Genomic DNA, 288,358 nt, shown 5'->3' with positions numbered 1-288,358 from the left:
AATCTATTCATGTAGTGAACTACATTTATCCATTTATGTATATTGGACCATTTCTCTAAGCCTAGAATGAAGTCATCTTAATTCTGATGTACTGTCAGTTTATGTGATCTTCAGTGCAGTTTGTAAGTATTTCAATGCAAATTTTTGAATCAGTATTAATCAGGAAAACTAGTCTATAGTTTTCTTTTTGTGGTGTCATATAATTTTGACATTATAGTAATACTGATTTAAGAGTTTGGAGTCGCCTTCTGGTCTGTCTGGGCCAGTGCCCTGAGCAGACCTTGGGCACAAACTCCACAGCCAGCTTCACAACACGCAGAGACAGCTCTACTCCCAGGTACTCTAACATGCCCAGGATCAGAGGATCCCAGAATCCCAGGAGCTTGGTCACACCAGGATCTCAAGGTCCCAAAGGCAGCTTGACTCCCAAGAGCTAGGACACACCCAGGATCTCAGGATTGCAGAATCCCAAAATCACAGGATCACAGAGACAGTTTGACTCAGAGAAGTTCTGACACAACCAGGATCACAGGAAAGACAGGCTCCAGTCAGACATAGCCAGGACAGGTAGCACTACAGATAACCAGACGGTGGGAGGAAAGTATAAGAACATAAGCAACAGAAAACAAGGTTACTTGGCATCGTCTGAACCCAATTCTCCTACCATAGCTAGTCCTGAATACCCCAACACACTGGAAAAGCAAGATTCAGAAATAAAATCACTTCTCATGATGATGATAGAGGACATTAAAAAGGACATAAATAATCCCCTTAAAGAAATACAGGACAACACTGGTAAACAGCTAGAAGCCTTTAAAGAGGAAAAACCAAAATCCCTTAAAGAGTTACAGGAAAAACCAATCAGGTGAAAGAAAGGAACAAAACCACCCAGGATCTAAAAATGGAACTAGAAACAATAAAGAAATCACAAAGGGAGACAACCCTGGAGTTAGAAAACCTAGGAAAAAGATCAAGAGTCATAGATGCAAGCATCACCAACACAATACTAGAGAAAGAACAGAGAATCTCAGGTACAGAAGATGCTATAGAAAACATTGACACAATGGTGAAAAAATGCAAAAAGCATAAAGCTCCTAACCCAAAACATCCATGAAATCCAGGACACAATGAGAAGACCAAATCTAAGGATAATAGGTATAGAAGAGAGTGAAGATTCCCAACTTAAGGAGCCAGTAAATATCTTCAACAAAATTATAGAAGAAAACTTCCCTAACCTAAAGAAAGTGATGCCCATGAACATAAAAGAAGCCTACAGAACTCCAAATAGACTTTACCAGAAAAGAAATTCCTCCTCTCACATAATAATCAAAACACCAAATGCACTAAACAAAGAAAGAATATTAAAAGGAGTAAGGTGGAAAGGCCAGACCTATCAGAATTACACCAGACTTCTCACCAGAGAGTATATGAAAGCTAGAAGTTCCTGGGCAGATGTCATACAGACCCTAAGAGAACACAAATGTCAGCCCAGGCTACTATACCCAGCAAGATTCTCAATCACCATAGATAGAGAAAACAAGATATTCCATGACAAAACCAAATTTACAGAGTATCTTTCCACAAATCCAGCCTTACAATGGATAATAGATGGAAAACACCAACACAAGGAGGGAAACTACACCCTAGAAGCAAGAAAGTAATCTTTCAACAAACCCACAGAAACATAATTCCACCTCTAACAAAAATATTAACATGAAGTAACAATCACTTTTCCTTAATATCTCTTAATATGAAAATTAATATTACCAACATATCCTAAATGATTGAATTTCAAAAATATGAGGAAAGTGTAAGAACATAAGCAACAGAAAACAAAGATACTTGGCATCATTGGAACCCAATTCTTCTACCATAGCCAGTAGGAGAATACCCCAACACACCGGAAAAGCAAGATTCAGATCTAAAATCTGAAATTTGTCAGCTGTCATCCTGTGGTCTCTCTAATTTGGTAATAGGAGAAATAGGTCCAATATTGTACAATCCATATGCACTTTCTATTTGTTTGTACATGACAGGGTCTTGCTGTGTGCCACATAATGGTCTTAAAATCATGCTTATCCTATCTCGGCCTCTCTATTAGTAGGATTGTTTATTTGATATTTTTACACTATACCATGTTTTTCATAACAGCTTACATATTTCAAAATTATTTATACAGCCAAAAGAAACGTAGGCAATTAATTTGGGAGGTGGTTTATAAGAGAACAGCAAAGAGTAAGACTGAAGGCTTTGTACCAATTTTGAAGAAGAGGACTTTATAAGTTACTCTTACTCTGAGATGAATGCTTTTCAAAATCATCACAGCCAGTGAACCTGAGTGCCACCCTCTAAGCAGAATCATTGTTCATTGAAACAGTTGATGAATTGCTTCATAGATAGACCATCTTTTTCTCTTTTTTCTTTTCTTCTTTTCTTTTTTTTTTTGGGGGGGGGTTGGTTTTTGGTTTTTATGAGTCAGGGTTTCTCTGTGTAGCCCTGGCTGTCCTGGAACTCGCTCTGTAGACCAGGCTGGCCTCGAACTCAGAGATCCGCCTGCCTTTGCCTCCCAAGTGCTGGGATTAAAGGCATGCGCCACCACACCCAGCTGGATAAACCATCTTAATACACACACCATTTCTTAAATGAATGTAACCTGTTTCCTACAGGCTGAGAATGACGACAATCACTCAAGTCAAATAGCTTCAACCATAGCAGGAAATCTGTATCTAAAAACTATGCCTACAATTCATTCCTTGGTGCAGCAGAACTGTCAGCTCTTAGCTTATCTACTGTGGAGGTAAAATCCTTTGGTGATGTGAGGGCCATTCAAGTACAGCCTTATTACAATGAACTCCAGCGACCAAAAACTGTTCTTATTTTGTGTTTGTACCACAGTAAGAGCCAAGACTTTAACCTCTACTAAAAACAAAACAAACAAACAAAAAGACTTTATATATGTTCATTTAAAAAACTAAGAGTGATATATGTAAAAGATCATACAGTTAACATATTTGGAGTTATTTAAAAATTTATATTAAGAAAAACATGTATTTTCAGTATTGTTCAATTGATTGTATTCAGATAAATTGAAATTATGCATCTTTTCTCATCATAATGCAACAAAACTTAAATCAAAAAAGAAAAAAGAATTTCAAATAAATGGTGCAACTGTCCTGTGGTAATTTAAAAAAAGAAAGAGTTTGGAGTCATTGATTACTATTTTGTAATATAATTTTAATAGTATTGGTGGAAGTTCCTTTTTGAAGATCTGGTAGAAATCTTTAGTGAATCTCCCTGGTCTTGCAATTGGTTTTGTTGGAAGAGTTTTATTGTTGATTCAATCTAATTGTTGGTTATGGGTCTGTTTATTACAGTTTGGCTCTTTTTGGTTAGGTCATACACACTAAGAGAAGCATATAATTTATTTAGGGTTTCCAATTGAATAGGATATAGATTTGCATGATAACCTCCATGATGGTTTTGTATTTCATTAATATTCGTTGTTAACTTTTCTTCTCTAGCTTTACTAGCTTATGTCTTCTCTTTTTATTTTCATTGATTTAGCTGAGGATTTGTCAATTGTGTTTATTTTTCAAAGAACTACCTCTGTTTTCTGATTGTATGTATTGTTTCTTTTTCATTGATGTTTTTCCTGATCTTAATTATTTTTTCCATCTGCTATTTTTTGATTTGTTTTGTTCTCATTTTTACAGGGCCTTAAGGTGATTCATTACATTATGTACTTGATATCAAAATCTTTGACATAAACATTTAGCACTATAAATGTCTCAGTTAGGATTGTTTTAAATGTGTCCCAGAGATTTTTTTCATTATATTCTTTTTTTTTAATTTTCTTCTTGATTCTTTAGTGATTTAATTACCATTCAGTAGCATGTTGTTTAGCCTCATGAATTTACACAGTTTATGCAATTTCAATATTGTTGATACCTGGCTTTATTCCATTGTAGCCACACACAAAAAAACACAAGAATTTTTTTAGATCTTTGTACTAGATAGTTTTTTTTTCCTAATGTCCCAAAATGTGGTTAATTTTGCAATGTCCCATGTGTTCCTAAGAAGAATGCATGTTCTTTAATCTTTCAGTGGAATATTCTGTAGACTTCTGTTAAGTCTATTTGATTGATGATGCCATTTAATTCCAATGTTTCTTCATTTAATCTGTATCTAGATGGTATGTCTGTTGGTGTAAGTGGGTTATTGAAGTCCCCACATCTACTGTGGTAAGATGAATTTGTGGCTTTAAATCTAATGTTTGTTTGTTCCATTTGTTTTTGGTGAACATATGTTTAAAATTTCAATCACCTCTTGATGGATTGTTCTTTTAATAAGAATGAAGTAGCCTTCTTTATCTCTTCTGCTTTTGTTTGAAGTCTATTTTGTCCAATAGTAGAATAGCTAAATTAGCTTCTTTTCTGCTTCAGTTTCCTTAAAACATCATGTTTCATCTTTTTACTCAAAGACATTGTCTTTCTTGATTGTGATGTGTGCTTCCTACAGACATTAAAAAATGAATCCTGTTTTTTTGTTCAATCATTAGAGGTGAGGTGCGGACTAGATTATTTAAGGGAATGAGTGAGGGAATTCTAAGTGAGAGTATTACTGGGCTTCCATTAAGCTGCTATTATGGGAGAGTTGACTAGAGAAGGCTCATGGGGGCCATAGAGGAATGACAGTCAGAGGGGATAAGAGGACTACCTTCCCTTGTCAACATCAGAGTAAATCCTATGAGACAGGTCAGAAAAACAAGATCCAAATACTGTGTAGGGGTTGAAGACTATGGAGGGTGAAGGTGTTCATGTCTGATTCTGGTCCATGCTGGGTTGGGTCTCAAGTGGCCGTAGGGCTCCAGTAATCAGCCTGGTAGATAAAGAGTTGCAAGCAATAAGTATAGAGGGGATTCCTTTCCTGGTCCCAGATAAGCTGGTCCAAGCTTGGTCCCAAATGATGCTGTGGCTGGAACAGACTCCAGGATAAGGGATGGATTGCAGGTGATAGGTATGAAAAGACTGCCTTACCTATTCTTTTTGTGGTTCTTAAATAGCAGTAAGACTGGAGCACAAAGAAACTTTTTTTGAGACAGGGTCTCTCTATGTGCCTGACTGTCCTAAAATTTCTATGTAGAACAAACTAGCCTCAAACTCATGTGGATTATTGGATTCCCACCTCTGCCTTGTAAGTGCTGGGTTCAAAGTCACATGCCACAAGGCCTGGCTACAATTGTAACTTTTTTCATTAATGTATCTATTTATTCACTTTGCATTCCAATATTATTAGCCCTTCTCCTCCTAGTCCCCACCATATGGCTCCTTCCCTCACTCCTCTCTTCCCTTTCCCTCTGAGAGGGGGAAGCCCCTCTCCCCCCTCCCAGTATCACCCCACTTAGCACATCAAGTCACTGCAGGAAGAGGTGTGTTCTCTCCAACAGAGGCCAAACAAGGCAGCCCAGTTAGAGGAATGGGATCTACAGGCAGGCATCAGATTCAGAGACAGCCCCTTGCTCCAGTTGTGGTGGGAACCACACAAAAACCAAGTTGCACATCTGCTACATATATCTGGGGGTAGGGGGTGAGGAGAACCTAGATCCAACACATACTTGCCCTTTAGTTGATAGTTCAGTCTCTGGGAGCCCTCAAGGGTCCAGGTTAGTTGACTCTGTCGGTCTTCCTGTGTAGTCCCTATCCTCTTCAGGCCTGTCAATCCTTCCTGCAACTCCTCTACAAAACTCCCCAAGCTCCTTGATGTGGATGTCTGCAACTGTTTCCATAGGCTACTCAGTGAAGCCTCTCAAAGGACAGTTATTCTAGGACCTGTTTGTAGAGTATGACTAATAGTGTCAGGGATTAGTTGTTGCCCATGAGATGGATCTCAATTTGGGTTTGTCTTTGGTTGGCTATTCTCTGAGTCTCTGCTTGATCTTTGTCCCTGCATATCTTGTAGGCAGTTCACATTTTGGGTGGAAGTTTTTGTGGATGAGTTGCTATCCTTATTCCTCCAATAGGTAAGGAGCATCTTGGGGTTTATACACCCAGGAGTGGTATAGCTATGTCTTGAGGTGGAACTATTCCCAATTTTCTGAGAAACTGCCAAATTCATTTCCAGAGTGGTTGAACAAGTTTGCACTCTCACCAGCATAGTGAAAATGGGCATCTTGCTAAAAGCAATCTACAGATTCAATATAATTCCCATCAAAATGCCAACAAAATTCTTTACAGACCTCTAAAGAACAATTGTCAACTTCAGATGGAAAAACAAAATAAACAAAAAACAGGATAGCTAAAACAATCATATACAATTAAAAATAATGGAGGTGTCACCATCCCTAATTTCAGGCTGTACTACAGAGCAATAGTAATAAAATGTGTGTGCTATTGGTATAGAAACAGACAGGCTGACTAGTAGAATCGAATCAAAGACCCAGAAATAAAACCACACAACTACAGACACTTGATTTTTGGCAAAGAAGACAAAACCATACAATGGAACAAAGAAAGCATCTTTAACAAATGGTGTTAGTCTAACTGTATCTGTGCATGTAGAGAAATGCAAATAGATTCATATCTATCACCATGCACAAAACTCAAGTCTAAGTGGATCAAAGACATCAACATAAAATTAGATAAACTAAATTGAATAGAACAGAAAGTGCAGCATAGCCTTAAACTCACTGGTACAGGAGACAACTTCCTGAACACCCATAGCTCAAGTGCTAAGATCAACAATTAATAAACAGGACTGAAAACTTCTGTAAGCTGAAGGACACCATCAATATCAAAAAAGGACAGCCTATAGATTGTGAAAAGATCTTCATTAACCCTACATCTGAGAGAGGACTAATATCCAAAATATATAAAAACTCAAGAAGATAGAAAACAACAACCCAAATAACCCAATTAAAAAATAGGGTACAGAGCTAAACAAAGAATTCTCAACAGAAGAATCTTTAATGGCTGTGAAACAAAGAAATGTTCAACATCCTTAGTGATCAGGGAAATTTAAATCAAAAGGACTCTAAGATTCCACCTTATACCAATATTTATGGTTAAGACAAAAACTCAAGGGACAGCATACTGGCCAGGATGTGGAACAAAGAAAACACTCCTCCATTGTTGGTGGGAGTGCAAAGTTAACTTTTTAAATTAGTTGTTTTAACTATCAGGCAAGCTACTGACTTTGGCAGTGACTCTGAATTATCAAAAGAATATTTCTGACTAAAATTCGTTGATAAAAAGTTAATTCTGAAGGTTAGAATCATAATCTGCTAAAACTTGAGTTATATAACATCTCGAAAAACCCATAGTAACAATCTTCCGTCCTTCCTCCCTAAATCTGAAATTAAAACTGCCAATGCAAACTACCCAAATCACAAACTACATAAGTAATAATACAAAAGCATGTCAATCATTGAGTTAAGCTCTATCCATGACTTTAAACAATACCTGTGTAATTGGCGGTGCATATTAGCATATGGGTTGAAAGAGACACTTGCCATATGCTGATGGCTTAGCCCTTAATCTCAGAGGAGCCCATTTCCACTAGGTTCCTAAAGGTCTTTCACTGATTATGTTCTTCCTGTTCATTTTATTTATGGACAGGACCTGGTCTTAGTTAGTTTTTAATGTGTCAATTATTTGTACTCAAATGTACTAAATTTTTTGTGCCTTTAACCAAATTAATGAAATTTAATCTTTTAATGAGAAATGCATACGTCAGGAAGCATATAAAACCCCCAAGACCTACTCCATTCTGAAGGCCGGCAACTTAATATATCTAGAATATATTAAAGTAAAGTATTAAAGACCAAAAATATTATTTAATCAATATAAATAAATGGACAAACGAACAGACAGTTCTCAAAAGTATAAATGTATAAATGTATATGTGTATACACAGAAATATATACAATCATATATGTACATATATATTATAATATATGTAGTCTATATTCCATACATGATAAAATATGTATTCTATAATAGTCTATTTCAAAAGTATAAAATCTAAATGACCACACATGTGGACTTTTTACCTTTTAATTTTGTGTATATGGCTGTTTTGCCTGCATGTATAGTCTGTGCATTGTGTGCTTGCAGTACCCACAGAAGCCAAAAGAGGAAATTGGATCTGTGGGACTGGAATTAAAGACAGTTACTTTGTAGTTTTTTGGAAGAAAAGCCAATGCTCTTAACCACTGAGCTCTCTCTCCAGCCCCAGTCCGTGTATTTTTCAGATGTTCCACACCCTTAGCTGTTAGGGAAATGTGAATAAAAAGTATGCTGAGATTCCATTTCACCCAAGCCAGACAACAACAATCAGGAAAACAAAGGACAAAAAATGCTAGTGCGGCTATAAATGGAAACGACAGCATGCATGCCTATACTAGTGCAGCAACTATGGAAATCAGCATGTTATACTCATGTGTTTGGAAAGAATTGTTATACGTGACAACAATTAATGAGTAAAGAGGTTATGAATTTTGAAAGAGCAAGTAGGAGGTCTGTGAGAGGGTTTGGAGGGAGGAAAGGAAAGGGGAAATGATGGGACTATACTTCAGTCTCAAGAAATAAAATAATTTTTAAATGAAAAATAAGTCAAAGTCAGAACAAAAATATCACATCTTAGAGGGGGGCAGGGTTGACACATGCCTTTAATTCCAGCACTCCATAGACAGGCAGATCTCTGTGATCTCTGTGATCTCTGTTCAAGGCTGACCTGGTCTACAAAGGACATTCCAGGACAGACAGGGCTACACAGAGAAAACTTGTCTCAAAAAAAAAGAAGAAGAAGAAGAAGAAGAAGAAGAAGAAGAAGAAGAAGAAGAAGAAGAAGAAGAAGAAGAAGAAGAAGAAGGAAGAAGAAGAAGAAGAAGAAGAAGAAGAAGAAGAAGAAGAAGAAGAAGAAGAAGAAGAAGAAGAAGAAGAAGAAGAGAAGGAGGGAAGGAAAGAAAGAAAGGAAGAAAGAAAGAAAGAAAGAAAGAAAGAAAGAAAGAAAGAAAGAAAGAAAGAAAGAAAGAAAGAAAGGAGCAAAGGAGGGAGGGAGAGGGAGGGAGGGAGGGAGGGAAGGAAGGAAGGAAGGAAGGAAGGAAGGAAGGAAGGAAGGAAGGAAGGAAGGAAGGAAGGAAGGAAGGAAGGAGAAGGAAGGAAGGGCAAGGGAAGGGGAGGAAAGGAAAGGGATAGAGGGAGGGAGGTATGGAAAGAGGAAGACAGAGAGAGAGAAAGAGAAGGAAAGGAGGATTTCACAAGTTTTTCTCATGCAGAATGCAAACTATTATAAAATATATATTTTATCATGTATGGAATATACAATACATATATGTATATATATTGTATAATATGTATATATATTATTATATTTCTATGTATACACATACATACATACATAAATACATAGATATAGACAGATATTAAGGGAGGTTTATTTCAGGGAAGGAAAAGGAAGATTAGGAGAGAAAGGGGAACAAAGAAAGAATATTGTGGGATAAATATTAACAAACTATGATGAGCTTTTTTTTTAGGTTTGATGGCTTTATTTATTTAGTTAGTTTTATGGATTTATTTTTTATTTCTGTCAAGGAAAATTGTTATTTTTATTGGATATTTTCTTTATTTACATTTCAAATGTTATCCCCTTTCCTGGTTTCAGAGTTTGCAGCCCCATAGGAGGAACAAAAATATGAACTAACCAGTACCCCCCAGAGCTCCCAGGGACTAAACCACTAACCAAACAGTACATATGGTGGGACTCATGGCTCCAGCTGCATATGCAGCAGAGGATGGATGGCCTAGTTGAACATCAATGGGAGGAGAGGCCCTCTGTCCTATGAAGGCTATGATGAGCTCTTAATGGCTTTCAGGACATTTATTTCAGTCATGTGAGAGACTAGAATATCAGAACTCAAAGAAATCTGTTTATGTGTCTTAAACTCAAATTTACTAAGTACAAATTGTTCTAGATGATTAAGTTGTATATTTAGAAACAAAGGCTTCAGTTTCTGGGGTAATTTTTAGATTATTTCAATGTAATCATTAGGTTAAATGTGATTTCATAAAAGTTACTAAAAGTTTACCAAGCAACTAAATTGATCTTTATACAAAAGTAACCAAATTTTTAATATAGTACAAATATTAAGACTGTCAGGGGAAAAAAGAACTATATTGGGACAAGACAAAAAGAAAAAAAGACTATCAGACAGGCAGGGGTAGCATATGCCTGGGATCCCAGCCATCATTCAGTAGGCTGAGGCAGGACTGCAAATTCAAGACCGGCCTAAGCTACATAGCAAGTTCTAGGCAAGCTGAGCCTACACCGCAAGACACTGTCTCAAGTGTCTATACAAACAGTACAGGGCTGAAGCTATGCCTCAGAGTCGAATACTGGCATGTGTGAGGACCTAGATTCAATTTCTAGTAAAGCAATACCCCCCCAAGGCCCCTCTAGAATGTGCATTATTTCTTATCCAATGATTCCATTTCTAAAGGTCTTACATTTCAAAAATGAGACGGATGATTCAGCGGTGCTTGTTGTTCTCAGAGAGGACCTAGATTCAGGTCCTAGCATCTACATGGTAGCTTAGAACCATTTGTAACTCTACTTCCAGTAGATCCAACACCCTCCCTGGGCACCAGGCATACATGAGGTATACAAATAGACATGCAGACAAAACACTTATATGTCCAAAATAAAGTAAATTAGCCTTTAATGAACAAAATTATAAAACATCTGAAGTGTATAACTTTCAAAATGTTTTGATTGATGGAAATGTCAAAGCTAACTAAGTGGGTACTTATGACAGGCAATAGTTCTTAATAGTATTTTTATATTTCTAAGTATTTGGTTGATTTTATAATTAGGCATAAGTTGGCAGCAATTTTAAGAAAGACCAAAAAACATACTTTCAGGACACATAGTTAATTTTTCCTACCCTGGATGCTGTCTGCGATTCATTAAACCATCACCTTGGCACTTTGATATTGTTAAATAGCATAGCATAAACAGCGTCTCCAACTTGTGGTTCAAGGAATTAGAAGCCACAGAAGAGTGGCGAACACTGTCTCACAGGAAAGAGCTACAGAGCAAGCAAATGATACCCACGATGAGATTGTTCCAAAATGCCAGCTGCTCCCCTGTTACTCACATTAAGCCGTGCTGAATGTGATCGGTTTTATGTATTGCAGGCTTTTATATACTTCAGTCATATAAGTTATATTTTATTTTTTTAAGAAAAGTACAAAACTCCAATCAAGGTTCTTTGAACAAGGCAATGCTGTGAACCTACTGAAAGCTTTATTCTGCCCACTAAGGCATTATTCTTAAGATGAAAGTTCATTATTATCTCTTCTAAGACGATACCTTGTCTGTGCCATGGTCTTCTTGTTCAATAACTTCCATTTAAAAATTTCTCTGCTTCTAAATCAAAGAAAATATTGAGGTACATGATGTATCTCTGAAGATCTAAGACTCCAAATGCTTTGGGCCTTTAGAAGTGCAACTACAGAGAAACCACAAAGGACTATAAAACAGGATGAAATATTAGCTGTGGCCCTTCTACAGATTAGATCCAAAAGAGTGTGTTTGGCTTGTGAAACTCTATGATTTATTACTGTTCAACTAACCCCCAATGTCTCTGGTATGGACTTTGGAAATGTCTCTAGGTGTCAAGTATAAAAGAGGGAGAGACTGACTTAGCATATAGACTGAGTCTATCACTGTCAATAACTATAAAAACATAATACAAAATATTTCCCAAGTCCCTTCTGGCTAGTAAGAAAGACCAAGACCGAAGCTCAGACGCTTACAAGGTCTTGATTTACGGCTACCATTTTCAACACACTGGCTCACTTGCTCATAATAAAGTTGAAATCATAATATTCCTTTTATATTTAGGAGCAGTCTATTTTCAGGCCCTGGTTCAGGAATCAGAAATACTAAGAGAAACATGTTGTTAGATGTATTATCGTGTGGTAAAAATACAAACTCCGAGAACGTGACAAGGACAAATTGCTCATTGACTCAACTCCACTACCAATAGAATAGAATAGAAATGCTTTCATATTGGCTACAGCTGATCTGAAGACAATTTTAACTTCTGAGGAAGATTACATCAGAACTTGTTTAGGTATGTTTAGTTTAATGCTACTGGTAGGACTTAGCCTTTGCTCCCTATTTCTTCACGGGTACTTTAAGTTGCTTAATTTAGGGGCACTATAATAATAATTAACATTTCAGACCCAGTGGAGGAAAGTGCTCATGAAACGAACATAAGGAAGTATGTTGGCTAGTTTTATGTCAACACAGCTAAAATCATTGGAGAAGAGGGACCTTCAACTGAGAAAATGTTCATATAAGATCAAGATCAGGTTATAGGGCATTTTCTTAATTAGTGGTTGATTTGGGAGAGCCCAACCCATTGTGGGTGGTACCACCCCTGGACTGGTGGTCCAGGATTCTATAAGAAAGCAGGCTGAGCAAGCCATGAGGTACAAGCAAGTAAGCAGCACTCCTCCATAGCTTCTGCATCAGCTCCTGCCTCCAGGTTCCTGACCTATTTGAGTTCCTGTCCTGACTTCCTTCAATGAGGGGCAGTGATGTGGAAGTATGAGTTGAATAAACCCTTTTCTCTAAAAGTTACTTTTGATCATAGTATTTCATCGCAGCAATAGTAACCCTTACTAGGATAGGGGGTGACTTTGATTCTTAGTTTCATTGACAAAACCTTGGGCTCATTCATCCATAGGCATGCTTTATATATATATATATATATATGAAGCATCTCAGGGCACAGGTCTATCTCAGAAATACAGGGAAAGATAGAGTATGGAAACTTGCGGTTTGACTCACTTACTTGTAAGATGATGTCTGAGACTGTATTTTTGAGTTTCAAATTATTTTTATTATTTTTAATCTTTTTTTAACAGTCTAGTTGTTATCCAGCCCCATCTGCCCTCTGACAGTTCCTCATCCCATTCCTCCATCTCCAAGAGGATGTCCCCACACCCACACCCACACCCTGACTGACCTTCCCATTCCCTGGGGCCTCAAGTCTCTCTAAGGTTAGGTGCGTCTTGTCTCATTGAGGCAAGACTAGACAGTCCTCTGCTGTATGTGCTGTATGTGTGTCAGGGACCTTGGACCAGCTAGTGTATGCTGCCTCCTTGGTAGCTGAGGGTCTGAGAGATCTCAGGAATCCAGGTTAGTTGAGAGTGTTGGTCTTCTTATGGGATCATCCTCCTCCTCAACTTCTTCCAGCCTTTCCTTAATTCAACCACAGGGGTCCTCAACTTCAGATCATTGGTTGGGTGTAAGTAACTGCTTCTGTCTCAGTCGTGCTTGACTCCTGTCTCTAAGTACATGATAGCATCAGTAATCGTGTCAGACCTTGGAGCCTTCCATTGAGATGGGTCACATTTGGGGCTGGTCACTGGATCTCCTTTCTCTCATTACCTTCTCTGTTTTTGTCCCTTCGTGATGATCTGTTAAGCTGATGAAAATTTCAAACCATTCTAAATACTAGCAAACATTCACAGTGGGTCAGCATTGAAGAAAATATGTCACATCGTTGCATATCAAACCCAAGGTGAGGAGAACTAGAATAAAATAAAATTTAAAGATGCTGCTCTGAAATTAAGAACCAAACTTTTCTCCTGCTTAGTAACCATATAAACAGCGCTACTAATAGTGTGAGACACTCCCCCAAAGTCATAATTTTGTCACTTCATAGGACATATTGGCTACATATTAATGTTGTAAACTGTTGATAACGAAAGTAATTTATTTCTAAATCAACACCTTCACTTCTATCCCTCAGAATAGAAAACAATTGCCAAAACTATAAGAACGAAAACAAACATTAATTTGCAAAAGGTTGTTTATTCCATTCACAGCTGGAAGGCTAATAAACCCTGGAAAGATATTTTCCATTCTAGTCAAACTCAAATAATAGTGTCTACATCTTCATTTAACAGAAAATAACTCTGAAAGAAAGATATTAATCTCTAAATCCCTGCCATTCATCATTAAGGGCAAATTAGGTAAGTGCCTGCTGCTTCTGCCATTTCAATAATTCATAGGTTCTCCAGCAAAGCTGTTTCAGTTACATCTCTAGAAATAAAGTGACTTTACTGCTAAATCCACGGGGGGGACTTTAAATAACTTACTTCTTTGATGTTTCATGAACTAAGTTCTAGCTGGTCTGAATGAGTGGAACATCATTTAACTACCAGGCTCACTCTTGGCCAAAACAGAGAAAAGTGTTTGGAGTGAAATTTGTCTATGGCCTTCACTCATCTGTGGGTTCTCTACCACTCCAGCTACTTGGTGCTCTGACATTGTCTAGTTGTCTGGTAAGTAACCAGAGTTAACTCCTTTTTCTTTCACCTTATTACAGCAGAAACTGATTCCTACTACAATATGTACAGCATTCATTCACCATGTCTACCCTCCCGGGAATATTTAACTTTGAATATTAATAGGAAAATAACAAACTTCTGTTAATACTTAAGTAATCTGTCTTATAAACCAAGGCGATAAATCAAGATGAAGGTTTCAAGCAGTTCATACAGAGCTGAAAACTGGACTGGAAGACATTTTAGGCAGCCTCTCACACAAGATTGGTTCTGTCCAGGGCTCAAAAAAAAGTAGAGTTAATCACTCCATCTTTCAGTCACTCTATAAATATCCATCTCTTTACTCACCAGTTGTAAAGTATTTCTTCTACTCACACAACATTCACACTTTTATCCAATGTACACTCTGTTCCAGACACTACTTGCATTCTAAAGATCCAAGTAATGATGGAGATCACTGAATCTGCCCTCTTGCAGCTCACAGTCTGTGGTGAAGACGCATGTTATTGAAAGCATTGGGGTCTCGACAGCCTCCAGTTCCTTTCTCAAGCACAAACATTGACCCAGATGTGGTCCATGACTGTGGAAACTGGAGGCTTTAAATAAGGCTCCCTGTCTTTTTTTTTTCCAAATTTTTATTAGGTATTTTCTTCATTTACATTTTAAATACTATCCCAAAAGTCCCCTATACCCTCCCCCACCCTGCTCCCCTACCCACCCACTCCCACTTCTTGGCCCTGGCATTCCCCTGTACTGGGGCATATAAAGTTTGCAAGACCAAGGGGCCTCTCTTACCGATTAGGCCATCTTCTGCTACATATGCAGCTAGAGACACGAGGTCTGGGGGTACTAGTTAGTTCATATTGTTCCACTTATAGGGTTGCAGACCCCTTCAGCTCTTTGGGTACTTTCTCTAACTCCTCCATTGGGGGCCCTGTGTTCCATCCAATAGCTGACTGTGAGCATCCACTTCTGTGTTTGCCAGGCACTGGCATAGCTTCACAAGAGACAGCTATATCAGGGTCCTTTCAGCAAACTCTTGCTGAAGGCCCCCTGTCTTAAGGATCAAAACAATGCCAAATGGAAGAACTCAGAGAAAGGGGTCAAAAATACAGTTTGCTCAAGCTCTGCAGTATAATCACTAGTAACTAGATAAATTGTATGTAAAAAGCAATGGGGAAAAACAAAAGTTGTTCATTCTTGAAGTGAACCTGGAGTCTTGTGTCTCTCTACTATTACCCACCTTTCCAGGTTCCTATAATGCACACAGACACACTGGCCATGGCATGAAATTTTAAAAAGAGTAAGCATAGTAATTTTATAATTTTTTGAAAGTATGTAGGGTAACAAGGTGCTAAGACAGGTTGAACATAGAGAAAAGTAATGAAGGAAGCTCTCTCTGACAGAGGTCCATCTCAGGATGAAGTATGAAAATTAGCCAGCCAACCAAAGTACTAAGGGGAGGGGGGGAAATGTTGTATTTCACACTAGGAATTTCCTGGAAGTCCAAAGTCCTTACTCTGGAAGCAGGCTTGCCACATTTTAAGAGCAAAAAGACATTGCTATCTTACAGAAAAAATTGAAGTGTGATGTAACCTAAGCCTAGAAAGACAGCAGGAATTAAACCTTGAAGCCTTAAGTCTCCACTCTGAGGGAGTGGCAAGTCATGGATGAGATGAAGAAGCAGGCCTGTCCTTGCTACTCTATAAAAATCACTCTTGTATTCCACCTTGCCAGAACCAAACTATAGCTTTGTTTGGTTGGATTTTTGGTTACTTGGTTAACTAGTTAGTTGGTTGGTTATCTGGTTAGTTGGTTGGTGGGTGGGTCAGTTAGTCCATTGGTTAGGTTTGTTTTTTCATCTTAGTACCTAAGAAAGTGCATTCTAGAATTAAAATGATGGAAGCACTTGCCTTTACTAACAGTTATATAACTTCTGTTATCCAAAGCATAGTCAGGATTTAAGTGTAGAAAACAGGAGGGAATTGAACTTAATAATACAAAACAGTTCTTGATTTAGTCTCTCTACCCTTGCTGACAGATCTTTCAAGTCTTCCTACATTCAACAAATGGCCATTACCCAACTGTTCTGTCCAAATACTACTTGATGGCCTTCTCTCATAATTCAAATCTGTATATCTGTCATTTCTATCTTCAAAAGAAATTACTTTGTAGCTCTTACTAGTATTATGTCTGTTGCTGAACACTACATCTCATTATCTCTTCTAGGCTTTTACTGATACCTTCTAACACTTGATTCTTGCTGTTACTGTTAGCATGTGCAGTCTAGACTTCACATAGCAGAAAGAGTGATATTTTCAAAGCCAAAAGATAATGTTACCACCATACCTGCAACTCTCAAATGGACTACTGTTGTGGCAAATAATAAAAAGGAACCTGCACGTTCCCGCGCTCATGCTGACAACTCTCTGGTCCAGCGGCCTGGCTGGCCATGCACTGCCAGGCAATGGCCGACCTGTTTTTAACTCATGGAGACTCTGACTCAGAGTTCCAAAATCTCTCCACCCAGCTCACTAAGTTCCCACTGGCCGGTCGCTACCACACCAGCTCCATGATTCAAAACCCCCACAGCCTTTGTGGTGCACATCTGGCAATTCCACACTTTGCCGTCATACCTTTCTCTCTTGAACCCAGACGAGCCACTGCACGAAGGAAAACACAACACAGACTTAGTTCAGAAGCAACAGTAACTCGATCACTGGGCACAGCAACTAAAATCCTAATCTTATAAGCCTTATTAAATCTAAATGCTCTAGTGGTGAATTCTAACTGATCCGCCATTGAAATCGAGAGACACTCATAGCTACACCTTGTCCTCATGCTATTCCCATCCAAAATAGACCTCTAACTCTCTCCCGCTTCCTCTCTTCCTCCATCCAACCTGGAAGTCCCTCCTACTCGCCCAGTGATTGGTTCCTTTATTCATTAGGGGATTGGTTCACAAGTCACCTGAGTACATTTACTCTTTGTATGCAGCCCCACTCAGGAGAGCAGAATTAGCATTAGAATACAAACAGCAACAAGCCCATCCACAATAGACTACTACTATGTACATAAAGTCCAGACTTCCTATCAAAATATGTGAGATTCTGATAACCTGGTTCTCACCCTTCTCTCAACCTGACATCCACAAATTCTCATCAGATCTTAACCCTCCCATTCCTGAGCTTCCCCACTAACTTTTCTCCATCCTCCTTCCCCAATTACTTAAAACCTCTGGAATGTTCACTGGTGTCATCATTAGAATTGTACCCTATAGGCTCATATATTTGTATGATTAGTACATAGTAGGTGAACTTTTTGGAAGGTTACAAGATATAGCCTTGTTGAAGGTGGTATGAACACTAGGAGTGGGTTTTGGCCTAAGCCAGACTTGGGGGTGGGGGGATATGTGCACAGGCACACGTTTGGCCTGTCTGTCAACTCCTGTTTCTGTTTCTCTCTCCCTCTCCCCAATCCTCTCCAACCCTTGCAACTCTCTGTCTCTGTCTCTCTGTCTCTGTCTCTCTTTCTCTGTGTGTCTCTCTCTCTCTCTCTCTCTCTCTGTGTCTCTCTCTCTCTGTCTCTCTCTCTCTGTGTCTATCTGTCTCTCTCTGTCTCTCTGTCTCTCTCTCTCTCTCTATCTCTCTATCTCTCTCTCTCTCTTTATCTGCCTTCTTCCTGAGGATCATGTAGCTCTCAGCTACTTCTTTAGCACCATGTCTACATGCACACCACCATGCTACCCACCATGATGATAACTGGCCAAACCTCTAGAACAGTAAGCACCCCCCAATCAAATACCTTCTTTTATGTGTAGCTTTGGTCTCTTCATAGCAAAAGAATAGTAACTAAAACAACTAGCAAATTTTTGGCATTCATTTTCAACTCCAAGGCAGACTTTTGCTGATCATCCAATTACATTTCATCCTTTCAAATTCAACTACTCCCAAGTTGTAGTGTCATAGGATTTTTATGTATTTTCAGTAACTACTGAGGATCCAGAACAGTTGTGGTATATGCAGATTGCATCTATCAATAAGTATATTATAATTTTAATGGATATTTTGAAATTATATATTTATCATTTTCTAATAAAAGTTACATCATACAAATATTTCCAAATTGAAAAAAATTAGAGCACTATTTTATATTTCATGCTTTGAAAAATCTCTCAGTATCTGAGATATTAAAAACATTAGGGCACTCATACTTGCTCCTATATGCAAATCGATGTAAGCTATTCTCATAGCTAAATTATATGAGTAAAATTCAGCCTCCCATACATACATAGTTGTAAAAACTTTTTCAGAAAATTATAGACTCGAGCACCGGGGTGCCTTGCCAGCGGAGTCTCCCTACACCCTCAAGGGCCCACACAGGATCCCCCACAGGATCCTAAGACCTCTGGTGAGTGGAACACAGCGTCTGCCCCAATCCAATCGTGCGGAACCTGAGACTGCATTAACTAGGGAAGCGGATGACCCGGGCCTGACCTGGGGCACAAGACACTTCCGTTCCACTCGAGCAACAGGGTGCCTTGCCAGCAGAGTCTCCCGACACCCGCAAGGGCCCACACAGGATTCCCCACGGGATCCTAAGACCTCTGGTGAGTGGAACACAACTTCTGTCAGGAGGCAGGTTCGAACACCAGATATCTGGGTACCTTCCCTGCAAGAAGAGAGCTTGCCTGCAGAGAATACTCTGACCACTGAAACTAAGGAGAGAGCTAGCCTCCCAGGTCTGCTTATAGAGGCTAACAGAGACACCTGAGGAACAAGCTCTAACCAGAGACAACTATAACAGCTAGCTTCAGAGATGACCAGATGGCAAAAGGCAAACGTAAGAATCCTACTAACAGAAATCAAGACCACTCACCATCATCAGAACGCAGCACTCCCACCCAACCTAGTCCTGGGCACCCCAACACAACCGAAAATCTAGAACCAGATTTAAAAACATTTCTCATGATGATGTTAGAGGACATCAAGAAGGACTTTCATAACTCACTTAAAGAAATACAGGAGAGCACTGCTAAAGAGTTACAGGCCCTTAAAGAAAAACAGGAAAACACAACCAAACAGGTAGAAGTCCTTAAAGAAAAACAGGAAAACACATACAAACAGGTGATGGAAATGAACAAAACCATACTAGAACTAAAAAGGGAAGTAGACACAATAAAGAAAACCCAAAGCGAGGCAACGCTGGAGATAGAAACCCTAGGAAAAAGAACTGGAACCATAGATGCGAGCATCAGCAACAGAATACAAGAAATGGAAGAGAGAATCTCAGGTGCAGAAGATTCCATAGAGAACATCAGCACAACAATCAAAGAAAATACAAAATGCCAAAGGATCCTAACTCAAAACATCCAGGAAATCCAGGACACAATGAGAAGACCAAACCTACGGATAATAGGAGTGGATGAGAATGAAGATTTTTCAACTTAAAGGGCCAGCAAATATCTTCAACAAAATAATAGAAGAAAAATTCCCAAACATAAAGAAAGAGATGCCCATGATCATACAAGAAGCCTACAGAACTCCAAATAGACTGAACCAAAAAAGAAATTCCTCCAGACACATAATAATCAGAAAAACAAATGCACTAAATAAAGATAGAATATTAAAAGCAGTAAGGGAGAAAGGTCAAGTAACATATAAAGGCAGGCCTATCAGAATTACACCATACTTTTCACCAGAGACTATGAAAGCCAGAAGAGCCTGAAGAGATGTTATACAGACACTAAGAGAACACAAATGCCAGCCCAGGCTACTATACCCAGCCAAACTCTCAATTACCATAGATGGAGAAACCAAAGTATTCCACGACAAAACCAAATTCACACATTATCTTTCCAAGAATCCAGCCCTTCAAAGGATAATAACAGAAAAAAAACAATACAAGGACAGAAATCACACCCTAGAAAAGGCAAGACAGTAGTCCCTCAACGAACCAAAATGAAGACGGCCACAGGAAAAGAATGCCAACTCTAGCAACAAAAATAAAAGGAAGCAACAATTACTTTTCCTTAAGATCTCTTAATATCAATGGACTCAATTCCCCAATAAAAAGACATAGACTAACAGAATGGCTATACAAACAGGACCCAACATTCTGCTGCTTACAGGAAACCCATTTCAGGGAAAAAGACAGACACTACCTCAGAGTAAAAGGCTGGAAAACAATTTTCCAAGCAAATGGTCTGAAGAAACGAGCTGGAGTAGCCATTCTGATATCGAATAAAATCGACTTCCAACCCAAAGTGATCAAAAAAGACAAGGAGGGACACTTCATACTCATCACAGGTAAAATCCTCCAAGAGGAACTCTCAATTCTGAATATCTATGCCCCAAATGCAAGGGCAGCCACATTCATTAAAGACACCTTAGTAAAGCTCAAAGCACACATTGCACCTCACACAATAATAGTGGGAGACTTCAACACACCACTTTCATCAATAGAGAGATCGTGGAAACAGAAACTAAACAGGGACACAGTGAAACTAACAGAAGTTATGAAACAAATGGACTTAACAGATATCTACAGAACATTTTATCCTAAAACAAAAGGATATACCTTCTTGTCAGCACCTCACGGGCCCTTCTCCAAAATTGACCATATAATTGGTAATAAAACAGGCCTCAACAGTTAAAAAAATATTGAAATTGTCCCATGCATCCTATCAGACCACCATGGACTAAGGCTGATCTTCAATAACAACATAAATAATGGAAAGCCAACTTTCACGTGGAAACTGAATAACACTCTTCTCAATGATACCTTGGTCAAGGATGGAATAAAGAAAGAAATTAAAGACTTTTTAGAGTTTAATGAAAATGAAGCCACAACATACCCAAACCTATGGGACACAATAAAAGCATTTCTAAGAGGGAAACTCATAGCTCTGAGTGCCTCCAAGAAGAAACGGGAGAGAGCACACACTAGCAGCTTGACAACACATCTAAAAGCTCTAGAAAAAAAGGAAGAAAATTCACCCAAGAGGAGTAGAAGGCAGGAAATAATCAAACTCAGGGGTGAAATCAACCAAGTGGAAACAAGAAGAACTATCCAAAGAATTAACCAAACGAGAAGTTGGTTCTTTGAGAAAATCAACAAGATAGATAAACCCTTAGCTAGACTCACTAGAGGGCACAGGGACAAAATTCTAATTAACAAAATCAGAAATGAAAAGGGAGACATAACAACAGATCCTGAAGAAATCCAAAACACCATCAGATCCTTCTACAAAAGGCGATACTCAACAAAACTGGAAAACCTGGATGAAATGGACAAATTTCTGGACAGATACCAGGTACCAAAGTTAAATCAGGATCAAGTTAACCATCTAAACAGTCCCATATCCCCTAAAAAAATAGAAGCAGTTATTAATAGTCTCCCAGCCAAAAAAAGCCCAGGACCAGACGGGTTTAGTGCAGAGTTCTATCAGACCTTCAAAGAAGATCTAATTCCAGTTCTGCACAAACTATTTCACAAAATAGAAGTAGAAGGTACTCTACCCAACTCATTTTATGAAGCCACAATTACTCTGATACCTAAACCACAGAAAGATCCAACAAAGATAGAGAACTTCAGACCAATTTCTCTTATGAATATCGATGCAAAAATACTGAATAAAATTCTCGCTAACCGAATCCAAGAACACATTAAAGCAATCATCCATCCTGACCAAGTAGGTTTTATCCAGGGATGCAGGGATGGTTTAATATAAGAAAATCCATCAATGTAACCCATTATATAAAAAAACTCAAAGACAAAAACCACATGATCATCTCCTTAGATGCAGAAAAAGTATTTGACAAGATCCAACACCCATTCATGATAAAAGTCTTGGAAAGATCAGGAATTCAAGGCCCATACCTAAACATGATAAAAGCAATCTACAGCAAACCAGTAGCCAACATCAAAGTAAATGGAGAGAAGCTGGAAGCAATCCCACTAAAATCAGGGACTAGACAAGGCTGCCCACTTTCTCCCTACCTTTTAAACATAGTACTTGAAGTTTTAGCTAGAGCAATTCGACAACAAAAGGAGATCAAGGGGATACAAATTAGAAAAGAGGAAGTCAAAATATCACTTTTTGCAGATGACATGTTATTATATATAAGTGACCCTAAAAATTCCATCAGAGAACTCCTAAACCTGATAAACAGCTTCAGTGAAGTAGCTGGATATAACATTAACTCAAACAAGTCAATGGCCTTTCTGTACACAAAGGATAAACAGGCTGAGGAAGAAATTAGGGAAACAACACCCTTCTCAATAGTCACAAATAATATAAAATATCTTGGCGTGACTCTAACTAAGGAAGTGAAAGATCTGTATGATAAAAACCTCAAGTCTCTGAAGAAAGAAATTAAAGAAGATCTCAGAAGATGGAAAGATCTCCCATGCTCATAGATTGGCAGGATCAACGTTGTAAAAATGGCTATCTTGCCAAAAGCAATCTACAGATTCAATGCAATCCCCATCAAAATTCCAACTCAATTCTTCAACGAATTAGAAAGAGCAATCTGCAAATTCATCTGGAATAACAAAAAACCTAGGATAGCAAAAACTCTTCTAAAGGATAAAAGAACCTCTGGTGGAATCACCATGCCTTACCTAAAGCTTTACTACAGAGCAATTGTGATAAAAACTGCATGGTACTGGTATACTGACAGACAAGTAGACCAATAGAATAGAATTGAAGACCCTGAAATGAACCCACACACCTATGGTCACTTGATCTTCGACAAGGGAGCTAAAACCATCCAGTGGAAGAAAGACAGCATTTTCAACAATTGGTGCTGGTACAACTGGTTGTTATCATGTAGAAGAATGCAAATTGATCCATACCTATCTCCTTGTACTAAGGTCAAATCTAAGTAGATCAAGGAACTTCACATAAAACCAGAGACACTGAAACTTATAGAGGAGAAAGTGGGGAAAAGCCTTGAAGATATGGGCACAGGGGAAAAATTCCTGAATAGAACAGCAATGGCTTGTGCTGTAAGATCGAGAATTGACAAGTGGGACCTCATGAAACTCCAGAGCTTCTGCAAGGCAAAAGACACCGTCAATAAGACAAAAAGACCACCAACAGATTGGGAAAGGATCTTTACCTATCCTATATCAGATAGGGGACTAATATCCAACATATATAAAGAACTCAAGAAGGTGGACTTCAGAAAATCAAATAACCCCATTAAAAAATGGGGCTCAGAACTGAACAAAGAATTCTCACCTGAGGAATACCGAATGGCAGAGAAGCACCTGAAAAAATGTTCAACATCCTTAATCATCAGGGAAATGCAAATCAAAACAACCCTGAGATTCCACCTCACACCAGTCAGAATGGCTAAGATCAAAAATTCAGGTGACAGCAGATGCTGGTGAGGATGTGGAGAAAGAGGAACACTCCTCCATTGTTGGTGGGATTGCAGGCTTGTACAACCACTCTGCAAATCAGTCTGGCGGTTCCTCAGAAAATTGGACATAGTACTACCGGAGGATCCAGCAATACCTCTCCTGGGCATATATCCAGAAGATGTCCCAACCGGTCAGAAGGACACATGCTCCACTATGTTCATAGCAGCCTTATTTATAATAGCCAGAAGCTGGAAAGAACCCAGATGCCCCTCAACAGAGGAATGGATACAGAAAATGTGGTACATTTACACAATGGAGTACTACTCAGCTATTAAAAAGAATGAATTTATGAAATTCCTAGCCAAATGGATGGACCTGGAGGGCATCATCCTGAGTGAGGTAACACATTCACAAAGGAACTCACACAATATGTACTCACTGATAAGTGGATATTAGCCCAAAATCTAGGATACCAAAGATATAAGATACAATTTTCTAAACACATGAAACTCAAGAAAAATGAAGACTGAAGTGTGGACACTATGCCCCTCCTTAGAAGTGGGAACAAAACACCCATGGAAGGAGTTACAGAGACAAAGTTTGGAGCTGAGACAAAAGGATGGACCATGTAGAGACTGCCATATCCAGGGATCCACCCCATAATCAGCTTCCAAACGCTGACACCATTGCATACACTAGCAAGATTTTATCGAAAGGACCCAGATGTAGCTGTCTCTTGTGAGACTGTGCCAGGGCCTAGCAAACACAGAAGTGGATGCTCACAGTCAGCTATTGGATGGATCACAGGGCTCCCAATGGAGGAGCTAGAGAAAGTGCCCAAGGAGCTAAAGGGATCTGCAACCCTATAGGTGGAACAACATTATGAACTAACCAGTACCCCGGAGCTCTTGACTCTAGCTGCATATGTATCAAAAAATGGCCTAGTCAGCCATCACTGGAAAGAGAGGCCCATTGGACACGCCAACTGTATATGCCCCAGTACAGGGGAATGCCAGGGCCAAAAAAATGGGAATGGGTGTGTAGGGAAGTGGGGGTGAGGTTATGGGGGACTTTTGGGATAGCATTGGAAATGTAATTGAGCAAAATATGTAATAAAAAATATTAAAAAAAAAGAACTGGATGCAGGGATGGTTCAATATATAGAAATCCATCAATATATAAACAGATCCAATATATAAACAAACTCAAAAAAACCTACATAATCATCTCATTAGATGCAGGAAAAGCCTTTGACAAAATACAATACCCATTCATGTTTAAAAAAAAAGTATTGGAAAAATCAGGAATTGAAGGTGCATACTTAAATATAATAAAAGCAATATACAGCAAACCAATAGCCAACAACAAACTAAATGGGGAGAAACTCAAAGCAATTCCATTATAATCAGAGACTAGACAAGTTTGTCCACTCTCTTCCTAACCATTCAATATAGTACTTGAAGTTCTAGCCAGAAAAATTAGACAACAAAAAGAGATCAAAGGTATACAAATTGGGAAGAAGAAAGTCAAATTATCACTTTTTGCAGATGATATGATTGTATACATAAGTGACCACAAAAATTCTACCAGAGGGCCTCTACGGCTGATAACTTTAGCAAAGTGGCTGGATATAAAATTAACTGAAACACATCAGTAGCCTTCCTCTACTCAAAGAATAAAAGGGATGAGAAAGAAATTAGAAAGTGACACCCTTCACAATAGTCACAAATATGAAATACCTTGGTGTGATTATAGAAGACTTTAAGAAGGACATAAATGGTTCCCTTAAAGAAATACAGGAGAACATGGGTAAACAGGTAGAAGACTTTAAAGAGGAACACAAAAATCCCTTAAAGAATTACAGGAAAACACAACCAAACAGATGAAGGAATTCAACAAAACCATCCAGGATTTAATGGAAATAGAATCAATAAAGAAATCACAAAGGGAGGCAACTTTAGAGATAGAAAACTGAGGAAAGAGATAAGGAGTCAGAGACACAAGCATCACCAACAGAATACAAGAGATAGAAGAATCTCAGAGGCAGAAGATACCATAGAAAACATTGACACAATAGTCAAAGAAAATGTAAAATGCAAAAAGTTCCTAACCCAAAACATCCAGGAAATCCAGGACACAATGAGAAGACCAAACCTAAGGATAATAAGTATAGAAGGGAGTAAAGATTCCCAACTTAAGGGACCAGTAAATATCTTCAACAAAATTATAGAAGAAAACTTCCCTAACCTAAAAAAAAGAGATGCCCATAAACATACAAGAAGCCTACAGAACTCCAAATAGATTGTACCAGTAAAGAAATTCCTCCTGTCACATAATAATCAAAACACCAAATGCACAAAACAAAAAAAAAGAATATTAAAAGGAGTAAGGGGGAAAGGTCAAGTAACATATAAAGGCAGAGCTATCAGAATTACACCAGACTTCTCACCAGAGACTATGAAAGCCAGAAGATTCTGGACAGATGTCATACAGATCCCAAGAGAACACAAATGCCAGCCCAGACTACTATACCCAGAAAAACTCTCAATTATCATACATGAAGAAATCAAGATATTCCATGACAAAATCAAATTTACACAATATCTTTCCACAAATCCAGCCCTACAATGGATAATAGATAGAAACCCCCAACACAAAGAACTAAATAACCCTATTTTAAAATGGGGAACAAAGCTAGACACAGAATTCTCAACTGAGGGAACTCAAAGGGCTGAGAAACACGTAAAGAAATGTTCAACATCCTTAGTCATCAGGGAAATGCAAATCAAAACGACCCTGAGATTCCACCTCACATCAATCAGAATGGCTAAGGTCAAATCTTAGGGCACGTGGAGAAAGAGCAACACTCCACTGTTGTTGGTGGGAGTGCAAGCTGATACAACCACTATGGAAATCAGCCTTGTGGTTCGTTAGAAAATTGGGCATAGAACTTCCTGAGGAACCAGCTATACCACTCCTGGGCATATACCCAAAAGATGCTCCAACATATAACAAGGATACATGCTCTACTATGTTCATAACTGCATTATTTATAATAGCTGGAATTCGGAAAGAACCCAGCAGAGGAATGGATACAGAAAATGTGGTAACATTTACACAATGGAATACTATTCAGCTATTTCAAAGAATAAATTCATGAAATCCTTAGGCAAATGGATGTAACTAGAAAATATCATCCTGAGTGAGCTAACCTAATCACAAAAGATATGTATGTTCTCACTGATAAGTGGATATTAGCCAGAAGCTTGGAATACACAAGATACAATTCACAGATCACATGAAGCTCAAGAAGAAGGAAGACCAAAGTGTGGATGCTTCAGTCCTTCTTAGAAGAGGGAACAAAATACTCAAGGGTAGAAATATGGAGACAAAGTGTGAAGCAAAGACTGTAGAAAAGATCATCCAGAGACTGCCCCACCCGGGGATCCAACCTATATACAGACACTAAACCCAGACACGACTGTGGATGCTAAGAAATGCTTGCTGACAGAAGCCTGATACAGCTGTCTCCTGAGAAGCTCTGCCAGAGCCTGACAAATACAGTGGCGGATGCTTGCAGCCAACCATTGGACTGAGGACGGGGTCCCCAATGGAAGAGTTAGAGAAAGGACTGAAGGAGCTAAAGGGGTTTGCAACCAATAGGAAGAACAACAATATCAACCAACCAGACACCCCAGAGCTTAAGCCATCAACCAAAAAGTACACATGGAGGGACCCAGGGCTCCAACTGCAAATGTAGCAGAGGATAATCTTGTCGGACATTATTGGGAGGAGAGGTCCTTGGTCCTGTGAAGGCTCAATGCCCCAGTGTACAAGAATGCCAGGGTGGGAAGGCAGGAGTAGGGGAGTGGGTGGATGGGTGGGTGGTTGGGAGAGCACCCTCATAGAAGCAGGGAGAGGGTGGATGGGATAGGTGTTTCTGGAGGGAAAACTGGGAAAGGGGATAACATTTGAAATGTAAATAATTAAAATAGCCAATAAACAGAAAGTACAAAAAAAAAAGCTTGGAGAAACTAAAAACATAAAAGTTTTGGTTTTGCTGCTTTTAAATATATCAGCTGTTACACAAATAAGTAGTTGATGCCATAGGCTAAGGCTGGTCAGGTTTCTGGATTCTTCCCAGAAGCAAAAAGATGAACATCCAGAAACACAGAAGTAGATACTAAGAAAAGGTAACAACAGCCATTTATTGAGGCAGAAGGCAAAGAACAAAAAGCACCATACCCAGGAAGTGGGGAGTCTCCAGAGCTGGTAGACTACCAAGTGGCCTCGGAGTTACTCCATCTAGGGAACCCAGAACATTCTCTCCTTTGGTCCCTTTCCCCACACTGGGGAAAGAACACTTCATACTTATCAAAGGAAAGGTCCACCAAGATAACACTTCAATTCTGAACATCTATGCCCCAAACACAAGGGCATCCACTATTGTAAAAAGAACTATTACAGCTTAAATCAAATCAATTACAATAGTGACTCACACACCGATAGTGAGAGATTTCAATCCCTGACGCTCACCAATGCACACTTCATCCAGACAATACCTAACATAAAATTACAGGAGTAAATAGACAGTATAAACCAAATGGACCTAACAGATATGTAGAGAACATGTCATGCAAACACAAAAGAATGTACCTTTTACTCTGTACCTCATGGAACTTTCTCCAAAACTGACCATATACTTGAATATAAAATAAGTCGCTACAGGTACAAGAAATTTGAAATAATTCCCTGTATTCTATCAGACCAGCATGGACTAAAGATGGATTTCAACAACGACAGAAAGCTTCCAAACTGGTGGAAACAGAAAAGCTCTCTACTGAATGAAAATGAGTTGACAGAAATAAATAAAGAAATTAAAGACTTTCTGAATAAAATGAAAATGAAAACACAGTATACCCAAATGTATGTGAAACAATGAAAGAGGTACTAATAGGAAAGTTCACAGCACTAAGTGCCTACATTTAGGGGGGATGGGGGAGGGGTAGAGCTCATACTATCAACTTAACAGCACACCTCAAAGCTTAAGAACAAAAAGAAATAATCACACCCAAGAGGGGTTGATGGTAAAAGATAATCAAGCTGAAGGCCAAAATCAATAGAAAAGACAACAATGCAAAGAATAATGAAACAAAGAACTGGTTCTTTGAAAAAATAAACAAGTAATATAAACCCTTATCCAAACATACAAAAAGACAGACTATTTGAATTAACAAAATCAGAAACCAAAAGGAAACCAAACAACCAACACTGAGGAAATTAAAAGAATCATACTTTAAAAACCTGTACTCCAAATTGGAAAATTTAAAAGAAATGAACAATTTTCTCAGTAGGTATAACTTATTAAAGTTAAATCAAGATCAGATGAATAAAGAATTGTAATTCCTAGTGAATTCCAAGTAGTTGTTAAATGTCTCCCAACCAAGAAATGCTCAAGGCCAAGCGGTTTTAGCATAAAATTCTACCAGACTTTCAAAGAAGACTTGATGTCAATACTCCTCAAAATATTTTACAAAATGGAAAGAGAAGGAATGGTTCACGTTTCATTTTATGGGGCCTGGGTTACCCTAATAACCAAACCACATAAAGACTCAACAAAGAAAGAGAATTACAGACCAATTTTCTTTATGAACATAGATGCAAAAGCACTCACTGAAGAACTTGCAAGCCAGATCTAGTTGCACATCAAAAAGATCATTTAAAATGATCAAGTAGGCTTCGTCCCATGAATGCAGAATGGATTCAACAATCGAAAATTCATCAATGTAATCCACCATATAAACAAGCAGAAGAAAGGGCACATGTTCATTGATTAGATGATGAAAAGCCAACAAATGTGCTTTTTAAAGTCCTGGATAGATTAGGGATACAAGGGGCATACATGAACATAGTAGATATATTACAGCAAGCCTGTAGCCAAAACCAAATTAAACGGAAACTCAAAGCACATCCAACAAACTCAGAAACAAGGAAAGGTTTTTCACACTCTCTGTGTATATTTTTAATATAGTACTGGAAATTTTAGCTAGATAGTAAGACAACTGAAAAAGATCAGAGAGATACAAATTGGAAAGGAAGATGTCAAAATATCTTTATTTGCAGATAATATGATAGTATACATAAGTGACCCTAAAAATTCCATCAGGAAATTCCTACACCTAATAAACTTTTCAGCAAAGTAGCTGGATACAAGAGTAACTTACCAAAGTCAGTAGCCTTCCTATATACAAATGGCAAAAGGATTGAGAAAGAAAGCAGGAAAATAACACCTTTTATAATAGTCTCAAATAATATAAAATATCTTGGGTTAACTCTAACCAACTAAATGAGAGGCGCGTACAATTAAAAAAAAAACTTCAAAAGTTTGAAGAAAGAAATTGAAGAAGATATCAGATGATGCAAACACCCCCAATGCTCATAGATCAGTAGTAAAAATTGCCATCCTACCAAAAGCAAGCAACAGATTCAATACAATCCCTGTCAAAATTTCAAATTCTTTACATGCCTTGAAAAGACAATTCTCAACTTTATATGAAAGTACTAAAACAATCCTGAGCAATAAAAAGAACTACTGAAGGTCCCACCATTCCTGACTTCAAGTTGTACTACAAAGCTATAGCAGTAAAAAAAAAAATCTCATGATACTTACATTAAAAACAGACACATTGAGTAATGGAATCAAATTGAAGACCCAGCATAAATACACTTACATACAAATACTTGATTTTTATATAAGGATGCCAGAAATATACAGTGGGAAAAAAAAGATAGTATCTTCAACAAATTTTGCCAGTCAAACTAGATGACTGCATGTAGAAGATGGAAAAAGATCCATATTTATCACTCTGCATAAAACTCAAGTCCAAGTATATCAAAGACTTTGACATAAACCCATATACACTAAATGTGATGGAAGAAAAAAATGGGAAATAGCTCTAAACTCATTGGCACAGGAAACTACTTTCTGAACAGAACACCATTAGTGCAGCAACTAAGATCAACAATTAATAAATGACCTCATGAAACTGAAATGTTTCTGTAAGGCAAAGCATGCCATCAGTAAGACAAAGCAGCAGCCTACAGAATAGGTTACCACTTCTGCTTCTGATCAAGGACTAATATCTAGAATATATAAGAACTCAAGAAACTAGATATCGAAAAAACAAATAATCCAATGAAGGGTACAGATCCGAACAGAAAATTCTAAGTAGAGGAATCTTAAATGGCTTGGAAACTCTTAAATGTTCACTATCCTTAGCCATCATGGAAATGCAAATCAAAGCTACTTTGAGATTCCATCTTACACAACAAAAGTGACAGTTCCCGTAAGTGGGGAAGTGGAATAAGGGAAACACTCCTTTATTGCTGGTGGGGATGTAAATGTATATAGCTATAGTGGTTTGAATAGGTTTGCCCCCATACACTCAAGTGTTTGAAAGCTTGACCCACGGGGAGTGACATTATTAGGAGGTGTGTCCTTTTTAGGTGTGGCCTTGTTGGTGGAAATGTGTCACTGTGGAGGTGGGCTTTGAGGTCCTATGCTCTAGCTCCATCCAATAAGGGTGCTTTACACCCAAGAGGAGTAGATGGCAGGAAATAAACTTAGGGCTGAAATCAACCAAGTAGAAACAAAAAGAACTAAACAAAGAATCAATAAAACCAGGACCTCATTCTTTGAGAAAATCACCCTTTCTTTCTTTCTTTCTTTCTTTCTTTCTTTCTTTCTTTCTTTCTTTCTCTCTCTCTCTCTCTCTTTCTTTTTTCTTTCTTTCTTTCTTTCTTTCTTTCTTCCTTCCTTCCTTCCTTCCTTTCTTTCTTCCTTCCTTCCTTCCTTTCTTTCTTTTTTTCTTCCTTCCTTCCTTCCTACCTTCCTTCTTTCTCTTTCTTTCTCCCCTTCTTTCTCTCTTTTGTTCTTCTTTTTTTTTTATCAAATATAGTCTAACAAGAGTCAAACTGAATAAGGAAACTTCAGTTGAGAAAATGTCTCCATCAGATTTTCCAGTAGGCAAAAGATCATTGAGTATTTTCTTGATGATTTATTATTGCAAGTCCATCACTGAACAGCTGGAATAAGAAATCAGTCTGCACAAGATAGTAATTCTATTCCTTCATGACCTCTTCTTCAGTGCCTGCCTCTAAGTTTCTGTTTGATTTCCTGTCCTGACTACCATCCATAATATACTGTAAGATATAATATGAAATACTCTTTCCTCTCCAAAAAAGAAAGAAAGAAAGCCTGCCCAGTGACTGGCCCAATTAGGCATCTTGGGGGCACCAAGGCCTGACACTATTACTGATGTGCTTACAGATAGAAGCTTAGCAGGGCTGTCCTCTGAGAGGCCCTACCAGCATCTGACTGAGATAAATGCAGATACTTATACCCAAGTACTGGACTGAAGTCTGGGACCCCAAGGGAGGAATTAGGGGAAGGATTGAAGAAATTGAAAGGGAGAATGACCTCATGGGAAGAACTACAGTCTCAACTGGACCCCTGGGAATTCCCAGAGACTAAGCCACCAACCAGGCAGCATATTTGGGCTGGTCTGAGGCCCCTCGCACATATATAGCAGAGGACTACCTGGACTGGCCTCAGTGGGAGATGATGGGCCTAACCCTGGAGAGACATGAGGCCCCAGCAAAAGGGGATACCCTGGGGTGGTCACCCTCTCTGAAGCAAGGGGCAGGAGGAAAGGGATGAAGAATTGTGTGGGAGGAGATATTGGAAGGGGAGCAACAGCTGGAATGTAAATAAATAAAATAATTATTTAAAAAAAAAAGAAACCACAAATTACTAAGTAAACAGGAGGAAAAAATATATTGATAGTTAGGTATAGACTCTTCCATTGCAGCAAAGTATCTAATTCTCCTCTAGGATTATGTGTCTATAAACTCAAATATTGGAGAATTCATCAATGAATGGCTATAATGTCCTAATTTCCAACATTGATATATGTGAGAAAGTTATAAAAAAAGAAAGATAATAAAAAGGTAAAATACTAAAATCATTTTTTAAAAAAGAGAGAGACTTTGCAGACAAATGGATAAAACAAGAAAAACATTACCCCAAGTGAGGTAACCCAGACCCAGAAAGATAAATATGGTATGCCTTTATTTATAAGAGGATGTTAGCTGTTAAGTAAATAACTATGCTACACTCCATAGGCCCAGAGAGATTAGTTAGGTAAAGAGGAGGGGGTCTTTGAGGTGTGAAAAGAACTTCCTGGGAGAGGGCAATAGATGTTATGAGCTGATTGAGGGCAACTGAGGATAGGATCAGCAGAGGGACCCAGTTGGGAGGGAGATGGGGTGAACAGAGTGACTGTAGAGAAAGATGGCTAGAATTGGGTGAGGGTGGGAGGCGTTTGGGGTTGGTGTGGAATCCTAATGCATTGGAAACTTCCTGGAATCTATGCATGTGATCCTAATGAAGACTCCTAGTAGAGAGGGTATAAGGAGTCTCAACTGGCCATCTCTTAAAGCCAGGCTAGTCTTCCGGTTGTGAGAGTAGGGTGCTTTCAACTGAGTTGTTGACGAAGAGGGTCCCATGAAAATCCCCAAACAAGCCAGTCTACTGCTAAGACAAAAGGCTGCTCTCCACCAACTCACAACAGAGCCCCATTGCTGAGGACGACACCCATGCAACTCAGTGAGCATGAGGAAGTTGTCCTGGTGCCTGCACAGCGCTTTCTCCACTATGTTATAGTCTCTTTGCTGCAGGAAGGTGTTCTGCGGGCTATCAAAAAAGTCATTTGGACACCAACGCAACCAAAAATCAACCTGCAATCTGTACTGCCTGCAAAATATTCTAGGCCAACGGTAGTACAGAATTTGTGGGAGTAGCCAACCAATATCTGATTTGACCTAAGGCCCACTCCACCAGAAGGAACCTTTGCCCAACACTGGTTGGGTAATCAAGAACCAGAGAGTAGGTAGCCCAAACACCTAGGGTAAAACCAAAACACTAGCCCGGCATTGGTGGCGCATGCCTTTAATCCCAGCAATTGGGAGGCAGGAGGCAGATTTCTGAGTTCGAAGGCAGCCTGCTTTATAGAGTGAGTTCCAGGACAGCCAGAGAAAACAAAAAACCAAACAAACAAAACAAACATAAAACCCCAAAACACTACTGGTCTAAACCAACTAAACAACAAAAAAAGCCAAATCACTAAAATGATTCCTAATGATCTTCTGCTATACTTATAAATCAGTGCCTTATTTGGTCATTATCAGAGAGTCTTCCTCCAGAAGCAGATGGGAACGGATGCAGAGTGCCACAGCCAGGCATTATGTGGGAGAGAAGCTAAATTGGAGGTCTCCATCAAATCCTTCCCCTCAAAGCTCAGAAAGTCCCACAGAAGAAGAGGCAAAAAGATCCTAAGAGCCAGAGGGGATAGAGGACTTCAGGAGAACAAGGCCTTCTGGATCAACTAAGCAAGGCACGTTCGCTCTCACAGAGACTTAAGCAGCAAGCGCAGGGTACACATGGGTCTATACCCCGTCCTCTGGGGATATATCATAGCTATTAGTTTAGTATTTGTTTATGGGAATACTTGACTGTAAAAACAATTGGCTCTCTGATTTTCATGTCTCCTTTTAGGACTCTTTTACGTCTGTTGGATTGCTATATCCAATTTTGATAGTAGATTTGCTTCATCTTATTATATTTTGTTTTGTCCGTTTTGCTTGTTATCTCTTAGAAGCCTGGTTTTTTTGTAATGAGAGACAGAAAGGGAGTGGTTCCAGAGGAAGTTGGAAGGGGGGGGGAGCTGGGAAGAGTGGAAGGAGGAAAAATTATATATATATGAGATTATAATCTCATATATTGTATAAGAAAAGGATCTAGTTTCAATAAAATTTTAAAAATGAAAAAAATAGATGAAAAGAGACGTGACAACTGAATAAAATGTCTGAGCCTGAGGCTTGGCAAAAGAGTAATAAAGTACATTATTGGAGCAGTCAGTAAATTGTGAAAATGGTCTTTCAATAAAGCAATAGAATTATGTCAATTCTGAATTTCCTAGAATTGATGAAGTTACTTTTATTATGTAAGAAAATACCTTTAATCTCATAAAAATGAGAAAATAACTATGCTCCTATGTATGCATGATATATAGGTGCATGTATATATGTGTATATGGATACACTCACATACACACTAATTAGTAAAAACATGAAAATATTAGCACAAAAATATCTTTAAATAGGCAGTGGTGACTGCAGAGATGCACAACTACTCAAAATAGTGATTATAAATGACTTTGAAATGCCCAGTCGTAAATAAGACGTCTATATCCACCATCACCGCGACCCCCACTTCAAGCCTGGGGGAGCATCACAAAAGGAGAGAAAACTATGTAAATGCCAGAGGAAGGAGAAATGTATGGAATTCCCACTTGACATGATATGGTTTTTATACTCTTGAACTCACAGCAGCTGTGATTACCTGCTTGGTATCTTTACTAAATTGGGCCAGTCTGAACTCTTTTATGGCAGGAAAAAGGGATCATGGAGCCCTACCTGAGAATCTATAAGCTGGTAACACTTATGGAGGAAAAGAAGACATTCACTGGCTCTCTCTCTCTCTCTCTCTCTCTCTCTCTCTCTCTCTCTCTCTCTCTCTCTCTCTCCCTCCCTCCCTCTGTGTGTGTGTGTCTGTTTCTCTCTCTCTCTCTCTCTCTCTCTCTCTCTCTCTCTCTCTCTCCCTCTCTCTCTCTCTCTCTCATACACACAAACACACACACACACACACACACTCATGTGTTCACAGAGATGTCAGAGGGGAAAAGAGAAAGAGAAAGGAGATTATCAGGAGTGGGAGGGGCATGAGAGACAAACAGAGGAGTGTGTGTGTGTGTGTGTGTATGATCAAAATACACTATATACATATATAAAATATCATAATGAAATCTATTATGACATAGAATTAATATATGTTAATAAACCTTTTTATAAAGTAAAGAGTAGGCTGGCTGCAGTAATACATGCCTTTAATCCCAGCATTCAGGAGGCTGAGGCAGGTGGATCTCTGTGAGTTTGAGCCCAGCCTTGTCTGCAGAGTGAGTTCTGGGACAGCAAGCTCTACACAGAGAAACCCTGTCTCAAAAAAAAAAAAAAAAAAAAAAAAAGGAAAAAGGAAAAAATGCTGGAGGTATGATTCAGTGGTAGGATGCTTGCTGAAAGACTGAGAGGGAGGGGGAAGGGGAAAGGAGAGGAAACACTTCTTCCATACTAAATGATATTACAGAAATGTTTATTTCACTTAGAAACAGAGACTAGGGAGAATTTACAGAGTAGAAGATGGCCTTCCAATAATAAAGAATACCAGTACATATTTATTGTGTTCCATATGTTTTATATGTCAACTTAATTGGTTAATAGAAAGCTTAAATATCTGATAAAACATTATTTCTGGTTTTATCTGTGCAGTATTCCTGGAACACATTAAAATTTGGATCAGTGGGCAGAGTACAGCAGATGGCCTCAACCAGCATAAGTGGCCATTATCCAATCCACTGGGAGCTTGAATAGAAAAGAGGAAAAATAGTTGTATTTCGCTCTTTTCTCCCTTGATGGCCTTTGTTTGGACAGTACTTTTCTCCTGCCTGCGTGGATCCTGGTTCTTGAGTCTTTGTACTATGCAGACTAGAATTCACATTATGGTGGTCTTGTCTTTTAAACCACACCACTTGTTTGCCTGGATTTGAAGCCTGCAAGGAACAGTTAATGTTAATACGAGATTATAGATGGATGATGGTTACACAAATACATAGATACATGATGACAGATCAATGTTAAATGATAAGTAAATAGATGATTGGTAGATAAATGTAAACAGATAGATGACAGGACAGTTAAATAATAGATTGAAGGTGACAGATAAATAAATGATTGATAGATAGATGATAGATAGGTCAATAGGTAGACAGACAAATAGACAGATAATAGACAGATAGGTAGACAGACACACAGATAGACAGGTTGTAATAGAATGTTCTATTTCTCTGGAGACTCTACTGTACCTTCTATGCATCAACCATGGAAAGAAATGCAATTTAAAAATTAGGCTACAACCATCCCGTTTATATGGGGGCAGGAGGAAGTTTCTACAAGGAGTAACAGCTATATGTAAAAATTGTACATAAATCAATATGTTTTTATGTCTAATCAAGTTGCCAATTAAATCAAATAGACCTACTATCAAAATAAAATAAAATAAAATAAAATAAAATAAAATAAAATAAAAAGATTTCTACTCAGCTGTAGAACAGAATGGTAGTTGCCAACAGCAGGAAGAGTGGGAGGAAGAGAGGCTCGTCATTATAATGTAGAACCTAGCAATTTTTCTTTTAAAAACAAAAACTTCAACTATATATCAGGAAATGTTTCCCTGGATGATTAGTGTGAATGTAGGTTCTCCTTTTGTAGCCTCTGAGCAAATTCCTCAAACAAGAAATTCAAGGCCAAAGAAAGCCGCTTAAGGTAAAAAAGTGTGTTGTTAGTGTCACCTACTGGTCACATTTAAAAACATGCTTTTGAGGCTAATAGAGCATCCAGAGAGACTTCACTAGATCTCTTCACAATTCAGACTCGGAAAGAGACTAGCTTTCTGGAGAATGCTGAATCTGGGTGACAGAAATAACAACAAGCTTGATTTTTTTTCCTCTGTTCAGTCTACCCCTCCATTAAGTTTGCGTGACTTCTTTTAGCATTGTGTGATACGCTTTCATTTCACCCTCCAAATTACTCCGTTTGATTTTATCCAAACTTATCAGTTAGAATATCCGGCTACTTCTTACCAATACTAGCAGAGATATGGTTTAATGTTTTCTTGGTTTTGGGTTTTTGTTGGTTTTTATTCTTTGTTTTCCAGACCGGGTTTCTACATGTAGCCCTGGATGTCCCGGAACTCACTCTGTAAACCAGGCTGACCTGGAACTCAGAGATCTGCCTGCCTCTGCCTCCCCAGTGCAGGGATTAAAGAATGCACCACCACCACCCAATTAACTTTACAGGTTTTAAAACAAAGCAGAGCATTGGGCATTAAACTGAGGCAAAGTTCCATGTTTGGCCGTCTATGTGCCTTGGCAGCACCCACATGAATGAACCACATCGCACACTGCTCACAGACTTTCTGTTGCTGGTAAAACACGTATCACTCCACCACCGCGGACACTGAAATCCAAAAAGTTTCTCTATGTCTACGTAGACATATCTATCTAGGCACATCGTACATTAGAATCTAGATGCCAAGCTCTGAATTTTCAGCCCTCCTGTCCACAAAGCTCAACTTCCCTCTAGAACACTGTCATCATCAGACACTGACTTGACTCAGTGGGGTTAGACCAAGGTTCAAAAGAAATGGCTGTGACTTTTGCCCGGTCCACAATCTCAAGTTTGTAGAATGTGATGCCATTTAATCTCTGTGATACCATTTAATCTGTAATCATCAAAGTGTGGCTCTTAAAGAGAAGCATTCATCACTGGGCAGTGTTACACTGTTTTTCAGCCCCGAGGTCGCTGGACCATGCGGTGCTGAACAATGTTTGCTACGGCATCATTCGTTTTATGGAGTGCTCTGCTCTGCAGTGGTTTGCCACATGGATGACTTTTTCTATCCTGTTCCCAAAACATAAATTGGTGTGTCCTGTTTCTTTGTTCTTGGTCCCCTATTGTATGGATGTGGTTTCCATAGTAAGTTATGCTTCCTACTTTTGGGACAAAACTTTACAAACATGTTTCAGTATTATTAGCTGGCATCTTCCAGATGGCATAACAGTAAATTCTCTCCTACAAGTAAAGAAGAAGATTGGAAAAGAAGAATTTTAAAAAAAATTCCTAGCATTTCTACACATGGAACTTAGGCAACACTTAAATATCTTAAGACTTAAAAGTGGCAGTCCTCACACTAAAGGAAAATAATATTCTTACATAGTTTATGCCAACTTTTCATAAATGTGAATTTACTTCTAGTTTCCATGAGCGTGTTTTCCTTAAAAATCTTGTTTTTAGAATCAAGTTATTCATTAGATCATGACATAATACCAGCTTCTAATCGCTCTTTCCTAAGCTAATACTCAAATGTATCATCCCTGGATCCATCATAGCTGCTGCAAAGCCCTCCATTTTTTTTCTTCGTTTAGCTTCAAGAGAAAAACTGAGTCCAATATTCCAATCACTTAAGCCTTCTGGAGAGTTAATGCTATTCTATGGTCCATGGCACCATGAGTGTGCAGACTTTCACAGGGAGGTGAAGGGCAAAAATGAAAAGTCCCAGTCCTGACAGCCATAATGCTAATGGGGACAAGCATCTCTGCTGATGTCAGCCGGTCAGCATGATACTTTCCTATAATAAAGCGCCAAAAGTCATTATTAAATCTTAAATGATATTGCCAGAGTCTTAATAGCCTCACCTCAAGCCATTTTTATTTCTTGCCTAAATACCGTTTGCTATAATTACCTCTGCTGCAGAGAGAAATTGCTGATTTACCAAGTGAGAAGCCTGTCTTTTACTGGTCTGGTAAATAGGGCTTCCGGGCTATGAGCCACTTACCTCTCAAATGTCTCTGGACATGAATTCTCTCTAGCAAGGTGTCACCTCCATCATCCCACACCAAGAAAAGGGGATGATGCCAGGCAGAGAGAGGCATTAATTGTTAACTTTTCTATAACTGAGGTCTCAGTGAGAGTGGGACCGAGATTTCGCTCAGAAAACAAACCAGGTTTCTGTACACCCTTTGCTTTCAATTACACAATGTCTCTTCCCAGATAGTGTTGAATAAATTTAGGCTGTATTTACCAGTTCCATACCCACAGATCTGAAAATTGTGGATCAAACATATTTTAATTACATTTGTACTGAAAAGCTTTTTCCTTCTCATTAATCCCTGAATGATGCAGCATAATTGCCATTTGTGCAGCTTCCACATTGTGCTCGGAGTGTAGCTACTACTATATACAAGAGGATCCGACCCTGTGGATATCAAAATCTCTGATTGCCCAAGGTTCTTACCTTGGAGAGGGACAGGACTCAGCAGTTGAGAGCACTGGATGCCTGAGAGGAAGAGGACAGGGTCTGCTTGTAATCATGGAGCTACTTGCAATTGATGCCCACTGGAAAGAGGAAAATCAGGTTTTTTGCAGTGGAGTCTCACTATGCATGTCAGCTCTGCTCCAGGGCAGCCCCTAAACCCAGGAGTAGCAGTCAACACAACAAGTTTCCTGTTTGTTTATGAGGTAGGGTGCCTTTATTTTCATTTTTACTTGTTTGAGTTATTTTGCCTTATTATTTTTATTTTTCTGGTTTCGTGGCTTTTTTGTTTTGTTTTGTTTATTTTATTGAAAGAAAGAGAGATGGGATGGAGGTGGCAACATAAAGTTGGGTGGTAAGAAGTTGGGAAAGACCCAGAAGGAATGGGGGAGAGGGAAATATGGTTAAAAAAATACCATATTTCCCTCTCCCCCATTTGTTTGAAAACAAATTAATTAAAAAAGAGAGAGCAACGTCTACTCTTCCAGAGGACCCAGGTTCAAGCCCCAACACCTGCGTGGTGGCTCACAACTGACTGTAACTCCAGTTCCAGGGGATCCAAAGCTTTCTTGTGGCTTCCACAGAAAAAGGTACCAGGTGTAAACATAGTGTACAGATATACATGCAATTGAAGCACCCGTATACATTAAACAAACAAACAAAACAATGTAATGGCCAAGCATTTGTGTATAATCCTTACACATCCTCTCTGTAATACAGTATTGTGACAAAGTACTGCACAGAAGCAACTTAAGGGGAGAAAATGTATTGGCTTACAGATTAAGAAGGGATGCTCTCCATTGTGGTAAAAAGTCAAACTTGTGGGAGCATTCGGGTTCTGATCTCATGGCATCTACAGTCAAGAGGCAGAAAGAGATGAACGTTGATGCTCACCTGGCTTTCTGCTTTCATCTTTTCACTTATTTCAGGACATCAGACATGTAGTACTGCCCACATGCTCCCGGGTGCTTCTCCCCTGCTCGAACCTCTCTAGAAACATCCCTACAGACTCACCCAGAGCTGTATCTCCTAAGTGATTCTAAGTTAAGTCAGACTGTCAATGAGGATTAGCCATCACAAGTTCATGCTTTGTCAACCTGATACCCAAAGCACATCACTTTATTTTGTAACATTCCACCCTTGGCACTCATAAATGCATCACTGTCTTGTGATATAGAGTGTATTTATTCCAGCTTCAAAGGTCCCAATAATGTTGACAGTTTTCAGAATTGCAATAATTTTAAATATTCGAGGTACCTTCTGAGACTCAGAAAAATCCATTAGCTGTAGGCCCCTGTGGTGGTTAAAATAAAAAGGGCCCCTATAGGTCCATAGGGAATGGCACTATTAAGAGATGTGGGCTTGGAGTAAATGTGGCCTTGGAAAAACTATGTCATTGGGGATGGGCTATGAGGTTTCAGAAGCTCAAGCCAGGCCCAGTTGTCTCGCTGTGACTTCCTGCTGTTTGCCAATTTTGGATGTAGAACTTTCAGCTACCTCTCTAACACCATGTCTGCCTGAGTGCCACTATGCTGCCCACCATGATAATGGGCAAATCCTCTGAACTGTGAGCAAGCCCTAATTAAATGTTTCCTTAGAAGAGTTATCATGGTCATCGTATCATTCACAGCAATAGAAACCTAAGCCTGACCTTATAAAATCAAAGCTAAGTTATATAGTCCAACATACAATGGCACAAAATTCACTTTTCCATTTCCAAGAGGAATGGGGGAAGAGCAAGAAAATACCAGGACAAAGCAAAATGGAACCCAGCAGGGCAGACACCAAGCCCCACAGCTCAGTGTCAGATATCTAGGGCTTAGGGTGGAACCATCTGAGTGCAAATAACCTTGTAATTCAAATCAGTGTAATGCAAATCACGTAACTGGTCCTGCCTCCTACAACACGAAGATCATCTCACGTGGACTAGCTGCACTGCACGCTGACAGCTTTCCTCATCAGTCTCCACTGCAATGAGTGCTTCGTCTTCACAGCTCCATGGAATGGCCTCTTAGGGCCTTCTTAAAGAAAAACCTCACATCCAAGGCACAGCTTCAGTGGCTTCCCAAATCGTTGGTGCAAATCTCCATGAGTCTAATTCTTCCCTTTTGCATAACTGCTAAATGAGCCATTTAGTACCAAATTTTGCCACCTCTATGCCTCTGTTTATGCCAGAGACTGTCAATTTAAGAAAATGTTGTCCTGGGTGATTGTTTTTTGAGTAGGGGACCCCCTCAACAGTATTCTTTTATTCTCCTTTCAAATTAATTTGCATTTTTATAAATTAGACTCTTCAAGAGTAGCATTGCACTTAAAGAACCATTCCTCCAGTGGGGCAAATATTAATTTCAATAACATTACTAACAATTACTGATGCTTTCCCTACACTCTCTTTATCCCACGTTTTAACTCGTGTTTGCTCTTTTCTTCAGCAAACCGCACGTTTTCCACATTTCTGCTTTCTTTTACTGTAAACCAGGAGAAAGAACAGAGGATTGGACCATACCTCAGACTAAATATTAGCTACTCTGTTGTTAGTCTCCTCCACCAAACAAACCAACATGTAAATTTTTATACCAGGCTCACTCAAAAGTTCAAGACATGGACATAATGCAGCCAGATTTCTTGTTGAAACAGAACATGAAGTCCTCTGGTCCAGTTCCAATAGAGTGCTCATTACCCTTCTAGATCTCATTAGCATAGTCTTTATTCTCTGCCCATTTATTAGCATCCTTGTTTCCTACATTCCCACCATCAAGCTCATCTTAACACCCTAGAGTTTCTCCAGGCGAGGAAACATATTTTTCTCCAGCTAAGCAATTTCCATGACCAAATTCAAGTAGTCACAGCAACAACCCCACTCCCCGCACCAATTTTCTGTATTCATTAACTTCCCTCATTGATGCAATCAAATATTTGACAAGGAAGCGACTTACAGGGGGCAGGGTTTGCTTTGCCTCACAGTTGTAAGGAATGCTGTTAATATGACAAAGAAGGCACAGCAACAAGACCAGCTTGGTTCATGGTGCCAGCCAGGAGCAGAGAAAGGAAACTGCCAAGGTTCAGTTCGGCTCCATTTTCACTTTTCCTCGTTTTCCTTTTTATTTAGTCTGGGATCCCAGCTTCTAGGATGGGTCTTCTCTGCTTGGTTAAACCTCTTTGGGAACACCCTCACAGATACCACAAATATTTGTCTTCAGGTGATTCTTAGCCTACTCCAGCTGAACATGCAAATCAACCATCATAGTCCTTTATACTTTAAAACATCTATAGATTACTCACAGTAGCTAATAAAACATAAGCACTGTATGTTTATTACTCTAGATTGTTTAGGAGGTGTTGACAAGAAAAAGTATCTTCATCTGTTCAACATCGATGCAATTTTATATTTTTTTATTGGGTGGAAAGGCAGCTCAGTGGGTAAAGTACTTGTCTCACAAGCATGAAGATCGGAGTTTGGAGCTCTAGAACCCACATATAAAGCGAGGCATGATGGTATGTGCCTGTAACCTCAGCCAAGGTGAGATGGAAGTCAAAGATGGATAGATCTCTGGAAGTTCTCAGCCAGCTAGCCTGGTCTACAGGTGGAATTTCCAGGCCGAGAAAGACACTATCTCAAACAAAAAGTAGAAGGTATCCAAGGGCCAATAACAACATTGTCCTCTGACCTCAACACCCATGCCATATACATGTTCATCCACACATGAGTATACACACACACACACACACACACACACACACACACACATTCTTTCTTACCTACAAAGGGCCTTATATTGTACTATTTTCATGAAAATCATACAATGTCTGCCTCTTTTTTTCTCTCCAATACCACCTTGGCAATATAAAATTCTGAAAAATTCTAATTCGGGTCTGGCTTAATTAGGGTTTCTGTTGTTGCAATGAAACATCATGACAAAAATCAAGTTGTCGATGAAAGAGCTTTGGATTACACATCCACATCACAGTCCATCATGTGGACAGGAACTCAAACAGGGCTAGAACCTGGTGCCAGGAGGTGCTACAGAGCCCATGGAGGAGCGCTGCTTACTGTCTTGCATCACATGACTTGCCCAGCCTGTTTTCTCGTACAAGGACCATCAACCCAGGGATGGCACCACCCACAATAGGCTGGACACTTCCCCCATTGACCACTAATTAAGAAAATGCCCTACAGCTGGATCTCATAGAGGCAGTTCCTTAACGGAAGCTCCTTCCTCTCTGATGATTCTAGCTTGTGTCAAGTTGACACACAAAACCACATAGTAGAGGGTCCTTATGAAGACACTCTACAATCCGTAACTAACTTCCTGGTTCCTGTTCATTTTCCACATAGACAAAAATAACTGCCAGGAAGGAACACACTTCTGACGTTAAGCTTTAGAATTTTTCTAGAAACAGAGATAAATCATGGAAGAAATGGAAAACGTTGCCAGCATTTTATCTCTGTCTCTGTGGCAAAAATGAGTGGTTACCCCCTTCCGCTCGACTCGAGACTCGAGCCCCGGGCTACCTTGACAGCAGAGTCTTGCCCAACACCCGCAAGGGCCCACACGGGACTCCCCACGGGACCCTAAGACCTCTGGTGAGTGGACCACAGTGCCTGCCCCAATCCAATCACGCGGAACTTGAGACTGCGGTACATAGGGAAGCAGGCTACCCGGGCCTGATCTGGGGCACAAGTCCCTTCCGCTCGACTCGAGACTCGAGCCCCGGGCTACCTTGCCAGCAGAGTCTTGCCCAACACCCGCAAGGGTCTACACGGGACTCCCCACGGGACCCTAAGACCTCTGGTGAGTGGATCACAGTGCCTGCCCCAACCCAATCGCGCGGAACTTGAGACTGCGGTACATAGGGAAGCAGGCTACCCGGGCCTGATCTGGGGCACAAGTCCCTTCCGCTCGACTCGAGACTCGAGCCCCGGGCTACCTTGCCAGCAGAGTCTTGCCCAACACCCGCAAGGGCCCACACGGGACTCCCACGGGACCCTAAGACCTCTGGTGAGTGGACCACAGTGCCTGCTCCAATCCAATCGCGCGGAACTTGAGACTGCGGTACATAGGGAAGCAGGCTACCCGGGCCTGATCTGGGGCACAAGTCCCTTCCGCTCGACTCGAGACTCGAGCCCCGGGCTACCTTGACAGCAGAGTCTTGCCCAACACCCGCAAGGGCCCACACGGGACTCCCCACGGGACCCTAAGACCTCTGGTGAGTGGACCACAGTGCCTGCCCCAATCCAATCGCGCGGAACTTGAGACTGCGGTACATAGGGAAGCAGGCTACCCGGGCCGGATCTGGGGCACAAGTCCCTTCCGCTCGACTCGAGACTCGAGCCCCGGGCTACCTTGACAGCAGAGTCTTGCCCAACACCCGCAAGGGCCCACACGGGACTCCCCACGGGACCCTAAGACCTCTGGTGAGTGGAACACAGCGCCTACCCCAATCCAATCGCGTGGAACTTGAGACTGCGGTACATAGGGAAGCAGGCTACCCGGGCTTGATCTGGGGCACAAACCCCTTCCACTCCACTCGAGCCCCGGCTACCTTGCCAGCTGAGTCGCCTGACACCCGCAAGGGCCCACACAGGATTCCACACGTGATCCTAAGACCTCTAGTGAGTGGAACACAACTTCTGCCAGGAGTCTGGTTCGAACACCAGATATCTGGGTACCTGCCTTGCAAGAAGAGAGCTTGCCTGCAGAGAATACTCTGCCCACTGAAACTAAGGAGAGTGCTACCCTCCAGGTCTGCTCATAGAGGCTAACAGAGTCACCTGAAGAACAAGCTCTTAACAGTGACAACTAAAACAGCTAGCTTCAGAAATTACCAGATGGCGAAAGGCAAACGTAAGAATCCTACTAACAGAAATCAAGACCACTCACCATCATCAGAACGCAGCACTCCCACCCCACCTAGTCCTGGGCACCCCAACACAACCGAAAATCTAGACCCAGATTTAAAAACATTTCTCATGATGGATGATAGAGGACATCAAGAAGGACTTTCATAAGTCACTTAAAGATTTACAGGAGAGCACTGCTAAAGAGTTACAAGCTCTTAAAGAAAAGCAGGAAAACACAGCCAAACAGGTGATGGAAATGAACAAAACCATACTAGAACTAAAAGGGGAAGTAGACACAATAAAGAAAACCCAAAGCGAGGCAACGCTGGAGATAGAAACCCTAGGAAAGAGATCTGGAACCATAGATGCGAGCATCAGCAACAGAATACAAGAAATGGAAGAGAGAATCTCAGGTGCAGAAGATTCCATAGAGAACATCGACACAACAGTCAAAGAAAATACAAAATGCAAAAGGATCCTAACTCAAAACATCCAGGTAATCCAGGACACAATGAGAAGACCAAACCTACGGATAATAGGAATTGATGAGAATGAAGATTTTCAACTTAAAGGGCCAGCTAATATCTTCAACAAAATAATAGAAGAAAACTTCCCAAACATAAAAAAAGAGATGCCCATGATCATACAAGAAGCATACAGAACTCCAAATAGACTGGACCAGAAAAGAAATTCCTCCCGACACATAATAATCAGAACAACAAATGCACTAAATAAAGATAGAATATTAAAAGCAGTAAGGGAGAAAGGTCAAGTAACATATAAAGGAAGGCCTATCAGAATTACACCAGACTTTTCACCAGAGACTATGAAAGCCAGAAGAGCCTGGACAGATGTTATACAGACACTAAGAGAACACAAATGCCAGCCCAGGCTACTATACCCGGCCAAACTCTCAATTACCATAGATGGAGAAACCAAAGTATTCCACGACAAAACCAAGTTCACACAATATCTTTCCACGAATCCAGCCCTTCAAAGGATAATAACAGAAAAGAAGCAATACAAGGACGGAAATCACGCCCTAGAACAACCAAGAAAGTAATCATTCAACAAACCAAAAAGAAGACAGCCACAAGAACAGAATGCCAACTCTAACAACAAAAATAAAAGGGAGCAACAATTACTTTTCCTTAATATCTCTTAATATCAATGGACTCAATTCCCCAATAAAAAGACATAGACTAACAGACTGGCTACACAAACAGGACCCAACATTCTGCTGCTTACAGGAAACCCATCTCAGGGAAAAAGACAGACACTACCTCAGAGTGAAAGGCTGGAAAACAATTTTCCAAGCAAATGGACTGAAGAAACAAGCTGGAGTAGCCATTTTAATATCGGATAAAATCGACTTCCAACCCAAAGTTATCAAAAAAGACAAGGAGGGACACTTCATACTCATCAAAGGTAAAATCCTCCAAGAGGAACTCTCAATTCTGAATATCTACGCACCAAATGCCAGGGCAGCCACATTCATTAGAGACACTTTAGTAAAGCTCAAAGCATACATTGCACCTCACACAATAATAGTGGGAGACTTCAACACACCACTTTCTTCAAAGGACAGATCGTGGAAACAGAAACTAAACAGGGACACAGTGAAACTAACAGAAGTTATGAAACAAATGGACCTGACAGATATCTACAGAACATTTTATCCTAAAACAAAAGGATATACCTTCTTCTCAGCACCTCACGGGACCTTCTCCAAAATTGACCATATAATTGGTCACAAAACAGGCCTCAATAGATACAAAAATATTGAAATTGTCCCATGTATCCTATCAGACCACCATGGCCTAAGACTGATCTTCAATAACAACATAAATAATGGAAAGCCAACATTCACGTGGAAACTGAATAACACTCTTCTCAATGATACCTTGATCAAGGAAGGAATAAAGAAAGAAATTAAAGACTTTTTAGAGTTTAATGAAAATGAAGCCACAACGTACCCAAACCTATGCGACACAATGAAAGCATTTCTAAGAGGGAAACTCATAGCGCTGAGTGCCTCCAAGAAGAAACGGGAGACAGCACATACTAGCAGCTTGACAACACATCTAAAAGCCCTAGAAAAAAAGGAAGCAAATTCACCCAAGAGGAGTAGACGGCAGGAAATAATCAAACTCAGGGGTGAAATCAACCAAGTGGAAACAAGAAGAACTATTCAAAGAATTAACCAAACGAGGAGTTGGTTCTTTGAGAAAATCAACAAGATAGATAAACCCTTAGCTAGACTCACTAAAGGGCACAGGGACAAAATCCTAATTAACAAAATCAGAAATGAAAAGGGAGACATAACAACAGATCCTGAAGAAATCCAAAACACCATCAGATCCTTCTACAAAAGGCTATACTCAACAAAACTGGAAAACCTGGACGAAATGGACAAATTTCTGGACAGATACCAGGTACCAAAGTTGAATCAGGATCAAGTTGACCATCTAAACAGTCCCATATCACCTAAAGAAATAGAAGCAGTTATTAATAGTCTCCCAACCAAAAAAAGCCCAGGACCAGATGGGTTTAGTGCAGAGTTCTATCAGACCTTCAAAGAAGATCTAATTCCAATTCTGCACAAACTATTTCACAAAATAGAAGTAGAAGGTACTCTACCCAACTCATTTTATGAAGCCACTATTACTCTGATACCTAAACCACAGAAAGATCCAACAAAGATAGAGAACTTCAGACCAATTTCTCTTATGAATATCGATGCAAAAATCCTCAATAAAATTCTCGCTAACCGAATCCAAGAACACATTAAAGCAATCATCCATCCTGACCAAGTAGGTTTTATTCCAGGAATGCAGGGATGGTTTAATATACGAAAATCCATCAATGTAATCCATTATATAAACAAACTCAAAGACAAAAACCACATGATCATCTCGTTAGATGCAGAAAAAGCATTTGACAAGATCCAACACCCATTCATGATAAAAGTTTTGGAAAGATCAGGAATTCAAGGCCCATACCTAAACATGATAAAAGCAATCTACAGCAAACCAGTAGCCAACATCAAAGTAAATGGAGAGAAGCTGGAAGCAATCCCACTAAAATCAGGGACTAGACAAGGCTGCCCACTTTCTCCCTACCTTTTCAACATAGTACTTGAAGTATTAGCCAGAGCAATTCGACAACAAAAGGAGATCAAGGGGATACAAATTGGAAAAGAGGAAGTCAAAATATCACTTTTTGCAGATGATATGATAGTATATATAAGTGACCCTAAAAATTCTACCAGAGAACTCCTAAACCTGATAAACAGCTTCGGTGAAGTAGCTGGATATAAAATAAACTCAAACAAGTCAATGGCCTTTCTCTATACAAAGAATAAACAGGCTGAGAAAGAAATTAGGGAAACAACACCCTTCTCAATAGTCACAAATAATATAAAATATCTTGGCGTGACTCTAACTAAGGAGGTGAAAGATCTGTATGATAAAAACTTCAAATCTCTGAAGAAAGAAATTAAAGAAGATCTCAGAAGATGGAAAGATCTCCCATGCTCATGGATTGGCAGGATCAACATTGTAAAAATGGCTATCTTGCCAAAAGCAATCTACAGATTCAATGCAATCCCCATCAAAATTCCAACTCAATTCTTCAACGAATTGGAAGGAGCAATTTGCAAATTTGTCTGGAATAACAAAAAACCTAGGATAGCAAAAAGTCTTCTCAAGGATAAAAGAACTTCTGGCGGAATCACCATGCCAGACCTAAAGCTTTACTACAGAGCAATTGTAATAAAAACTGCATGGTACTGGTATAGAGACAGACAAGTAGACCAATGGAATAGAATTGAAGATCCAGAAATGAACCCACACACCTATGGTCACTTGATCTTCGACAAGGGAGCTAAAACCATCCAGTGGAAGAAAGACAGCATTTTCAACAATTGGTGCTGGCACAACTGGTTGTTATCGTGTAGAAGAATGCGAATCGATCCATACTTATCTCCTTGTACTAAGGTCAAATCTAAGTGGATCAAGGAACTTCACATAAAACCAGAGACACTGAAACTTATAGAGGAGAAAGTGGGGAAAAGCCTTGAAGATATGGGCACAGGGGAAAAATTCCTGAACAGAACAGCAATGGCTTGTGCTGTAAGATCGAGAATCGACAAATGGGACCTAATGAAATTCCAAAGTTTCTGCAAGGCAAAAGACACCGTCAATAAGACAAAAAGACCACCAACAGATTGGGAAAGGATCTTTACCTATCCTAAATCAGATAGGGGACTAATATCCAACATATATAAAGAACTCAAGAAGGTGGACTTCAGAAAATCAAATAACCCCATTAAAAAATGGGGCTCAGAACTGAACAAAGAATTCTCACCTGAGGAATACCGAATGGCAGAGAAGCACTTGAAAAAATGTTCAACATCCTTAATCATCAGGGAAATGCAAATCAAAACAACCCTGAGATTCCACCTTACACCAGTCAGAATGGCTAAGATCAAAAATTCAGGTGACAGCAGATGCTGGCGAGGATGTGGAGAAAGAGGAACACTCCTCCATTGTTGGTGGGAGTGCAGGCTTGTACAACCACTCTGGAAATCAGTCTGGCGGTTCCTCAGAAAACTGGACATAGTACTACCGGAGGATCCAGCAATACCTCTCCTGGGCATATATCCAGAAGATGCCCCAACAGGTAAGAAGGACACATGCTCCACTATGTTCATAGCAGCCTTATTTATAATAGCCAGAAGCTGGAAAGAACCTAGATGCCCCTCAACAGAGGAATGGATACAGAAAATGTGGTACATCTACACAATGGAGTACTACTCAGCTATTAAAAAGAATGAATTTATGAAATTCCTAGCCAAATGGATGGACCTGGAGGGCATCATCCTGAGTGAGGTAACACATTCACAAAGAAACTCACACAATATGTATTCACTGATAAGTGGATATTAGCCCCAAACCTAGGATACCCAAGATATAAGATATAATTTGCTAAACACATGAAACTCAAGGAGAATGAAGACTGAAGTGTGGACACTATGCCCCTCCTTAGATTTGGGAACAAAACACCCATGGAAGGAGTTACAGAGATGGAGTTTGGAGCTGAGATGAAAGGATGGACCATGTAGAGACTGCCATAGCCAGGGATCCACCCCATAATCAGCATCCAAACGCTGACACCATTGCATACACTAGCAAGATTTTATTGAAAGGACGCAGATGTAGCTGTCTCTTGTGAGACTATGCCGGGGCCCAGCAAACACAGAAGTGGATGCTCACAGTCAGCTCCCAATGGAGGAGCTAGAGAAAGTAGCCAACGAGCTAAAGGGATCTGCAACCCTATAGGTGGAACAACATTATGAGCTAACCAGTACCCCGGAGCTCTTGACTCTAGCTGCATATGTATCAAAAGATGGCCTAGTCGGCCATCACTGGAAAGAGAGGCCCATAGGACTTGCAAACTTTATATGCCCCAGTACAGGGGAATTCCAGGGCCAAAAAGGGGGAGTGGGTGGGCAGGGGAGTGGGGGTGGGTGGATATGGGGGACTTTTGGTATAGCATTGGAAATGTAAATGAGTTAAATACCTAATAAAAAATGGAAAAAAAAAAAATGAGTGGTTACTGAACCAGTAGTGGTGGGGTAGGAAGCTGAGTATGACTTCCTGTGTATGCTGAGTCACCCATGGAGGAAGCTGAGCATGACTTCCTGTGCGTCCTTATTCACCCATGGAGTAAAAACACTGATAACCAGAAGCGAGAGAAAGGACACACAGGGTTCCAGATTAAGATAGCTGCCTCTGGTCTCTGGTAATAAGGGAATAGCAAGATATTTTTTAACACAGATCAGAAAGCAGTTTGAACGCAAAGGAAAAAAAAATGTTCAAAAGAAAGATGCTTTAGGCTATCTCTAAGAAACTCTTCGCATGTAGCATATGTTTGTAGTTAATATAATCTATCCAAACAGGAGAGTCCCGTTTCATCACACAAGCCTCTGTTCTGATGACCCCAGTACTGAGCTAGCAGGAAACATATTTGCTGAAAATAGGGCAAGAAAGCTTTGTGCCTGCTCTGAAAAGATGTTCCCCTGTGGATAGAACGAAGAATGCGAGCCGAGGAAAAGCATCCTCACCTACCAGTTACCTCTGACTCTATCCCTGCAGATGATTCTGTTCCCTGCCGCCTGTTTCTCACTAGCCCTCTGCGCCTCTACATATTGTCATCTCTTGGAACTTTCAATGAATATTCATATGTCTCCATAGTGATTTGGCTGTCCTACGATTAAGAATAGACTGAAGTACTTAATATAGCTTCTTCTGATAAAGGAAGCGGTTGGATAGCGAGCCACCCATGTTAATGAGGAACATTTTACTAGAACTAGACAATGAATAAAATTGTCACTCCAGCTTTACAAGCATTCTGGTTATCTTATCACAGCTGAAGCATCCCCAGCCCATAAGAATTCAGAGGAGATTCATATAACTTGTTAGTCACCTAATCAGTCAAAACTAAAGCTCAAATATTTATTAACCTGAGCACTCCCTGTAACTAGACATGGGGTAAAACGGAAGGGAAAATATCAGGCCTGAGACTTGTTCTTGAAATGTCGGGCGGGGGGTGGGGGGTCTACAGGAAGTGCTTTTAGCAGATGAAAGGATGCTAATACGGGCCTCTGTTCAAACCGCGGCCACGAAACAGCAATAGCAGTCACCGGAGCGAACAGATAAGGGACAAATCCAAGCTTACTGCCTGTTCTCCAAAATCTGCCCTTTGAAAAGGAGACGCCTTGTAAAAAAAAAAAATAATGATAAATAAAATAAAATAAAAAGGGTGCAAGAACCACATATTTGAATTAAAGAGCAGTTTCCCTTTCCAACGACTTGCAGAGCCTTTTCTTTTCTAGGGCTTCCTGACACTGCAGAGGCCACGCCCCCTGTCAGAGCTGGGTGAGAAAGCTACAGGCTAGAGCAGAGGTGAATTACTGTAGCACTACAGAACACAACACTCTAGTCTAGTAGGCCAGTAGTAAGTGAAGACGGTCAGTTTCTTACACTCAGCTTTGAACTAAGTCATGTTTCTTGGCGGTCGTTTGAAAGTCTGTCCTTACTTTCTGAGTTAATGTGCACTCTAAAGTCTTAAGTCCATCGCCTTTACAATGCACTTTTTCTTTATGAGAGAAAAAGCCTTTCTCTAACTCACTGTAGCACAGGGCGGGTGTGGGGGCAGGAACGGAACTGTGAAGGAAGCCAAGGCTGAAGAAATGGTTTGCAGATAATGACTGGAATTTCATTAATCCAGCCAATCTGCCGCTGCCCAATTCCACAGGAAAAGACCTGTTGTTGTCCCATGTCTGATGGCTCTGTTGTGAAGATAAACTCATAATTGACAGCTTTTAACATCTAATGGAATTTTATGTCATGGTCTGATAGAAATATTCTGTCTTGGCTTTGTGACAAGGTTGTTTCATAAATCCTGTCTTACACAGGGAAATCCTGTCTTTTAAAGGGAAAAGTCTAACAATGAATGTGCTCTTATTTTTTCTGCTAAAAACAATTTTTGTCTAGAAATTGAACCCAGGCCTACAGTTTACCAAGCTGGAGTTCCATCACTGAACCCCAGACCTATATTAAAATTATAAGCTACCTTTAGTCAAAACAAATTCTTGCCTATCACTTAAAATGTGATTCTTTGGGAAGAGAGGCCCCTTGATCTTGCAAACTTTATATATGCCCCAGTACAGGAGAACACCAGGGCCAAGAGCAGGAGTGAGTGGGTAGGGGAGCTGGATTGGGGGGGGGGGTGGTATAGGGGACTTTTGGGATAGCATTTGAAATGTAAATAAAGAAAATATCTAATAAGTTTTTTTTAATGTGATTCTTATCATTCTTTTAATTATAAAAGGTTAGGGATACAAGGCTTCAAAAATCTGCTTTTACACATAGCTCTCAGGAGGGCAACTTGGAATGTGGCTCTTCCAAGACTGATTTGAAATCTGTTTAGCCCATAATAGTATTTCAATCCAAATAAATCCAAAGTGCTCTGCATCTTAACACAGGCCAGGATTGGTTCTCACTACCCAATGACTGAAAGCAAATAGGAACTGTACCTGAACGTAGGTTTCAGCTATGTTAAATGCCATTTTCAAATAAATAAGCAAGCAACAGTTAAACCCCAGATTAAACTGTACCTGGTAGTTCTCCATCTTTACGGTATTTTCATCAAATAAACTAGCTTGGTTTTTTCCATGCAAGTGTGCCTTACTGCTGTGCTAAGTTTCAAATAACATCATTTGATATTTTACTGCATTGTATCAAATCAAAAATAAACAGAATAAAATCTGGTTTTAATACAAAAGAAAGAAACCCCAAAAAGATACCTACTGATAGCATAGATCACAGCTACATGTATCTACATCTACAGGCTACACAACACCCCACACACAAATGTGACTTCCCTTCACAAACCAATAAAAACCCAACTGACTCTTCTACAGTCCCTGCCCAAGTCACAAGCAACCATATAGTAGAGAAATCCTAAACTCTTAAAATGGGTACTTCCTCTTCTCAGAGACTATTATCTCTTTGGTCTTTGTGATTTATGTGAGACTTCTACTGCCTCCTTCAGCTTGAGTTCTGTGTGATTCTACCTTAGCATTCACCATGGTGACATAAACAGATGTTTGTTATTCTGTGGCCAACAAATGCATATTTGAATCTTTGTATTCCTAGTGTCACTCATGTAGCCAAGAATACAGTCATGAAACATTATATGCCTTCTAGTGTGAGACTTTATAGGAATACCAGCTCTCAGTTTCCTAAAGAATTGGTCACCTCACGACCAAAAGTGGGCTTCCCTCCCAGGGAGAAACATTGTTTTTGAAAGAGCTTCTCTGGGGCTATCTAGCCACTATGATTACATTTAAGATAATCTGAGTAGCTTAATTATCTTTGCTTCAACAATGATTGTGTAGAAATGTGATGTGTAGGCTTTAAATGTTTTTAAAACCTATTTTAATAAGGGTTCTCTAACAATTTGACCCTCATTCTAGCCCACCGCCCAAAGACAGGAGAAAAAAAGAGAATAGGAAATGTGGACCTGTTTAGAAGTAGTTCTCTGGGGTGATTGCAATCTCTATTTGTCAGAATACCAACAATCCAGTTCAAAAATGTCACTAAATACAAGTCAGCACCAGTGGCATGATCCAGCAGAAACTGCTAGGCCTCCGCTGAATCAGCATGAGTCAGCAGGAGGTACCAGGACCAGCCAGAATGCCAGGAGTTCTGCTGTGCCTCTCTCAATGAAGTGAAGATCAGAGAAGACTCAAGACCAACGAAGAGTTGCAAGCACTCCATCACTGTCCACTGAGTCCTATTGATACTCTCTCCAAACATCAAGCATCCTCTCATGGGTTTTGCCTCAGAAAAATACTATGTGAGTCTGCATCACTTGACACAACCAGAAACTTTCACTTCAGTGGTAAGTTCCTTTATTCACTTACTTACTTTCATATACCTGGTCAGTCCATAGGGGCTAAAATGGTATAGAATGATGTCTATAGTTTTCCTTATGGAAAGGTGGTATCAGACTCATTACCAACTATTTATATATTTCTCAGATTCCTGCAAACTACTTTCTTTTTATTTTAACTTATAAATTTTTCTATCCTAAAAGTCTTGCTTATTTGCACATAAATAAAATTACCATTCCTGCTCCTTAATTATCCCTGTTACTTGATATAATATCTTTCAAGAATATCGTTCCCTATTTGTTTCCATTTAATCACACATAGCATTACTTTATTAAGCTCTTGAATGAGTTTGCAATTCAATCTCTGAGCATAAATCTACATTCATGAACAGAGACAATCTTTCTGCCAGCCTCCAAATTGCATTCTCTCATTTCTTTAATAGAAGGGGAGGAATATATTGGCTGTGTAAACTTTTATAAAAAGCTGACAGCTTTGGAGGGTTAGATCTCGACGTGATTGTCTTATAGACATAATGCAACCCCTTAGTCTTCATTTTGAATCCCTTAAGAAAGCAGATCATGAGCAGAAGCAGCAGCTAACCTTCATCCCTCTGCTACATAGTACTGAAAAAAATGAAAGGAATGAAGAGAAAGAAAGTGTCTCTGTGTAAATACCTGGAGTAAATCAATCCTAAGTATCTGGCTGCCACCAGGAAAGGAAAAACACATTAGTATTTCCATAGAAAAGGGAGGGTCAGTTGCTCAAACACAGGATTGGGGAAAACAAGAATGTAATAAGCAGTAAAGCAATTTCAAGTCAATGTAAAGTTAAAACTCTAAACTAAGTTAATCATTAAAAAGTGATCTTTTTAAAGACCTTCCCTTGGTGGACTTTTAAATCAAATTTCTTGAGTCTCTGCAAGTAGACCAACGGTATCTGGCACCAAACAGTGAGAAAACATTATATTCAAATTTTCTATGAGTCTCCTGCTTGACATGTAGTTCCTCAGCCAGGTCATTATGCCAAGCAAAGTAGAAGTGAAATCCTAGGTGGCACATACCCAAATTAAAAAGAAATCAGCCTTGCTGACTCCCTAACCAAGGCTGACAAGCTCTCCGTGCTGAAGGCTGTGGCCATTAAAATTACACCTGTCTATTATTATCCCTTCTGTGTGTTATTATTCTATTCTTAGCCAGCAAAGTTGCTCCACCAGCATGAAAGTATCAGTCAAGCCTCTGATTGACCACAAGAGCATTGATTAATACAGACACAAGAGGGGTTTGTTAAAACTGCAAGTTCTTTCTCCAAAAAGCTCAGACACAGTGTCAAATTTGCTACTGTGGTTACCAGAATATGTAACTTGCTATTTTTAATTATATCCCCTCTATAGTTTGGCGTCTCTTTGGAAGAGTAGGTTATTATTCAGCAACTTCTGAACAAGAGGGGTGTGCCTATCATCCAGCAGAGAGTCAAGAGAGCTCTCAGTGCCTCCCAAGTTAGGCTTGCTGATCAATTCACTGTAGCAAAAAGGAAAGAGAGGGTGCACAGTGGGCAAGCAGCATTACCCACAGAACACAATAAATCACACATTTAAATGCACAGAGGCTAATGCTACAAACTTACATTTCACAGCCTGGAGACTTTTAAGAACCTGTGCCACAGAAAATGAACGCTAAAAGTTTTTTGACATGTCTAATGATGGACATTTGGAATGATGTTATAACTTTGGTTCTTGTTTAACGTTAGCATTAAAGAAAATGATGATGTAGAATATCTGCCAAGGATCAATTTTATCTCCCAGTGATGTGACAATGGATAAATATAACTGTGGTTGTCATGACTCATGGAACAACTGTCATAGACCAAGGATAGTGCTAAAGATCCTTCTAAGCACAGAAAAGTCCCATGACATAGTCATTTGGTCCAAAGTATCAATAGTACTGTTGAAGAAAATAATCAGCTTCATAGGGAAAGAGAAATAAGATGATTTCAAGTTAACATTTATGCTGTTAAGCTATTTAGATCCAAAGAATAAATACCAAACTTGAGTATTTGTATTGCATTGAGGAAGTACATTTTCTATTATCTAAAGCAGAAGTAAATATAGTAACCCAATATACTTTTGCTGTTTGCTGAATATCTATAAATGTAGTCTACCCTTAAGAAAATTATAAATATCCCAAAGCTCGAAAAGAAATACTTTCCATTTTCAACCCATTTGAATCAAAAACTCATACTTCTCATCTTTCAATGGTTGTACCAATCTCTTTCTTTATCTGAGAAATAAAAAATTTTATGTTTACAAAATAAAAGGCTGAGGCAGAAGAATCATGAGTGAGTTCAAGTCCAGCATGGGACAGAGAGTGAAACTCATTTCAAAAAAGAAAGTGGGCCTGGAGAGATGGCTCAGTGGTCAAGAGCACTGACTGCTCTTCCAGAGGTCCTGAGTTCAATTCCCAGTGACCACATGGTGAATCACAACCACCTGTAACAGAATCCAATCCACTCTTCTAGTATGTGCCTGAAGACAGCTGCAGTGTAGTCATATAAATAAAAAATAAATAAATCTTTGAAAGAGAGGGGAAGAGAGAGAGAGAAAGGTTGTCTCTAACATCAGGATATAATATTCCTATACCAGCTATAGGGTACATTGTGAATCCTTCTCTTTTAATCATATTTGTTAATAATTTTTTGGAATTTAATGCATTTTCCTTTACAGCATGTTCAATTTACATACAGGTTTGAGCATTATTAAATTATACAAATTTACAAAGATATTAAAACCAAAGTATCAAATGACTCAAAGAACAGAAGACTAAAGGAATAGAAAATTAGAAACAGCAGAAACATCTAGTAAGGTGTCTTTTTTTATTTTTATTTTTCCAGAATATCATATACTCAAGTTATCACCTAAGTTCTCACACTTGAAATCCTCTCCCCACATAGTCCCAAGCCTCACCATTGTTGGGACCTTGTTAGGCCTTATCGTGTGATTTTTAAAGGATACCCAGTCCTCTCAAATATCATTCTGGTACCCTTGTGAAGGGGCAAATATTTCCTAGACGTAAATGCTTTGGACATAGAAACAGATGTGAGTGTCCTTCTCTGAAGTAGAATGGGTTAACATAGGCTTCCTGCTCTGGTGGTTTGTGGAACTAGGCATTTCGGCCACCATTTGCTCAAGGATGCTGGCAGTGGCCTGTCCAACCCAGACGGTTGGGCTCAGCACAAGATGAGTCCAATGGGTGGGTCTGGCTTAGGGTAAGTGGTCTTGAATTTTGGGGTTCTTCTTAGTATTTTATCTCAATCCTCAAACTGAACCACTGACTCCCACTCTTACGATCCCTTAAAGAATTCCTTCAATCCCTAAGAAGGGAATGTGACTGGATAGTGAATAACTTTCATTCTTGTTTGGGCAAAGGCCAGACTGCCAGGACATATAATAGTCATGGGCCTCCAATGGTTGGACTCCCTTACATGTGGTGATCGCCAGACCCCAGGAAGTTCCTCTCTACTACAAACTACTTAGGCATCCATTCTATCCTGCTCCTGGGCCCTGAGCAGACATCAATAACAACTGCAGTAATCATAGTTAATATTAAGAGCTAATACTGGACTGCCAATGTAGCTCAGTTGGTAGAGGGCTTGCCCAGCATGCGTAAAGTCCTGGGTTTGATCCCCTGCCCCCAACATAACATACAACCAGTCTTGGAGAGTCCTGCGACTCCAGCACTTGAGAGGTAGAGTCAGGAAGAATGGGCATTTCAAGATATAACCAGCCTGTGGTACATGGGCTCATGACTCCCAAGTAAAAAATGAAGAGCTTGGGGGACGGGAGGGGGGGTGTAGCTCGCTCAGTCAGTGAAGCCCTTGCCATACAGGCCTGAGGACCTGAGTTCAATCTTCCAAACCCAAAGTTTAAAAAGCCCAGGAGTGCCGGGCGTGGTGGCGCACGCCTTTAATCCCAGCACTTGAGAGGCAGAGGCAGGCGGATTTCTGAGTTCCTGGTCTACAACGTAAGTTCCAGGACAGCCAGGGCTACACAAAGAAACCCTGTCTCGAAAAACCAAAAAAAAAAAAAAAAAAAAAAAAAAAAAGCCCAGGAGCTAGAGATGGCTCAGTGGTTAGGAACACTGGCTGCAACCAGGCTCTGCACTGGCAAAGCAGCTATGGTTCTGTCTACATTGGTGGTCAGTGGAGGGCATTGCTGAAGACGGCTCAGCCTTCGGAGGCAGCTACCAGCTTGTCCTCTCTGCGCTATGTCACCAAGCTTCAATTTCAGGGGAGGAAATTTTGCACTGGGACAGCCTAGATCTTGATCTGACTCTTCCTGAACTCGCGGTCTCTTAGCAGCCCCGCTGGGCTCTGGCTTCTCTTGCTCAGCCTTTGCAGGTGTGGGAAGCGGTGCATCTCCGTAGACACGGTAGCCTCCAATCAGGCAGTATGTCTCTCCATGCCAGGCCATCTGGGCTTGCGCATGCCCTTTGTAGAGGACGTGGTAGTATTGGGGGGGGGGGGGGGGGAGGAGGAGCTGTGGGAGGCACGAGCGCCAGTGCTGATTGAGTGATGAACAAGAGCTTCAAGGTGTCCTTCGAGGAAACCTGCTTCGGGTCTTCAGACAAGTGGAACAGGTACACAGGTTGTGGAGAAAGGGTAGTGTGTTAATCAAGCCTCTCTAAAAGAAAAGAATGGCTAGAGACTGTATGGAGTGCTAACAGCCAGTGCTCCGGGGAGTCCAGCAATGGCTGTCTCCTGACAGAAAGGCCACAATGGACTAGCTGCTCAGTGCACATGACTGGATGCCTTAGCAGCCCTAAACCAGTGCTGGAGACCTAGGGGCTTCCTGGGGAGCTGTTGGTCTTCAGTATCCATCAGAATCCCAAAGAAGTGGGTTCTAATACTATTTAAAAATACCTCAGAGCCTTCCATTGAGAAAGAGGGCAAGCAGGCAAAAAATACAGTATCTTTTTTTAAAACGTGGGTATGACACCACACATGCTTTAATTCAAGCATTTGTGAGACGAGCATAAAGATCGGTAGTTTGAGACCAGCCTGAGCTATGAGCTACACATTTAGAACCTACCCTAAAACATCTAATGACTGTAGCTAGAGCAATGGCTCAGTGCTTATGAACACTTGCTGCTCTTACAGAAGAGACACAGGTCCAGTTCTTAGCACATAGAGGCTCACATCAATCAATTACTCAGGTCCAGGAGATCCAGTACCCCCCCCCCCACCCCATTTTCTGGCCTTCATAGACAGTACATACATATGATAAACATAATAATGCAAGCAAAACACTCACATTGGTTTAAAAAATATTTTTTAATTTGGTGACAACACAAGACATAATCTGGTGGTCATGGGCCACTGCTATCAGGATGTTCTATGCTTGAAAATATATTCACTTTCAGCCACTTAACACAGTGCAGCTGTGCTCCCACTGAAACTCAGACAGCTTTGAAGACTAGCTGACTAGTTGTACTTCCCGTGGTGGCCCGACTGTTCAGAATGCTTCCCAGGTTGCAGTTCCTTGACACTAACCCACAGCTTCCATGGTTTCCACTGAAAGTGAAGTAGCCTGTATCAGCTCCTTTCCAGGTCTACGCAGCAGAACGTCACGTGACTCTAATTGCAGTGTTTATGCGCGTGGGAGGTATGATTGGCCACTCAGCTTTTCTACTGGTCCAAGTCACACTTTTAAAAGTGCAGATTTCTTTCCAAAAGAAAAAAAAATGCACTTTTGTTACTGTAATAAATGGGGATAGCGGAGTGAAAGTGTAATTGACAGGAACTGGGGATTGTGGGATATGAACTGCTGAGGAAACCAGGGAACCGATTCCAAAGGTCACCTTCAGTCAGATTCCTGATATGAAAACTACCTTACCAGCAGCTTCCAAAGATAGGAACTTATCTAAACTTTGTTAACAGTAAGGGCAGCTCAGCTCCATCTTAGACAGCCACGGACACTAGGACATCAGCAGGGTGGTGCCCCAGGTCTGGTTGGAGGGGACAGACACTAAGAGAAGTGGGGAAATGAACAGAAGGTGACTTCCTGCCCTCTTCTCTCCTCTGCTGTACAGCAAACCTCGCATGTTAAAATTACTGTAGACAGTTTTGAGTGAAGAACCTGACTTCTTCAGGAAAACCTCATAGATGGCGCCAAGCATGGAGAGATTAAATCCAAAGAAATTGCTTCAAGCTCATTTGGAAGAACAGAAGCATTACATTCTAAGAGAACATGCTGGCGTGACCAGCCCGCAGCCTACCTGGCATGGCGTGACCAGCCTGCAGCCTATCTGGCACACTGTGCTTCTAAATAAATGACACGACACCCCACGCTTCTGAAGTAGTCACAAACTGGATTCTGAAACAGCTCGAGTAGCCTGTGGCTGGCCTGGACTTCCCATGCCGCCTTCTATGTGCTCCTCCCCCAGAGACACCCTGGTGGTCTGAGCACTCACTGTCCAGTCCCCAAGGTACTGAGGTAACTAATCACAGTCAATAGGCTTCTACTACATAAGTAGTTGTTCACATGCAAAAAAGCAGACACTAGTCCCTGAAACCATTCATCTCAGGGCCCTTTACCAACCTATGGGCATTGCAGTCTTGTTAGGGGACACCTGGTAATGGTGACATTACATCATCTCCTATGGAATAGTTTCAAAGCCTTCTGCACAGAGACAATTACTCAGTCAATTAAAACCTCATAAGAGCATGTAGGCTGAGATGGCCTAGGCAAGAAATTGAGATTTGTACAGTCCCATTTCTTTCAACAGTTAGAATCACTAAAAATTAAAAATCCATAGAAAGGGGCTTGTAAAAATTTTTATAATTAAATTTTTTACAGGATAAAATTTTTAGGGAACAACAACGAAACCCCATAACTGCTGAGGTTCTCATGTGGTTGTCACTTGCCTGGGAATTGTAGTCTCTTGGTTCTGTAGCCATCCAGGGCTCACCTATTTTTCCTTAGTAGTATCTGATCTAATTCTGCAAGTTTTTCTCAAAATTATTTAATGAGTACTCCCTGTTTCTACTATGCATTCCCTGCAGCCAGAGACAGAGCCTTGCCATCTGCCAAACCGTATCAACGTTAAAGTCTTAAGTTCCAAACTCAGAAAATAAGCTCACTGCCTCCCTGCCTCGATCCAACCTCTTGAATTTGTTTATTCTTTCAACAGTTCTCATGTTCTCACAGGAGCCATGAGAAAAAGCACTAAGAGAGAAATTCCCTTCTACTTTCAAAGCTCTTAGCGGAGTAGACTCTATAGGTCTATCGTGACTCGGGTTTCAGAGGTGTCAGTTGCACCAGGCCCTTGCTGGTTTGGGCTCAAGGCTGAACAGAACACATGGTGTTGAGTACGGGGTAGAGGAAAACTGACCACCTCACAGCACTGAGGATGCAACAGGAAAGAGCAAGAGAGGAAGGGACCTGGGACAAAAGCTCACGATCTGGAGTATGATTGACAGCTGATAAACTTTGGTGAAGCTACCGGAGCCTTTCAGCTTTGACGTAATTCACTCATTAATCCTTTGGTGGATTCATAATGTGAACAGAATAATTGGGAGGTAGAGGAGAGTAGGGAGTAGAACCTAGTTAGAGGAGCATATTCACAACCAAACGCAAGCACACACAAAGGACATACGAATTATAACACAGACAGCATACATAAATTAACACACATATACTCCAACACACACACACACACACAAGTTCCCTTCAAGCTACTACCAGGTGGCATTAGTGGATTCCTTAGGAGTTACCTCTTTACCATCTTGCAGTTGAATTGATACATCTTCCTGTTCACTTTTCCAGCAAGTGCCTTACTATTTCACCTATCCATGCGCTACTATACAGAGCCTTGCTCTGACACTAAACTGTTTAAATAAGAATGGAGGTATGCATTTTTACCTCCAGAGCCTACCAATCTGCATGACATGCATTCTGCATTCAATTCAACCATTACTGAAAAGAAAAATATAGCCTACTACAATGCTATGAATATGGTGGGCAGGCGAATATTTCTTGAAGATTCAATGGGGCCATAAGGGTGGCTTATTGAGCCTTATAATTCTATCTGGAGTAAAATAAATATACCCGAGATTAGGTTAAAAGGTGTCAACTAGAACACAAAGAAATTAAGTGGCCAGTGATGGTATTTCAAATTGGTCTACATAGAATGATCATGTAACAAACATAGCAGTGACATTCCTTGTTTGGGTATGTTTGCAGCTCGCACAGATTAAGACAGTGGTTACTAATTTCTTTTAAGCTATTTCTTTCCAGGTTCTTTTTTATTGTAATCTTAAATGTTTATTGCTTTAGTCTCCTTTCAGTTTAACACAAGGGAACTGAGACTCTGATGTCACCTTCACTTTTACTTGACACAGCAACAAGACACAGAAGATGGCACACTTCAGTGTGTGTAGTTTAATGTTTGATTTGTATGTTTTCTTCAGTGAAGAAGAATTCTTCCTTGAAAACAGCATGGTATTCTGAGATAGTGGTTTAAAATATTTATTTATAATTGGAAAAGGCAGGCAAACTCTTAATCATGGTACAGTTTAATTATAGCCATATACATATAATTAGCACTGTTGTAATAAATTACTAATTTACATGATGAATTGTCTTGCTTCAGTTCTCAAAATAAAAGGAGTTCTGTACACTATTGAATGAATTCGTGATTTAAATTATTATTCTTCTGGATCCTGTCTACCAATAACTGAAAGCTAGCCTTCTAATTCTTTCTCTGTGTATTAGTTTCAAGATTTCAAAAGTGAACATAGAAGGCCAATATTCTACTCATCTTATTTTTAGTATACACTGGGCATGACCTTTCATTATCTAGCCACCCACCTATTTTACAATTTATTTCATTTCGGGCCAAAGAGATGGCTCAGAGTTTCAGTGTTAAGTGGTTAAGAATACTTGCTGCCCAGTTAGGGGAATAGATTCCATAAACAGGCACCCGCTTTAGAGACAACCCCCATTTCAGTTGTTGGAGGACACTGCCCTCTTACAGTAGAAGCGGAGAGAGATAGGGGAGGGACTTGTGAAAGGTTTGGGGGGGGTCAATGATCAAGATGTAAAATGAATAAATAAATTAGTGGAAAAAAGAGAATACTTGCTGCTCTTACAGAGGACCTGGGTTTGATAGCCACCACCCACATGGTGGCTCACAACTATCTGTAACTCCATTTTCAGGGGTTCTAACTACCTTTTCTAGCCTCTATGAACACCGGGCACTCATGTAAAAGTTAATTACTTAAAATAATTTTATTTCATTCATATTTGCATATGTGTCTGTGTGTGAGGTACATTTGTCTCCTTGTCTGTGAGTGTCCATACACATGTGTGTCCCTGTGTGTGGAGGCCAAACATCCATATCAGGTGTCTTCCTCTAATATAGTCTACCTTATTTTTTTGAGGCAGAGTCTCTCCCTCAACATGGAGCTCACAAATTTGGCAAGACTGGCTATCCATCAAGCCTCCTGTGTCAGTCTTCCCAGCACTGAGATTAGAACTGCATACTGTTGGGCCTGGCTTTTTGTGTTCCTCTTTGGGATCCAAACTCAGATTCTCATGCTTGCAGAACAAGTACTTGTTTTTAAATTTTAATTTAATTTTTGTACTTACTCAGTTTACATCCTGCTTACTGCCCCCCTTCCAATCACCCCTCTCACAATCTCCCTCCTTTCCACCTCCCTTCTTCTCTGAGTGGGTGATGGCCCCCTTGAGTATCCCCCATTCTGGCACTTCAAGTACCAGCAAGACTAGGTGCTTCCTCTCCCATTGAAGCCAGACAGTCAGCCCAGGTAGAAGAACATATCCCACATAGGCAACCCCTTTTAGGATAGCCCCTGCTTCAGTTGTTCAGGACCCACATGAAGGCCAAGCTGTATATCTGCTACATATCTGCAGGGAGCCTAGGTCCAGTCTGTGTATGTTCTTTGGTTTGTAGTTCAGACTCTGAGAGTTGCAAGGGTCCAGGTTAATTAACTAACTCTTTCTGTGGAATTCTTATCTCATTTGGGGCCAGCAATCCTTCTTCCTATTCTTCCATAAGACTCCCTAAACTCCATCCACTTTTTGCTGTGGGTGTCTGTATCTTTCTGAGTCAGCGGCTGTTTAGAGCCTCTCAAAGGACAACTTGCTCCTGTCTACAAGCATAACAGAGTATCAATAATAGTGTCAGGGATTGATTGGTGTTTGCACATGAGATGGGTCTCAAGTTGAGCCAACTTTTGGTTGGCCATTCCCTCAGTCTCTGCTCCATCCCCTGTGCCTGCATTTCTTTTCTTTTCTTTTTTTTTTTTTTTTTTATTTTTTTTCCATTTTTTATTAGGTATTTAGCTCATTTACATTTCCAATGCTATACCAAAAGTCCCCCTTACCCACCCACCCCCACTGTGCCTGCATTTCTTGTAGACAGGATAAATTTTGGGTTGAAAGTTTTGACTGAGCCATCTCTCAGCACCCTGATTTATTACAAATAGTCCTCAATACTCGCTATCCTTGCCATGAGTACAGAGGTAGAAATCAGCATTACGGCTTTATGCCTAAGGTGTGGGGAGCTGCATACTCCCCACAGAGAAATACCATTGGGGAATCATACAAGTTAATGGCTGAAAGGTTACTTCAAAGTTCATACCAATTTTTTAGAACGAAGTACCATTTTGTATTTCTCAAATCATTCCTTGCTCACGTTTTTCAGCCTACTGTTTAAAATTCATTGTAAAGTGGCATATTTTTCCTTTAGCTATCATTTTTTTGAAGGGAGGCCATGAGAGCAAATTATCACTATTTTTAATGTCACCAACTTCCAATTGCTCTTTTCCATTATTACTTTGCCGCTTGCTATAAAGAAGAACAATAAGCTTTAGGCCAAACACCTACTGTTGCAGAAAGATGGTTATTTTAAGTTCTCCTTTCAGTTTGAGTTTTGCCTCAATCCTAGGCATTTTCTTCCCTTTAAACATATAAAGGAAAAAGAAAAAGAAAAAGAGACAATTTTTTCACTACCACATCAATAGCCAGAAAGTCTCCACAAATTAAATCAAAGGCTACAAAACAAACTTCAGATTTACCTGAACTCTACAGATCTATGCCAGCGTGTATTTCAGTGCAAAGTGTCTTCATTCCATCTTTCAAATCATAGGAGGTGATGTCGTGCAACAACTTGTACAGTTACGTTGGAGAAACTCAACCTGCAAGACTGGGATTTTAAAGTTGTTTTTGCAGTAGGCTCTATTCTCCAGTCTGCCTGACTTCAGAAAGATCCTTCAGCCTCCAATCAGCTCTGAATATCTATCTGTCCCTTGTGACGACTCATTATCAAGAGTCTCTCATAGATCTATATTAAGGAGACACTTGCCTCTGTTGGACTTCAAGAACCCAGCACCATTGACTCTGAAATGATTTGCTACCAGGGAGAACCCTGGGGAACCAAAGAGAAAAAAAAAAAAAAACGGATTAAGAAAATTTCATTTGAAGTTAATTACAGGAATTATATAATTTACAGAAATTAACCGAATTGGGTATTTTCTCTGATTGTTTGCCTCAGGGTAACATACCATACCCTGGTCCAAGTCTTCTGAATATTCTTACAGCAGCACAGCCCATCATTTGTTATAGCAGAACGTTAATAGAATCGATGTCTCTGGCATGAATCTGGAGTGACGGCACCTAGGCTTTGAAGGAGCCCTTTGTCAGTGATTATTATCTGAGATTTTTATGGAACTGTCCTTCTGAAGGATTCTCAGAGCCTTTGCTTAACTTAATCAACCAAAACAAGGCTGCAAAACCAGGAAGTCTCCTGTGGCTGAGCATTGCTTAGGTGATGGGTCTTTCAAGACAACCTTTAGAACCAATAAGAAGTTTTGGTATGCAGAAATTAGTTTGCTAAAGTGGCCTTTTTGTATAACAATAGAAAGAACTTCTAGAAACCTAGCTGTCAGGGTTCAGTCCTTCAGTGGCCGATCCCCCCGCTGCTGAGAAACCTAAATTTATCCTGCAATGGCTCTCTTTCTTCAATCAATCCACTGGTATAACCCAGAACATTAGCAATTTACTATTAATATGCTTTTCTTCAAGTCAACTATTCAACTAAACATTAAGTATTTTCATTAAAGACAAATTGGAATCTGTTCTTGATCCTTTTTTCTACTTGATTTGCTCCTGGACAATCTGCTGGCTCCTTCTTGACAGTTCCTCCCACTGCATACGTCATAACCAAGTACGTGAGGGAAAGCATCACTTTAAGCTGACATCGTCATGCCGCTGTTAACCTTGAGCTTCTTTAAAACAAAATGAATTGGCTTACTAAGGCAGTCAAGTAGAAAGCCGAAACCATCATTTTCTAAGATTTTTCAAGGTAAAAACCCTCAGGGATGATCTTTTGTCAGTGTCTAAGGCTTGATTAACTGTCCTAATTCAACATGATTAATGGCTTTTAAAACTCTGGGGCACCAAGTTTCTTCATGTCCTGTATGAGTGTTGCAAGTGGAGTGTTCTTTAAGTGAACGCCTTGACCTGCACGCAGAACACATCAGCAGCTGTACCAGATAATTAAGCACCGTGTCACTCTGTAAGTATAAAAGACGTTTACAGGTAAAGCCCTCCACAAATTTAAATAGGCATATCTATTTATTACAAAATAAGTATCTCATCACACAGGTAATCTTTCTTTCGTTGAAAAATTGCATTTTCTTCTTCCTGCGTTACTTGACTATGGCTCCACAGACTTCCTTTCAGTTAAATAAATCCAATACTAGTTCATTTTTACCCAATGAAAATTTAGGTCATAGAATTTAGAAATCTCTTTGCAATTTAACTCTTGGTGACTAGAAAATATTAAGTAGAAAAAGCAAATGACAATGTATAAGAGAGGATACTCAAGCCTTGCAGACTCTTAAAGACAAATTTCAAGTTCTACCACCCAGTGTGAATTAAATAAAATTTGGTGGGCCTCTACTATCTGCAGTGACCAGGATGAAGTCTTCCATCTTCACTCAGTAGCAGAATCAATCAAAAATTTCGGCCACAAATTGTAAAACCACTGTAAAAGTTGTACTGAAATAACCACAGCTGATGTGTTTATACAAAGATAAAGAGGTATAAGATACATTCTATGGAGGTAGAGTGAGGTATGGAGGAAGGGGATGTTTCAGCGGACCCATGTTGTGGTATCCCTTTCCCCTGAGGGACCAGCCACAAGACAGTTTAGTACAGAATAGAGTTTATTCAGGGCATAGGGAGGGAAGTTAAGAGGATAGTAGAGGCAGAGAAAGGCAGAGAGAGAGAAGTAGAGGAGAAGTAGAGAGAAGAATAGAGGCAGGCCATGAGCACATAGAGGGGGCAGGAGGAATGGGGAAAGAGAGGGAGCAAGAGAGCAAGAAAGAGAGGAGGGGGCAAGCAGCCCCTTCTATAGTGGGTCAGGCCTAACTGGCTGTTGCCAGGTAGCTGTGGGGAGGAGCATACCAGGCTGTTGCCAGGTAATTGTGCAATGGAGTTTAGACAGAATGATAACAGCCTTTGTCTAGGGATAGAGTAGATAAAAGACTAAAACCTTCTCTAAAATCCAGTTTGGTCCCCAAAGCAAAGGCCAAATACGCACTCACTGTTGTGGATGGCAGGGGCTTTCACTTCATACCCATTTCTTCAAAGCTGCACAGGAAAGTAGACATGCCTCAAGCATCACATTCTCTCGTCAGCTAGGCCATCAAAACCCTGAGGCTTCCCTAGTTCTCCAGGTCTTTAGGATTAAGCTATAACAGAATGAAAAGCAGCCAAAGGGAGTCCCAGCAGAGAAGCATCTCTGTGGCACTACTGCCTAAAAGAATTTGCTCAAAAGTGCTATCTGTAACTCCTACAAAGCTTGAAACTGTTGTAACTACTACGTCGCACCCAGCTGGAGCTGCTGTGATATATGGCTGAGAGGAAACAGAAGAAGTTACTAAGATTGGGGGGGGGGGGAAGGTAAGGGATTTTATAAGAAAATTACAGGTACTTACTCTACCAACCTCTTTCCCTCAACACACTAAATAACTCTAGCTGGCGAAACAATTACAAATTATAGTTTTGATGAGTCAAAAAAATTTAAATAGAGAGTACCTGTCCTCTAAAATTTATTTCATTCTTGATAGAGGATAAATCATTTGAATTCTCTTTTCTTCTTCTAGAAGGGAAATAATGAGTTTAATTTTACATGGTTGATAAGTGTTTATGATAGATTCAAAGAATACCACCACAGGAGGCCTTTATTCATGGAAAATAAAACTGTTTTAGAGAACACAGTGATGGCCATTAGAATTTTTTTCCCTACATTTCTCTTCTGTGTTAAGCTTACTTGATGATGTGACTTGGCTATCTCTTAGTAAGGTAAGGCTTCTTTGTGCAATAAAAAGGGGCAAAAATTAATTCAGGAGGGAAAGAAATGAATATGAAGATGCGTGATCTTTAGGGGATTGATAGGCCGTCATTAATCTCCTTCAGAATGTTAGAGGAGCACAGACCTCGTAACACTGCAACACTTTCCTTAGCACAAGGTCTATGACAGATGAAAAATCCATTCGATTTCTTCTCGTGTTAATAAAATACATAACTTATACCTCTGAGAAGTTTTACAGCTCAATCTCTAGAGGCCGACTTTCTATACTATACCTAAAGGGGAAGATGTACAAAGTACAGCCTAGGGAGACGATGGCCTTGTACAAAGTAGAGCCCAGGGAGACAATGACCTTGAGAAGTTTACTTATTGAACTGACTGACTCTCAAGCATCGTTTTGAAGAAAGTGAAGATTCATCATCAAGAATTGTCTCTCTTTATGAAAAGGCTATTAACATAATGGTGTTGTATTCAGCAATAGGGACTTACCTTTAACCAAGAGATAACTAAGAACAATAGCAACAGCTGACACTGTCTTGTGAGTCTCCTGGGCTCCCCAGACCAACAGTTTAAAAAAACAATCCATACCTAGTAATGGAGTTTTTGTTACTTTATGACTCTTGGAGGCAGCATTGTAAGCCCAGGTGGCATAACTTCATTTAACGTGTGTGTGTGTGTGTGTGTGTGTGTGTGTGTGTGTGTGTGTGTCTGTGTGTGTGTCTGTGTGTGTGTCTGTGTCTGTGTGTCTGTGTGTGTGTACAATATATGTGTGTGTGTATGTGTGTGTGTGTACATATAAGTTTAGATATATAAACATTATAATTTCTCGAGGCTTTTTCAAAGAAGCTTGGTGTTATTTTCCCCTCCTCCCTCCTCTTTCTGTCTTGACTTCCCTCCATAGTCTCCAGAGCTTTAACTCCCCAGCCCTGACTCTGAAACCTGCCCTGTTACCTTCTCCTTGTTCCCATCCGTTTGCCTAGCATCATACCTCCCACACCATCTACATTAGTTCTTCAAACATATTTTCAAGAAGAATCCATGTTTCCTGTGTCATCACAATGTGGAAAACCTTGTCTCTTCCTCATTGTCTGCAACTGATCTTCACCCTCATGTCATCAAAAGATCTCTCCTCCTCTCAGATTTTTCCAATAAAGCTAGGCTACAGCTAGCGGGCCCTTGGTTGTCCTCTCCACATGACCCAATGCCCACTGTTCTTTACTTTTTAAGTAGTTATCCTTCATCTTCAACATGTCCATTTGACAACTATTTCTTTGAAATTGACTCTATACCAAGCACTGCTCAGGAAACAGGGATGTAGCCATCCACTGGGCCCTTACAAAAAGTCCCAGTATTTAAAAGTGTCCCCTCATTCCCATAAATGTATCCGATTCCACTCTACAACCTTATGGCCTTCTTTTTCATTTACTCCCACTTTTCCTTGAGTCCAATCTGCACCTTATCATCTTGTCCTTGACTTTAGTAATTTTTATGATTAAGGCACACATTATGCAGGTCATTCACGTATGTATATACAAGATGCTCCCTGACTTAGGGCTGTTTTGTGATAGAGTATGTCCCAATAACCCATCTTAAATTGAAAACTTTTCATTGAATAATGTATCTAAAACATTATACCCACAGAAGACCAGAACTTCATCATGGGACACTACAGAGTATCCGTTGTAGGCTCTGTAGGTGATGGTGTTACGGACTAGAAGCTGCAGGTCTTTTCAGGTGCCCAGCATATTTAAAGACTGTGTAGCTGCATCTATCCACCCTGACCAAAAGACAAAGTTCAAGGTTCTATGCCTGCTTAACTCTGGATGTGCATTGCTTTCTCGCTGTTGTGAAAGTGAACCCTGCAAAGCAAGCCACGACTAAGCAAACAGCCATCTGTGGTTTTTATTATATGCATTATTTAAAATAAATGATATGCATAAAAGCACATTGAAAAACTCCCAACTATTTTGTAAAAATTTTTTAAAGGATAACATATTTCTACCTTAAATCTCAAGACACATGGCAAGGATATAAAATTACTTTATGAATGAATCAGTGAGAAGCCATTAGAACAGGATTATTTATTTATCTGTAAATAGAGCGAAGATAAAATGTCAACTCGATTTTTCCTTGCAATACTAAAGGGCAATTTTTATTGAACGCTTGTGTGTTCTGGCCATCATTTAAGTACTTTACACATATTTAGCCTCAAAAGTCCTGTGAAGGTGGGACTACTATAATCCCCACTTTGCATATTTTAAAATTGAAGCATCTGAAAGCAAAATAAGTAGTCAAGGACAGTAAATATTGGTATCAAAATTCAAATCCAACCAAGCTTGGTTCTAAACCCAAGAATATTATCTACTTTATCATGATTCTGAAACCTACAGATCTAGACTTCAGACAATATTGAATGCCTCTGTCCTGATAATTTTCATAAATAGCTACATATTAAATCTCTAACTATAAATAAAAACCCCTAATAAGTTCATGAGTAAGACTCTGTTGGCATCTTTTATGCAGAGTGACCTTATAATTTTTCATCTGAAGCAAGACTCTACTGGGAATGGAATAGGAGCTATATCTCATGTTTATTGCTACATAACAAATTACCTCCACATTTTAGCTGCTTCAAGCAACAAACATATTATCTCACCAGCCTTTGGGTAGTGAATCTGGGAGACATTTAGCTCATGATACTGTCTCAGAATCTTTTGAATTTGTAGTCAAGATATAGTCCCGGTCTGAGGTGATGAGACAAGGCTGGAGGCTATCCTGTTCTCAGTTCAACAGCTGCTGGAAGTTTCTAAGTCTCTCTTCCGCGAGGCTGCTCTTCAAAAGCAATCTGGTTCTCCCTATAGTCAACGATGGTAGATGGGAGGGAGGGAAGGGCAAAAGAAAAGGAGGGAAGGGATAGCTTTTACAGCCTAATCCTAGACCTGGCCAGTTATCCTTTTTCCTTATCTCGTGGTTATTTGGACTTGGTATGGTGTTTATAATCTTGGTTATATGGACTTGGTACAATGTATATAGGAGGGTTTCTATAATGAGCAAACTACATGGTAGATCACCAGGCACCATCTTTGGGGGAGGAATTCAGGGAATGAGACAGAGTCTCACAACACGTCTCTGGCTATTCTGGAACTCACTATACTTTGAACTCAAAGAGATCTATCTGCCTCTGCCTTCTATGTGCTGGGATTAAAGGCATGCTCTACCATGCCCTAATAGACACATGCTGAAAGCAGGCCACGCATGTGTTAGGCATAGTTATGCCAAGACAACAGGCTCTTTTACATTAAGACAGTCCAGACAAAACAGAGATTATATCACTTCTCCTTTACCCTATATCTAGACTACATATATTGACATTAGCAATTTTATACTTCTGAAATTATTTAGTTCTGTAGCCAAGTCCCTGATGACACATAGGATGAGTAACTGCAATGACTTCACCTCATTTTCAACCACCAAATCCTTCTCCTGATATTTACGTGGAAGCTACCAGCCAGCATCAACCACTGTCTTGTCAACCATCTCTTTTCCCTTCCACAGCAAACGTTAAACTGATGCTTCTCTGTTTGGCCTACAGTTTCATCCAGTGCCCTAAATGTCACACAGGTGTTCTTGGCAATCTAGAAGGTTCATAAGTGATTAAAAGTTTTAAGCACCCTGCAAAACATTAATACTGTTGCAGGCTCATTACTTTAAGATTTCAATGTCTCTTCTTAAAATAAATTATCAAGTTGTAGACATGGTGTTTGCTGAGACAGATCAATCTAGTGAAAGAGGAAAGCACAAAAATGTAAATGTAAATTGTAACCATAAATGGTTAATAACAAGAAGTCCTCCCAACCTTAGGCATTTTCTCCTCAACAGTTCATTTTAATGTGTATTGTCTTAACAAGTTCCAGGGTAATTGGGGCCTGGTACTAAAAATAACTTTCAGTCTCTGAATCTTCAGAGCAAAAAAAAATATATATATATATAGCAGGTGTAACATATCTGGGATAACGGCTTTGGTTTTCAGGGTAATTAATTCTCCCTTGTTATAGATAAACGCTGAGCACCCTACCTACCCATTGACAAAGAACAAGGAAGAATTGAGAAATGGTACTATAACATAAAGTACTAAATCTAGTAAACAAAATATGTCTGAAGACATTCCTTTCTTTCCAGAACCATTGAGGTCAAAGCAACAGAAGCAAAAACTGTAGACTTGGAATTATTTGGTATTCTGATAGTGTTCTTTCTCAAACCTTACATTACTCTGGAGAATGGAGTGGCTGCCTCAAATAGAACAACGGCCATCATTATATCATAAAAAGGTCCTTTGGAGCGCTCAGCTTAAAACCTGAAAGTCTAAGCATGATTTGGTGTTATTGTTATATTGACTTGTTGGAGAGAGGAGAAGTAGAGAGAGGGAAAGAATAAGAGTGGGAGAGGAAAAGGGGGAGAGAGAAAGAGACAGACTTGGACCGTTTCTCTTTCCTCTAATTGTTTGTTCAACCCATGTCCAAGGGAAAACAGGAGCTGACTCTCTGAAGAATGAAAGCAGCAATGAACTTCCCATGAATGTCAAACAATGAAACACAAACCATGGGAAAATAAAAACAAAGCACCTCACTAATCTCTCCCATGATCCATTGCTTACATCTCTCCCATGATCCATTGCTTACATCTCTCCCATGATCCATTGCTTACATCTCTCCCATGATCCATTGCTTACATCTCTCCCATGATCCATTGCTTACATTCACGCAATTTCTGGCAGCATCTTGACAAGTCCTGTTAGTAAGAATGAGAGAGCCGGGCATGGTGACACACTTCTTTAATCCCAGCACTCGGGAGGTAGAGGCAGGCGGATTTCTGAGTTTGAGGGCCAGCCTGGTCTACAGAGTGAGTTCCAGGACAGCCAGGGTTATTCAGAGAAACCCTGTCTCGGAAGAAAAAAAAAATCGAAAAGATGCAGTAATTTGCTCTTCCTTTTCCTTCCTGCTGTGTTGGAGAAACTTGCTGCATCTTCCCCTGTTTGTAATCTATCTTCTCATCATTTAAACAGCCCACATCCTTGTTTTTGTCTCAGTTTTAAAACAAAGTATCGACTGAGGTTGACGTCAAGTCGCCAAAGGCTGAGAGATTCCTCTAGGCCATGTAATTCCTCTTTGGGTCCTTGAGTACTGTTTGCCCAAATGAGCTCCGGTCATCTAATTTTTCTCCCTCTAGTTTAGAAACTACTATTGATTTGCCCGAAGTTAAGCCAATTGACTTCTAAATTCTTCTACTTGTTACTTGGAATCTTCAACCAAAGGCACAAAACGCCAGAGATGAATTGCTTTTCTATGTATCACAAAGAGTCTTGAACCTTTTGGTGTGTGCTAGAGCTGTTCTTATTCCTTTCTGGTTTTCATAAATGTGCACAAAATATTATTTACTGAGTCAATTTCAAAAAAAATTTCCTCAGTGAGGGCATAGAATTGATTCCTAAGTACGGGAATTTTTTTTTTCATGTTTATGAACAATGTGTGTTTCATTCTTCCTTTCAAGTAGGATTACAAACTAAACCCCAATACACACTTGAGAAGTCCTCCTTTGACCTGGTAGTCAGGGCTGTCCAAGAGACTCCTAAAACATGGAACTTTTTACTTTTGCCTTTGGTTGCCCCCAAGAAGTAAAAGACAAGTCACTATGGTGGAAGACACCAAGCATCTCATTAACAGGGCTCAGGGATCCTTGAGGTAGAACTCAATCAAATATACTGTCCCTGTCAGCTAGCTTTCAAGGTGCCAGAAGGCACCATGCAGACTTCCCAAGAAGTGAGGCACCGAGATATGACATTGATGACCACATCAGTTGACCAGCATGGCACTAGAACCCTAAGGATGCAGTAGTGGCACACATATCTCCCTACTTGGACTTTCCTGCAGCACTAGACGGGCTTTCTCTTTCCCTTCCTCCTCACCACCACTTGTGGCCATTTGGTTTGGAGTTTAAGGGGTTGATAATGGCTGCTCTGACTGGAATGAAGGGGACTTTTGAAACAGTATTAATGTGATGTCCCTGATAGCAAAATATTTTGAACATTAAAAATCATATTTTTTGGCCATTTGCAGTTTTTCTTTTTAAAATTGCCTGTGATGATTTAATTAATTTTAAATTAAAATTAGTTAATTAGTTTTCATTATGACTAATTACTTAATTTTAAAAGTAAAATTAATTAATTTTAATCCATTTACTGTTTGGAACATTTTGAGGTTTGTGGTGTTTAGTCTTTGCAGTTCACAGAATATATATATATGTAAAGACTGTTATTGTTAAATACCAAGAAAATTGTATTTTTTTCTCCAGATAAATGCAATTTCTGAAAATTTTGTCCAATTTTTTTTTAATATTAACAATTCTGTTTTTTATTATAAACTGTTGGCTTGGTGACTTTTTTTTTTCAACAGAATCTTGCTAAACGCATTGTTGACAAAAAAAAGCTGAAACTCTGAGACACAGATCAGTGGAGACCTCAGCCTTCAAGTGCCTGCTCAGAACCTCGTTACATCATACACCATCCTTTCAACCACGGACTAGCTAGTCCATTTACCTTTCATGTAAGCCATCAGTTAAGTTACTGTTGACACCTTCACCTAAGAGCTTTTCCTGGCTCTTGATACTCAAGCTCCCAGCTCATTACATACAATGATAACCATTGCGTGGAGTAATTTAATGCTGCCTTTAAAAGTATCTGTGCTTATAAACATTTACATTTTAAAATTCTTAAGAGCTGTCTTTTTTATTCCTTTCCCCCATCTTATTTCTAGAATTATTTCTCAAAATATATTGATTATATCTTAAAAGAAAGGAAAAACTTCCAGAATTTCTTGTGTGTGACATAGCGTCAGAAGTTGGTTCTTTGTAGGCCTAACATTTTCCATGAAGTAAATGAATGTGAATGGGGCGGGGGGGGGGGGGGGATCTATCAGCTTTCCCTTATTAGAACATCAATCACTATGGCTTAGAGGAAAAGACTGGACTTTACAAACTCCTATTGCTAAGAACTCTCCTAGCGAAATGAAATCTGGCATCTATCAAGGACATTAAAAAATAAATAAAACACACAAAAAACCTTGTGCACATCAAGGCCTTCATTTTTCCCAAGTTATTTATCCTGTTGTCTTGTCCCTTCATACTGTTGACTCAAGCTGTTCCTTACAACGCCTGAAGTGAGAGTGTTACCCAGCAGCCTTTGCTCAGTTGCTCTACTCATCATAATGCATCCCATCCACTGGGGGCGCAGTAGTTTCTGGGCTGTTATTCTGAGAACGTGATACCTCCCACAGTATTGGCGCTCACTACCTGTCACTGCCCACTGCCGTATGTTAACCACCACAGAAACTAGGTTGAGCTGGCATCTTCTTTACTGTTAATCACAAAAACCCACCCTCCCTCACCTCATCAGTTAGTAGATATTCATTATCAGGAGCCTAGCACTTTTTTAAAAAGTTAATTCCAATCCTTTACTTAAAACGAAAACATTAACCGTTACCCCATGCTATGCTGGTAAACCATTAAAGCCAAGCTCCTGAGGTACATTGCTTTTAGACTGCAGATATTGAAATGTGACCCTTATCATTATAGACTGATTAAAAAAGAAATCTTATGGCATCCCAGCATGCAGTCAGCTTTTAAAGATTAAAAAAAATGAAAAGAGTAAAGAATAATGAATTGGCAAGGCAGTTGGCACTAAAAAAAAAAAGTGCTTAATTTAAAAAGCATTTCCCATAGTTGCAGTTCAAGATGTTGATGTTCATAGCTAAATTAGTTTACAATTCACCTGCATTAAATTCCTTAATTATACAATTACTACCGTGTATACTTTTTAAAGAGGCCAAATAACTTGCAGAAAAATTACTTGCTTTTTTTTTTAATTCTGCAATTTCCTGGAACAGCAAATCATTTTTTTTTTTAATAAACAGCCAATCTTTATGTTAGAGTTAGATCAAAAGGTATAAGACCTTTTCCGTATCTATCTCAAAGTCCAAGCTTGCTATCTCCATTACAACAACAAAATACTGTTGTGGTCTGAATGAGAGTGTCTCTCAGAGCCTCTGATGTTTGACAACTGAGTCTTTGCTTGGTAGTGCAGTCCGAGTTAGTTTAGGCGGTGTGGCCTTGCTGGAGGCAGTATGGGACTGGAGGGAGGTGTTCAAAAGCCTTGTGCAGGTCTCAGCTTGTCCTCTCTGCTTCCTGCTTGCAATTCCAGATGTGAGCTCTCTACTCTCAGTTTCCAGGTCCAGCCATCATATCTGACACTTGCCTGCTCCCCTGCCTGTTGTGGACCCTAATTTTTGGAACCATAGCCCAAATAAGCTCTTTCTTCTGTAAGTTACCATGGTCAGAAAAGTAACTAATTGTAATATTAACAAGAGAGAAGCATTGAAAATATTTATTCAAAGACCTAGGTAAAAATCATTCTTTTATGCTTGGGCTTGAGGAAGAATAGGCAGCCATGTATCAATGTTATTGAACAACAACAATGACAAAAAAGATACCAAATAAGGGACTTTGTGAGATAGTTGAACGGGTGAAAGCATTTGCCATGCAAGCCTGACAACTGAAAAAAAGTGTAACATAAAAACAAAAACTAGGCCTTTAGACCCAGGCTTGAGAATGTGACCTTTGTGACTCAATTCCCCAAGGTATGCTAATCATAAAACAGATAGCAACATTCCTCTACTCACCTGCTTCCTGGGTTCTGGGAGTGTTCATTCAAAGAAAGTCACCTTGACCACTCCTGGAACCCGCCATGCAAATGTGCTATTGTTAGAGACTCATAGAAACTGTCTTGACTCAGACTCCCTTGTGACTCTTAACTGGTATTTTTGGTATTTTCCAACAACGCCCTCCCCACCCCCTTGAGTTGTGGTTTCTTCCTTTAAATACCCCCTGTCCCAGCTACTCAGGGCCCATGGTCCTCTATGCCTGCATGGTGTACGACTGTGGGTCCCAGAGCACGCCTGGAATAAAAGTCCTCTTGCGGTTTGCTTCAAGACCGTTTCTCGTGAGTGATTTGGGGTGTCGCCTCTTCTGAGTCAGAATGTGGGGGAGTCCTCATGTTGTGTGTCTTTCACAACCTGAATTCAATACATATATATTATGTGTGTGTAACAAGTCCAAAGTAAAAGCATATCAAAACAGACCTAATCTATACAACATAAAGCATATAAAGCCATTCAAGTACTTAAAAAAAAATACCTGTTACAATAAAAAGAATCTCTCCTGACTTCATGAACTCCATTTTGTTTGTTTGTTTGTTTGTTTGTTTGTTAAGACAGGGTTTCTCAAAAAACAAAAACAAAAACAAAAAACCAAAAAAACTGGCTGTCCTGGAACTGACTCTGTAGACCAGGCTTTCCTCGAACTCAGAAATCCACCTGCCTCTGCCTCCCGAATGCTGGGACTAAAAATTCTTTTCTTTCGTAATATATTTTACAGTTACAGGAAACTGGTTACAGATTCCTCCCTCTACTCCTCCCAATATTTCCACCTCCCCTCCAATCAGGATCCACTCCCTTTATGGCTCTCATTAGAAAACAGATGTCTATGGAATAGTAATCAAATGTAATAAAAATATATAAGATAAAACAAAAACTATCACATCAAAGTTGGAGAAGGCAAACCAACAGATGGAAAAGAGTCCAAGACAAGGCAAAAGAATCAGAGACCCTCTCATTTGCACACTCAAGAACCCATAAAAACACTAAATTGGAAGCTGTGTGTATGTGTGTGTGTTGTTGTTGTTGTTGTTGTTGTTGTTGTTGTTGTTGTTTGGTTTGGTTTAGTCTTTTTCAAGACAAGGTTTCTCTGTGTATCCCCTGGCTGTCCTGTAACTCACTCTGTAGACCAGGCTGGCCTCAAACTCAGAGAGTTTGTTTTCATCAAATTCCTTCCCTTAGGGCTCAGAGAACACACACACACACACACACACACACAGAGGCACGTGCACGAAAGACCTGGTGCAGATCCATGCAGGTCCTAAGTCTCCATGAGTTCAAGCGTGCTTTGCTCACACTGATTTAGAAGGCCTTATTTTCTTGATGTCCTCCACACCCTCAGACTCTTACACTCTTTTCACCTCCTCTTCCTGGGGTGACACAGTTTGTGTGTGTGTCTGTGTGTCAGTGTGTGTGTGTCTGTGTGTGTCTGTGTGTGTCTGTGTGTGTCTGTGTGTGTCTGTGTGTGTCTGTGTGTGTCTGTGTTCTCTGAGCCCTAAGGTGTGGAAAGCCTTTTGAGGTACCACTTGGCAGGAGTCTGACATTGGCCAAGGACAAGGAAATGGGCTTCAGGCAGGACTCTGACATTTGGGCATAATAAGTAAGTAAGTTTTGGCAAGAATCTAACTTTAGGCTAGATTTAGGGTAACGCAGGAATTTTAGTCTTAGGATGGAACAGAACTAGGCTTCAGGCAAGATTTTGGGCTTGGACGCAGAAGTGGGCTCAAGTATTTTGGTCGTTATGACAAGCCCTTTTAAACAACTGTCATGGGAGTAATCTCAGAACTTTGCTTGCTGCTTTCTTAGTTCCTTATTGTACTGCTTGCCCAAAATACTTACGTGTAATTAAAATTGTATAAAAAGTGGATTAGAAAATAAAAATTTGCCTTCAGTCTCAGAATTGACTGGGGTCATGCTACAATGTTGTCTGTCTTTTTTCTTTTTAATCCCCACTCCAGCGCTGGAGAACCTGTTGACTGACTGAGCAGGCTTGGTCACTAAGGGGAGGAATTTGATAAAGACAAACTCTCTGAGTTTGAGGCCAGCCTGGTCTACAAAATGAGTTTCAGAACAGCCAGGGGCTACACAGAGAAACTTTGTCTTGAAAAAAGGCTGCAAGACAAAAAAAAAAAAAAAAAAAAAAAAAAGAAGAAGAAGAACAAAACAAAAGAAAAGTGTAAAACTTGGAGTTCTCCATGCTAATGAAGTATCTAGATAGTCTCCCAAAGTTCAGCCAATGAGCTTCCCTTCTTGGGCATTCCTTCCTACAAAAAGTATTTAGTCCTGGGTTCACCCTAAGTAACTAAGGTGTATACATTCATATCTGCCATCAAATAAAGGACTGTGAATAATCAAGAACCATTCCTTCATCAAGAATCCCTGTGTGGGGGAGGCCTTCATAGTTAAGAGCCACACCATAAGTTGTCCAGAGGAGGTCTCCTCTCTTCCAGCCCCTCCACACTCATAGCACTCATTTGGAACCAAATCAGGTTCTGTCCCTGTTTGGACCTTTGTCTTCCCCTTCTCTGGCCCATGGACACCCTGAGGGGAAGCGTGGACTGGGAACAATGTTCCCATCTCCCAGCAGTACGCCAGCAGCACCTGAGTACTCAGGAGATTGGAAACCACAGCAGTTGTCCTGGACTCCACAGTTTCCCATCTAGGAAAACACACACAAAGGACCCTTATGACAGACTGTGTTCTGCCTCCCTGAGTGGCATGCTGGCAGCACTCTAGGCACTCCAGCAGCAAGGGAAACAGGTAGCCCAGCATATGTGTGTGTGTGTGTGTGTGTGTGTGTGTGTGTGTGTGTGTGTGTGTGTGTGTAATACATTATGTATATACATAGCATATATAGCATATATTCATGTTACAATATTATATACAATGTTGCATTAATTATAATTAGTTATATGTATATGTTACATATAAATACATATATAAATTTGTAATTATATATGATTAATTATATCATTATATATTAATACATTATACATTATTATAATATATTAATTATATTGTATAGTTTATAATATATAGTATATAATATATGGCATACATTATGGGCATATATAGCATACACACATATAAGACTTTATAATTCTAGGATATATAATATATAAATATATGTGCTACATTTATACACTTATTTGTATATTCTATTTATACACATATATGTATAAATATTATATTCTATAATGTATGCTATGTACAATATTATACTGGCTAGTTTTGTGTCAACCTGACACAGCTGAAGTTATCACAGAAAAAGGAGCTTCAGTTGAGGAAATGCCTCCATGAGATCCAACTGTAGGGCATTTTCTCAATTAGTGATCAAGGGGGAAAGGCCCCTTGTGGGTGAGACCATTGGGCTGGTTATCTTGGTTCTATAAGAGAGCAGGCTGAGCAAGCCAGTAAGGAACATCCCTCCATGGCCTCTGCATCAGCTCCTGCTCCCTGACCTGCTTGAGTTCCAGTCCTGACTTCTTTCAGTGATGAACAGCAGTGCGCAAATGTAAGCTGAATAAACCCTTTCCTCCCCAACTTGCTTCTTGGTCATGTTTGTGCAGGAATAGAAACCCTGACTAAGACAAATATATAACACAGTACTTAGTATATATGCTATATATATATCACCTATACTATATATATTATAGGTAGTCCCCATGATGTGACCCTACATGTGTGTGGAGGGATGTACAGGAACAAGCTGCTCTGAGACAGCAGTAAGTTAAGAAAGAACAGTCTCCTCAGGATTAGGCAAATCCTCTCCCACAGAGGAGAAGGGGAGGGGTCTGAGGGAGAGATTCTATGATGGGGGGACTGTGAGTGGAGCAGCAACTGGGATGTAAAAATGAATGAATAAATTAATGAATAAGTGGAGAGGGTAAAAAAGAGACAACAAAGTGACTGCTATAACAGCAATCATACCCAAATTATCCACACAAAAATAAACAAACTCACATGAGATACAGTTGGAATTAAGCCCTTAATGGCACAATTACGACAGTGTCAATTAGAAATGCCTTCAGTTTCCACCATATTTTAGGTGGCTTGCCCTTAATCCTCTCCTATTTCTAGCTATTCTTTTTTTTTCTTTAAATAATTTTGCATCATGCTGAGAGCAGATTCTGAGGAGGTTGATAACAAGACAAAGCTTGCTGGATGAGTGGTTTCTTCTTTCGATCCCTTCTGAGTGAGCGCCAGCCATGCTCGCAAAGCTCCTAGCCATCCGCCAGCCAGATGATGCAGTCACTTTTAATTAAACAGGCTGAGCATCACTTCATTGGAATTGGACAGTCTCCGATCTTGTAAAGAATTTCTACCATCTAGCAGTTTATCTACTAAAAATAACCTCATTTTTTAAAATGATGCCTTATTTTTCACTCTTTAAAACTGAAAGCAGAGGTTCTAGTGTGCTGACACTTTTATTTTCATAACATTTCAACGAAATGCTATTTCTGGGGGGGACGATTTATGTTTAAATTTAACTAACTTTGCATGTATCAATGCTATTATGTCTCCTCTTTTTAAATGAGTATCAGAAACAAAGAGGTCATCAATAAGATGGATAAAAACTCCTTTATTCTACAGTTGGTACTGGCTGAGCAGGAAGACAAGAGGCACTGAAGAATCCATTTGTACATACAAGGGAGATGTTGGGCTCCAAGAACAGCATCTTGTACCTGAGTTATTATCAAAGGATGTCAAGGAGCAGAAAGTCTTGAGAAGAGAAGCCAGTGCACCTAGAAACACTTCTGTGGAGAGCAAAGTCCTCCTGTTGTGACGGTCACCCTGGTTCACAGCTGATCTGTGGAAAACAAGGAGTATGCATGAATGGAGTAGTCTGGTGGCTTAATGAACAAAACCTGGAGTCCTTTCTAGTGTCTATGTTTTTTTTTTGTTTGTTTGTTTGTTTCTGAAAAAAGATGTTTATTAAATAATTTTAATGGTCATAAAATGACTAAAATGGTTTTTACAAATTAAGGCTCTTCTCTTTCGGTGGATAGACAGACAATGTAAACATACTATCAATCAACCCTGATGAACGCTTTGTTCCTAAGTTAAATTTCATAAATTCCTAAGTATTTTATAATCTAAGATAAAACGTTAGACTATGAATAATAATACCCATCTGTACTGACATACACTGACCAGGTATACAACAATCTCGTTGAGTGGTTACACAAAAAATATTCCAGTTAGAGCATAAATTTTGACTTTAGCATTTTAATGTCATTATTTCTCCACACTGTCATGATTTCCTTAAAACTGAAATAGCCTGATACAGGAATGCTAACTTTGGGACTCTATATACCCCGAGGGATGACTGACTTGGCTGGAAATTAGTCTGATTATATATATTTTTTAAATGCTCTAAGGTGAAATATCAAATAATTCAGAAGTACATGGCATTCAGTGTCCAAAATTATGGCTCTGATACATTTAGATTTACATTAAGAAGTATCATTCACATTCAATGTACGTCCCACCCCTTCCAAAAGAAATAAAAATCACTACCTCGTCAAGTTCTAGATCTGGTGCAGCATTCAGGGTTGAAACTTACTAACTTTACCAGGCCTTGCCCATGTGCAAATAAATCCCTCCTGACAAGCAGTGACTATACAGTCTTCAAGAAAAACCAATACCGTCAGTCTTTCATGAGCTATCTTTTTACAGATCAGTGGCTCTAACAAGGGAACATCTTCCATCCGAGGACACAGGGATGTCCCCAAAGTTTTAGCTGGGTCCGTTTTGGCTTTATTAACTAGGTTCAGTTTGTCACTGCTCTTGCTGGAAATGTGTCCCATACTATGATTTCGTTTACGGTCTTTCTCGTGGTGTCTCTCCTTCCGGTCATGTAGCGACAGAAGTGCAAACTTGCTGACCCCAGAGGTAATGGCCCCGTCCATGACGCTGCCTTTGCTAGCAGCATTGGAGACTGCTGAATGTGGAAGGCTATTGGACCGTGGCAATGGAGGGGGCACAGAGTTCCCAGGTGTAGTGACAGCGCTCCCATTGCTTCCGGCAGGCAGACCTGTGGCATTCATAACGTTTGCATGTGCCCTTGCTCTTGAGAGGGGCTGGTGAGGGAAAAGGATGTCTTCTGTAAGGTCCCATAAACACAGCTGTGTATCCTGGCCCACCGAACCAAACCGATACGTAACACTTACAGGGCGGCTGTCTGTCGAGTTCTGTTTGGATAGTCTAGACTGTGTACTGTTCGCTCGATCTCTGCCAAAATGAAGAAGGTCCTGGAAGTTCTTGTCACTGTCACTAAACTCCATAGGGTCACTTTCTTCTACACTAGTAGTATAGGGATCAAATGCTACAACACTGACCCAGGATTTGTGCCCACGGCCTCTAGCTATTACTCGGCAGTCTAGAAAGGACCAGACTGTCACCAAGTCGTCCTCTCCACCTGTCACAATGTACTTGCCATCTGGGCTCCAGCACAGACAAAGCAAGCCCCCAAAGTAGCTTTTCATTGTACCGTGCAGCTCCGCTGAGTCAAAGTTGAACACGCGCAGAAACCCGTCCTGGCTCACACACGCTAAGAACTTGCCATCTGGGGAGAAAGCAAACTCGTTGAGGGCCCCCTCGCCCACCGTCCACTTAAGGTCCCTTGTGGATTTGCTCTTGCAATTGTGCACGGCAAAGCTCTCTCCCTGCTTCAGGAGCTGGTAGTGGGGGGCTGTGGTGCCGTAAGTATGCTCCACATTGTACGAGTACATGTTCCCACTTGAATGGGCTACTAGGAAAAGGCTGTCCGAACCAGGGACCCATTTGACACAGGTTACGCGTGACTTGTCTATTAGTCTTTCCTCGTTAAAGAGCTTGCTGGTTTCTTTCTTGATTGGGTCTATAAGCTGGACTTGGCCTGCGGAAAAGCCCACTAGGAGAGAGACGCTCTCCGCTGTGGCCGTTAGGTGGTTGAAATCATGACAAGTGGGCTGCGTTCCTTTGTATATCCTTTTATCTATTGGTTTACTCAGGTCGGCAGCCTTGCGGACCCCCTTGTAGATATAGACGTAGAGCTCCCGGCCCACACTGAAGCACAGGCGGTTGCCATTACCAGTCTGGTCGTTGAGGTTTACGAAGGAGACGCGGACAGGATTGGATCCCTGTGAGTTGAAGGGCACCCGGTTGGGCCGACTGTACTCCGAGTGCGGCAGCAGCCTGTACAGACCTTCTCGGGTGGTGAAATGGGTCTTAATCTCGTTCGTCTCCTTTCCTCTTCCCTCCGTCGCCATCTTGGGAAGCCGCGTTCATCCTGCCTGCCCTAAGTGCCCGGATCACGCCCACCACGCAGGCTGTGTCTACGGTTTTCAGTACACTAACCTCGCTTGATAATTTTTAGTTAACAGATGTACAGATACGGTTTTTGTAGATATCTGTAAATGTAGGGGCTTTAAGAAACATTTTGGAGAAATGGGGCTGAAGAGATGTCTCAGCAGTTAAGAGTGCGTGCTATTCTTGCAAAGGACCCAAGTTAGGTTCCCAGCACCTACACTGGACAGCATACAACTGCCTGGAACTTCAGTTCCAGGGAAATGGCTGCCACCCCTTCCCCTGCCTCTGTAGGCGTTAGGGCACACGTGTGGTGTGTTTCATACATGCAGACAAACATGCATACTAAAAAAATAAAATTAAATTAAAAATTAAAGTATATTTAAAACCAGAAATACCAGGGAGGACATCCTCTGAGTGTTCTCTGTGGCCCGTGTGCATGTGTTGGAGACTGAGGCCAGAGTTGTCTGCACATTTGTTGGTCCACATTAAGTCGGGGACTTTGGCGGCTGCCCACTCAGAAGCACTAATACGATGTATTGGGAGTTGGTTGGAAAAAAAGAAGCGGAGTGGCCATTTCCTACCATATGCGGGACTCCACCATTAGTTTTGTAGTGCAGCTTCGCAAGGGTCATTATTTAGACCAATCCTGTCCAGAGAGTGAGTGTACTCACATCTAAATAAAATTCTATTCACTTTGGTTTTAGCCATGGCCTCTAAAAGTCGACTCTACCTGTATGTTTTGCCTGTTCTACTCCTGAGGTGTACGTAAGTGAATAGTATAAGCCATGAACTGGTTGGGTGAACAACTACAGTACCAACTCCCTGAATGACCGTCTGCCATCTGCTCTTCTCCAGGAAGAAGAGAAAGGACTGTCAGACAACAAGTAGCAACCTAGAGCATTGGAAATTGGGCTGAAAGATTCTGCCCTGCTGTGGAGGTGGCAGTAGCTACTGTGGAGATAAGAACCATGGTGGGCCCTGAGGGTACCACATCTATACTGTGATGGTCCATCACCCTGAGGTTTGTGCTCATACCATCCTCAATGAGCATTCCTCTGTGTCAGAGCTGTGAACACACAAACCCTGCAGTCATGTTCTGTTCTGAACATCCTTAACACACCTGTAATAATTTACATGTGTGTATTTGTTCACTTAAAACAATTATGGTTTTCATCCGTGCTTAACTTTAAGTTTTTAGGTGCCTTTAGTAGTTAAAAAAAAAAAATCATGGTTTTTTTGTTTTAAGAACTGCTAGGGTTTTTGTTTGTTTGTTTGCTTGCTTTGTTTTGCTTTATGATTAAATAAAGTATTACTCACCAGAAAATTCCCATATTCTTCCAAACATTTCTTTTTAAAAATCATTTATTTACCTCCCAAATTTTGTCCTCCCTCCTGGTTCCCCTCAAAGAGTTCCGCCCCATCCCCTTCACCCTTGAGATGGCACCCCCACCTCCGCCAGTTTCCCCCTATCCTGATATATCAAGTCTCTGCAGGATTAGACACATTCTCTCCCACTGAGGCCAGACTGCAAGACTTCTGCTAAGCATGTATAGTAAGAACAAAGCATATAAACCCATAATGGCAAAGGTCTACATAAAATGCTTGTCAGGAACTTTATTTGATAAGGGTCCCTTCTTGGAGAAGTGCCAAATCTGTCTAGTAAAGTAATAATTAATAATAATAATACTACAATCTGAAAGATTCCCATGTAAATTCTGGTCTTTCTCGATGAGAGAAAATAATTAACAAATGAGAAAAAAGAAACTTAGAGCAGGAAAAGGACATGAACATTGAAAATTAAAGGCTACAAAAATTGTGAAAGACAAAATAAAGGCTTCAAAAGTAAATAGGAATTATGTTTACAAAGACCCTGAGCAGAGATCATAGGAAGATTATGACACCAGATTTCTCATTCAGAAGAATACTCTTGGCAATGGTATCGAAGACAAATGGGGGAGGGGGGGGGCGTGTGCATGTGAACACATGCTAGAGAATAGAAGACAGCTTCATATCACTATAAATCTAAAAGGTGAATATTTCATCTAAGTTAACTCAGAGATTCTAAAAGCAATCGATACTTCTAGAAATTCATTAGCCCAGACTCTTTAGAGAGTGAACACTTAGTCAAGAATAAATTTCTAACTTTATTTTTACTATGACCGAGATAGCCTTAGCACTTCCTTCTCCTGAACTTTAATCAAATTTATTCCTGAATATAACCCACAGATCTCTCTATGAGCATTTAATCCAGAAAACTTTCCATTATAACTGCTTTCTCTGCCCACTTGAGATGTCAATACAATCCAGAAGTACATGTTTCTACGATTTCAGAGCTATACATCCCTTCCAAATGCAACCAGCAAGGTTGGTACCATGTCTCCTAGTTTTGCTGGAGGGGGTCACCTCACCTCAGTCAGAACACCTGTGAGCTAACACGGCTGTAACTCCGCCGTTGACCTCTAATGTCTCTAATACTTCATTAGCTCACCCCAGTCCTTAGGACATTTCCTACCTGTCATTTCAACACACCCAAGTTTCTTCCCTCTCATACGGCTCTGTTTAGAATGTTTATGGATTTCTTTGCAGCATCCTTCACATCTCAGCTTGTCCATCACACCTGCTAAGACTTCTGTGAGGCCACCTCTCTAAGTCTGGGCTAGTGTCATTCAAGACTTCTTCTTGGAGACCATTTACTATGCTTTACCAAGTACCCATTTACTTGTCTCTACTAAACTCTACTAAGTCTCCACCAGGTAAGGAAGCAGCTTTATTGTGTTCACCATAGTGTAGCGACTCTTCATGAACATTTTTTTTCTGTTTTGTGATTTATTTTTTTATGTTTAAAATTATAAAATAATTACATCATTTCTCCTTTCCCTTTCCTCCCTCCAAACATTATCATATGCTTCTCTTGCTTTCTTTCAAACCCATGAGCTCTTTTTCATTGTTATTCTGCATATATAAATACACACACACACACACACACACACACACATATATATATATATATATTCTACATATGACCTTTTATGGATGACCATTTGGTATTAGAAAACCAATTGGTAGACTATTTCTCCCATTCTCAGCATTTCTTAATAGTCTGTTATTCTTTATGTAGAATTTTGGCCTCATGGGCTTGCTCCCAGTCCACTTTGGTATGTCTATTGTTGTTGTTCTTGTTCAGCTCACACTTGGCAGTAATGTGTGTGAGATTTTATCGGTGTAAGTTCTGACATTCTCAAGAAGCACAACCTCATAGCAAACTGCCTGTTCCTCTGCTTCATACAGTCTGTCTGCCCCGCTTCCATAATGTCCTCTAGTGGGAGTTCTCTTGCAGATGTATATCCACCGGGACTGGGCTCCACAACTGTATTTTTTTAATTGCTTGTGGTTTTCTGTAATAGTCTTGTTACAAAGACAAATTTTCTCAAAGAGGGTTGAAGAACCCATAGTTATTTGTGGATATAAAGAGAAATGTTTAGATTGTTGCTAGGGATTATGTTGGTTTAGTAAAGTGATTGTAAGTTCTCCAAGATCCATGTCTTCTCTAGCACTGAGTAGCTGGCTAGATTTCCAGGACCAGGCACGGGTTTCCCCTTGTTGAGGGGGACTGAAATCCAACTAGAGTCCTGTTGGTTACTAACAGAGTATGCATGCCACCCTTAGGGTCATTATGCCAGGTTGGACGTTATTTTAACTCATGGGCATCATAGCTGCGTAGGACTATTGGTGGCTTCCCTCCTTTGGAAGCTTGATGGCACTTTCTGGTACCATGTAAGCTAGTCCCTGGGGAAGAAACTTTCAGGTCAGTTTCAGCTCAGGAATTTCTGGGCCCTGTTTCTGATATGCATGGTTGTCTTCAGCAATACAAACTTACCTACCACCTCTAGGAGGCCACCAAAGACAATAGCAATAGGCTATATGTTTTAGGAGTCTCTTGACAGCCTGACCAACAAATCAAAAGAGGTCTTCATATCTGGAATTGGGGTTTTTATTAAGTGGTCTTTGGATCATTGTTGTCCCAGATGGAGAACATTTATTTAAATTTTATATGTATATTTATATTCAGAATTGCATGTACTAAAGGTAGATAGTTAATATGATACCTTATGACTTTTTCAGACATCCTTGTTGTTATTTATCCCCTACCCCATGAATAAATCCTCCTTGAATCAATCAGTGAATACTGGTAAAAACCCTTCAGTTTTTCCATTCAACCGAGGACACTAAGGTTCCTGAAATCTCAAAACAGGTTGCTAAATATGTCACTTCCTTATCCATTTTCAAAATGTGTTAAGCTGCTTTCAATCACTAATAAGAAACACAAACATTCTACTCCCTTGCCAAAATCTACTGGAAACTGATCAGATTTACTGTGGCGCTCCTTCCCCAAGAGTATATAAGCAGTAAAGCCACAAAGAAGACTGACAAGCTGAGCAGCCTGAAGGCAGCAAAGACTGGTCAAATTGCCCAAGGGAAGCTGAGACCAGCCAAACTGCCTGTCAGAGGCTCAGGCTAACTGAGACGTTTGAAATGGACACTCTCTGGCCTATTGAGCTGCCTGTAGTTTGTGCAGTGTGCTCTAGGTTCCCCGCTTTTATGACCTCATTCATGCTGGGGTGGGCCTTTGGTGATGCAACTGTCTTTGAGTCATGTCTGTTTCTGTAAGAGAACCTTCACCTATGTTCCTGTAAGTAACCCTAATAAAACTCATTAGTTCACCAAATTGGTCTTTGATGATAGCCTTACGTGCTTTGTTGTTGGTTTCTTACCTGGGGTGAGCAGACATTTGTTCATGTCACCCCAGAAAGAGTGCCATACAGGAAGGGGATGGGAGAGAGAATCAACCAAAATGAAATGTGTATAAACATGTTGTCTGGAAACCACTTACACTGTTAGCTCATTTGAAAAGGTAAAAACAATTTTTAAATTTTTATTTTATTTTATAGGTTTGGGTGTTTTGGCTACATTTAGGAAGTATATAATGTATATGCCTCATGCCAATGAAGGCCAGAAAAGGATATCAGGTCCTCTGGAACTGGAGTTACAGATGGTCATGAGCTACCATGTGGATTCTGGGAACGATGCTTAGGTCCAGCCCCAAGTTTAAAAAAAAAAATCTTACTTATGTGAAACCACTGTGCTGACATCTCTGTGGGAAAAACCTTCTTGGAATTTTGTGTGAAAAGCATATACTTTTCCTCTACCCCACATTTACGCACAAGGTAAGAAAGAGGACATGGACACACACACCTTTTCAATCACATACATATACGCACACCTACAGATTTGCACACACACACAGACACGCGTGCATTCACACACCATAGGCTCTATGAATAGCATCTTCTGGAGCTATAGAAAATGATAACCATGAAATAACTTCTGCTAGTTGCTATTTACACTTGACCTTTAATTTTTAGTGGATAAAAAAAAACCAACATGAAATTCACTCCTGAATTTTCAGGAAAAACTATTAATTATGCTATCTTACCAATCACAAACATATTTGTGTTAAGTCCTGCCAAAAACATATGGGGTTTTATTCTAACTATATTTTTCTTTTGTGAAGCAATATAAGTTCACTAAGCAGTAAAACAGACAAACCACTATCATATTTGGAGGAAAATTGTGAAAATTTCAAAATTCTCTTTAATCTCATTCACTGTACCTTTAAGAAAGAAAAAAACTACCATATATTATTCAAAATCCAAAGTAATGTTGAGGCTATAGTAGCAGTCACTTTCAGTAATGCAACCTAATGCAATAGGTTCTCCTCCTAATGAATGTGAAGAACCAGAAGATAGAAGAACAAGAAGACATCTGCCCCTAGACAGAGAAGGAAAGCACTGGGGTTGCCATAAAACAGCACTCTCTCCGGTTTTTACTTGTTAAGGTTGTATACACAGTCACACAGGAAAGCACATGTGGATGGTCACATGTCCGAGAGGCTTCAGCCTTAAGCTGAAGAGGGAGTGAGGGGAATGAAAAAGGATACATACATGATAAAAAAAAACAAAAACAAAAACAAAAACAAAAACAAAAAACAAAAAAAAAAAAAACAGTTTGAGGGTCACCTAAAGAATAACAAATGACAAATGGCAGGAAAGGACTCTGCAAAAAAACAGAGAAATACAGGAACCCCGAATGAGCTGTGAGACAACTATTGCTATACTTAGATGTGTCTTCAACAGGCTCACTGGAGAGAGCAGCTTCCCAGTTGGCCACACTGTTTTGGGAAATTGTGGAGTCCTTTGGACTTTGGCTTTGTTTTCTATAGGCCAGGCAGCTAGGCTGTTGGCTTCCTGCTCCACTGAGACGTGAGAAACGCCTGCTCATACAGCCTTGAGCCTGGCTGTGCCTTCTCTACCAGGATGGGCTGCACCCTCCCAAACCATGAGCCAGATAAATCCTTCTTCTTTGAAGTACTTCTTTCATTAATTTCATTGAGAAATGAATGGGTTCTGTCATTGAGACATATCTGCCCTGACATTGTTACGTTAAATTTAGTAAGTCAAATACATAAAGATAGGTACCACATGATATCACTCATATACGTACTACAAAATACTTAACCTTATAGATGTTGAGAGAGAATACAATGGTGATAAACATGCCAGAAAGAGTTAGTTGGCAAGAAGTGCAGGCGAGGTTAGTGATTGGTACTAAGTTGTAGCTACTGCACAGCTGAGTGACTACAGATAATAGTAATGTACTGAAAATTCCAAAAAGTTAGAAGAAATGATATTGAACATATTCAAAATAAAGAAATAATTCACTTTAGAAGTGCTATATTTCCCTTGACTTAAACATTAAACAATGGAGATTAATATTGAAACATCATAAGCTGGGTGTGGTGGTGCACGCCTTTAATCCCAGCACTTGGGAGGCAGAGGCAGGCAGATTTCTGAGTTCGAGGCCAGCCTGGTCTACAAAGTGAGTTCCAGGACAGCCAGGGCTATACAGACAAACCCTGTCTCAAAATAACAAACAAACAAAAAGAAACATCATGCAATGTCCCACAAATATGTATAATTCTGTGCGTTTATCTATAAGTTGTTTTTAAATTTAATTTTAAAGGAGCAAAGCTCTCAAGTGTAAAGAGAATGAAAGATAGCTGGGCACATGCGTGTAATTCAAGCACTCACTAGGCTGAGACAGGAGGATTGTTGTGTGTCTGATGCCAACTTGCTCTGTGTGTCAAGTTCCAGGCCATCCAGAGCTGTATAGTGAGAGAGCCTGTTTACTAAGAGAATGAAGAGGATTTGAGGGCTTTTAAGTAGCTGCTTTGGGGACTAGGAACTAGAGAATAATGGGAACATAGGTAAGGACTGTTGAGAGCTCAGTTTCCTCGAAGCAAAATAAGCTCCTGGAAAAAGGGGTTGCTGGCTGGCTAAGCCTCACAGCGTAACACTTATCAGATTGTATTATGGTCTAATCAGGGCTCCGTGACCTGAATTGGCAGAGGTGGTTGAAGAGAAAGCATAGATAGTCATTCACCTGGGAAAGGTATAGGAGACTTTCTGCCTAAGAAAATTCAGCCTCCATTTCATAAAGCTATGGCTTACAACCACAAAACAATGTTAATCAAGCCAAGGGTGGTGGTGTAATCCCAGCACCCAGAATACCAAAGCAGGAGGATTTCTGAGAGTTTGAGGCCAGCCTGTGCTACCTAGTGAGTTCAAAGCCAGCTTGAGGTACAAAGTAAGACCCTTCCTTTCTGAAAGGAAGGAAGAAAGAAAGAAAGAAAGAAAGAAAGAAAGAAAGAAAAAGAGAGAGAGAGAGAGAGAGAAGAAGGAAGGAAGGAAGGAAGGAAGGAAGGAAGGAAGGAAAACAAAAACCACCACCACCCACAAAATTTAAAAAAAAAAAAAGTAACAACAAATAACAAGAAAATCAGTCTAGTATAGGAGTTAATGGAATATTCTATTAATGAGTACTGTTTCTTGCTCATTCATCTAAACACATTTTCTTTCTCTTATTTCTTATTTCTATTTCTACTATTGCTTTAATAGGTAACTATTTACAAAATGTAATGAAATTTTCAAAAAAAAAGGAAAAAGAAAAGCATTTCCTTGAGCTTATAGTGTTAATACACTGCATTCATCACAATTGTCACATTAAGCACAGTGCATACATGAATGTAATCTGGTACGTAAGTCAGGAAACACCTGTCATGACCTAATATACAGATTCGTGAGATTCAGATGGCCAGGCAGTGCTGTGTATGTCCTGTTCTAGACAGTCTGGACCTGTATTGTACCACAAAGGTGCATGTGCCGGAGGCTTGGCCATCAGACCATGAGAAGGCCAGAACCTTTGGGAGGTGGGGTCTAATAAAAAGATGCTAGGTTTTGGACTATAGTCCCTGCAGGGGCTACTGAGAGCATGGTCACTTCCTGTCCCTCTTGTTTACTCGATTTCCTTCCACGAACTGCATATCTTCTTCCACCACACACTCCTGCCATTTTGTACCAAGCCACCACAGGGCCAAGTAACCATGCACAGAAGTCCCTTAAGCCTTTTCTCCTCATTAGTTAATTGTACTAGGTATTTTATCATGGTGGTTGAAAGTCAACAGACTTTAGTATTACTAGTTCTAGCTTGTCCTATAAATGCTTTCAATATACCAAGGTTAGGAAGACTTGTTCAGGTCCAGCATATATTTTCTAAACAATAAACAGTGAGTAAGTATGAATAGTGCTCCTTTGTATTAATCATATCAGTTAAAGGATAAAATATTTCATACAAATAAAGTTTTTAGGCTAAAATGTGGAATGAAATAATTCTGAGCTCTGACTATTTTTAAAGGGTATATGTTTGCAAATATCTTGGGTTTTCTTTCGGCAAAGAATAACACACACTAATACGAGCAGACCCGGTGCCAACTCATTATTCCAATCCCTATTAAGGCAAATAGCCACACACAAGCTAACCTGGAGCACTGTAAGTAATGAGAGTGTTAAACCAAGTCCTGCATAATTCATGGGGCCTAATTCCTCCTGTTCCTTGGCAGTTCTCTCACAGTCAGCTGAAACAATGCAGAATGATTACAAAGATGCATCGTCTCGGCTGCTAGGGTGGATGCCTGATCTATTAAACTAGCTCATTTATTTAAATAATCATCATCTGTGGCTACTTTGCATTCCATGTTGGCTTCTGTGGGATAATGTAATGCAAATGTACCTTGTTGGAGTTTCGAAATGAGGCGGCATCCAGACCGTGTCTGCTTCAGATGCAAAACCTGATTTAGAGGTGAACTAGAGCCCCAGGGTAAGAGGGCATAGCCTGTGACTCTCAAAGGTGTGGAGTCGCTTTCCTCATTCTTCATCCTGGCAACGTGAAGGAGTCTAGTGTCAACAAAATGATCCTGGGAGTTAAGCAAGCTGTGAGATGGTTCTATTTCTGGATCTTCCATTGACTCAATTTGACCTAAGCCAAACTTGTCTAGACTTTTCCTCTCTAACTCAATCACATGAGGATCAGCATAACTACGAGACTCTTCCAGTTCTCATATTCAGCCATTTGCATTCCCACCAAACCACTTGAGCTTCTGACCGTATCCTACTAGATTGCAAGAATAAGCTTTGCAGAGATTTTCTTACATAATGTTTTGGGTAAAGGTTTTCTAAGCTTTAACTACCTAATTAATTAAGAAAATTTAAGGGAATCGACCTTTTCCTGACGCCCTGATGCTACAGGCAGCAGGACAGAGCAGCTGAGTGGGTATAGGGTATGACGTCATTCATAAACCACTTCTCTAGTGAAGCCCACAGACTCCCTTCCTTCTGCCTTTCTTGTGAGATAATAAGTATCTGTCTTCCTTTTCCTCCTCCTCCTCATGGTGTGTCTCAAGATCTTCCACTCCATTCTCAGGCCTGCCTTCCCATCCTTCGGCCCCAGACATTTATTGACCAATCAGGAATTAAATTGGGGGTAAGGTTTATACAACAAAGATGGAGTATATGGACAGCAAACCAGATCTTGGGGTTCAGAATTTAGCATTTGTATACATAGCATCAAACCATCCCCCAACAGATACACGTAGCTGGTAGAGTCCATCAACTACATAGTTTTACATGTACGTATAGTTTAACTGTTTTAAAATGATTTATACAGCAAACGTTTTATAAGCCATAGCATACTTGTGGAGAGTTCAGCTACACACAATATTAAACAAGCACATGAAGGCCCAGTCTAGGAACATGATATACTGGGCAGGTATTTATATTAGATTTACCAGGGTTTTGTTAGTTTGTTTGTGTGTTTGTTTATACACAAGCCAAAAGGAAAAACATGAAAGGATCCGTAGGAATGAAACTTCTTGTGTCAGGCTGTCACTTCACAGAGGCAAGAGAGGGAAAAGGCCTTATTTGTTACCTTTGCCAAGATATGTGTTTCCCACAACCTATTTTCTCATTGGTATTGATCTTGAGGTATTAATGCATAAGCTGACTTCCAGCTGGGCCTGAAATGAGAAGCCTCCCCTGGAGGAACAATACTACAAATCTGATCAGGTAAATACTGAAGGATTTCATGCTAGTCTATAAGACTCCTAGTCTGCTCCAGGGTGATAATTTCAAAATACAGAGAATTGGGAAAGGACAGGTGTTTTAAGAGTCAGTTGGAAACTCAACAGAGGAATTAAACGCAGCCTTGGGCAGACAGCTTCCAGTGGTATGTTGAACATTTTAACTGATGTATCAATTATGTGGTCCAGGAAAATGACCTCAGTAGTCTGGTTTGTCTCACTATCTAACACACAGGCCATGTTACAATTGGTGGGCATCACAAGTTTCCTGTTTTCACTTGTGTGGGCTCCCTCACACCACACTCCTTTCACCTTTGCTCTCCTCTGCTCCTCCCTACACTGTCTGTCCTCCATTCTGCTTTCCTTCCTAGGGCTCACTCATCATCTCAGGTCAAACTCATGTATGACTTTCTACACGCCTCCCTGAGCATCCTTCTCTTCTCAGTTCCTGTAGAGGAAAGTCTGCCCAGCATAATTCCATGTTCTGCTTTATTGAGGCAGACTGGTATGATGAAGGGCTTAGCCTTTAAAATTTCAAGCCAGGCTCTGATGTTCATTGACTCTGTTGTTGTATAGCAGACCCTCAGTAAGAATTGCTGGCATGGCTAGTATTACTTTTCAACTGGACAGGAGGGTGCAAACCTCTGTGCACACCTGTAAGGGATTGTCTAAGTAAGATTAGACTCTGGGGCCAGTCAGTGGTGGCGCACGCCTTTAATCCCAGCACTTGGGAGGCAGAGGCAGGCAGATTTCTGAGCTGCTATATCTGTGATTGGGTTACTGGAAGATAAAGTGAATTGGGCATATTGACTCTTATTGAACAAAATAGCAAGTGTAAAACAATGCATCTTTGAGGAACAGCATCTAAAAAATACAGTTCTTAGTGGTTAGAGACAACATTGAAAATGGAACAAGGAGCCGGGCGTGGTGGCACACAACTTTAATCCCAGCACTCGGGAGGCAGAGGCAGGCAGATTTCTGAGTTCGAGGCCAGCCTGATCTATAGAGTGAGTTCCAGGACAGCCAGGGCTATACAGAGAAACCCTGTCTTGAAAACAAAACAAAACAAACAAACAAAAAACAAAGAAGTCAGTTGTTTATCCTTGAGCTCTTACACCTGGCTGAAAGCCACTGCTCACTGCTAATGCCCAGACTGACAGTCTAGGGCACTCCTATCACTAAGCTAGAAAATTGTGAAAATTCAATGTTTCTACAATATTGTTAAGTGAAAAAAAACCATAAAGAGGACATACCATTGTAACTTGAAGTCTGTCTTATATGCAAATATTTAGGATACTTTTACTATATTCATATAAATGTTTTTATAAGATCACAGAATGCTTGTTACAATCAACTGATTAGAGAATGCATAATCATTCAACAGTATGACTACACAAAAATGCGTTTTTAAAAAGAATACAATGAAACTTACCAACTTGTTAATAGTGTGTCTGACAGGAGACAGGAAGATAAGGGGCTCCTTCATCCCTTCCAAGTACATGGGCCTCCTCCTTAAATGTTGTGCCCAAGACAATATTCTGGACACTCGATAAAATCACATTTCTAGGGTGACACTGGTGGCAACGTCAAACAGTCTCCCTTTACTTCCCGTCTGACAGGATTATGACAGGAAACCAGGTAAACACAGAAAGTGATTGGCAGTGGTCCACCCCAGGAACAGCACTCAGAGTTGAAAAGCCATGGATTAATACCTGGTACACTGATCAACTACAATTTCCACCGGGAAGAATGTCTTTCCTGTCTCTCTCATCAAATTGTTCCTAAGGATAAAATCTGAAGAGAGTTAGTGTTCCAATGCCCAGCCAAAGAAAGGCAGAAAGCAGAGAGCTCCATGGACTGCACTACAGGGTAAGCACTTGCTTTGAGAAGCTGCCTGATAATTTTCAGTTGACATTTGATTTCATAGATTCAGAATCATCAATATTTAAAGAAATAGCTCGGTTATAATCTAGGTGGTGTAAAGTTGTTTGGGCAGCGTGAACGCTCAAGCTGGAAGCCTGGTCTCAAAAAATACCACCTCACCAGACAAGAGAGCCTAAGCAGAGACAAGAAACAAGCAGGAGTTCGGCTCTAGGAAACCATGGGACTCCTGGGTATATTCTGAGGTGGTATAAAGAATACACTATAAAATGCATAATATTTCCATCAGTTATATGTCTGCCACATTGCGTAACACTTTCTCGCTATCAGTTACAGCAATTAGCTAATTAGATGTAGGAATTAAAGGGTGTTGCCAGGCATGGTGGTACATGCCTTCAATCCTACCACTCAGGAGACAGAAACAGAAACAAGTGCATCTCTATGAGTTTGAGGCAGGCTAATGGTTTTTTTTGTTTGTTTTGTTTTGGTTTTTTGTTTTTTTTCTTTTTTTTTTTGTTTTTTTGTGTTTTGTTTGTTTGTTTGTTTTTCGAGACAGGGTTTCTCTGTGTAGCCCTGGCTGTCCTGGAACTAACTCTGTAGACCAGGCTGGCCTCGAACTCAGAAATTCGCCTGCCTCTGCCTCCCATGTGCTGGGATTAAAGGCGTGTGCCACCACTGCCCGGAGTAGGCAGGCTGATTTTATAGAGTTTGGGAACAGCCAAGGCTATATAGTGAAACCCTGCCCCCCTGACAAATAATAATAATAATAAATAATAACAACAACAATAATAATAATAAAAATAAAATGTTGAAAGTAAATAAGGCAGGTGATGGTGGTGCACACCTTTAATTCCAGTATTTGGGTGGCAGGGTGTTGAGTTCTTGTGAAGTCTGGTCTACAGAGAGCATGCCAGGACAGCCAAGGGTACACAGAGAAACTCTATCTCAAAAAAGAAAAAAAGTAAATAATAATACAATATAATTGGCATTTCTGCCTCAGTTCAATCTAGGATGGAGCTGGAGAATGTATAAATGTTTAAGCCTAAGACCAAAAATAAGACACTTCCACTAATAAAATAATAAGGATCAGATGGGAGTAAAAGAGTACCTACCCATTGAGGTACCAAAGCTTTTAAGTTCAGACTCCACTTTAGAGAACGTGACCTAAGTTTGAACTCAGGTAAACTAACAGGCTGGTACTTAGCATTAGTTTCCAAGTTGCCCCCCAACAAAACCTGAGCCTAGCTCCAGTCACTAGGCTAATCCCCAACAAAACCAGCGTTTCCAGGTTACACCCTCAAAAAGACCAGTGTCTCCAGATTATTCCCCCAACAAACCTGCACCCCCAGGTTACAAGCCCAACCCCTGCCTAATGACCACCAATGCAGAGGGGAGCAGAAGTTAAGTTTATGATATGACTCCCAGCACCAGCCAATTATGTTAAAGGCCACAGTGGCTTTCCAATTAGATGTTTGCACACATATTCCCTGCATGCTGCTTACTATAAAACCTTGCCCCAATAGACATTCAGGGCTCCCCCACCACCAAAACCATCCTGCATGACAGCGGCACAGGCCCTAGCTAGCTCAAATAGAATAAAGACTTTGCTGTGAGTTGCATCAGATTGGTTCCTGTGTGTGTTTTACAGGATTACTAACATTTCCCTGGCACAACACCATAGGGAGTCAAACAATTGGAAAAGTAAATGAAAGTTATTCTCCAGACACTCACTGAAGGCCAGTGAGATGGATCAAAAGGCAAAATCGCCTACCACACAAGGCAAACTATCTGTTTGATCCCCACATCCCACAGCGGACAGAATAGATTCCCAAAAGTTGTCCACTGACCGCTATACATGTAACTGAACTTAAATACACAAATACACATGTATATCTCTTCTTTCTGCCTTTGTCTCCCTTCCTCCCCATCTTTGTCCATCTCTGTATCTGTCTCTGTCTCTGTCTCTGTCTCTCTCTCTCACACTCACATACACACAACTCACTGTTGGAGACAATTCACATATATGAAATAGAAACTGTCTCACAGAGTAGATAGCCAAGAATGAAGTTATCTCAAACAGGACATTTCACTGCAATTTGAAATATAAAAACACAAATATCAACCTCATTCTGGCTAAAGACCCATCTGTCACGCGCTACACAACACTCTCCAGCAGCAATGGCCCCAAGACTTAACAAATTGATGTAGCAAATTGAGACAAATAGTTTCACTCAAAAATATAAAGTCTTACTGGTGACATGTTATCTTTCTTTTACATTGTGGAGATCTAAGGAGACCTCACCTGATGCAGAGGAATTTTCATGAAAGCCTTCGAAGTTGCCATATTTCTGTACCTTTCCCCCAATCCTCCCTATCTTGGTACAACATTCACATCCATGTAACATAGAAAAGGCAGATGGGATGGAAAAGGCAAGTTTACTGCCTTTGTCCTATGATGATTCTAAATTCAGCTGGTTTATCTTTCCAATAAAACATAACAGACCTTTATTTAAAAAAAAAAAAAAAGGCCACAGAACTCTTAAATGCCTATGGAGTAAAGGAAATTAGACTTCACCACACCCATTTCAGCTTCATTAAGGGGGGTCTTGTGGCTGACCCTCAGAAAATGAGCTTCCACATTCTCACTTAACTTGCTTTTGAAGACTGAAGCATTTTTCAACATATGCTTTACAGCTGCTTAGTGGCTCATGAAATTGATTTTTCAATCATATTGTATGTTTGTATATAAATATACATGTGTTGAGCCAAGGTATTAAATGCATCTTTTTTTTTTTTTTTTTGCTATTAACCACAAGTCAAGGAAAGTTTTTAGGGTTCTGGGATTGTGTATGATAGACAAGTGCTCTACCACCAGGCTGTGTCTTCCACCCCTTACAAACTAAAAGGTTTGAAGAATACTAATATAATCTATTAGCAGGGAATGTTATACATATAAAAAACCCACATTGACATCTAACCACAAAAAGCTACACTGTTTTAGCAAATAAGAGGAGGAAATGAGATATCTGATTTGCACACATACCTCATAATTAATAACAAAGTAGTGTCAGTTATTACTATGATAGCTCAGTTTGCTCTTTGCAATAGAAGGATCACTCCAAATGTGCATGTTATATGATGTCTTCCCCTGATCAATTACTATATAAATGCTCTCATTTACCCATGTCTATAATAGGCATTCACATATGATCATGGAAAAGTGAATGCATTCATGTAAAGAATTTAGAATTGTGAATTGTCTATGTACAGAATACATAAATGTAAAGTAATGTTTTTTATTAATGTGAGACATGCTTATAGTGGGACGCAGACCATACACAGCATAGATCGTTACCTCCTATGATATCGAAGGGAATACCCTAAAGAGATAAGCTCCTGTTATGATAGGCTATTTGTAGGCACCAAGCAAAAGCCCACAAGTGACCAAAAACAGCTTACAAGAAGTACAGAGTAGTGTGTGAAATGACTTCTTTGCTCATTTCTGTCTTGCAGTTTCCTTTTTAATGCACCCTAGAAAGGTCAGATCCATTGATAACAGGTTGCCTCGAATACTAACCTAGAACAAGTAGATCATTACATTGTTGCTCATTGTTTTACATTTCTCTAGCCATCTTCTTAGATGTTATCTTGAGCTATATATTCCCAAGTCACCAGTTGACAAGGTCGGTTATTTGCTATACTTCTAGGCTGTGTGTTTAAAGTTAGTCAAAGAACATGACTCTGAGAAAATAATTTTTTCCTCACCAATCTAAAAGAAATAGAAAGGCAAGGAAAAACATACAGAACTTCCCACAGAGGAGAATAAATCAATTTCACTTGAGTCTCACCTCTTTATTCCCAAACATGGTCATTATGCTACTCAGAATTGACATAAGTGGGAGCAGAAAATGCATTAGGGAAGAGAATCTGGGTGGGTATACTATTAAATACCATTTTCATAACTCTTAGCAATTTGACAATGGTACTTATACACACATTATACTATTTAATCCAGATGCACTGTGGTACCAAAGTCATTATTCATCTCCATTTTTCAAGTAAGGGATGGAGGCTCAGAAGGATAAAAACAAGACCATGACAAACTACAGTCTACCTGATGCTTTCATTTGTTGCATTGCTCCTCTGTTGACCCCAGACAACTAAAACTTGTTCAAGAAAAAGAAAAAGAAAAGGCTTAACTCCAAAGGAGAACAAAACTTTGAGGTGGCTTATAGCTCAATCCCCTTTGGATTTGAAAGAACCTAGTGGGGAAACCCCCACTCAATTCCCAATTTGGTGAGCACCCAAAGAATCACGAAAAGACTGTCTTGATGTAAATACACGAAGTAGTTTAATGGCGGAGCTCCGTTTTGAAACGTATCTCACGCAGGAGACAGTGGATTCGACCACGAGGCTTGAAAGCTAGGGGTTTTTATAGAAAAGGGTCTGGGGCTGGGGGAGGAATTGGCACGGTTTCACATGATTGGTCCATTTAAACATCAGCAGACTGTACATGCAGATCGAGGTAACAGCAGAGCATCTGGTTAACATTTAACTTAGGTCAGAAGGGCGGGAGATAGGGAGGCGCTGGGCCAGTCTGGACATTCTTGTATGTCTTCCCTATCTTTATGGCTAGTTGGTTCCTGGGATGACTTTACAGCCTTTGTTCTTTGCTCTAGGCCCAAAAAGCCCTCCTAACTAGCAAGCCGAATGAGTCATGGACCTTGAATAAACTTTCTGGCTAGGGCTTTGAAGCCTTGAATTTAGTTTTCTTTCTTTCAGATTCACCTGGGATTGTAATTCTTCACACCACCACCTTCGTCTCCTGAGCACTTGCTTTGGTCACAGCTCTCTGCTACTATGCTAATTGTTGTGTCACATAGCCAACCAAGGCAGCATTGACAATCAGCTAGAGCAGAGTGAATATTTCATTTGTGCCCACCTTCTCCAAGCAAATCTCATTTCTGTATCCTAACCTAATGGACAATTAAATATATTTTTAGCTCAGGGTCAAAATTAGAAAATGGGCTTATGTTTATTCTAGCTGTAAAATAGAGCCGAATAGTAACCAAAGAGCCTGGTGGTTCGTCCTGTGATCCTAACACTTAAGAGACTGAGACACAAAGATTGTGACAAGTTCAAGGACAGGTTGGACTAAAGAATTAGAGGGCAGCCTAGAAAGACCCTGAATCAGAAACAAACAAATCAGAGAATTCAAATAAAGGTGCTCCTAAATTGCCCACTCTCCTTTTGTGAATATGTGCATTTGGTGGGAAAATGTTGTGTAAATGTGAAAGAAATAGCTTTGCCAATAACTCATTCTTCCTCAGTCTCCTGTAGGCAAGAAATGATTGGAAGATTCTAAGCTATTGAGAGGAAAAGGCCACTTTGATGAATACACATTTGACTTAAATAAATAAATAAATAAATAAATAAATAAATAAAGCTGGGAGGTGGTGGCGCACACCTTTAGTCCCAGCACTTGGGAGGCAGAGGCAGGCAGATTTTGATGAATACACATTTGACTTAAATAAATAAATAAATAAATAAATAAATAAATAAAGCTGGGAGGTGGTGGCACACACCTTTAGTCCCAGCACTTGGGAGGCAGAGGCAGGCAGATTTATGAGTTTGAGGCCAGCCTGGTCTACAAAGTGAGTTCCAGGACAGCCAGGGCTATACAGAGAAACCCTGTCTCAAAAAAAAAATTGTAAAAAAATAAAATTATCAAATATCTACAGTGAGCAAGGGCTATATGCCTGTAACAACCACCTGAAGTAGTTGTTTGGGAGCGTTTCAGAAGCCCTGTAATCCAGACCCACTAAGAAATGGTCAAGCCATGTTTTTTTGCTATTTTGTTTTTTTCTTCCTTCCTCCGGTCTTTCCCCTATTACCCACTAATCTGCCTCACAACTAAAAGTCCATAGCTGGAATCACTAGTGACCACATCGTGTCAGAGAAATAACAGCTTTGAGTCAGACCTTGGTCTAATTTTATAATGTGTAATGTTTCCAAGAATATTTAAAATGTTGTCTAGTTAGCCAATGGTGTTTGTTATTGCTATTTTGGTGAGATTTGGTGTTATTTCTGTTAGCATTCTGTCGAAACTTCACTCCACAGTTACCGGGCAATAGCCAGGTATGCTCCTCCCCACAGTTACCTGGCAACAGGCAGATATGCTCCTACCACAGTTACCTGGCAACATCCACAGGCCTGACCCACTATAAAAGGGACTGCTTGCCCCCTACTCCTTTTCTTGTTCTCTTGCTTCTCTCTTGCCCTCTTGGGCTCTTCCTTTCCCCCCTCCCACCATCCCTATTCCCTTTCTCCTCTCCACGTGTTCATGGCCATCCTCTACTTTACTTCTCTTCTCTTCTCTTCTTTTCTCTTCTCCCCTCCCCTCCCCTCCCCTCCCCTCCCCTCCCCTCTCCTCTCCTCTCCTCTCCTGTCCTCTCCTCTCCTTTCCTCTCCTCTCCTCTCTTCTCCTCTCTCTCTCTCTCTCTCTCTCTCTCTCTCTCTCTCTCTCTCTCTCTCTCTTTCTCTCCCTTTCTCTGTCTCTACTACCCTCTTAATTCCCCTCCCCATGCCCCAAATAGACTCTATTCTGTAGCCTCCCCCAGCCTTGAAGCAGGCTGATTCAGACCTCTGAGAATGAGACCACCTGGGGTGGAAGCTTCTGACTTTAAAGGTTCTATTGTTCTGTCACCTGCTGCTGCTCTTCTCCAAGACACTGTGTGAGGCCCTTGAGATATTCTGGAGACAGCATCACACAGCAGATCACCAACAGGCTGGTGACAGGCACCAAGAATGGATTGGCAGGGGATGGGCCTCCCGTCTTTATAAGAACAGACTCTTAGTAAACTTTGGGGGCCTTGAACAGAAACATGTCTTGGCCTCCATTATTTCTCTCGCCTTTCCTTCCATATAGCTCTGGCCTCCCACTTAGGATCCCAGTTAGTGTGGCTGCAGGCAGCTTAGACTATTCTATACTATACTGTCATGTGACTGGCCCCTCAGGGGGAAGGGATGCCTTGGCATGGGCCGGCTGAGACATCCCCCTCCCCCACACCTCACCACACACATTCCTAGAACATAACCCCTGCCTTTCTTTATCTTTTTATAAACACATCAATTTTTTTGATTCCTTGCTTTTTATTTTTGTTTCACTATTTTTGTAGTTCTTGATTTTATGCAATTATGACTCCATAAGATGTGGTTTGGTAACATAAACAATTTCCCAGGAATAGACAGATCTCTGAGTTCAAGGCCAACATAGTCTATAGTTTTCCAGGACAGCTAGGTCTACATAGAGAAAACCTGTCTTAAAAAAAAAAATCCCAGGAATAATACAATTAAATTGCATATGATATACACATTATGTATTCCATAATTCAATCTAAATTTAAAATAACCATGGCCTATAAGAAAAATATCAGAATCCGGAAGATGGTGGTGCACGCCTTTAATCCCAGCACTTGGGAGGCAGAGGCAGGCAGAATTCTGTGTTCGAGGCCAGCCTGGACTACAAAATAAGCTCCAGGACAGGCAGGGCTACACAGAGAAACCCTGTCTTGAAAAAAACCAAAAAAAAGAAAAAAGAAAGAAAAAAAATCAGTAAAATATTCCTACTATAGTAATGGAATAGACTTTATCTTTTGTTTTTATCATATTGATTGGGAGGGGGCAGCTGTCAATGGTACCCAGACAAGTCAGACACCGTTAAGCTGTAACTCCAGCCTTCATATTGATTTTTCTTTACTATATTAATGATTAGTCACTTTATAAAATCACTTAGTCATGAAAAAGTAATGGTCCGAAAATATGGTCTTTCTTTCTGACTTCTATTATTCAGTACCAAACTGTGTGAAGCAAGTCTGATATTTACACAGATTGAATAGTACACAGAATAAGGAGCCTTCAACATTTTCTCGTTTAGAAAGCCTAACCTATAGCTATCTTCCGTAGACTTACACACAGTAAATATATGCATTTACACCTTAGGAAATTCATCAACCATTCCCCTAGGGAAGATTCTCAACGTAGGTTTTAGGCTTTCAATTTTGCTTGGCCAGTGACTTGTGGGGAGTAGGGAGGGAAACTACAGATCAGAATGGGAATCCGGCATGTTGGTACATGCCAGTAATCCCTGAACTCGAGGAAAAGTGGGTTCATGTTGCTACAAAGAAGTCCAAAGTCAGAAGGATCTCAATTTAAGAACAAACAAACAAACCAACAACAAACAAAAACTCCAAACAAAAACCTAATCAGAATAAAAGGAGATGTTTCTTTAAAAGAATTAAGAATTCTTTAAGGGTCAAAGTCAGATATTACAAAGTCATTCCTCATATACAAAGAAGGATGGCTGGGGCTGGAGCAGTAGAAAAGAGGAACTGATTAGAATTTGAAGCAACAGAATTCTCCCTAATGCCAGCAACACCCAAGGCTATAAGGATGCAGAGTGCTCTCACCAACCTTGGATCAACATCCAGGACCCAAGCTCCCCAGCTACACAAGGAACACAAGGCTCAATCTTCTACCTGCCTGTGAGCCACAGCTGTTTGTTCCTGCCTCACCTGACATGGAATAAGGGGTCTCTGCCTCTGACCCAGAGACCAACCAAATGACAAATGCCTTTTCTCTCTATTTTTCAGGAATGGCATATACCATAGCACTCCCCTCAGAACCCTTCAAAAACTTTAGCACCCAGTTCCAATCAAACAGATAAAGCTTTCAAGGTTTTCATTCATACAAAAGATTCAGCAAGTTTCATCTCCCCTGCTCTCAGCATGGGAAAAAGGGAAATGTTAACTCTCCCATGACTTATTCATTAAGCTTTTCAAAGAGTTAGATACTTTGTTTTCAGAGAAACAAACAAACAAGCAAAAAACAACAACAACAGAAAAAGAGAGTTAGTTTAAGCAGTATTCCCAGAACACAGATTCCTAGGAAAGATGAGCGAGTGAACCTTACAACTGTTTTACAGGTTGCAGGTTGCTTTCCCAGAGCAGAGCAGCAATGTCTAGAATCTAGACATCTTACAAGACTCCTTTGTTAGAAATAAAATTTCCAAAGATGGTTTTATGGCAGACATAAAATGGTGCCAGTGTTTCTGCAGAAATAAAGAGGGGTGTTCTAGCCATCTTGCTGAGATTTTCATCAGCAGTTAGAGGTCCCTGCAGTTCTACCGCTGCTACCAAAGTTTCATTAATTAGCATCAAGAGAAAAATACAGGCTAGACTGAAAAGCTCAAAACTTATACAAGAGAAAGGGGAAAGGGCCAAGAAGGATTATTAATAGGTACAAATTGGGTCATGCAAGGTTTTTCCATTCTCATCTGACAGCTCGGTAATATCACTCTAAGAAAAGAAATAACAACAGCTTATACAAGAAGGCACTGTTACATAGAATTATACTTTGCATGGACATTTTAAATTGTGTAAGTTTAATAGTTTAATACTCCAAATTTCAATTAACATTAACTTGAGAGTTTTTTCAATTTTAAAAATATTGAATGCTCTTATCTAAAATATAAATGAATTTTTAAATCTTTAAAAGAACTCACATTCTTTTTTTTTTTAAAAAATATTTATTTAATGTATGTGAGTACACTGTTACAGTCTTCAGACACACCAGAAGAGGGCATCCGATTCCATTACAGATGGTTGTGAGCCACCATGTGGTTGCTGGGAATTGAACTCAGGACCTCTGGAATAGCCTGTGCTCTTAACCACTGAGCCATCTTTCCAGCCTAGAACTCACATTCTTTAATAGGGATTTGAAAAAGAGTAAGCAATTGTGAGCATGCAGGACCTTTTTGGGAGGATAAAATAATCTACTATCCTGTAGAATTTTAATTGCTACAATGAAATTTTCAAGCAGAACATTAACAGCTGTTATTCTTCACAATTAATATTTTCAAAAACTATATAAACTAATACATACCATCAGTTCTATAAGAGCACTTTGGGCTTCAGTTCTCGACCCATGTTAAAAGGTAACATTTAATTCTGATTTATCTCCCCCCTCTCCCTCCTCTCTTTCCCTTTCCCTTTCCCTTCCCCTTTCCCTCCCCCCTTCAACTCTCTCCCTCCCTCCCCTCTTTCTTGCAATAAGCAATAGAGCATCATTTTAAAGTAAGGAAATATTATGCTTGTGTAAAGGCAGTAATGTTCTCATATTTTAGGGAAAGTTACATAATTTCAAAAACAATCCATTGTACAAAACTCCCAATGCTGGGCTGTAAGGATTTATTATCTTAATATGTTTTCTAGTTAGCTTCTTTCACAAAAAGGCAAGAGTAAGATTGCCACTTTTAGGCATCTCCACAGAACAGTGCCTGGGTACAGGATAGAGACAGACAGTTGTAGAGTATTGAAACATCACCAAACATTTATGTGAAAAACAGTTAAACCAGAAAATGGTTCAGAGTTCTGGCAGCTAGGCTGATTCCACAGTCTAAATATTGGAATAGTTTAAACAGTGGGATCAGCAAGTGGAATTTAATATAATTCCAATTAAACTGTGGAATCACTCTTCAACTTTTGGCTGGTTTACCCTTAACTCTTTTGAGCCTTAGGTTTCCTTATCTGTACATGGGAATAATCAGTTGTATACAAATACTATGAACATTATGTTAATGCAATGATAATGTTGAATTCAGTACCTGGTAACTAGAAGCTGACCAGATGTTTGACTTCTTTTATGAGAATAAGATTATGAGAGATGGTCACCTGAATATTTCTAAATTCATTGAACCTCCAGGAGAAGACAAAGGTTGGAATTGCTGTGTGTTCCCCACTGGCTGGCAATGGCTGGCTGCAATCATCGTATTACAACTAACACATGGGGTCAGGAGATACAACTTGGAGGTAAGGCACTTATCAAGATTCAAGAAGTTGAGGATTTGTTCTACAGCATAAAACAAAAATTTAAGTAATCAATGAGGAATCCTCTAACACTAAGGAAACATTGAATTTTCTTAGCAAAAACATGATTATTAGTATATTAGAAAAAGTTCTTGCAAAGAAAACTCTAAGATCTTCCACTTCTAAGCCTGGACTCAGTGGGGACGCAGGGGTTAGTGCTCTCTGCCTTTCCATACCTAATAAGAAGACGCGATTGTCAGTATTTAAGAAATATTTCCTACAAGTCTGGTTTTTTAGCTTTACATTTAGTTTAACTTTTGTGTGAATAAGAAAATCCTCCCAGAGTTATGAAAGGGCAACATTGAACAAATCCACAGAAAATTACTAAATTAGCTTTGGTCCAGAATACTCCAATTTAGGCTGCCAACACTACTCTGCCAAGAACATCCCACCAACTGAGATATCACCACATGAAGTGTATGTATTTTAAAAGTACATTATGCATAAATACAAGGCCAAATGCTAAAAAGATAAATTCTTTTTTGAAACATATAAGCAACAACAGAGATTATTTTGATAATGAGTTTTAAACATAACTAGTCATTTTTAAATGAAATACACATTCAAAAGATACCAGTCACAAAATCTACATCTTACCATGCAGCTGACAATTCCCTAGTTTAAAAATAGGTTAAATGTGGAAGAAGCAAGCAAGGCCAAAGAAAATACAATCCTTAAAACAAATTGAAACCAGTGGTTTTTTTGTTTGTTTGTTTGTTTTTAAATTTGTATTATACATATTTGTTAAGTCTACCAAAGCTGTTTTTAAGCAGTTCAAATCAAGTCTATTCAACATTTATCTTCTGCTAAAGAAAATATATCAAATATATCTGCTGCCATAAAAGTTGCATATTAACAAAATCTAGAAAGACACAAAAGACTAAGTCATGTTTCCTAAGAAATCAACAAAGCCAGCGCATTACCAGCTTATAGTTATTGCTAATTTCACCCCACATATCTATTATCACAAGCAGTTTTATTGCAAAGTAATACTACCACTAATACTGGTATCTAATAAGACATGTTTAATTTTTAATTATATTGGGTTATTAAACTTCATTCTTAGCAAATGAGCAGAATATTCTACTTTATCTACAAATTTATATTTTTTTCATGAGTTGTCACATGAAATACTGTAAAGAGAGCAGTCTAATGCAATTTGTATATAATGTTTTTTAGTAGATTACTTTAAAGAAAAGAAAATCCTGTATATTAGTATTAGCATAAGGATGTCTAGGAATCATAGCCTGCTAATGGTGGCCAATGGCTTAGAACAGTAATTATTAAGTTTGATCACTAGAGAATCTTTTAAATGGGATCCAGCATGACTTGTGATTTTAATATTTTCTTGTATTCAAATACCTGCATTTTACAAAGCAGTAGGATCACTCATTTTCTCCCTCCTAAGACATAAATAGCCAAGACAACTGTGGTGGTTCTAATAAAAAATGGTTCCCATAGGCTCATATACTTATATGCTTAGTCCCTGTAACCATGGATGGGCCTTTCTATGCTCACCCTTGGTCTGGACAATCACATGGAGACTTATTTTTATTTATAAGCTTTCGGCCTTTATGATAGGCTTATTTCCAGTGAGTTTGTAACTCACTTATCCCATTTATACTATTCTAAGTTCTGCCACATGGCTGATTACTTTCTTTCAGTTTCATAGGTCCTACTTCCTCTGGATGGCAAATCTTCTATGCCCCTCTCTTTCCTAGAGCTACTCTGTCTGCAAGCCCCACCTTACTATTCTGCCTTTTGCTATAGGCCATAGACTTTTTCATTTTAAGCCATCAGAAGTTGCCTTGGACAGGCAAGGAAGGACAGAGATATGCCTTCACACAGTGTAGGATTAATCTGTGTGTCCACGTTGGAGGATGTGTATTGCTGGGATATGGGCTTTGAAGTTCCGAAGCTTACACCAGTGTTTCTTTCTGTTCCCGATGCCTGTGGATCAGGATGTAAAGCTCTCACCTACTGCTCCAACACCTGCCTGCCTGCATGCTACCATGCTCACTGCCATGGTGATAATAGACTCGCCCTCTGAAACTATAAGCAAACCCCCAATCAACTACTTTATTTTATAAGAGTTGTCTTGGTCATGGGATCACTTTATAGCAATAGAAATAAGACTGCAACTTAACAAAAGAAAGAGTGTATTGTGGGCTTGAAGTTTCAAAGGGTGAGTTATCATCATTGCACAGAGCATGGCAGCATGCATGCAAGACATGGTGCTGGAGCAGTAGTTGAGGTCTTACATCCTGATCTATAAGCACAAAGCAGAGAGAATGCTAGCTAGGGATAATTTGGGGTTTTGAGATCTCAGTATCCAATCCTAGTGACATACCTCCACCAACAAGGCTATACCTCTTAATTCTTCCCAAACAGTTCCACCAACAAAGACTTATAATTCGTAAACATGCAGAGAATAAGAGACTTTAAGGCACTCAACCCTAAATGGATGTCTATATCATACACTTCCCCTCAAAGCTCAGAGATCTTCATGGAATAGTGGGTGGAAAGATTTTAAGAGCCAGAAGTGATAGATGCCTTCTAAAAAAAAAAATGTCTTCTGGACACAGCAGGTCAGATGCTCATATATACTCACAGACATTGTGACAGCATGCATAAAACCTGCATAAACTCTACCCAGACCAACCAGAATGAGAGTGGAGAGAAAGTCTGAAGTTCCAGACCTATCTAAGGAGCTATTGGCATTTGATAGCTACTGGAAGAGAGGGAGGCAGTTTTCTTTAATGCTGTGACGTCTGGTATATGGACCACACTCCAGGGCAAGCCCCGTATGCAAGAACAGTTGACCAAAAGTAAACTGGACTCAATTGATTTGATAGAGTGTATTATTTAATTCCTTAGTAGAGGTCAAAGTCTTAAATTTAATAATTGAAAGATTTAAAACACAAATACCTCTTTATCTCAGGATCATTTACAGTAGATTCTCTTTATATTCAGATCATTTATAGTAGATTAATTACTAAACAAATGTATATTGAGTGGTATAGAGGCAATGAGATGTTTGAAAAGGAGAAATTAAGCCAGGAGTGGTGGCACACGCCTCTAATCCCAGCACTCGGGAGGCAGAGGCAGGTGGATTTCTGAGTTCAAGGCCAGCCTGGTCTACAAAGTGAGTTCTAGGACAGCCAGGGCTACACAGAGAAACCCTGTCTTGAAAAAAAAAAGAAGAAGAAGAAGAAAAGTTGTAAGCTTTTACATACTTTAGCACTTTGGCTTGATGGGAACTAATGATAACTGTATAATAGTTTTGAAGGGCCTTAACCATCCATTAGATAAAACTGTATAATGGAAATGAGTAAAGTAGAATTCTACAGCCAACTGTTTTTATTGTTGTATAGTAATAGCCTGAAGAATAGCTGGTTAGATGCCACTGGGATCAAAATTGCCAGCCCCACCCATTATTTAGTTAATGATGTTTTAGTTTCGTTTTGTTTTTTCAGTTATGTGATCTTCTATCCCAGGTTGTCCTGGAAGTTGCTGTGTAGTTCAAGCTGGCCTCAAACTTTCAATCCTCTGTCTCTGTTCCCCTAGTGCTGGGATTACAGGTATGAGCCAGCACCTGGATGACTATAGTAATAGAGGGAACCTTATAATCAATGATGAAACAAAGAACAAAAGTATTAATAACTTGTGTGTATGTGTGTTTATGTGTGTGTTTATGTATGAAACAGAGTCTCATTCTATAGCTCAGGCTGGTCTAGAACTCAACTCATGGGAATGAATATGAATATATGAATTATATGATATATATGACATATATAACATATTTTCTAGCTAGCCTGAAACTCCATTTATCCTCCTCCCTCAACATCCCAAATGAGAATGCAGGCATAAGGTTCTGCAGATGATAAAAATAACATTTTGAAGAAGGGGATATTCACCCATTAATACACACAACCAAAAATGTGGAAAGAAGAAGAAAATAGTGGAACTTTTGCACTATCTTAAACACAATCTGTTATGTCCAAGCTGAGGGCATTGTCTGTGGGGAAATGTGGTGGATGGACCTTTTTTAAAATTGGAGTTGCTTTGTGTGTTCTGTTGTAAATGGATGTGTGAATGAGAATATTCAGAAATATATAAAACTACACAAGGGAAAAAAGAAACACAGAAATATGTAAAACTTGGGTTTGCATTATTAATCTGTAACTACATTCTCAGAGAGTGAGAGAAAAAATTCTTTATTTCTTTGTATTTTCAATACAATTGACCCCCTTTTCTCCTCATTTGGTGCATTCTAATGAATATCCCTTTACTGCAAATACTTACTGTATCAGCTACCTTTCTCATTGCTGTGATACAATGGCTGACAGAGGTAACCTGCAGCAGGAAGGGTTTATTTTGGTTTGTGGTTTGAGGAGATAAAGTTGGTCCCGGAGAGGAAGGTGAGGTTGAGGTAACGTGAAGCAGCGGGTCCTAGTGAATCTGTGGTCAGTGGATAAAGCAAGATGAACACTGGTGCTCACCTGACTAGATTTTTCTTTTTATTCAATGTGGGACCCCAGTCTGTGAGATGGTGCCACCCATGGTCAGTGTGGATTTTCCCTTCCATCTGCAAGTTAAAGCCCTCTGGAAACCCTCTTACAGGAATACTGAGGCATTCCTGTTAACATAGCGTCTCGCTGAGTGATCAAATGGACACCCTGCGTCAATCACCTCTTCCTTTCTACTTACAGGCTGATGTTTAGCCACAAGTGCCTGGGCAAACAGTTTTGTTCAACTCCCTTAGTGAGATTATTTCTCATTTTCATTGTATTCCTCCCTGACTCCAAGTACTTATCTGTAGTCACTGTTGCTCACACCATGATGTCCGCTAAGATGATCATTAACTAAAGGAGAAGGTATTAGACAGAGGATATTTTCCATAAGATTCTAGACACATAGCTTACAGGTCTTTGCATGAGTACTTGAACTGTTTATGATACTGAATCACCCCTAAGGAAATGTGCCCATTTCCGATAATTCTCTTACCATAGTATCCCAACACTGTCATCCTCTGTTAAGGCCGCTGAAGCTTCCCAAAATAGATAAAAATTTTTATAGGCAGTGATCTTTTACCCAGTTAAAGATACAATTATAGACTTGAGAGACAGCTCAGGGGTTAAGAGTACTAGCTGCTCTTGCAGAGGACTCAGGTTCAATGTTTAGCACCTATATTAAACAGCACAATCCTGAGAGTCACAGAGGCTTAGACTAACTGTAGGTCCAGGGGATCCAATGCCTTTTTCTGGATTCTTCAAGCACCTTGCTCACATGCAGGCCAAACTCACATAAAGTTAAAGTCCTTGAAAAATACTCTTTAAATTTTTGTAAAGAAATTTACTTTTAGAAAAAACTTTTTAGAAAAAGAGATGCAATCAAACCTGCCCATTTATCTCTTTTTCAATTTAATACATTTTACATTCTCTCAACTATATCTCAAACTATGTGGCTTCAACTTACTCTCTTTTTCTCCTAGATATACTCCAATTGGCCAGTAATTTTCCCATTTGTCGGCCAGAATGAAGCACAATCAATCAGGTAAGTTTTATAGGTCAGAGAGGATACGCCTTCCTTTGTGACTGAACCCAGCACTGCATTGCAAGCTTGGGGCTTGGTACTGAAAAGGTTCATAGCATCATGGTCCCAATGTGCTTTACATTTAAAGTCCATGATACCCCCTCAAATGTTTTCTATGTGCTATGGGATATACCAGCATGGTGGCTGTTATTGGATCATTTTTAGAAATGTGAGGACCTAAGACCTGAAGAGATGGCTCTGCAGTTAAGAGCACTTGCTGCTCTTGCAGAGGATCCAAGTGGATCCAAGCCACATCAGGTGGCTTACAACCAGAGTATCCACATGTAGACAAGCAGAGACACACACATATATGTAAGAAAAAAATGAGTAAGTGTTAACGCAGCACTTTATGTTGGGAAGTTTAGGTGGTTTGTTGTTGTTGTTTTTGTTTTGTTTTGTTTTGTTTTTTTAGTTTTTTTCGAGACAGGGTTTCTCTGTGTAGCCCTGGCTGTCCTGGAACTCACTCTGTAGACCAGGCTGGCCTCAAACTCAGAAATCCACCTGCCTCTGCCTCTGCCTCTGCCTCTGCCTCTGCCTCTGCCTCTGCCTCTGCCTCTGCCTCTGCCTCTGCCTCTCTGCCTCTGCCTCTCTGCCTCTGCCTCTCTGCCTCTGCCTCTCTGCCTCTGCCTCTCTGCCTCTGCCTCTCTGCCTCTGCCTCTCTGCCTCTGCCTCTCTGCCTCTGCCTCTCTGCCTCTGCCTCTCTGCCTCTGCCTCTCTGCCTCTGCCTCTGCCTCTGCCTCTGCCTCTCTGCCTCTGCCTCTGCCTCTGCCTCTGCCTCTGCCTCTGCCTCTGCCTCTGCCTCTGCCTCTGCCTCTGCCTCTGCCTCTGCCTCTGCCTCTGCCTCTGCCTCTGCCTCTGCCTCTGCCTCTGCCTCTGCCTCTCTGCCTCTCTGCCTCTGCCTCTGCCTCTGCCTCTCTGCCTCTGCCTCTCTGCCTCTGCCTCTCTGCCTCTGCCTCTGCCTCTGCCTCTGCCTCTCTGCCTCTGCCTCTCTGCCTCTGCCTCTGCCTCTGCCTCTGCCTCTCTGCCTCTGCCTCTCTGCCTCTGCCTCTGCCTCTCTGCCTCTGCCTCTGCCTCCGAAGTGCTGGGATTAAAGGCGTGTGCCACCACTGACTGGTTTAGTTTCTTTAAATTTGACCTTTCACCTTTCACTTCACCGAACCAGGACGATGAAAATATTGATTCCACCATTCAACCTATTATTCATCTTTACCTATCTTCCCATTTTCAAATTTAATGGGCCTATTATTTTAGTAAACAATTTTCAAATGTTTGTTTCAACATTTCAAAGGCATACTACTAGAGCTATACCTTGGCACTGTCTGACACAGCCACCAAGCCAGTTTCAAGTTTAATTTTTATACTTTTAAGTGGAGTATACCTTGAAAGCATGTGTGTATTTTACTGTGGAAAAAATTTAAATACCAGAACACTTGATAGTCGATATAATTAATTTTTAAAGATGAAGTAAGATGCTGGAATGTGGGGCAAGTTTTCCCACAGGAGGGTTCAGCTGTTGTTTTGTTCAGAGCCCTGTGCTGATGACAGCATCACCACCTAGGTTCTCACTTGTCCCTTTCCACACTGGTGAAGGAGTCGAGTTTGTTTTTTTTTTAAGATCTATTTATTTATTTTATGTAAGTATAGTGTAGCTGACTTTAGACACAACAGAAGTGGGTATCGAATCTCATTACGGATGGTTGTGAGCCACCATGTGGTTGCTGGGATTTGAACTCAGGACCTCGAGAAGAGCAGTCAGTGCTCTTAACCGCTGAGCCATCTCTCCAGCCCTGACTGAGTGGTTTTGATGATTTTAAAGTATTATCTTGACTGAGACTTCTTGGGGGCAGGGTATGATCTGCTGAATTCTTTGAAACATGAGCTCAGTACAGACTCTGTTACATGCAAACATGTGCAGCAAACAGCTCAATAGGTAGAATTCACACACAGGTTCCAGAGAGCCATGGAGGCCAATAGAGATACAGAATTCACATTGTTTCCTGCTTTCTATATGCTTTAGAAAATTTTACAGCCTACATATCTGTAAAGGTAAATTAATCTTGAACTTAGGATATGGTTGTGTGGCTCAATTGGCTTTCTTCTGAATGAGTGGATTTAAAACAATGAACATACGCAGTACTGTGATTCCATGCACGGATAATCTTTATGTCAACAGAAATACTGTTTTCTTTACAATAAAATGGTGACTAGATGGGCTTATCTAGTGGAAACTGGTCCTAGCAACCACAGCCCCAGACATCAAAGTGGCATCACCTCAGGACACGTAAAATCAGGACAAAGTCTGAGCTTCTCGGTTGTAGGTTGATGTTTTTGGCATGCACAAGCACCTAAGATCATGCTCAGAATTCATTTCAGAATGAGCAATTTTATTACCATTCTTACAACACCCCCATGCCCCTGATTCTCCCCTAGAATCTACAGCCCTGACTCAGTGACAACAAGGTGACTCACAAGCTGCAGCTTTATTTTTAGTGCACGGCATAATCCCGAGACAGAGCCACAGATGTTTAGAGACAAAAAAAGAAGAAGAAAAACAAAACTGGTAACACAGAAATAATAGTTCTTTGGACTTTAAAGAGACTGTCTCTTTCTTTCTGAATCTTAATGCATGTCATCAAGGCATGGGGCACACTCTGGAGAAGCTATGTTCTCTCAGCACTTTTTCTGATGCCCTTTGAAGTGTGACAAAAGGCACAAATGCAAAGGAAAAATGCTGCATCCATCACATTGGTGAGCCAGGTTAGCAGTCGACCACACAGGCTGTGTGTGAGACTGATTCACAGGAGAAAAGGGAACTGCAAGTGGCGCTTTTCCAGCTCAAACAAGCTTTTTCTTTTCTTTCTTTCTTCTTAAATCAGAGATGACATTGTACTCCAGTCATGCTGAACCATAAACATGTCAAAAGTGGATTTCCAATATCACTGTTCGAGTAGTTGCCCATTTAGGATAGATAGATTAGAGATAGAGATAGAGATAGAGATAGAGATAGAGATAGAGATAGAGATAGAGATAGAGATAGAGATAGAGATAGAGATAGAGAGATAGAGACAGAGACAGAGATAGAGACACACACATACATATCACAAATGGTGTGTGTGTCTATATATGTATATATGGGATATATAAATATACATATATATATGTGCATATATATATGGGATATGTATATAAATATTCCCAGTAATTAATCCTCCTCCCCACCTCTGTGTGTTATATGATGAGGAACATGAACATGAGTGTGAGATACACCCACTCACAGGTATACAGAGGCCACTGAAGATTGATAGATGACCTTTTCTATTGCTCTCTGCTTTACTGCCTTGAGATAGGTTCTTACTCTCAGATGGAAATGGCTAGGCCGGCTGGTCTACAAGCTCTCAGGATCTACCTGTCTTCACTACTCAATGCTGTGGTTGTTTGTAGGCAGCCGTACCCTCTGTAAATCTGGGGATTCCAATTCAGGTTCTCACACTTACAGAGCAAGTCCCTTATGCACAGGTTAATTTCCACAGCCCCTTTTGTGCTTCCTATTGGCTTTAGAAAGTGTTATAGCCAAAGTCTCCGTCAAGGTAAATGAATCCGGAACTTAGAATATGGTTGTAGGGTTCAGTTTGGTTTTCCTCTGAATAAGTGAATTTAAAATAATAAGATCATGATTTTATACACCAATTGTTCACCTTTATGTCAACAAAAATCCTGGCTTTTCTTGACAGTAGGAGAGGGACTAAATGGGCTTATCTAGTGGAAATTGGTCCAAGCAATCACAGCCTCAGACATCAAAGTGACAACACCTCAGGACACCCTAGGACATGACTTGACAGAAGTGACTGCAGTGTGATTCAGAAGAACCCTGTAATGGCCAGAAATGAGTGACTGATTTAATGTATTGGTCCACCAACAGGGAACTCGCGTGTTACACACAGCTAAAGCACTTGAACACACACACATACACAAACTTTTATTTTATTATTTTTTAAAGATTTATTTATTTATTATATGTAAGTACATTGTAGCTGTCTTCAGACACCCCAGAAGAGGGCATCAGATCTCATTACGGATGGTTGTGAGCCACCATGTGGTTGCTGGGATTTGAACTCGGGACTTTCAGAAGAGCAGTCAGTACTCTTAACCACTGAGCCATCTCTCTAGCCCACATACAAATTTTTAAATGCTTGTGCTTGCTATATATTATTAAAGGGCATTTGAATATTTTTACTTGAATCATAGTACTTTGGTACCAAAGCATAGTTTATAAGCCAGTGGCACTGGCCTCTCTTGGGCAGGGGTATAGCTCAGCGGCAATGTGTTTACTGAGCCTGTTAACCCCTAACCATAAAAGACAAAGTAAATAAGATACGTTCATTAAAATCCAGGATCGTAATCCTTCCCCCCAAACCTGTTTTTTGTTTGTTGTTTTGTTTGTTTGTTTGTAGCCTTGACAGTTCTGAAATTCCATCTGTAGACTGGTTGATCTTGAACTCACAGAAATCCACCTGCCTCTGCCTCCCAAGTGCAGGGATTAAAGGCCCGTGTTACCACCCCAAGCGAAAATCTGCATTCTTTTGTTTGTTTGTTTGTTTGGTTTTGGTTTGGGGGGGGGGGTTGGGGGTTTTTGGTTTGTTTTGTTGTGGGGGAGGGGTTTTTTGTTTGTTTGGTTGGTTGGTTTTTTGAGACAGGGTTTCTCTGTCCAGTCCTGGCAGTCCTGGCACTCACTCTGTAGACCAAGCTGGCCTCAAACTCAGAAATCTGCCTGCCTCTGCCTCCCAAGTCCTGGGATTACAGGCATGCGCCACCACCGCCCGGCCAAAATCTGCATTCTTAACAAAATGCAAAGTAGCCCATATTCACACTAAAGTTTGAGAGCTATGGTCAAGGCAGACTGAAAGTGATTTCTAGCTCCAATTTTCCATAGGCAGAATGCCCCATTCTTCTTCAAATACCTAAAGCACCATTGATAATAGATCCAGTATTGAGGTTTGTGTTTTGCTTAAATTATCTGGAATTAAAAAAAAAAAAACTTGCAAGTTGTCAAATAATGAACAAATAACTGGCTGTGGTGGCAAGTACGGAAGGAATATACAAGTAATGGACCAGGAGAAAATGTTTTGTCTCTTCTAAAACTACAAATGATGCTACAAAACAAGGCAAAATGAAACAACTACTCAGAGATTAAAGAAGCACTTCTGAGAAAAAAGTCATTATACCAAAACGAAGTCTCATTTGAAATGGGAAATAGAATTGTTCCAGACATGAGGACCTGATGGTGTCATAGGGCACTTCGTCCTTCTGTCTTGCCCTGATTACATGCTGTGCCTATGGGCATGTCTGCTCCTAAGCAACCTAACACAAGGAACCCCATCCATACTGTGTATAAAATTCTGCAATCTCTCCAAGTCATCACAGAGTAGAGTTTTAATAGGTATACTGGAGTGCAGTTAATACAGTCACAAGAAGAAAGAAAAGGGCTCCCCAAACTGACTCAGCAACTCTTATGGCACAAGCCCTATGACCTGAGTTCAGTCACTAAAACTCAAGGTGGAAGGACAGAACTGACCCACAAAAGTTGTCCTTGACCTCAACATGCATGCCACGGCATGTGTGTATCAGCACAAACACAACCACCATGACTGCCACCACCACCAATAATATTAATCATGATAAATTAATAAACCTGTGTGAAGAGCAGATGAAGTCCTGAGTGAATGGACACTATTGCCATGGGCACAGCCGTGTTAAGGATCCCAGGGCTTCGAACCCATGAGACTGGCAAAAATCCTCGCTGGGTAGATGTGTAATGAGTAGACATGTACATACTCCTGGGTTACCAACACCAGAGTCAAAGCAGTAAATATATCCATTGCCTCTGGAAGTTTCCTTGTGTCCCTTTATGAGTTTTGTTCTCTTTCATGGCTAGAATACAGAGTGTGAGATTCACACTCTTAAATTTTTGCAGCATGAAGAATTGAACCTAGCACCTCATAAATGCAACACAAGTCTTAATATTAGCATTAAGATACATCCCTGGTTCCTCTTTCCCTTTTTTAGACATGGTGTCTCTAAGCTGCCCAGGACGGACTTGAATTCACTCTCTGGACGATATAACCCTTTAATTTGCTACCCTCCTGCTTCAGTCTCTCAAATAGCTGGATTTACAGGACTGTGCCACAGGTGGGTCCTCTTGACAAATATTTAAGTGTATATTACTACATAGAAATCATGATAAATATTGGCCTTCCCAGAACTCAAAAGTCAGAGGCAAGAGGATCATGGCTAGTTTGAGGTCAGGTTGATCTAGTCTGAAGGTTTTGGGGCAGCCAGAGGTACATGTGAGACCCTATTTAAAAAATAGAACAAAACAAACAACAGCAACAACGCACACACAGAGTAGATGAAAAATGCATGTGACAGCACATGCTTGTAACACTAGTGCCAAGGCCAGAGGACCCGTGATCACAGCCACCCCCATTGGACAGAGGACCCGTGATCACAGCCACCCCCATTGGACAGTTGCATTGTAATTTGGAGGCCAGCCTGAGTTATAGGAAATCCTGTCTTTAAACAATAAAAATGGTGTACAGCAGGCCTCAAGAATATATTTTTCATTACCAAAAGCAAGCAATAATTCCCCCACTTCCTATCTGTCATACACCAGGCCCTAGCAACCATTTTCTTTTAAGTGTGGAAGTCCATTCTTTCTAGGTTTAAACCTTCCAGATTCCTTCAGGAGTTGCCTAGGGCTTTCCAGGCTCAAATTCTTATACTTCCACATCTCCAGCCACATAACCATTTCACAGTGCCAGCTGACATTGGAGAGACTTTAGGTCACTTTCTTCTTTTGAGTTCTCATCCTTCAAGTCTCAGGTTTCTGTTACCTGGTGCATCATTCCTTTGTCATCTGTTTAACCAAAGCAATATCATATACTTGGTCTACTCTGCCTTATGATAGCCCCTAGATCACCGCTGTGCTCAGTTCCTTGAGGAAAGAAATGTTGAATCTCTGTAATCCTAGTGCAAAACTACTGCATTGCCAAATAACTATCATATTTTCTACATTTCTTCATTCTCTGATTTGTTTAAAATTAATTTCTTGATTAGCAAAACTTCACTTGACAAGAAGTGGGTGCCTTCCCTTTCATCTTCTCTCGTGCCCTCCCCACTCCCAAATCCTTTACATTTGAATAACATCTCGGGTTGTTTTTATTTTCTTGTTCCTAGGACCAAAGTCCTGACAGAAAGCAACTTGAGATGAAGGGTTTACTTTCTCTTACAGTACAAGGTATACAGTCCTACACAGTGGGGAAGACAAGGCAGCAGGGGTCATGGGGTAGCTGGTCACATTACCTCTATGGACTAAGGAAGTGGGGTGACTCACTTCCTCCTCTAGGGAGGCCCCACCTCCTAAGACTTCCGTATCTTCCAAAACTATGCAACCAGCTAGTGACCAAATGTTCAAACACATGGGCCTCATAAAGGGTACACATTCAAGCCACAAGAGAGGGTGCAGTCTTTTGTCTAAGAAAAGTAGGCATCTGCATTTCTTCCAAAACTAAGTGTTTCTGCAGAAGTCTGATAAAATCAGAGATGGGCAGGAAGATCAAGAGTTGAAGGCCATCCTATGCTACACAGTGAGATCCTGTCTCACCAGACCAACAATTAAAAAGGTTCTCATGAGAACTAGACTTGTTCTCCTGTTTTAAAGTACTTTCCCCTCTTCCTGATAGATAAATAATTCTCTCTTGTTAATACTCAGCAACACATTTCGATGTTGGTAATCTAGTATAAATGTTTCCGATTGGATGCATGTACGTTTTTACTAAGGACATTTTCTAGTATGTATCTTTGAATACTTCCCCTTGCCATTGTCTTTGGAACCGCAATTGTTTTGTCAATTATCCATGTCTACCAACCTCTTATAATTGCTTTCATTTACACTTCACTTTCATTTAGTTATAATATGAATTTCTTCCACCACATTAATTTGAAGCTAACTATGTCTCATCTATTCTTTATTTTCTAATATATTTCTGTATTACATCTGCTTAGGATTCCCTGAACTACTAGCACTTGCCTTTGTGTGTGTGTGTGTGGGTGGGTGGGTGGGGGGATAAGATGGTGGCTGGTAGTGTTTTATTTTGAGACACAGTTGTCCTAATGTGCTCTTCTGTTGCTGTGATAAACACCATGACCAAAAGCAGTGTGGTGAGGAAAGGGATTTTGCCTACTAGTTACACTCCATTGCCAGGGAAGCCAAGGGAGGGGCTCAAGGCAGAGAGCACAAGAGCTATGTTATTTGCTGACACAGTTCCCTTTGGACTGCTCAGCTACCTTCTTACACAGCACAGGCCTATCCACCGAGGACAGCGTCACCCACAGTGGGTTGGCTGTCCTACATCAGTTAGCAATTAAACTGCCTCGTAGACACGGCACAGGTCAGTCTGATCTGAGCAGTCCTTCTGCTGGTTACCTCTTCTCATTTGCTTCACTGACCGTTTATATGAGCATTCTTCCACCGTGAGCATCACTCACAGGGAACTTCCACTACTGAAATTATAGATTTCTACAGAATTTTTTTTTACATCTTATATGTGCATACAGTTGGCAATATTGTTCAGATGTTGTGCATTTTAACATGGTGAACTCAAAGTCATGTTTCTTTTTTATTTCCACAGACTTCCATAAAGGGAATAGCAGAAGATTTAACCTTATGTCTACAACAAGAAGAAATTAATACCTGATACTTTCAAATATTGCTACGTATGAACGCTGTGTTAAGCCCTTTAAGTTGATTTACTGAAATTCAATCACGGTAGGCACTGCCATGAAGAGGCTAGCTAAACAGGCTCTAGGGCAAACTATGTGGGTTTTAACCTGTGTATTTGGTCAATAAATTATTTGTTCTCTGCATACACTAGTTTTATAATCTCTAAAACGAGAGCAATAAGGTCCTTTAATCTTATTAATGGGAAGAGCGACTAAAACAGCGTACACATACATATAAGATACTGTGTGTCAGAGAAATGAATGAATCTTCTCAAAATAAAACTTTTAAATATCACAGTGTATTTTCGGTTTCAATTCACTTGATTCTAAAGTTGTGAATTGGTGCCTTTCTCATTCTTTTAAACAAGTGCAGCTGTTGCATGCAAAGATGTAACTTGCAAACAGCAGCAATTCTTTAGCTCAGGTGCCCCAGAGAAACTGAAAGACAATGCTTGCCATCTAGTGGAAACCGGTTAAACTTCAGTGGCTCCGCTGATTTCTTGAATTAATACAAACTGGCACTTGGATTAAAAATGAACATTGTACAATCCTTGTGCTGAGCTTCCTTCACATACCTGGTGTAAATTTATCAGAGAAAAAATGTTGTGTAGTAAAGAAAAACAACAATAACCTTGAATTTTTCTCTTATTATAAGAGAGTATGTATATCATGGTATTCACAAGCCAGGATTAAAACTTCGTTCCAGGAAATGATACATAATTGAAAAGACATCTACTTGCTTCAGAGTTGTTGGAGGTCCAAGAATATAAATAGAATCCTGGGTCTAGGTTGCTTTCTGATTTTAAGGCTCATTTCTTTGTTTCTACAAATTAGCTTCCTTTTCTTCACACTTATATATCTGTAGATAAAAGTATTTTCATAAAGTTCTGTCCTAATTTATCTTTCAAAGAAAGATTTCATTTTATTGTCCAAACCATCCTGAGTCTGAGGAGAAGGCTCAGTGTGATAAAATGCTTGCTGTTCAGGCACCAAAAACTGAGTCCCCGAGCATCCAAGTAGCACATTTGTACCACCCCAGTGTAGGGATGCAGGTGGCTCCTGGGGCCTTGCTGCCTAGCCAGTGTAGAGAAAATGGTTGAGTTTAAGGTGGGGTGAAGGAATCTTTTAAAATATACAGTGGAGGAGCTGCAGAGATGGCTCAGCAGTTAAGAGTACTTGCTGCTGTTGCAGAGGATCTGGGTTCAATAGCGAATACCCACATTGTGGCTCACAACCATCTGTAACTCCAGTTCCAGGGGTTCTGACACCCTCTTCTGGGGTCTGTGGGTAGCACACACACACACACACACACACACACACACTGTACTTACACACACTTCCTGCTAAGTGGCTCCAACCTTAGCTCCTGACTCTAGGGCAGCAGCAGGCCCTGGAAGAGGCCTTCAGTCTGTCTTGCTCCAGCTTCCCCTTGGAGAGTTTCAACTCTTTGCCCCCCTCTCACCCCCAGAGCCCCACAGTTAGTGCCCATACACAGACCAGCACATGCAAAAGTGATAGCTTTTCCTGGTTGTCAAGTTGACTGGAATTAACTAAAACCCAAGTGTCTGGCTGCACCTGTGTGTTTGTTTTTTGTTTTGTTTTGTTGTTTTTTAATTAAATCCTTTGAAGTGGGAAGGCTTACTTTTAATTTGCATTTTTGAAGTGGGAAGATCCACCTTTAATCTGAACCACACCTTCTGTGGGCAGCCTGTATAAAGGACACAGAAGAAGGAAACTTCTCTCCCTGCTTGCTCTTGCTGTCCAGTCCATTCCTTCACTGTCTTTAGAGCCTGTGTCTGGATTCCAGTGTATACTGAACACCAGCTGAAATATCCAGCCTTGTAGAATGAACAACTGCCCAATTCTTGGGCCTTCTGTTGGTAGACACCCATAATTGGACTAGCTGGACCACAGCCTAGAAGCCATCCAAATAAAACCCCTTTTAGGGACAACCCTGAAAGACACCAGCAAAGGGAAATCTTCACAATGGGCAGAACTTCAAGCAGTATACATGGTCATGCATTTTGCTTTGAAGAAATGGCGAGATGTTCAGTAGTTCACTGATTAATGGGTGTAGCCAAGAGAGATACTTGAAGAAGAAGCATATGGATAGGTTTTTCCAAGTGGAAGAGGGATGGGAAGATACTTATGTCCCATGTAAATTCTTATCACAAGGTAACTGTGTCAGAGGAGAAATTCAATAATAAAGTACATAGAATGATCCATTCTGTGGATAGTCGGCCTCTTTACCCAGCCACTTATGCCCATTAGGTCCATGAGCAAAGTGGCCATGGTAGCAGAGATGAGAATTATTCATGGGCTCTGCAGCATGGCATTCAATTCACCAATGCTGACTTGGCTACAGTCTCTACTTAGTGCATGTCTGTCAACATCAGAAACTAACACTGAGCCCCAAATATAGGTGACAAGCCAGAGACCTGGTGGCAGGTGGATTACATTGTACTACTTCATCCATAGAAAGAACAATACTTTGTCCTCACTACAGTAAATACTTATTATAAGTATGGATTTGACTTTCCTGCTCATAATGGTTCTGACAAAATCATCTGTGGGCTTACAAAATGTCTTATCTGCCATCATGGTCATCCACACTATATTGCTTCTGACCAAGGATCTTAGGTCACAGCCAGAGAAGTTTGACAGAGGGCCCATGGCCATGGAATCCACCTGTCTTGCCACCTTACTCATCATCTTCAAGCAGCTAACCTAACAGAAAGATGAAATGGCCTTTTATTGACACAGTTATAGTGCCAATTAGGCCTGGAGGGTTGGGACAGCACTCTCCAGAAGGCAGTATATGCTTTGACTCATCCTCCAATATATGGTACAGTTTCTTTCTATGATCCATAGCTATGAGAATCAAAGGGTAGAAAAGAGAATGCTTCCACTTACTTTCATGCCTACTAACCCAGTAGGAAAAATTTTACTTCCCCTTCCCAAAACCTTAATTGCTCTTGGCCTCAACGTTTTGGTTCCAAAGTGGACAGCATCCCTGACACCATAAATGTTACATTGAACTAGAAGCCCGTTATTCTCCTGGCCACTTTGGGCTTCTGATGCCCTTAAGCCAACAATAGGCTGAGAAAGTATGAAGAGTTGTAGGTAGGGTTATTGAACCAGATTACCAAAGGGAAATTGGCAGAGTAACTGTCTCCATAATGCAGGTAAGGAAGATTATGTATGGGATGCAGGACATTCTTTAGGGCTTTTTTTTTTTTTTTTTTGGTGTTACCATGTCCGGTGATTTACCCAATGGAAAACTACAGCAACACAATCAAGGTCCTACTGTAGGAAAAGAGCCAAGACGTAGTAAGGTGCTCTCGGAGGGTAGAGGAAATGCAGAATGGGTGGTAGTGGGAGGTAGTTGTAAATACCACCTAAGGCCACATGACCAGGTGTAGAGAAGAGGATTACAACTGACATGTTTCTGTCATATTGTGATTGTGTGAGGAATGTATATTTGTACAGATATTTCTATTTTCTTTCCTTGATATCTTTATAAAGAGAGCATCAGTGGTTTTGGTTAGGTTTAACATACTAAAAGAAGGGTTCAAAAGGGACATCACCACCTAAATTTATAATGTCTTTAATAACACTATGCCCAGTGGGAAATACACCTTGAATCCTGATCTTCTGAGGTGGGAAAATCCACTTTTAATCTAGGCCACACCTTCTTTTTTTTTTTTTTTTTTTTTTTTTTGGTTTTCTGAGACAGGGTTTCTCTGTGTAGCCCTGGCTGTCATGGAATTCACTCTGTAGACCAGGCCGGCCTTGAACTCAGAAATCCGCCTGCCTCTGCCTCCCGAGTGCTGGGATTAAAGGCGTGCGCTACCACGTCTGGCTAGGCCACACCTTCTGCCATCAACCTCTATAAAGGACATGGGAGATGGAGCTTGTTTCCTTTGTCTACTTGCTTTCACTTTTCATTTCTATGACATGACATTAATATACAATAGAAATATAGGTAATACATATTCATTCTAAAAGTTCTGTTGCTTTAGAGACTCCTAACACACACATACACACTGCTAGCCAGGTGTGGAGGTACATAACTGTAATTCTAGCACTCTGGAAGCAAAAGCAAAAGGATTACAGGTTCAGACCAGTCTGAACAATTTAGTTAAATTTGATGTCAGTATGAGCTACATAGTAATACTCTGTCTCATTTAAAACCATTTTTTTTTTTTTTTTGGTTTTTTGAGACAGGGTTTCTCTGTATAGCCCTGGCTGTCCTGGAACTCACTTTGTAGACCAGGCTGGCCTCAAACTCAGAAACCCACCTGCCTCTGCCTCCCAAGTGCTGGGATTAAAGGTGTGTGCCACCATGCCTGGATAAAACCATTTTTTAAAAAAAAAAAATCCTAAACAATTTTATTTCTTAGCAGATTACTATTGTTAATAGGCATTGGTTTGAAAGATCCTGAGAGAGAGTGAAAATTTATGTAAGCCCCTAGACTTGTGTCCAAAAGAGACCTCACTAATGGCAGGGAGTAAAAGTTTAACTCACCCCATTGTTCCAGGATGTACTAACCACAAAGTAGAAGTTTAACTTGCTCCATTGTTTCAGGAAATGGTCGTACAGAATACTCTAACTGTTCCTTGAACCCGTTATGCTTGCCAAATGCTATAGCCCAATACCAGGTGTTTACGGTTTTTGCCTTTATAAACCCCTTACCCCTTGAGCTCGGGGTCTACTCCTCTACTCCTGCGTGGGATATGAGTTGTCCCCAGTGCACTGGCCTTTCCCTATTAAACCTCTTGCTGTTTGCATCAAGATTGGTCTCTCATGTGTTCTTGGGCATCAAGTCATCCTGAGACTTGAGTGAGGGTCCCTCTCACCCCCATTTTGGGGGTCTTTCAGCTTAATTTGAATTCAGTAAATTATCTTAATTCCCGAAGAGGTAACATAAATGTCCAAGATCTCAAAAAACAAATTATGAGCCTGAGCAGGTGAGGGAGCCATCTTGTGTCCGGGGTCCTTCAGAGACCAGTCTAGGCAGGTGAGAGTTCAGACTGCAGAGGCAGCATATCTTCTGGGACAGGCCCTGTTTTAGGCCTTCATCTTCAGCCAGGAGACAGGTCTGAACACCAGACCTCTGTGCACCTTTCCTGCAAGAAGAGAGTTTGCCTGCAGAGAGTACTCTGACCACTGAGACTCAGGAGAGAGCTGGACTCCCAGAACTGCTGACAGAGGCTAAAGAATCACAGGAGGAACAAGCTCCAGCCAGAGACAACTATAACAACTAACGCCAAAGATTACCAGATGGCAAAAGGCAAACGTAAGAATCTTACTAGCAGAAACCAAGACCACTCACCTTCAACAGAAGTCAGCACTCCCACCTCAGCCAGTCTTGGATACCCCAACACACTCAAAAAGCAAGACTCAGAAACAAAATCCTATCTCATGATGCTGGTTAGAGGACCTTAAGAAGGGCATTAATGACACACTTAAAGAATTACAGGAAAACACAACCAAACAGATGATGGAATTGAACAAAACCATCCAAGACCTAAAAAGGGAAGTAGAAACAATAAAGAAAACCCAAAGTGAGGCAACACTGGAGATAGAAACCCTACGAAAGAAATCTGGAACCATAGATGGAGCATCAGCAACAGAATACAAGAGACGGAAGAGAGAATCTCAGGTGCAAAAGATTCCATAGAGAACATGAGCACAACAATCAAAGAAAAATGCAAAATGCAAAAAGATCCTAACTCAAAACATCCAGAAAATCCAACACACAATGAGAAGACTAAACCTACAGATAATAGGAGTAGATGAGAATGAAGTTTTCAACTTAAAGGGCTAGCAAATATCTTCAACAAAATTATGGAAGAAAACTTCCCAAACATAAAGAGATATCCATGAACATATAAGAAGCCTACAGAACTCCAAATAGACTGGACCAGAAAAGAAATTCCTCCCAACACATAATAATCAGAACAACAAATGCACTAAATAAAGATAGAATATTAAGTAGCCAGGCATGGTGGCACACACCTTTAATACCAGCACTCGGGAGGCAGAGGCAGGTGGATTTCTGAGTTCAAGGCCAGCCTGGTCTACAAAGTGAGTTCCAGAACAGCCAGGACTATACAGAGAAACCCTGTCTCAAAAAACAAAAAACAAAACAAAACAAAACAAAAAAGATAGAATATTAAAAGCAGTAAGGGGAAAAGGTCAAGTAATATATAAAGGCAGGCCTATTAGAATTACTCCAGACTTCTCACCAGAGACTATGAAAGCCAGAATATCCTGGACAGATGTTATGCAGACCCTAAGAGAACACAAATGCTAGCCCAGACTACGATATGGAGCAAAACTCTCAATTACCAAAGATAGAGAGACCAAAGTATTCCATGACAAAACCAAATTCACACAATATCTTTCCACGAATCCAGCCCTTCAAAGGATAATAAAGGAAAAACACCAACACAAGGACAGAAACTACACCTAGAAAAGCAAGAAAGTAATCCTTCAACAAACCTAAAAGAAGACAGCCGCAAGAACAGAATCCCAACTTTAACAACAAAAATAACAGGAAGCAACAATTACTTTTCTTTAATTTCTCTTAACATCAATGGACTCAATTCCCCAAAAAAAAAAGACACAGACTAATAGACTGGCTACACAAACAGGACCCAACATTTTGCTGCTTACAGGAAACCCACCTCAGGGAAAAAGAAAGACACTAACTCAGAGTGAAAGGCTGGAAAACAATTTTACAAACGAATGGTCTGAAGAAACAAGCTGGAGTAGCCATTCTAATATCGGATAAAATCGACTTCCAACCCAAAGTTATCAAAAAAGAAAAGGAGGGGCACTTCATACTCATCAAAGGTAAAATCTACCAAGATGAACTCTCAATTCTGAATATCTATACTCCAAATGCAAGGGCAGCCACATTCATTAAAGAAACTTTAGTAAAGCTCAAAGCACACATTGCACCTCACACAATAATAGTGGGAGACTTCAACACCCCACTCTCACCAATGGACAGATCCTGGAAACAGAAACTAAACAGAGACACGTGGACACTAACAAAAGTTATGAAACAAATAGATTTAAAAGATATCTACAGAACATTTTATCCTAAAACAAAAGGATATACCCTTTTCTCAGCACCTTATGGTACCTCCTCCAAAATTGACCATATAATTGGTCACAAAACAGGCCTCCACAGATACAAAAATATTGAAATTATTCCATGCATCCTATCAGATCACAACAGACTAAGGCTGATCTTCAATAACAGCATAAATAATAGAAAGACAACATTCACGTGGAAACTGAACAACACTCTAGTCAATGATTCCTTGGTCAAGGATGAAATAAAGGAATTAAAGACTTTTTAGAGTTTAATGAAAATGAAGCCACAACATACCCAAATTTATGGAACACAATGAAAGCAGTCCTAAGAAGAAAACCTGGATGAAATGGACAACTTCCTAGACAGATACCAGGTTCCAAAGTTAAATCAGGATCAGATTAACGATTTAAACAGTCCCATTCCCTCTAAAGAAATAGAAGCAGTCATCAACAGACTCCCAACCAAAAAAGGCCCAGGACCAGATGGGTTTAGTGCAGAGTTCTATCAGACCTTCAAAGAAGACCTAATTCCAACTCTCCTCAAGCTATTCTACAAAATAGAAACAGAAGATACTCTACCCAATTCATTCTATGAAGCCACAATTACTCTGATAACTAAACCACACAAAGATCCAACAAAGAAAGAGAACTTCAGAACAATTTCCCTTATGAATATTGATGCAGCCGGGCGGTGGTGGCACACGCCTTTAATCCTAGAACTTGGGAGGCAGAGGCAGGCGGATTTCTGAGTTCGAGGCCAGCCTGGTCTACAAAGTGAGTTCCAGGACAGCCAGGGATACACAGAGAAACCCTGTCTCGAAAACCAAAAAAAAAAAAAGAATATTGATGCAAAAAAACCTCAATAAAGTCCTCACAAACCAAATCCAAGAACACATCAAAATGATCATCCATCATGACCAAGTAGGCTTCATCCCAGGGATGCAGGGATGGTTTAATATATGAAAATCCATCAACGTAATCCAGTATATAAACAAACTCAAAGACAAAAACCACATGATCATCTCGTTAGATGCAGAGAAAGCATTTCACAAAATCCAACACCCATTCATGCTAAAAGTCTTGGAAAGATCAGAAATTCAAGGCCCATACCTAAACATAATAAAAGCAATCTACAGCAAACCAGTAGCCAACATCAAAGTAAATGGTAAGAAGCTGGAAGCAATCCCACTAAAATCAGGGACTAGACAAGGCTGCCCACTTTCTCCATGCCTATTCAATATAGTGCTCAAAGTCCTAGCCAGAGCAATTTGACAACAAAAGGACATCAGGGGGATACAAACTGGAAAAGAAGAAGTCAAAATATCACTATTTGCAGATGATATGATTGTATATATAAGTGACCCTAAAAATTCCACCAGAGAACTCTTAAACTTGATAAACAGCTTCAGTGTAGTAGCTGGATATAAAATTAACTCAAACAAATCAGTGACCTTTCTCTACACAAAGGATAAACGGGCTGAGAAAGAAATTAGGGAAACAACACCCTTCTCAATAGTCACAAATAATATAAAATACCTAGGTGTGACTATAACTAAGGAAGTGAAAGATCTGTATGATAAGAACTTAAAGTCTCTGAAGAAAGAAATTGAAGAAGATCTCAGAAGATGGAAAGATCTCTCATGCTCATGGAGTGGCAGTATTAATATAGTCAAAATAGCTATCCTGCCAAAAGCAATCTACAGATACAATGCAAACCCCGTCAATATTCCAACTCAATTCTTCACTGAGTTGGTGTACTGGCTAGTTTTGTGTCAACTTGACACAGCAGGAGTTATCACAGAGAAAGGAGCTTCAGTTGAGGAAATGCCTCCATGAGATCTAACTGGAAGGCATTTTCTCAATTAGTGATCAAGGGGGAAAGGCCCCTTGTGGGTGGGCCCATCTCTGGGCTGGTAGTCTTGGTTCTATAAGAGAGCAGTCTGATCAACCAGGGGAAGCAAGCCAGTAAAGAACATCCCGCCATGGCTTCTGTATCAGCTCCTGCTTCTTGACCTCATTGAGTTCCAGTCCTGACTTCCTTGGTGATGAACAGCTGTATGGAAGTGTAAGCCTAATAAACCCTTTCCTCCCAAACTTGTTTCTTGGTCATGATGTTTGTGCAGGAATAGAAACCCTGCCTAAGACAGCTAGAAAGGGCAATTTGCAAATTCATCTGGAATAACAAAAAATCTAGTATAGCAAAAACTATTCCCAACAATAAAAGAACCTCTGGGGAAATCACCATGCCTGATCTCAAGCTGTCCTACAGAGCAATTGTGATAAAAACTGCATGGTACTGGTACAGCGACAGACAGGCAGATCAATGGAATAGAATTGAAGACCCAGAAATGAATCCACATACCTATGGTCACTTGATATTTAACATGGGAGCTAAAATCATCCAGTGGAAAAATGACATCATTTTCAACAAATGGTACTGGCACAACTGGCGGTTATCATGTAGAAGAATGCAAATTGATCTATTCTTATCTTCTTGTACAATGCTCAAGTCTAACTGGATCAAAGACCTCCACATAAAACCAGAGACACTGAAATATATAGGGGGAAAAGTGGGGAAAAGCCTCAAAGATATGGGCACAGGGGGAAAATTCCTAAACAGAACAGCAATGGCTTGTGCTGTAAGATCAAGAATTGACAAATAGGATCTCATAAAATTGCAAAGCTTTTGTAAGGCAAAAGACTGTTAATAAGACAAAAAGGCCACCAACAGATTGGGAAAGGATTTTTACCAATCTTAAATCTGATAGGGGACTAATATCCAATATATACAAAGAGCTCAAGAAGCTGGACTCCAGAAATTCAAATAACACCATTAAAAATGGGGTACAGAGCTAAACAAAAAATTCTCAACTGAGGAATATAGCAGGGCTGAGAACCTTGAGATTCCACCTCACACCAGTCAGAATGGCTAAGATCAAAAATTTAGGTGACAGCAGATGCTGGCTAGGATGTGGAGAAAGAGGAACACTCCTCCATTGCTGGTGGTATTGCAAGCTTGTACAACCACTCTGGAAGTCAGTCTGGTGGTTCCTCAGAAAACTGGACATAGTACTACTGGAAGATCCAGCAATACCTTTCCTGAGCATATACCCAGAAGATGTCCCAACTGGTAATAAGGACACATGCTCCACTATGTTCATAGCAGCCTTATTTATAATAGCCAGAAGCTGGAAAGGACCCAGATGTCCCTCAACAGAGGAATGGATACAGAAAATGTGGTACATTTACACAATGGAGTACTACTCAGCTATTAAAAACAATGAATTTATGAAATTCTTGGTCAAATGGATGGATCTGGAGGATATCATCTTTAGTGAGACACTTGGGAGGCAGAGACAGAAGGATCATAAGTTCAAGGTCAGGTAGGAGAAACAAGTCAGTGGGTAAAAGGGTTTGCAGCACAGGTCTGACAATCTAAGTTCAACCCCTGGGCTCAAGTGCAACAGTTGATATGATTACCATCTGCTATCCCAGCACTCTAATGCCATCATGGCAGGACAAGACAAGAGAATCTTCTAGCATCTTCTAATCAAGCTGTTAGGTCTTGGGCTGTCTATGACTACAAATGAGCTCAAGCTAGACTATAGAAGGACTTCTAGCAATTAGATAAAAGCAGAATTCCTCACGAAATTGTGAAACAAGTTTTCTATCCCCCCAAAGGAGTATTTTAATATTAATAATATAATTAATAATTATTTTAACAATAATTCATCCTCTTTATAGTCCTCCTGATTTGTCTGCTTCCTATGTCTCTGTGTGCTCACATTCTCTTGCTACTCTTGCAAGACAGAGAATAAAGTGTGTGTGTGGGGGGGGTAAGATTTTGGACTGAATTGTGTTCCTTCCCACTTATGGTTTATATGTTGAGGCCCTGTATTAGTGGGAATAGTGTAATAATATACTACAGGCTAAATGCCTTTATTAAAAACATTTTTCCTACAGTACCCAAGTGTGACTGTATTTATAACTAGAGCCTTTAATATAGTAATTAAGGATAAATGGAATCATAAGGGTAGAGCCCTAGTTGTTAACACTGGTGTCCCTTATAAAAGAAGGAAGAGACACCAGATATTTCTCTTTTCTTGCACTACAGAAGGCAATACGAAATCACTGAAACAAGATGATGCATGCCTTTCTTTATTCTCTATGGGTTCCCTTCCTGAACACAGCAGCTCTTAAGATATTAGACAGAGCAGAGCCCCTCGTGCAGGCTCTCTGAGGTTGGACAGAGTAGAATAGGGAGGAAAGCATATCCGAGTACAGTCTGATGAGGACTCAGAGTCACACAGAGCGCGCCAAGCAAGCCCATGGTGGGATAGCATGATGAGGAATGTCAGAGCCAAAGGAGAGTGACAAAAGTATTGCCCTTGGAGGTTACCAAGCACATGCAAATATGTAGCCCTGTGACTGTCCTGAGAGTCTAAGGAACTTATTATCCTTAAGGGTTCTCTGAAGCTCTTTGACTATTTATGTGGCGCTGGACCTGGGAACTGAATCCCTCAGCTCATCACTTTGTCCAGTCATAGGAGCATCAAGATGCCAACATTGTTCTAGGCTGGCTCCACAGTACTTCCTATTGTGGCAAGGAAAGCCGGGGAAACTGTGGGGGACACGAGAGGGCAATGGAGCCCCTTATCCTAGAATCTGGCTAAAGCCTCTGGCAGCTGAGAAACAATATTTGCTGTCAAGTCTACTGACAACCAGTTGCTGTTCCTTTCACATGCAGATATCCTATATTAAAATAGCAACGATCCGGGCTTAAGGCCTGAATGTCTATGACCTTACTTGAGGCCTTGCTACTTTCCCCCAACCTCTAGGGCAGTGGTTTTCAACCTGCAAGTCACTGAGGCCCCCATTGGGGTTGAGTGAACTTTTTCCAGGGGCCAGCTAAGACCATCAAAAAACTCCAGATGTTTATATTATGATTCCTAACAGTAGCAAAATTACAGTTATGAGTAGTGACGAAAATAATTTTCTGGTTAGGGATTACCATAACACGAGGAAACTGTATTACAGGGTTACTGTATTTCAGGGTTGCAGCATTAGGGAGATTGATATCCACTGCTCTAGGGAATGCAGTGGAGGGGCAGAGTGCTTGACCAGCATCCATGAGGTCAAGAGGTCAGATAGCAGGTAAGAAAAAAGCTGGCAGGAGAGACTGTTCAGTGGTTAAGAGCACTAGCTGCTAATGCAGAGGACCTGAATTCAGTTCCCAGCACTGATATGGAGCACACAACCATCTGTAACTCCAGTTCCAGGGAATCAACACTTTCTCTTCTGACTTCCATGGGCACATGGGACAAATACATATATGCAGGAATTCATACAAATAACTCTTTTTAAAAAATAGAACCAGGTGTGGTAGTGCATGACTTTAATCCCAGCGCTCAGGAGACAAGAGGATCTCTGAGTTCCAGGGCATCCAGGGATACATAGGGAAATCACATCTGGAAAAACAGAAAATAAAGAAATTAAAAATTCGGCAGCCATTCCTTTCTCCAGACAGTGATTGAGGCTCAAACCAAACTGGTTCATCTACCTTAATGTATCCTTGTTGACTAGATGGCTGCCTTACCAAGTGTTACCCTGTCAGGTGCCCCTGCAGACGTACCCAGTTCTAAGACAGTAATGACCCAAATCTTATACGTGTAAAACTAGTGTAAAAACAATGAGTGTGCCCCCCTTCCATATTCACACTTAGGTATATCTTCATTTCTTCTGAGTACCTCTTTTTCTCCTCACTTTTAAGCCTATATATATATATGTGTGTGTGTGTGTGTGTGTGTGTGTGTGTGTGTGTGTGTATAATATAGATTTAATAAAATCTTCCACTTTTCTTCATAAACTAACAAGTACAGACATGAATCCTCATTTGACCTGAGTTGAGTAAGGTCCCTGGAACCAACTCTTCGGGCTACTGAAGGTGACATCAGGGAACTGTGACCCTTTTACCTGCCCCCCTAACTGCTCAACCATTTTATCCTTCATACCGCTGAAACAACAGACCTGTGCTTCCCCTGTCTAATTGAGCTCCCTTTAACGTTTCTTTTTACAAAGGTCAGATCTGCACGGAGATCTGAAGGTTCACTAGTCTCAATTCTTCCCCATGTTTAATCTTTCACAGCATCAGTTTCTTGGAGGATCTGAATATAAGCAACGGCACAGTGAAAACACTAGACTAGACCACTCCAAGGGCCTAAGAGTTAATGGGGATCAAATTGCAAAGGCTATTTCTTTGGAGGTGGGGCAGACAGAAGGAAGAACAAAAGGACAGAAAAGTAAGATTTTATATGATGGTCAATGTCCTATTTAGGAAAACATTACCAGCACTGGTATTTGGGGGGGGGGGGGGCTTTGGACCTGACACCAAGTTGGTACATTTTATACTTATAGTACTTATGAGATTGTATTATTTAGCCTGGAATTTGACCACCTTTACTCCCAAATTTAATTCAGATCCACACTCAGTCATTTTCTCATGGCCCTGCAAGGGCATTTTCTCCCTCCCTGATGCTTTCCTCTCCTCTCACTTGCTTCTAACTTAGAATAGTTGGTTGACTTATGATTCAGAAATCTGAAAAAAGTCACTTAAATTTCTTTTCCCTAGGACAAGGACCTAGAGCCTTGTGCATAGTAAGTAATCTGCCATGAAACCACACCCTAGCACTCTTTAGGTTTTGAGACTGGATCTCGTTAGGTCATCCCTGCTGGCCTCAAACTCATTCTGTGACCCAAGATAGATTTAAAATTTTAATCTACTACCTAAGCCTTTGGACTAGCTGAGAGCAGAGCTACATTATCCACTTAGCCCACTTCCATTCTTAATGTTAAATTCATGATCCCCACCCCCACCCCCCACCGCATTCCCAGGCCCCCTGTTGGGATTGTGAGTCAATAGAGGTATGGTCAAAGGGCAAATGAAAAACACCATGCTCCTGACTTGACCCTAAGACCAGGGCTAAGAGAAAAACCACCTTGACCTTTACTTGATCGCAAGCCCAAGACTAAGGTTAAGAAACAGAGTCCCTCGGTCTCCACCCTCGGGGTCCCCCGCCAAGAATTCCAATATAATATCCCTGCCTCAATCAAGCTCAGGTCCCTGCTTCTTCTAAAGGCAACCACTCTCCTGTGTGAGGTGTGTTGTGTCTCAACCGCTGGAGCAGAACTGCTATGCCAGCTTTGTGGATACCTTCCCTGGCAGCTGAGGAAGAGATATAACACATCTGTAGGGGAAGCAGTTCCTTTCAGAGCCCCAACACATACTACAGGCTGCCCTCCGATTGATTCTCCATCCTCTTGCCTCAACCTCCCAGTCTTAGGATAACAGGCATGTACTATCAAGTGGCAAAACAGACTTCAGGAACCAGTGCCACAAAACGCACTGCAACCGACATTCACTGAGAAAAGAAATTCTACTATGGTCCTTAGATTTTTTTTTTAAAGATTAATTTATTTATTTTATGTATATTGAGTACACTATAGTTGTACAGATATGGTTGTGTACAAGGTTGAGCCTTCATGTGGTTGTTGGGAATTGAATTTTTTTGTTTGTTTTGTTTTGGAGACGGTTTCTCTGTATAGTCCTGGAGCTCACTTTGTAGACCAGGCTGGCCTCGAACTCAGAAATCCGCCTGCCTCTGCCTCTGTGCTGGGATTAAAGGCGTGCGCCACCCTCCGGCCCAAAGATTTATTATAAAGAACACTGTAGCTGTCTTCAGACACACCAGAAGGGGGCATCCGATCCCATTACAGATGGTTGTGAGCCACCATGTGGTTGCTGGGAATTTAACTCAGGACCTCTGGAAGAGCCAGTTCAGTCTACTACTTGGGAGCAACTTTTTTTTTTTTTTTTTCCTGGCCCGAAGAAAATCTAAACAGCAAACTGAAAGAAAAATTCTTTCAAACTCTCTAAAGCAGTTTTTCTCCTCAGAAACGGACTACACTGAGAAAGCGCAGCCTAGAACTAACAAGTGTGGCCCGCAAGGGTCAAATTTAGTAAATCGCGCCTCGGTAAGCGCCGCTGGGCGTCAACCGTCGTGGGGTTTTCTCCCCGCGGAGCATCACGGGAGGAGTGGCGAGGCGCTCCCGGGGGCCCGCCTTGTGGAGAGAAACAAACTCCACGAGCAACCGAGGGGCTTCGGTCGGACGCTTTCCGCTCTCACAGCCTCGGGCCGCTCTGGGCTGTGCTCCTGTTTCCTGGAGTTCCGGAAGACGCGCCGTGTCGCAACCTCTGCGCGGGCCAATCGCAGGCACCGGGGGGCGGGCTCTCGGGATTTGAAATCCAGCGCTATTTGTCCGTGCTGGGGAAGTGGACGAGGAAGGCGAGCGGAGTTTCAGTCTGCGGACACGCGTGGAGCCCTTGCCCGGGCCTCCGTGGGTCTGAGGCGCTGCGAGCCCTGGGTAACCACGGCCTCGAGCTGCTGTCCTCACCAAGGTAGGTCCTCTGCTCGCTCAGCCTCGCGGACCGATCGGCCGGGTCCCCGCCTGACTCTTCTCGGGCGTCTAACTTCTGCTCTGTTCGCTCGTTAACATTGCTGCCCTAGCGCCCGAGATTTGTTCTAAAATCCGAAGTCTCCGTGAGGAGTAGCGTGGGAATGCCCAACTCTTTGTCTCCGGACCCAGCATTCCTAGAGGCAGCCGCTTATGCGTTCTTAGGATTGAATACCATGCTTGTTGCAGGCATCTGTAGATGTTAGAGATTTTGTTTGGAAAACAGGAAGTTCCATGGAACACAGGGCCCCCAATGAAGGAGCTAGAGAAAGTACCCAAGGAGCTGAAGGGGTCTGCAACCCTATAGGTGGAACAATAATATGAACTAACCAGTACCCCAGAGCTCTTGACTCTAGCTGCATATGTAGCAGAAGATGGCCTTGTACAAGGCCACCAATGGGAGGAGAGGCCCTTGGTCTTGCGAAGATTATATGCCTCATTATGAGGGAATGCCAGGGCCAGGAAGCAGGAGTGGGTGGGTTTGGGGGGGGTATTGGGGATAGCATTTGAAATGTAAATGAAGAAAATATCTAATAATAAAAAAGAAAAACAGAAGGTTCCTTCATCCTATCCTTAAAGTATAACACTGTACAGTCAGGCGCATTTGTTGTTGTTTATTTTAGAGATTATAATTTACTTAGATTCTCCTCCCCCCTTCCTCCCTCCAAACCCTCCCTTACAAACCTCCCTACTCTCTTTCAAATTCAGTGGTTCATTTTCACCAATAACAGTTGCAAATATGTACACACACACATATATATTCCTAGCTATAACCTGCTGAATCCGTGTAATGTTGCCAGTATGTATGGTTTGTTGTTGTTGTTTTATGGGTTTCTTAACGTGCTTATGCTCATAAGCATGTGATGTGGGTTTTTTAAAATGTGGCTATCAAGTCTGTTTTGCCATTTAATCCTTCTGCAGTTTTTAATGTTCTTATTGTTTTTGTTGTTGAGTACATCGAATTGAGATTTATAAATGAATTGTCACTAGGAGAAGCAGGAGCTGGTAGGTGGTAAGGTGCTCTACTATTTAAATCTCCTGCAGGATTTGTCTTTTGAATATGCCTGGTTTATCCACACAAGCATTCCTCATGATATCATGCTAGTAGAAAATTTACACATACATTTCACCAAGCGTGTAACAGTGCTTGGGTAGAAGTGCTGCAGCAGGGTTCTACTGGGGAGTCTTCTGGCAATGATGCTTTGGAAGCTGAGGGCTGAACCCACATTTGCTGTGAAAATCCTTCAGCTGTGGCAGGCTGGGTGGAATATTGCATCGCTGGAGGTCCCAGGAGACACTTAAGAGCAGGACATTGACTTGGTCCTGTGTGGGCTTGGCAACAGTACCTGAAGTTCCTTAGTCACTGAGGCCAATGTCTCAAGTCTTCTTGTCACTGGCTAGAGACACCATTCTCAAAGTTTCAGAATTTATTAGGGGGGGGGGGGAGGTAGTGGTGTTAGCGTTGTACTCTTAGGGCCCACAGCTTGAGATTGGTTTACTTCCATATCAACACCATCTTGGGGTTAGTTCATTAGCACACTGGCCCTGTCTGGGCTAGGCTCCTATCTGAGCTTCTGGATGGCCTCTGGTGGCTTGCTTCTGAAACCTAGTTCTTTAACTATCATGATTTCAAGTTACACCAAATGACTATTAAGCTATGTGACTATTGACATATGGAGGTGAGGTGCGCTGCTGCTGCTGCTGCTGCTGCTGCTGCTGCTGCTGCTGCTGCTCCTCCTCCTCCTTCCCCCACCCCTCCTCCTTCTCATTATGCATGTTTGAACCTAGGGTCTTCCAGTCTAGGCAGGCAACAAGTATTGGCCACTGGCTGTAACCTCATGTTTACCTTTTCTTTTGAAGCAGGATCTGTAGTGACTTTGCTCTGTAGCCATCTTGGAGGCCTTGAACTTACGATTCTCTTGCTTTCCAAATAACTGGGTCTATGGGCCTTGTGCCTCAGTTCAGCTTTTATCTGTCCTTAACATTTCTGGTCTGTTGATACAGATTGGGCTTGTTTTCAGCTTATTTGCATTTTAAAAATATTTATTTATTGTATGTATGTGAGTACATTGTCGCTGTCTGCAGACAAACTAGAAGAAGGTATTGGATACCAGATGGTTGTGAGCCACCATGTGGTTGCTGGGAATTGAACTCAAGACCTCTGGAAGAGCAGTGAGTGCTCTTAACTGCTGAGCCTTTCTCCAGTCTCTTATTTGCAATTTTTATTTGTGAAGTATTTCATCAGACTGAAGGACTGAGGGTACGCAATCCATACTTTGCCAGTTTTCCCTGGCATTGTACAGTCTATTCATTTTTATTTTTGAGATAGTGTAGCTTTATTGGCATTATTAGTGGCTTTATTGGCATTATTAGTGGCTTTTACTAACTCCCATCACTGCCCACCTGATAAATATACATCTCTTGAGTGCTAAGGCCAATATAGGTCATATAGTTTGGTGGTTTTCTGCATACTTATGCCCTAGCTTCAATCTCTTGCAGTGCTAAATTTAAAAAAAAAATGAATGAATGAATGAATGAATGAATGAAGCACATCAGTTTATAGCTGTTGAGCTAAAGATTATGAAAAAAATGCACGGCTTTTCTGTCACAGGGAGTCCTGGCCCTCAGGAAGCAGAGGCAAGCCAGCCAGGGCTAGACAGAGAAATCCTGAAAAATACATCTCTGCAGTCCCCCTTATAATAAATCATTAGGTAAAATAGGACTTTATATATGAATTTTCAAGTTGCTTATTTATTTTTGAAAAAAATGATATCTTTTGATCTAATTGCTTTAATAAGTTCTGGGCACTTAGGATTGTAATATTAATTTTCCACATTAATATAATATATTGTTATATACTTGGAATTTTATTTCTAGTTATGGAAAGTAAAATTTACGAGTAAGAAACAAACCAGGTGTAGTAATACATGCTTATAATCCCAGCACCAAGAGGGGTAGAGTGGGAACGGTTCAGGGTTGATGCCAGCCTGGACAATAAAGCAAAACTGTGTCTCAAAAAAGAAAGAAACAAACAAATTTAAGACCGTGTATATTTAAATTAATAATTTTTTCCAAAAATTCTAAATAGCAATATATGTAAAGAATTATGCTAAAAACAAGTTCCTCTTTATTAGAAGTTTTCAAATAACATAATTAAATATTCTGGAGCACAATAGAACCAGGCCATTTTAATAATTAAATGAGTATTTCAGGCATTTACTTCGATCATTATTGCTTCTGACTTAAACTTTTTAAGTGCATAAAGGGAAGTACACTTGTTAAACTTAATATTTTATAGCCTAATATGTAGCCTAATAGCCTAATGCAGATGTCATTCTCTTTATGCAAACACTAGATTGGAACTTTAGAGAGTTATGCTTAAATAAATTTCACTGCTGAAGTAGAATGCTTTTATAGCATGCTCAAGACCCTGTGTTAATCCCCAGTGTCAGAACTAAAAGTGGACAGGAAACTCATCCTCGTTGGCTGTAAAATCCCTTACAGGAACGCATTCCTGTAGCTGTCAAGTATATCTCAAAACAGATATTCACAATTCAGAACTTAAGGATATTAACCGTTATTTGTTGGATGGTGCTTTTTTTTTAATGGGATATTTTATGTATTTACATCTCAGATGTTATTCCCTTTCCTGATATCCCCTATAGAATCCCCTATCCCATCCCCCCTGCTCCTGCTTGTATGAGAGTACTGCCCTACCCACCCATCCACCCACAACCTACACTGGGGAGTCGAGTCTTCACAGGACCAAGGGCTTCTCCTCCTATTGATGCCAGACAATGCTATCCTATGCTACATATATGAAGCTGGATCCCTGGGTCCCTCCATGTGTGTTCTTTGGTTGGTAGTTTAGTTCCTGGGTGCTCTGGGGGTGGGGGTCTGGTAAGTTGACATTGTTGTTCTTCCTATAGGTTGGAAACCCCTTTAGCTCCTTTAGTACTTTCCATCCGGGTCCCCATGCTCAGTCCAATAGTTGGCTGCGAGCATCTGCCTCTGTATTTTTCAGGCTTTGGCAGAGACTCTCCTTAGACAGTTATAACAGACTCCTGTCAGCAAGCACTTCTTGGCTTCTACAACAGTGTCTGGTTTGGTATCTGTATATGGGATAGATTCCCCAGGTGGAACAGTCTCTGGATGGCCTTTCCTTTAGTCTCTGCTTCACACTTTGTCCCCGTATTTTCTTAGACAGGAGCCCTTCTGGGTTAAAAATTTGGAAATGAGTGGGTGGTCACATCCCCCAACCAGGGTCCTTGCCTAACCTCTGGATATGGTCTCTATAGGTTCTCCCTCCCTTTTGTTGGGCCTTTCAGCTAATCACATCCCTGTTGGATCCTGGGAGCCTCTTGCTTTCCTGGCATCTGGGACTTGCTGGTGGCCACCCACAGTTCCCCATCCCTCATTGCTTCACACCTCTGCTCAAATTTCTGATCTTCTGTACATCATCCTCTTCTCCTCCTATACCTGATCCTGACCCCCTTTTTCCCCCCACCCTCTTCCTTTCTTCCTCCCGAGTACCACCTTCTACCTCACTTGAGTATTTTGTTCCCTCTTCTAAGAAGGACTGAAACATCCACATTTTGGTCTTCCTTCTTCTTGAACTTCATATGGTCTATGAATTATATCTTGGGTATTCCAAGCTTTTCGGCTAATATCCTCTTATCAGTGAGTGCATACTATGTGTGTTTTGTAATTGGGTTTTTATCTCACTCAGGATGATATTTTCTAGTTCCATCCATTTCCCTAAGAATTTCATGAAGTCATTGCTTTTAATAGCTGAGTAGTACTTCATTGTGTAAATACACCGCATTTTTTGTATCCATTCCTCTGTTGAAGGACATCTGGGTTCTTTCCAGCTTCTGGCTATTATAAATAAGGCTGCTATGAACATAGTAGAACGTATATCCTTGTTATATGTTGGAGCATCTTTTGGGCATATGTGTAGGAGTGGTATAGCTGGGTCTTCAGGTAGTACTATGTCCAATTTTCTGAGGAATCGCCAAATTGATTTCCAGAGTGGTTGTACCAGCTTGAAATCCCACCAGCAATGGAGGAGTGTTCTTCTTTCTCCACATCCTCTCCAGCATTTGCTGTCACCTGAGTTTTTGATCTTAGCCATTCTGACTGGTGTGAGGTGGAATCTCAGGGTTGTTTTGATGTGCATTTCCCTGATGAGTAAGGATGTTGAACATTTCTTTAGGTTCTTTTCCGCCATTTGAAATTCCTCAGTTGTAGGATTTATAAAGATCTTTTCCCAGTCTGTTGGTTGCTGTTTTGTCCTATTGACAGTGTCCTTTACCTTACAGAAGCTTTGCAATTTTATGAGGTCCCTTTTGTTGATGATCTTAGAGCACTGGTGTTGTGTTCAGGAAATTTTCCCCTGTGCTCATATGTTCAAGGCTCTTCCCCTATGTACGGTTCAGTGTATCTGGTTTTATGTAGAGGTCCTTGATCCACTTGGACTTGAATTTTATACAAGGAGATAAGATTGGATCGATTTGCATTCTTCTACTTGCTAACCACCAGTTGAGCCAGCACCATTTGTTGAAAATGCTGTCTTTTTTCTACTGGATGGTTTTAGCCCCTTTGTCAAAGATTAAGTGAACATAGTTGTGTGGGTTCATTTCTGGGTCTTCAATTCTATTCCACTGATCTACCTGCCTATCTCTGTACCAATACCATGCAGTTTTTTGTTTGTTTGTTTGTTTTTTTGTTTTGTTTTGTTTTGTTTTGTTTTTTTGTTTTTTCAAGACAGGGTTTCTCTGTATAGCCCTGGCTGTACTGGAACTCACTTTGTAGACCAGGCTGGCCTCGAACTCAGAAATCCGCCTGCCTCTGCCTCCCGAGTGCTGGGATTAAAGGACCATGCAGTTTTTACCTTTATGAAGAATAGAGTTGGAATTTTGATGGAGATTACATTGAATCTGTAGATTGCTTTTGACAAGATGGCCATGTTTACAATACTAATCCTGCCAATCCATGAGCATGGGAGATTTTTCCATCTTGTGAGATCTTCTGGTTTCTTTCTTCAGGGACTTGAAATTCTTGACATACAGATATTTCACTTGCTTGGTTAGAGTCACACCAAGGTATTTTATATTATTTGTGACTATTGTGAAGGGTGTTGTTTCTCTAATTTCTTTCTCAGCCTGTTTATACTTTGAGTAGAGGAAAGCTACTGATTTGTTTGAGTTAATTTTATATCCAGCTACTTTGCTGAAGTTGTTTATCAGGTGTAGGAGTTCTCTGGTAGAATTTTGGGGTCACTTAAGTATACTATCATATCATTTGCAAATAGCAATATTTTGACTTATTCCTTTCCAATTTGTATCCCTTTGACCAATGTTTGTTGTCTAATTGCTCTGGCTAGGACTTTGAGTACTATATTGAATAAGTAGGGAGAGAGTGGGCAGTCTTGCCTAGTCCCTGATTTTAGTGGGATTGCTTCAAGTTTCTCTCCATTTAGATTGATGTTGGCTATTGATTTGCTGTATATTGGTTTTACTATGTTTAGGTGTGGGCTATGAATTTATGATCTTTGCTAGACTTTTACCATGAAGGGGTGTTGAATTTTGTCAAATGGTTTCTCAGTATCTAGTGAGATGATCATGTGTTTTTTTTTTCCCTTTGAGTTTGTTTATATAGTGGATTATGTTGATGCATTTCAGTATATTGAACCATCCCTGCACACCTGGGATAAAGCCTACTTGATTGTGGTGAATGATCCTTTTGATGTGTTCTTGCATTCGGTTTTCGAGAATTTTATTGAGTATTTTTGTATCGATATTCATAAGGAAAATTGGTCAGAAATGCTCCCTCTTTGTTGGGTCTTTGTGCGGTTTAGGTATAAGCGTAATTGTGGCTTCATAGAATGAATTGGGTAGTATTCCTTTGTTTCTATTTTGTGGAATAGTTTGAAGAGTATTGGTACTAGGTTTTCTTTGAAGGTCTGATAGAATTCTGCACTAAACCCATCTGGTCCTGGGTTTTTTCTTGGTTGGGAGACTTTTAATGACTGCTGCTATTTCTTTAGGGGTTATGGGATTGTTTAGATGATTTATCTGATCCTGATTTAGCGTTGGTACCTGGTATCTGCATAAAAATTGTTCATTTCATCCAGACTTTCTAGTTTTGTTGACTATAAGCTTTTATTGTAGGATCTGATGATGTTTTGGATTTACTCAGTTTCTGTTGTTATGTCTCCCTTTTCATTTCTGATTTTGTTAATTTGGATACTGTTGTGCCCTCTGGTTAGTCTAAGGGTTTTTCTATCTTGTTGATTGCTTCAAAGAACCAGCTCTTGGTTTTGTTGATTCTTTGTATAGTTCTTTTTGTTTCTACTTGGTTGATTCAGCCCCGAGTTTATTTCCTGCTGTCTACTTTGCTTCATTTTGTTATAGAGCTGTCACGCTGCTAGTGTATGCTTTCTCCAGTTTCTTTTTGAAGGTAGTCATAGCTATGAGTTTTCCTCTTAGCAGTGCTTTCTTTGTGTCCCATGAGTTTGGGTATGTTGTGGCTTCATTTTCATTAAATTCTAAAACGTCTTAAATTTCTTTCTTTATTTCTTCCTCGACCAAGTTATCATTGAGTAGAGCGTTGTTCAGCTTCCATGTGTATGTGGGCTTTCTGTTGTTTTTGTTGTTATTGAAGACCAGCTTTAGTCCATGGTGATCTGATAGGATGCATGGGATTATTTCAATCTTCTAGTATCTGTTGAGGCCTGTTTTGTGACTGATTATAAGGTCAGTTTTGAAGAAGGTACCATGAGGTGCTGAAACTAAGGTAAATTCTTTTGTTTTAGGATAAAATGTTCAATAGATATCTGTGAAATCCATTTGGTTCATAACCTGTTAGTTTCACTGTGTTTCTGTTTAGTTTCTGATTCCATGATCTTTCCATTGATGAGAGTGGGTTGTTGAAGCCTCCCACTATTATTGTGTGAGGTGCAATATGTGCTTTGAACTTCAGTAAAGTTTTTTAATGAATGTGGATGCCCTTGCATTAGGAGTATAGATGTTCAGAATTGAGAGTTCATCTTGGTAGATTTTTCCTTTGATGTGTCCTTCCTTATCTTTTTTGATAACTTTGGTTTGAAAGTTGATTTTATTTGATATCAGAATGGCTACTCCAGCTTGTTTCTTGGGACCATTTGCTTTGAAAATTGTTTTCCAGATTTTTACTTTGAGGTACTGTCTGTCTTTGACACTGAGGTGTGTTTCCTGTATGTAACAAAATGCTGGATCCTATTTATGTATCCAGTCTGTTAGTCTATGTCTTTTTATTGGGGAATTGAGTTCATTGATGTTAAGAGATATTAAGGAAAAGTGATTTTTGTTTCCTGTTATTTTTGTTTTTAATATGTTTGTGTGGCTATCTTCTTTTGGGTTTATTGAAAGATTACTTTCTTGATTTTTCTAGGGTGTATTTTCCCTCCTTGTGTTGGAGGTTTTTTATAGGGCTTTTCTTTGTAGGACTGGATTTGTGGAAAGATATTTTGTAAATTTGTTTTTGTCATGGAATATTTTGGTTTTGCCATTTATGGTAATTGGGAGTTTTGCTGGGTATAGTGGTAGCCTGTGCTGGCATTTGTGTTCTCTTAGAGTCTGTATGACATCTACCTAGAATCTTCTGGCTTTTATTGTCTCTGTTGAGAAGTATAGTGTAATTCTGATAGGTCTGCCTTTATATGTTACTTGACCTTTTTCCCTTACTGCTTTTAATATTCTTTTCTTTGTTTTGTGCATTTGGTGTTTTGATTAGTATGTAACAGGAGGAATTTCTTTTCTGGTCCAGTCTATTTGGAGTTCTGTAGGCTTCTTGTATGTTCTTTAAGTTAGAGAAGTTTTCTTCTATAAATTTGTTGAAGATATTTAGTGGCCCTTTAAGTTGGGAATCTTTGCTCTCTTCTATACCTGTTATCCTTAGGTTTGGTCTTCTCATTGTGTTCTGGATTTCCTGGATGTTTTGGGTTAGGAGCTTTTTGCATTTTGCATTTTCTTTGCCTGTTGTGTCAGTGTTTTCTATGGTATCTTCTGCCCCTGAGATTCTCTCTTCTATCTCTTGTATTTTGTTGGTGATGCTTGCATATATGACTTCTGATCTCTTTCCTAGGTTTTTTATCTCCAGGGTTATCTCCCTTTGTGATTTCTTTATTGTTTCTATTTCCATTTTTAGATCCTGGATGTTTTTTGTTCAATTCCTTTACCTGTTTGGTTGTGTTTTCCTGTAATTTTTTAAAGGATTTTTTGTGTTTCCTCTTTAAGGGCTTCTAACTGTTTACTTGTGTTCTCCTGTATTTCTTTAAGGGAGTTATTTATGTCCTTCCTAAAGTTCCCTATCATCATTATGAGATGTGATTTTAAATCCAAACCTTGTTTTTCCAGTGTGTTGGGATATCCAGGACTTGCTGTGGTGGGAGAACTGGGTTCTATAGTGCCAAGTAGCCTTACTTTCTGTTACTTATGTTCTTACACTTGCCTCTAGTCATCTGGTTATCCCTGGTGTTAGCTGGTTTTGCTGTCTCTGACTGTGGTTTCTCTCTCCTGTGGGCCTTTGAACCTGTGCTCATAATGGTGTCAGTAGTCCTGAGGAGACCAGCTCTCTCTGGGTGGTAATGAGGTGTAGAGAACTGTGTGTCAACATTTCTGGAAGACCAGTTCTCTCAGGGTGGGATTTGGTTGTGGAGAGCTGCGTCACAGGGTTAGTTCCCGGGTGCTGAAGGAGAGTGGAAGGATCCTGTCCCCAGCTGCTCTGCAGTACCCATGCCCTGTGCATTCCTGGTGGGTCCTTCTTTGGCCAGTTAATGGAGCAAAGTGATGGTCTCTCCTGTGAACTTAGGAGTGACAGAACTTCTGGGAGACTAGCTCTCTCCAGGTGGGATTTGGGTAGGGAGGGCTGTGGGACAGACAGCCTTAGTTCCAGGGCTGCTTTTTTTTTTTTTTTTTTTTTTTTAAATGGGCAGTTTTGAATGTCAAACTGCTCGTCTATTGAAAAACAATGAAAATTGTAATTTAATAAAACATTAAACATTAATCTGGTATGAGAGCTGTATATTCTCTAGTGTTGATAAGAATCAATTAAACCTTTTAATAGTATAATGTTGTTAATGGAAAATTGGCAAATTTTTAACTTTTTAAATTTTTTTCTCTTTTCCTTTTTGGTTTTTGAGACAGAGTTTCTCTGTATAGCCCTGGCTGTCCTGGAACTCACTCTGTAGACCAGGATGGCCTCGAACTCAGAAATCCACCTGCCTCTTCCTCCCAAGTGCTGGGATTAAAGGCGTGCACCACCACTGCCTGGCTGATATATTTTTAAAGGGACCAAACTGATAAAAGTTAATTACATTACAGGTTTCTCTGGACTCCTTCTGAAGTTCTGTCTGAAATTTTGTGTTGAATGAATTTTCTATAAAAAGAATTTTGTTGCCACTCTCCTATCAAGATGATTGTAACACCTTTGAAGCATTCAGGAATTCATTTGTCTTCTGGAACATTGCAAAGAAGAAATATGCCTCTAGATGCAGTCTTTATTGACAGCATCCCTTCAGGCACACTCACTCCTTTGAAAGATTTGGTAAAATATCAGAAGTCCTCTCTAAAAGTTAATGGTCATAAAAAGAATCAGTTATTAGAAATAAGAACTTCTAACAATAAAGATCTATTTCAATCCACCATGTTATCAGAGGCTACCCTTCCAAACAGCTCTCTTGATATCAGTGTTATAAAGCCCAGCATGGATAGATTAAGAAATGAAATGATTTATGAATCACCAGGTAAAATCTTTCAAAGAATGAAAGCAAAAGTACAGCGTGACAAACAAGAACAACTGACAAGGAGCAGTAGCATGTTGGGATCACCACAGGGTGAACACACCAAAGACTTTCCTCCTAACACGGATAAGAAAGCTCAGTTGCAACAAACCTATATCTGTGAGGAAAAACAAACGTCGGTCCAATCCAATGACCCTTCATTGGGAGGTTAGTTTGATTACATAAGGGTTTAAAATGTCTTTTTAACTGTTTAATGTGTCAGTTTTAAGAGCTTAGTTAAAATAATGAACAGACTACCAAAATGTCTTCTCACATTCCAGTGAAAGTAATTTTTATTGTGGGACCGAAGAGAGAGAACTGCAGACATGGTATCAAATCCCAGCACTGGGGAATCATGTAGTCTAGGTTGGCCTCAAGTTTGAAAGTCTCTTGAATGCTGGAATTACAGGAATACATATCATATTACATTACTTGATATGAATATAAGTACATGTATGTGTATGAGTGCAACACATTACTTGATATGTATACAAGTATACACTGTGTGTGTATGGGAATGTGGGAGTCAGTAATAGGATTTAAGAGCAGATAAGTTCCTGTCTTTGAGATTCTGATGACTCTTTGTCTAATGTGCACACATAAAAATGATCCTTTTCTTTGGCACAAATTTTAAGTGTTCTCTTTATATATCAAAAAAAGCTTACTTCTGTATTTAAAAATGCATTAAATATAAAAGACTTAAACTATAAATCAGAGTAAAATACAAATAGTACTGCTAGTCTTTATTTATCTAGTTGAAAAACTTTCATTTCTCAACAAACTTTCCTTTCTTTAAAGGCCTGACCATTATTTCAAAAGCTGGGCATGGTGATTTATTCCTATAATCCCAGTATTCAGGAGTATTCTAGAGGCCAATCTAGACTACATAATAAGGCCCTACTGAAAAAATGTCAAAGGGATATAAATTTTTGTTGAATCTGCAATTAGGTCTTAATATTTCTAATTTTAAAAGGTAGGTTCAAACTCGTTAATTGTTTGTTCATGCCCTTAGTCAGAACCACCTGAGGTCAGCCACTTAGGACCTTGGCATTCTCTGGTACACAGTGGGGTGGAATGTATTGTTAATCCAAAATGCGAGTAAAGCAGATAACTTTTGAGGACTATATTCTAGTCTTTGATGCTGCTTGTACTAGTAGGAATCACGGCCCCAGACTGCTTACAGGGGCTTAATAGCATGCTTTTGTCTTGAAAAGGCCAATTATAATTTGGAAATTGTTACTGCTCTAACCTCAGCATAATTTAAGTATAGAAGGTGAAGTGGAGGCAAGAAGAGATGGTAAAGGGAAATGTTTTTAAATTAACTTATTTCCATTTTATGTGCATTGGTGTTTTGGCTGTATGCATGTCTGTGTGAAGGTGTCAGATCTTGGAGTTAAAGACAGTTGTGAGCTACCATGTGAGTGCTGGGATTTGAACCTGGGTCCTTTGGAAAAGCAGTCAGTGACCCCAACCACTGAGCCATCTCTCCAGCTAACCCAATTCCCTCCTTGTCCCCAATCTCCCTCTGCCCCCAGGGTTTCTCTGTGTAGCCCTACCTGTCCTGGAACTCCAGGCCGGCCTCCAGCTCACAGAGATCTGCCTGCCTTGCCTCCTGAGTGCTGTGATTAAAAGCCCAGCTAAAGGGAAATTTTTATGTCACTGGTATTTATTATTATGAAAGCATATGATACTGGTCAGAAGACTTTTCCCTCTCTGTTTCTAAAGTGCCAACCAACAGGTTCCTCTAGAGTCATCAAGCATTTCTAGTGTCTTAGTAACAGTTCTTTTGCTGTGAAATGACACCATGATCATGGCAACTCTTATAAAAGAAAGCGTGTAATTGGGAGCATGCTTTTATAGTTCAGAGGCATAGTCTATTATCACCATGGTGGGGAAGCATGGTGGCATTCAGGCAGGCTCTGAAGCAGTGGCTAAGATCTATATCCTGATCCACAGGCAGAGAGAGACAGACAGACAGAGACAGACAGACAGACAGACAGACAGACAGACACACACACACACATACACACATACACACACAGAGACAGAGAAACAAGAGACAGAGACTGGCCTTGGCCTAGGCTTTGAAACCTTAAAGCCCACCACCCCTGGGGATACACTTCCTCCAACAAGGCCATACCTTCTAATCATGTCAAGTAGTGCTACTCCCTGGTGACTAAGCATTTAAATATATGAGCTAAAGGGGTATGGGGGGGTCATTTATATTCAAATCACCACACCCAGCAAACAAAAGATTCAACACCATCAAGAAAAGAAAGTGGAAAATTACAATTTAAGTTATGTTATACTCTTGTGTGTTGTTGGTTTGTTATAAGTTTGCAGTCTTTTTTTTTTTTTTTTTTTTGCCAGTTACTTCAAAGTGTTCTTAAATGTTCTAGGTATTTTCCAGTGGGCAATAAGAACTAACTTTGCACCTTGAGTTATAAAAGTGGGTGATACATGCCTTTAATCTCATCAGGAGGCAGAGGAAGGTTTGACACTTGCTAGTCTACATAGTGAGTTCCAGGATAAACCAAGGCGATATAGAAAGATTGTCTTAAAACAGAAAACTAGAGACATTTAAATTGAACTTGAGGATGGACTATTCTTAATGTGCTATCTTTTTAATATAAGCAGTTTAAAACTTTTTATCCCCATAGAACCTTTCTATAATTTTTTGTTGTTGTTATTGTTGTTTCCTTTTGGCAGATCCTCCAATTCTGAACCAAGAACAAAAAAATGTTTCAGCTTCGTGCATTTCAAAGAAGGCATTAACTAGAGCCCAGTTTGGCGGACAAGTTCTTCATTCAAAAGAGAGTCCTGTTAGGATCACTGTGTCCAAAAAGAACACATTTGTTTTGGGAGGCATTGATTGTACTTATGAAAAGTTTGAAAATACTGATGTTAACACCATTAGTTCTCTTTGTGTTCCTATTAAGAATCATAGCCAATCTATTACTTCTGATAATGATGTGACAACAGAAAGGACTGCAAAAGAGGATATTACAGAACCAAATGAAGAGATGATGTCCAGAAGAACTATTCTTCAAGATCCCATAAAGAATACATCTAAAATTAAACGTTCAAGTCCAAGACCTAATTTAACACTATCTGGCCGGTCTCAAAGAAAATGTACAAAGCTTGAAACTGTTGTAAAAGAAGTAAAAAAATATCAGGTAGGAAGACCTTTAAGGCAAGTATTTATTTTGTTCCTCAGAGGTTTAGACTCTATTTTTGCTTTATTCCTTGTTTTATTATTGATGGTAGCCACTTAAGCCTAGTGAAAAAACAGTCAGGCTGAAAGTAAGGTGACTCAGTTGTTAATTCTTACCTTGCTCTATTGCTAGTTTTAAACTTCACTTATGCCTGGAAGAAATGAACACTGACATTGCTCCTACTTTTATTTCAACTTTTTAGGAATTATTAACATTTGAAATAGAAAGGAATTATAACAGATAAAGAGTTGAGATTTTTCTTGATAAAAGCTATATAAGATGAACAGTAAAATACTTTAAAGCATCAAACTATGTTGAATTGAGGCACTTTTTTTTGAAGGGAATGTATTATCAGTTCAAGAAGAAATACAAGCATATATGAAACTTAGGCTTGATCTTCCAGTACTAAACAAAGAAAAAGGACAATGTAAAATTTCTAACTGTTAAAAGTGTGTCCATTAAGTTTTAAGTAGGTATTAGTGGGTATCCAATTGAGAGATACTATGTAATTTTATCTTGGTTTTAGAAATGATGAAGTGGTTGCAATTTTATAATCAGTTATTTGCTACAAATTGTTATTTACAAACATTTAATGTTTGACATAATGATAAAATGTTTGGATATTGACATAAATGTATAAAGTTTGAATAAAACTACTCTAAGATTTCCTAGTACTTCTTCATCTCTACCATGCCTGTTTATACCAGTTAGCATAAGAATTTTAAGCCTGCCTGGTGTGGTGGCACATGCCTTTAGTCCCAGCACTTGGGAGGCAGAGGCAGGTGGATTTCTGAGTTGCAGGCCAGCCTGGTCTACAAAGTGAGTTCCAAGGCTTTTTTGGTTTTGTTTTGGTTTGGTTTGGTTTTTTGAAACAGGGTTTCTCTGTGTAGCCCTGGCTGTCCTGGAACTCACTTGGGAATACATTTTGCATTTTCATCCCCCTAAGTTGCTGTGTTTTCTGTAAGATTCGGTGGTTCAGTGTATATGTTAGGAGTCTCCTCTTCCTTTTGGCTAAGCCATTTTGTATGAGTATTTAAAATGTAGATCCTTCTGGATTACAGGCAAGCCATATAGTACAGCCTCAGTTAAGTTTCTGTATTTTTTTCTTTCTTTCAATATTGTAGTTTTAACAATTGGTGCTTTAAATGGGCTGATTCCTATATAGATGGCTACTTAGAAACCACGAGGATTACATGGGGCTTTTCTTGTAATTCACATTTTCTAATGCTAAATGCTGACTGTAATGCTATGTGCAAATAGTACAAGAAATATTTTTTTATGCTTGATTAGGCAGTCCACCTACAGGAATGGATGATTAAAGTCATCAATAATAATACTGCTATATGTGTAGAAGGAAAGCTGGTGTAAGTATAACATTTAAATGTTCTTTCAATATGATTAAGTTAGCTGTATTTAAGTGATGAGTGACGAATAGCATCTTTCTATAAAACATGTTCTAATGAGGTTATAAACTGAAGGCAAAAGTAAAACATGACATCAGTGCCTTGCTAAAGATGTTTGATGTAAATTACTGATCCATGAAAGGATCAAAATTATTTAAAGTTCCCAGTAGTTACATGTTAATTGACACTTTTGGTTCTCCAAAGTGAACGCATTGTCAGACAGTAGGCTTTAACTCTGGTGCTCTGTTCTATTTCTGAGAACCAGCCTCTCCATAGTAAACAACTTGTGCTGACACAATGTCAATGATCACTGTTTCAAGGCTAAACATATAAGTCTACTAGTAGACTATCTTACAGCCTTATCCCCTTTTTCATGTCTAAAATGCAGCATAAATTGCCTTTGCAGGGATTTCACTAATACTGCTTACTACCAATGTTACTTGAACAAATTAAAATTGCTTCTACTCTACGAGGCTCAACTTCTTCATTAGTACAGTGATAACACTAATATGATTAATACTGTGGGAAGGCTCTTCTTGTTTGGAGAGTGTATCATGTAGCCCAGGCTGGCCGTGGGTACTCTAAGTACAGTATGTACTTGAAGATGACTTTTGATTCATGCTTAGTGCTCAGCTTTGCTGTAGGTAGAGAATTAAGTGAATTAATATTTGCAGTATCAAAGAATAAAGAAACATGCCTTTTAAAGACGCTGTGGGCTGTGGTGGCATACACCTTTAAGCCCTAACAATTCTGGTGGCAGAGGCAGGAGAATCTTTGTGAGTTTGGAGGCAGCTTGATCTACATAGTTCGAAGATAGCAGGGGCTATGTAGAGAGACCATATCTTAAACAACACCAGGACCAAAATAACAACCCAAAAAAACAAACAACAACAACAAAAAAACCTCACACCTCCCCTCAAACCACAATAAAGCAAAAAAAAAGTATTATGGTATAGTGTCATCAGTTTAATCCTAATTTATTTAATTGAGAGAACTTTTTTATAGCATGAGTATGTTTACTATCTGTTATATGAAAAATGCTTTGCACTTAGCTACTAGTTTCATTTAGTGATGTATGAAGAGTAGATTTCTAGGTCAGTGATTTGCTACTTTGTTTTCTCTTAAGTAGACCCTCTTTACAAAATAGAAGGTAAAAATATTGGCCTATGTATTTATATTTTTAAAAATATGAAAAAAAAACCTTTAAAATGAGATAGATGTACTTGACATTTTTGAACATGAAGTAGGCGGGAGGGAGTTGGGTGCACATGTAATCTGTAATCTCAGGTAGTTGGAGGATGTAGAAGTCTAAGGCTATCTTGGGTAGCATCGTAAGACCCAGGAGCCAGCAAGATGGCTCACAGGGCAGAGCCTGCTGCAAGGCTATACAGCCTTAGTTTGGTCCCCAGGTTCCATAAGTTGGTAGTAAAGGACTGATTCCCAGAAGCTATTTCTGGCTCTATATGAATTCCATGGTGTGCACACAAATATGTGGGAAAAAAATCCCAGAAAGACAGTATCTGAATAAACAAAAATAGCATTTCTACAAAAAGCCAACAAAAATGTGAAGGGCCACCAAAATCTTTGAAGGCTTAGGAACTATTAAGCTGAAATGTCAGATGTTGCCATCAGGAAATGTTTGTTGACAGTTTTTCTTTCCTTGCTAATGCTATATCTTATATCAGGTATATAGATTGATTGACCACAGTATAGTTTCTTGGCATAGACTCTGAGGATCACATTAGCCAAGCAGTTGAATTCTGTACTGGTTAGTCCTCAGATGTTTTGTAATTAGATTAATAATGCTGTTATTGTTGTGATAGCTAAGAGTACAGAATGAATACTTCCTTTTTGAAGTGGAGAGTGACATCAAGATTGCATCTCACTATGAAGCCCTCGTTGGCATGGAACTTAGTATGTAGAACAAGCTGGTCTCAAACCTAGAGCACTCCTCCTGCTTTTATATACAAGGTGTTGAGATTACACATAACTGGCTCACACCCAGTCCTTCATTATAAGTTTGTATGCTTCTATGTGTATATACAGTTCCTAGTAAAGTATAAATACTTTGACCTTATTAAACTTATTCTTTTCCCCCCCTAGAGATATGACTGATGTTTATTGGCATAGCAATGTAATTATAGAGCGGATTAAACACAATGAACTTAGGACCTTATCAGGCAACATTTATATCTTAAAAGGATTGATAGACTCGGTCTCCATGAAAGAAGCAGGTAAGTGGGCATCATTATTAGTTAAATCTTTCTATAGCCTCTCCTCTTTCCTAAATAAATCCCAGGATCATAAATTGACCCGACCCCTTGTAGTGTCCCACACAATCACGACTTTTATTACTCATTTCAGTATATGCCTAGTACTGACTCTTCATTACAGTTCAGCTTTGCTTGTCTTATTTCACAAACAAACCAGCTCTCTGTCACAAGGCTTTTCATTTCCTATTTTTAATATTTGGATTCCATTTTCCCATATGACTCATTCCCTCAGGTTCCTATGCCCTGGCTTTCTATGTCAGTAGAATTTCCCTGACTACCTCCTTTTGAAATTGCTGTCTTCTCCTTTTCTCCTATGAATATGTTTAACTACTTTTTCTGTGATATCAATCTAGCAAAGAATTTTACTTTCTGCATTTGCTTCTTCTCTTATATAATAGAAATTCAGTGTGTAATGATGGGGATTTTATTTCCCTAACTAATGGGTCCTCAGTACTCTAGCAGTACTTAGCATATAGTGAATCAGAAGTACACATTTTGCCAGGCATGGTGGCGCACGCCTTTAATCCCAGCACTCAGGAGGCAGAGGCAGGCAGATTTCTGAGTTCGAGGCCAGCCTGGTCTACAGAGTGAGTTCCAGGACAGCCAAGGGCTACACAGAGAAACCCTGTCTCGAAAAACAAACAACAACAACAAGAAAGAAGTACATATTTCTTGACTGACAGTGAATTAGAGAGACCTCTTTAAAAGCCTAGGCTTTTGGATAATTTCATTTTCTATTTTTTAAATTAAAATAATTTTGTATTTGTTTTGCTCATTGTTAAATAGGATATCCCTGTTATCTCACAAGAAAATTTATGTTTGGATTTCCCCACAACTGGAAGGAACACATTGATAAATTTCTAGAACAATTAAGGTAAACTGTCTAAATTTTTAAAAATCAGCTTTTCAAGGTATAAGTTATGGTCCCTAAAATGTACTCATTTTAGATAAAAAAATATACTGTGCCTTTTCAAATTCATGTTTATGTAACCGATGTAATGTGGTTTTGCTGGGTTTTTGTGTTTGTGTGATAGTTTTGAAGATTTTTGTGATTTTAGGGGTTTTAGAAATAATAAACCTTTATTAGACTTTCTGTCATGTTGAGTAAATTGAAAAAGAAAATAAAATTGGAGACACATTTCTAAGGAGAATTCATCAATCGCCTACCCTTTGGATGGCGTGTAGTTGTTAAATATTGGACTGAAATTCTTGATTCGTTTTTCTCCGTTAATTTTCATTAGTTTTTGAGTACCTACCAGGTACTTAGCAGACACTGAGAGAAAAATTTTATAAATTCTTGTTCTTCAGGAGATAGTAGGAGATAGAGAGTTTTAAACTTCATCTGAGTACAGGTATTGTATAATAAGAACTGGTGACTATTTCTTCCTCGAACGTGTCAGGTGGTATTTTTCTGGACATGTTGCTTCTTTTCTCGACCATTTAACTCTGTCTTTTCAACAGAAAAGCAACTGTAGGTAGTGTAAATTGAGCATGGCTGTGTCTCAGTAAAACTTGCTTATAGAACTAGACAACTTCCCAATAGTGCTTTTTAATCCTGGCCTCACATTTACTAGGTAAGTACTTTATTTCTGGACACTCATTGTCATGTAGTTTTCTTAAATAAGATTACATATTTTTGTTTGTTTGTCTTTTAAAAATATTTGCTTTGAGAAGGGTCTCATGTAACAGGTTAACCTCAGTATGTAGCCCAGTCTGGCCTTGAGCTCTGTGATTATCCTGTTGGTGGGGATGCGCTCTTCTCTTCTCTTCTTCTCTTTTCTTTCATCCTTTTTTTAATTGTTGTTGTTGAGAACCAATATTTGAGAAAGCAATAACACAACTATTTTAGGGCTGAAAAAAAGAACAAGACCAGACAGGAAACAGCAAGAGTCCAAGAAAAACAAAAATCAAAAAAAAAAGATGCAGAAGATAAAGAAACTTATGTCCTCCAAAAGGCCAGCATCACGTATGACCTTAATGATAATAGCTTAGGTAGGTCTAAATTTTTCTTTGTTGCTGAAGTGGTAGAGTCTTATATAAACTTAACACTGTTTGTAGTATGTGATGTGTGGTGTGGTGCTCTTTGACTGATTAGGACCTTAAAATTCCTTCTTTTTTATACTTTTTTATACTAAGGTGACTGTGTTGCAGACTGCTGCTTCATCGTTCTTTTTATTTCACGGAGTAAATCTTTATCACAATCCCAACCCCCTGATAAATATATTAATGAAAGATTATATTTAGACTATCACTATCAGCAATCTTGTAGTAGAGACAAGTATCTATATTTGCTTTTATGGAGGAACTTGCATATAAACTCAAGTGGCAAGTGCTTTAAAGGTTGGTAGAATTGTTATGTCAGCTCTTTTTTAACATTATAATCTACCTCTCACACTACCCTACTTTCACAAATAATGTATGAAATAATAGTAAGATGATAAAAGTTACCGAAATCCTTTATGTACATTTCTTGGAATTTTACCTTGACTTTGTAGCTAAGATCTATACAAATTTTTAAAATCTCTGAGAATTGCACATTATTTTTGCTAAAGCTGTGGCACCATGTTAGATGTAAATATACTACATCTCTCTCTAATGGCGTTGTGTCATTTAAACTCTTTCTCCTTGAAACTTATTTATCTTTTCTAGACCAAAGAAAGTAATAATTTAGAAGTGTAAATGATGGCAGACATTTCACTTACCAAAGCTTTAGCTCTTTCTCAATCCTTTCTTTTTACAAAAGTCATCAAGTTTTCTTAACTTTGGCTGGTTGCTTATTATCATTTCTAGAACATTTTGAATCTTCTAGAATCCTGGGACTATTATTACTTGCTATTACCTCTACCCTACTGCCTGTTTTACTCCAAAATGAAAAATAACACTGGGTCACTTTTTTAGAGAAGTAATCTGACTTGTAACTATGATTATTGAAAATGTTATAGAAAAACACGTGACATGTAGGATGGAATACACATTTAAAAGATTAAAGTTTGCTACACTATATACTATGCTATCTATGCACATAAGAAGAACCAAATGACTTTAAAGCATCTTCTGTGAACCTTGCTTCATGCTAAAAATTTAGGGATGAATACGGCTTGGCATCTCCTTTTAGCAAGTGCTGTTTAAGGGTACATACTATATTATAATTGTATCCTCTTTCTAAGATGATGCACTGTATCTTGTTTTATGATACTTTTAGATATTAATTATGTTTTGAAGTTTTAGGTGTTGCATTATCATACTCTGATTAGTGATGCTTTAGTGATTATTTTTGTCATCATCAGTATATTATTATACTTTCTTTGAGAAAATAACAAAAATCCCTGCTAGAAAGATGGCTCAGTGGCTAAGAGCATGAACTGCTCTTGCTGAGCACCTGCTTTTGTTCAGTTCCCAGCACCCTTATAGTGCTCACAGATGCCTGAGTCTCTAGCTCCAGAAATCCAACATCCTTTTCTGGCCTCTGCAGGCATTACATGTGCACAAATCCATATATACATATCTAACATTAATCAATAAGGTTATAAAAATAACCTTAAAAATGCCAACCATAACATGACTGTATTTTAATTATCTAACATGTAATTTTTCATATTTAGTGCTGTAACCATTATATCATAGTAATGAAGTTTAAAAACTACCTCTAAAAAAAAACTATCTCTGTATTATCTAAGCATATTATAAAGGATCTATTAGAATATCAGCTTCCTATACTATACAGTAATCTCCAGGATGAGGCCATCCATGTTGTGTCTTACAGTTCCTAAAAGAGTAATAAAATACGTTTAAGGCCAGGTATTCTGGCACATACTTGTAGTCCTAGCACTTAGGACAATGAAGCAGGAATTACAATTTGGAATTTTAAGGACAGCCTGGTCTATAGAGTAAAACCCAATCTTGAAAAGCAATAGTAAGCCAGGTGGTGGTGGCGCACGCCTTTAATCTCAGCACTTGGGAGGCAGAGGCAGGCGGATTTCTGAGTTCGAGGCCAGCCTGGTGTACAGAGTTGAGACAGACTGGTAATGGTGTGAGTTTTTGAAACCTCAAAGCCTGCTCCTCAGTGTCACACTTCCTACAGTACAGTCAACCTCCTAATCCTTCCCAGACAGCTCCACAGACTTGGAACCAAGGATTCAACCATGTGAGCCTATGGCGAACATTCTCGTTCAAATCACTACAATAAGCATACATAGGAATTACCGCACTTAGAATTCCAGGTAGATTTGCTTCTGCATTCTCCATTTTTTTAGATCAGACTGCTGATCTCATTTGCTTTCTTCACATATGTATAAGATGCTCGAATAGATATCAAGTTCTGTAGCTTTAATTATTTCCCATGATAATTCTTGGAGATTAGGAGAGATTTCAAAGATGTGCTGCTTTGGCTACATTGAGGATGAGAGTAGAGCTGTATGGGTAGAGTTTCACATTTTTCTAATTATATCCTTAACTAGCACAACTTGTTTTGTATTTTACATGGCTGCTTAGGATTAATGACCCCAGTGGATTTCTTATGTCTTCTAACTATTTTATGTCTTGAGAACTGATTTTTAAAACATTTGTTTAGTATCTACTAGTTCTTGAGAGTCTACACTAACTTCAGAAAAAAAAGTTTATGAAAATTAAGATTTTTCTCAGTCTAACTTAAAGATTAAGACTGGTATACAACTAAAATGTAGGATACCAAAATGACATTTTAAAAAGTATTATGGGAACTTAATGGGAGAATGGGAGAGTTTGGAGATGCAGTGGGCTAAAGAATACGTTCCGAGCAAGCCATTGAGGTTCTTGCAGATAAGTAAAGGAACATTTTAAGGGAAGGTAAACAATGGAAGTTCAGGCTCAAGCAATTTGAGAAATATTAGGTCTAATACCCATGGAGTATGGCTCTAATTTGAGGCTGGTGGGAGACTGGAACTATATTGAAGGCCAGGTAGAAAAGCTACATGTATGCCAGCCAATTGGAAAGCCACTGGCAGAATTGTATACATAAGGACATCCTTACATTTGAAGTGACTGATCTAAATAGACCAGTGCTTTGTGTAACCTGTCTGAAAATTTGTCTTATTTTGTAAGAGTATTTTCTATACTTACAAGATTTTGTTTCTAATTTCCAATAAAATAAGAGAGAACTGAAGTACCCACTGATCCCTTGAACTCACTGGAACAGCCTACCTCCGGCAAAGAAAGAAGACACCCGCTTCTCAGTCAGAAGAGAGCTTATGTTTTAATAACACCACTTAGAAACAAAAAGTTGATAGAGCAAAGATGTATAGACTACAGTCTCTCTATTGAAGGAATATCGGACTTTTTCAAAGCAAAGCATCAAGAAGAAAGTGACTCAGATATACATGGAACTCCAAGTTCTACCAGTAAGTCTCAAGAGACCTTTGAACATAGAGTGGGATTTGAAGGCAATACCAAGGAGGACTGCAATGAATGTGACATAATCACTGCCAGACATATTCAGATACCTTGCCCGAAAAGTAAACAAATGCTCACCAATGATTTTATGAAAAAGAACAAGTTGCCCTCAAAACTGCAGAAAACTGAAAATCAAATAGGTGTATCACAGTATTGCCGGTCCTCATCACATTTGTCAAGTGAAGAGAATGAAGTAGAAATTAAAAGTAGAACCAGAGCAAGAAATACAAAAGAAAGGCTGAATCGGGAGAGAGAAAACACAAACCACATCACAAAAGATATCCTCCTCATTTCAGAAACTGAAGGTGAGAGAGCTTGTTATATCACACCAAAGAGACCTCGATCTTGTTATATCACACCAAAGAGACCTCGATCTTCTGCTAAAGAGTCACATTACAAATCTGCTGTTAGCAAGGACTTTCTCACTGAAGGAAAGGCATCTGATAGAACTAGCAGACAGCTGTTAGACCATCTACCTGGTTTAACTGATGATGAAGAATGGAGTGAGCAAGAGTTACAGAAGCTACATTGGTAAGTAATTATGTCTCTGCAATATCTGCAGAATGGTTACAAAACAGCAGCAAGAGAACACCAGTGATGTTAGCGAGCTTTTCAGAAGATGTAGTGGTGATAAATCACATTGTTTGTTTGTTTTGTTTTGTTTTTTCGAGACAGGGTTTCTCTGTATAGCCCTGGCTGTCCTGGAACTCACTCTGTAGACCAGGCTGGCCTCAAACTCAAAAATCCGCCTGCCTCTGCCTCCCAAGTGCTGGGATTAAAGGCGTGTGCCACCACTGCCCAGCTCAAATCACATTCTTTAAGAACTGAAGTTGAGTTTGGCTGGAGAGATGGCTCAGCAGTTAAGAGCACTCACTGGCAGCTCTTCCCACAGGACCTGAGGTTGATTCCCAGCACTCACAAAAGTGATTTACAATCTATAAGTCCAATTCCAGGGGGTTTTATGCCTTTCAGACCTCTGCACAAATATACATGGAGGCAAAACAGCATACACATAAACAGATTTTATTAAAAAGAGAATTGAATTTGACAATAGAGACTAACACTACTAAGAATGTGGTAGTAGGGCTGGTGAGATGGCTCAGCAGGTAAGAGCATCCGACTGCTCTTCCAAAGGTCCTTAGTTCAAATCCCAGCAACCACATGGTGGCTCACAACCATCTGTAACAAGATCTGATTCCCTCTTCTGGTGTGTCTGAAGACAGCTACAGTGTACTTACATATAATAAATAAATAAATCTTTAAAAAAAAAAAAAAAAGAGCACTGACTGCTCTTCCGAAGGTCCTGAGTTCAAATCCCAGCAACTACATGGTGGCTCACAACCATCTGTAACAAGATCTGACGCCCTCTTCTGGAGCGTCTGAAGACAGTGTACTTTACACATGATGAATAAATAAATAAATAAATAAATAAATAAATAAATAAATAAATCTTAAAAAAAAAGAGTGTGGTAGTATGGAAAACAGATCATTATTGACTTATGAAGCCTAAATAGGAAGATTAAAGAGATTGACAACATATGTAGACAAATCAAGAACATTGGCAAAGATGAGGACGAGAAGTCCATGTGTAATATAAGGGAAGATCATTTGGTTGCTGTTTTGTCAGAGGGTTGATGCTAGGGTAGACAGGCTGATGGAAGTGATGTAGTCAAAAGAAAGGAAAATGCAACTGACAAAGGAACATGCTACATTTAGAGTTCTATTTACTCTATGTCCTTAAAAGTGCATAGCTTTGGGATACATTTCAAATCTTTTTAAAAGTTCTTTCTGAGACATTTCTGTGACACTGTACAACCTTCACTGATATTTCCAATTCCCTACATGGTCCTTTTTTTGTTTATTTTTTTTTTACTTCCTCAAATTCTTATTTTTGTCTATTTTCTTGCTATGGTATGTTCCTTAGTGATCTTTTATCCTCTACAATTTTGACTTTCTTCTTTGTTACAGTGATCCTCAGATTTATCTGTGGCCCTGAATTGTTACATTTAGATTTGTATTTACATTTAGTGGTGAATGAAACTATATAAATCTTGCCTAAAGATCTGACTACTAAAAATGTAAAAGAATATTTTTGATATTCATTTTTCATGCCCTTAGTAATTTTTTAAATCAAAAATTTTTTAACTTATTCACTGTACATCCTACTCACTGTCCTCTTCCAGGTCACTGCCTCCCACAATCCTTCCCCCTCCCTCTTTCTCTGAGCTGGTGAGGACACCATGGGGTCCGTCCCCCCACCCCCTCCCCATCCCCCGCAAGGCACAAGGTGCTTTCTTTTCCACTGAGACCAGATAAGGCAGCCCTGCTAGTAGAACAAATCCCACATACAGACAACAGCTTTGGGGATAGCCTCCATTTTAGAACCTATACATCTGTTCCATCTGAGTGGGGAGACCTAGGTGGTAATGTTTTATTTCTGAAGATGAAGTTCTTTCCATCAAATATATTTAAACTCTGTCATTATTGGTTAAAAAAATCTTATTAGTTGCTAAATAGCTTTTCTGTGGGACCATCTATGTGCAGCCTGTTTTCTTACTATTCCTCCATCCATCTCAGACCTCACCTATTTATTACCTGAATTGTAAAAGTAACTTTGTGCTTGTCATTTGTACTTTCCATCTGGGTAATCTACCTCAAATATCTTCAGGTTAGGCTTGAGACTGTCACTGAGACCTGGGCAGTGATGGCGCACACCTTTAATCCCAGCACTTGGGAAGCAGAAGCAGGCGGATCTTTGAGTTTCAGGCCAGCCTGGTCTACAGAGTGAGTCCCAGGATAGCAAGGTGTCTTACACAGAGAAACTCTGTCTTGAGAGGAGGATAGAGAGAGGGAGAGAGGGAGAAGAAGAAGAAAGAGGAATTGAGGTGGGGGAGAGAGAGAGAGAGAGGAAGAAGAACAAGAAGGAGGAGGAGGAGGGGGAGGGAGGGAGGGAGGGAGGAAGGTAGAGAGAATATGTAACAGATTTTGAATTATCAAAATTTTTCATTGCATTTAATATAGCTTCACATTTTATATTCTCCTTTAGGTCAAAGGCAGACAATGATAACATTTTTACCTTTATTAGCTGTATCTCTCAGCATTTCCTTATAATACAACTTTTTAATCTTATTTTATATTGTTTTCCAAAATCTATATATTTACTTATTTGCCTGGTTGAGACAGGATTTCTCTGTGTAGACTTGGGTGTCCTGGAACAAGATAAAGCTGGTCTACTATTCTTCAACTATTGATCTGAGTTTCCCAAGTGCTTGAATTACAGACCTGTAATACAAAACCCCTCCCTCCCTCATTCTCCCTCCCTCTCTCCTTTCTTCTTTCTTCAATTTAAAAAGTCTGGAATGTTACACATATCACCAAACCTGGGGTGAATGTCCATGGGTTTTTTTTTTTTTTCCTCCCTTTTATAGCCTCACCTAAGCTACACTTAAAGCTAAAAGCAATCAGGAAATGGACCTTCAGACAAACAGAAGTCTGTCCATTCTAATTCTCAGTTCTTGCTTTTCTTTCCTTGTAATCTAGTCCACTTGTGATCTCACAAGGGCTATCATCACAGCACACCTTAGGGTGTAGACATACCTAAAACCCATATGAAGACCATTTTTACCTATCACTTCACTGCAACTATTTCTTATCACCTCTTCTGACTCCATTAGATGTGATATTTTTTTTTTGTGAACAAAAATCTATCCTAGTCATTGCCAGTGATACAATCAATGGATGAGCATCTGAAAAATGCAAATTACTGTCCATCTTACTTAGTGAATTGAAATCTTGATTAGCGATGTATTTTTTATTGTGTTCATTCCTGAGAATGCAGGTGTCTAGCACATACAGTATCACTGTAACAAGTTATAAGAATATGTGTTTATGAGACTATAAGTCTGATCTACTGTAGATAATATGGGAATTAAGAGATGAAAGAGATCAAACGTGAGCCAAAGATTCAATGTAAGTGTGTTTCATATAGAAAGGGAGAGGCCAATTGAGAAATCTTGAAAGGAGTCTGGAATGAATTGAATCCCCAAGACTGAATGAAGAAATAGCTCCTGAGTGGTGGGACTAATGAATGCCAATCGGAATATCACCATAAGCTAGAGCAAGTGTTCTAATGGCTGTGATTATATGTTAAATTTGCCTCATTATTTACCTGGAATAACTTGGAAGATAGTGATAATTACTGACTCTTATTAAATGCATTAAGGATTATTTTTAATGAAAAATAGTTATTTTAGACAGTCGTAGATTTACCAATAGTTTTATACAGTACTAAGGAACTTGATAAAGTTGAACTAACATTGTCATATTAGTTAATTATCCCTAATCTGAAAACCCAAAAGTTCCAAAATCTAAAAGTCTTTGTCCTAACAAATAATACCAATGGAAAATCGATACTTAACCTCCTGTTACAATGAATCACAGAGCGTAAGGGTACATTAAAAAGCCTATATGAACTCATCTTCAAGAGGTTGGTATGGCATAATAGTAGCATGCTTCCAAGATATCAAAGGGACCTCTGTAATTACCTTTGGTCTGTATGTATGAAGATATATATGAAACATGAGTTAATCTCATGTTCTGACTAGATTCTGAAACACTTGTGTCTTAAGTATTTGGAATAAGGAGTATTCACCCTGTGCCATTTTAGAGTAATTGCTGAATTAGTTATCTAGCTGAAATGTCATCTTAACCACAATATAACATGTTGAAGTGTGGGGAGGTGGAAATAGTATGGTAGGCTTTAAAACAGTGATTTGCAGGTGAACTTCTAGAGTTTCATTTATAGGTTGAATTAGAACCACCTCATATTTACAGTTTTGTTAGTTTTTGAGACCTAGTATTACTATCCTTAAATTCTAACTTTTATCTGTTGCCTCAACTTTCTCTAGTGCAGGGATCACAGGTGTATGTCACCATGCCCAGCTTCTTCTTCTTCTTTTCCTTTTTTTTTTGGTTTTTTTTGGTTTTTTTTGTTTTTTCAAGACAGGGTTTCTCTGTGTAGCCCTGGCTGTCCTGGAACTCACTCTGTAGACCAGGCTGGCCTTGAACTCAGAGATCCGTCTGCGTCTGCCTCCTGAGTGCTGGGATCAAAGGCGTGCACCGCCACGCCCCGCAAACTTCATTTTTATTATAAGTAGCCAAAAAATGTTAATTGTATGTATTAAAGGGTTTCCCTGTGATATTTCCATTTATACACGTGTCATGCATTGATCATGCCCATTCACACCTAATCATAAAACTATGGAAGAGCTAGAAGTTTATCTTCTTGTAAATTTACTAACTAGTAATTCTTTTTTTCCTTTTTCTTTTTTTTTAAGATTTATTTATTATTATATCTAAGTACACTGTAGCTGTCTTTAGATGCACCAGAAGAGGGCATCAGATCTCATTACGGATGGTTGTGAACTGCCATGTGGTTGCTGGGATTTGAACTCAGGACCTTCAGATGAGCAGTCGGTGCTCTCAACCACTGAGCCATCTCTCCAGCCCTAGTAACTCTTGATAGACAATATATAGAAGTTAATATTTTCTAGAATTCCCTCAGAGATCAAATCATTGACTAGTTGTACTTGGGGAAAAAATGTTGAAAATTTTTCATATTTAGTAGAAATAGTTTGAAGGCATTTTACTAGACATATACAATTATATCTTCATAGTTTATTATATTATAATAATAACATAGAATAGAGTGAGATTAGTATCTTTTCTCAATAGTTAACCTAGAATGATTTTTGTTTTAAAAAACATCCTCCAGCTTAGTAAACATCACTGACTCAGTATGTTCTCAGGTTATTTTCCTTGATTTGAATTTCTTGTTCTTTCTGGTTTTGGTCTGCTCTAGTGCTTTTACATCTCTTCCAAAGCACAAACCTGGCTTTTGGTCAGATGTGGCTATGGCAGTAGGTTCTCGAACTGCTGATGAGTGCCAGAAGAAATACACAGAAGAACCCCAAGGCCAAGGATCCCGAAAACATGGCTCTAAGAAAAAGCAAGCCAACAAGGTCCAAAATGGTAAATTTTATTACTGTTTTCTCAGAGTGCTTAGTGCAGTAGTTCCCAACCTTCCTAATGCTGTGACTCTTTAATGAAGTTCCTCACGCGTGGTGACCCCCAACTATATAATTATTCTTTGTTGATACTCCATAACTATAATTTTGATACTGTTTTGAATTGTAATGCAAATATCTGATATGCAGGATAGCTGATATGTGACCCTTGTGTAATGGTTGTTTGACCCCACTCCCTGTGGGCTGTGACCCACAGGTTGAAAACCACTGGCTTAGTTAATACTCATAATTGCTTACCAACTACATGTTATATTTATTTATGAATCTGTATCAGTTGTTTCTCTTAAATTTTAAAATCAGGAACACAAAAGATGATATTTTAAGTCTTAACCAATGTAGCTAATTCCATCAATAATAGTTTAGTAGGTTGTTTCTTTTTAATTTGTTCTAGAAAGCTTGATATTGGATAAAGATTCATTGTCTGAGGATATCATTTAACATGAACATTTGCTTTCATTCCTGTCATCCTTTATGGAAACAATCAGATTTGTGTTTTGTAATCTGAGATTTACTGTTAGCTATGGCTGCTAGTAAAAGATGTTTTTTGTCAGGGAAGTTCTATAGTAAGTATAGAGAGTATCTAAAGATCATGGCATAATAACAATTAATAAATCAAGTGGATCTCACAGAGTAACTTGTTTTTTGTCTGTCTGTCTGTCTGTCTGTTTGTTTGTTTTAATTGAACTTAAGAGACTTGTACGTGGTAGACAAGTAAGTACTATATGACTTGGCTATATTCTCCAGTCTCGTTAACAAGTTTTGTTGGGGGAGGGAGAGGTTTTTTCCTTTCCTTTCCTTTTTTATTAAGTTATTTATTTACCTCCCACTCACAGCTTCCTCCCCCTCCTCTCCTCCTAGTCTTTCCCTCTCACCTTCCTGTCTACCCTTTCCACCTCTCCTCCCCTTCTCCCCTGAAAAGAGGAGGTCCCCTGTGGATATCAACCAGCCTTGGCAGATCAAGTTGCATTAAGACTGGGCACATCTTTTATTGTGGCCAGACAAGGCAACCCAGTTAGGGGAAATGGATCCAAAGGTAGGCATCTAATCTCTCTCTGGCCCCTTCAATCTTTCCTCCTCCTCTTCCACAGGATTCCCCAAGCTCCACTTAATGTTTGGTTGTAGGTCTAAGATGGCCTTACTATGTTTTCTGTCTATCTTGGAACACTCTATGTAAACCTCTCTGGCTCCTTCTAGTCTTTTAACCTTTTTGTGTATGCTCTAGGAGTATCACATGAGCTAATACAGCATCCATTCCAATGTAGGAAGAATTATTTGTGCTGTGTATGCTACCAGCTAAGAGTACCTTTTGGCATTTACTTATTTGTTCGAGGGGTAAAGGTCCACTTTCTTGTCCAGACTGAGCTCAAGAGACAACAGGCCTGTGTCAAGGTACCATGTTCATAATGTCACCACATTTTTTTGTCTGAGCTGTGCCTAGTGAGCTCTGTTGGACGGTTTGACCTCAGGAATAAAAGTTTTAGATGGGAGGTTGCCTCTTACCTTTGGTCTTTTTTTTTTTTTTTTTAATTTAAAATTTTCGTAGCATTTATTTGTGTATGTGTATGCGTGTGTGTGGGGTGTGTGTGTGTGTGTGTGTGTGTGTGTGTGTTTGTGTGCCAAGACATAAAAATGGAAGTCAGCTATTGAACTCAGGTTGTCAGGATTGGAGAAGGGTGCCTCTACTTGCTGAGTCATCTTGCTGGCCACCCTTTGTCTGTATAAGGAAATACATGGGAATTAAGTCATTCTTAGGACAAAACAGGTTTTGAGAAAGTGAGAGTGGGGCTGGAGTGACGCTTGAGTGCTTGCCGAAGGTCCAGGGTTGGTTCCCAGAAACTCACATGGTGGCTCACACCATCCACAATGCCAGTTCCAAGAGATCCAGTGCTCTCTCTTGATCTCCAGCAGCACTAAGTAGGCATGGAGGAAATTCAGAAGTTCATGTTGGCAACACACATACACATAAAATGAAGTAAATCTTTAAAAGTATATTAAAAAAGAAGCTGGAGAGATGGCTCAGTGTTTAAGAGCACTGACTCCTCTTCCAGAGGTGTCCTGAGTTCAATTCCCAGCAACCACATGGTGGCTCACAACCATCTGTAATGGGGATCCGATGCACTCTTCTAGTGTGTCTGAAGACAGCTACAGTGTATTCATATAAATAGAAAAATAAATAAATCTTAAAACTGTATTTAAAAATTATTTGTTTTGCTTTTACTTTTATAAAGCAGGTAACATAAATGACCAACTCATCAAAATGTTTTATTGATTCTTAGGTGAGAAAGACAGTGCTGATGCCAAGACTATTAAGATAACTGCCAAAGTGGGAACTCTTAAAAGGAAACGACAAATGAGGGATTGCCTAGAACATTTGGCAAAAGACAACCATGATGATTTTTTCACTGCAACACCCTTGCAGAAACAAAGAATTCAGGTAAGATTGCTGAATGCATGAAATCTGCATTGTTATATATTGTTAGTATATATCACTAAAAGGAAAGTCCATGATCTGTAGTCTTTACAGACATGAACAAAAAATATGAAGACATCTGCCATTCTTACCAATTTCTAGTCATCTCTTGAGTGTTTCAAAGAGAATAAAAAGTGAAGAAGTGGGCCCAGGGCATCTCGAGTTACCTGACATTACTTTTCTCCCACAAAACTAAGCAAAGCAACTGGTAGCCAGGTACACTTCCAAAGCCTAGACTTTTACAAGAGACCAAAGTTGGAATGCATACGGCTGTACGGGACAGAGGCCTCTGTACCTCCATCCCTCATGCTCACAGATAGCATCCTCACGAACCCAACCAACTAGGCCAGCAGTGCCACTGTTGCTGCAGCCATAGACTGTGCCGTCCAGAGACAGGCGAGGCGGTTCAGCTCTGTGAGCCTAAGAGTTTCCCATATAACACAGTGATTGTGTGTGTGTGTAATGTGGTATCCATGGGATAAGTGTTGTTTTAACAAACTCTCAAATGTTCAATTTTACTAATAAAGAGTCAGTAGCCCTGAGAGACAGAGAAAGCACCCAGCTGGCTTTCTTCCTCTGCCTATGTCCCCAAGGAAAAAGCAGCTCTCCTCCTTCTTGCCTTTTCAAAAGCCCCTCAAATTGAATGTGCCTCCCTTCTCCTTCCTGTGCATCTATCTGCCCTCCTGACTCCTCTTGCTCCCTATGTTCACTCACTCCCTGTCAACTGGTTGTTTGCTCTGCCTCTTTATCTATGGTTGACATTATTTAATCCTGTTTACAATAAGCAGAAAGACTGGATTAAAGGTGTGTGCTAGGGCTGAGCCACGCCATAACTAGACACAGACTTTTCTAGTAACCGACACAGTATCAGGGTTCACAGTGTGACCACATATCCTGCAACAAATATAATTAGTCTACATGACTCTCATAAAGAAGTAACATAATACTAGATGGGATGAGTGCTGATTTTATATGTAGTCCCCAAAACTGAAGAAACTAAGCAAAATTGCAGATCTAAAGCCAACGTGTAAAGCTAGGAATGTATCTAAGTCAGGATTTCTATTCCTGCACACATCATGACCAAGAAACAAGTTGGAGAGGAAAGGATTTATTCAGCTTATACTTCTACATTGCTATTCATCACCAAAGGAGGTCAGGAAGCAGGAGACGATACAGAGGCCATGGAGGGATGTTCTTTACTGGCTTGCTTCCCCTGGCTTGCTCAGCTTGCTTTCTAATACAATCCAGGACTACCAGCCCAGAGATGGCACCACCCACAAGGGGACCTCCCCACTTGATCACTATTTGAGAAAATGCCTTACAGCTGGATCTCATGGAGGTATTCCCTCAAGGGAGGCTCCTTTCTCTGTGATAACTCCAACTTGTGTCAGGTTGACACACAAAACCAGCCCGTACAGTATGCATCTTAGTGATTATATGTGCTAATGCTCTAGGCTCTGTCTCCACCACTTCTCAGTGAGTTTAACCTTTACCTTTAAACACACAAGGATGTTTACTGGCTGTGCTGTCCTGGTGGCCCTTTCACCTGTTTTTATAAACAAAGTTTTAGTGGAACATAGTGGTTTGCTTTTGTATTGTATATTACAGCCTTCATACTGCAGTAACAGACTTGAATAATTGGGACTATATGGATCATAAAGACTAAAAGCTTTTAACATGCTTAGAAAACACTTGACTACCTCTGTTCTCCACAGCCTTTAGAAATAGGTATAATTGTGTTTATTTTGTACAAGAGAAAATGGTTTTTGTAGTGTCTGTTCTGTGTTCTATTAGTTTTAATTATAAAACTTGAAAAAATTATAGAGAAAACAACTTAGTCCACAAAATTATTTTGTGATGAGATAAATTTGAGAACTTAGTGAAAATATTTGTTTTCTAGTTGCCAAGTTTTCAATACAGTCAAGATGATGATTTTCTGCTAGATATGGACAGGGATCCAGCATCTCCATCATCAATTATTACTTCACCATTGAGAAGCACTACTCCACAATGTCAGCATTTCAGCCCCAGCATGCTAGCCGCTATAGAAAGGTAAGTGTGAATGTGAGGTTCATTTTATATTCAAGTTAATTTAATATTCAAGAACATTGAAACATTTTGTAAATTGATAAACTTAAAAACATCAAGGGGAAGTTATCATTTAAAAAACTGAAGCATAAATAGTTCCTAAAAATTAAGCATGTTTAGTTTCAGCAAGTTATGGGTTATCTCAATGTATAATATTGGAAGTAGAATAATTTTAATTGAAATATATAGTGATCCTTTGTGATATTATACTATGAATTAACAATCTTTCTAACTCAAATGCAAAACCCATAAATCACTAATGAAAAGATTTAATATTATGTTTTATCTGCCACCAATCGCTGTCTATAATATTAAGATGATCAGAGAAAAAACTGTTCTGCTGGGTCTGGGGAAATGGCTCAATGGGAAAAAGAGTACTTAGTGCTCTTACAGGGAACTTGAGTTAGGAGATCTGACTTCCTCTTCTGGCCTCCATGGGCAGTGCACTCATGTGTATAATCTCCACCCCAACTCCCACATGCACACATAATTAAAACTAATACTATCAATTAAAACCTTTGTAAAAGGAATATAACATAATACAAAAAACGTTCCCTGGAATATATTTAGCATTACTGCAAATTAACAGTGAAACAGTAACCCTTTTTTACAACATGATAGTGAAAAACTATTAATCAGTATTATCTGTGCAGCTGCAATTTGTTGGCATATATTACTATAACCATGTACATTGACGCAGGAATCCTACTTTTGTAGTGCAGTGTTCAAAACAACTAGAAGTTAATTTGCTAAGCATGCCTTTAATTCCAACACTTTGGAATCAAGACAGAGGGAGCATTGAGTTTGGGGACAGGCAGGACTACACAGTAAGAGACTACACTGTCTCTAAAAGTGAAAAGGGATGTGCGTGTGTACAGGGTTACTTTTTATGACAATTTGAGAACAATTGTAAAGTGAAAAACTTTAACTTCTGTTATACCAAACAATCGCTGGGAAAGTAGACCCATAGGGTGTTAATCTGGGTAGACCTATCATTCACTAAGCAAATATTAGCAGCTGTGGGTTTATTCATTTGTACAACAATGTTTGTGATTAAGTTATGTATGTTAATCAAACAAGAAACACAATTATATAGAAAGAAAAGACTTGCTAAGTTAGATTGAGACTTGATATAATTGGAAGATGTAAATGGATAGTTTTTATACCAGGCATGTCTAAAAGGTCAACTGTGACATTTGGTTTTGATTAATGGAAGTGAACAACAAAAGTAGTAAAAACAGGAAGTGAACAGTCTTAGGGATAAACCTAGATGGTACCCTAGCTCTTGGTCTTTTGCTGTGAAGAGACACTCTGACTACAACTCTTAGAAAAGAAAGCAGTTAATTGGGGCTTGCTTACCGACTCAGATGTTTATTAGTTAATTATTATGGCAGGAGCATGGTGGCTTGCTAGCAGACATGGTGCTGGAGAAGTAGCTAGAGTTCTACATCCAGATCAGCAGGAAATGGCAAAGACCCAGGGCTTGGTTTGGGCTTTTAAAACCTCAAAGCCCACCCCAGTCACATACTTCCTCCAACCCTTCTCATGTAATGCTACCACTGATGACTAAGCTTTCAAACCTTTAAGAATATGGGGGCCATTCTTCTTCAAATAGCCACAGTAGGATAGTGACCAATTAGCAAAACAAAGTTTTCTACTATAGTCTTTTGAATATAGTTAAGAAAATTTTAGACTTTTATTGATTGCTGTTTAACATGATGTTGATTTGACATCTTGGTATTATTTTATATTTATACAGGAATAATTGTGATAGATATGTTTACCAAATGCAAAAAAATGCTAAAAAATATGGCAAGAGTAATGGTGGCCTTGTCTGGGGCAACATTAGGAAAAAAACAGTAAGTGTGTTTTATTATTTATCCTACACTATATGTTATAATGCTTGATAAACTGTGGTAATTATAAGTTGTATAACTGTCTCTGCCCTCCAGGAACTTACAAACTAATCTAATCCTAATATGAAGCTAGTAGTGAAGAAAGTGTATATAGCACTGTAGGATTATAGACGACAGCTCCTAGACTGGAGGAACTGAACCAAGATATACATGGGTGAAAATTCTCCTTTGAAATCTGACTGGAAAATACCAGTCCAGAAGGGACATTTTAAGCAATATATGAAAACACTGTACCTACTCAACAACTGATTCCAGACTGATTTATGGCTTTTATAGCTTTGAATCAGTTTCAGACTCTTTATTTATCTATGTATATGAGAACACTGTAGCTGTACTCATGGTTGTGCGCCATCATGTGGTTGCTGGGAATGAAGGTTGCTCGCTCTGGTCAGCCCTGCTCACTCCAGTCTACAGATTTGCACTGTAGCTGACTTCAGATGCACCAGAAGAGGGAGTCAGATCTCATCACGGATGGTTGTGAGCCACCATGTGATTGCTGGGATTTGAACTCAGGACCTTCGAAAGAGCAGTCAGTGCTCTTAATCACTGAGCCATCTCTCCAGCCCTTCAGATTCTCTTAGATTTAGTGAGTATTTAAAATCCAAACATAGGGGCCGGGCGGTGGTGGCACACGCCTTTAATCCCAGCACTCAGGAGGCATGGCAGGCGGATTTCTGAGTTCTAGGCCAGCCTGGTCTACAAAGTGAGTTCCAGGACAACCAGGGTTACACAGAGAAACCCTGTCTCGAAAAACCAAAAAAAAATCCAAACATAGGAAAACTTTAATTGAAGGTTGTTTTAATAATGAATAGAGCCTGGACAAAAGACACATCTGTTTGGATTGGTGAGAACATGACTTAGTAGTAGAGCATTTCTCTGGTATGCACATAGACTCTGAGTCTAATCCCCAGTACTATCTCAAAAACAAATACTTTAGAGCTGGGACTCCACTGGAACAGACTAGTAATTCCAACACTTAGAGGGTCAGGAGATGAAGTCCAATTAGAGCTACAGGAGTCTGCAGTGTCAAAAGACAAGTTTTTATGAAAATTCTTTTATTTTCTGAGATTATAATTACATTATTCCCCCTTCTCGTTCTTCCCTCCAAACCTTCTCTACCCACTTGCCCCTTTTCAAATTCATGGTTTATTTATTTTCTTAGCTCTTAGTCCTTTGAATTATCTTTTAAATTTTTAGTTTTCTACTTTCAACTTTAGGTACTCTTAAAGAATAATTTATGTAGATGAATTGTGAGATGACTTATGGAAGTAATTCTTCAGACCAGATATGGCCATCTCCTCCTTTCTTTGAAATCTTTATACTACAAATTCACTTAAGTCAAATTCTTCTTAGATTGGAAGTATATAATCATTCGTTCTCATGAGCTTAGCCACAAGAAATAGTGAATACTTCATTGCAGACCTTGGTGTGAAACGAATCTAGTGGCTCTTAAGAGGGCATCAGATCTCATTACAGATGGTTGTAAGCCAACATGTCGTCGTTGCTGGGATTTGAACGCAAGACCTCAGGACCTTGCTCAGAAAGAGCAAGCAGCCAGAGTTCTTAACTGCTGAGCCATCTCTCCAGCCCCAGCTCATTTCTTAAGAAGAAACCTGTTTCAGAAGTGAAATAGCAGATTGCTTCTCAGTGATCTTCAGAGTTTTGGTGTTCTTTTTCAGTTTCATATGCCTTAAATGAGAATCAAACTTCTTGCAAAAGACCTAAAATTAACATTGGTAGGAAAGCCTTGGAACACAAATCCAAGATTAGATGTCTAGTCCATTTTTTGGTTTGTTTTGTTTGGCTTTGTTATTTAATTTTGGTTGCTTGCATTCAGAAATACTCTAAGTCAATGTTTCCTGAATTTAAATGTTCATAGAAGTTATTTAAAGTTCTGATTTTATGATGCAATAGACTTGAGAAATTTGTACTTCTAATAATCACTAGATGATGTCCACACTGTTGATCTGTGCACGGACCATGGATCAGCACAGAAATTAATAAACTTGATAGTTCTCTCTACTAAATGAGAAGAGGTAAATTCTTATAAAGCTTAGGGTCTTTTCTGTTAGAAACCCCCATCTCTCTTTCCTCCCTTCCTTCCTGTTTGTTTTTGAGATAGGGTGTCTTTGTGTAGTCATGGTTGTCCAGGAACTCCCATTGTCAGCCACATTGAACTTGAACTTAAGATCTGCCCGGCTCTGTCTCCCAAGGACTGGCATTAAAGGCATGAGCCACTAGACTTACTTGGTTATTTTTCTTATTATGTTGAAATTGAGCAATGTATAAAATTGTGATTTATTGGATTCTTTTCACAGTCTGGTGTATTACCAGTGTGTTAGCATGGGAAGAGTAAAGAATTTTGTGTACCATTTCACTGTCTAATAAGCAGTACCAGCCTTATTACACTAAGCAAGTGACTAGACTTTTCTAATCTATGCCAGTTTGGATAATGGCAACGGCTTGTGACTGAGCAGTTACGAGAAGTAAAGCTACTGTGATTTCCTCATCACACAGAGGTACTAATAAAGCATTCTAAACTAAGATGCTAAGTACTGAGCACATTTCGGCAACTTTCATAGGCTGGAGATAATCCTGGCCTTATGGAACATTAGTTTATAATATTTTCTTATATATAAATGTCTGCCAACAGTGGGAAACAACATTAAATTGTAGATTCCGTTCTGGATAAACTCAAGAATTTGTTTTCTTTAGTGACTAAAAGTGATGTAACAGGCCCATGTTTAAGGTTATAGGAAAAAGCATACTTGATTTCTCATCTGTGAGGTATCACAGGAGATAGAACTTTGCTATTAACATGCACTTTTTTATAGGTTAAAACTGATCTCTCATCTCCACCACCAACACGGAAAGCCCTGTTTAACAAAGGTATTGTATTTCTTTATTTTATAGCTTAGTTCCATTATAATATGATCTCAATTTGATGGAATTAAATCTAACTGATCTCAACTAGACAAACGTACCATTTAGTTTCTTGGAGTTGTTTTCAGTTCTGTTAAAATGGCTGGAAATTGATTAATCCTTTTCATTAAATTTTTCTTTACAGATTTAGGTAAAAACACTGATATTTCAAAGTATTTCATTGATGATACAGAATCAGATGAAGAAGAGAAAGATTATTACTTTTCCAATTCTGACTGATAGACGACTTGCAGGAATTTTACCATCAAGCAGAATATACTTTTATCCTCATTGATGACTATTTTCTTTGTAATAAGGGAATGCAGATTTGTTTCCCAATGTCTTATGTTTGTATGCACCCTATAGAGCATTCCTCAGAACTACAGCTTACAAATACTTTGCCTATGTGTGCATTTGTAAATTTTATGTTTGTAATATTAAAGTATATAAAGTTCAGTCTCTTGAGAACATCCAAGCCTGTTTTCTTTAGTAATCATGTCTCAAGTAGAATTTTAATTGAACTTTTAAAAGGAGGCCTTAAATGAGGAGAGGTAAGGGGCCAGAGTTAAGATTGTGGACTGGAAGATACTAGAATGAAAACTTTTAGCATCATGCAGCCTGAAATTACAAGCCAGGGTTCCTTCTGTTTAAATTATGTCATTCAAACTGTTTTACCTGGTTTTTATGTTTTACCTGCTTTCTCTTCTGATAGTTTTTCTTAAATTTTTTACTGTATGTTGGTCTGTTTGTGAAAACTTCACCTCTAATTCATTGTTCTTTATTATTTTATAAAGAAAGCTGTGGACAGGTTCTGTTGTATTCTTCAGCCCTGCTATATCTATCTGATAGATCCACCCTTACAAGGACTTACAATGCCATAATGAGCAGGGTTTCCCTTTCTTACCGCTTCAAAAGGTAACTTGCCTTCTGCCGTTGTTTTAACATTTCCCCTAAGTTATTTGTCCTCTGCTATAGTAGTATTCATCCACCCTTTAAATCTAGTTAGACTGCGCAAATAAAAATGTACATTTGTGAAATATTTGTTTCTGGGTTTGTTGTTTTTTGAAAATAATGCATTTTGTTACTACTTCCTAACAACACACTGTAACATATAGTCAAAAGTAACTCATTCATTCCTATTTGACACTCTGTGTCTCTCTCTAGTCAGGGTCTTACTGTGTAGCTGGGCTGCCTTGGGGCTCGCTATGTAGAACAAGGTTTTTAATTAAGCCAGTTCCTAGGCTAGGTGTTTTAGCCATGTAATACCAGCTACTCAGGAAACTGAGGCAGGAGGAGGTTCAAGTTTGAGGGCAACCTGGGCAACTAAGACCCTGTCTCAAAAACAACATTAAGGAGTACTTGCTGCTCTTATAGAGGACACACACACACACAATCACAAAGAAAACATGAATAAATGTTTTAAAATACAAAAAAAAAAGTTCTTAACAAGTGGAGGGAGGAGGCTGGAGACAGCTGTTAGAACACTTGTCTGCCATGCAGAAAGTACCAGGTTCAATCCCCAGCAATACCTCTCTCCCAGGTAACCAGTAGTTATTGCTAGCTGTAGAACAAAAGAAAGGTTTTAGAGTCACCCTAAACAGAATGTAGTTTGAGTTGTCAATATATAACATGATGCTGTGTTCAGGGTGATAGGTAATGTTTTAGAAGAAAGCCATTAAATTTCCTTTACAGCTAGCAATTTTTTTTTTAATGCATAGATATAGAATATGTGATTTTGGATCTGAGAAGTAATTGCTAACTGCCCACCAGCTGATAAAATTCAGAATTGAGTAAAAAATATATCTGGGTAGTGTAAATATGAACAAGCTAGTTTCAAGGCCTCATTTTTATGATGATAGCAACACAAATTGAAATAGATGAATTCTGAAGTTTCTGTCAGATGTAGGATGAAGTATGTCTGCTGGGACTGGAGAAAGTATGAAGACGGGGAAAGTCTCCTATTTATTGCACATTATAAACAGAGGCATATCTTAAAATACATATGGCATGAGACAAAACAAAAGTTCATGTTAAATATTGGACTACAGTTGGATGGAAGGTTTATTTGGTGGTAATGATATACTTAGTAAACATTTGACTTTATTAGATCATGTGTTTCACATCTACTTTACTCACTATGCATGATTGAGTACACACACGTCTGTACAATGTCAGTGCACTGCCTAAGAAGGCAGAGACTTTAGATCCACTGAAGCTACCTGATGGGGTTGCTGCTGGACATACAAGAGCAGTGTGTGCTTTTAACCTCTGCGCCATCTCTTCAGGTCCTAGACTTAGTATACTTAAAATGTTACATAATTCACATACAGCACAAATTATTATAAAGTTTTTGCCAATAATAAATCATAGTACTTAATTCTTGGAAAAATTCTAAAATACATCTTGCTTCTATGCTCTTTTGAGACAGGATCTTGTTAAGGCCAAGGCTAGCCTTATAGCATGTGCCTACTGCCTTGGCCTACAATGTTTTGGTATTCCAGGAGTATGTCATCAAAGATGACTCATCTTTTCTGTGTATGAATGAAGATGTGAACACACAGGCAAGCATTATTTGTGTGGTGGCCAGACAGTTTTCCGATGAACATGGAGCTCACCAACTTTGCCATCCTGATACAGCGTTTGCAAACTCCTGATAGCCTCCATTTTCTGAAGTCCCCAGCACTGTATTGTCTTAGGTTTCTATTGCTGCGATGCAACACCATAACCAAAAGTCAAGCTGTGGAGGAAAGGGCTTACTTGGCTTATATTTCCAGACTATAGTCTCTTCTTTGGAGGAAGCGAGGACAGGAACTCAAGCAGGGCTTGCACTTAGAGGCAGGAGCTGATGCAGAGGCCATGGAGGGAGGGATGCTGCTTATTGGCCTGCTTCCCATGACTTGCTCACCTTGCTTTCTTAGACCCCAGGAGCAGCAGCCCAGGGATAGTACCAACAATGGGCTGGGGCCACTCCATCAACAACTACTTACAGCAGTTTCCCTCCTTCCAGATAGCTTAAGTTGACTTAAGAGCAGCCAGCACAGGGATGACCTGAGGTTGTCAGGCTTGGGCAGCTTCCAGCCCTTTGCCTTACTTAGATGCTTAAATCACTCTGACCAAACCCTTCAAATAGCCTTGATTTATTCAATAAAAGTTTGTTTCACGGTCCAATCAAAATGATTATGGAACATCAAAGATTTCCTTTTAAAAATATATAGTCTATAAATAAAAAGTATATATAATATAAAGATCATTAAGAGATGAATATTTACATATTTTAAACTGGTCATCTCAAACTACAATGATTATTGAAATACATTAGCATTATGAGAGTTCTTTCATAGCGACTCCAAGTGTTAAGCATGTATCAGGTTTTTGTCTTTCCTGGTTAAGATCATTTGGTAACATTTGCATGTCAAATATATAGTGAATATATTTATAGATCTCTTCAGCCTTTTGATGATTTACTTGCGCACATGTGGAGATTTCTTCAGGGGAGCTGAAAACAAAGAAACAGTGAGCTTGGCTTTTATGAAATTACTATTTTTATCCTGGCTCATGATAGAGATGCAGCTCAGTGACAGAACATTGGCCTCGCTGATAGGAGGTGCTTCATTCAGTGACCAGCACACTCAAAACTTCCTCTTCCACTAAATATGTAGTTAATAGCATTAGGCCAACAGCGCGAAAGCTCATTTTGTTTAAACCTTCAACAACATACTGGGCATGGTAGTGCACTCCTACAATCCCAGCATTTGGAAAGCAAAGTCTGTGGAAAGCAAGATCTACACAGTTCCCAGGCTACAGAACGGGAAGTCTCAGTCATCTACAAAAATGTAAAACTTCAGACCTGCATTGGAATAAACATCTCTGAAATCTTTCTCAAATTACTCATTTGTAGGGCCCTGAAGCTGAGATTGTCGGTATTGGAAGACTGGACCTTTAAAAGGTGGGGACTTTGGGGAAAGTCCTTAGGTGACTGGGGGTTGATACCTCTGAGAAGGTGTGTAGGTTAGTTTTTGTTGTCAACTTCACAAAACTTCGAGCCACCTGGTGAGAGGGACCCTAAATTGCAAAAAGCCTTCTAGAAGCCTTGTAGAATTCTATTTTACATTTACCTAAGATGACATATAGTACGTGTGTATGCAAGATAAATATAGCTTAAATGATGTTAGCCACTATGGATGACAGTGCTTCCCATAATAAGAGCCACAGACTAACTAAAAGAACCCTAGCTAGTGGCAGGCATGAGAAACTTCCTTTCAGTAGTTAGAGGAAGACAAGGGACTCCTATTGATGTGACCCCTCATTGCCTCTCAGAGGTTTAAGTTATGCAAGCCCCTGATGCTGAAAACTCCACACATTTAGGACCCAGACCTCAGAAAATTGGAGTAGGATCTGACCTGAAGTCTCCTCCCCTAGATCAACATCCTAGTACCAGACAGTAGCTAGCCCTCTACCTAGATATGACGCCTATGGACCACAGTGGACTAACTAGCATGGCAAGGTATCTCCAAAGGTGCAATAGTTAGTGGCACTCATATCTTGTTAGCCAAAAGCTGTTTAACTGCACACTCTACAGGAGAGAAATGATGCCTGATACGTGAACCTAGTCAACCAACTGTGGCTACTTAGGTCCTGGACCTTAGGGGAGATCCAACTCACTGCTTTACTGGGAGAGCCCAATTCATAACCAGATTTTACAACTCAACCTTATACCCACACATAACTCTCAGTCCTCAACAAAGAAGCTTCTTCTAGGGAATGGGAGAGGGTTGAGAGTACTGGCTACTCTTCTAGAAGAACCAGGTTCAATTCTCAGCATCCAACTGTTCAATTGTTACTCCAGTACAACCTGGGGGCTTGACACACACGGAGGCAAAGCATACATACACACACACACATCCATATTTATACACACATGTGTATAATTATATAAAATATATAAATAAAATATATATAAAATAAAATATTGCTGTCAGGAACCATCACAGGAGAAGATGTAAGGAGCCATCATAGAAGCTAATAACTAGCTGTTGATCTTCCTGAGATGGGCCTGCCTTGGATTAAAATCTATGACAGATTTGCTCTGGTAGGCAAGGCCCAGGAAAAAATTAATTTTAGGAAAGATTCTTGGTAGGTTTTAGCTACTCCTATGATGGCTCCTGACAAACTATAAATTATGTATAATTATATGTTAATATAATTATATTAATATAAATTAATGTTAATAAAATTATTATATCAAGAGAGGGGGTAAAAAGATAGCAACAGCCAGAGGATAGGAAATCTGTGAGATTGTGTCTCCTAGAAATGACAGGGAAGCTACACCCATGGTGACTTAAACAGTACCTAAAGAAGTAAAAGCCAACAGACGTACTAACGTGGGAGGGGGGGAAATGTTTCAAGGCCATACCCACAGACTAAGAACTATAGGCAACTAATGACTATAGACTTCAGAGAGAGGGACAATTACTCTCTTCCAGGGATGGGCCCCAATTAGTTGATTCAAGTGGTCAGCGCTGAAATCATAAGTAATATTGACTCAGAAGGTTATATTTATATAGTTTTGTGTATGTCTGCAACAAAGTAGAGGCCATCAATATGAGAGTGGGAGGAGCAAGGTGACATGAGAGGGACAGAAAGGAAAGGGGAAAATGACACAATTATATTTTAAATAAAAACGTATTTCCAACTTAATAACCAGAGAAAGACAAGATTTTATAGTCATTACATGGATCAGTGTAGAGGAATGCCAGGGCGGAGAGGTGGAAGTGGGTGCTTAAGGGACCACCCTCATAGAAGCAGGGGGAGGGGAAGGGATAGGGGATTTCTGGGGGGCATGGTTAAGGGAATAACATTTAAAATGTAAATAAAGACAATATCCAATTAAAAAAAAAAGAGCCGGGCAGTGATAGTGCATGCCTTTAATCCCAGGGAGGCAGAGGCAGGTGGATTTCTGAGTTCGTGGCCAGTCTGGTCTAGAGAGTGAGTTCCAGGACAGCCAGGGCTACACAGAAAAACCCTGTCTCAAAAACCAAAAAAAAAGAAAGAAAGAAAAAAGGAAAAAAAAAGAAAGAAATCAAGAATATGTATAAAAAAAAAGCTTTATTAGTAACCAGAGACATGAGATATATGATTTTTAATCTTTAAGATGAGCTTTTACACTCATTACATGGACATAGTATATATGATAAAAGCAAGGAAAGAGTAACATGCATACACATGGAAGAATAAACACAAAATCCAAGACAACTCCAGGAATTCCTAGATAAATAATAATGGCATCTAGGGGGAGTGTTAGATGAGATCCCAGACAGAACTCAAAAGAATGATTGTAAACATGCTCAAAGACTAAACTCATTTGGAACATAAACAGCTGAATGAGATAAGGTAATGCAAATACAAAAGAAGGATACAAGAAAAACAACAATAACAAAAATAGTGAAGACAAATCAACCTGAAATACTGGAAGTGAAAACTAACTCCATGGGAAGTCTGGCAATGGGATCATGGACAGGACAAAGTATCTGAGCAGGAAGACAAGGTGAGAGGCTGGACCAGTACAAGGATGGATAAAGATGAGATAGAAATGACTGCATAAAGAAGACTTGAACAAGACAGGATCAATGGACATGCTAATTTGCAAGGGGAAATTTTCCCCAGGGTCCATTCACAAAGCACAGGTAACTAATGACTCCTAGGAGAAAGAATTTGCCTTATCAAGATGGGTAAATGTGTCTGCTGCTGAGCCTGATCACTTAGACTTTATCCCACAGACTTCACATGGTAGGGAAGAACCAACTGCTAAACTGTTCTTTGACTTTTGTGTGTGTGTATATATCAATACTGTGGTAGACAGAGAGATGCATACGTGCACACACACAAACACACACACACACACACACACACACTAATGCAATTAAAAAATAGTAACCATTTAAAAATACTAGTAAGACAGACATACCTGTTAGCCATCTTTTTCACAGATGAAAACTGGTGACACATATTTAAGGCTGTGATGTAACTTATACCAGGAATACTTAAATAGAATGGAAGTGCTTCAAGTTTACTAGTGTTTAGCACTGCTGGGATATGAATACCAGCATTCTTTCTTTGTTCCACCAATGACAGCTCCTTTAGTAAATCTGCAGTTTCTTCTTGTCCAGAGCTGAAAAGGATTCGGATTCCGGCGCCAACTAAGGCAGTCAGCAAACTGTCATAGCACTTCGTTCTTCTGAATTTTTTTGATGTGTCTCCTAAAATTTTCACATTCAGAGAAAATGAAAAGTTTAATGATAAAATCAGGGAGAAGGGGGCTGGAGAGATGGCTCAGCGGTTAGGAGCACTGACTGTTCTTCAGGAGGTCCTGAGTTCAATTCCCAGCAGCCACATGGTGGCTCACAGCCATCTGTAATGGGATCCGATGCCCTCTTCTGATGTGTCTGAAGATAGTGACAGTGCACTCACATATATGAAATAAATAAATAAATAAATAAATAAATAAATAAATAAATAAATAAATCTTTTAAAAAAAATCAGGGAGAATAGTTGATATTCTTTATTATGAAATTCTACCATCTCATCACTGAGTTAGTGATACCTTTTACTAATGAGAAACTACAATTAAGCTTTAAATTGACTCTCCAATATCTGATCTGAAATTAACTTACAAAAAAGGTCATTAAATATTGACTTAGTTGATATAAAATTGTCTATTTAATTCCCGAGACTAAAAAGATACCTGATTGCCCTTCTAATGTTACCTTACATTAAGCTCATCAGAAAGTTAGTTTTCCAGCATTTCTACCATATTACTTTTTACTTTGTTTTAAGCTGTTCCGACTAGAGAAAGAACAACAAACGGAGCACATTTCTGAAAGGTGAAGTGGCTTATGCAAGGTACAACCAAGGAACATGGTAGGAACCCACCATGGAAGCATGAGGAAGGAGATGCTGTCCAATTTCCAAACTAGTGTTTCTCACAAACCACTATTTCCTTTTACTTAAGTTTCCCAATCTTTCCATGACATCTTTCAATAAGACAGCTTATTTCATCCTTGTTACACCGTGAGATGAGCAGGGCAAACAAGTATCTTATCAACACTAAAAACTTGGTTATTCACAGATTCTCCAATGATTAAGCTACTGCCAGAGAAATCCTAGAGCTATACTTCCAATCTTGCATTTGTAGGTGCAGCCTAGGTACCTGTTTCAGTGACCTGTGTAAATCCAGTTTTCCCATGTTTACCTCTTCCTGTCATGTACACCGTCACTTATACCCCCAATTACACAAACACTTACTGTCCTGCATCAAAGAAGCTGTTCAGCCTGGAGTAACTCAGCTCTTCCTACCCACCTCACAAACCCTGACTCCTAAGCTTTCTAGCCTTCTTTCTTCCCATGGCTGTACTGTTTAAGGAATTCATCTTTTCTTAAGATCGGTCTTCTTTTCCTTTGGTTTCTTACTCTTCAGTCTTCATAAGCCTCATTAAGATACAATGACTAATGATAACATAGTGGTATTAAATATGAAATGACACACTTGGACAGCAGAACAGTCTTACATCTATTTGAAAATACAAACCTGCTTTTTCTCTGTCTTTTTCCACAATCACACATATCCTTTGAAACATGCTCTGCAGGCGCTGCATCTGCTCGATGAACTTGTTCTTGCTGGTATTACTTAACATTTCAGACTGAGACCTCCTTACTACGACCATTCGGCTGCTTACGATGTAGTCACAGCCATTAAGAGGACAAATCTCTACTTGTAACCCATGAACTGTTCTTAGCGAAGAGATTACTTCCAAACCGGTAGTGATTTCACGACTGTCTACAAGAATGCAAGCCCTGTTTCCTTCTTGCAGATGTCTAGGGGCTGTATGTCCCTCAGCCACATGCAGGAGTGAAGTAGAACAGGGTGCTGCTGAGGTGTCACTGTGCTCCTGACTGTCAGCCTGGAAGAGGGGAAAGCACGGGTCACAGTCCAGCTGAATAAGCATCAGGGCATGCATGCCACAGGTGATGCTGGCTCTCCTTGCTGAAAAACTTCATCACTCACACTTTACCAGAACCAAAGGGACTAGTTAAAACAAGCCACCACTCTCACAGTTCAAAGTGAAGCCACAGTTGACAACAATCAATAGGAGAATAGGCGGTCATGATGAAATACAGTGACGTCTACAACCAAACAGGGAAGAAAATAAATTTTCAAAGGGAACACAGTTTTTAAGCTAGAGAAAAGAATGTCTTGATAACATGAAAGCAGACTGAAATGCATCTCAGGAATAAGGACAAGATATTATTGAAAAACTGTGAGATTAGATAACCAGAAACTCTTTCTAGCTGAAAACAAACCTTAATTGTGTTTGGGTTTCTCTCTTCTGTAGTAGTGAACCCAGGGCCTCTTGCATGCTAAACAAGCGTTTTACCAATAAGCTGCATCCTTAGCCCTTAAGGAACAGTTTTTTTTTTCCTTTCCCTCATTTTTGGGGCCAGGCAGGGATGTAAAGGCGGTAGTAAAGGCTGTACCTAGCACCTTGCCCATGCTAGGCAAGTACTGTCCCAGTGAGCTGTGCCTAAAGCCCAGGAATGCTTTTTAATCTAGTTTGTAAAATTCTATTATTATGTGATGCATGCATGGATGCATGCCCTTGTGTATATGTGGAGATCACAGGACAATTTGGAATCAATTCTTTTTTTTTTTAAGATTTATTTATTTATTATATGTAAGTATACTGTAGCTGTCTTTAGACACTCCAGAAGAAGGCGCCAGATCTTATTATGGATGGCTGTGAGCCACCATGTGGTTGCTGGGAATTGAACTCAGGACCTTCGGAAGAGCAATGAGTGCTCTTAACCGCTGAGCCATCTCTCCAGCCCTGGAATCAATTCTTTACAGCAACCTTTCCATAGGAACCAAGGATCAAACTCAACAGGCTTGCATGGCAAGTGCTTTTACACATGGGGCCATCTTACCCACCACAAGTAATGCGTATATGTATGTGTATGTATATGTGAATGTGCATCAATGTGTGCAGGTGCCCAAAGAGGCCAGACAAGGGTGTATGAACCCCTCAAACTGAATTTATAGGAGCTCCGGGAACCACTAAAAATGGGTGCTGGGAACTGAATCTAGGTTTTCTTCAAGAAAGCAAGTGCTCTTAACTGCCAAGTTATCTCCAGTTTCTCAGTAACACTTAAATAAATAGAGCTGCAGTGTTAGAACACGTATCTAGTCCATGCAGGCTCCAAGGACCAGGCCCAGCACTGTAAACAATAGGTACATGCCTTAATAATAAATAGAGCAGTGTTAGAACACGTATCTAGTCCATGCAGGCTCCAAGGACCAGGCCCAGCACTGTAAAGAAAACAATAGGTACATGCCTAGCTGACATGCTCAGAGGACAGGAACAAAATAAGAGCCCTGGAAATGAACTGAGCCCAAACAAACACCCAAGTTCTCCTAGCAGCCAAATCCTGTACAGAATGAGTTCTTTATGTAGAGATGATATGTACGGCCAGACCTTTGCTTTAAAAAAAATTTAATGTTAAAAAAAAAAAATGGGCTGGAAAGATGGTTCAGTGGTTAAGAGCAATGTCTACTCTTTCAGAGGTCGGGAGTTCAATACCCAGCAACCACATGGTGGCTCACAACCAGCTGTAATGGGATCTGATGCACTCTTTTGGTGTGTGTCTGAAGACAGCTACAGTGTACTCATATTAATGTTAAAAAAAAATCAAACATTCAGTGTAAAAATAATTCTATTACATGAGAGCAGAAAGCAAGAACTAGTTAGGTGGTGACAGAGACTCTTCTTAAAATCCCATCCACCAAAGAACCCTTTAGCCCAGTGATACTGAAGCCAAGGTATATACAATGCCTGCACAGTTGGCAAAATCCTTTAATCAATAACTACAAGTGTTCTCCGAACAGAAATGCAAATGGCTGTATATGATTTGCTATGAAAGGAAAAATGCCTTGGAACTTTATGTTAACACCATTTCTCACTAGAGAGATTACATTCTGTTGATGAGGTTTAAACTATCAGGAGTTCTAAACCAACAAAAAACAGCAAAATCCCATGGAAAAGTTAGAAAAGCCAGGTAGTAGTAGCCCTGTCTTTAATCCCAGCACCTAGGAGGCAAAGGCAGGTGGATCTCTGAGTTCAATGCCAACTTGGTCTACAGAGTTTTCTTCCTGGACAGCCAAGACCAACATGGGCTAGTGAGTTTGGGACAAGCCTGAGCTATGTAGTAAGATATTATGTTAAACATCAATTAACAGCTGCAATTCATTCATCAGGTTAGAAATTTTGGTGCCTGAGAACGTTACGTGTGTAGTGTATGTTTGCGTGGTATTTGCACATTTGTGAATAGAAGCATGTCTGTAAACTTTCAGAGTCCAGAAAGTCTTGGTGTCCTACTCTATCACTCTTTGTCATATTCTTTTATATGACAGCACCTCTCACTGAACCAGCCTGCCCAGGTTCAAGTTTGAGGTTGATCTGGGCTACATGATACTCTGTTTCAAACTAAACAAAATACTATTTTTAATTTGACTGAGTTATTTAGTATAAAACTCCACACACACACACACACACACACACACACACACACACACCAAATCAACACTTTTAAATAAATCAGCAATGGCACTTTCCCTCCTTTTCATACATACCTTCAACTGAACTGGATGGTTCCCATATTCTTTCCTTGATTCAACACCAGTACATGGTGGTGAAGCAGATTTGATTTTATTATGGCTCTGAGCCTTCACGTTCAAGGTTCTAGGCACGGCATCTGTTATACTGGGTTGCACCTGTAGTCTCTGCCTGGATGACTGATTCCACGATGGATCAGAAAGGACCTGGGGAGGCACTGAGGACCCGGATGGCCCTGAAGCCCAGAGCTGGCCCTGCTGTGTGTGCTCAGCAGCAGCGTGGCCACCAGCAACGGAGTGTTCTCTGTCCTTCGGGATGTTTTCTTCCTCACTAGAGTCATCGTCGGGTAAGATAATTCTAGACAATTTCTTTCTTGGCCGTGTGTAGTTTTGTTTCTTGTTCATTTGTTTGATCTTTACTGCATACCGAGTTTTATATCGTATGTCCTCATCTGTAAAGGAATCTTTAGTTAAGTTAAAATCAACAGAAATTTCTTCTTCACTTGATTGGCTTTTGCAAGACTCTTCTTCATCAACACAAAAACTGTCCTCTAAATAGTTTTCATCTTGCTCAGGAATCTGTAAGAAAACCAGGCAGAAATAGTTAAATTTATAATTAGTCTGAATTTAAATTCTTTGAGGAACTAATTCTTATTCCAGTCAATGAACATCTACTAAGTACATTCATTCATTATGAAAAAAATGGGGACTTGAGAGATTAAGGAAGAAATAAACAAAAAAACCAAACAAGCAACATCTTACCTTCTAGAAGTTTACAGTCAGCTGCAGGCAGCCAGAGAAGTAAGAAATGCGTACTATTACCCAGCTATTACTATTACTATTACTATTACTATTACTATCTGTACTATTACCCAGCAGAAATGGCAGTTTATGGACAGAGAAAATATGGCCTGTACATGAAAGCTATCCTATCCATGCCTGCTGCTCTGTGCTTGTTCTCCCACTTGGAAGAACAAGCACACTTGAGGTGGAAGGAGGTACAGTCAGGACCAGTGCATGTATGTGGGTAACAGGGTAGAGGTGCAACAGCTGCCTAGTGTGTGGGGTGAGTCCCTGGGTTCGATCCCCGAGACTGAAATCGGTACGAGCAACACAGGAAGATCTCATCCAAACCCAACAACATGTCAGCATGCAGGGGAGGCAGGGGAAGCTCTGGTGACATGTGGCACTGTGGATTCATGGCAAGGTTGGCTACATAGTAAAATCCTATCACAGAATACCAAGAAACTAAGACATGGAAGATCTACCTGTAATTTCTAGAACCGTTTTTATGAAAAAGAAAAACAACTCAAAAGAAGTATGGCATACAATAAAATTAACTAGGAGATGATCAAATTCTATTCATTTTCTTTAAACTAATTCTCCTAGATGGAAGAGAATTCATTGTAAAATTCTCCAAGCTAGCTTCGACTCCTAAGTTTAGAAATAAAATGGAAGCTTTATTAATAGGACTGACTTCAAATTCCAATCACGGAACTGTCCACTGCCTTTCTGAGATCTGTACCTGTGAGAAAATGTTCATGTTGGGACGCTTCTCACGGACCATTCTGTACTTAGTGCTCATCAATGGACTGCGTACAGACTTCATGTAAATAGCTCTCATTTCAGAATCTGTAAAGATAAGAATTAAAAATGAAGTAGTAATGTCAGCTCCATGAAAATCTTCATTTAACTCTGACTACTCCAGATTTACTTAGCTCAACGTTAAGCAAGGTTTGTAGAGATGACATGTGTGCACGCACACCCAGATGTATGTTTGTATGTATGATCAATTTGGGCAACATGGTAAGATCTCATCCTAAACCTAAATACATCTCAGGACCCCAGAAACCGAGGCAAGGGAATCTATGGTTGCATGGCACCTTGGATACTCAGCCAGTCTCAAGTCTGGCTGGGCTACAGTGAAACCCTGCTGCAAAACACCAACCAGGAAATGAAAGATCCACTGATAATTCCTAGGATAAAATGTTTTTATGAAAAATTTAATTTTTAAAAGAGAGAAAGAGAGAGAGAACTCTAAAAGCAATTCTTTAAAATGTTGTCAAAGGCCAGGTGTGATGGTGCATGCTTTTAATCCTACAATCAGGAGGCAGAGGCAGGCAGCTCTCTCAGTTTGAGGTCAGCTTGCTCTACAAAGTGGGTTTCAGGAAAGCCAGAACTATGTAGTGAAAAACCTACCTTAAAAAAAAAAAACTAATTAAAAAAAAAAAAACTCTCAAAAGAACAATAATGATGATGATGTTGAATGTTTTGCCTTCGAAATCACTGTCTAGTTGGGTAAAGAAAGCCATTTGGCAATGTGGATTAATAAAAGCAATTGAGGAAAACAATTTATCAGAGACCTTACTAAATTTATCAGAGAAGGAGATGTGCTTTCAGAAAACAATGTGGTCAAATAACATTTGAGCATGCGCAGTCCATTCAGATTCAGAGCAAAGAGTCAGACTGGCTACCCCTGCGGTGAGATAGGTTCTGATTGGCTCATCAATATTCTGGCCTTTCAGAGATCAGGTCTGTGACACTGACTCTGTCTCTGTCTCTGCAGTCTGGGGTAATTTAAAGAGGCAAAGGGACCGTGAGATTAAAGGGAAAAACCTGCTTTTGGACACAGTTCTCCACAGTTTTCACAGCATCGAGAATAAGGTTTATAGTGAGCTCCATGCTCAGGCTTGCATGTGGCTTTTACAGATTTCAGTAAAATCTGTTAAGATTCAAAGATAACAGCTAATTCACAGGCCCTCAGACAGGAGTGCTTCTAGACCACACAAGGACTTCATTGTAGAAGGGAAGCGGGCAGTGCAGACACCAGTTAGGTCCCAGTCTGGCATTGTCATACAATCTCCTTACATCGGAAGGGCAGCTAGAGGGATGCACAGTGAACAGAGTAACAGTGGCTCCTACAAGGACACGACTGTGAGGAACAATGACTAGACTCTGTCTAGCAAAGCTCACAGGATTCTCAGTGGGCGGCAGGAGCAGAGCAACGGGTGTACTTCTGCTGCACAACTGAGCCCATGTAGTGGCTAGAAGGAAGGAGAGACACTCGCCTCTATTTAGGCGCAGTGCCTTTCAAAGAAAAGACTTCTAAGCTTTTTAACATTACAGAGAAATTCTTGTTATTTTCATGTATGGTTTAAGTACCTTTTACTACAGCTTTTAAAAACAGCACCAAGAAGTAAAAACCTGTGTTTCCCCCATTTCCTCCTTAACTAGAAATTATTAATGTCTCATAGAATAATTATTATTGTCTCATACAAGCTTTTCAGTACATTTTCCTTTCGAGTTGACTGCATTTCTTCTCTTGCTGTTTGAGATTTTTTTTTTTTAACGTACTTCTGCAATCAGCTACTGTGACATCTTTTTATGCTTTTGTTTTGAACAGACTGTGGGAAGAGTTTAAGGTAGACACTGAACCCTGGATAAATGAACATTTGATGCTTGAGCCACCTAGGTGGATCCAGACTTACTGACCTGAGTACTCAGAAGCCTGTAAACAAGTCGATCTAAACAGAAGCATTTTGCAAAGTGAACAGATAAAGGTTTTGTACATACCGAATAGCCCCATAAAGTCAAGCTTATGAGAACCATCTTTTAATAAAGACGACAACAGACACACTGAAATTACCAAGTGTCATGTTAGCACTTACCATTTATAGCCTGTGAAAGCTGGGTCCGGTCATTTACAAAGTCGAGCAGGGAGGAATCCTGCTCGTTCTCAGACTCATCCTCCTCATCTGCTGAGACACAGTCCACATCCTCTCCAGAAACCTCTGCCTCGTCGTCTAAAAACCTCCGAGCCATAGTCTGTGGAGAAACAAGAGACATGAAGACAGCCCACGGAGATGAAAAAAAAAAAGATTGTTCACAGTTCTTGTTCTGGGAAGTGTATATTTAGGTTTTTATTTAAAATTTTGAATTTGCCTGTAACTGTACATATTAAAGTATATAGCGCATGGTATTTCAATACATGTGTATAATGTGGGAACAACACTGAACAACACAATTAACTGTGACCCAGAGCTGCCTACTAAGTTACACTGTTGCTCTTAAGGAAGTGGCTTTCTTGTCAATGCTTTATACAAACACACCAAAAGAAATAAAACAAAACAGGACTGAAAACCACAACAAAAAAAACTATATAAAATTTCTTCTGAGCCGGGCGTGGTGGCGCACGCCTTTAATCCCAGCACTCAGGAGGCAGAGGCAGGCGGATTTCTGAGTTCTAGGCCAGCCTGGTCTACAAAGTGAGTTCCAGGACAGCCAGGGCTATACAGAGAAACCCTGTCTCGAAAAAAAAAAAAAAATCTTCTGATAATGTTAGATAAAGCAGCATTTAAGACACTAGTTGACTTGCTAGATGTTTTCCCACAGTCTACAGACATAAAAGGTAAGCACTGGCAGAAAATCACTGAATATCAGAAGCACTGACTAAATAGGAATAAATACTTAAAATAATGAACAAAGATAAGGGAAATGTGGGATCACTGAGCTAGCACCTCAGTCAACACAGCCAAGACTGACAACTTGTGTTGCCTCCCTGGGAGGGAGGCACGTGGTGAGAGGAGGGAGCTGGTTCCTTCCTATAGTTTGTCTTCTGATAGCCACTTTCCCGCTGTGGCACGCACTAACCCCTGCCACACATACAAAGCAATGATGTCATAAATTAGTATTGTTGGTTCTTTTATTTATATTTCTTTGTTTTGTTTTTTCAAGTTTTAGTTTTATGTCTGTGAGTAACCTGCCTGCATGTATGTCTATGTACCACATGCATGTCTGGTGTCTATGGAGGCCAGTAGAGGGCATGGGATTCTCTTGAAATAAAGTGACAGATGGTTGCTGGCCACCATGTGGGTGCTGGGAATTGAACTTTGGTCCTCTGCAAGAGCAGCCAGTGCTCTTAATCACTGAACTCTCTCTTTAGCCCCAGTTTTTTATTGTTGTTTATTTGTTTTAAGAATTTTTTTTTTTTTAGAAAAAGCAAATTACCTAAAACTCAGGTCTGGCTCTATATTTTCTTAAATTTGAACAAGAAATTCTCAATATATTTCAATTTCTTTATTTAATCATACAAAATAACAAATCACTAATAAGATGAAGTCAGGACAAAAAGAAAAATAAAGAAGTACACTTTTGAGATTTTTAATTCCAAAAAAAAAATAAAAATTGTAAAAGTAGTGGGAAAGTGCTTCTTTAAAAAATGTGTTTTCTGGGGCTAGAGAGATGGCTCAGCACTCAAGAGCACTGACTGCTTTTCCACCCACCCACTCACCCACATCGTAGACCACAATCATCTACGATTCCAGTTCCACCCTCTTCTAGCCTGTGTGGGCAACAGGCACATACATGGTTCACAGATACATATAAGCAAAACTCCCATATCTATCTATCTATCTATCTATCTATCTATCTATCTATCTATCTATCTATCTACCTACTTACCTACCTACCTATCTATCTATCATGTGTTTACATAGCATATACATAGTACACATCCTACCTACCTACCTACCTATCTATCATGTGTTTACATAGCATATACACATAGTACACATGTGTACTAATACACATGCGCATGTGTATATGTAACAAATGTACATACATTAAATGAGTAAGGAAAGAGTACCTTTACTTGACTCCGGTTCTTTTGGGCTGCGGAGCCTTTTCTGATGTTCCTGTTACGACCCTTGAAGTGTTCCAATCTTGGACACGTTCTGCCAAAATTCTCACTCTCATCATCGCTAGATGCTAATTCTGACTGTAAAAAGTTAGTTAACACAAGACTTACAGAAGAAAGAAAAACCTAACTAGATTGATTTAACTTACGTTATTTCTTAAGAGTGATTGATTTTAGTGTTTTTTTCCTTTTCAATGACTAAGTTTTCTAGTCAACATTCTCAATTGTTCTCCCCAGCTAGACCATTGGTGGTCAGTCAGGTATGTGTTCACCCAAGTTAGTGTCACATCAAATGTGTCTGCTGAAAACTTACAGTGCTTTCTGTAGATTTTCAAGGATTTCACAAAAGATAAAAGTTCATCAAACATACAGAAAACCTTTGAAACCAAGAAACTAATAGAGCAGTAACAAAGTTTAACAAAGCCGTCTGCTGCTCTTGCAGAGTAATACGAATGGAAAGTTTAACAGGTAACAGGAATAATTTTCACGGAACACAGCACAACTACCACAACAACTTTGTCTGAATTTTAATGCACTTCTTATAAGCCACTAGCCATTTTGGGTAGAGCAGAATGCCAAAGTAAGTTTTTAGAGTGAATGTGGATTGGTGGTATTTTTAATTAACTTTGTCCAAATGGTCCATTAGACAGAAACTCTACAAGATATGGCCTGCAGATGTTTGCTGCTATAGTAAAACAGAAATGAAAGACTGCCACATCCACTCCAGTAGTGACTCCTGTGACAGGCCTAGAAACCTGGATGCTGTCCTGAGGCGAAAAGTTCACAGAAACTTAGTATCCTGGAACCGTGGCATCCTGTAATAACGAATGCTCCAATGTCCTTGCTTTAGTCGGTGAATGGATCGGTGTGTTTTCCCTCAGTATTGCTTTATTATAAGTGCCTCTAAGGATTGATTTTGACATACAGCTAAGTTAGATTCTTCACCAGTCCTAGGCAGTCCTTGAGCTGACCCTGAGCATAGATAGCTGAGCCACTGCCCTACACAGGAATTTACAATGACCTAGGAAGAAGGAAGGTTGTGGTCTAAGAAGGAACTAGAGTAAATACTTAGAACTATAGATAGCTGAATTACACCGATACACAGGAATTTACAATGGCCTACGGGGAAGGTGGACTATACAATAGACTAGAATTGGAACTATGGCAAGGGCATGAAGCCCTTGCCCCTGGCTTTTAAGATTAAACAGACCTTAGGTGGGGCTGCTTTTGATCCCAATTGTTAGCATTGATTTTATCCCAGTTGTTCCAGTTAGCTTTTAAGTACGCATTCCTCTGTTTTGTTGTAAAAGTAATTTTGCATCAGATAACTTCAAAGTACCTTGAATGGCCTTAATGTATCACTAATTTCTTTGTTTCCTGTAATATAAAAGACTGATGCTCACTTTGACAGAAATACATTTAGATACCACACTCCCTTGTGTCTGTATTTGTCACCCTTCTCCTGGCCAACTCCTTGCCCAACCATCCAGAACCCTAATTTCCCGTGGATTGAGGGGGGCCGAAAACACAAAGGTACTATTTTAAGCATGAAGCAGTTAGAAGTCCCTAGCTTGGAGGAGGCAGGACAAAGTCTGGTTCAAGACCTCATAGAATGGAGGTGCAATTGCCCTCCATGGGCTCTGTGTGAGCTGTCTATTATGGACAGCACCCTTCTCACCCAGCTTCCTTGCTAGCTGTGGTGTTGATCCTCTCTCAAGAAGCTTCCTACACACAACTCCTAATGTTTAGGCTAAAGGCTGCTTTTTTTCTTATCTCAACTTCAAAAATTACACCTCCGTAACCTGCTTTCTTTTTTATTCATTGTATTTCTGTTTCTTTATTATTTATATTGTTATCATCAGGAAAGCTTATAATGAATCCATTTCTTTTGTAGAAGTAGAAATTCTAATCACATAAGATATGGTGTTAGCTATGTGATGGTGGTAGCGCACACCTTTAATCCCAGCACTCAGGAGGCAGAGGCAGGTGGATCTGAGTTTGGGGCCAATTTGGTCTATGGGGTGAGTTCCAGGACAGAGAAACCTTATCTTGGAAAAACAAAAACAAAACCAAAAGATAGTGTCTATTGTTCTACTAAGCATATACCTGTAAGATCAAATATACTAATTTTTTCTTCTGTGCATGCTTTTTCTTATATTACTTATCCTAAAACAATTTAGGTTACTGTGGCTGAAAAGATGACTCAGTGGTTAAGAGTACACACTGCTCTTCCAAGGACCCGAGTCTGCTTCCCAGCACCCGTGCTGGGTGGCTCCAACCATTGTAATTTCAGCTCCAGGGCCTCTGATGACCTTTCTTGCCTCCCAGAGACAGGCACAGACACAAATAGACACCCCCACACCCCTAGGAATAAAAACGCCTGTAATTTACTTACCCTGAGAACTCTGGGTTTTTTTACAGCATGAATGGGTGAGTCAACTTCGTTGTTTTTCTGATCCTGGATGAAACAGACAAACAGTTTAAGATATAACACAGTCAGGAAGCGGGAGCATGGCTTCACTGACTGCAGCACTGTGGGGAAGGAATGACTTACCTCCGGGGACTTTAGGACATTTCTTTTTGGTTTTTTAGTTTTTCTCAGGAAAACATCATCTTCGCTTTCACTAGTTAAGTGTTCAACTATAATTGAAAAATGAATCTGGTCAATAGTTAAAGTTACTCTATCACAATCATATTACTGATTACCATAATAAAAATGTCCTAAATTTCTTAATCTTCCAAAGACAAACAGACATGTGACATATGTTCACAAAGATGTGTGTGTGTATACACATACATACACACACACATACACATATACATAAACTTTACAGTATTTTAAAAAAAAGAACAGAGAAGAATAAAAGACATTAGTTTGCTGATAAATACATATTTAAGAGCCTGGAGAGATAGCTTAGTAGTTAGAGCATTAGCTGCTCTTACAGAGGACCAGGGTTCAGTTCCCAGCACCCACATGGCATTTACAACTTTCTGTAACTCTATTTCTAGGGAATACAACACCCTATTCTAATATCCAAGGGTATTACCATGCATGTGGTATACTTTCACTTGTGCAGGCAAAATACTACTCATATACAGGAAATAAAAATAAACTTATAAAAATATGTATTTAAAATGAAGCCCCAACTTACAAAATGTAAAGAGAAAAAGCAAATGTGCTCTTATCAGTCCATCATGCCTTTTTTTTTTTTTTAAATGAAACATTTACCATGTGTGGGACATTCGTAAGGCACAGCACACATAGGGAGATCAGAGAACAGCCTGTGGAGTCTCTTCCCTACTCTTCCTAGCTGATCACAATTTCTCTTTCCCCTTCAGTGTAGGATAGACTTAGTTCCTAACAAAAGCCTTCAGTGGAGCTGGGGTGTGGGATGTGGTGGGTGTAGCTCAGTTGGCTCAGCATGCACAAAGCTTTCTTGATTTCCATCCCCAGCACTAACAAACTGGGAGTGGTGCTAAATAAATCTGCTATGGCTGCCCAAGCCAGCAATCCCAGGATCAGAGAGCTGGGTAGGAGTGAAACTTCAAGGTCATCCTCTGCTACACAGGGAATTCAAGGGTAGCCTGGGTTCACTAAAAATCTAAAATACTTTTAGTTAAATATAATGTGTGTGTGTGTGTGTGTGTGTGTGTGTGTGAAATTAAGCATTTGAACCCGAAGACCCAGGTATGGTCTCTAGAACCTATGCTAGGACAAAACCCCTAAAAATTATCCATTGACTTTCACACACTCAAACTGGCATGTGTGCACCCCCATTCTACACATAGTATATACCATACACACTGTTGTGGTTTGAATGAGAATGGCTCTGTACTTTCCTATGTTTGAATACTTGGGCCCCAGTTGTTGAGAACACTTGGAAAGGGTTAGCAGGTGTGGGTATTAGAAGAGGTGTGCCACTGGGGACAGATGTTAAGGTTTTTAAGTCCATGCCATTCACAGTTAGCTCTCTGCCTTGTGCTTGTGGATCAGATGTGAGCTCTCAGCTCTTTTCTAGCACCAGGTGTGCTTGCTGCTATGCTTCCAACACCACGATGTTGGAATGTCAATAAACTCTTCTATAAGTTGCCTTGGTCATAGCATCTCTTTAAAGCAATCAAAAGGTAACTAAGACAGGGCTGGAGAGATGGCTCAGCAGTTAAGAGCACCAGCTGTTCTTCCAAAGGACCCAGGTTCAATTCCCAGCACCCACATGGCAGAATACAGAGCTGCCCGTAACCTTTTCCTGTGTAACATCCTCACTCAGACGTATATGCAGGCAAAATATCAATGTACATTAAAAAGGAAGGAAGGGAGGGAGGGAGGGTGGGTAGGTACTAAAACAGGCTGGTACCTGGAGTACTACAGATGTGACAGGTTTGACCATGATGTTTTTGGAGAGCTGTGGAGGACTGGTAGGGGATTGGAAGACAGTAGTGTTGAGAGCAATGTGGGCTGTGGAAGCACAGTGCAAGGATACAGAGAGGGTAACAATATCAGCAAATAGAATAGAGACAGCTAGGGGCACAAAAGTCTGTGCAACCAGAGCATCAGGAAAACTAGGATTAAACACACTGGGACTTCTTATTGGAGGAGATAAAATGCCTGTTTTCCTGCCCAGAAAAGTGGAAGTGGCTTTGCTAGACTCTAGGCTGTTAAGCTATAGAACCCACCCTCACGGTCACGTGAACTTTGTAAAACAGTTTCTATGCAGTCAGCCCTTACACTTTATTGTGCAACTGGAATTGGACTGACTGGACTGAGCTGCCTGCAACCCTTTCCCCAAGTTGTACTGGGTTTTAAATATGCCGACCATGCACTGCTTAGGATTAGACTCCCCAAATCTCTTTGCACAGTTGCTTCCTGTCTGACACCTGCAGGGATCCTCTCTAGAGACCATTCTTGGGATGTTTTAGCAATGGGCATAGCTGGCCCAAGACTGTGCCTGAAGCGCTTTTGACTACCTTTGCAACAGACTTCAATTCAAGACAGCCTAATCTGACTCTGTCACATAGTCATTAGTGGTCGCTCTTTTTTTTTTTTTTTTTTTTTTTTTGGTGTTTCGAGACAGGGTTTCTCTGTGTAGCCCTGGAACTCACTCTATAGACCAGGCTGGCCTCAGAAATCTACCTGCCTCTGCCTCCCAGGTCCTGGGATTAAAGGCAAAGGCCTGTGCCACCACTGCCCGATTAGCAGTCACTCTTATGCAAGTGAAAAAGAGCATCAGGGTATTTAATGTGGTAGCCAGGGTTTGAGTTGAAAGAGATAAGGAAAAAAGAGAATAGAGGGAGTGGTGTCCTCAGGGAGTGACCCTGCTGAAATAATCCTGCAATTTGTAAAAAGAAAAGGCCTAAAAAAAGTTCTGTTCCTAGGGAGCAACAACAAAGCAAAACTGGCAAATGTAATTCGAGGAGGGGGCCAGGTTTCAGCCCAAACAGGCAACAGAACTTGGCAGCATCCACGTCCACCACATGGTTTTGCCTTTATAGAGTGGAAAAAGATGCAGCAGTAAAGGGGTTGTGGAATCTTCCACAGCTTAGGTAACTTGCTGAAGCCAGGAGGCTGGCAGCGGAGTCCCTGCATGTAGGCCCGGAGAAGCCATTGTATGAGGCTGTGAAAGTGAAACCCGGTTGGTTTGGAGAACCCAAGATGTTAGAGATGCCAGAGCTTGCCAAGAAGATCTACAGATGGGTAGTAGAACCAGCCCAAGAGAGAGAGAGAGAGAGTTTTGTAGTTAGCATAATTGGAAGTGTGGAGCCATCTAAGTCTTTTGGCATTGGACATAGAGGTATACAGCATTTGGAATTTGCATTGCTCGGTCTGGGGCTTGTTTTGGTCTTCATTATTCCCCAATTCCCTCCCTTTTGGAATGGTAATATATATTCTGTGCCATTATATGTTGAACATACGCAATATACTCTTTGATTCAACAGGGAGGTACAGTTAAGAGATTGCTGTGGGTCTCAAAAGAGTCTTTGGACTTTGAAACTGTGTTGGTACTGTAAAAGACTGTGACAACTTTTGAAGTTGGACTAAATGCATTTTGCACTGTGATATGGCTTCAAACCTATTGGGTCCAGGGAGTAAAATGTGGTGGCTTGGATGAACATGAACACCACAGGCTTGTATGTTTAAATACTTGCTCCTCAGTTGGTGGACTGCGTGGGAGGGGTTAGGAGCTGTGGCCTCGTTGAAGGAGGTGTCACTGGGGGGCAGGCTTTGAGCTTTCATAAGCCCAGGCCATTCCCAGTTAGCTCCCTGCCTTGCGCTTGTGGATCAGATGTGAGCTCTCAGCTCTTTCCCAGCAGCAGGCCTTCCTACTGCCAAGCTCTCAGCAGGATGGGCATGGATTCACTTCTTAAACTGTAGGCTCCAATGAACTTCCTTCTATAAACTGCCTTGGGCATGGCATCTCCTTATAGAAGTTGGAAAGTAAAAAGGTGAGGTGTACACACACACACACACACACACACACACAAAATTAAATGAATGTGGCTACTAAGTTTGAATTTCCAGTACCCAAGAAAAAAGCCAAGCGTGGTTGTGTGTGCCTGTATCCAACACCAGGGAAGGAGGGAAGCTGATACTGAGAACCACTGAGCAGTCAGCCCAGCTGAAACAGTTCAGTGAGAAACCCTGAATCAGAACAGGCAGAGGGTGATGGACGGAGACACGTGACATCGTCCTCTGACTTCTTGCACATGCACAGGAGCACAAATCTGCACACTCCTGTGCATTCAAGACATATATGAATACACATGAAAAGCACATCTTCCAAACATAGTCATGATTTCACAGAAGTGACAGCAACCTTAATATCCTGAGCCAGGCCCATTTGGCCACACTTGGATCCCTGGCTCACAGAAACCCAAGGAAATAATATTTTTGATGTAAGCCAGTTCACACTGTAATACCACATACATCACACACATTTTGGTATCTAGAAAGAAGAGGCTGCAACTACAAAAACCTAAACCAATGAAGTAGCTTAGGAGCCAGACCATAGGTACCAACTGGGATGATTTGGGTGGTTTTGCAAAGGCTTAAGGAATGTTTACAGAGGATTAATGGCTTAAGAGAAGTTACCGGTGAGAGCTCAATGGAAATCTTCCTGAAATAGGAGGAAAGGAAATCTCTTAAAATAATGTCAAGAAAGTTTAACATGGTAGAACAATGCCCTGGTGAAGAACTCATACCCAAGAGCCAAGGGATAAGCAGCCAATTCTTGCTGCTATAGCAAAACAATTGAGACAAACTCCTTTTAAACTGGAAGCAGTTGGAACTTACTGTTTTTGAAAATCCCCAGCCTTTCTAGATGACAAAACATACTAAAATTACGAAATCTTCCATTCAAACATCAAATCCAGGAGCTACCCAGGCCAACATGAAGCTGAGAGTCTGACAGCAAAACTTTGGGAAAGACCTCCAGAAGGTCAAAGGTGACACACAGCATGGTACCCAGCAGGCAGACAAAAGGCACCTGTGTTTTTATGGGATGCTCCCCAGTGGGGCTTAAAGAATTATCTTCCAGTATCTCAGCAGAATGTCAAAGTAGAGAGCAGGGCTTTTGTTCACAAGGATTTGTGAACAGGAAATGTGATGAAGCTCTCTCAGAGAAGATCCACCAGAAATCCATTCCTGATGATTGCTTAAGATTTCTCAGGGTTGTAAATTCAGAAATACAAAAACAAAAACAAAAACAAAACAAAACAAAACAAGCACGCCCTTAATCCCAGCCCTCGTGAGGCAGAGGCAGGTGGATTTCTGAGTTCAAGGCCAGCCTGGTCTACAGAGTGAGTTCCAGGACAGCCAGGGCTACACAGAGAAACCCTGTCTCAAAAAAACAAAAAACAAACAAACAAAAAAAAAAAACAAAAAAAAAAAAAGAAGAAGAAATGCACCGAGTTACAGTGAGGTCTTTATATGCTCATGTGTACATCTGCAGTGTTGGGGATGAACCTACAGTCCGGCATTATGTCACACAAACTCACTGAACTAGATCCTGGAAAACATGGAGATCAGTCACAGGCCCAGAGTCCTAATGCAGGACCTCCCAGTGGCAGGCTAGGCATGGGCATATAGATTCCTGTGTATTTCATGGCCAACACCTCCTGAAGCAGCCTGGTGGATGGAGCCTACCCATGCTCTGACTCTAACACCACTCAGCTAAGACACTGCTAATATTGAGTGAGACACTGAACATTATATATTCCAACTGTTCTTTCTTCATTATCTTCTAATGAAGCCAGAGTGAAACAAATCACTTAGCTATAGCAATCATTATTTCAGCAAGCTTATCTTTTAATTGCCTCAGTGGCATTTTAAGGAACCCTCCTCCCACACCAAACATACAGAATGATAAAAAAAAATATTAAAACCTCTTTTAATTAGGTGAAGCAAAAAGTACTAGCTACAGATTCCCTTATTAATAATTCTTCTATCTATATGCTGTTCATCATATTGTATGTAAACAATAGTTAAATAAAAGGCAAGGAGAAGTTTTAGTTTAGATGATACAAAACTAGAAAAATGACTGCACCTATCAATGAGGTGTAATAAAGATGTTATTAAACAGGGACCATATAACTCAGGGATTCTGAACCTTCCAAATGCCGCTGCCCTTTAATACAATTCCCCATGTTTTAGTGACATTTAATCCTAATTACTTTTGCTGTTATTTCATTGCTGCAATTTTGTTATAGTTATGAATCATAATATAAATATCTCTGTTTTCTCATGGTCTTCAGAGACTCCTATGAAAGGGTCAATTTAGCACACCAAAGAAGTCATGACCCCTTTTGGTTGAGAGCTACCTAGTGAGAATCACAATAACTAGTGAGGAGGACTGTCAGAGCAGTCCCTAAGCTATGTTTTAAAAATTAAATGTTATTTAACAAGCATGGTAATGTATGCCTGCAAACCCAGAATTTGAGAGGTAGACACACACAGGAGGAACTCAAATTGAAAGCTACTCTGAGATGCTGTTTTCTTGATCTTGTGGTCTGATATTGGCCTTCTAAATATTATATAAGCACTCTAGCCCCTCAAGCCTTCCTTTGTCTCATTAGCTTTAACACCTCAATTCCTTGTTACTTCCCACACCTAAATTATGTGCACAGCCTCGAGGAACCAGGCTGAAAGTCAACAATACCCAGGCATCCTTCCTGTTCTAATCAAACTCAATATCTTTTCACCGCCTTCTCAACATCTGAAACAGCCAGTATCTTGGCAGTTATTGCTACACTTTACTGGCATTTTCCAAATGTCTTACATGTGTTTCACAAACAAGTAATTGGGCCAAATCTCACACTTCTTTGTGTATTTGACAGTAAATAGCATAAAACATTCCTATGGCATACAAATTCAAATCTCCCAGCAGTAGCATCAACTTAAGAAATGATACATATGTAATTATCTAATTTGCTACGTATACTGAGAAAAATTAGTTTTGGAGTAGTAGTCTTACTTTTGGACCGCATTTCCCAGAAAGTCATGCACTTCAGAGACAGAAACTTTCTTACCTTCAGTGCGCCGAGGGGACTGATGCACAAAGACCTGATCGCTGCTCTTGGTCTCTTCTACAGAAAATCCTAGATGGCCCAGTCTTGGGTTCAATGCCATTTTGAAGCCCTGTCCACCTGCTTTCTCCTTGGTAGAGTCTAGTGTCTTGAGCATGTGTGCTCCTGTCTTGGAGCTCGCGTGTGACTTAGACAGCGGTGTGCTCCTGACTCTCTGCTTCACTGGCGAGGATGAGGCAACGTGGAAAGAAGCATATTCCTTGTTCTGTGCCCAAGGCGACCACTGCGCTGTCTCAGTTGGGATTGGTGATATGGCTCTACCCAGTGGACCTGAAGCGCCACCGGCATCCTTTATCTCCTTATCAGAATGCCTTCCAGACACATCGGCCGCTCCCAGGGTGCGAGTCCTATCAGATGCACCTGCTAGCATTTCATCATCTGAACCCGAACTACAACGAAATCCTAAGTCAAAGGTAACAGAAAATAAGTCTACAGAGCAATCAAAAGTCTGTCCGTCAGTCCTCAGCTCTTCTTGTCCATCCTCCACCCCTTCCTGACATTTCCAACTCTTGGCACCACAGACGATTTGGTCTTCAGGTTCAGAATCATCATCTAACAACAGTTCATCAGAAATTAAGAAGTGAGAGACTGGAGGCATTTCACTTGTGAGAGTTTTACCTGACACACGGAGGGGCTGACTGATACTGTTGAAGGGAGGAAGGCTCGCCCCATTTAACTCTTCAGGACCATCTTCAATATTCTTAAAATCATCTTCAAATAATAGTAAGCTTTCATCTTCATCAGTGAACAATACTGGGGGTTCACTATCATCATGGCTGTTCTTGTCAACGAAGTTATTTTCAAGGTCTGCTTGTATTTGAGCACAACTGTTAGATCCTGAATTTTGATATTTAATATTATGGCCTTCGCTATCAGACTCACAGAAGGAGGGCCGATCAGAAACCTTATTATGAGTGGTGCCAGGGAGACAGTATTTTTCAGTAGGATGACTAATACGTTTAGCTGAATTCGATTCTAAGTTTTGTTGAGAATTCCCAGCAGAGTGTGACGCTGGAGAAACAGGTCTAGGACTGTGTTCATGCTCTGGGTAGGGTGAACAGGATGCATTATCAAATTCACAACCCTGAGTAACATCATATACCAAGTCTGAGAGTCCACTGAGAGACGGGGGAGAACGGGATAAAAATCTCTCCACATTAGCTAGTACGTCTTCTGTCATGGGCCGACAATTATAAAACTGCTCAGCAGCTCGATCGGTGAACAGCTCTTCTTCCAATGGAAGAAACAAATTTGATGATACAGATTTCTCATCACTGAAACTACTATAACCAGAATCTAATGAGTACCTGGCACATGATTTATTTGTGACCTGACACTCCATTTGTAATGTTCCTGGATGGTTATCCTCTTCAGTGACAGCACCCAAGATGGAGATCCCACCTACATCTGCCATCCTTTCACCACTGGGTGGGTCTACCTGGGAATCAGCTTCGGCAGGAGACTGTCCATCAGCATCGGAAGAACCTGCATCCCCATCCTCACCCTCACCCTCACTGTGCTCACAGGTCTGGCCTTTTCTTCCTGCTCTACAGGGTTTTTCCCTTAGAGAAGTAATCTTGGTCCATTTAGAATCCCTTTGTTTAACAGTGTCAGCATGCTCTTCCTCAGACTCTATCACCGTCAAGGAGCCTCCTGCATCTACACTCGGTCTAAATGAAGACTTCTGGTGAGCACTACTGGCGACACTGGCTACATTATTATATCCATTCCTAGGAGCGTGATATTTTGAGCAGACATCTTCCATTTGTAGAAAAGGTCTAATTTTCAACTCATAGCTGCATTCACCCTACCAAACAAGAAAGAGCAGAAAGTCAGAAAAACAAAATAAGCCAATTCTAAGAAATGAGTTTCACTCTGTATTATTTTTCTAAAAAACTGTATCATTCACATGATTTTGTTTGAAATTCCCCAAATTCTAACAAATCAAGAAAAAAAAATGTAAATGCCAACACTCTGAAATCACTGGCTACTTTTTTAATCTCAAGGCACAGAGCCACCATAATGGCTAGTCCTTTACAGAACAGCTTCAATTAGTATGTAAGGTTATGGAAAATCTAGCATTTAACTAAGAAATTAATTTCCTAAAAAATATACATATAGTAAATTTAAATTCTCAATAGTAAACCGAGAGAAGCCTTGTTTCTTTGCCTGGTTTGCTTTCTGAATCATGGTCTTGGCTCGTAGCTCAAGCTAACACATCCTTTTGCTTCTGTCTCTGGGGTGCTGGGGTTACAGGCATGAACCACAACCTGAAAAAAAAACCACTTTCTGAGTCCCCCTAGAAACAATCAAATCTTTAGATATGATTCCATTTTTAAGCAAAAATATCAACTAAGATGGTTTTACATATTCCAACCAAACCGGGCGGTGGTGGCACATGCCTTTAATCCCAGCACTTAGGAGGCAGAGGTAGGCGGATTTCTGAGTTCAAGGCCAGCCTGGTCTACAGAGTGAGTTCCAGGACAGCCAGGGCTACAAAACAAGAAAGAGCAGAAGACAGAGACACCCTGTCTCGAAAAAACCAAACCAAACCAAACCAAACCAAACCAAACCAAACCAAAAACAAACAAACAAAAAAGAATAACAAAACAAGCAGAACACCGTTGAAGAAATGAGTTATTCCGAGGGTTGGTTGCGGTGGTGCATGTCTTACTCCCAGCGTTTGAGAGTCAGATGCAGGTGGATCACTTGGGAGATCAAGATCAACTTGGTAAACACAGAGCATTCTGGGCCAGCCAGACCTCCATAGTGAGATCCTGACTCAAAATAAACTAATAAACAAACACAACAACATCAACAAAAATTAACAATTCTCTAACGCACCACCAGCATACAAGAGATACCATACAACAGACATGATGGACAATAATTTAAGAAATCAAAAATCTCCACTTGGGAGGCAGAGGCAGGCGGATTTCTGAGTTCGAGGCCAGCCTGGTCTACAAAGTGAGTTCCAGGACAGCCAGAACTACACAAAGAAACCCTGTCTCAAAATAAAAAAATAAAAAAAAAATCAAAAATCTCAATGTATCTAGAATCTTTTTGGATATTTCAAAAGATCTTATTCTTTATTATTTTTAATTGTAAAAGTTACTTTATTGTGTGTATGGGTATGAGGGCAAATGCCACAAGTCTATAGAGGTCATTGGATCGATCTCCAGGAGCTACCGGCAGCTGTGACCATCAATGTGGGTGTTGGGAACCAAATTCAGGTTTTCAACTCTTAACCACGGAACCTTCTCTGGCTCCTGTAACAAGAACCTTGAAGTGGCTTTATAAATCACTCAGTCATTTAGAGTTGTACTGTAACATGGCATTTAGATAATGTTCTTCTCACACTTAATGAAATCTATTTCTTTCAAGGCAGAAAGTTAGTCCTTTACTGAGAAGTAAGGGACTACACAAAAAATATCTGTAGCTATAATTAGTTTTAATAAATAATTTTGTTTCTTGTAACAAATGACTTCCAATTTCTACTTAAGGTTAAGGGCTGGGAATGTAGCTCTGCTGGTATGGTAGAGTGCTTGCTTAGCACACAAGAAGCCTTGGGCTATATTCCCAGGACCCAGAGAAGAAACAGAGAGGTGTAGTCTTGTAATCCCAGCACTGTAGAGGTAGAGGCAGGAGGTTTAGAAGTTCTAGGCCATTCTTGGCTACATATGGAAGTCAAAGCAGCCTAGAGTACATGAAACTCTGACACACAGACATAGACACAGACACACAAACTCATATCACATGCAATGCACACACTCGCGCATGCACACACACACATACACTCACACTACATACACACAGACACACTCACATACACACCAAACAAAGAGCAGGAAGAGGAGAAAGAAGAAGAAATCAGGAAATGCTAAGCACTCTAGTTTCTAGTTCCATTAGTACACAAGCAAGAGACAGCCATAGCCACACGTCCAGGAGTGGTAGCACGTGCCTCTAATGGCAGCCCTCAGGACACTGAAGCATCTCATCTGGAGTTTCAGCTACATAACAAGACCCTGCCTCCAAAAACTGACAGAGGCAGGAAGGCAGGAAGAGAAAGGATTACAGAAGGATTTGGGAATGAGGAGAGAGCTGTAAGAATCTGTACCTCTTCGTGTCTCATTCCTTCTATCATTTTCATAATGCTTATAAAATGGTGGCAACGATCTGAATGGTCAACTTGATGTGTAGGAAGCGGACGATCTTGCCAGAGACTCCATTCAGAGAGAGAGAGTTGGTGAATTCTAGTAGTTGGGTCTTGAATCTTCATTTAAAAAATAATGAGAAATGAGACTTCACAAGCCAATTTTAAAGTCATGCTTTGTTACAAATAACAAACTTAATGAAAACCACTTAAATTCACATAGGCACTCTCAACTAAAACCCTCAAGGGAAAAACAGGAAAATAATTTTATAAAGTATAAGGTTGCTTTTTAAATTATATTTAAAATTAACCATCTGAAGTTCTATAAAACATGCCACGAGCAATATTTGAAAAGAATGTTTGGTTTTAAAATCACTACTTTGCTAGATCCTACAATAGAATGGGGTGGCATCCACTGAGCCCTGATAAAGTGATCACAACTCTTCCTGCCCACTGCCTATGCCATTCTCCCTGCTGGTGATTCAAACGCACCTCCAGGGCCAGATCCAGAAACCATCCCTGGGCATCTTCTTCCGGCTCTCTCATCGTACACTAAACCTGGGGCAGTTCTCTCCACTGTTAACTAGACTCACCAAGTTTGTTCATGTAAGTAACTAGAATACAACTTAAAGTCTTGACTAAAGTTTCACAACGACAAACCAGTTTGCACAAAGGCACCCAGGGCAATGTAATTCATGCTAGTACCATACAGAGGGTCTGAAGCACAGCAGGGAAACAGCAGAGCACACTGTGCCATTCTGCAGGGGGATGATGCCCATGTAATGTTAGGAAATCAAACTACCACCTACATAAAAGACAGTTATGTGAAAGCAAATGAAGAGAAAGAGGAATTCTTAGAGGTTTGACTCTGGTGATTCCCTTTTAAACGACCATTACTTTAAGTGAATTGACATTCCAATCACCAGCATGTGTTACTGCGGCCAACCCCACTGCACACAGCCAACTCACCACTCTGTCCTCCTGTAAAGATGGGAAGTGAGACTGAGGCAATGCCACTCCTTTAACCTGGTCACTGTCTCCTAACCTATAGAGTCTGCTCCATAGGTTAAATTCCTCTTCTGATAACAGCCCATCTTTATTCGATTTACTAGCTTTTATTCCTGGAAGTTGAAATAATAGTTGGGAAGAGGTTTAAAGTAACCTGCAAGACAAACACAAAATACATAGTGCTTCCTAAACCCTATCTGCTTCATCTATTTTCTTCTGGTTTTGCTAAACCAAGATCCCATTTCTGGAAACTGGAACTAGTGACATAAAATTACTGTGTGTTGCTTTTGCATTCTATTACTCCCTAAGCTCCTGTCACCTCTTTGCAAGGGTCTTTTCCATATAAGAGCTGACCTTAGCAGTGGGTTCATTAGTGGGACAGGAGCTAGGTGCCTGGCTTCTTTTGGACACTCATGTAAAATCTGTTGTGAAACTGAGTTACACTGACTTACACATGAAAACTAGCACCAGCACAGAACTATCAGCATGGTCAGCTGAAGCCTCAGGACAGGGAGAATAACACTGAGGACCAAGAGGCGTTTAGGCTTATGTTTTTGGTAGGGGACAGATAGGAGAAGAAAAATACAAGACAGGAGAGAGTGTGAGGCAGAACTGTGGTCTGACTTGGGCAAAAAAAAATCCTCAAAGGTTACTAACATAGGAACTCAGAAACTTTGGTTTGCACTATTCCTAAATACTGTGCAGGAAGTTTTAGAAAAACGACTTTTCTGAAAATGTTTTCCCATCTGTAAAATTAAAAGCTTTAAGTAAACGATCTTAGGGGCTCTCTTACTTACTCTAATTTTTAAAGATATTTTGATTTCTTTTTATGTGTATGGGTGTTTTTGGCTACATGCATAGTTCACTGTCCCACAGCATGTATATCCGTGCACCACATGTGTGCAGTTCTAGAGGAGGCCAGAAAAGGGCACTGGATCCCCAGGGACAGGAAGTTACAGACAGTTGTGAGTCACCATGTGGGTGCTTAGAATAGAAGCCAGGTACCCTGGAGCAGCAGCAGCTAGTGTTCTCGACCACTGAGCCATGTCCCAGCTTTTTAAATAGGAAGGAACTCCAATGTTTCAGTTACTTAAAAAAAAACTTTAAGACTGTATACCTTGATGAATTACATATTAGTGTGCATGGATGACAATTTATGAAAAACTGCATAGAACACAGTCATAATTTTGGAAAGGGGAGTCACAGGCACTGAACTAGACAGAATTGAGGGGAAAGTAGGAAATGCACACTAGCAAATACTTTATCAATTTTGCTTTGTTTTATTTTTAAGAGAACCTCAAAACTGACCTGGAATCCGCCATACAGCCCAGGCTGGCTTCCAAACAGAACACAGTACAAATGGCTGTGAACTACCAGGTGAATGAGGAAAGGCTGTGTAGCCTATGGTGGTGTCCTTCTATATGAAGGCGAGGTAGTCCTGGGAACATGCATGGAAAGGGCAGTACCTGCCTGGTGTACATGCAGCGGGTAACTTCCCTCTTCCTTTGTTACACAGCAGACAGTGTGAATGCACACACAATCTAACCGAGCGCTTAGTCTGCAGCCTTTTTTTAAACTTTCAGTTAGTTTCCCTGCGGAGTATCTGGCACTCCAGGTCACCAGTATCTTCTCCTTATCACATCAATAATTTCTTATCTTTTGTAAGACTCAAAACAACAACAAAACAGTGGGAAAGAGGAGAGGTGCTGATGTATGCTCTCCAAACCTTTTAGAAAACAGAGTTGTTTCTTTGGTCACATACATGTAAATCTACAAGAGTGACTCCACAGATATTATGGGATTCGGTACTTTTCAAAAAGGAATCCCTAACTGTTACCATGGTAGGATGGAGCATGTACAATACTCAGCTGCAGCTGGCCGTGTTGTAAACCAGCATGTTAAGGATTCCTGCCAAGAAGGAAAGTGCACAGTGAGCATGGTAGGCACTGTAAGAGTCAAGATGGCTTCCTGCAGTGGGAGAAGGAAAGGATGAGGAAAGAAACAAAGTCAAAGGGAAGGCTCCTGAGTTTATCTGAGGCTCCAGCCTGCTCGGTCCAGGGAAGCACTTTGTGAGAACAGAACAGAGCCTGAGCTGCTGGGAGTCCCTGGCTCAGTAGATGTACAAATGGAAAGGAAAGACCTTTAAACTGTAAAACAAAACCAGGGCATACCCAGAACAGGACGGAGTGAAGAATGTGTCAAGTGTACACGTTTCACTCACCACCCCTTGAGGAAAACGGCCTTCGCTGTACACTCCGAGCCTTCTCTGGTTCATAGACACCATGTGTGATATACATTTTGTGTAATTCAGGATTGATTTTATCAGGAACCATTCGTGGACTTCCTTGGTATAAACGCAGCACTTGTCTGTTACCTGAAATGGCTTTATAAATATTTTTTTTGTTGGACTGACTCTGATTATATGTCTGCAAAACAAATACAAAATATAATGTTTTCATTGTTTTTGTAGTAATCATTTAGCTATAATAAGCAGTATGTCTGAGATATATAAATTATGTTTATTTTAAACATAAAATTACACTTTGATTCACTTAAGTACTGGAGAACAGAATTCCTATAGTCTTGAATGTGAAAAAAGATCCCTAACTTAGATTCTTGAGGAAAGTCATTTTAAAAAGCTTAACAACTATCTGTTAAAAGGAAAAATACATACATATATGTGAGAATCTCATGGGACGATTTATTTTTATTGGCTTACTGCTTTTGATATGGCCGACGTGTATGGTTATATTTGGTGCAGGGGAGATGTACAGGAGAGGCAGTGAAGCCTTCCCTTCAGCTTGCGCATCTGTCTGCATTTCCACTTTCTTCACTGTCTCCAAAACCTCAACACTGTTTGGCATGGGCTGACTGGATGATACAGACAATGTAGAGCACTTGAAATGCTGCACCGTACACAAGAAGCCCTCATTAAGTATGAGACTTTATTACCATTTCACAGATCAGAAAACACATATCTGGATAAAGATGTTAAGTGGTCTGGCTAGGTAATAAAATCAGACTGTAGATCCATTATTTTACATGTAGACATTACATTAGGATCATTTTATGGGTAACATGTATTATAATCACGTGAACAGTCTTACTGAATGGAATTAATTTTTCAGGTTGAATTGAAGGGTAAATAAAACATTTCAAATCAGTTTCTAAAAACTATCACAGATGTTGGGAGCATCTATAATGTGAAATTGTGTATTTACTTCCTGAATTTGTCCCAATGTGTTATAAAACTGGCCAGTATCTTACTGTAATAGTGTAAAAAGTGTAATATCATATTTAGAAAGTTCTGGTACCCATGACTATAGAGAATATTAGTATAATTCAAGTTCCTTTTCAAATAGATGAGGCACCAGCACACCTCAGGGAAGACCTAGACCATCTATCTATACATTAGGTTTTACATACAGTGTGTCAGCTCCGGTGCATGTTAAGGTTAGCCTTTCATTTATTTATTTTGCTAATTATTTAAGATTCAAAAATACTGTTAAAGGAAAACAATCTAAGCGCACGGATGTAGAAGTACAGGGAGGGGCTACATACATAGCTGGCTGGGTGAAGTGCTTGCCCAACATACAGGAACTGTGGCAGCACTGGTACACAGATTTAATTTAAATAGTATTTAAGAAATGAAGGTCAGGCCAAGCGTGGTGGCGCATGCCTTTAATCCCAGCACTCGGGAGGCAGAGGCAGGCAGATTTCTGAGTTCGAGGCCAGCCTGGTCTACAGAGTGAGTTCCAGGACAGCCAGGGCTACACAGAGAAACCTTGTCTCGAAAAAAACCAAAAAAGAAATGAAGGCCAGAAGATCACAAGTTCTTGGTCCTCCTTGGCCATAAAGTGAGTTCAAACCAGCCTGGGATACATGAGATGCTGTCATTAAAAGAAAAGTGGGAAAATGAATACATATTAGTTGCTATATTGTAGCATATTTGAGTTATAATGAAGCACCAAAATGTGTTTCCTCAAATAAGAAAAAATTAGGAAAGTGAATTCTGCCAAGAATTCGTCCTTATAATCAAGACAACCTAAGAACTAATAACAATGCAGGCACATTTGCTCAGGGTGCTGGGTTCTGGATGCTAGAAGACTGTTCTTGGGTTGCCTCTCAAATTTCGATGCCAGTCAGGCTTACACAATCCACTTACACGCTCTTCCCGTCCTTCAGCGAGGATAACGACAATCCTGCCTTGCCGTTTGCGGCCAGTTCTACCCATGCGCTGGATGAGGCGGATTGGGCTCTTCTGGGCATCAAAGCATATTATAAGATCCACTTCCCCTATATCCAAACCTTCTTCTCCAACACAGGTGGAAACCAGTGTGTTATAGCCACCGTCTCGGAACTGTCTCACCACCTCAAACACAAACAACTCAAAAATCACTTCACGAAAATACCACGCATTTGCAGAGTTTGTATTTTCCCCATTCATCTTGAAAAGGTGGAATCAGATTTTAAAGCGTTCAGAACATCCCATGGGGGTGGGGAACACAGGATGCCATAAAACGACAAAATAAGCCAAAACAGTGCTGATAAAATAGAAAGAACAGTCCTAATTCCTTTGTTTTAATAATGACTATGAAGTCATGTCACTCTGGCAATAACTTCGTTTCTCTACAAGGAAGCCTAGTTTTACTTTTTGCATCACTGAGAGGAGAAGAGGGCAGGGAAAAAGCCTGGGGTCAATTACTCCTATTTATCCGTACCTTAGAACTAAATGTATGATTCTGCATAGCTGAACTAAGAATGGTCAGGACTGGAATGGTCATGTGCACTTTAAATCCTAGCATCCAGGAGGCAGATGAGTCTGAGCTGCAGACCAGCTAGGGCTACAAAGTGAGACCCAGTCTCTAAATAGATAAGAAAATCAGAACGAATGCCTCAGGTCTCCAAGCCAGCTCAGCGTGTAAGAGCACTTGCCAGCAAGCCTCGCTACCCGACTGTGACCTCCGGGAGCGAGAAGGGGAGAACAACTGATCTCTACGCGAATGCTGTGACATGTGTGAGCCTACACACAATGTAAGGTTAAAATAAGGGCTGTAGAGATGGATCAACAGTTAAAAGCACCTGCTATTCTTGTAGAAGACCCAGGTTTGGTCCCCAGAACCCACATCAAGCAGGTCCATAACCATCTATAACTCTAGCTCCCAGGGATCCGACACCCTTTAGATCTCTATTTTAATCATATGTACATACACACACACACACACACACACACATAATGAAAAATAAAAATGTTTATAGAATTGAACTCCTAGAACTCTGGCACCCCACGTGGGTTGCATGCTAGAGATGTATGAGCAGAATCAATCACCACTAAGCAGCTGTAATGGACACATCTGAAACCCTAGCGCTTGGGAGGAGTACAGAGGCAGCCCCACCTATGTAAACCTGTATCTCAAAACTCCAAACAATAATTGAATGGCTAAATGTTTCAGAACCTGTATAAGACACATCTGATCTTTCCAAACGTGCCTATCTTTACTTGCATATTAATTATAAAGTTATTTTTTTGTTGTTGTTGCTGGGTTCATTTTTATGTTTGTTTGAGACAGTCTTACTATGTAGCTCTGGATGGCCTAGAATATGCTATGTAGACCAGGCTAGCCCTGAACTCAGGCTAGCCCCATCTCTGCCTCCTGAGTGCTGGCATTAAAGATATGCACTGTGACAACCAAACTAGAAGATGGGTTACAACAGTGCTAATCCATTCTATTTTTATTTCATTACCTGGATAATTAATAATTAATTACCTGCAGTTGTTCCTTCTGGGTAAAACCTTTTGTGTTTTTCCCTGAAGCATGGCCAACAAAGGTCATCACTCTAATAACTGGCCGGTGCTGTAAAAGCATTTCTGCAATCTCCTCAACGCTATCTCGGAATGACGAGAAGATCATGACTCTGCTCTCGTGGCACTTCTTCTCAGTGGTGGCTTTAGCTGTGGGACAGGAAATATGCTATGTTTTTAAAGAAGCATTTAAAGCTAAGAAAGTAGTAGATGGCCTAGCATGTGCAAAGCCTTCTGCTTACTGCCTAAGACTGCACACCAAAGGGAAGAGCATTGCAAGAGCACCCCCTGGAAAGCAGAAGCCTGAAAGCACGCACTCATGAATACCTGCTTCAAAAGGACTTAAGACATTCAGCTCCCTGTTTCTCACTGGCTACCATAAAATCATGGCTCAAGCAATCAGCTCAGTACCTAGATCAGTACCTGCCTAACCCATCAATTCAAGCACATGCATGTTACTTCCTCTGCACTATACAACTCCAACTGAGCGCACCAATGTGCTCCAATAAAGACCCTGTCTACTCCAAACCTGCTAGTCTTTCCTATTCACCACAATGGCTGATTACTGCAGCCTAGATCCCGGTACTGGCCTGTGTCTCAGTGCTCAGGAAGAGGTAGAAGATGCTGCTGAGAGACCACTCCCTCTCCTGGTGTTTCCCAGTGATCTAGAACCCCAGCATCACTAAACCTACTTGACCTGGTTGTTTCTCTATTTCCCTTATACTGCCTCAAACGAAACTTTTCATGTAAAACCGTAGTTTTACAATTCCACTATTTCTTTCGCTCCCACCTATCATAACATTCCAGAAGTTATAAATATCATTATCCAGAGTAATTAGGCTCCACCTCCTCCCTAGGGATTTTACTTGTTTTCAGTTAACACTTCGTCTTAAAACTACTAACTGTTACACACCATTCCATGACTTGAAGTGTTCCAGTATAACTTCTTCCAGTTTCTTTAACTTTGGATGACTATAGACAAATTTTTTCTCTTTATTTCCTGAACAGGGAGAAAAAAAAACAAAAACAATTATTTTTTCCTATATAGTCCCATACCAAAAATATGGTCTTGAACTCAGAGACCTGCCTGCCTCTGCCTCAGGACTGCCGGGATGTGCAGCACCATGCTCAGCCCACATCAATTCTCTTACTGCGGAGGAGCACATCTGTTTGAAAGTGCACGGGAGGCCTGGAGAGGTGGCTCAGCAGGTAAGAGCAACACACTGCTCTTGCAGAAGACCTGGGTTTGGTTCCTAGCTCTCACATCAGGCGACTCACAACCACTGTAACTGCAGTTCCTCCGGCCTCCACAGGCATTCCTCCCCCTACCCCCCCCCCCCCCACACACGGAAACACACATACATATAATCATAATAAAAATGAATCTAAAAGAAAAAATACACGTTACAGCTTAAATTTTTCCCTTGGCTGTGGTGGTACACAGTTGTAAGTCCAGCACTTGGGAGGATGAGGAAGGAGAATTATGATTTCAAGGGCAGCCTCAGTTACAGAGAGTGCTCAAGGCTAAGCCTTAGGATATAAGGTCCTGTCTCAAAAGAATGCCCCAAACACAAAACCTTATTTTTTGCCTGCTAAATATAAGTACCCTCTAGATAGCATGTAAGTGCAACAAAACCTTTAATTTTCATGAAAAGGTCATTCTGAGAGAGAACTCAGATAGACTCAGCAAAACAAAAGGGAATAAAAAATATATTTTTAGTTAAACTACTTCTCAATATTGAGTAGTTCTTGAGACTTTCCACTACCAGTAACTACTACTGATATAGCCATTTAAAGTTTATTAGCCTTATATAAATTTGTATACATCAATTTTAATATCACTGGCTCACTTAGCATTTCGCAAGACTGTGGCTATAGAAATAGAAGAATGTATACACAGATGTACACAGACAGGGAAAAATCTCAACATTAATCTTAACAAGGAACACCATATGTAGTAGTATTTATTTTTCTGAAGGGGTCTTTGATGTTGCTGGAGCTGCCTACAATCTTGGGCTGAAGCGAGCCTCCTTCCTCAGCGTCCCAAGCAGCTGTCACTGTACTCAGGTAAAAGACCACAGTTTCCCCTGAAACACCAGACCTCTCTGGAAAGCCGAAGCATCGCTGGTGCTGGCTGGTGCAAACGCGCTCTGCAGGTGAGTGTACAGCTTCATGAAGTCCTCATTTCGGCTGAGCTCATTTCTTGCCCGTGTCATTCCTTAAGGAGATATGAAAAGGTTTTATAAATAAGAACAGTTACTCCTTATTAAAAAGAAATGAGACTTTAGCTATAAAGCAAACTTTTCCTATTTAACGTGGACGTCAATAATCTGCCCTAGTTCCACATTCACAAGGTAAAGTGTAAACAGAAGGTTCTTTGGAGCCCATTGTGTTGGATGGTGTTTTGAGTGGACGCGGGTGAAAGACTAAGGCAGATTCCTGAAGGAACTCTTAGCTGAAGCAGACACAGGAGAGAGGATGCTATGCTAAGGCAAGCATGTGAATTCTTTGCGAAGACACACATGTATTGGTCCACCTTGCACTGCGTAGTGGAGCTGAATCTGTTAAGACTCCATAGAGAGAAACGCACCAAAAAACGTCTGATGATGTTCTGAAGTTTCTTGCTGCTTCTGTGGACTTGGGCTGGCCGGATGCATGCGCTGAGGCAAGACCCAAGGAGGATATGTGATGTTTGGAGGGATATAAACAGGACTCGCTGGACAGTGCCGGTGGCTGAGCTAGGCCTGCTTATAGAGCTAGCGGTGCAAAGCTTGTGAGTGTCACATCTTCACAGATCTTCCCTTCGTTGGAAGAAGCACAGCTGAGAACTTCTCCTCGTATCTCTCTGGTCCCCTCTGCTGACTTGACTGAGGCCTGGCTGTCTCTGCTAGGTCGTGACACTGCTGGATTCTACAACCCACACTTACAAGGCCCCATGCTCACCAATAAATGTTCAACATAAAAAGAACTCAATGGTATTTAAGGAGATTTTTCTTTCTTATTGCTTTATCTGGGTATTTTTTGCTTTACGGTCTCTGCTGATTGTTTATGGTGTCTGATTTTGTTTTCATGGGTTTTGCTTTTCTGTGTGCATGTGTTTCTTTCTTTTTTTAATTTCTTGTTCTGGTTTTGGTTTTGTTGTTGTTGTTTTGCCTATTTATTTTCTAAAGAGAAAGAAAGAAGTAGAGATGGATTGGTTGGGGGTGGGGAGGATTTAGAAGAGCAAGGAAACAGTGACCAGAATATACTTGCATGAAAAAAAAGTATTTTCACTGCAAAAAAAATATACAAGTTTAAGTGGATTCAAACCTTGGTTTTGGCTCAATGTCTTGAACCAGAATAACATGCCATTGTTTCTTTGAAATAATTTCCTATAACTTACCTTTAGTTCCATCCATGATTCCAGAAAGAAAGAAATACAATGACCGCATTCCCATTTGCTGCAGTAACTCATAACCATGATATAAACTAATGCAGAGGGCAAACTCCCCTTCAATTATGCCTTGCTGAATTCCCTGCAAGAAACATGTCAAATTTATCCAGAGAAGAAATGACAATGTCAACTCCATGCCACTGTCGCAGTAATACAGTAAGGGTCAGAAGACAAGAATCACCATCTATACTGGTAATAACTTGACAGTTCTACAGAGTGTCACATGACAGGGTGTGGCTATGTAAGTATCATGTAGTTTCCATATAAAGCCCATCCCTTAAAAAAAAGGAATCAAAGCTGGGCGTGGTGGCGCAGGCCTTTAATCCCAGCAAAGGCAGGAGGATTTCTGAGTTTGAGGCCAGCCTGGTCTACAAAGTGAGTTCCAGGACAGCCAGGGTTATACAGAGAAATCCTGTCTTGAAAAACAAAAAACAAAAAACAAAAAAATAAAAAAGAAAAGAAAAGAAAAAAAGGAATCAACAGGAAACTGGTATTTATTCTTTTTCTTCATAGGTAAATTATCTACAATATATAGGCTGTTCGCGTGTCCTTTCAAAGCCATTATTAAAAGATCTATAGGTCAAGCACTGAAGCAAATATGTGAGCTACGATGGAAGTGGAAAGTAGTTGGATAGACTTGGTCTCATGAAGGACAAATACTTTGTTAATTTCTCTCTCTCTCTCTCTCTCTCTCTCTCTCTGTGTGTGTGTGTGTGTGTGTGTGTGTGTGTGTGAGACAACTCTCCTTGTATCACATAGCCTCCGTGTGTGTGTGTGTATGTGTGTGTGTGACAACTCTCCTTGTATCACATAGCCTCCGTGTGTGTGTGTGTGTGTGTGTGTGTGTGTGTGTGTGTGTGTGTGTGACAACTCTCCTTGTATCACATAGCCTCCGTGTGTGTGTGTGTGTGTATGTGTGTGTGTGACAACTCTCCTTGTATCACATAGCCTCCGTGTGTGTGTGTGTGTGTGTGTGTATGTGTGTGTGTGACAACTCTCCTTGTATCACATAGCCTCCGTGTGTGTGTGTGTGTGTGTGTGACAACTCTCCTTGTATCACATAGCCTCCATGACTAAACTCAGGTCCTGAGGTTTGGTGGCAAGTGCTTTTTTTACTGCTCTCTCTGCTGTCTCTCTCCCTTACTCCTTTTGTTTGAGATGCAGTCTTACACTCTACCCCAAGCTGTTTTGTGAACTAATAGCAGTCCTCTTACCTCAGCTTCCCCAGGGCAAGAATAACAAATGCAGACCAACACACCTTCAATAAATTGTATGAAATTGTTACTGAACTTAATTAATATATACCTAAGAAATTACCACTTAGACTTTACCAGGCGTTCAAAAAACATTTAGTTAATTACAACAAAACGTATTTAAAAATACATACCACAATATTTGGGGATGGGTTTTTCCTAAATTGATCTCTTGCCAGAATTATCTGGTATTTTGTTAGATTGGGAATGTCTCTTTTCATCAAAACATTTCTATGAATCAAAGAACTGGCAAATGTTTCCAAAATCTGCAAATTTAAAAGAAATTTAGTTCAAGTTTACTTTTAAGTCCTTTTTTAAATTCAATGACGTTATCACATATGTGTGTGTTATATTAAAAGTTCTATATTTAAGCTGGGTGGTGGTGGCGCACGCCTTTAATCCCAGCACTTGGGAGGCAGAGACAGGTGGATTTCTGAGTTCGAGGCCAGCCTGGTCTACAAAGTGAGTTCCAGGAAAGCCAGGGCTACACAGAGAAACCCTGTCTGGAAAAAACAAAACAGAACAAAACAAAACAAAACAAAGAAAAAAAAAGAAGTTCGATATTTAATAAAATATACTATGAAATTAATTTTTAAACACAAGACATCCAACTTCCAAAGCATTGCCATTTATATCTAGATGCCATCCACCTAAGAGTGGGCAGAAACATAAATTCAACTATAATTCAAGGCCATATCTACTTCTTCTCTTTTCTTTTTTAGAGCTTAGGGTTGAACCCAAAGTCTTGCACAAGAAAGGCACAAGCAAGTACTCTATCACTGAACAACACTCCAACCCTATTTCTTTCTTTTCTTTTTCCTTCTTTCCCTCCCTCCCTCCCCACTTGTAAAGCAGATGCTCACTATGTAGCCCTGGTGTGCCACAACAACATTATGTAGACCAAGCTGGAACTCACAGAGATCCACCTGCCTCTGTCAGCTGGGAGAAAAGTTCTGTGTGTGACCATGCCCGGCCTACTAGCTTACTTATAAATCAGGACAAGCCCAAAGTTGAGGAAAGGGAAACTATTTCATCTCTCAGTGGGATAACTTTGGTAGGGGAGGGCAATGGAAACCATTCTTAATCAGTGAGTATGAAGATTTGAAAACACATGGTTCTTCTCCTAGGAGACTAAGAATAAAGGACAGACAAAACAGCCTTGAAAAGAAAACACTAGCAGTTTCTCAACGGCTGCAATACTGGCACATAGTAGTTGGGCCTTGTTGTGGGATGCCTATTCTGTACACTGCAGGATGTCAGGCACTTCCTGGCCTCAATATATTAGGAGCAGTAATAACCCCACACTAGGCCCCCTTTCTCCCCTGTCCCCCTGCTCCCAGTTAAAACAACAACGAAGTGTCAGTACATTGCCATCACCTGATGGGGAATGTCACTTCTGTTCAAGAATATTATTATAAAAATATTCTAGGGGCTGCTGATGGCTCAGTGGCTAAGAGCACTACCTGCTCTTCCAGAGGACCTGAGTTCAATTCCCAGCAACCACATGGTGGCTGTAATGAGATCTGCTGTCCTCTTCTGTGTCTGAAGACAGCGACAGTGTACTCACATACATAAAATAAATAATTCTTTTAAAAAAATTTAAAAAGAAAATATTCTAAAGAAACTACTGCCAACACCCAAGAGGCAGGAACAGGCAGATCTCTGAGTCCAAGGTCAGCCTGGTCTATTTAGCAAGTTCTAGGATAGGCAGAGAGACCGTGTCTCAAAAATGAAAAGAAATTTCTGACTGAATTATGGATATATTGACTTTGTAAAAATTCAGAGCCACAGTTTTTCTGTAATGCTGCTTATATACATCTATTCATGTTTGTATTTCATACTGTGGTCCAAAGGTTCACTTAAAAAAATATACAATCAGCTAAGGATGCCTCAGCCCTAGACAAAGAACTATAGGCAGCTAAGGAAAGCTGAGAGCGGCAGAGAAACCTTCCCCAGGGATGAGCACGGCAGCTGGTTTTATAATACAAATTTATGCTTTCCCAGACCCTTCCCTCTAAACCCTTGGGCATTACTTCTAGGCCATACAGCTCTTCCTTGTGCGAGATGTCGCTTGTACTTTACAACAGCCTAAGTGACTTCTGAGTTCTCTTAGGGTCAGGCCGAGTCCTGAGGCCTCTGGGCTATGGGTCCTATTTACCTCAGTCATTCTCCCTAGACCCTTGTCTTGAGCATTGTTTCTAAGACAACCAGAACCCACAAGGATGAAGCCATATGTAGTTTGTAGACATGTCTTAACCTTTGTGGTACTCATGGGCCCGAGTGAATTGTTATGTAAAAACCTGTTTCCACACTTGTGGTGTGCTTAAATACAACAAAAATAAATGAGCTGATGTCAGACTCCTGAAGTATTGGCCAGTTACTAAAATCAGACTAAACTGAGTTTTAGTCTTCCCTCACCCAGATGTTTCCCTGTGGAGGTGTAAAGCTTTCAGGGACTGTTTACAATTCCTGTAATCTTAATACTCAAGAGGATAGGTGGTGGGGGGTCACAAGTTCGAATCCAGCCTAGGCTACATGGGAAAAAAAAATAAAGCCCAAAGTTATTTAACTATATGTTCAGTAGGTACCCAGAAGCAATCCCAGCACCACCACAGCCAGCCGAAGGCTACTTGTTTCACGAATGCCCATTTTTGTATACAAAAAAATGGTTTACTGCATATGAAAATAGGGCTGGCTGACCCCCAAAGTTTCAATTTCAGAGATGTTTTTCAGCTTTATAATGACGATGAAATGAAATGGCGCACATATACTCTGCTATACGAAGTACAGCATATCCTTTACTATACTCTGAGATCATCCCATTACCAGCTTACTTATCCGAGCCCCAAACTCATGAAAACAGCTTACCTGGATATACGTCTTTTGAATGGCTCCTAGTTCTTCCCCAAGGGGGACAACGAGCTTCTCAACTCTTCTTTCATGAGAGTAAGGCAAAATATCGGGAGACTCTTCCGAACGAAGCTCTATCTTCCCAATTAGTAGGTTAGTGATCACCTGTTGCACAGCCTATACAGAAACAGTGAGGTATAAGTTAGACAGCACACTTAGATAGAAATCTGAAGCTAGCCTGGGCTATATGACAAGACCCTGCATCAAAAACATGATAACAGTAATAGATAGATGTATGTAATACCTTTCACTTAAACCTTAGTGGGACTCAGCTCTACTGTGTAAGAAGACTACAGCCCTGACACTATGATCAGTAGTTACGAAACAAGCCTGTCCTGGGGGTGCAACCGCATGCCTGGCAGGGCCTCCTGGGCTTTGGACCAAGTTTTAACCCAGATCTACTGTGGAGAGCTTTGGGGGCTGCAAGGCAGGAATCTTACATTGGCCAAGGACAAGCAAATGGGCTTCAGGTATGAATCTGACATCCAGTCATGTCAAGGAAGTAAGCTCAGGTAGGAATCTGATTTTAGGCTAGAACAAAGAAGCAACCTTCAGTCATGAATATGACTTTGGACTAGAACAGGGCAGTAGGCTCAGATACCTTGGTCATCCAGATAAGCCCTTACAAACAGTGATTTCAGGACTCTGTGTATTGCCTTGCTTGTTCCTTGACTATTTGTGTTTATTGTCTTGCTTGTTCTTAAGCCTAGACCTGACCTTATTACTTGCATGTAATTAAAATGGTATAAAAGCAGATTGGGAAAAAATAAACCCGCCAGAGCTTCAGAACTGGCTGGGGTCAGGCTACAGTGTTTGTCTAATTATCCTTTTGCTTTTTAATCCTCACTCCTTGACTGACTGAGCTGGCTTGGTCAAGCTACAAAGTGAGATTCTACCTCACAAACAAAACAAAACATAAGGAATTCAGACTTAGTTTAACTCAAAAAATACTCTGAGGCAAGAACCACATCTTAAGATTTGGAGAGATGGCTCAGTGGTTAAGAGGTCTGCCTTTCCAAAGGATCCAGGTTCAGCTCCTAGCACCCATGACAGTTCACAACTGTCTAACTCTAGTTCCAGAGGATCCGACACCCTCCTCTGACCTTCCTGGGCACCAGGTATGCACATGTACACAGACATAGAGGGAGGCAAAACATTCATACTTATAAAATAATAAAATACCTTTTCAAAACCAATCTCATCTCAATCACCTTTGTATACCCAAAACACAGGACCAATGCACCCACCATGCTTACTGTATGAGGTCCATGGATCTAAGCACCGCATTTACACCATTTCATAAAATTAAGGCTCAGCTGGGTGGTGGTGGCAGTGGCAGCCACACACACCTTTAATCCCTGCACTAAGTATGCAGAGGCAGGTGGATCTGAGTTCAAGGCTAGCCTGGTCTATAGAGTGATTTCAGGACAGCCAGGACTATAAGAGAATCCATGTCTTGAAGATCAAAGCCAATCAACTAAATAAATAAAATTAAGGCTTTCAATTATTATTATCTATTTAATAGAGTCAGGGTTTTATTGTGTAGCTCTGGCCATACTGGAACTCACTACATAGACCAGGTCGACCTTAGACTCACAGAAATCTGCTTGCTTCTGCTTCCTCAGTGCTGGAACTATAGGCATGTACATAAATATATATAGAATATGTATGTGCGTGTGTGTGTGTGTATATATATACATATATATATATTCATTCACTCAACAATTTTCTTGCTGTTGCTAAATATTTATTTAGAGACAGTGTCATTTTAACTATATTGGCCTAGATCTCACTATATAACCCGGAGTGGCCTCAAACTAGAGGCAATGTTCCTGTGCTAGGCCTGTTAAGTGCTGGGATCACAGTTGTAAGCTACCATACCACCTCAACAAATATTTAGGTAAATTCCATAGGCCAGGCATTTGGTTAGTGAAAAACTATTGGTAAAATGGGCTGAACTACTGTGTGCATATATTTTATAGTTTGGTTGGGGCAGAAAGATAATACTTTTTTTTTTTTTTTTTTTGGTTTTTCGAGACAGGGTTTCTCTGTGTAGCCCTGGCTGTCATGGAACTGACTTTGTAGACCAGGCTAGCCTCAAACTCAGAAATCTGACTGCCTCTGCCTCCCGAGTGCTGGGATTAAAGGTGTGCGCCACTACACCTGGCCAATAAATAACGTTTTTTAAAAGGCAGATTATAATGAATTTTAAATTAAGAAACGATAGGGCTGGATAGATGAGTCAGGGGTTAAGACTGCTTGCTACAAAAGCATGAAGACCGCCATCTGGGCCCAAGTAAAGGCTGCTTTAAAAAGTAAGAAGCTGGATGTACATCATTACAGCTCAGTACTGTGGGAGCACGGGGCGGCCAGAAGAGTCCTGGGCTGGGTGGCTTCCAGCCTACATCTAAGTTAAGTGACAGCCTTGTATCAAAGGAGGTGGGTAACAGAGCTAGATGTCTGCCATTCTCCTGCGGGCTCTGTGTTTGAGCACAAGCAGGAACATCACTTATAAACACATACACACAAATAATCAAAGAAAAATTAACATGACAAGGAAAGCTGGATTTTGATAATCTAGTTAAAATAGATCTTTTTAAAAAGGGGATATTTAAGCATTAATAAAGAGGAGAAGAAGAGATGCAATTTCTACTTGTCCTGAAGACTATATATGAAGTATGGAATTGCCAAAGAATAAAAACAAGATTATGTACAGAGGGGAAAAAAAGAGGCTTGCAGTGTGTCAGAGGTAAAACAACCTTAGAAAACAGCAGATGAAGACCACACTGCTAAGAAACCAGGATGCTGTGCAATATAATTCAGAATCTGACTTGGGCTTAGGGTATCGCTTCAGTAGCAGACTGCACGCACAGCATGAAGCCCAGGTTCAATTACTTGTACTAAGTGGGCAAAGTCTGCTTTTTTACTAGAGCCCAAAGACACCTGGAGAAATGGGTGATTTCATGGTCAGAGCAGAAAACACCCCAAGATTTTGTCATACCAGGGGTTAAGAAATGCCTTTAAAAAGTATCAGGTGGTATGGTGTGATGTGATGTGTGGTCTTGTGTGGTGTGTGATGTGTGGTATGGTGTGGTATATGGTGTGCTGTGGTTTGATGTGTGATATGATGTGATGTGTGGTGTGGTATATTGTGTTGTGTTGTGTGGTATAGTATGGTGTGATATATGGTATGGTATGATGTGTGATGTATGTTGTGATATGTGGTGTGGTGTGTGTAGTGCTATTAACAGACACAGGAATCATTTCAAAATGTTCCCAATGGGCAAAGCTAGGACAACTGGCAACAAAATAATGCCTGATTTAGTCCACAGAAAAACAATGAATAGTGCACATGAACATACGTAAGTAAATTGGGTTTTGAGAGAACACGGGTCTTTATTGCAGAGGTCACAGTGTACGTGTCAACTTGTCTAGGAATACACTGCAGTGGGAGAGTACTTGCCCTAGGAGGCACAATAACTTGGGTTCATTCCCAGCACAGCATTCTTTTGGCCTGGTGATTGCATGTCTATAGGACCAGGATTCAGAAGTGAAGGCAGGAGGATCGAGTTCAAGGTCATCTTCAGTCACATAGAGAGTTCAAGGCCACCCTGAACTACATAAGGCCCTTTCTCAAAAACAAACAAACAAACAAAAAAAACTAAGTAAAAGAAACTAGGGAAAGGAAGGAAGAAATGACAAAGCTTCAATGTTAAAGAAGTAACTGCTGCAGCTAGAACTGTAACGAGATGCTGAAGCAGGATGTGTGCATGCTTCAGTGAAGCTCCTCCACAAGGTAAGAAAGGCACGTTTACAACACAGAAGACCAGAACTATCACCTTAACCAATCCAATCAATAGCATGCATTTCTTGCTAGCCTATGCGGAGCAAGGTTCTACTTCATTTCTAGACCATCACAAAAGCACCAGACAAACCCAAACTGAGTGACATTCTACTAAACAGCTCACACCTCCTCTTTAAAAGCATACAGTCAGGGCTGGAGGGATGTATCAGAGGTTATGAGCACTGGCTGCTCTTCCAGAAGACTGGGGTTCAACTCCAGTGACACCCACATGGCAGCTCACACCTGGATGTAACTCCTGTTCTAGGGGACCGGGCACCCTCCCACAGACATGCTATATAAATTATTTAAAACAAAACAAAACAAACAAAAAAAAGCATACAGTCTTGGGAAGTAAGACTGAACTACCATCACATCTTGGACTGAAGGGAAGAGACATTGTATTTAACCACAAAGTAGGATCTTAGATCATAATGCAGAGTACAAAAAAACATGGGGGTGGTGTGTGTGAGGAGCACACTGGAAAAACTCAGTAAGATCTGCAGAGGAGGTATTAGTTTGCCCTTTTAATATTGTGGTTTAAATTTATAGTTATATCAATACTAACTAACACCAGGAAAAGCAAGGTGAGAGTCATATAAACATTTTAATCTTCTACAAATTATCGTGGTGGCAAAAATAGTGAAAAATCAAATTTAACAAACAAACAAACAAGTGAACACTCAAACAAAAATACATAGCTAGGCCCTTAAGGTGGCAACCTGAGATACTCATGAGGGTAAAGCAAGGATCAGGCCTGCCTAGGGAGACCGTGGCTCAATAAATACTAAAGAGAGGCTAGGAGCTCAGAAAAACACAGACATAGCATGCTTAAGGCTCTGCGCTCAAGGTCCAGAGCAGCTGCTGCAGTCTCAAGCCTGCAGTCATAACCAAGTTGGAGGCTGAGGTACGATGATCCCTTGAGCAAGTTGAAGGCCTGCCTGGCAACATAACCAGAACCAGTCTCCAACCGAAAGAAAAGAAGGGAGAGGGGGGAAAGAGAGAGGGACAGATGCTACTACTGCAAAGAAACTTCTGCAGTGGTATAAATGTCCATAAGCCATACCAGGTAAACAGTAAACTGGAAAACTGATCTGGCATCATATAAAAATTTGCGTTTTTAGCCGGGCGTGGTGGCACACACCTTTAATCCCGGCACTTGGCTGGCAGAGGCAGGTGGATTTCTGAGTTCGAGGCCAGCCTGGTCTACAGAATGAGTTCCAGGACAGCCAGGGCTATACAGAGAAACCCTGTCTCAAAAGACCAAAAGAAAAAAAAAATCGTGTTTTCTTTCACATAATAAATGGAAAGTCACAGTACTTACCTTGATATCACTACCTGGCGTGGCACTAAGAGCCAAGATACGAAAGTGAGTGGTGTATTTGACCAATTCTCTTACCACCTATAAAAAGAAAAAAAAAAGGACTTTAATTTCATCTGCTCACTGTGAAAATAATAGTGGTTCAATTTAACAGGGCATTATGTCTGGTCTGTTACGGTTATTCCTCCACTGGTACAGTGATAGTCTGGTGTATGGAACGACCACCAATCATTTTATCCCATAAACAAATGATTTAGATTTAATGATATTCAAGCTGGATCTTGACTAATGCTCAACCATATTTAAGATATTTTTTTAATAAGATTAATTTATTTATGTAAATGAGCACATATCTGTATGCACACCTATATGACAGAAGAGGGCATCATATCCCAGGATAGATGGTTGTGAGTCATTTTGGTTTCTGGGAATTGAACTCTAGATCTCGGGAAGAACAGACAGTGCTCTTAACCACTGAGCTATCTCTCCAGCACCATTTTAAGGTATTTTTAAAAGGTGTTAGACACCACATATCAAGGCATATTATTATAGACAAGGCAGACCTCAGCAGAATGACTCCAATTAAGAACAAAGGAAACTGGACATGGTGGGGCACACCAGTAATAATCATAGCGCTCACGAGGCTAAGATAGGAAAATAGCCAAAAATCAAGGTGAGCCTGGGCTGCATGAGTTCTAGGCCAGCCTGGGCTACACTGTTAGGTACAGAAACAGGAGGGAAAGCATTACTGATAAATGCCAGAGGACATAAGTTAGTGGGCAAAGTGTTTGCCTACATGTACACAGAAGGTGCTAAGAGTCATCCCAGCACTGCAGAAAGAAGGTTTATGCAAGACAAAATATCCTCAATAACCATTGTGTCTCAGTGTTTACTCTAGTTCACTTTTGGTTGCTCTGATGAAACAACTAAAAGCAACTGTGGGGAAGAAATTTATTTCATCTTACAAGTTACAGTCAATGGGTGAAGTGCTGGAAGTCAGAGCAGGCACTAAAGCAGTGACCACCGACAATTTCGGCTTGCTGGGTGATGGTGGCGCACGCCTTTGATCCCAGCACTCGGGAGGCAGAGGCAGGTGGATTTCTGAGTTCGAGGCCAGCCTGGTCTACAAAGTGAGTTCCAGGACAGCCAGGGCTATACAGAGAAACCCTGTCTCGAGAAAAAAAAAGGAAAGAGGGAGGGAGAGAGAGAGAGAGAGAGAGAGAGAGGAAGAAAGAAAGAAAGAAAGAAAGGAAGAAAGGAAGAAAGGAAGAAAGGAAGAAAGGAAGAAAGAAAGAAAGAAAGAAAGAAAGAAAGAAAGAAAGAAAGAAAGAAAGAAAGGGAGAAAGAGAGAGAGAGAGAGAGAAAGACAGACAATTGCGGCTTACTCATGAGCAAGGCCGGCCACCCCACAATGATTGTTAATCAAGGTGACCCACAGACATATCCCTAGGCCCATTCGGTGGAGGCAGCTCCTCAGCTAGGGCCTCCTCCCAGGTGACTCTGTGTCAAGCTGACAAGAACTACCCAGCAGAGTGCTAGAGGTGATATCCTCGGATACTGTAGAAGGATGAAAAGCAAATGTATGGCCAAGACAAGTAGAAGATAGAGGCCCGTGGCTCTCAACCTCCCCAATGCTGCAACCCTTTAATACAGATCGCCAACCATGAAATCATTTTTGATGCTACTTCGTGATATAAACATCTGATATGTGACCCCTATGAAAGGCTAGTTTAACACTCCCCAAAGGGGTCTCAAACCCAAAGGGGTCAAAAACCACTGGAGTAAAAAAAAAAAAAAAAAAAACCACTTTTTGGATTGGTGCTTTAAAGAACTCCTTTTTAAGATGAATGTGGAATGTGTAAGAATCTGAGGATTACAGCAAATTCAAGGATAGTCTGAACCACACAAGCAAGATCTCATCTCTAAGTAAGCAAATAATAACAAAAAAATGTAAATAAAAGTAAGAGGGGGTGGGGCTGAAGCTCAGTAGTAGGCTATCTATCCAGTAGGCTGAGGCCCGAGTTTCATCCCTAGTATTTCAAGTCAAAATAGAATTGCTGTATGAGAACCAGGATTCAGGGGCCGGAGAGATGGCTCAGCAGTTAAGAGCACCTACTGCTCTTCCAGTGGTCCTGAGTTCAATTCCCAGCAACCACATGGTGGCTCACAACCATCTGTAATGGGATCTGATGCCCTCTTCTGGTGTGTCTGAAGAGAGTGATGGTATACTCATATACATAAAACAAACAAATAAATCTATTAAAAGAGAGAGAGAGAGAGAGAGAGAGAGAGAACCAGGATTCAAAGCATTCGTTCAGACAATGAAGATATCTTGGGCCAAGTAACCTGTATTACATCCGCGTACATCTACCAAACTATCAAACATGGAAAGTGAGCTGGTGGGTTGCTCATAGCTATACTGCCAGCATTTGGAAGACTGAGGGAGAAGGACTGTTAAGAGTTTAAGGCCAGCTAGGCACCTTTGATTTCAGCAATTGGGAGGCAGATGCAGGCAGATCTCTGCATCTGAGGCCAGCCTGATCTACACAGGGAATTCCAGGACAGCCAGGGCTACACAGAGAAACCTTGTCACAATTCCCGCCACCACTACCACCACCACCCCTCAACTACAACAACAACAAAAACAAAAGGTTAAGATCAGCCTGGGCTACCCAGTGCTTGTGTGCCTTTTGTCATTTGTATCTAGATATATAAGGCTGTGTGTTACTACTTAAGTCAACACATGTTCAACTGTATTTATTATGAAAAGTGTAAGACTTACAGCTTTTGAAAAAAAGATTGTGATTGCCCACTGAGGAGCCTGTATCTGCACTCTGGTATGTCTCACTCTCTGAGACTCTTCTAAGAGAAGCCTACCCAAACTCTCATGTATGTCTTACTTCTGCTGAATGCCTTCTACTAATCCTTGTACTGAAGCCTATATTCAAATATCTCCATTAAATCACAGCCTTGCTTCAAAAAAAAAGAAAAAAATCATGTAATGCCTACTCTTTGAAAATAAAATACAAGTTAACTCTATAAATAAATTTCCAAATAGTTGGAATAAAAAGTTTAAACTAGTCGGGCAGTGGTGGCGCACACCTTTAATCCCAGCACTTGGGAGGCAGAGGCAGGCGGATTTCTGAGTTCGAGGCCAGCCTGGTCTACAGAGTGAGTTCCAGGATAGCCAGAGCTATACAGAGAAACCCTGTTTTGGAAAAAAAACAAAGTTTAAAGTATCTCTCAGGATGGGTGCAGTGATGAGAGATGTAATCCAGCTGGCGAAGAGGTGAGGCAGGAGGATCAGGAGTAGTTCCAGCTCAGCTTTGGCTACGGAGTGCGTTCAAAGCCAGTTCTAGCTCAAATAATAAACAAACAAATAAAAAGAAAGAAACAATAATTAAATATTTTCCCAAATGTGAATTTCAATATAATCTGTATTAATCTAGAAAGATAAAAAATAAATAAATAAATATATTTCCTAGATACAGCTAAAATGGTAATGGTAAGAAATTTAATTCTTGGGGCTGGAGAGATGGCTCAGTGGTTAAGAACACTGACTGCTCTTCCAAAGTTCCTGAGTTCAAATCCCAGCAACCACATGGTGCACCACCTGTAATGAGATCTGATGTCCTCTTCTGGTGCATCTGAAGAGTTAGATATAATAATAAATAAATTTAAAAAAAAAGAAATTTAATTCCTGCTGGGCACAGTGGCTCATATGTTTAGTCCCAGCACTTGAGAGGTAGAGTCAGAGGCAGATCTCTCAGTTCAAGGCCAGCCTAGTCTAAAAAGTGAGTTCCAGGACAGCCAGAGTTACACAGAAAAATCCTACCTCAAAAAACTAAAATAAGTAAATAAATAAATAAAATTTCTCTCTAGGATAATACAGAAACAATATATCTCATCTCCACAGAAACTACAAACTGGCAGTGAAATCAAATCTTCTCTCTCTTGTATTCCCACTCTGTATCCTCTATCCTAATATCAGCTCCTAGCTGTTTTCTATACTACAAAGTAGCTATACAAGCGTATACTGAGAGTTCAGCATTCCAACTGATCTACCCTCATTCCCTACTGCATAGTGGATCTGATACATCTCTGGTCACTGGCTACGATACACTTATAATGGTAGAGGCTGAGTCAGAAGCAATCCAAGTCAGAGGCCAACCTGGACTCGCAGGGAGACCCTATCTAAACAATGACAATAGCACAGATACCTTCAAACTGGACACATTTAAAAGGCTACTTTGGCTGCAGAGACAGCGCGGCAGTTAAGGGTGCACATTGCTCTTGCAGAGAACCTGGGTTCTCCCAAGTTGGCCACCTGGCACTCTAGCTCTACAGCCTATTCTGGACTCTGAAAGCACCTTCAGTCACAGGTGCACAGGCCCACCTACTCACATACATATATACACACAGCTAAAAGTAAATAAAAACAGTATTAAAAAGTGCCTTTATGACAAACACTCAGGTGGAGGAGATGATGGTACACTGCTTAATAGAAGAGGGATTGTGAGGGACAATTCCATTTAGTGTAAGATAAGTAAATCTATGACCAAACCAAACTGCCTCTAGTAAGTATGTTGCATATGTATATCACTCACACACACATACACACACACACACACACACACACACACACACACACACATACATGCACACACGTACATGCACCTAAGACTGACAAGTGTTTGTCATCTTATCCCATCTTATTGCCATTGGTTGTCATTCCAAACATAGGCAGTGGATATCCACTTCCAAAACTGGGATCATTACTTCCACATATATTGTACTTTATTGCCTAAACTAAGACCAGGCTTATCCAAACATTATAACTACAGTCTTACCTACTTTAAGAATGCTTACATACCAGGTATTCTATTTAAGGGGAGGACAATTGAACAGTTCATTGAGCCAGGCAGTGGTGGCGCACACCTTTAATCCCAGCACTCCGGAGACGGAGGCAGGTGGATTTCTGAGTTCCAGGCCAGCCTGGTCTACAAAGTGAGTTCCAGAACAGCCAGGGCTACAAAACGATACCTTGTCTCGAAAAACAAACAAACAAACAAACAAACAGTTCATTTGGAATGTTTCATTTTGGCTCTGTGTCAAAGAGAGCTGCTATGTAAGAATGAAATTATAATGTCTTTAAATAATTCTTACAGAAGAGAATAAGTTATGAGGAGAAGCAAATTCTTAAAGGTGGAAATTCCTTACTGAGAAGGAAGGGAAGAAACACAACCTACATCTGACATTATCCAGGCATGATGGCACACACCTTTATCTGGGCCACACCTTCTAGTGGGGACCTACACAAGGACATTGGAAGCAGATTCTCTCTTCTTTGCCTGCTTGCCTTGTGGACCTAAGCAACTGCTAGATCCTTGGACTTCCAGTCACAGCTGCAGCTGCCATTGTTTGGGAGTTGGACTGTAGACTGTAAGTCATCAACAAATTCCCTTACTACATAGAGACTACCCATAAGTTCTGTGACTCTAGAGAACCCTGACTAATACTCTTGCTAAAGTTAAGAAGATATCAGAGAGTTGAGTGTGGTAGCATATGCCTATCAGAGGCCTGCAGAGCTCTGAGAGTTCAAGACCAGCCTGGTCTACGTAGTGAATTCCAGGCCAGCAACGCTACATAGAGAGATGCTGTCTCATAAAAGAAAAAAGAGAAAGAAAGAGGAAAAGAGAAAAGAAAAGGGGGAAAAAAAGCAGCAAATACAGATCTAAATGGACAAGAGAGATTTCCCAGCACCCTCTGTTCTGACAGAGTGAATGAAAGGCGTTTATAATCACACTAGCAATAGTTCCCATCACTGAGACTTATTCCCCCAAGCCCGTTAAGAATTTATGCATCCTCTACAAACTAGCATTTGAAAAAAGAGCTTACCTGGCAGTAAGCATAGTTCCCAAGTGCCTTATGAGCTTCATCCACCACAAGACACTTTACGTGGGTGGCAGGAACAGCCCCTCTAGTAAGGTCATTTACCATGACCTGCGGTGTCAGGAAAAGAACCCTCCTGCTGGACCATATCTCCTTCCTGTTAACAGCTTGAGTTGAACCTGTAAACAAAATTAACAGTGAAGCCGGGCGTGGTGGCGCACGCCTTTAATCCCAGCAATAGGGAGGCAGAGGCAGGTGGATTTCTGAGTTCGAGGCCAGCCTGGTCTACAAAGTGAGTTCCAGGCCAGCCGGGGCTATACAGAGAAACCCTGTCTCGAACACCTCCCCCCCCCCCCCCCAAAGTAACAGTGAAGCAGGGTGTAGCAAAAGTTCCCTGTAACCCCAGGACTCTGGAGCTTGAGGTAGGACAACTGTAAGTTCACGGCTAGCTCGCTCTATCTGGGGAGTTCCAGGCCAGCCAAGCCATACAGGAACACAAAACAGAAGAAACACACACAGGGACAGAGAACACTCAGAAACTTCAGACCGTCATCTATAGACTATAAATAAATAGTCTGGCCTACTTTTTTAATACATTCATGCTCTGGTACTCTACTTAAAGGGAGAACGGCTGGACAATCGTAATGACACCTTGGAGCTCTGATGCAACCCAAGGGTCAAAGCTGTTATTAGATAATGCCTACAGAAGAAGAAAGAAGAAAGAAGAAAGAAGAAGGTGGTAAGATCTGAGGGGAAGCAAATTGTTCAACCGGGAAATCGTTCTGGGACGGATGCTGGAAATAAGTTTAGCATTCCGCCCCGCCTCCCACTCATATACAAATATTTCAAAACACTGGCAATTTACAAGATACTTCTGAAGATAACTAGAGAAGTCTATGTATCAGACAGGGCTTTGCTACCCACAGACGATGTCTTACGGGGAAGAATGTAAGATGAACACATTTGCATTGAGTAATTCTGCTGGCATAGCTATGTCCACAAGAGCCAGCCTTTCCCGGGGAGCCCAGTTTTTCTCAAGATACCTGTCATTTCAGCCATGTGAGACTGTGGAATACCCATCACGTGGAAGCAGGCTTCCATCTGCTGTGTTACCAGGGGCTTCGTGGGTGCCATGAAAACCACCTTGCCAGAAGGGAACCAGCGGTAGAAATTATACATGACCACGGCGGCAATGAAGGTCTTCCCCAGCCCGGTGGGCAGGCACACCAGGGTGTTGCAGAACAGCGCGCTCCGGGAGATGTCCAGCTGGTAGTCGCGCACGGGGCAATTGGTGGGGTAGATCCACAGGGCTCCCGCAGCCGCGCAGAAGCCGCCATCCCCGGGATCCAGCTGCCGCTCAGCCTCGTACGCCGCCACCAGCAGCACCTCGTCGTCCTCCTCCGGCAGCGCCTCCGCCATCGCGGGCGAGCGCGGCTGGCCGCATCCCGAGTCTCCGGAGCCCCGCACGAGGCTCGGGCCCCACGTCTGGAAGAGCGTTCTCTGCCGTCCGCTCATGGTGCCCAGCAGCAGCGGAGCTCCGCTGAGGAACCCGCCTGGATGGCAGCGCAACCGCCGCGACTCGGACGCCCATTAGTCTCCCGCCAGCGACACAGTGGGTCCCGGGGGCGGGACTGGCGGGTTAAAGAACCCGCCGCCGATTTTGCGGCGGGAAGATGATTGGTTGCCATTCCGGAAATCAGAAGAAGCGCATGCGTATTGCGCGAAGTGTGTGACGGGCTGGGGGCGGGTGTCTGGATTTAGCATCTTTGCAAGTTTTGCTGTGTTTTGTTTGTTTTCGTTTTGTTACCCTTCCCATCCCTCGAGCGGGCTTGAAGGCAATCTCAAACCTGGAGCGGTGGCTCTGGCCTGAGGAGGAGTCTGGAGAATCAGGTCTAGGTCATCCTTGACGTCCAGAGTTTCCAGGTCAAAATTAACATAAGTAAATAGAATGTAGTTTTTGCTGTGCTTTAAATGAGCTGTCACTGCTAACGACATACTACATACGGGGTTAAGATACATAACTTCGTGACCCCAGGACAAGCATTCAGTCATCGTTTGTAACCGTAACATGATTGAAGCAAAAGTAGAGATAAATAATATTTTTCTCCATCTATGCTGAGAAAATGCAGTTTTGTGTTATACAAATGGCAGTTTTAATGTTTTGTCTGTCTAAAGAATGTGCTCTGGCCCTGCATTCATTGAGAAACTAAAACAAATACATTTTTGTCGTGGGATTTCTTTTTCTGTTTTCCTCCGTATGTTTTTGTTTCACACGGGTTCTTGCTCTGAGGCCCACTCTGGCCTGGAACTCTGCATGCAGACCAAAATGACCTTGAGTTGGCCAATGTCCTGCCTCATCTTGTAAGGGGCTATACGGGCTCCTAAGTGCTACAGACATACACTTCATATCTTAACTCTCACATAATGATTACAGCTATAGAGCAGTAAGTGTTCTTGCCCAGTTCTGTTAGTGACAGCTTTCTGCTTTTAGTCTTGGGTACCAGTACAAAATCGGTAAACATCTATTTCCTCAGTTACTGAAACAAAGTACAAACACGCGAAGCTCTTGCTGTACATACACCACCCTCACTATCGTAAAGAGGTATTTTAAGTACAGCGTAATTACATTGTTTTATTCAAGTTTCTAAATTTGTAGGCAAAGCTCTGTCGGGAGAGGTTTGCATTTAGTTTTGTGGAAATTGTTTGATGGGCAAGGACTAGGCCAATCCAGATAAGATTAGAGTAGAACTAGCCTAAAATGAGATTGAAAACCCGAATGCTGTTATTTTCTTTAAACCGTTTACAATCTGTACTTTTAAAGACATCGTAAGCCGTAAATAATAAACAAGTGGGCGTGATGGCTGCCCAAAGAACGCCTCAGAAAGCATCAAAATAAGGTTTGCCATCATCACTGCATGCCGCTGGCCAAGAGACCTGCACAGATTTTCATTCTACTCAACAAGGCCCTCACAGCCCAGTGTTGACATCACCCTAGCTCACGAGTCAATCCGGTTTAGGACCATGGCGGCCGGGCCCCGGAGTCCCGCGCAGGACCCGTGGGGACAGAGAGTGGACGGAAGAAACCCCCAGGCTCAGCAAAGCAGAAGCCCCGCCTCCTCGCGCGCCACGCATGCCCAGGCCACCCTTCAGGGCCGGGGCTGCGTAGAAAGTGTGGGCTGATTCCAAAAGGCGGAGGCCCCACCCCTAGAGCGTGGCGTAAGCCCGGGCCACGCCCTGAGGGCGGGACCGCGCCGGATTGAGGCGGGCTGGCTCAGTGCAGCGGCAGCAGCAGGGGAAGATGGCGGCGGCTGTTCCGCAGCGTGCATGGACCGTGGAGCAGCTGCGCAGCGAGCAGCTGCCCAAGAAGGACATTATCAAGTTTCTGCAGGATCACGGTTCAGATTCGGTACCAAAGGCATCTGGGCGGCCAGGCCGGGGCGTCCCGGGGCAGCTTCACCCCCCCCGGAGATGCCTTACATACCGGATTCCTCGGTGCCCCCGCCCTCGCCCTCTGTGGCCGGTGCTGGCCAGGCCTGAGCGGCCCGCGTGAGCTCCCACTCTCCCGCCCCTTGGGCCGCCCCAGATTCCGCGGGGTTCGGCCCTTATTTCCTAGGGCAGGCCCTGGAGCTGCGGCCGTAGATTTAAATCCCAGACAGGATCTGTGAGGGCCGAGGACCTGAGGAGAAGGACCCTGAAATGCTGGCGTCTGAGGCGGGGGCGAGGACTCGGGAGTGCATGCTGCCGGGGCGCACAGTGCTGGCCACTGGGAAATGGGAGGGAGGGGTGTAAGGATGCGAGGGAGCCTCGTGTGCATCTAGTTTGTCTTACCCATGTACTGAATACCGAACTATGATCCGTGATTTTCAGAAACCCACATATTACTGTTTTAACTTTTTTTGTTACAAATCTTTTACAAAATAACCTTAGGGGAATTAAATGTGAATTTTTAATACGGCGGGCTTCTGTGATTATAAGCACGCAGATTTGAAAAATTCTAGTTGTATAATGCAGCTTTCAGCCCTGTCCGCATCTTAGCCACCCATTTTGTAGTCACGGGTTATTTTGTTAGACTTGAGTTTTTGCCCTTCAGGAAGGGTCATTCATTCCCACCCCCACCCCAGCCCCCCCGACTCCTTAATCTTTTTGGAGGCAACATCTCATAGCCCAGACAGGCCTCAAACTCCCTTGACCTTACCTTCATCTAGCAAGTGCTAGGAATAACAGCCCTGCTCCATCACGTCATGTTCTGTACCTCAGTTAAATTATTTTGAGGTTTTTTTTTCCGGGGGGGGGGGGTTGCTTTGTTTTTGTTTTTTGAGACAGGGTTTCTCTGTGTAGCCCTGGCTGTCCTGGAACTCGATCTGTAGACCAGGCTGACCTTGAACTCAGAAATCCACCTGCCTCTGCCTCCCAAGTGCTGGGATTAAAGGCGCTCTCCACCACTGCCCCACCTCAGTGGTCATACACGATGTGCATCAATCTACCATTTTAAAATAGAAGGTGCAGCCTAAATTAAGTTTTGCTACAGATTTTCAGATTCAAAAATGTCAAGATAGCGAGTGCTGTGTGATTCCAAAATATGAAAATGCATTTAGTGACATTTAAATGGGTATTTTCCAGTGATCATTCACATACTCATGCCTGTGTTTTTACAGTCCTGTCATTTCGGTTTAAAAAGTTTCTGGGTTCTTTTGAGAAGATTGTATTTTCACTTAAGATCTTGTTGGGAGACCCAAGAACTCTCACACTTCTCCAGGCGTCAGGATATGGTCCAGCCATATTTATGAAACGTGTAGTACACTGTAGAACTGTTTGAGTGAATATACAAGAGTGAAAGGAAAAGGCCCCTTTGCGGATAGACCCACTTGCCATTTTAATGGGTATTCTCTTGAGCCATTATGATGTTCAGCAGTAGAGTTGGGCATTTAATACCTCAATACTGTACTTCTTAAGCTGTCTTTAAACAGCTTATTTATCCCAAGGTAGACTGTAAAGTTTTTAATTGTTTTTCTTCTTCTAGACTCTTAAGCGCCACTGACCTGACTTGGACCATTTCAAGAGACTTGGAACATATAACAGTTTTGTGATAATTTTTGTTCCCCAGTGATAGTCTTTTACCTAAATTAGTTGATGGTCATTATTTTTGTTACTCATAAACTATTAGATAGTTGTATTTTAGGTATTTTTCTGGACTCTCAAAGAAATGACAAAAGTGCTGAAGTAACTGATTGCTTCTATATAACCAACTTTTATCTCCTTTCGCCAGTCTTTTCTCATCTACAGTAGAGATCATGGTGGTTCATGCCTTTAATTCCAGAGGCAGGAAGATCCGAGTTCCAGGTCAGCCTAGACTAACTACACAGTCAATTCTCAGCTGGCCAGGGTTACATATTGAGAGAGGAAAGAAGAGAAAAAGCAAAGGCAGAAAAGTGCAGTAGGGACTACAACAGAAAGTTTCCAGAACTCTTAGCTGGAGGAGACAGCTTGAGAAAATAAGAAAATACAGTAAAGGAAGGAGACTAGAATAAAGGGCTGGAGGGGTGGCTCACAAGCATGATGTTATGAGTTCAGATGGCAGAACCACTCTGAAGCTGTAGGAGACTTCATGTGCATGCGCCTAGAATCACAGCGTGTCATGGGAAATGGGGACTGAGAATCCCTGGAAGCTCTTAGGCCAGCTAGCCTGTAAGAGAGAACCTGTCTCAAGCTGCCTCAAACTTCCACACATGGAATTCCGACTTGAACGTACCATTTACACTTTTGGAGTGTCCATAGGCACTCACCAACATACAAGGGTGGTTTATTTATTTACTTATTTATTTTTTTAAATTTTAACACAAGATTTTGTACTGTCACCAGATTTTAAGATGAACATACTATGAATTATTGATTTTTTTTTTTTAATTTTTGTTGTTGCTTAATTTTTGTTTCTTGAGGCAGTCTTGCTTGTGAGCATAAAGATGGCCCAGAGCTCTTCCTCCTGGCTCAGTCTTGAAGATGCTTTGTTTTCACATTTATTTATATATTGGCTTAATGTGTGTGGACACGAGTGCCGTGACACTTGTGGAATTCTTTTTTTTTTTTTTTTTTTTTTTATTTATTTATTTATTTTTTTTTTTCACTTGTGGAATTCTGAGGACAACTTGTGAGAATCAGTTCTCTGGGTGTGGGTTCTGGGGATCAAATTCAGGTTGGTTAGGTAGGCTCTTACAATGTGACAGACTATTATTCTACTTCAACTTTCTCTCATCACTCTTGATACACATGCTTCGGCTAATCTTGTACTATAGGGAAGCTGGGTCTATTTAACTTTCCTTTGTGTGTGTGGTGGAGGGCTCAGAAGACAGCTTGCAGGAGCCTGTTTTCTCCTGCCGTTCAGGACACGTGGATTGAACCCAGGTCATCAGACTAAACATGAGTCTTTTGAAAAGCTTGGTCCCCAGACTAGGGTAAGAGCTAAGATCTTAGTCCAGATAATATGCCACAAGCCATACACTATCCTCACCAGATCGTAGGTTATAAGTAGGTCCTGGTAGCTATTCCCGACTTGGCTTGAGGCTTCCAAAGGCATGGCAAAAAACATTCTATCAGGAGCAACTGTTTATAGTATGCTTAATGTCTAGATAATCTTTTTGGGTATTCTGAAATGGGAGAAAGGTTAGAATGAATCTGTCTGCCATATATACTGTATAGCTGTAACCCTTTAATACCTGATATTTTAAAATCAGCTTTTAAAGAATGAGGTATAAAATACAGTGTTTGTTGTATTTCTTCATTATTTCTATTATAAATCACAGCAGCTAGCACAGAAAGATTGTTTCAAAGTTTCTTGGTCTTGAGACAGAGTCTTACTATCTGACCAGACTGGTCTTGAATTCCTGAGCTCAAGGGATCCTCCTGCCTCAGACTATAATGAGACAGGGTCTCATGTATCTCAGCCTAGGCGAGCATTCACTAGATACCTGGCCATGGCCTTGCTGCCTCTCAGTGCTGGGATTTTAGGTGTGCAGATGCAGTTTATGTGTTGGGTGGAATAGAGCCCAGTGGTTTGTGTGTATCAGTCAAGCACTCTACCTCCTGAGTTACAGCCTCAGCTCCAGACTACATTTCTTATTTTAGATCCTTTCTACTTGAGGGAAAATTGAACTAATCAGCTTTTTCTTTGTAGTTTCTTGCAGAGCATAAATTACTGGGAAACATCAAAAATGTTGCCAAGACTGCTAATAAGGACCATTTGGTTAATGCCTATAACCATCTTTTTGAAAGTAAGGTAAGTGATCATATCCTATTAAAAAATTTTCATTTAGAAATTTTATTTCTACACACAAATTTTAACTGCAGTTTTCTTTTTGAAGAGTTTTTCCACCTATAGTTTTTCTTAGCTGTGATAATTGGGCTTTGTTATATCAAGCAAGGCTAATTTAAAACATGGTTCAGTGTTTAGGTTATTTTTAAAGGAACCATTTTTTTATTATTTTTGTTTTTTTTTTAATTTCTTAGTGTTATAAATTGAAACAAAATCTTTTTTCTTTCTTTTTTTTTGGGTTTTTCCAGACAGGGTTTCTTTGTGTAGACCAGGCTGGCCTCAAACTCAGATATCCCCCTGCTTCTGCATCCCAAGTGCTGGGATTGAAGGCGTGCACCACCACTGCTTTGCAAATTTTTAGGTCATAAATCCATTAAGTCACTTGGCATTCTCTACATTGTTATAATATGTTGTTAAAGAATGTATTGGTTTAGGTAGCCTTTAAGAAAAATAGATTTTTAAAACATTTTTAACATTTGTTTACTATAAAGCGGTCATCATGTACAAGAACATTTTTATGGAATGATCTATGAGTGTACCCATCTCTTATCTGAGTTGCTTGTCTGAAGGCCATGCTTGTTTAGGATTTATATCATGCAGTGGTTTAAGGGTCACGATTTATTCACTTTCTATTTAAGCCGGCAATACCTTTGTGTTTAGGTGATCTCCTTGGATAGTGGGCTTTGTTCCACTCCTTGATCAGTGTCTTCATTGTGCACATGCTCATTTACTGAAAGGGAACGCTAGATACTCCTCCTAGTTATTAGCTTGTCCGCAGTACTCATCTTAGAATGTTTTTTTACAGCGTTTCAAGGGTACTGAAACTATAAGTAAAGTGTCTGAACAGGTGAAAAATGTGAAGCTTAGTGACGACAAACCCAAAGACTCCAAGTCTGAAGAGACTCTTGATGAGGTCTGTATGTATTTTACCTTTCTCTTCTGTTTTTCTTCTATATGTAGTAGTAGGGATTGGACTTAGGCCCTCATGAAAGGTAGACAGGTGTTATGCCATTGAACTAATGCAAGTACTTGTTTCAGTTTTGAGAAGGGCTTCACTAAGTTGTACAGGCTGGCCTCCATCACCCCCACCCCCAAGCCCACCTAACATTTGCTTTAAATCTCTATAAATAAACTAAGGCGTGGCTGAATGTAGCCACGTTTTTAGAACTAAGCTGTGATTTGGACTACAGTGACTCCCTATTCTTAGTATAGAAATAAAACAAAGAGCTAGCTAGGAGCTTCTGGCTAGAGCTCCCAAGGTTTCTGGACTATTTTAAGAACCTGATTCCGTAGCCAAGTCAGGGTGAATTAAAGAAACTTCCTTTAAGATATTTTTAGCCTTTGTAATGAATATAGTGTGCCTAGCTATGGAAAATAGTTCACAACTGGTTTTAAGTTATGAGTTCATGACTAATCGTTCTCAAGCCAAGTTTTATGTTATTGTATTAAAGCTTGAAGAATCTGGCAAAGTCTTTGGGGGGGGGTGTTGTTTGTTGGTGAGATATGATTTTACTTGTAGTCTAGGTTGGCTTCAAACTCTTCATTTTTGTGCCTCAACCAGTGCAAGATACAGCTGTAAGCAGTCAGTATCAATTTTTAAAGCATTTGGGTATGTTTTCACAGAGTGTAAGTTAAGGTGTATTGAAGTTAGTTAAGGTGTAGTTAAGTCAGAAAGCCAGTTACTTTCTTAGAATTTTTTTCCTATTGGTCAGAAGCACAAATTAATGTTTACAGGTATGTACACATAAAGCAATTTGGATGAATTTATTATAAGGCAAGATAGATAGCATATTGCTAAAGAGTTTAGAAAAAAGGTGGTGGTACATATTTTTAATGCCAACACTCAGGAGGCAGAGGAAAGCAGATCTCTGTGACTTCAAGGCCAGCCTGGTCTACATAGTGAGTACCAAGGTAGTAAGAGGCTATGTAAGTCATACCTTGGCCCCCCAAAATTTGTATAGAAAGATTTTCCTAGTAAAAATACAACTTTTTTTTTTAAGATTTTATTTATTTATTATACATAAGTATACTGTAGCTGTCTTCAGATCTCATTATGGGTGGTTGTAAACCACCATGTGGTTGCTGGGAATTGAACTCAGGACCTCCGGAAGAGCAGTCAGTGCTCTTAACGGCTGAGCCATCTCACCAGCTCCAAAAATACAACTTCTTAAGAGCCAGAAGCAATTCAAAGAATCTTAAAGGATAATTTTTAAGACCTGTAGCTTTGACATTTAAGTATTTAAGAATACTTAAATACTTAATTCTCCTTTTATTTCTCCTGTATAGAAATAAAATTCCAGGGGTGGGGAAGAAAGAAAAAGTAGACTCTTGTTTTGATAAGTTGGGAATATTGAAGTCAAAAATACATTCTCTCCTTTCTAGATTTCTCCCTTACTGATCCTGTACTCATCTCTGTTATTTCTATGCTTGTACTTTGGAACAACAGGAAAAATAGTGAAGAAATAGAGCAGACAGTGTTTATTAGATCTGGTCTAAATTCATGTGAAGTTGATCAATTCTTGGCCAGAGTCACAAGACATTATTTTCAAAATCAGAATGCAATTTATTGCTCTCATGGGTACTTATGTGGCTAACAGGATATTTTTCTTTTGTATATGTCATCTTGTAACTGACTGGCCTGAAACTCGATATGTATATTAGGCTGGCGTTGAGTTTACAGATCTGCTGTGTGTCTCTTTGAGTGTTAGGATTAAAGGTGTCCTGGGTCCATCTAAGATTCTTTAGTAGTCGTTATTTAGTAGTCATATTTAGTAGTGTGGATGGAGGCAGCATAACTTAATTTTCATTAGCTAGGATGAAAAAAATCTAGTAATACAATTATTGGTGCCAGTATAACTCAAATTTGTATGTGTGTGTCAGGGGGTATAATACCTTATTAATTTAATAGTAGTTTTCTGAGAATTGGAATGGCAGTCTTGCCGTAAGACTTTTAGTTTCCTAAGATGCTCTAAGTTATATGGCTTTCAGTTATAGCCTTGTGTTTAAATAGTATTCTCATCGTTTGGTTGACAGTGTCTTATAGATGTTGGCTACTGATAGTTTATCACTCTGATCTTTGAGAATGTTTCTGTCATCTTTTAAAAAGAACATAAATAACTATATGCATTTATTTTTAGGGTCCACCAAAATACACAAAATCTATTCTAAAAAAGGGAGATAAAACCAACTTTCCTAAAAAGGGGGATGTTGTTCACTGCTGGTATACAGGGACACTCCCAGATGGGACTGTTTTTGATACTAATATTCAAACAAGTAAGTGTTAACTTTTGTGCAGTAGACAGATGGCATTCTTTTTCTTTGCTTTTACTTTTCCCTGATGTCGTTTGTACCAAGATTTTCTTGGCAGTGTTCTACCATTCATAGGTTGCTGGCTGGCTAATCTTTGGCAAGCAAAGGATGAGGAACTTGCAAGCTTTGTCTGTTTTAGATCTTTTGAGATTGTTAGAGGTGCTCCAAGTGGAAGTGGTATCGTATCCTCTGTACTGCTGGTGGTATTTTTGTGGCCAGGATTGAGAGAGGTCAGTGCTCTCTGCCTGCTTTGCCAGTAGTCCACCCCTCAACTACTCAGCTCGAGGAGTGAGGAACTTGTTCCTATGAAAAAAAACATTAATGATATGCATATAATCACCTCTTAAAGGTTCCCCCAAACTGTCAACATTGGGGACCAAGCCTCAGTATCAAGTTAGTAAGGAAAAACAACATTCAGACCTAGCAGTGTTTCAGAATGCTTTAGGATTTTAATATAAAAGAGGAAATTAAAATGAGCTGGGTGTGGTGGCTCATAGCCTTAATCCCAGCACTCTGGAAACAAAAGGCAGAAATTCACTGCAAGTTCAGGGACTAAGTCATAAGTTCTATGCCAGCTACACAGTGAGCCTCTACCTCAGTGGAAGAAAGAAGGCAACAGAGCATGTTATTTAGTGGTTCTCTGCTTTCCTGTGTTACCGTTGAGGTGCAGCTATAGGTGTACATACATAAAAGTATCATAAAACATACATCAAACACGCTTTAAAATTATTTTGTAACTTGACTGTAGTTCTTAAGTGCCTGACATTACAGTTTAGAAGGTAATTAAAATCTGTTTTGCAGGTTCAAAGAAGAAGAAAAATGCCAAACCTTTAAGTTTTAAGGTCGGAGTAGGCAAGGTTATCAGAGGAGTAAGTAAAGATGGCAAATGAGTATATAGTTTTTCTAAATATGTGCCATTTGTGTTGTAAGGCTGTAAAGTTTGGACTGTGGGGAAGGGGAGCAGCTTGCCTACCATGTGAAAGGTCCTACCTAGGTTAGCTTCTAAATGCATCTCAGGTATTATTCTGTAGCTATGAAGAAACACCATGACCAAGACAACACTTTTGCATAGTTTCAGAAGCTTAGTTCATGAACCTCATAGCCAAGAGCATAGGGGCTGAAATAGTTAAAGATTTTACATCCTGATCAGCAGATACCAGGCAGGAAGTGGCCTAGGCTTCTGAAACCTCAGCGACCAACCTCCTCCAGCAACACACCTCCTCTAAACAAGGCCACTCTTTTTAAGTGATATTTTAAAGTTTTATGTACATTGATATATGTGTGAAGGTGTTGAATGCCCTGGAGCTCGAATTACAGTTGTTGTGAGCTGCCATGTGGCTGCTGGGAACTGAACCAAGATCCTTTGAGAGAGGAGTCAACTCAGCTCTTAACCACTGAGCCATCTCTTCAGCCCCCCTCCCCCCCCCCTTTTTTTTTTGGTTTTTCGAGACAGGGTTTCTTTGTGTAGCCCTGGCTGTCCTGAAACTCACTTTGTAGACCAGGCTGGCCCCGAACTCAGAAATACACCTATGTCTGCCTCCCACAAGAACATTTTTTAAAATCCAAGAATTAGGATTGGTGATACAGTAAAAATAATCTTTGAAGTCAGACAGATATCGTATTATCCTTGCTGGCTGATCTGGTACTAGTTTCCCATGTGTCATTTTCCTCATCTATAAAATAAGAATCCTGGGTCTGGCATGCTGGCTCATACCTAGCACTCTATAGGTAGATGTAGGTAAGTTCCGGTACTCCCAGGGCCACACAAAGACCCTGTCTGAAATAAGACAATTATTTAAAAATCCCAAAGGTGTAAGCTGAGTATAATTTAATATAATAGGGACTCATATACTTATGCCAATATATAGTACCTTATAGTTTTTCTTTGTAAGGTAATGTGTCTGAAAAAAGCCTTTCGCATTTAGGCTTTTTTAAAACATTACATAGCTTTTTTTGTCACATATAATAAAAACATCTATTCCACTGAAATACTTGTAGGAACAGGAATTATTTCTTCTTTCTAAAATCAGCATGCTTTTGTTTATACAAGCATATGGAATATAAAGTAAATCTTAAGGATGTTAGATTTAGGATTAACTATTATTACAATGTACTGAAGAAATTAGAAATTGGGCTGAAAATTTCCTCAAATTTTCATGTTAGAGACTACCCATTGTTCAAATTGTAGTTCCTCAAACATCCAAAAGGTTATTAACTAAAATGCTTATTTAGTGTAGCTTTAAAAATGACAGACTGAGTCAGGCATGGTGGCGCATGCCTTTAGTCCCAGCACTCAGGAGGCAGAGGCAGGCGGATTTCTGAGTTCTAGGCCAGCCTGGTCTACAAAGTGAGCTCCAGGACAGCCAGGGCTACACAGAGAAACCCTGTCTCAAAAAACAAAATAAAACAAAAAATATGACAGACTGCTTTCTATATGTCTAAGATTCCTGTGTAGAACCCAAAACCATGCAAAATACCAAGTCAAAGGTTTTAGGTGAGGATGTAGCTTGACTGACAAGTGCACGGCAAAAAGAAAGGCTGAATGGAGCCTTCAACAAGGAGTACAAGCCAGGGTTACATAGATACACCAGGGTCTGTCTCAAAACACTCAAATATTTTGTGTTTTATATATGCTGTGTATGGATATCCAGAAAGGTTAAAAGAGGGGGTTTTTCAGTCTGATGTGGGTTCTGAGAACTGAAGTCATCTCTAAGTCCCCATAACTTCTGAGCCATCTCTAGCCCCCAATAGAATTAAAAAAAGAGAGGTATATTTGTTGTTCTTTGATTACATGATTTATGAAAATTGCCATAACTTATTTTGCTTTTAGTGGGATGAAGCGCTCTTGACTATGAGTAAAGGAGAAAAGGCTCGACTGGAGATCGAACCAGAATGGGCCTACGGAAAGAAAGGACAGCCCGATGCCAAGTATCCTTTCCCTTTATAGCACACACCCTCCCCACCCCCACCAAGCCTTTTAACCTGAATTCTTGGATTCAAGATTCTTATGCCCACAAGTTGTCGGACCCCCGTTGGCATGTTGTGGGTATGTATGTGCTCACAGAAGCAATCCAACAAACCAAACAAACTCCTTTCCAGATAGTCTTCCTGGTGTGGATGATACCCTTTGCCCCCTGCTCAGCTTAGTTACATTTAGAGAAATCAAAAACTTAGAAATGAAAGTTTACCACGTGTAAGTGAAGGAGACCACAGGACAAATAATGTTAGTAAGCATTTATTAAGGATTACAGTATTTGTATGATAGGGCCCAGTTTGTCAACATTTACAAAACGCAGAAAGGCATGATTCTACTAAACTGATCTAATAGTTAACTGGAAAGGTGATTCCATTCTTGTTTGCCAAATTAGTTTTGATACTGTAATTTGTAGATGATAGGAGTGAGGTTTGGGATTGGTCGTCCTTTGTAGTCTTCAAAATGTTAAATTCATCTCATGTGAAATCATAAAGCCTTCTCACCTTTTGTTTCTTAGAGTTTGTGCAGACCAGCTGTCCTCAGGTCCGCCTCTGCCTTCTGAGTGCTGGGATTTAAAACTGCACCACCAAGCACACCTAAACTTGTCTTATAATTCACAGTAGATGACATGTTCTGCCAACATACAGGTTTTGAATGCAGTTGCAACCTTCAAAAGATACTGGCTAATTTGGTAGCATTAGTGAGGTATTATCAAGTATACTTTTAAGAAACTCAAGCTAGTCTGAGTCAAATACAAAACTGTCCTCTTAAATCTACTGGCATAATCTCTGGCTTACCTTAGAACTTTTAATTGTGTCTCTACCACGCACATAATCTGATTTACAACTCTTATTATGCACTTTTCAAATTTTCCTTGACCTTTTCCCACAGAATTCCACCAAACACCAAGCTCATTTTTGAAGTGGAATTAGTAGACATTGACTGAAACCAGTACTTCAGATCGGACATCAGCAAACATAAAAATGAGCTGTGGCTAATTAGAGCTTGTAAGGGAAGAGTCAACTGGAAAATTTAGAGTTAAAGCTTGTTTACTTGATCTCACATTTTGAGAAACATAATCCTGTTACTCCCTTTAAGTCTCAGATATTTTCCTACAGCTATGTAAAGTATTCCAGAGAGCTGCTTTCCTTTTACCTTGTAAACTAGAAGACTCAATAAAAGTGTCATGGATTGTCTTGACTGACTTATTTATTGTGTGTTCTGTATTCTAATTAGGTAAAAACTAGTGACTCTGTCCCAAGAGTTGAGCTGCTAATCAAGGTGGCTAGCTTTGTCAAGGACATTAAAAATATAACACTTCATGGTGGAAATTAAAAGGCACAGGAACTTGAAACAAAACCAAAACAGTTAAAACATTCTGGTAGGAAGATAATAGATTTAGAGAAAAATTTACTTCAAGACAATGTTAATCTCTATTTTGTGTACCTTCCCCAAATGAATTCATCAACAATTGCTGCATGAGTCTCCATTTTTATTACAAAAATGATAAGTCTGATCAAAATGAAAGCTTGCTCATAAGTTTTACATGAATATTCTAGATACAAACTCTCCTAAAACATACTTTGATATTTGATTTCTTAAAGGGATGCTGACATTAAACTTTCTTGCTTATAATCTATTCAAAGGCAGAGCATGTCAACAGTTCATCTCTCCTGGAGTTAGAGCCAAATTCCCCAGTAACATATAGACAACCTTAGGATTTAAAAGTAAATTTTTTAAAATCTTTTTATAGGAGGCAAAATTCTCAATAACCAGCCCTTATTCTCCCCCCCCCAAATCTCTTTTAACTGACATGATTTACAGTCAGTTTTTTCTCCCTACAGTTAAGGCTACAAATCTCCTGCATGAGCTGCAAAAGAATTCTAGACCAATTAATGCAAAAAAAAAAAAAAAAAAAGATAAAATAAAAATAAAAAAAATAATTCTCCAATAAAAAGTAAATTTTAAAAATGGTAGGAAAGTTTCTATGATACACTATTAATTGACATTTCCTGCTATTAACTAGACAAATGTTACACAGAAACTAGGAGGACAAATTATCAAATACAACAAGCATATACTATGTTTACATCCTTCAAAAAAAAATAATTCCACATATCATATAAGCCATCTGAAATTTACATTTTCCCATCAAGTTGGAGGTGGAGGATAATACTGTCCATAATTCCAAGGATTCTGATAATTGTACTGAAAAGGTAAAAAGCAAACATGTCACCAAACTAGAATCACAGTTATGATCTACATATAAAATTAGTAATAGGCACTGATTAAATCCCAGCACTCCACTGCAAAAGATACATACAGTATAGAGCCCCCAGTGCACAGAGTAAGTGGTGCAGCCTTACCTGGTACCAGGCACTGTAATTATATGCAGCTTGATTTGCCTGTAAATCCCCATCAATGATCTGTGCTGATGACAAATCTTCTGTGTGTGCTTTCTTTTCTTCTGGTTCTTCTGAGCTGTATGTAAAAGATAAAAATGGAAACTCAAAATTCCCACATACATGAACTTTCCTAGATGATTACACAATGCATGTACGTTTGTTTTAGTAATGTCAATCATCTTTTGGCAGCAAGGTACTGTCACTAGATAGCCAGTAAAGAAAAGCTGTTGTAAACAGACTAAACCTAAGCTCACTTTACCTATCTTTATGGAGCAATCTCTGAAACTTCTCCAACCTAAGAACTTTATACTACTGATCTAATACATCCATGAGTTGATACCCAGATTTGCTGCCTAGAGCATAAGGGACTGACCCCTGTCCTCCTCAATGTACCAACAACAGTAGCCTGCAATATGATGTACTAGATTTCAGATTCTTCTGAAATAACAAAACCTTTTCCCACTCTGGTCTTTTTAGCCTTCTTACTTTCCATAAATCTACAACTCTCCATTCCTGTAACCCCTTGCTGGAAAATTATATGCTCTAGTCTTTATGCCAGAGGTGGCAAACAGGCCTGGGGTCTGGATTATAACCTACTATTGTTGCATTTGTCTTTGATGCTTAAAAAAATGACTTGTTAAGTCAGGCATGGTAGTATACATTTTTAATTCTTTTTTTTTTTTAAGATTTATATATATATATATATATACTGTAGCTATACAAATGGTTGTAAGCCTTCATGTGGTTGGGAATTGAATTTAGGACTTCTGCTTGCTCTGGTCAACCCTGTTCGCTCCGGTCAACTCTGCTCACTCCATCCCTGCTCACTCTGGCCCAAAGATTTATTTATTATTATAAGTAAGTACACTGTAGCTGTCCTCAGACGCACCAGAAAAGGGCCTCCGTCAGACCTCATTACGGGTGGTTGTGAGCCACCATGTGGTTGCTGGGATTGGCACTCAGGACCTTCAGAAAAGCAGACAGTGCTCTTACCAGCTGAGCCATCTCACCAGCCCCACATTTTTAATTCTTAATACATAAAAATCAGACTGTCTAGACAATAACCATGATTCCAACTCTGATTCTGGACCTTAGGGAGTGGCAGGCTGATAGTGGCCTTGCTATTTGCTTCTGAGGTAAATCACTGATGTTTTTTATTTTTTTCAAACCATAAATTTACATTTCGCAATATAGAGGTAAGGATGTATTTTAAAAGGCATTTTCATATTGAAATATTTTCTCTTTAAGTATCCTTTCCTGACTTATCAATAAGTTACATACCCATTTTCAGCTTTCCTTTTTAAAGTATCCTGTTCTTTTAGAAGTGTTTGGTGTTCATCATATGCATTCAGAAGCCTGAGGGGGAAGGAAAAAAAAATTCTTTTAGGATGTATAATTTTTAAAAAAGATTTAAAGTTATTTCCATGAGAAAACAGCTTATATTACTTTCTATGTGTGGTCTTTGTCTTATCTTTTAAGATTTAAATCTTGGTTCTAATATCTCAATTCCCTAAACTTAAATTATATTTAAGGGCCTATATAGTATCCTTTCATTGAACCAGTAATTTGTCTGGCCATTACTACCAAATCAAAATGATAGTTCATTTAAGTTTGTATATGCCAGTTCTAAGAGTTTACTGTTGATAGCAGAAGCTCTGAACTTCAAAGGCAAAATACAATTAAGATCCTAGTTCCGGCAGATGTGATATTCATGCCATTAATCCTAGCACTCAGAAAGCAGATAGCCAGCTAGTGCTACAATTTAAAAAACAAAACTCTTTGTTCTTTAGAAGTAGGTTCAGTGGGTCTGTGGGTAAAGCACTTACATACCATGTATAAGGCCTTGGCTTCCATAGTTAGACTACTTTACATACTATTCCAATCATACACATGTTAGTGTTACCATGTATTTCCCATCACTATGTCTATCCTCTCCATCAGAATCCAGTAGGAGCTAAGTGAGACTACGTCTTCTAGAAAGCATAACAAATCTATTTTGATCCATACAGATCAAGCGTATGCTATTTCAGATACTTTCATTGGACTGTAGAATCACACCATCCCAACTAAAAGCTAGCATTACACAACATCTTTTCTTCTGTACACATTTTTCAGTGTAAAAACAGACACTGTCTATATAGCATATCAAGTAGTTAAAAACAGGGTCTAATTTTATCCTTCTAGTACATAACTTGAAAACTTTGGATAGCTGAATGAGCTTCCATCTTAAACAAAATTATTCATTATTTAGCTATGAAATTTATAATTATGCAAATATAAAATACTGAGCAAAGTTTCAAGAACCGAAATGCTAGCTGCTGTGTTAAGCTGAAAACTTACCATCAAAACATACCCACATACATAAACACACAAGTTTAGTGTGGTTTTGGTGGAAATTATTTTAAATCAGATCAGCAAAGGCTCACGTTTATTAGGCACTGGATTATATCACAGCAACAGATTAAGACCCGAACGTTACCAATGTTCTAGGCTGTATTTCCACTTCCAGGGTTATCAAACTTAGTAAACTGCAAGCTGAGATCCACACCTATCCTTACATCACCCTTAACGTTCAGCTTTTTTATGATTTAGTAGGAAAAGGCCACGAGGCAAGGTCTCATTATCTACCTTCTTTTCAAACCTGAGATATAATGGCATTTCTATTCCAGATTAGTCCTATCCTAGCTCTGTGAATGTTGCTGGGCAATGAATCAGGGCCTTGTTCATGACAGACAAGTACCCCACCACTGAACTTGACATCAACTACAGCCATCTTATCTCCCAACCTTCACGTGTATCTCATAGCTCAATCTTTACCACACTTCTCTTTTTGTGGGGTCCACATGGAGGAAGGAGAAAATGAACTGCTACAAGTCTTCTAACCTCCACATGTGCACCATGACCACACAAAATTGATTTAAAACAGGAAAACAGTTTTGAAGGGAAGATAAAGCTTACATCGTATACACACATTTATAAAACTGAATTACCTCCACATGTTTAGTACACTAAACACTTTTAAATTTAGTATTGGATACGATAATACAGTAAGACAGTTCAGCACATAAAACATGAGTAAGCCTGGTTACCTGCATCTGTTTCCTAGCACCTAAACAAATGGATGGAGAAAAAGCCCCAGGGAAGCTGTCCTCTGACCTTCTATACATCTTGAAACATACACACACTCCCATACATACACATCAGAAGTTTTTAAAAATAAACTTAGCAATGTCTTAATGTATAATAACCATCAAATTCTTATCATAAAATAACAATGCTCATGGTTTATTAAAAAAGATGATGAAGATCTTACTTATTAACATCTGAACCAAAATCTTCAAGGAATTCCACTTTTCTTTGAGAAAATGTAATTCTCATTTTAATAGGCAATGAACCATGTATGGCTTTGTCAAAGCAATTGAGGATATTTTCTTCATTTTGCTTGAGGTCACAACTGTATTCCATTTCAAGTAAATTGAGGTATAACTTTGTGTTCTCCTGAGTAAAAAGCAGTATCAATAGCATTCTTAGAATATTTTGATTAAAGCATAAATATGTAAGATTAAAATATACTCGTGTATGTTGTCAGTGTGCATACATAGCGAAGTAAAATATACTCTTCAGGAAATATGTTTCCTGTCCCGTGGTGCTGCATGCTGAGTACTGTACATAAATATTCTATTACTGGGACACAATCCTTATTATGTTTCTTTAGCAATACTAATAGGTTATGACACCACCCATCATTTCCCATAGTTGCAAGTGTGTTTTTACATGCTAATTAATTGAAGTTCATTATCCTGTTAATTGACTAGATGACTAAAAATAAAAATTTGAAAACACAATATAAAAGCATTATCTGTATACTACCCCTCTAATTGTGACTATAAATAATTATAAACTTGTATCATCAACAGGCCCAATAAAGTTTAAAGTCTACAAAATGATCCTGATGTGGCAGCACATGCCTTTAATCCCAGCACTCGGGAGGGAGGCAGAGACAAGTGGATCCCTGTGCGTTTGAGGACAGCCTGGTCTACAAAACAAGCCCATGACAGGCAGCGCTGGTTACATTGAGAAACCCTGTCTTAAAAAACAACAACAGGGCTGGTGAGATGGCTCAGTGGGTAAGAGCACCCGACTGCTCTTCCGAAGGTCCAGAGTTCAAATCCCAGTCAACCACATGGTGGCTCACAACCATCTGTAACGAGATCTGACGCCCTCTTCTGGTGTGTCTGAAGACAGCTACAGTGTACTTACATGTAATAAATAAATCTTTAAAAAAAAAAAACAACAAAAATCAAACAACATAATCCTAAAAATAAGACACTTCCACTAGTTTTTATTCCCTGTTTCATAAAAGGAACGGCTTGCAAGATGAGTGTCACTATACTGCTTTGCTACTGTTATGCTTTGTTCACAAATGCTGCTCCCAGGCCACTGATCCTTAACAACCATCAAGTTTCTACAATTTCTGAAAGTTAATTACAAAGATCACAATATTTACAACTTTAAGTAACCATAACTTTCGCACACTTTAAACACAAAGAAAGAAAAAATATTAAAAGTGGCAACATCAGTTTAGAGGGACTGTTGTCCTCATGTAGTAATAAATATATTACTGTATAGACCAAATCTTTCATCACAGTTGCCAAAGGGAAAAAGTACTAGCTTTTTATGAAAAATGTTGTTAAAAAATGTACATACCTTATCTTTTTCGATTGCTTCCAAAAGTACCTTTCTTGATTTTGGAAGATTTTTCTGTATTTTGAAAAGATGTCGGGCTAGTTTGATAGCATAAAATGATGACTCATTATTTGATTTGGCATTCTTTATAGCATCCTGAAGCAAATGTTCGGCTTCTTCCATATTTCCATGCCGTCGTTCTAAACTTACTCTTCGCAATCGAACCATTGCCAATCCTAGAACACATTCTTCAAACGTTCTCAAGATAATCCTGGCTTCATTAATATTCCCTAAAATAGTAATTACATATTTATACTTTTGTTTAAATTTTTGAAATAGACTTTATATCAAGCAATGAAAAACATTAGCCTGCAGTCTAGATCTAGTGTGGGATGGGGTGTAAACACCCATGCTTACTTATTTTGTACTGTCTACAGCTGCTCTTAGGATATGGCAAGGAAACAATAAAGCTTTTATAGAATTGCCAAATTCTCATTTATACCTCCCTTAGTTCTCAATTCCTGTAACTCCACCCTGTGCTAAAACATCAATTGAGGGGCTAAGAGTAAGATTCAGCAGATAGGAGCACTGGCTGCTGTTGTAGAGGACCCAGGCTCACTTCTCAGCACCCTCAACCCTGTTTAGTGTAGTCCCTGAAATTCCCATACACTCTACTGGTATCTGCAAACACTTCGTATGGATAGGCATGCAGGCAAAACACCCATTCATATAAAGTAAATACATAAATTAAATCAACTGAACATTCTTTTTCTTACCCTGTTGTTCCTCAAAAGCTGCCCAAAGCATGTGTGCCATGGGTTTCTTTGGGAGGTGAACAGTACAAGCTCTGCTGAAGACATGCCTCACTCCTTCAATGCTATGGTTTTCCATGTACTTGGCATACTACATACAAAAAACAGGAAATACTGAATAATTTACAGTTGAATACGTGATGGATTAAATATGTGACAGAACGATAAAATTCTATTTTTAAACCCATTCAGCACCTTTATTGAACCACTAGACTAGTTTCTGTAAGGAAGGACGAAGAGAGGCAACGAGGTTGGCATATGCAGCAGTCAAATCTGGTTGCAAGCAGACCATCTCCTAATGCAACAGATATAGTTATATGAACAACATTCAACAGAAGTACAAAAAAGGTTAGTCACTAGATCAATGTTAAATGTATTCAAGTTAAACACACTCTATCATTTTCTTACCTTAATCCAAAACTCCTCATAGAGGGCACAAGATATGACACATCTTTCAAAGAGAACCACAACTCTTTCATGAGTCCCATTTTCAATTTCGAATTCTAAGTATTCTTTCCAGTTTTTTAGCTGAGCCTTTTCCAATGGTTTCACATGAAAATAAGGTCTTTTAATCTGTAAAAATATTATTATATGGCAATAAAAGTAAACCAAAATCAAAATATTTGAAGTAAATGAAATAAATACAAAGAAAATATTTTAAAACTCATTGCTGTTTATTTTTTGTTTGTTTTTGTTTTTTTCATTACAGTTTTGAAGAGAGATATGTGTGTCCTTAAGACAAAGTCTGAACGTAGCCCTGGCTGTCTTCGAACTCAATATGTACTCCAGGCTGGTCTTTTAAGAGGGTCCTTATTTTTATTACTAAGGTAAGCTACATTGTTTATTTATCAAAACTTATTTTACAGTCAGCCACAACAGACACACATATCTATTCACAGGCTAGATCATGAAAGGATAACTTACAAAAACAAAGCTACATCAAACCTTAAGATTGGGGCTGAGGAAGCTAAGCTGCAGGTGAGTAAGCAGGGTTAGAAAAACTGAAGAGGAAACATGAGAAAAAAGTAAATCAACTATGCTGATGGTAGTACATATCTTGTGAACTAACAAAATGCATACTTCAAATACGCAAATGAAGTATGAAACATACCTTACAAACAGAAATTAGTTAAATTCGTAAGACAAAAGCATCATTCATCTGTAGATGGTTGGGTGTGTTGTTTTTAATTTCTGAGATCAAGTCCTACGTAGCAAGGCTGATATGGAACTGATGTAACTGAAGATGACTTTCAACTTTTGAACCTTTTTTCTCTAGCTTCCAAGTGCTAAGATTTAAGACTTGGCATCCAACCTGGTCTATACATGGGGCTGGGATCAAACTCAGGGATTTGTGTATGTTGGGCAAGCATTCTACAAATTGAACCTAGCCCTTAGAACAGCTGTTATTTTATTGTCCACAAGATTTAGCACAATAAAGTTGATTTTTAAAGGAATTCACCTTAATCAGGAATCTTGCACTTGAAATACAAATGTAGTAAGATTCTAAAGCTGGTCATAGAAAATGTCAAATACAACTGAGATGCACACTTTGAATTATTACTAATACAGAAAGAAAAATTCACAATGGTGTCACTACTATAAGAAAAAATCTTATTTTTATATTTTAAGACTATAAAACAAAACACTTACACCTTCTTCAAATGTCCACCTCTTACTAACTTCATGCTCATTATAATTAAACATTTCTTGATGAATTTCAATGATTCTGTGTCTCATATTTTCTATTTCAGTAATTAGCTTGAAAAAAAAGAAAAAAATTAAAACTTATAAGTTACATACTAAAAATTCTCAATAGCACACATTTAAATATCTTCCACAGATATTTCATTCTTCAGTAGCTAGAGTATTTAATTTTGTTTTAGGTTGTTTTCTTGAGACAGGGTCTCTGTATATATAGTGCTGGCAAACCTGGAACACATTATGGAGACCAGCCTGTCCTGAACTAATGGAGATCCAATTGACTCTGCCCCCCAAATGCTGGCATTAACAGTGTGTGCCACCACACCCTGCTTTAAAAATGATTTAAAACACAACTTCAAAAAGCCAATTTCTTATGTATTTTCTACAATAGGAATAGTAGACTGCAATCAAAGTAAATTATTTTTTCTAGAGTAAGTTACTTCCAGGTGTGTCATGGTAAAACTTTCTCCTTAAAATTCATTCTTAAATCATACTGATCTAAATGGCACACTTTATCACCATTCCATTCCTGCTACCTAGTTTCTTATTCACTGACCATGTGATTAAGAGGGTTACCTTTGCTGGATCAGTTATGTCTTCAATTCCTGATGGAAGGTCATCACCAGGAGGGCCGTCATCACCACTGTGTCCATTTACAGAAGCTAATTCCCTTCTCAGCTGAATAAACTGTTCACCAGTTAAAAGATCTCTAGGCAAGTTATTTTGTACATGTTCTTTAAATCTAAAGGAAGAATTAAAAACCACTTGTCAGATACCTCCTATGTATTATTCCTTCAAATAAACGAGAAACCAGTCAAAATATGTAACACTTCTCTTTTTCTGTACCTACCACTTGGTGAGTATTTATGCATATATAAATAGATATAATTCCATCCCACTGTCTTTGCAGTGGAATGTAGAAGACACCTAACTCCAACTCTATTTCTCTTCTCATAATCTTAGTCTATCTATAAAACAGAACATATCTATTGTGCAAATTTAAATGAAACAGCTAATTCATATTAAAATTCTAAAGTGATCACCTACCAATTACTTACTCCTTCAGTCATTAACAATCCAATGACATTAGCTTAATTAAGGTCACCAATTACCATACATGCAAAGTATAATGTGTTCTTCAGTCCAGCCTCTATCTTCAGCACTCGAGGCTGCTAACCATATCTTCTTACTCCTAGACTTGTCTTCATTGCTTGGTTTAGGGGGTGCCACTCCCTTGGTTTTCCTCCAAATCTCTCTGATTGCTGCTTGAGCTCTTTTGGATCCCCACTACTACAGGCATTAACCCTATGTTTCCAAGAATTCTCTTTTATTCTCATACTTTTTATATACTTTCTTGCTAAAGTCATTAAGAGTTGAAGTAATTACTATATCAACAAAACTCAAAAATAAAACAGAAGTCCAAAACAGTATAAATCACAGATTACTATATCCAGTTGTCAATAGTCTACAGAAAAAAAAAAGTCATTTTACATATGAATGTAAACAAGTTTTACTAAGGTATAAAAACTTCTTGTCTTTTCAGACACTGACTCACCTGACACTGGTTTAAAACTCAAGATCTTTTTACTTTCATTCATCAATTATAAGCAATATACTGCTACACCCAGCTAACACATTTTCAATAACATGTTATTTCACTATTTCATTTGTCTAATTAATAACAATAATAACAACAACAATTTTAACCAAAACAAGGTTTCTCTGTGAAACAGAGCCCTGGCTGTCCTGGACTCAATTGTAGACCAAGCTGGCCTCGAACTCACAGAGATCCACCTATCTACACCCCACCCATGTTGGGGTTAAAGGCCCATGGCAACCATGCCCTATACCTTTTCTATGTATCTATGTATCTATCTATCTCTTTTGTAAACATTACTTTATATACTCCAATTTTAACTGTAAAGAGGAGGTAAAGTATTTGCGATATTGACTTTAAAATGGAATCTCCTATACTCTATTTGTTTATTTGTAATTTATTGGGCTTGATTGTTTTTCAAGACAAGGTCTCATTCTGTAGCTCTGCCTGGCTTGGAACTCAGTGATCTGCCTGTCTCTAACTCCCCAGTGCTGTGATTAAAGGCATGCCACCTAGAACTCACCATATACCTGAGATGGGCTATTAAATGATAGCCCACCCACTACCACCAAGTACTGTCTTCTAGTCTTTCCCAGTTATGTTATCATTCACATTCCATGTGATAACAGATCCTATTGATTCTATTTTCTAAATACATCTTTATGTCCTTACTTTTCTCCTGAATAAAGCGTCTTCCAACTTCTAGTCATATAATTCTCTTCCTCCATTGTTATTAGAAATGATTTAAGAAAAATAGAGTGACGTAAACAGAATGCGGTGGTGACACATGCCTTTAATCCCAACATTGGAGAGGCAGAGGTATTCTAATATTGGAAAGGTAGATGATAGGATTCCTCAGTTTCGACCTCCAGCATCCTAACTGTAATTCTAGTTCCATAGATAGCAGAACCATATGTGATAAATAGATGCATGTGTAGGCAAAATACTCATACATAAAATGAAAACTTCTGAAAGATAGAAAAACACAAGACTTCAGCCTCTCAACCCCTGACAAGAGCATATACAAGTTCCCACCAATATGCAAATAGCTAAAAGAAAAATCCAACATTGTTGCTGTGGTATTTAATCCCAGTACAAGAAGTAGAGACAATGCAGATCTCTTTGAATTCAAAGCTAGCCTGGTCCACAGATGGAGGTCCAGGCTAGCCAGGGATACACAAGTGAGACCTTATCTCAAGAAAAAGCAAAGCCAAACCAACCAACCAACTAATCAATCAATCAAAAAATTACTAGAAAGATGTAAAAAAAAAAAAATTACTAGAAAGATGCACAGCAACCCGGGCGTGGTGGTGCACGCCTTTAATCCTAGCACTTGGGAGGCAGAGGCAGGCAGATTTCTGAGTTCGAGGCCAGCCTGGTGTACAAAGTGAGTTCCAGGACAGCCAGGGCTATACAGAGAAACCCTGTCTCGAAAAACCATAAAAAAAAAAAAAAGAAAGATGCACAGAACCCAAGTTCATTTTCCATCATCCACAGGGCAGTTCATAACTGTCTATAACTCAGTTCCAGGGGATGAACTGACATTTCTTGATTCTATAGGCACCAAGCACACATGATGCATGCACTCGCGCGCACACACACTACACACATACACACGTGTGTGTGTGTAGGTAAAATATTCATACAATACACACAAGGAACAAAATATTACATTTACTTATTTTGGAGGGGGCAATGAGTCAGGGAGTAAGTTGTGACAGTGAGTGTTCTCCTTTCACAATATGGCTACCAATGACTGAACTCAGGTCATAAGACTTACAGTTAAAACCATTTACCCACTGACCCATCTGGCTAAGACACACATATTCATGCTGAAGCATCCAGCAGGTCCCAGTACTTGAGAGATAGAGGTAGGTGTATCTCTGAGTTCAAGGCCATCATAGCCTACAGAGTGAGTTCCAGGACAGCCAGGGCTATGCAGAAAATCATCTCAAAAATAAAATAAATCAAGCAGAATACTCATTGCAAAAAAGATCTGGAGGGCTAGAAAGAGGGTTCATTAGCTAACAGCACGCATGCACCATTGTCACAGCATACCAGAGTTCAGTTCCCAGCACCCATGATTCTAAGAGATCTGAAGCCCTCTTCTGGACTTAACAGACAGACAACTGCACACACATGCACATATCACCATCCCAAGCCACAAAACAAAACAAACAAAACCCCTAAAAAGATTTGGAAGGACTCAGTGGTAAATAAAAATATTTAGAGAGCACAGATTTCAACAATGGGGACTGTCTGAAAGGTATTACCTCACCCCCAAGGCTTTCTCTTTCTGTTTCCAGGTAATCATGAACTGAGCAGCTCTGGCCACCTCCTGCTTCCCACTACTATGTTCTTCTTAGAGCTAGATGATCATGGCACCTTTAAAATTGCTGATACAATGGGAGGCAAGAAGGGCTCATGAGCTCCATCCCTAAAACACTGCTGACAGTTAATGGTTTCTGGGGAATAGTCGTTTTCTTTAAGTGTGGCTGGCTTCATACCCCAAGTATACAGGCAATATAGGCAGTGAACAGATGTAAAGTATATAAGTTAAAAAAAAAATAATTAATTAATTAATTAATTAAAATTAAAAATACACACTAAATTTGGCAGAGGTAGGAATTAAGGGATAAATATGACCAAAATACAATGTATGAAACTCTCAAAAAACATAAAAGTTACAGTAATAGAAAGCTATCATTTCCTAAATAAAGGTCTTGTAATCTAAATGTCACCATGGTCTATGAAAATGCCTTGTATCTGATGTTCATTGGTCCAACAGGCATACAAATACTACGACTTATGGTAGTAATGTATTTCAGCAAGTGGGTACCTAGGTTATTATGTACTAGAAACCTGTCTACCTGTTCTAGCTCATCAATAATAGAGACAGAATACTGAACTACAATGTTTCTTTTTTTCCTCTTAGTTCCTATTTCTAACACAGCCTGTAACTTCTATTTTTAGCATATTATATATCTATAGTACTTTATATATTTTCATTAACCAACTTAGAATATCATTTAAATTTTTCTTCCATATACATTACTTATAACAATTAACAAAAACACAAAATAGGGTATGGTGGTACATACACACATGAAATCTCAGCACTCAGAAGGTGGAGACTGGAGAATCATGAGTTCAAGGCCAACTGGGGTCCCCTGAAACAGTCTCAAAAGAAAACAACCCAAAACAAAGTACATATGTTATATACACATACACTGAGGAAAAGAAAAAAAAAAAAACCAGCAAAGACACAATCTCATACTTATTCAGAGTTTCTGGGTTCTTAGCAATGAGATGCCTTGCAGCTGAGCACCATGCACACACCTGCAACCACAGCACTCAGGAAGCATAAGGAGGAAAAGATGGAAGGTCAAGGCACACAGGAGCCACACAGTGGCTTCAAGCTTCAACCTACCTATCAAGATCTTTCTCAAAAGCAAAAAGAAACCAAAACCAAAACTACACATGGAAACCATGGTACAGAGAGTTCTTGAAAACCTATGAAGTTATTTAATACAACTTATATCCAGAAAATCATAAAGTAAAATTTAAATATAATGATACTTAATAATTTGAAGAACTAACAAAGACAGAATAAGATAAAAAGTTAACCTCTAAACTGCAATCTTTGCTGTTCTGGGTATGTTTATGCATATCAGGAATGTACATTTTGTAAATCCTTAAGTAGTTAAGCCAGACATGATTATAAGGTTTATGTCTATAATCTCAGATCCTGCTATGCTGAGACAGAAGGAGTAAAGATTCTAGGCCAGCATGGGAAACACAGCAACATACAATCTCAAAAAATAAAATAAAAAAAGCACTTAACAACTGCCAAGCACCATATAAATTTAGTACTACAAATATTCATTCACTAAACTCTATTTTCTCATTTCTTCACTGCTCTGAAGTACTTTGCATATAAAATGAATAAGAAAAAATTTCCATACGAAACTATTAAATCATTAAACATTTCACAAGATACAAGGAAAATATAAAAATTAAGACATAAAATTTGATTCTCTGGAAAGTTTAATCTAATAAAATCTCATCTAACATATTGAAAAAAAATTTAATAATTAATATTGACAATTAAGCACCTAGCAAAAGATATTTCAAAGATCTTTTAACCTACCTCTGAAAATGATGACTGTACAGCTGTGTTGGAATACCAAGAATACGATCGTATACAGCTGTAACTTCTCGCAGATTTCCCTGTTCATTCTCCCAGTTTATATACATTTCCCATAATTTGTCAGATCGAAAATCTGTTCCTGCAGCTAGAACAGCATGCTCAAAAGTTCTGAAAAATTAAATTGCTCATAAGTTATCTTTCCAAGTAAAATCACTTTAAAATATTTCTAAATTTAGAAAGTAATACTGAAATCAAAGTTATATTTAGTTGCTTCCTAGGCAAGCATGGATTAAAAAGTGGAATCATAGCAGAATTGATCAAAAGAATAAATAAAAACCCAAAGGGTAGTAAAGACGAGTGCAGTTTCTTTTCTATAGAATGTAAAACATTCACAATTCACAGAAGTAAGAGAAATATGTAAAGATTCCTTTAGTGCAGAGAACTGAAGAATTTGCAGACCTCAATCAAGGAATATGCCAGCAAAAATGACTCTAAGGGACTCAAACTGTCATATAAGCTAATGAGAATATACTTTTGTCAAAAGCACCTTTTAATTATAATAGTTATTGTGGAAGCAAATGTTTTAAGATATTATCTAATTTCAAGAGATATGTTCCATCAGTAGATTTGATATTTAATAAACAAAACTTCAGGAATGGAGAGATGGCTCAGCAAGTTAAGTGCTAACTCATAAATGTGAGAATAGGGACTTAAATTCCCAGAATTCTTGTAAATACTAAGTGATGGGCATGGTGGCCTGCTGGCATTAGGAAAGGAGGGAGACAAGGGATCCCCAGAGCACACTAGCTGGCTTGAACAACCCAAATGGCAAGCTCTGGGTTCAACTTTAGTGAATAAGGTACTGACTGAGGAAAATACCTGAAAAGTTAACTCTGGGACTCCACACACATACACCCACACACAAGTGAACTCTCACTCACTACATAATAACTAAAACAAAACAAAAATCCATCTTTCTAGTACAGTTTCAAAACAAGCTCCTCAAATATCAATCACAGGTCAACAAATTAGCCCAACAAGTCACATCACTTGCCAGAAAGCCTGAGGGCCTAAATTCATCCCCCCAGACTCACATGGTAGAAGAGAACTGACCTGTAGTCACAAGTTTACTGATCTGTAGCATATGTTTCTCCCTATATATATTTTAAAATGTTACAAAAATTTGAGTTAAACAAACAACCTCCTCCTAAAAAAACAAGGGTCTCTTACCCAAACAGACCACACTTCCAAAATTATCTTACAATTTTAATATAATCAAAAAAGTTCTAATTTAGGAAAATCAGGAATTCAAATTTGATTTTTATATACTATTAAATACTATAAGTATTTTTATAAAAGGGTAATGAGTTAAGCATTTTCCTGAAAATATCATAAGAAAGGCATTATAGTTTCCTGGGTACCTGGTAGAGATACGGCACATGTACATATACACAGGTAAGCATTCATTCACACAAAGTAAAATAATAAATCTTAAAAAAAAAAATAGTGCCTAAGAGGAAACAGGAAAAAAAGGTGTAATAATTTAATGAACACAAAGAGGACATTTTCAATCAACATACAAAGACTAAACTATTTAACACAGGAAGGATTAACGTGCACAGACTGCCCTTCTAGAGAACCCAGAAACTCAGCACCCACAAGGTGGCCCAGTCATCTCTAACTCTAGTTGGATCTGGGATCCAACACTGTTTTATGGCCTTCACAGACACCAGGCACTCACATGTTACATAGACATACATGCAGGCAAGACACCCACATCCATTAAATAATTTTTTTAATTAAAAATACAGTATTTATACATTCTTGGCGAGAGATACACAAAACATAGGATCCAATGACTTAATATTTAAAGAGAGGTCTCATTATGTAGTCCTGGAATTCACTGTACAGACCAGGCCTACTCCAAATTGACAGGGATCTATCTGCCCATACTTCCAGAGTACCAGGATTACAGTTACCTGGTATCATGGCTGGCAAGACTCAATATTTTGATACATTAAGGAAAAAAAACTATAATAAAAAGTCACTAAACAAAGTTCATTTGCTTTTATTTTTAAATATTTTTGTTTGTGTGTGTATGTATGACTATATGAATATATGAGATCAGACTGGAACACTGGATGTCCTGGATTTGGATTTACAGGTAGTTGTAAATCCAAGCACCTGATGTGAGTACTGGAAACTGAACTTGGGTCTTCTCCAATTGTGAATGGTAATTCACAAAACAAAGTTTAAAGACACAGGAGTACTGGAAGAAATGTTTACTATAGGAAGATAAAGTGTCCAAATGTGAGCGTGCATGCACATGCATGTTTGTATATATATAAAGATGTTACTACTCTGGACCAATCTCAGTGAATCTAGAGAATTACCAGAAACCAAGAAAAGTTGGTGAAAGAAACACAGTAAGAAAGAATGGCTAGATGACTCTAACTCGGGCCAGCTGGGAGACTTCAGAACTTAGGTTTACATTCACCAGGTCTCCTCTCTGAAGAAATTGCTCACTGTAAGCCTTAGACCAACAATATGATTTCTCCAACAAAAACCTAAATGGTTTTAAAATATTTTTTCTTTTTCAAGGATCCTCTATGAAGAGGCTATTAACTATATACTTCTATAAGTAGGTATAAAGAAAGAAAAAGTATCTAACAAACTCCTATAAACAAAATCTGAAATCTAGAAGTAAGGAAAAGACATTTCCTAGAACCATGGTGAATGAGATAATAGCATTGAGGACATACTGCAGAACAGAAACAGCTACAAGAGGGAGAAGGGGGAAAAGGTAAGATTTACAGATTATCAACAGGCCTGTTGGGAAAGCTATATGAACAGCCTTTTTATTACACAAATGAGAAACATGGTTAAGTGAGAAGAAATTAAGCCCAGGGAAAATAGACTGCTGAAGATGACGATGATGAAAAATACTATAGATTCAAAATGACTAAAATACATACAATTAACATTTACTGAAGCCTAACATATAGTTATACTACAAGGAAATGGGAAAACCTGGTAGAGACATATATTCTTAATAAAACTCATAAATAGACTAATTCCTATTAGTGGTAGAATATACTTAGCCATGGATTCAATATCAAGCACACAAATTCATATAATAAAATGATAAATCAGGACACACTATGATTTATTTTTTATGTGTAGGTATTTATGTATAGGTATGCATGCCTGGTGCCAGGGTCTAGAAAAGGGCTTTGGATTACCTGGAAATGTAGTTACAGATGTTTGCAAGCTATCACACAGGAGTTGGAAACCAAATCCAGTTTGTCTGAAAGAGCAGTAAGTGCTTTTAACTGCTGAGACATCTTTTCAACCCTAATATATCCATATTTAAAGAAAGATAGCACAGGTGGAAACAAGTGAAAAAGCCAAGAAAAAGTGACTACTTTCATACTTTTGTAGAAGTTTAAAATCGATACTATCTTGGAGGAACATTTGCAAAATGCCTTTACAGACATGTTTATGTCACAAAAATATATGTTCAGAGACATTTTTTGTAAAACTATGTCCCATAAGTAAAGTTTGGTAAATAAAATACAGGGCTTTCACACTGTTTCTTTCAAGTTAAAAATATGGGTGGGAAAAATTCTAAAGCATCCCATTAAAAAATAAGTTGAAGACCAGTATGTAAAACACACACAAATATGTACACTATATAATATCTGGAGGCACAGACATTAAGACATTAACCACAGGCCTGGAGAGATGGCTCAGCATTTAAAGCCACCTGCTGCTTTTCCAGAGGATCTGGGTTCCCAGCACCCACCTCGAAGCCCACAACTGTCTGTGACTTCAGTTCCAGGGGATCCTCTTCTGGCCCTCCCAGCACACCAGGCACACAGGTGACATGCAAAACTAAGATGGGGTGGAGGTGGGGGGACATTAACCACAAGTGAGTAAGATGTAACTTAGAGACATAAGAGGTGTGTGCATGGAAAAAAGGAAGACTGCATGTCTTAAGTAATCACACATAAGTTTATTTCATGTACCATTTTTTAAAATAGGGATGAAGCAAATAAATATTAACTTCCAGTTTAGCATTCACAAATAGTTCTCTTATCAATACCTACATACTTATATGTCTTAAAATACATTAAGTGTCAAATATGTAACATACCCTCTTATTGTAGTGTTTGTCTCCTGATCACCAGGGTCCAATGTTTCTTTCAAGAAGTTTATATAATGTATCCAAAGATCAACACTAAGAGGTATTGCCTGAAGCCCCCGTCGATAAACCTAAGAAGAAAACAATAAACTGTACCTCAAATATTTAATTGTTTATTAAAAGAGAGGCAACACTGTGTTATCCGGTGAACCTTAGAAATACTAATTACTGGAATTTTGTTTAAATAATCTACCATTACCATTTGGGTGGAGGTTGGATAGAACATGGCAATGTTCTGATCCCCACGTGCAGAGTCTTGATCTTCAAAGCGCAGCAGTCCCTGCATTCTGACCGGGTTGTGTGGGCAGGCTTTGGGTTACAGACCATAGGGCACAGACCCATTAGAGCATCAATGACAGCGTCTGACCAAAAATGCAATAAGACGTAGCAAATGTGACTAGCAAACCAACTCTATTGTTTGGAAAATGAGAAATAAATGTACGTGAGAGAAAAGCCCTGCCCTACTTGTTAAGCTGCAGTGTAATACAGAGGCTTGCACTGCAAAGCTTGACAAACTGTAGAGGGTTAACGCACCTGCCAACAAAGAGAGAAAATATTAGCTACAAATGCCACAAGAGTGACAAATGCAAATAAAATACCCTATAAAAAATGTTTCACCATAAATGGTAGGTACTGCCAGCCAGAAAAAAAGAGTCTGTTTTGTTATTAATTGGCTTACAGTACCTAACAGAGAAAACTGTATTCATTGATGTACGCACCTCATCTGATTGTTTAATGTTGTCATGTCGCTTTTCAAGGTCTGCATACTTTTTCCAGTAACCATAGCAATACGGGTAGTGTACGAAAAATTTGTCAAATGCTTTCCTGGCAGCCATCAAATGATTCTGATGAAAATAAAACAATGTGTTAGATCTTAGAAATTTTTCTCAGAGAAAGAATAAATACCAGCTTTGTCAAATAGCACAGTAACCTGCCCTTCCCTGGAGCTGAGGATCAAACCCAGGCTCTCACTGGTACCAGGCCAGTGTGTTCCACCTCACCGAACCGCACCCCACATGCCCAAGGTAACTGTCACCAACTTTAAATAACTTTCATACAAACTTCAATTACTACATAATATTCAGCATCGTGTCCCCAGACTCTCCAAAATTAATGATATGTAACTTTCAAAACTAAAATATATGCTTCTAGTATTACTAATCTGAAGATTATTTGAGAGAGTAACCTTAATGACAAACAGAAAGGCTTAAATTGATACTACTGGATTATTCTGTAATTCTCACATACACCATTTAAAGAGTTACTAACCTCCTGTTCTACATACTGAAGCAAATATACCCAGCCTGTAAAATCCTGAGGATTCATTTCTACTGTTTTCCAAAATTTTTCAAACTCTGGAGGGAAGTCTCCTTCTGCTTCTGTCACTGGAAGGTTCACAGCATTTGCCATTTCATTTTCTTCTGTAGATGCATGTGCGCTGGGAGAGGCATCAGGCGACTGCTCCATCTCCGTAACGTTCATAATCTCAGTACTAAAATCTGGATGCTCTACTACTGCTACCTCTGAACTGTTGCCTGTGCTGCCATTATCAGAGTTCCTGTACTCTTCCATGTGGGAGTTTTGCATAGCTATTTATTTGGTCTTCAGTTAATGATCTGCAGGAAAAAAAAAAACCACACACACACACACAAAAAGAAGGTTTCCAAATGCTAGTGAACTTATTTGTCATGACCAAACATCCTTTTCTTTAGATTTGTTTTGTTTTGTTTAATGTGCCTGTAGGCATTATGTATGTATGTATGCATGTCTAGTCCCCAAGGTCAGAAATCAATGCTGGATCCCCTAAAACTAGAATTACAAACAGTTGTGAGTGACCAAGGGGAGGTCAGGAACTGAATCTGGATCTTCTGTGAGAGCAGCAAGTGCTCTCAAAACAATGACCCATCTCTCCAGCTCCACATTTTGTTTTTCTGTTTTTGGTTTTTGAAGACAGGGTTTCTCTGTGTAGCCCTGGCTGTCCTGGAACTCGCTGTGTAGACCAGGCTGGCCTCGAACTCAGAAATCCGCCTGCCTCTGCCTCCCGAGGGCTGGGATTAAAGGTGTGCGCACCACGCCCGGCGATAGCAGAAATTCTATTGATAATAACTATCAATCCTCTTGTCTTAGTCTTCTGAGTACTTGGTATTGCAAGTATGTACCACAAGATCCAACACATCTGATAATATTTCAGGTGTGCCTAAACTTGATATTGTAACATACCATTATCAGCTACAAAGATAATGCTTTGGAACTCTGGAAATGAATTAACACCTACCTATTCACAAATATAAATCAAACAATGTTTTGAGAAAATCTATTATTTTGTGTTAGGTTGTATTCGTAGCTATCCCTAGACATATATGGTCCTAGAGACCATAGTCTGACACTTAGAAGAAATTTATTCACTCTCATTATATCTGCTTACGTGATATAAACCTGTGGGCCTCGACCCCTTTAGGCAGGTCAAATGGCCCCTTTACAAGGGTCACCTAGCACAAACCACAGATATTTATATTACAATTCCTAATAGTAGCAAAAATAGTTACTATGACTAGGGGGTCACCATAATATGAGAAACTGTATTAAATGGTCATAGAATTAGGAGGGTTGACAACCACTGAGTTAGAGACTTGCAATAATCACTTAATTTTCTTGGCTAACCCCTACAGGCTATTCCATAGACAGAAGTTGTTTAAAGAAATGTTCACATTCAACCAGGAATAAAATGACATACACTAGTCAATACTGTACTTTTTAAATCAGAAAAGCAAAAACTTCCCAGAATACTACATCATTTATAGCTTAATCCCTTAAATGGAATTAGGTACACTGCAACTTTAAACTAAGTACTTTATTAGTAAATACAACATAAAAGGGAGAGTAGATAGGTAACTACTACTATCAGCTATCACACAACTTCCTAAGACATAATGAACATAACCCCAGATCTATGTTTTTCATTTTGATCCAAAAGTTCTAGTCAATATTTGACCGTATTTTCACACTGGTATGTGTGCCTAAGTGTATGTATGTGCACCATACATATGAAGGTGTCTGAGACCAGAGAGGGCACTGATTATCCTGCAACTTCAGTTAGTCAACTGTGAGTTACTCACTACTCAACATGGGTACTATGAACCAAACTTCGGTCCTTTACAAGAGCAGCAAGCATTCTTAATCATCTCTCCACCCCATGTGAGTAACTTTTTCTCCCTTTGAATAAAGAAAATAGTTAAAGCACAATTTTATTGGCATGATTCTAAACTACAGGATCACTAAGGTGAGAAACAAGAAAATCTCTTTGAAATATCTTATTAATTGACTTTTCTGGGGCACTAAAACTTAAAAATGTCTCTATAAATTACAGCAAAACCTAGATTTCTACAAAAGCTGTCATTAAACTAGAAAAAGAAATGTAAAAAGTAGCAAGGTACCCAATTTTCTCTAAAAATAACCAAATTATATCACTTTCCCCTAGTCTAAGTAATTACAGATAAATTAAAACCACTACAGCATCCATATCAATTCTGCCAGGAAAATAATTTAGTACAAACTAATGCAATTTTAATAAATTGTATTGTTTAATTATGGGGAGGGGTTGTGCACATGTGAGTACAGGTGCCAGCAGAGTCCAGAAGACATCAGATTCCTTGAAACTGGAGTTGCAGGCGGTTGTGAGCCACCCAGCTTGGGTGCTGGAAACTGAACCATGTCTCTCCAGTCCCCCAAGTTACTCTAACACACTCTTTCTAATGTGTCAACTAACTACTATCAAACACTTTGCTCTCAACCACCAATAACTCAACTAAAGCAAATGGTACAAAATGCCTTTTAAAAGAAAGGACAAACAAGTATCCCAGTACTCAGACATTCTGAAGGCTCAGGAAGAAAGATCATAGATTCAAAGTTAAACTAAGATACATAGGTACTCCTTTAAAAAAAATAAAACAACAAGGCCATCAACAAAGTAAAACGACAACCTAGAATGGGATAAAAAATTAACTGTCCAATATCTAATAAGGACTTGATAGTCAATACAGCTCAACAACAAAATACCCAAACAGCCCAATCTAAAAATAGAAGATTCTTAAAAGTCTATCACGTTATTTATTCTTATGTATGTACTTCATTAATGTGAAGGTCAGATGACAGCTTTTAGAAGCTGTTTCTTTCATTTCCATATGGGTTCTGGGACAATTTAAACATCACTTCCTAAAAACTATTCCTACAACTTTTCAAATTAGATAGGTTACTGCCAATGATGAGCCTCCAGCACAGCTCTGTCCAGTTCTTTTGAGCACAAAGTTGCTCAACTTTGAAGGTTCCTACAAGATTACAAACCCCCCCACCCCCACCCCGGTGCTTTGAAACAGTGTTTCACTGAATATCCCTGGAGCTAACCTGGAACTTACCATGTAAACCAGCTGGCCTTGAATCTGGATGCCCTTGTCTCAACTTCCCCAGAACAGGGATTAAAGATGTGCACTACCATACACAGAAATGTAAGAGCTGTCTGGAATCCCAGCATACACAAAATTCACCAACTGATGAATAATGCTTGAGTCCTAAGTCACCCATACTAAAACATGGCATGCAATTTTGATAATGCAAGAGGCTTACAGAACTAGTCTTATACCTTGTTATAAGAATTATCTCCCTTTCTGGTTTTCAAAGGTGAGTCAGCAGTTAAGAATGCTTCCCTTGCTTTTCTTCCAAAGGATAAGTGGTTCAGTTCCCAGCATCCGTGCTGACTGGCTCCCAACCGCCTGTACCTGCAGCTTCAGTTGATACCCTTTTCTGGCCTCCAAGGTCACCAAAGTGCACAAATGCAGGCAAAATCTTTTAAAATGCTTTTCTTTCTTGGGCTGGAGAGATAGCTTAGCAGTTAAGAGCAAAGGCTTCTCTTTCAGAAAATGCAAATTTGGTTCCCAGCACTCACTAGGTAGCTTAGCACCACCTGTAACCCTAGTTTCCAGGGCACCTAACACCCTCCTCTGATTTTTTCAGGCACTAAGCCCAACTGTGGTAAACAATCATACAAGCAAAAATATTTATACACATAAGTATTAGAAAAAAATTATCTTCATTCACATTGCTATTGTAGTAATTGTCATGTATCCTGTACATTAACATTTTACTCAAACTAATGACTACTTCCAGCTAGCTTCTGACTTTTTAAAGTAGAAAAATAAAACCAGAAAACATCCAAGTCAGGCAGGTATGGTGTTACAAGCCTCCAATAAAAGCCCTTGGGAAACAAACTTGGGAAGAACAAGAGTTCTCAATACGCTGGACTACACAGGAAGGCCCTGACTGAAAGCATCCTCAACTGTAATCTCAGTAACCCGGTGACTAGCCTGGGTTACATACAGCCAGATGCAGCTACATAGAAGACAATGTATTGGGGCTGGAGAGATGCTCAGTTGTTTATAGCATCTCCTGTTCCCATGGGGTATTCCCCGGCAGCAATGCCATCCACACTTCCGACCTCCATACTCACCAGCGTTGACAATGCACCACACAGACACATACACACACAGAAGAAAAAGGGTTAAAAAAAAAAAAAAAAGCAGATACACACTTTATGGGCATGTGCTGAGATACACACACAATTCAAATAATAAATACAGCTTCTATTTTGGGTGCAGCAAAAAATAAAATGCACAATGCGGTATTATTGATGCAGATAAATAAATCTTACTATATCAAGAGATTTAGAGAGAAAGGAACTTTGTTTTGCTCAATGTTGTATTCCTAGGAACAGCTGAACAAATGACACCTCCAGTCCTACTTTACCTTTCTGAACGTACTCATTATACAGTTCTATTCCTCATCACTACTTCAGGAGCTCAGGACACTTTTCCCTTGTGACTCTTGCCAATATGCTATTCCTCGGATTAACAAAACTCTTCCTTTCCACAACTCCCCACATTAATGGATACTTATGCCATGACATCTTCTTATAAAATTTATCATAGGGATGGCAGGCTTAAATATATGAGGTAGGAAATTAAGTATGCATAACATCGAAACACAGTTCCTCCATCCTGAAAATTGCCATTTATTTTATCTGAGGTCTATTAAGTTAAACACTTGCCTAACAATCAGTATGCTGTTTTAAAAGTTAAAAGGAATTTTAGATGACTTAAACATGAAACTCATTAAATATGATGCACCTGAACTCTAATACTTTCTTTCCCTAATGCTTCCCATGCCTATGCCCATAAAGACATATAAAACACACTATATATCACTGAGCATTACCACAGACCAATTAAGTCATTCCTTAGCTAGCTAGCTGGTTTCCAATCCGGAATCACTCAGAGTCTCAGCCCCGATGAGTCACCTGCATCCCTAGGCTGTAAAAGGGGTTATTACAACAAGTGGTTTTGGCAACCGGTTTTTAGAGACTAAGTAGGATGTTCACAGACATCTTGTTTCCTCATTTTAAACAATTAGGTCCCAGAAATTGAACCTTGCTTATGTATTTACAATGTCTCCATAATCGTCAGAGATTATGTCTTACACAGAGCTCTTAACGCGTAACAGACAATTTTGCTCCTCTCTGAAAATAAAACTCTAACTTTTACAACGATGTTCAAATTTTTTGTTCCTCAATTCAACTTTAAGATACAAATAGCACTAAATATTGAGTCTTTTAAAAATTCTGGGGTCTGAGAGGCAGCTCAACAGTTAAAGACACTAGCTGCCAAGCCTCAAGGGACCACGGTACTCCTGTTCTCATGCACATGACACAGCTCCAGTGCGCATGAATAACACACGGAATAACAGTTTTTAACTCTAGAATGAGATTATAAACACGAGAAGAGTAAGGAATTTAACAGCTGTTGCTATTTTTCTCAAACGAACTATAAAAAAAAAAACTGCCATGGGTCCCGGCCTTAGCTTCCTATTCTTGTCTATGAATCCGTACAGTCCTAGCATTACCATTTCTACCAGCTGAAAATTTTAAAGTATTTCTGAAAACGTTAGATTAGCTTTCTAGTGTTAAGTTCGTGAACACCGGGCATCTGAATCTGCATAAAGCTACACCGTATTACTGCATCATTACTAATCTTACTACATTACTACTAATCCCTTAACATTGGGAATGCCGAATAGTATTTACTAACTTAAAGACCGCGCAGACTCCTGAGCACGAAAGGTTAAAAAAAAAAATCTATATAAGCAGATTGTTTTTTAAAAAAGACTCTACTAGGCTGTTTCCAAGTGTCCGCGTCGCCTCCCCTCCCCCCCTCCCCCCCAAAAAAAAAAAAACCCGCTTGCTTACGCTGCTGTGCAATGGGAAACGTTCTGGCCCTCGGCTCTAGAGAAGCAGGGGACTCAGCCTCAGCAGTTAGCAGCTTCGATAATCCAGGCTGAGGCTCCCGCCCCGCCGCACCCCTGAAGCGAGGCGCCGCTCAAGGTGCAGATCCCAGGCCTGCTCTTCCCAACAGGTGGGATTGGGAAGGAGACGCGCGCCCCGCGCCAGGCCTCGAGCCGGACAGGCGGGGGAGGCCGCGGCCCGGTGCGGCCTGAGGTGGCGCAGGCCCTTCCCGTCCCGGCGCCTCCCCTGCCGCCCGCCTCACGCCGTCCGCCCCCAGTTACCTCACTATGGATGCTGCTCGGTGCCATGAGCCGAAGCCTGGGCCAAGATCGCCAAAGGTGGGCCTGCCACCGCCTCGCTCCACGCAGCTACCGCAGCCACCACCACCAGCGCCGCCGCCGCCTCTTCGGGATCACACTGCGCACGCGCCGGCGGCTCCGAAGGCGCAGCGGTCACGTGACGCGCGCAACCGAGGCCCCGCCCCGGGTGGCCTCCAGTCGCAAACTTAGCTTCCCAAACCATAGCGAAGCCGGTTGTGCTAAGCAGCACTTGTTGCCCAGCGTCAGTCTCCAAAAAAAACCTCTAAAATATCGTAATTCTTTTCCTAACCGCCAAGGCTTTACACATGAAAAATGTGTCAGGAAATGGCCAGAAATTCAGCCTAAAACTTCTAAACCTCAAAACAGTATGGGCTGATTAAATCGTATTCTGCATGTCGAAACTAACCATTTGGGCTTGAGAGTTAAAGGCTCTGAAGGATTTGGGCATAAAACTTTCAGGGCAAAGAGAGGCAGCTTGGTGTTGATGATCTTAGCAGCCCTCTTCAGTTGTTTATATCCTAGTCCCCACTCTTAAATATCCGTTTTTTAAAAAAAAATCTCGTCTTCCGTCAGTAAAACTATAGACAATTGAGCGAGCGAATGTTTTCTCACTCACCGATCTTCCATTTGGAATTTCAGAGAACTCACAACTGGGCTTTTACTCTTCCCTCTAGAACTGGTCTCCAGAATGTTTCTTTTTAAGATGATTTTTTAAAAGATTTATTATTATATCTAAGTACACTGTAGCTGTCTTCAGACGCACCAGAAGAGAGTGTCAGGTGTCATTAGGGATGGTTGTGAGCCACCATATGGTTGCTTGGATTTGAACTCAAGACCTTTGGAAGAGCAGTCAGTGCTTTTAACCGCGGAGCCCTCTCTCAAGCCCTTAAGATGATTTGTAACGGTGTATAAACCTCTTCAACTGCTTCTCTGCTCCCAAATAGCCAACTCCTCCCCGTTGGGCATGAAATAGTCACGCTTTTCCCTTTACCTCTTAATTGGGCAGTTTTGTATTCTCTAACAATCAGCAACTTGCCAGGCGTGGTGGCGAACACCTTTAATCCCAGCACTCCAGAGACAGAGGCAGGCAGATTTCTGAGTCCGAGGCCAGCCTGGTCTACAAAGTGAGTTCCAGGACAGCCAAGGATCACAGAGAAACACTGTCTTGAAAAACAAACAAACAAAACAACAACAACAAAAACCCAGCAACTTTTAAACGTATACCATCTGAAAGGGCAGTCAAGAGAGGGCATTGTTTTTTTAAAGATGTATTTATTTTTATGCATGTGTCTGCCTGTGTATGTATGTATGTATGTGAACCAAATGCTTGCATTCCTATGGTCAGGGCAGTCTTTAACAATCACATCAACTCTCTCACTGTTTTACCTTCCCAAACTCCTAATTCACTGCTCAAGAATTCTTATGTATTCTATTTGATTTGACTAAAGTGTGTTCATCACATGAAAACATAAATTACCCAGGAATCATGATACAAGTCTATAATCCGACTTGGGTAGTGGCAGAAGAAGAATCAGAAGTTTGAGATAATATTCAGCTGCTTGAGCTTGAGGTGAGTCTAGGTTACACGAAACTCAAAGCAGCAGCAGCAGCAACAAAAAGAACGCCACACAAACTACTTTAAAAATCGATCAAGCCATAGTTTGCCCTAAAGTAAATTGTATATCCCAGATCTAAGTATAACGAAGAAATAAGTGGTTAGACCAAAATACTGTGGACTGTGGTTCATAGTCTAATAGTTCCCAACCTTTCTAAAGCATCCACCCTTTAATACAGTTCCTCATGTGATGACCCAGCCATAAAAAAACGTCGTTGCTACTTCATGACTGTAATTCTGCTACTCTTAGGATACTGAATACATGTACTCCTCCTGATCAATTCTATGCCAGCCTGCTCTGTTCTCTGGAGACTGACCCTTACATACTGTATCAGTGAATTCCTTTGCTCCGAGGTTCCTGTTGGATTTGGCCAGTTGTCCTTGTCTGAATGGCATGAAGGAGTAAAGTCAGGGTATTCATTTAGCATTCTCTGTTTAGGGCTCTTAGGTCTGATGAAAGTGTCTCTGTCCATATCAGCTGCTGCTGCTTTCAGATCCCAGGTTTCCTGTTGGGAGCCGCGCCCACATTCGCCGTTACAAGATGGCGCTGACAGCTGTGTTCTAAGTGGTAAACAAATAATCTGCGCATATGCCGAGGGTGGTTCTCCACTCCATGTGCTCTGCCTTCCCCGTGACGTCAACTCGGCCGATGGGCTGCAGCCAATCAGGGAGTGACACGTCCTAGGCGAAATATAACTCTCCTAAAAAAGGGACGGGGTTTCGTTTTCTCTCTCTCTTGCTTCTTGCACTCCTGCTCCTGAAGATGTAAGCAATAAAGTTTTGCCGCAGAAGATTCTGGTCTGTGGTGTTCTTCCTGGCCGGGCGTGAGAACGCGTCTAATAACAATTGGTGCTGAAACCCGGGACGAGAAAAAACTCGGGACTGGCGCAAGGAAGATCCCTCATTCCAGAACCAGAACTGCGGGTCGCGGTAATAAAGGTTCCCGTAAAGCAGACTGTTAAGAAGGATTCAACTGCATGAATTCAGAACTTTTCAGCTGGGGAACGAGAGTACCAGTGAGTATAGCTTTACGAGGTAAGCCTGGCCTTGAACTTTCTAAGGAAATTCAAGACAGTCTATCAGAAGTAAAGTGGAAAATGTTTGGCCTTGAATTTTTTCTAGTGTTAGAAGCCCTTTTGTTCCTTTTCACATGTTATCAAGTGGTTAAGGCAGGGCGGATTCTAGATGAAATTCAGGACAAGCTATCAGAAGTAAAGCGGGGAGAGAGAGTAGGAACAAAGAGGAAATATGGTACACAAAATAAGCATACAGGCCTTTCCAAGGGTCTTGAACCCGAGGAAAAGTTAAGGTTAGGTAGGAATACCTGGAGAGAGATTAGAAGAAAAAGAGGAAAAAGGGAAAAGAAGAAAGATCAATTAGCGGAGGTCTCTAGGAAAAGGAGCCTGTGCTCATCGCTGGATGGGCTCGGGGAGCCAGCTCTTGGTAGCTCTGAATCAGATGATGAATTCTCCTCTGAAGAAACAGACTGGGAGGAAGAAGCAGCTCATTATGAGAAAAAAGGGTACCAGCCAGGTAAAGTGCTAGCTAATCAGTTAAGGAAGCCAAAAGCGGCTGGCGAAGGCCAGTTTGCTGATTGGCCTCAGGGCAGTCGGCTTCAAGGTCCGCCCTATGCGGAGCCCCCGCCCTGCGTAGTGCGTCAGCAATGCGCAGAGAGGCAATGCGCAGAGAGATGCGCAGAGAGGCAGTGCGCAGAGAGGCAGTGCGCAGAGAGGCAGTGCGCAGACTCATTCATTCCCAGAGAGGAACAAAGGAAAATACAACAGGCATTTCCAGTCTTTGAAGGAGCCGAGGGTGGGCGTGTCCACGCTCCGGTAGAATACTTACAAATTAAAGAGCTTGCCGAGTCGGTCCGTAAATACGGAACCAATGCTAATTTTACCTTGGTGCAGTTAGACAGGCTCGCCGGCATGGCACTAACTCCTGCTGACTGGCAAACGGTTGTAAAAGCCGCTCTCCCTAGTATGGGCAAATATATGGAATGGAGAGCTCTTTGGCACGAAGCTGCACAAGCGCAGGCCCGAGCAAACGCAGCTGCTTTGACTCCAGAGCAGAGAGATTGGACTTTTGACTTGTTAACGGGTCAGGGAGCTTATTCTGCTGATCAGACAAACTACCATTGGGGAGCTTATGCCCAGATTTCTTCCACGGCTATTAGGGCCTGGAAGGCGCTCTCCCGAGCAGGTGAAACCACTGGTCAATTAACAAAAGTTGTCCAGGGACCTCAGGAATCCTTCTCAGATTTTGTGGCCAGAATGACAGAGGCAGCAGAGCGTATTTTTGGAGAGTCAGAGCAAGCTGCGCCTCTGATAGAACAGCTAATCTATGAGCAAGCCACAAAGGAGTGCCGAGCGGCCATAGCCCCAAGAAAGAACAAAGGCTTACAAGACTGGCTCAGGGTCTGTCGAGAGCTTGGGGGACCTCTCACCAATGCAGGCTTAGCGGCCGCCATCCTCCAATCTCAGAACCGCTCCATGAGCAGAAATGATCAGAGGACATGTTTTAATTGCGGAAAGCCTGGGCATTTTAAGAAAGATTGCAGAGCTCCAGATAAACAGGGAGGGACTCTCACTCTTTGCTCTAAGTGTGGCAAGGGTTATCATAGAGCTGACCAGTGTCGCTCTGTGAGGGATATAAAGGGCAGAATTCTTCCCCCACCTGATAGTCAATCAGCTTATGTGCCAAAAAACGGGTCATCGGGCCCTCGGTCCCAGGGCCCTCAAAGATATGGGAACCGGTTTGTCAGGACCCAGGAAGCAGTCAGAGAGGCGACCCAGGAAGACCCACAAGGGTGGACCTGCGTGCCGCCTCCGACTTCCTATTAATGCCTCAAATGAGTATTCAGCCGGTGCCAGTGGAGCCTATACCATCCTTGCCCCCGGGAACCATGGGCCTTATTCTCGGCCGGGGTTCACTCACCTTGCAGGGCTTAGTAGTCCACCCTGGAGTTATGGATTGTCAACATTCCCCTGAAATACAGGTCCTGTGCTCAAGCCCTAAGGGCGTTTTTTCTATTAGTAAAGGAGATAGGATAGCTCAGCTGCTGCTCCTCCCTGATAATACCAGGGAGAAATCTGCAGGACCTGAGATAAAGAAAATGGGCTCCTCAGGAAATGATTCTGCCTATTTGGTTGTATCTTTAAATGATAGACCTAAGCTCCGCCTTAAGATTAATGGAAAAGAGTTTGAAGGCATCCTTGATACCGGAGCAGATAAAAGTATAATTTCTACACATTGGTGGCCCAAAGCATGGCCCACCACAGAGTCATCTCATTCATTACAGGGCCTAGGATATCAATCATGTCCCACTATAAGCTCCATTGCCTTGACGTGGGAATCCTCTGAAGGGCAGCAAGGGAAATTCATACCTTATGTGCTCCCACTCCCGGTTAACCTCTGGGGAAGGGATATTATGCAGCATTTGGGCCTTATTTTGTCCAATGAAAACGCCCCATCAGGAGGGTATTCAGCTAAAGCAAAAAATATCATGGCAAAGATGGGTTATAAAGAAGGAAAAGGGTTAGGACATCAAGAACAGGGAAGGATAGAGCCCATCTCACCTAATGGAAACCAAGACAGACAGGGTCTGGGTTTTCCTTAGCGGCCATTGGGGCAGCACGACCCATACCATGGAAAACAGGGGACCCAGTGTGGGTTCCTCAATGGCACCTATCCTCTGAAAAACTAGAAGCTGTGATTCAACTGGTAGAGGAACAATTAAAACTAGGCCATATTGAACCCTCTACCTCACCTTGGAATACTCCAATTTTTGTAATTAAGAAAAAGTCAGGAAAGTGGAGACTGCTCCATGACCTCAGAGCCATTAATGAGCAAATGAACTTATTTGGCCCAGTACAGAGGGGTCTCCCTGTACTTTCCGCCTTACCACGTGGCTGGAATTTAATTATTATAGATATTAAAGATTGTTTCTTTTCTATACCTTTGTGTCCAAGGGATAGGCCCAGATTTGCCTTTACCATCCCCTCTATTAATCACATGGAACCTGATAAGAGGTATCAATGGAAGGTCTTACCACAGGGAATGTCCAATAGTCCTACAATGTGCCAACTTTATGTGCAAGAAGCTCTTTTGCCAGTGAGGGAACAATTCCCCTCTTTAATTTTGCTCCTTTACATGGATGACATCCTCCTGTGCCATAAAGACCTTACCATGCTACAAAAGGCATATCCTTTTCTACTTAAAACTTTAAGTCAGTGGGGTTTACAGATAGCCACAGAAAAGGTCCAAATTTCTGATACAGGACAATTCTTGGGCTCTGTGGTGTCCCCAGATAAGATTGTGCCCCAAAAGGTAGAGATAAGAAGAGATCACCTCCATACCTTAAATGATTTTCAAAAGCTGTTGGGAGATATTAATTGGCTCAGACCTTTTTTAAAGATTCCTTCCGCTGAGTTAAGGCCTTTGTTTAGTATTTTAGAAGGAGATCCTCATATCTCCTCCCCTAGGGCTCTTACTCTAGCTGCTAACCAGGCCTTACAAAAAGTGGAAAATGCCTTACAAAATGCACAATTACAACGTATTGAGGATTCGCAGCCTTTCAGTTTGTGTGTCTTTAAGACAGCACAATTGCCAACTGCAGTTTTGTGGCAGAATGGGCCATTGTTGTGGATCCATCCAAACGTATCCCCAGCTAAAATAATAGATTGGTATCCTGATGCAATTGCACAGCTTGCCCTTAAAGGTCTAAAAGCAGCAATCACCCACTTTGGGCAAAGTCCATATCTTTTAATTGTACCTTATACCGCTGCACAGGTTCAAACCTTGGCAGCCACATCTAATGATTGGGCAGTTTTAGTTACCTCCTTTTCAGGAAAAATAGATAACCATTATCCAAAACATCCAATCTTACAGTTTGCCCAAAATCAATCTGTTGTGTTTCCACAAATAACAGTAAGAAACCCACTTAAAAATGGGATTGTGGTATATACTGATGGATCAAAAACTGGCATAGGTGCCTATGTGGCTAATGGTAAAGTGGTATCCAAACAATATAATGAAAATTCACCTCAAGTGGTAGAATGTTTAGTGGTCTTAGAAGTTTTAAAAACCTTTTTAGAACCCCTTAATATTGTGTCAGATTCCTGTTATGTGGTTAATGCAGTAAATCTTTTAGAAGTGGCTGGAGTGATTAAGCCTTCCAGTAGAGTTGCCAATATTTTTCAGCAGATACAATTAGTTTTGTTATCTAGAAGATTTCCTGTTTATATTACTCATGTTAGAGCCCATTCAGGCCTACCTGGCCCCATGGTTCTGGGAAATGATTTGGCAGATAAGGCCACTAAAGTGGTGGCTGCTGCCCTATCATCCCCGGTAGAGGCTGCAAGAAATTTTCTTAACAATTTTCATGTGACGGCTGAAACATTACGCAGTCGTTTCTCCTTGACAAGAAAAGAAGCCCGTGACATTGTTACTCAATGTCAAAGCTGCTGTGAGTTCTTGCCAGTTCCTCATGTGGGAATTAACCCACGTGGTATTCGACCTCTACAGGTCTGGCAAATGGATGTTACACATGTTTCTTCCTTTGGAAAACTTCAATATCTCCATGTGTCCATTGACACATGTTCTGGCATCATGTTTGCTTCTCCGTTAACCGGAGAAAAAGCCTCACATGTGATTCAACATTGTCTTGAGGCATAGAGTGCTTGGGGGAAACCCAAACTCCTTAAGACTGATAATGGACCAGCTTATACGTCTCAAAAATTCCAGCAGTTCTGCCGTCAGATGGACGTAACCCACCTGACTGGACTTCCATACAACCCTCAAGGACAGGGTATTGTTGAGCGTGCGCATCGCACCCTCAAAGCCTATCTTATAAAACAGAAGAGGGGAACTTTTGAGGAGACTGTACCCCGAGCACCAAGAGTGTCTGTGTCTATGGCACTCTTTACACTCAATTTTTTAAATATTGATGCTCATGGCCATACTGCGGCTGAACGTCATTGTACAGAGCCAGATAGGCCCAATGAGATGGTTAAATGGAAAAATGTCCTTGATAATAAATGGTATGGCCCGGATCCTATTTTGATAAGATCCAGGGGAGCTATCTGTGTTTTCCCACAGAATGAAGACAACCCATTTTGGATACCAGAAAGACTCACCCGAAAAATCCAGACTGACCAAGGGAATACTAATGTCCCTCGTCTTGGTGATGTCCAGGGCGTCAATAATAAAAAGAGAGCAGCGTTGGGGAATAATGTCGACATTTCCACTCCCAATGACGGTGATGTATAATGCTCAAGTATTCTCCTGCTTTTTACACTAACTAGGAACTGGGTTTAGCCTTGATTCAGACAGCCTTGGCTCTGTCTGGACAGGTCCAGACGACTGACACCATTAACACTTTGTCAGCCTCAGTGACTACAGTCATAGATGAACAGGCCTCAGCTAATGTCAAGATACAGAGAGGTCTCATGCTGGTTAATCAACTCATAGATCTTGTCCAGATACAACTAGATGTATTATGACAAATAACTCAGCAGGGATGTGAACAAAAGTTTCCGGGATTGTGTGTTATTTCCATTCAGTATGTTAAATTTACTAGGGCAGCTAATTTGTCAAAAAGTCTTTTTCAGTATATGTTACAGAATTGGATGGCTGAATTTGAACAGATCCCTTCGGGAATTGAGACTTCAGGTCAACTCCACGCGCTTGGACCTGTCGCTGACCAAAGGATTACCCAATTGGATCTCCTCAGCATTTTCCTTCTTTAAAAAATGGGTGGGATTAATATTATTTGGAGATACACTTTGCTGTGGATTAGTGTTGCTTCTTTGATTGGTCTGTAAGCTTAAGGCCCAAACTAGGAGAGACAAGGTGGTTATTGCCCAGGCGCTTGCAGGACTAGAACATGGAGCTCCCCCTGATATATGGTTATCTATGCTTAGGCAATAGGTCGCTGGCCACTCAGCTCTTACATCTCACGAGGCTAGACTCATTGCACGGGATAGAGTGAGTGTGCTTCAGCAGCCCGAGAGAGTTGCACGGCTAAGCACTGCAATGGAAAGGCTCTGCGGCATATATGAGCCTATTCTAGGGAGACATGTCATCTTTCATGAAGGTTCAGTGTCCTAGTTCCCTTCCCCCAGGCAAAACGACACGGGAGCAGGTCAGGGTTGCTCTGGGTAAAAGCCTGTGAGCCTAAGAGCTAATCCTGTACATGGCTCCTTTACCTACACACTGGGGATTTGACCTCTATCTCCACTCTCATTAATATGGGTGGCCTATTTGCTCTTATTAAAAGGAAAGGGGGAGATGTTGGGAGCCGCGCCCACATTCGCCGTTACAAGATGGCGCTGACAGCTGTGTTCTAAGTGGTAAACAAATAATCTGCGCATATGCCGAGGGTGGTTCTCCACTCCATGTGCTCTGCCTTCCCCGTGACGTCAACTCGGCCGATGGGCTGCAGCCAATCAGGGAGTGACACGTCCTAGGCGAAATATAACTCTCCTAAAAAAGGGACGGGGTTTCGTTTTCTCTCTCTCTTGCTTCTTGCACTCCTGCTCCTGAAGATGTAAGCAATAAAGTTTTGCCGCAGAAGATTCTGGTCTGTGGTGTTCTTCCTGGCCGGGCGTGAGAACGCGTCTAATAACAGTTTCCCTAAAGCCTTCCTTTGCAAACACTATCTCCTTGTATTAGTCAGGGTTCTCTAGAGTCACCGAACTTATGAAATGCCTCTATATTGAGGGAATTATTGTGATGACTTACAGTCTGTAGTCCAACTAACCCAACAATGGTCAGCTGTGAATGGGAAGTCCAAGAACCTGAGTAGTTGCTCAGTCCCACAAGGCTGGTTGTTTCAGCTGGTCTTCAGTAACAGTGGGTTCCAACAGATGTGCTGGCAAGTAAGTGCAAGTAGGCGAAGAACAAAAACTCTTCTTCCATTGCCCTTATGTAGGTCTCCAGCAGGTGTGGCCCAGATTAAAAGTGTGTACCTCCTCCCTTGGATCTGGCACTTGTTTTGTCCCAGGCTGACCTTGAACTCAGAGATCTCCGTGCTTCACTCTCCTGGGATTAAAGGCATGTACTTGTCTGTGCCTAAGCTTTTCATAGCCACTATGCCTCAAGATTTCCATGCCAAGACCTAGGTCAGAAACTTGTCATCCAGCCTCAAGATCTGTATAACAGGTGAGTCCTCCAATTCTGGATTGTAGTTCATTCTGAACACAGTCAAGTTGACAACCAGGAATAGCCATTACATTCCTCGAATCCTGATTTTGATATTCCATCTACTTTTGAAAACTCTATCCAGACTGTTGAAAGAGGAAAATGATGTTTCTTTTGGGACTATTTAGTACAAGGTTTCTTTTTTTCTTTTCTTCTTCTTCTTCTTCTTCTTCTTCTTCTTCTTCTTCTTCTTCTTCTTCTTCTTCTTCTTCTCTCTCTCTCTCTCCTCTCCTCTCCTCTTCTCTCTCTCTCCTCTCTCTCTCTCTCTCTCCCTCCCTCCCTCCCTCCCTCTCTCTCTCTCTCTCTCTCTCTCTCTCTCTCTTGGTTTTTCGAGACTGGATTTCTCTGTGTAGCCCTGGAACTCACTTTGTAGACCAGGCTTGGCCTCGAACTCAGAAATTCGCCTGCATCTACTTCCCGAGTGCTAGGATTAAAGTCGTGCACCACCACGCCCAGCCACAAGGTTTCTTTTTTATGCTTTCAAAACAGCACGGCCCAGGTATAGTGGTACAGTTCTGTAATCTCTGCATTTGGGAAGACCTTTTTCTGTCTCGCCTTCTCTTTCCTTCCAAGCATATTATGAGACTCATGGGTAGCAAAGTGGTTTTATGGCAAATTAAAACACCCATCATCTCACATGGATTTCCTTGTCTGTGTGTGTGTGTGTGTCAGGAACCCCACATAATTTAACATAGTACTATTAGCTATACTTTCGTTGCAGATTAGCCACCTTCCTTTATTCATAATATGTATTTGCTATTTCATACTTTTAGCCCTACTGCCACTGCTTTCCTAACTGCTAATCCCATCCTGTCTGCTTTATCCTCTATCATTATGGCATCTTCGTTTTTTATTTTTGTTTTTTAATTATGTTTTTTCCTTCAGTGTGAGATCATGTAGTTTCCTTTTCAGTCTGGCTTATTTCACTTAGCATGAAACCTATATAGGGAATTAAAAAAAAAAAAAGACTAGCAAGAAAACAAAGAACCCTATTTTTTAAATGTGCACATGACTCAAAATAGCAAATAAACAGAAATGCAAGGGCACAATGGGTCAGAAGTAAGATGCTTGCCATTAATCCTGAAAACCTGAGTTCAATTCATTGAGTTCTCATAACAGGAGAATATCAACTCCTGACAGTTATCCTCTGACCTCCATATACATGCTGTGGATTCTGAGCTTGTACACACATATCACACACACACACACACACACACACACACACACACACACACACACACACACAGAACAAAGTCTAATTTAAAAAAGACAAGCAATTGGCCAACAGGAACATGAAAATTATGCCCAACATCACTATCACCAAAGAAATACATTTTAAAAACATGGGAGAGTCAGGTGTAGTGTAGTGGCTTATACTTGTAATTTCAACACTTACAGAGGAACTGGCAGGAGGATCATGGCTTAAGGCTAGATCCTATCTCAAAACCAAACAAGCAGACAACAATAATAAAAAACCACAATGAGATCTCACACTAATCCTGTTAGAATTCTTTCCTCTGAAGACATAGGGTATGAGAAAAGAAACCTTGTATCTTGGTGGAAATTTAAGTTATGCATGTATGATACACTAAATTGAATTTTTTTAAAAAATCAAAATTACAATAAGTACATGATGCTCTGAAAATTTAATTATGCATGGTTATACACCAAAAAGAAAAAGAAATTGACATAAGATATTTCATGTCTATAATTCATTACAAATTATTCACAGAAGAAGAAATGTAATAGCTATTGTACTGGACAGTTATGTCAGCTTAACGAAAGCTAAAGTCGTCTGAGGGAACCTCAGTTAAGAAAATGCCTCCTGGGGCTGGCAAGATGGCTCAGCGGTTAAGAGCACTGACTGTTCTTATGAAGGTCCTGAGTTCAAATCCCAGCAACCACATGGTGGCTTACAACCATCTGTAATGACATCTGACACCCTCTACTGGTGTGTCTGAAGACAGCTACAGTGTACTTACATATAAATAAGAAATAAATCTTTAAAGCCCAGCATTGGTGGTGTACAACTTGAAAAAAAAAGAAAGAAAAAAAAAAAAAAAAAGAAAATGCCTCCATAATGCCAGCTTATACTAAAGCATGTAGGGTATTTTCTTAGTGATTGACATGGCAGGGCCCAGCCCATTGTTGGTGGGTGGCCCTGGGTTCTATAAGAAAACAAGCTGAGCAAGTCATGGAGGATCAAGCCAGTAAGCAGCACCCCTCCATGGACTCTGCATCAGCTCCTGCCTTCCTGTCCTGACTTCTTTCAGTGATGAACTACAACGTGGGAATGTAAGCCACATAAACCCTTTCCAACTTGCTTTTGGGCACGGTAATTAATCCCAGCAATAGTAACCCTAGGACATCCATTTAAGTATCCCTTCAATGGATCAAGAAAGTAGGATATATACAAAAGGGAAGGCTCTTCTGACATAAAAGGAAACCCTGTTATTTGCAGCAGTTTGGGTGTAACTAAAGAACATTATGCTAAGTAAAATGCCAACAGGAACAGACACAAACATAATCAAGTGTGTAATATAAGACGATCTAATGTATAACCTCAAATGGTTGAGTTCAAGGAAGTAGGGGTTAGCAGGGAATATATTAAAGACACTAAGTTTTTGTTTGTTTGTTTGTTTGGTTTTTTGAGACAGGGTTTCTCTGTATAGCCCTGGCTGTCCTAGAACTCACTTTGTAGACCAAGCTAGTCTCGAACTCAGAAATCAACCTGTCTCTGACTCCCAAGTGCTGGGATTAAAGGTATGTGCCACCACCGCCTGGCTTTTTTTTTTTTTTTTTTTTTGGTTTTTCGAGACAGGGTTTCTCTGTATAGCCCTGGCTGTCCTGGAACTCACTTTGTAGACCAGGCTGGCCTCGAACTCAGAAATTCGCGTGCCTCTGCCTCCCGAGTGCGAGTGCTGGGATCAAAGGCGTGCGCCACCACGCCCGGCCTAGACACTAAGTTTTATTTGGAATTAGTTCTATACATCTGCTGTATATCATAATGATTGTGATTAACAATAATGTATATTTGCAAACTGTGTAAGAGGAGGCTTTAAGTGTCCTTACCACAAAGAAACATGTTATCATCCTATAATGTATTTATAGGAGAATATCAAGTTGTATTCCATAAATATATGTAATAAATATCCCCTTGCTTATGCAAATTACAATTACTTTAATATAATCTTGGTTATAGAATTAATATAAAGCTGTAATTTGAATATATAAGTTTTATCTTCTGAGTTCCTTAAATATTCATTTTCTGACCCTATTCAGAAAAAAAAAAATCTGTCAGTTATAAACCTGAACTACAGGCCTATAATTTACCTATAAGAAATTATAAGGTCTATGTAATTATAAAGTAAGGATAAATCATCACCGTCCTCTAACCTTCGAATAGGATCAAAATCTGTTGTTCTGTTTGTTTCCTCAAAAGTCATAAATACACACAAAAGGCCTCCCTTTAGAAACAGGTAGACAGCAGCTGGAGTACAGTGCATACTTATGATCTGTAAGCTCCTGGGTGCTTTCCATAGCACACACCCTCCCCAGCAGCAGCCACAGAAACTGGAAACTCAGTGACTCATCAAGTAAAAAAAGAAATCCAGACAATCAGAATCTTAGGAGGAGCTAAGACCTTAAAATGTATCTAGCCTAGCTCTTAGAAACCAGGGGAAAGAGCCTAGATTCACACCTAAGGTCATGAAGCT

At 40.1% G+C, this 288,358-nt stretch overlaps 5 protein-coding genes, 1 long non-coding RNA gene, 1 other non-coding gene and 1 pseudogene across 19 annotated transcripts; 4 read left to right on the top strand and 4 right to left on the bottom strand.

Moving 5' to 3' along the window:
• Positions 1 to 82,800: 82,800 nt before the first annotated feature.
• On the bottom strand, positions 82,801 to 85,738 carry Wdr20rt (WD repeat domain 20, retrogene). Its single transcript, NM_027614.1, has 2 exons — positions 83,758 to 85,738; positions 82,801 to 83,047 (listed from the first exon to the last, which is right to left on the bottom strand). The coding sequence occupies exon 1, from the start codon at positions 85,488 to 85,490 to the stop codon at positions 83,787 to 83,789; it is 1,704 nt and encodes a 567-aa protein (NP_081890.1). The 5' UTR covers positions 85,491 to 85,738; the 3' UTR covers positions 82,801 to 83,047; positions 83,758 to 83,786.
• A 22,965-nt stretch (positions 85,739 to 108,703) lies between these two features.
• Gm31063 lies at positions 108,704 to 120,642 on the top strand. Its single transcript, XR_001780620.1, has 3 exons — positions 108,704 to 108,810; positions 114,362 to 114,423; positions 120,526 to 120,642. It is a non-coding gene; the product is annotated as a predicted gene, 31063 (long non-coding RNA).
• Positions 120,643 to 138,673: 18,031 nt separating this feature from the next.
• Positions 138,674 to 178,521, top strand: Mis18bp1 (MIS18 binding protein 1). Of its 2 annotated transcripts, NM_172578.2 has the most exons (14): positions 138,675 to 138,806; positions 149,227 to 149,852; positions 152,394 to 152,860; positions 154,190 to 154,263; positions 156,406 to 156,536; positions 157,362 to 157,449; positions 158,425 to 158,567; positions 161,705 to 162,533; positions 167,863 to 168,032; positions 170,365 to 170,522; positions 172,459 to 172,610; positions 174,406 to 174,505; positions 177,397 to 177,451; positions 177,630 to 178,521. In NM_172578.2, exons 2-14 carry the CDS (start codon positions 149,318 to 149,320, stop codon positions 177,722 to 177,724), a joined length of 2,997 nt encoding a protein of 998 aa, NP_766166.2. In that variant the 5' UTR covers positions 138,675 to 138,806; positions 149,227 to 149,317; the 3' UTR covers positions 177,725 to 178,521. The 2 variants fall into 2 exon arrangements, with proteins under 2 accessions (XP_030102509.1, NP_766166.2); XM_030246649.1 differs by lacking the exon at positions 158,425 to 158,567 and having other exon boundaries at positions 138,674 to 138,806; positions 177,630 to 177,954.
• An 891-nt stretch (positions 178,522 to 179,412) lies between these two features.
• Fancm (Fanconi anemia, complementation group M) lies at positions 179,413 to 237,145 on the bottom strand. 6 transcript variants are annotated; one of them, NM_001364447.1, is made up of 23 exons: positions 235,078 to 235,652; positions 234,041 to 234,213; positions 228,146 to 228,223; positions 222,939 to 223,097; positions 220,205 to 220,336; positions 218,767 to 218,899; positions 217,486 to 217,602; positions 216,298 to 216,384; positions 215,350 to 215,534; positions 213,747 to 213,953; positions 211,803 to 212,007; positions 209,543 to 209,735; positions 208,538 to 208,693; positions 204,364 to 206,227; positions 197,396 to 197,481; positions 197,237 to 197,299; positions 194,791 to 194,922; positions 192,815 to 192,971; positions 190,672 to 190,778; positions 189,165 to 189,725; positions 186,069 to 186,441; positions 184,449 to 184,740; positions 179,413 to 180,980 (listed from the first exon to the last, which is right to left on the bottom strand). In NM_001364447.1, the coding sequence occupies exons 13-23, from the start codon at positions 208,568 to 208,570 to the stop codon at positions 180,806 to 180,808; spliced, it is 3,843 nt and encodes a 1,280-aa protein (NP_001351376.1). In that variant the 5' UTR covers positions 208,571 to 208,693; positions 209,543 to 209,735; positions 211,803 to 212,007; positions 213,747 to 213,953; positions 215,350 to 215,534; positions 216,298 to 216,384; positions 217,486 to 217,602; positions 218,767 to 218,899; positions 220,205 to 220,336; positions 222,939 to 223,097; positions 228,146 to 228,223; positions 234,041 to 234,213; positions 235,078 to 235,652; the 3' UTR covers positions 179,413 to 180,805. The 6 variants fall into 6 exon arrangements, 5 of the variants coding, with proteins under 5 accessions (NP_001351376.1, NP_849243.2, XP_006515403.1 ...); NM_178912.4 differs by having other exon boundaries at positions 209,543 to 209,694; XM_006515340.4 differs by lacking the exon at positions 194,791 to 194,922 and having other exon boundaries at positions 209,543 to 209,694; positions 235,078 to 237,145.
• A 171-nt stretch (positions 237,146 to 237,316) lies between these two features.
• On the top strand, positions 237,317 to 248,823 carry Fkbp3 (FK506 binding protein 3). The gene is made up of 7 exons (NM_013902.4): positions 237,317 to 237,440; positions 241,203 to 241,304; positions 242,146 to 242,253; positions 244,478 to 244,613; positions 245,451 to 245,518; positions 247,480 to 247,577; positions 248,515 to 248,823. The coding sequence occupies exons 1-7, from the start codon at positions 237,333 to 237,335 to the stop codon at positions 248,567 to 248,569; spliced, it is 675 nt and encodes a 224-aa protein (NP_038930.1). The 5' UTR covers positions 237,317 to 237,332; the 3' UTR covers positions 248,570 to 248,823.
• Positions 247,869 to 274,921, bottom strand: Prpf39 (pre-mRNA processing factor 39). Of its 7 annotated transcripts, NM_001374213.1 has the most exons (16): positions 274,787 to 274,921; positions 268,448 to 268,794; positions 267,898 to 268,023; positions 267,644 to 267,712; positions 267,378 to 267,540; positions 267,131 to 267,249; positions 262,975 to 263,142; positions 257,804 to 257,969; positions 257,177 to 257,284; positions 255,935 to 256,099; positions 255,491 to 255,617; positions 254,736 to 255,004; positions 253,342 to 253,526; positions 251,310 to 251,384; positions 249,990 to 250,104; positions 247,869 to 249,831 (listed from the first exon to the last, which is right to left on the bottom strand). In NM_001374213.1, the coding sequence occupies exons 5-16, from the start codon at positions 267,462 to 267,464 to the stop codon at positions 249,775 to 249,777; spliced, it is 1,641 nt and encodes a 546-aa protein (NP_001361142.1). In that variant the 5' UTR covers positions 267,465 to 267,540; positions 267,644 to 267,712; positions 267,898 to 268,023; positions 268,448 to 268,794; positions 274,787 to 274,921; the 3' UTR covers positions 247,869 to 249,774. The 7 variants fall into 7 exon arrangements, 5 of the variants coding, with proteins under 5 accessions (NP_001361142.1, NP_001361141.1, NP_808474.2 ...); XR_001780462.2 differs by lacking the exons at positions 267,378 to 267,540; positions 267,644 to 267,712 and adding an exon at positions 255,722 to 255,821; NM_001374212.1 differs by lacking the exon at positions 267,644 to 267,712.
• On the bottom strand, positions 254,597 to 254,682 carry Gm25970. Its single transcript, XR_003950371.1, has one exon. It is a non-coding gene; the product is annotated as a small nucleolar RNA SNORD127 (small nucleolar RNA).
• A 3,267-nt stretch (positions 274,922 to 278,188) lies between the features above and the next one.
• Positions 278,189 to 282,492, top strand: Gm51966 (annotated as a pseudogene).
• The last annotated feature ends 5,866 nt before the right edge of the window (positions 282,493 to 288,358 follow it).

The sequence above is a fragment of the Mus musculus genome, chromosome 12, assembly GCF_000001635.26.
Source record: "Mus musculus strain C57BL/6J chromosome 12, GRCm38.p6 C57BL/6J".
NCBI classification, from domain to species: Eukaryota; Metazoa; Chordata; class Mammalia; order Rodentia; family Muridae; genus Mus; species Mus musculus.
The sequence above is the reverse complement of the archived record's forward strand: the minus strand, read 5'-3'. Positions and strand labels throughout refer to the sequence as shown.

Excerpts from the sequence above, each read along its gene's own strand:
- Wdr20rt (NM_027614.1), bottom strand. The coding sequence starts at position 85,490 with ATGGCGACGGAGGGAAGAGGAAAGGAGACGAACGAGATTAAGACCCAT.
- Mis18bp1 (NM_172578.2), top strand. The coding sequence starts at position 149,318 with ATGATTGTAACACCTTTGAAGCATTCAGGAATTCATTTGTCTTCTGGA. Across the intron at positions 152,861-154,189 it reads AAGAAGTAAAAAAATATCAG|GCAGTCCACCTACAGGAATG; the intron begins GTAGGAAGACCT and ends ATGCTTGATTAG. Across the intron at positions 156,537-157,361 it reads GGTCTCCATGAAAGAAGCAG|GATATCCCTGTTATCTCACA; the intron begins GTAAGTGGGCAT and ends ATTGTTAAATAG.
- Fancm (NM_178912.4), bottom strand. The coding sequence starts at position 235,549 with ATGAGCGGACGGCAGAGAACGCTCTTCCAGACGTGGGGCCCGAGCCTC. Across the intron at positions 218,900-220,204 it reads ACCCATCCCCAAATATTGTG|GGAATTCAGCAAGGCATAAT; the intron begins GTATGTATTTTT and ends TGTTTCTTGCAG. Across the intron at positions 208,694-209,542 it reads CTTTACAGGAGGACAGAGTG|ATTCAAGACCCAACTACTAG; the intron begins GTGAGTTGGCTG and ends TTTTAAATGAAG.
- Fkbp3 (NM_013902.4), top strand. The coding sequence starts at position 237,333 with ATGGCGGCGGCTGTTCCGCAGCGTGCATGGACCGTGGAGCAGCTGCGC. Across the intron at positions 242,254-244,477 it reads CTGAAGAGACTCTTGATGAG|GGTCCACCAAAATACACAAA; the intron begins GTCTGTATGTAT and ends ATTTATTTTTAG. Across the intron at positions 244,614-245,450 it reads TGATACTAATATTCAAACAA|GTTCAAAGAAGAAGAAAAAT; the intron begins GTAAGTGTTAAC and ends TCTGTTTTGCAG.
- Prpf39 (NM_177806.3), bottom strand. The coding sequence starts at position 268,765 with ATGCAAAACTCCCACATGGAAGAGTACAGGAACTCTGATAATGGCAGC. Across the intron at positions 267,250-267,897 it reads ACATTAAACAATCAGATGAG|GTTTATCGACGGGGGCTTCA; the intron begins GTGCGTACATCA and ends TTTTCTTCTTAG. Across the intron at positions 257,970-262,974 it reads TACAGTCATCATTTTCAGAG|ATTTAAAGAACATGTACAAA; the intron begins GTAGGTTAAAAG and ends TTCTTCCTTTAG.